The sequence below is a fragment of the Adiantum capillus-veneris genome, chromosome 19 (genome assembly GCF_014529385.1).
Source record: "Adiantum capillus-veneris isolate H3 chromosome 19, ASM1452938v2, whole genome shotgun sequence".
NCBI classification, from domain to species: domain Eukaryota; kingdom Viridiplantae; phylum Streptophyta; class Polypodiopsida; order Polypodiales; family Pteridaceae; genus Adiantum; species Adiantum capillus-veneris.
Genome location: NC_140949.1, coordinates 13,085,745 through 13,353,129, shown reverse-complemented (window position 1 = coordinate 13,353,129; position 267,385 = coordinate 13,085,745). Strand labels below are relative to the sequence as shown.

The window sequence follows — 267,385 nt, the reverse complement described above, 5'->3', positions numbered from 1 at the left end:
ATGTGAAACCTCTGTGTTTGGAATTGACTAAATATTGCATTGAATCATTCAAAATTTAACTTTGAAATCATCTCAAAACATATACTTCAGCTTTTCCCCTTGCAATTTTTCTAGCTTGATCTAGATTATACTAAATTTTCTTCTTCCAAAGTGTAAAGTTTTTGAAATCTATTTTTTAATACAATTAACAAGCCCTCTTTGACAAAAAGATTCAATGATTGCTCCTCAAGATTAAACAAAATCTTGAAGAAAAAGCCAATACTATTTTGATACCACATTAAGAATAAAAAATTTGAACTCTTCTAGAGGAACAGTGACAAGTTCGATAGTAATCTAGCATAAACTCAAAGGTATACAATGTCATAAAATCTAATATTTAGTTAACCCAAATGATTTTATCATATTAAAATGATCATTTAATATGGGAGAATAAACAAGAACAAGAGCTAGAATAGAGACATGTGCTTCTAGACCTATCTCAGCAGGGGACCAAAAGGAGAGATGGTTGCATCTCAATAGGGGTCCAAAAGGAGATTGTCTACCAAAGAGCAATGTGTGATAAGTGCTTCTAGACTTATCTTAGTAGGGGACCAAGAGGAGAGATTGTTACATCTCGATAGGGGTCCAAAAGGAGGTTTTCTACCAAAGAGCAATGTGTAATAAATGCTTCTAGACTTATCTCAGCAGGGGACCAAGAGGAGATATGGGCATATCTCAATAGGGGTCCAAAAGGAGATAGTCTATCAAAGATCAGCATGCACCTAATGCAGCTTAAAATACCTTAGGGTTAGCTTCATTAAAGACCTCCAAAGGTTAGTGTTAAAAGTCCATAGACCTAAGACCTTAGGCAAGCTAGGTCAGAGCTTGAGGTGGGAACCTAACCCAAGCTTGAACTAATTTCATGATTGCTGACTAAGGTTCTTGAGGTGCTTGTCATGCTTGATGAGTAAGGTGCTTGAGGTGCTTGTCGTGCTTGCTGACTACGGTGCTTGAGGTGCTTATCGTGATTGCTGACTAAGGTGCTTAAAATGTTTGTCATGCTTGATGAGTAAGGTGCTTGAAAAGCTTCCCAAGCATGGGGGGTACGATGCTTGAGTAAAAAAGAGACCCTACAAAGGAGGGGGAAATCCCCAAAGTTAGGGGACTCTTTCACTTAACCTCCCACTCACCCAACGGACACCCCCTTTCTCAAGGGGCACATGGACACATATCAAGCTCTCCCTTTGCTTAGCCACATGGTGTGCTCAAATCCTATTGGATGGGCTACACAGGGGTCCAATGAGATTCTAGTTCAATTCAATAAATATCTAGATATTTTCAAGCTCTCTCCCTCAAAGGGGTAAGGAGGACACTTGTCCAAAGGCTACCCATGTTGCTTGAAATGCATTGTGCACGTGATTGGCTAGGCTTAGAGGGGTCCAATGAGCTTCAAGCTTGAGCTACAAAGAGGGGTTGACCAAGGCAAGCAAGGGGTGTGCTTGGGGGTATTAACCCTCTTACACACTCATTTTTCACACATTCTCACTTGGTGAAAGTGGACGAACTCCATCTCCTTCTCCAAGCTTGTTGAGAAGTTGAGAACCTACACCAACACTCTTGGCTATGGAATACAAATCCAACCAAGAGCCATTCTTCAATGCTTAAGCTTGTCATCTTCTCCATCTTCATTACTATGCTATTATGTATGCTAGCAAGAAGAGTGATGATATGTGAGGAACTATTTCTTTCTCCTATGAATGATTCTTCTTCCTCTTCCCTACCCTCATTCTCCACTAGCTCTCTCCACCTTTGAAGGTGTTTGAGGCATTGGTTAATGCTTTTACAAAGTTTATGCTATGCTCGTGATGCATGAAGCTTTCCATATTTATAGCATCACCAAGGTCACAAGGAACACAAAGATTGTATTATACCAAATCTCTCTTTACGGGAGAATCTATAATACAAAAGCCTATTCGAGGGGGCACCGGCTCCACATAATTCCGGTCCTCAACTATTGTCAAGCTCTCTAATTCTCTCTCTCTTTTGCAAAAGTATTGTTCATGCCAAGTTAATTAAGTATAATGGTTATGTTGCTACCGCTAATTAAGTTCACCCTCTATGTTCTCAAAGTAGTCTCATAATAAATCTCACTTTAATTCGCTTAATTCCGCTATCCTCAAATTTCATGTGCCATTTCCATTACATTGGTATCAGAGCTATTGGTTTCTCTTTTCTTGCTTAAGAAGAGAGGTCCTTAAGTTATCCATGAAAGGTTGGGACTGTTTATTGCAATAGGGCAAGTGGGACAGGGATCTATTATCTTGGTTGAGAAGGACTTAGTTGGAGGTACACCTTTGGGAACTATAGTCTTAATAATGGAGTCTCTCGGGGCTTGCCTTTGGCTTAACCATTATTGAGCTACTAGCAAGCTCAACAGGAACTATAATCAACCGCAAAATGTTAGAACTTGTTCACTAGGCTTTGCAATCAACACTGTCTAAACCACGAGTGTGGCTGCTTGGGAACTAATTTTCAAAGATAAAGAACAATAACGACTAAGGTTTTTTAGGGTACCAAAGCACAAAGTAATTTTATACATAAGTTCAATTAGCATGGATGACAATAACCAAGAGAGTAGAATGAACATTGATAACTTTGATTTTGCACATGAAGGTGCTAATGATGATGGCCCCATGTTTGTCAATTAAGTTGTTACTAGGTTGCAGCAAACTATGGACAGCCCTGCTTTGCAAGCCGAAGCTACTCAACAACTTCGAGCTTATGGGATTTCCTTTCCTCTCCAAGAGGAGAGAGAGCTTAGGAGGCCACTTGATGAGACTCCCAAAAGAAGACTCTCTCCCATAAGAGAGGACGAATCCAAAGAATGAGAAAGAAGCTAATCCCTAAGTTCCTCTAAAGATGTGGCTCTATGAAGACGGCAGTCTAGACGATCGCCAAGTCCTCCCAAGAGGAAACGGTCAACCCAAAGTCCTTCTCCTCTCGTCACTCTAAAAGGGAAGAGAGGAAACAAAGGAAGAAAATGGTAAGAAAGAGGTCACCCGCTTCTTCATCTTCCTCCTCTTCCAACGAAAGCAATAGCTATTCTCCCAGAGAATACAAGAGGGGAGGACATCACAAATCTTACCCTACATGGCCGAAGGTCCCAAAAGCTCAAGAAGTTCAAAGAGGGAGGATAGAGTATTTCTTTTCTCACCTATGATGGCACCTTTGGTGCTACCGACAAAGTATTGGCCTTCATCCAACAATTTGATGCGGCCTTTAGAGACGAGGGCTTCACGGAGTCCTCCAAGCTACGTCATGTAGCTATGCACTTCCAAAAATCCACTTTTAAATGGTGGGCTAGCCTTTGTGGGAACGACGAAGCCCCAAAGACATGAAAAACTCTAAGAATTTCCGTCATGAAGCAATTCCTTGCAAAGGACAAAGTGCTTATCGAATGGCGGAGTTTGAAACTTCTCCCCATGAGTCTATCAACAAATATGTGGACAAGTTTTGGGATTTACATCTCAAGGCTAGTGTCTTTCAAAAGACTTCGCCAAGCAAAAGCAACAATTATGTGCAGGATTACCTGAAGAAATGGCCGAGTATGTCAACTCCCAATGGCCTGGTTCTATCACGGAAGTAATTCACCACACTATGGTTGCTTCGCGCATCAATTTCCAACAAGGGGCTAAAAGGAATGCCAAGCCCATGGAAAACAAAGATCAAAATGAAGCAAAGGGGAAGAACAATGCTCAAAATTCATCCTAAGGCAACTCTATCAACAACATTAAAGCTAAGGAGAAAGGAGTCTACAAAGGCAAGAATCGACTTTCTCCCGAGAAGCTAGAGTGTTATCGCAAAGATAACCGGTGCTTCAAGTTCGGGGAGCAAGGACATGCCTATCGTGCTTGCCCCCAAAGAAATGTGTGCAATGAGCCAGCGAGAGCATCTATGGTTGAAGCTCCAAAAGAGGATGCTCATTGCCAAGGATTTCTCCTTTCCTATGCTTGGGAAAAGATGCAAGAGCATGATGCCTTTATTTTGTTTGACTCTGGGTCAACTCACATCCTCTTATCCACAAAGTTGACCACCAAGCTAGCATACAAGCCCACGAGATGGGAGATGCATTGACAGACGATGGAGCTACCACGAGAAAAGACGTCTTAGTTACTCCCTTAATTGTAAAATTTCTGCTTCATGTCCAAAGCTATGTGGACAAAGAGGATTTCTTCATCTCCCCTCTCAAACATGAGGATGTTATCGTTGGGGCTGTCATAATAACTAATATCTAATTCTCCTAAATGATTTTCTCATGTTAAACTGATCATTTAATATGGGAAATTACCAGGGGAGAAAAATCTAGAATATTCGTTAAGGTGGCAGACCAGCCACAGTAGGGATCCAAAGGAGGGAAAATAGGGATCGAAAGGGGGGGCCATCTGCAAAAGAGCAATGTGCAACAATGGGCTTCAAAGACCCTAAGGTTCAACCCATTAAGACTTCCAAAATGCTAAGGTTCCAAAATTCAAAGGTTAGGTCCAATGGTCAAAACCTAGGGTAAATTGGATGCTTATGAGAAGATCCTAAAGTCTTCACATATTCCTAGATAGGAGGGGGCCAGCTCTTTTAGTAGGGGATGAGAGAGAAACACACACACACACACACACACACACGCACACACACACACTAGCAAGCTCCCCTTCCACAAACTACGTCATGTAGCTATGCACTTCCAAAATTCCACTTTTAGATGGTGGGCTAGCCTTTGTGGCAACGACGAAGCCCCAAAGATATGAAAAACTCTAAGAATTTCCGTCATGAAGCAATTCCTTGCAAAGGACAAAGTTCTTATCGAATGGCGGAGTTTGAAGCTTCTCCCCATGAGTCTATCAACAAATATGTGGACAAGTTTTGGGATTTACATCTCAAGGCTAGTGTCTTTCAAAAGACTTCGCCAAGCAAAAGCAACAATTATGTGCAGGATTACCTGAAGAAATGGCCGAGTATGTCAACTCCCAATGGCCTGGTTCTATCACAAAAGTAATTCACCACACTATGGTTGCTTCGCGCATCAATTTCCAACAAGGGGCTAAAAGGAATGCCAAGCCCATGGAAAACAAAGATCAAAATGAAGCAAAGGGGAAGAACAATGCTCAAAATTCTTCCTAAGGCAACTCTATCAACAAAATTAAAGCTAAGGAGAAAGGAGTCTACAAAGGCAAGAATCGACTTTCTCCCAAGAAGCTAGAGTGTTATCGCAAAGATAACCGGTGCTTCAAGTTTGGGGAGCAAGGACATGCCTATCGTGCTTGCCCCCAAAGAAATGTGTGCAATGAGCCACCGAGAGCATCTATGGTTGAAGCTCCAAAAGAGGATGCTCATTGCCAAGGATTTCTCCTTTCCTATGCTTGGGAAAAGATGCAAGAGCATGATGCCTTTATTTTGTTTGAATCTGGGTCAACTCACATCCTCTTATCCACAAAGTTGACCACCAAGCTAGCATACACGCCCACGAGATGGGAGATGCATTGACAGAGGATGGAGCTACCACGAGAAAAGACGTCTTAGTTACTCCCTTAATTGTAAAATTGAGGCTTCATGTCCAAAGCTATGTGGACAAAGAGGATTTCTTCATCTCCCCTCTCAAACATGAGGATGTTATCGTTGGGGCTGTCATAATAACTAATATCTAATTCTCCTAAATGATTTTCTCATGTTAAACTGATCATTTTATATGGGAAAGTACCAGGGGAGAAAAAGCTAGAATATTGGTTAAGGTGGCAGACCAGCCACATTAGGGATCCAAAGGAGGGAAAATAGGGATCGAAAGGGGGGGCCATCTGCAAAAGAGCAATGTGCAACAATGGGCTTCAAAGACCCTAAGGTTCAACCCATTAAGACTTCCAAAATGCTAAGGTTCCAAAATTCAAAGGTTAGGTCCAATGGTCAAAACCTAGGGTAAATTGGATGCTTATGAGAAGATCCTAAAGTCTTCACATATTCCTAGATAGGAGGGGGCCAGCCCTTTTAGTAGGGGCTGAGAGAGAAACACACACACACACACACACACAGTAGCAAGCTCCCCTTCCACAAACGGAATAGGGGACACATGTCAGCTCCCTAGCCCAGTTGCCCCCAAGGTGCATTCAAATCCTATTAGATGGCCATAGAGGTGGACCAATGAGAATTAGGCTAGAGTACATTTAGTTTAATTCATTTAAAAACACTTGATAAAATAATGAATAGAAATTAAGCCCTCTAGAATACTATTGGACAGTCTCCCAAGGGGTCCAATGAGCATTCAGCGGTCCAATGGCTTGCCTGATTCCTATTGGCCGAAAGACTAAGGGTCCAATGATAGTTTAATTGCATTATTTAATTACCTAAAGCTCTCACAAAAGTGGAAAGGGGGACACATGTCACAAGGCTATCACTTATGCTTCTTAATTATCATTGGCTAAGCTTTGCAGGGTCCAATAGGGTGCCAACGTGAGTAAAATGCAAGAGGGGTCGACCAAGAGAGAGAGGGGCCTGATTTTGGCAAGGCATTAACACACACACACACACACACACACACACACACACACTCACACCATCTCATTGTTCAAGCAAAGAAGACTCTCTCTCCTTCTCAAGCTTTAAATGGGAAGCTCATCATCTACTCCAAGCTTGTGAGAAGGGAGGCCTACACCAACAACTCTTGGCTTTGTGATGCAAATCCAACCAAGAGCCAAGCTCCAATACATGCTCATCTCCTCTACCATGCTAATTACTAAGCTATGCTAAGATATTATGAGTGATTATGAGAGCAGATATACTTCTTTCTCGTAAGAATAATCCTTCTTCCTCTCAATCTACTCTCATACCCCGCTAGCTCTCACCATCTGCGAAGGTGTGTGAGGTCTTGGGTCTGAGACCATGAGGGAATTGATGTTGTGTTTTCCAAGTGTTGGCTTGGTGCTTGAAGCTTCCATCTTCATTGCACCAACAAGTTATTGAAGGAACACAAAGTATTGTACTGTAAAATGTCTCCTTTGATGGGGGAAACATATAATACAAAGCCTTTTGGAGGGGGGACCGGCTCCATGTAAATCCGGTCCTCAAATGTTGTTAATAGCTTAACTTCTCTCTCTTTTGAAGTATTGTTCATGCCTATCTAACTAGGTGTTATGCTTTTTGTTGCTCTCTCCATCCAAGAACTCTTGCTATGCTCACTATGTTTATGCTATTTTTCGCTACACACAAGTTACTGGGCCATTAAATGTTACATTCGTATCAGAACATAAGGTTTCTCTTTTCTTGCTCAAGAAGGGAGGTCCTCAAGCTAACTATAAATGGTTGGTATTATTAACTCAATTGAGTAAGTAGAATAGGGATTTTTCAGCCTTGCAGTGCCCCTGCTTCGTGCAGATAACGGGGCATCACCGTCGAGAGCTATGGTCTTAATAGTGGAGTCCTACGGGGCTTGCCTACGGCTTAACCACTATTGAGCTATTAGAAGCTTGACAAGAGCCGGTACTGTTTTGGTGTTGAAAGACCCTTTCTTCTATTCCTTGCAATTAATGATATTCGAGCCATGAGTACACACGCTTGAGTGCTTTTCTAAAGGGGTTAAGAGGAGTAGCAACTAGGGCTTGAAGTGCCAAAGTACACCAAAAAATATTACACCTAAAAGTTGTTAAAATGGCTGACAATAGTAAAGAGAGTGAAATTAATGTTGATAACTTTGATTTTAATAATGAGCAGGCTACTAATGATGCCTATATGCTTGTTAATTACCTTGTTTCTAAGCTTCAATAAGCCATGGGCAATCCATCACTCCAAAGTGAAATGCAACGGCAATTACGTGCTCATGGTATTCTCCAAACTCCCCACCAAGAAGAGAGAGTAGCTAGGAAGCCTCCTTGTGAGACTTCTAAAAGAGGCCTCTCTCCGATTCAGGAAGAAGAAGAGGATCCATATGAAGGGCTCAAAAATCTACTACTTGACATCGCATCTCCTTCCCAAACAAGAACTTAAGAGCCCCCACCAAATGAACGAGAAAGAAGTGAGTCTCCTGCCACCTTGGCGCAGATGGCTCCACGAAGACGGTGGGAAAAATGCTCTTCAACACCCCCTAAACGGAGAAGACTATTGCACACTTATCCACACCATAATTCAAAGAGGGATGACAAAAAACAAGAGAAGAAAAAGGCGAGGAAGAGGTCACCCTCTTCTCCATCTTCTTCATCCTCTTCCTCTTATGAAGAAAGTGATGGTGTAGAAGGGGAGGAACAAGGCAAGAAAAAGGCAAGAAAGAGGTCACCCTCTTCTCCATCTTCCTCAAATTCTTCATCTTCTGAAGAAAGCGACGGTGCAACTTTTGAACCACCAAAAAGAAGAGGCCATAGGAAATCCTATGCCGCATGGAAGAGGTCATCCAAGCTCAAGAAGTTCAAAGAGGGAGGAAAGAACATCTCTTTTCTTACCTACGATGGCACCTTTGGTGCTACAGACAAAGTCTTGGCCTTCATTCAACAATTCGATGTGGCGTTTGGAGATGAGGGCTTCATAGAGTCCTCTAAGCTATGCCATGTAGCTATGCATTTTCAAAAGTCCGCCAGGCAATGGTGGTCTAGCTTACGGGCAAACAAGGAAGCTCCAAAAAACTTGGAAGCTTTAAGAGCTTCCGTCATGAAGAGTTTTTGGCTACCGATGCCAAAGACAAAGTGCTCACCGAATGGCGAAGCTTGAAGCTGTCTCCCTATGGATCTATTCACAAATATGTAGACAAGTTTTGGGACTACATCTCAAAGCCATTGTCTTCAAAAAGATGGATCTTGGAGACCAAAAACAACAATTTTGTGCGGGCCTAACTGAAGATATGGCGGAGTATGTCAACTCCCGAAGGCCACGCACCATATCTGCGGTCATACACCATACCATGGTGGCTTCACGAATCCATTTCCAACAAGGGGCTAAAAAAAATCTTAAGCCCACGGAGAATAAGGACCGTAATAATGAGCCTAAGGGGAAGGACATTGTCCAAAAGTCTCCTAAAGGCAACGCCAACAACAACAAAGTTAAGGAGAAGGGAGTTTATAAAGGTAAAAATAAACTCTCTCCTGAAGAGCTTGAGAGTTATCATAAAGATAACGGCTATTTCAAGTGTGGGGAGCAAGGGCATGATTATCATGCTTGCCCCCACAAGAATACCCGAAACGAGCCTCCCAGACCTACCTTGGTCGAAATCCAAGAAGAGGAATCTCACCACAAAGGATCTCCTCTATATCATGTTTGGGGAAAGGTAAGAGAACATGATGCTTTTATTCTCTTTGACCCTGGTTCTACTCACAATTTTATATCCACAGAGTTGGCCACCAAGCTAGGCATCCAAGCCTATGAGATGGGAGATCCTACCTGCCGATGGTGCTTTCAAGGGGCAAGAAGATTCAGTAACTCCCTTAATTGGGAATTGACGCTCCATGTCCAAAGCTATGTGGACAAAGAGGACTTCTTTATCTCTTGTCTCAAGCATGAGGATGTAATCCTAGGGGCACCATGGTTTGATCGCATGGCTATCAATGTTAAATTCCCTGAAAGGAAAATCTACTTTAGGTTCAGGGAAAAAGATATGTACATAGATGCTAAGGAGTTGGGTAACACCATACCCATTGTACATATGCAAGCTTTCAATAAGTCAGTAAAGAGCTCTATTTTTGTACATAATTTTTGTTAAAGATTCTCAAAATGAACCTAATGTTTTAGCAAAAGAAAATATTAACAATCACAAGGAATTAGAGTTATCCAATTTTCTCAAGGGATTTCAAGATGTTTTTATTGACGACATCCCTTGTGAACTACCTCATAAACGAGGCAAGGATGACCATGCAATTGAACTTCTTCCAGGAAGTTCACCGCCTAATAAACCTCCTTATAGAGTTTCTCAAGCTCAACAAGAGGAGATTATGTGGCAAGTGCATGAGTTAGTTGAGAAGGGCATGGTTAGGCCTAGCTCATCTCCATTTTGCTATTAGTGGAAAAGAAAGACGGCACATATTGTATGTGTGTCAACTATAGAGCACTAAATAGGATCACTATCAAAAATAGGTTTCCCGTTCCACGGGTAGAAGACCTATTTGATAAACTGTAAGGGTCGACCTACTTCAGTAGGATTGACCTAAAAATGGCTACCATCAAATGTGGATAGTTGATCAAGACATTGTAAAGACTGCATTTTGCACCACGTTTGGTCTTTTCGAATACATTGTCATGCCTTTTGGCTTGACCAATGCACCAACCACATTTAACCGCTTGATGCAGAAGCTATTCAAGCCTCATCGAACATTTACTAGAGTGTTCATTGATGATATAATCATCTATTCTAATTCACTAGAAGAACACAAGCAACACCTCCAGGTAATATTTCAAGTCTTACGAGAGAATAAACTTTATATTAATTGAAAGGAAAGTGAGTTTTTCTTACAAGAGATTCAGTATTTAGGTCACATTATCTCTCAAGATGGCATCCAAATGGATCCATCAAAGCTAGAGGTAATAAAAGGATGGCCTTATCCAAGGAATCCTCATCAACTAAGAAGCTTTATAGTTATGTGTGCATACTATAGAAGCTTCATAGAAAAGTTCTTACAAATTGCGGGACCATTACACAACCTGATAAAGAAAAATGTTAGGTATACATGGTTTGCCAAGGAGAAAAATGCTTTCAAAAAGCTTAAAGAAAAGCTTATCTCTCAACGTGTGCTTCCACTATCGGATCTCTCAAAGCCATTTGAGGTCCAATGTGATGCTTGTGGTGATTTCCTTGGAGTTGTTTTGCTCCAAGAAGGGCACACCATAGCCTATGAAAGTCGAAGGCTCGACCCTATTGAGCAAGCTCTAGGCATATATGAAAAGGAACTCCTCGTAGTTCTACATGCCTTAGACTCGTGGAAGCACTACTTATTGGGAACTCCTTTCATTCCGCAGATGGATCACCAAAGCCTTAAGTACTTCATGACGCAAACCAAGCTCTCAGACAAGCAAATGAGGTGGGAAAATTTCCTTTTGCAATTTCATTTTCATATTGCTACATTTCTGGCAAGCATAATCAAGTAACCAATGCACTCTCAAGACGACCGAGACTGAATGCGGTTTCCATAGCAACTCACAATGGTCTATGTTCTATGATAGATGAGTACGCTATTGATCCCGATTTTAGAGATGTGATTTCAGCCCTTGCACTAGGGAATAAAGAGGAACCATTTACTATACAAGATGGTTATCTTCTCTATGGGAATATGGGAATATGGACGATAGTAGACAGGGTCAGCAAACAAGCTCATTTTATACCTATCAAAAAGACTATCAAATCCCATCAAATGGCAACCCTCTTCATATCACAAATTTTCAAATACCATGGCTTGCCAATGTCCATAGTGTCGGATAGAGATCCTAGAATGACCACTAATTTTTGGAAGGGTCTCTTTGAGAATTTAGGGACAAGGCTAAACTTCTCTTCGGCCTATCACCCGCAAACGGATGGCCCAAGTGAAATAGCTAACCTAACAATTCTTGATCTACTAAAAGCTTATGTAACGGAAGTAGATCAAAGGTCCCAATGGGAGAAGTACTTACCCTTAGTGGAGTATGCCTACAATAACACTGTACATACTTCCACGAGAAAAGCACCTTTCCAGGTAATTGAGGGAAGATCCAAAAGTCCCATGCTACTTAAGGTACATGGGAAGATCTTCGATGTAGATGAGTATAGCCAAGACCTACAAGAATCTTTCCAAAAGATTAAGGATGCTATCTCTATCTCACAACAAAGGCAAAAGGCTACTGCTGATAAGCACAGAAGAGCCCAAGCCTTTGAAGAAATGATTCGGTCTTGCTAAAATTTCCCAGGGCTCGATTAAGGCACACGACGGGCAAGAATCCTACGAGACACCAAAAGTACTAAGCTAAGTAAGCAAAAAGGTACTATGGTCCCTTCCAGATTCTTAGACCAATCAATGAGATGGCCTATCAACTCAAGTTGCGTAGTCATTGGCTCATACACAATGCTTTTCATGTGAGCCTACTAAAGCCTTACAAAGGAGAGCAACCTCAAGAACCAACTATTGAAGACCCACCAGAGATCGAGGACCAAGAGAGGTGTTGCAGCCCGAGTCCATTCTCCGACATGAAGACAAGGTACTGAGAGGCAGTATCTTATTAAGTTTAAGAACTATCCTTTTGAAGATGCTAGATGGATGCAAGGCATACAATTAAAAGATAACCTACACCTTGCCAATGATTACAATGCTTCCCTAGAGTAAGCAAATGTACAAATGTTTAAAATGAACAAAGTTTGTCTTATAAGATTCTCTTTTTTTCTTTATTGTGCACAAATGTTAAGTAGTATGCATGCTTAGGATCAAGTTTGCGGAGACGACGTCTCCCAAACACCAAGTAGAGCTTGTCACTCTACTATGGAAGACTGATAGGACTAATGCCCAGACATGCTTAGGCTCTCAAACGCCAAATGGATTAGTCATCCATCCTAGAATTATGTTGTAGGGGAAGATAGGGATCCTCTACGTGCTAGAAAAAGGACTAATGAATAGGCTTTATCTTCTCTTTCCCCCCATAGTTGAGGACGAGTATGATTTCAAGAGAGAGGTAATGCCATAATAACTAATTTCTAATTCTCCTAATTGATTTTCTCATATTAAACTGATCATTTAATATGGGGAAGTACCAGGGGAGAAAAAGCTAGAATATTGGTTAAGCTGGCACACTGGCCACAGTAGGGATCCAAAGGAGGGAAAATAGGGATCCAAAGGGGGGGCCATCTGCAAAAGAGCAATGTGCAACAATGGGCTTCAAAGACCCTAAGGTTCAACCTATTGAGACTTCCAAAATGCTAAGGTTCCAAAATTCAAAGGTTAGGTCCAATGGTCAAAACCTAGGGTAAATTGGATGCTTATGAGAAGATCCTAAAGTCTTCACATATTCCTAGATAGGAGGGGGCCAACCCTTTTAGTAGGGGATGAGAGAGAAACACACACACACACACACACACACACACACACACACACACACACACACACACACACACACACACTCTAGCAAGCTCCCCTTCCACAAACGGAATAGGGGACACATGTCAGCTCCCTAGCCTAGTTGCCCCCAAGGTGCATTCAAATCCTATTAGATGGCCATAGAGGTGGACCAATGAGAATTAGGCTAGAGTACATTTAGTTTAATTCATTTTAAAACACTTGATAAAAGAACCAATAGAAATTAAGCTCTCTAGAAGACTATTGGACAGTCTCCCAAGGGGTCCAATGTGCATTCAGCAGCCCAATGGCTTGCCTTGGCCAGAAGAAAGGGGTCCAATGAGAGTTTAATTGCATTATATAATTACCTAAAGCTCTCACAAAAGGGGAAATGGGGACACATGTCACAAGGCTATCACTTATGCTTATTAATTATCATTGGCTAAGCTTTGCAAGGTCCAATGGGGTGCCATCATGAGTAAAATGCAAGAGGAGTCGACCAAGAGAGAGAGGGGGCTGATTTTACCAAGGCATTAACACACAACACACACACACACTCACACCATCTCATGTGTCAAGCAAAGAATACTCTCTCTCCTTCTCAAGCTTTAATGGAAAGCTCATCATCTACTCCAAGCTTGTGAGAAGGGAGGCCTACACCAACAACTCTCGGCTTTGTGATGCAAATCCAGCCAAGAGCCAAGATCCAATACATGCTCATCTCCTCTACCATGCTAATTACTAAGCTATGCTAAGCTATTATGATTGATTATGAGAGGAGACATACTTCTTTCTCGTAAGAATACTCCTTCCTCTCAATCTAATCTCATACCCCGCTAGCTCTCACCATCTTCGAAGGTGTGTGAGGTCTTGGGTCTGAGACCATGAGGCAATTGATGTTGTGTTTTAGAAGTGTTAGCTTGGTGCTTGAAGCTTCTATCTTCATTGCACCAGCAAGTTATTGAAGGAACACAAAGTATTGTATTGTAAAATGTCTCCTTTGATGGGGGAAACCTATAATACAAAGCCGTTTGGAGGGGGGACCCGCTCCATGTAAATCCGGTCGTCAAATGTTGTTAATAGCTTAATTTCTTTCTCTTTTAAAGTATTGTTCATGCCTATCTAACAAGGTGTTATGTTTTTTGTTGCTCTCTCCATCCAAGCACTCTTGCTATGCTCATTATGAATCTATTCTAATGAAATGCTCATTATGTTTATGCTATTTTCCGCTACACACAAGTTACTAGGCCATTAAATGTTACCGGGGCAGCATGATTCAACCGCATGGCTACCAATATGAAGTTCCTTGAAAGGAGAATCTACTTCACCTACAGGGAAAAGAGCATGTACATAGATGCTAATGAGTCGGGGAACACCGTATCCCTGGTAAATACGCTTGCTTTTGATAAGTCAATGAAAAGCTCTATTTTTGCATATATGATTTTTGCTAGAGATTTGTAAATAATTTGATTTTTTTCACAAGTAGCAATAAAGGGAATCAAGAGGAATTAGAGTTGTCTAATTTCCTAAATGGATTCCAAGATGTTTTCATTGATGACATCCCTAGTGAGCTACCTCCAAAATGAGGGATGCTGACCATGCAATTGAGCTCCTACTAGAAAGCTCACTGCCTAACAATCCTCCTTATCGAGTTTCCCAAGCTCAACAAGAGGAGATCATGAGGCAAGTACAAGAATAAAAATAACAATGACTTCGAGAATTGTACAATGAATGGGAGATATATATGGCAACTAACTTTAGCAGTCATTAGGCACAAACATGCACCAAAATCAAGTAAGCATATAATTAGATCTTAAAAATTAGACATAAGTGCTTGGGTTGAGGGAGTTTCCACCCCATGGAGCCTCCAATTTGTAGATATTACCACAAAAGTTTGGTCTCTTGATTGGTTGAGAACACATCAATAAACTAGTCTTGACTCGATTGTAGCATTTACTATGCCCAAATTGGACCCTCAATTAAGCAAACAAAAGAGCTTGTAAAAACCAGTTGCAAAAATGTCCGCAAGTGCATGGGCTAAGGGGACCTTTCCCTTTAGATAATATCCAACATAAATAATATTGCCAAAAAAATAAATTAGCCGATAATGCATCAATACATAGTCGAGTCACATAATCTAGCCCTCAAATGATCAAAATATCACCTACATAGCTAGAAGCACATAATCAAACAACCATAGATAGTTTTTGACTCTCCAAAGTTTCTCCTTGATCAATATTTTAAATGGAATGTAAGTAACTCCTTTGGGCCCACTTCATCAAATGAATATATAGACTTAGCCTTAGATCTCAACAATCTTGATAAGTGCATAAACTCTTTTAATGGAGAATTTTGAATATACTATCATATAAAGTATACATACTTATCACCCAATGTGCAAAGAATAATAGGAGGTATGGTATATTAGTGAGATAGTTGTTAGTGGATGGCAACACATCAATATATGAATAGACTTGCTCCTTTTGTTTTTGCCATCGAGCATCACTCTCATTCTACATGACGAGCCTTTTAGCCTCACCCTTGTGTTATTGGCATTGATTTCCATGTGCGACCATTCTCCCACCTGATTCATTTTGATGTTTAAACCTCTTTTAAGGGGGTGGAGTTAGTGGGTGCAATCCTTAGCTAATTTTGACTTAAAAACACAATCCAATCAACAAGAACACACACATGGATAAAAATTGAGACAACGTAATTTCATATGCAACCCAATATCTACACACTAAGAAAACCATTTAAATATGTAATGCATGCGTTAAATCTAATGAGCTATATGTGCTTATGCTTAGAAAATGATTAAAGTTGTAAAGTGTAGATGAGATTCAAGATATATTTCAATAGGAGTTTATATATACCTTCATCAAAGACTAACAAGATTGATAGAGAATATGCATCCACGTTGGTACTTGTTGAATCAATATCCTTCACTTATTTTAGAAGGTTTTCTCTTTCAATAGCTTGATACATACTGTAATGGAATTGGCCTCTTAACTTGAGAGTAGCGGAAATTAAAGAGAGTACTTTTGAGAAATTACTTTGTGAGCATAGCGGGTGAACATAATTGATAGTAGCAACATAAACATAGCATTTAGTTAACTTGGCATGAACAATACTTTTGCACGAGAGAGAATTTAGAGAACATGACAACAGTTGAGGACTGGATTTATGTGGAGCCGGTCCCCCCTCCAATAGGCATTTGTATTATGATTTCTCCCATCAAGCGAGACTTGTTACAATACAGTCTTTGTGTTCCTTGTGACCTAGGTGATGCAATGAAGATGGAAAGCTTCATGCATCACGAGCATAACATGACTTTGAGGAAAGCATTAACTATCCCAAGCCTCAGTCCCAAGACCTCAAACACCTTCGAAGGCGGAGAGAGCTAGCAGGGAATGAGGGTAGGGAAGAGGAAGAAGAAACATTTCATAGGAGAAAGAACTAGTTCCTCACTTATCATCAATCTTCTTGCTAGCATACATAATAGCATAGTAATGAAGATGGAGAAGATGGCAAGCTTAAGCATTGAAGCATGGCTCTTGGTTGGATTTGCACTCCATAGCCAAGAGTGTTGGTGTAGGCTCTCAACCTCTACTTGCTTGGAGAAGGAGAGGGAGCTCTTGCACTTTGCACAATGCACAATGAGGGTGTGTGTGAGTGTGTGTGGGAGAGTATACCCCCTAAGCAAGCCCCCTACTAGCTTTGGTCGAGCCCCCCGTGTAGCTCATGCTTGAATCTCATTAGACCCCTCCAGGCCTAGCCAATCATAAGCAGAGTCATACCAAGCAACAAAAATAGCTTTGGGACAAGTGTCCCCCTTTCCCCTTTGAGAGAGAGGACTTGATAAAAGCAAATCAATTAATTAATTGTGCTAAATTATTATTGGACCCCTTGGAAGGCCAACCAATAGGCTTTAGGCACACCATGAGGGTAACCCAGCTAGGGACTTGACAAGTGTCCCTTTTGCTTTCTTTGTACCAAGCATGCCTTGTGTGAGTGTGTGTCTGTGTGTGTTCTCTCTCATCCCCCTCTTGTAGGGCTCGTCCCCTCCTTGTAGGGATTGAATCTTGACTTTTGCAGACCTCAAGCCACTCAACCTTGGGCCTAGTTCTCACCACAAGCTTGGCCCTTAAGCCCCTCAAGCTTGGGCTGGGTTCTCACCTCAAGTACAGCCCTAGCATCTCAAGCATGATAAGCACCTCAAGCATCTCAAGCATGATAAGCACCTCAAGCATCTCAGTCATCAAGCACCTCAAGCATCTCAGTCATCAGGCACCTCAAGCACCTTAGTCATCAAGCACGACAAGCACCTCAAGCACCTTAAGCTTGGGCCAAGTTCCCACCTCAAGCTCATCCCTAACTTACCTAAGGTCAAAAAACTTTTACATTAATTATTGGAGGTCTTCAATGAAGCTAACCCTAAGGTCTTATGCTCCATTGGTTAGCCTTGTTCTATCTCTCATTTGGGCCCCTTTACCATTGGCCCCATCTTGGGATAGATCTATAAGCACATGTCTATATCTTAACCCTTGTTCTCGTTTATTCTCCCACATTAAATGATTAGTTTAATATGAGAAAATCATTTGGGTTGGTTAGATATAAGATTTTATGACATTACCTCTCTCTTGAAATCATAGTCGCCCTCGACTATGAGGTAGAAGAGATAGAGCCTTAGTCATTAGTCAATCTTACTTAGCGGTTAGAGGAACTCTTTTTACGCTACGACATCATTCCAAGATGCATTACTAATCCATTTGGTGCTTGGGAGACGTAGTTGCCGCAAGCATGTCTGCTCTTTAGTCCATTTCATTCTCCCAAAGTACAGTGACAAATTCTACTTAGTGTATCAAAAACATGATTCTAAGCATGCATACTATTGAAACTTGTGCACAATGAAAAAGAGAACTAGTCTTATAAGACAAAAATATTGGTCATTTAAAATAAATTTGTACAAGTGCCTACTCTAACGTAGCATTGTAAGCATCCTTAAGTTGTATTCCTTGCATCCTTCTAGCATCTTCAAAAGGATAATTTTTAAACTTAATAAGATATTGTCGGATAATCTTACCATGTTGTAGTACCCTATCTTCATGCCAAAGAATAGCTTCGGGTTGTAGCACCTCTTCTTGCTCTTCAACTTCGGCAGGGTCTTCAAAAATTGGTTCACTCAGTGGCTCTCCTTTGTAGGGCTTGATTCGGCTCACATGAAAAGCATTGTGTATGAGCCAATGGTTAGGCAACTTGTAAGCCGTCTCATTGATAGGCTTTAAGATTTTGAAAGGACCATAGCATCTTTTTGCTAGCTTAGCATAATACTTTTGAATGGCCCGTAGGATTTTTGCCCATCATTTTCTTAATCGAGCCTTAGGAAACTTAAGTAAGACCCAATCATTTTCTTTGAACGTTAAGGCCCTTCTGTGCTTTTCAGTAGCAGCTTTTTGTTTTTGTTGAGAGATGGATATAGCCTCCTTAATCTTTTGAAAAGATTCTTGTAGGTCACGACTATACTCATCAGCAGCGAAGATCTTTTCATGTACTTTGAGTAGCAAGGGACTTTTAGGTCTTCCCTCAATGATCTCAAAAGGTGCTTTTCTCGTAGAAGTATGTACAGTATTATTGTAGGCATACTCTACAAGAGGTAAGTACTTTTCCCATTGTGAGCGTTGATCTACTTTGGTAACATAAGTCTTGAGTAGATCGAGTATCGTAAGATTAGCTATCTCACTTTGGCCATCCATCTGTGGGTGATAGGTTGAAGAGAAATTCAGTCTTGTTCCTAGGTTTTGAAAGAGACCTTTCCAGAAAATATTGGTCATTCTAAGATCTTTATCTGACACGGTGGATGTTGGTAATCCATGGTGTTTGAAAACCTGTGATATGAAGAGAGTTGCCATTTGGTGTGCCTTAATTGTCTATTTCACAGGAAAACAATGTACTTGCTTGCTAAACCTGTCGACTATTGTCTATATTCCCGTATTCCCATGGATAGACTTGGGTAATCCAAAAATGAAATCCATGGATATACTCTGCCATGGTGAATTTGGGATAGGCATGGATGGAGTAATTAGGGTTGCTTCCCTCTATCATACTTGATCTTTTGGAATACTACGCATTTTGAAACATACACTTGTAAGTCCACTTTCATGGTAGGCCAATAGAAATACGTCTTTGAAGAGTAGGTTGAATACCTCTCTACCCCGCATAGGGAGGAGCATGGGATTCATACATAACTTTCTCACGAAGGGAATGGGTAACACATAGCCTATTGCCGTGGAGTAGATAACCATCTTGGAAGGTGAATGGTTCCTCTTTCTTCCCCAAAGCAAGGGCTGGCATTATGTCTCTAAAGTCAGGGTTAGTAACAAACTCATCTATCATAGAGGATAGATCATTGTGAGTAGTTATAGACACCGCATTGACTTTTTGTTGTCGTGAAAGTGCATCGGCAACTTGATTGTGCTTATCAGCAATGTGAGCAATATGGAAATTAAATTGTGAAAGAAAATTTACCCACCTCATTTGTTTGTCGGAAAGCTTGGTTTGAATATGAAATACTTGAGACTTTGGTGGTCAGTTCGTAGAATAAATGGAGTCCCCAATAGGTAGTGCTTCCATGTGTCTAGGGCATGTAGAATAGCCAAAATCTCTTTTTCATAAATATCCAAGACTCATTCGTTGGTATTGAGTCTTCGGCTCTCATATGCTATGGCATGCCCTTCTTGAAGCAAAACTGCTCCAAGGCAATCACCACAAGCATCACATTGGACCTCAAATGGCTTTGCGAGATCCAGAAGCATGAGAACTTGTTAGGAGGTAAGCTCTTCTTTGAGCTTATCAAAAGCATTCTGCTCCTTAGCAGTTCATACATACTTAATGTTCTTCTTAGTTAAATCATGTAGTGGTCCTGCTATTTGAGAGAATGTTGCTATGAAGCGTCTATAGTATGTGAACATACCAATAAATCTTCTTAGCTCATGTAGATTCCTTGGATTATGCCATGCTTTTATTACCTCTAACTTCGATGGATCCATACGGATACCATCTTGAGAGATAATATGACCTAGGTATTGAATCTCTTGAAGGAAAAATTCGCTTTTCTTTTGGTTGAGAAAAAGCCTGTTCTCCCTCAATGCTTGAAAAATCACTTGGAGATGTTGCTTATGTTCCTTTAAAGACTTGGAGTAGATGATGATATCATCAAAGAACACTCCAGTGAATTTAAGAGAAGGTCTAAAATTTTTCTCCATTAGATGATTGAACGTAGCTGATGCATTAGTCAAGCCAAAAGGCATGACTAGATATTCATAAAGACCAAATGTTGTGCGAAACGTGATCTTTAGGATATCTTCATCCACTATCCTTATTTGATGATTGTCACTTTTAAGGTCAATCCTATTGAAGTAGGTAGATCCTTGTAGCTTATCAAACATATCTTCTACCCGAGACACGGGAAATCTATAATGATATGGTTTAGTGCTCGATAGTCCACACACATACGGTATATACCATCTTTCTTTTGCACTAAAAGGACTGGAGAACAAAAGGGAGAGGAACTGAGCCTCACCATCCCTTTGTCTACCAATTCTTGTACTTGCCTCGTGATCTCCTTTTGTTGAGCTTGTGAGACTCGATAAGGAGGCTTGTTAGGTGGTGAGATTCCTGAAAGGAGCTCAATGCGATGGTCATCATCCCCTCGCTTTGGAGGTAAGTCCATAGGGATATCATCGATGAACACATCTTGGAATCTTTTAAGAAAATTAGACAAGTCTAACTCTTCTTGATTCCTACCATTTACATTTGATGAAACATTAGGATCTTTTAGAGACTCTTTGACAAAAATCATGTATGCAGAAACTGAGCTCTTCATTAATTTATCAAAAGCAGGAGGATTTACAAGTGGAATAGTGCGACCACACTTGCTAGCATCTATATACATGTTCTTCCCTGTAGGTGAAATAGATTCTTATTTCAGGGTACTTCATATTGACAACCATGCGATCAACTATGGCACCCCTAGGATAGCATCCTCAAGGAGAGATGAAAAAGTCTTCTTTGTCGACATAGCTTTGGACATGAAGCCTCAACTTCCTAATCAAGGGAGTAATAGAGGCTTGTTGTCCCTTGAAAGCTATGTCAGTTGTTACTATAGCTCCCATCTCAAAAGCTTGAATGCCCAGCTTGGTGGCCAACTTCATTGATATGAAGTTTTGAGTAGAGCCAGGGTCAAACAAGAAGAAGGCATCATGCTCTCTTACCTTTTCCCAAGCAGAGAAAAGTGATGATCCTTTGCAATGAACATCCTCTTTTGGAGCTTCGATGGTGGAAGTCCTAGGAGTCTCATTGCGAGCATTCTTTTTGGGGCAAGAACGATAGCCATGTCCTTGCTCCCCAGACTTGAAATACTCATGATCCTTGCGAAAAGCTTCTAGCTCTTCAGGAGAGAGTTTGTTTTTGCCTTTGTAAACTCTCCTCTCCTTGAACCGATTGTTGCTGTTGTTGTTGGAAGTGCCTTGAGAAGAATTTTTAGCATTGGTTTTCCCCTTTGCATCATTTTTTTCTTTGTTTTCCATGGGCTTGACATTCTTTCTAGCCCCTTGATGGAAATTGATGCGTGAAGCAACCATGGTGTGATGGATTACTTTGGTGATAGAACCAGGCCGTTGAGAGTTGATGTATATGGCAATCTTTTCATGTATCCCACACATACTTGCTGCTTTTGCTTGGCAAAGTCTATCTTTTGAAAGACAGTAGCCTTGAGATGTAAATCCCAAAACTTGTCTACATACTTGTGGATAGACTCATGAGAGAGAAGCTTCAAGCTACACCATTCAGTGAACACTTTGGCCTTTTGCATCGCTTGCAAGAAATTGCTTCATGATGGAAACTCGTAGAGTTTTCCATGTCTTTGGGGCTTTGTCGTTGCCACGAAGACTAGCCCATCTTTGACGAGCTGATTTTTGGAAGTGCATAGCTACATGGTGTAGCTTGGAGGACTCTGTGAAGCCTGTCTCCAAAGGCCGCATCAAATTGTTGGATGAAGGCCAACACTTTGTCAGTAGCACCAAAAGTGCCATCATAGGTGAGAAAATAGATACTCTTTCCTCCCTCCTTGAACTTCTTTAGCTTTTGTGACCTTCGCCATGCAGGGTATGATTTACGATGTCCTCCCTCCTGTATTCTCTAGGAGAATAGCCATAGCTTTCATTGGAAGAGGAGGAAGGTGAAGAAGAAGGAGAAGAGGGTGACCTCTTTCTTGCCCTTTTCTTCCTTTGTTTCCTCTCTTCCCTTTCAAAATAACAAGGAGAAGGACTGTGTGTTGATCTTTTCCTCTTGGGAAGAGTTTGCGATCGTCTAGACCGTCGTCTTCGTGGAGCCACATCTTTAAAGGAACTTAAAATTTCATTGCTTTCTTGCTCTTTGGATTCCTCCTCTTGTATGGGAGAGAGTCTTCTTTTGGGGGTCTCTTCAAGAGGCCTCCTAAGCTCTGTCTCCTCTTGGAGAGGAAGGGAAATTCCATAAGCACGAAGTTGTTGAGTAACTTTGGCTTGCAAAGCAGGGTTGCCCATAGCTTACTGGGAGCATCTTCATTAGCACCTTCATGTGCAAAATCAAAGCTATCAATGTTCATTCTACTCTCTTGGTTATTGTCAGCCATGTTAACAAAATTTGTGTACGTACTTAGTGTATGCTTTGGCAATTCAATACCTTAGTTGCCACTCCTCTTAGCCTTTGAAAATCGGCTCTTAGGTATCTACACCCACGGCTCGAAGTGGTTAATTATAGAGAGTAGTGGAGTAAGTATAACATAGCAAAGTTGTCGAGGGCTAGCTCCTTTCGGACTATTAATGGCTCAATAATGTTAAAGCCGTAGGCAAGTCTAAAAAGACTCCATTATTAAGTCCAAAGCTCCCGAGGTGTGCACCATATCCCACATAGTGGGCTCAACAAAATCGATAATAGATCCCAATCCCACTTACCCTAATATAATTAACAACATCAACCATTTATAGGCTACTTAAGGACCTCTCTTCTTAAGCAAGAAAAGAGAAACCAAATGCTCTGATACAAATGCAATGGAATTGGCCTATTAACTTGAGAGTAGCGGAAATTAAAGAGAGTACTTTTGAGAAATTACTATGTGAGCATAGCGGGTGAACATAATTGATGGTAGCAACATAAACATAGCATTTAGTTAACTTGGCATGAACAATACTTTTACATGAGAGAGAATTTAGAGAACATGACAACACTTGAGGACCGGATTTGTGTGGATCTAATCCCCCCTCTAATAAGAATTTGTATTATGATTTCTCCCATCAAAAGAGACTTGTTACAATACAATCTTTGTGTTCCTTGTGACCTAGGGGATGCAATGAATATGGAAAGCTTCATGCATCACGAGCATACCATAAACTTTGAGTAAAGCGTTAACTATCCCAAGCCTCAGTCCTAAGACCTCAAACACCTTTGAAGGCGGAGAGAGCTAGCAGGGAATGAGGGTAGGGAAGAGGAAGAAGAAACATTTCATAGGAGAAAGAACTAGTTCCTCACTTATCATCAATCTTCTTGCTAGCATACATAATAGCATAGTAATGAAGATGGAGAAGATGGCAAGCTTAAGCATTGAAGCATGGCTCTTGGCGGAGAGAGCTAGCAGGGAATAAGGGTAGGGAAGAGGAAGAAGAAACATTTCATAGAAGAAAGAACTAGTTCCTCACTTATCATCAATCTTCTTGCTAGCATACATAATAGCATAGTAATGAAGATGGAGAAGATGGCAAGCTTAAGCATTGAAGCATGGCTCTTGGTTGGATTTGCACTCCATAGCCAAGAGTGTTGGTGTAGGATCTCAACCTCTACTTGCTTGGAGAAGGAGAGGGAGCTCTTGCACTTTGCACAATGCACAATGAGGGTGTGTGTGAGTGTGTGTGGGAGAGTATACCCCCTAAGCAAGCCCCCTACTAGCTTTGGTCGAGCCCCCCGTGTAGCTCATGCTTGAAGCTCATTAGACCCCTCCAGGCCTAGCCAATCATAAGCAGAGTCATACCAAGCAACAAAAATAGCTTTGGGACAAGTGTCCCCCTTTCCCCTTTGAGAGAGAGGACTTGATAAAAGCAAATCAATTAATTAATTGTGCTAAATTATTATTGGACCCCTTGGAAGGCCAACCAATAGGCTTTAGGCACACCATGAGGGTAACCCAGCTAGGGACTTGACAAGTGTCCCTTTTGCTTTCTTTGTACCAAGCATGCCTTGTGTGTGTGTGTGTGTGTGTGTGTCTGTGTGTGTTCTCTCTCATCCCCCCTCTTGTAGGGCTTGCCCCCTCCTTGTAGGGATTAAATCTTGACTTTTGCACACCTGAAGCCACTCAACCTTGGGCCTAGTTCTCACCCCAAGCTTGGCCCTTAAGCCCCTTAAGCTTGGGTTGGGTTCTCACCTCAAGTACAACCCTAGCATCTCAAGTATGACAAGCACCTCAAGCATCTCAAGCATCTCAGTCATCAGGCACCTCAAGCACCTTAGTCATCAAGCACAACAAGCACCTTAAGCTTGGGCCGGGTTCCCACCTCAAGCTCAGCCCTATCTTACCTAAGGTCAAAGGACTTTTACACTAATTATTGGAGGTCTTCAATGAAGCTAACTCTAAGGTCTTATGCTCCATTGGTTAGCCTTATTCTATCTCTCATGTGGGTCCCTTTACCATTGGCCCCGTCTTGATATAGATCTATAAGCACATGTCTATATCTTAACCCTTGTTCCCGTTTACTCTCCCACATTAAATGATCAATTTAATATGAGAAAATCATTTGGGTTGGTTAGATATTAGATTTTATGACACATAATTTTTTGTCATCCTCCCTTCTACATAAGTTCGTTGCATCACATGATTTATAGCATGTTCTTTATACAATATAACTTCAAAGGAGCAACATGTTAGCTACATCCCCTTGTTCATCTATATAGAGGTGGCATGTGTTCGTTACCTACTTGTCTTCAAAACATCCAAATCTTGAATGATAATGAGCTATGCATGAATGGTTGCAAGAATAAAATCTCAAGGGGCTCTTTTTTTAATTAATATGGAAAGGTGTGCTTATAGGCTATATTAAGAACCGTGTCCTCTAGCAAGCTTATATTGTGCTTTAGGTTGCCATTTGCTCTTTCATAGAGCCTTTGTACTTCCTTGTTCTCACAAGGCTCGGCTAGAATTGAGTTAAGATTGTGAATATCTTTTATCCTCAACAAAAACATAAGCAAAGGTGTCCCTTGTTTACCATTTTTCGAGACATGTTTTGATTTGATAGCCTTTATTGCCATTCATTTCTTTGTCTCTTATGTACGAGATCTTGGTTCATTTTCCAGAATAGTAGATAGTATACTCTTCTGAATCTGTGCAATTATATATATGGTCAATGTAAACTATAGAGAATTTGTAGAGTGACAGTCTCCTCCTCAATGTCTACACTAATAAAACTTCTTCACCATCTTGAAGGTTTTTTAGATTCGTTATGAAAAAAGTGAATCGTAAGTAATGCGTACTGTTACTGTGTTTTCCACATAGCATAGGCTACTCTAAGTTTCCAATTACTTTTCTTGCCTTCCATGCCTTCTTATAGGATTTCTACTCTATGAAACTCACATAAAACTAGTTTTGAGTCTGAGATTAGAAACACATCTTTCCTCACAAAGATGTGATATCTTCATAAAATGGATATGCTATCACATTTTTCCCCTCAGGGTTACCCATGCCTTTCCATGGCATCAAGCCGCACCACTTTGGTATCTATTGATACCCTACGTGTGACGTTCCCCTTCAATGGGCGCTTGGCCTCTTTTGGTTAAATCCACGTGTGAATTTTTCCTCTTTTCCCCCCCAAGGGGGTGCATGACTCATTTCCCACAGGCAATGTGACACTCACTTTAATGCGTCATGGCAAGTGTGCATACTTTACTAAGGCATCACGCCCCACTCTCTACCCCTTAGCCGATAGCCGAGATGATCCTCTCTATGCCTGTGCACCTTCTGCGTATAGGGCTCCACCCCCCTCCCATTGGAGTAACCATGGCGGATGTCGCTTGTTAACATAAACCTCGGGATTCTAACAGGTTGATGAGTAGATCAGGAGTGGATTCGCCATGCTAGGTGCTACTTAGTGCATCTACCAAAGGTATATCACTATATAAACAAGGCGAGGGTTACTCTATGCCCCTCACCTAGCCTCGTCTTTTGCGTATCGTGTGTGTATGTGAAAGAGAGCTTTTTTAGGGCTTTTTCTGATCGATCGATTATTGTGTCACTATCATTGATATGCACTTGCTCGTTTGAATGGTTTGTAATAATTGCATTGCGGTGTGTTTCGGGGGAGTTGTGCGGAGTTGGATTGTAACAGAATTATTAAGGTTTTTTAAAATTGAGAATGGGGTGCTTGGCATCGTGTTTTATAGGTTATATGTAGGTGACCATCCCAGATGGCTCGCATTATATTCAACAATTGGTTTTTTTTGTGTGGTTTTTTACATATTGAATAGGGCGACTTTACCATACTGCATGTGTTTTACTCCAGGCAATGGGCTTGAGGATTTTTTTAAGGGGTTAAAGGCACCTGGGGCTTGTTCTCAAAACTCTTGCAACATGGTTGTCTTGGCTCTAAGAAATGCCAATAGCTGGCAGCTAATGGCTTTTTATGTTGAGAACTGTTAACAGCTACAGGCTTTTCTTAGTTGTCACAAGAATTCTGTCTTAATACCATTGTTTTTGAAAAAGACGTTGCTCGATTTTGTATAAAAAGAGGGGGGGGGGGGGAGTATGATATACTCCTTGTGTTTGTAGGCAAAGCAGTGGACTTTTGCGCAGATTTTTAGAGTTAGGGGGTGTTGGCATCATTGTATGTGAAGACACCCAGCTCGAATGGCTCTAGTTACATTCATTAACTGTTTTTTGTTGGGTTGTTTGCATATTGTGGGTGTTGTTTTTTTTAAACCATGCTGCACATCATGCAATGGGTTGGTTGATGCAATGCATACTACGGTGTTTTTTCACTACAACAAAAAAACGTGTTATCAACGCAGATATTGACGCAATGGGTTGGTTGATGCAATGCATACTACAGCGTTTTTTCACTACAACAAAAAAACGTGTTATCGACGTAGATATCGACGCGGCCCGTCGCTATCCGCGTCGTTGTGAAACCAGTCGCTATTAGCGACGCACATAGCGACGACCATAGCAGGAATTTTTTTTCTTGGGCACAGGGCAGGTAGCCTGGCCTGTGCCCAGTTAAAAGATGGACACAGCCACAACCAGACTTCCTGCCCTCTGCCCAAGAAAGCGAGCAGCACCAAAATATCAACCATGCTCCCGCGCGCAGAAATTTCGGCAGAGTTCCCTTTGTTTTTACATAAACTTTTCAAAAAAACCATATCATGTATACGCCTCCTACATGCTATCCATGTAGGATCTCACATGAGATTTAAGGCCAATGAAAGACAACCGTACCAACTGAAAATCATAGCCATAACTTAAAAGCATAACCATAACGAACCATAACCATAACTTAAAACCATAACCGGCTATAACCACTTTGATCAAAACCATAATGCACATAACCATAACCATAAACAAAATTAACAATAACCATAAGCATAACCAGAAAGAGAAACAATAACTGTCTATACAATGACAATGACAATAATCATAACCATAAGGGAAACAATAACTGTTTGAACACTAACTGTTTGTACAAAAAAGAGACACAGAAGCGTGTCTGTGTCTCACAAAGCATATAAATGAAATCTGGTCCACTAATGACTAGGCGTCGCAACCTGCACATAGGACAACTCACAAAATTAGTATTGATATCACTTCACATATACTGACTTAATTAAATCGACTCACACATATTAACGTCTCACCTCAAGCGATCAGCGAGACTGTAAGGCCTCCCAGTCTACAGGCTCTCCTGAAGCTTCAAGATCATTCAGTACTTCATAGATACCTCTGCGATATCCATCTGACTCCTCCTCGCGTGATGGAGCTCGATGCATCGCAAGATTCTGCGTTTATACAAAAATCAAAGTAATAAGAATACATGATTCATCGTGTTTTAAAAAACGCCATAGTTAAGATTGGATTAGAAACTCACAAACTCATAGCGAAAGGTGTCGAAGCCTCCGCTGCCAAGATGAGATGTCCCCCTAGTCATCTGCCGTACCTGCGCGGCCTCACGCTGCTGTCTGAACCGCGTGGCTGCTGTCCGCTCATCCTCCCTGATCTGCAGCCACGTCTCGTGTGGGATGCCCGAAGGCTTCGGCGAGCCAGTTCTGAAAGCCTTCCGAGCTACATCTCGTCGATGTTTGATGGTGTCCCGTGCAACACCCTTGATCCACCGCGCCGAAACAACGGAAGAACCCGGAGTATGCTAGTACTCTCTCAGGATGGTCTCCACTATGTAAGTGACTTTTTCCTTTTCTTGCTGATCCCAAGACGTCAGAATGCTCGTCAAAAACTGCAGCTCCACGAGCCGGCGAATCCGTTGTCGCATCTTAGTCCCGACTCTATCCATGTCAACAGAACCATCTCCCCGTACAGTATAGAGCTTGGAGGCACTAGGATCGTGTGCCCCCCAAGGTGTCCGAGGTGTGCCAAGAGGTGTGTCAAGAGGTGTGCCTGGGTAAGACGGGGGTCGTGAGCGAGGAGGGGTCGAAGCATCTGTGGACCCTCCTCCACAGCAACCACCACCTCCACCTGACGATCGTCGAGATCAGCGAGTGCGCCTGTGCTGCGGAGATGAGGATGTACCCGCCTCTGCCCCACCCCTAGGTGTCGAAGCGGCTGTGATGGGAGAAGAAGGTGTCGTATCCATAGGCGTCCTGAACCCCGTAGGCGTCCCCCCCCTAGGCGTCGGACCCTCGGGTGTGAAGCCCGGAGGCGTAGTACCCGTGCCTCTGGCTACCCAGTACTGAGAAGCCTCTGCCATCTGAGCAGGCGTCATCCGTGTAACGAAGCCCATGAATGCATCTGCACTCATGGAAGCGGGATCTGGAATCTCGTCTGCCATACTAAAGTCCTGCACAAAGAAAGTAAAATAAAGCGTCAGAACACAGTTGTTTAAATTAACTTTAAGCTTAATTTTAAATCAAAGTCTTCACACAAACACTTACAGGCCTAGGCCTCGACGAGTGAGGCATCATCGATAAGATCTTGCACCGTATCATCGTCTATCTCTAATTGCAAACATAACTCTTTCCCAACTCGTTCTGGCAGATTGTCTTCATCCATTGCATCTTCATCTACAAGTGTCAATTATGGATCGTCTGCATCATCCCTCGTATATCTGTCAGCTTCCTCTGCCATACCTTCGTCCATCTCATTTAATGTCACAGTAGTATGGACGTCGTCTGACTGACTTTCCTCCAGGAGATCTTTCCCTTCAAATACTTGTTTATTTCTTGGAGCAACCTGAACCACAAACCACCATTGTCGCTCTCGAGGGTCCGGTACAAAGGCCACTTGCTCGCAATGTTCGGGGAGAGCAAAAGTGTCGCTCGCATGTGTCCAAGTCTTTGTAGAATCTATTTGCACAAGTTTGTTTGCGTACCGTTGCATTGCGACCAGAAGTAATCACCTTGAACCACTTCACATCCAACAAAAACATCTCAAACCGCCTGAAGCTTACTTTCAGGATATCTGACACCAGACCACATTAATCCAGGTTGCTAGTGCTCTCATTCGTGTCTCTAGCACTGGCCCTGCTCTTTTGCATGAAACTAACCATTACCCCACTGTCAAACGTGTTTCTTCTGTTGTCAATTTGTTGTGTTCTGAAATGCTTTCCATGTGACCACAGTGCCATGTATGTATGATACTTCCAGTCACATCCAATAGCCAGCTCTTCCTCTTCTAGAGATATGGGTTCTCTGATTTGTCGAGCTGCTCTCACTGTCTTGTCCAACCATGCCATTGTAGGGAATTCAGGTAGAGGAGCGAGATAGTCTGGCAAGGGTAAGCCTCTAGTCGTTCGACTTCGCCTGAAATCCTGTCGCTCTAGATTGCGTCTCTCTTTCTCTTCTTCGTACCTTTCAAGCCATTTTTGCATCGGCACTGAATTTAGTATACAGAACTTCATGATCTTTTCTCGCATGGCCAGGTTCATTTTCTTCGGCACCCCTTGCCCTTGCGGCTCCTCTCCCACCAGTCTTGCATCCTCCTCATCGCTCCACAGTCGAGGCATTTCTGGGTCAGAAACGGATAGAAATTCGGTCGTCAATACAAGAGACTCTTGCACCAGCCATCCTTCTGTCATGCTCCCCTCTGGACGCGCTTTTTGGCGAACAAAACCCTTAAGTGTTTTCATGAACCGCTCTAGAAAGAACATCCAACGGCTGTGGACTGTACGTGCCACTGCAACCTCATCTACTACATGGACGAGCAAGTGCATTTGGATAGTTAGGCAGCTCGTGGGTAGATACTTCTCAATCATGCAAACTGCCTCAATGGAGTTAGCCCTTGCGACTGCAATAGATTCCTCCCGTATCTCCTTGGAAGAGATCCACCGCACTAGCTCTGAAATCTTGTATATGCAGGTCCGCACTTCCTCCGTTAAACACCCCTTGATCGCAATTGGAAGAATGAATTGCAAGAACTTATGCCAGTCGTGCGATTTCAACCCTGACACTTGATCGTCATGGGTGAATGCTGTCTTGAGACATCGCATATATCCTGTTGGCGTCCTGAACTCTGAAATCACCCTTTTCACTTGTCGCTCTTCATTTTTTAGCAATACCCATGGCGCTCTTGGAAGTTTTGTTTGACCAGCTGCATTGGTGAAAGGCCAGAGCTCTGGCATCTTTCCAACCGACTGCAAATCATCTCGTGAAGCTCGATTGTCTTTCATTCCCATGATTGTCTTCCAGAGAAGCTCTCCCACATTCTTGAATATATGCATTGGATCCAGCAAATGGTTAATTAGTAGATCACCCCAGTACGGCAACGTATGGAGAATGGACAAACGTTTCATTCCTGGAACAGGTTGCCCCTCATGTTTCTCCCATCGGCGACGCCACTCTTGTACATGCATAGGACGACATTCGACGCGACCAAGCTGGCCTTCGCGCAAGTGATGGCCATCTGGAAGATAACGGTGGTGGCCTTGATAAATTGTCTTTCGAAGAGAGGTAGAATAGCGCACATCCAAAGACTGCCTGCAAATTGGACATGCATTGTATCCCGAAGTTGTTAGTCCTGCATATATCAAAGCATGAATCAGGCCAAGGCAAAGGGCTTGTGAATAGCGAGAATTTTATAAATCAATAACCATTACCAGCAAGCCACGACGGGAGGTTGTAATTGATAAGGCACACAGGCCAAGTGCTCCATGACGAGCTTATCAAGCCAAATGGATTGACTCCATCCATTGCCATGCCCAAATGCAAATTGCGTGGTTCACTCTTAAAATGTGGCCAGGTATCTTCAATGTGCCTCCAAGCCTTCGAATCAGCGGGCACCCTAAATGTTGCGTTAGTGGATCTATTCGTAGAATGCCACCGCATCAACTTTGCAATGGAACCACAACGAAACATGCTTTTTATCCTAGGAATAATAGGGAAATGCCGCAACACTTTAGCTGGCACTGTCTCGCCAACTGCATCTTGTTTGTAGCGCATTGCTCCGCACTTAGGACACGACAGAAAATCTGTGAATTCATTGCGAAAAAGAATGCAATCATTTGGATATGCATGAATCTTGTTGTAGTCCAAGCCAACTGAGGTCAGAAGTTGCTTTGCGTCTGGCCTGGAGGGGGGCATTTCATTGCCAGCCGGGAAAAGTTGCTCCCGCAATAACCTGTTTAAGCCACATTAAATTAAAATTAAAGCTCTCCGAGCACATCACCGTTGCAATCGGAAAATCTCTTTTGTAAATTACGTACCTAAACAAAGCAGTGACGCTTGCATCTGACCACTCGTACAATGACTGAAGATTCAAAAACGCCAAACAAGTATGAAGCACATATATTTTGGCGCCTTCATAGATTGGTTGACGTGCCAACTTTCTCAACATGTCTTCAGGAGATAGGTGCACGGCTTCTGGTGCTGCTTCGTTCGCGTTCTCCTCACTTGTCTGGAAGAAGGCATCCAACATCTCCTCCATGTCGTCGTCTTCTGTCTGTAAGCCCTTTTCTGCTTCCATTCGTGGCTCTATATTGGTCGGACCTTCACGCATAATCTTTTCTCTCTCTCTCTCTCTCTCTCTCTCTCTCTCTCTCTCTCTCTCTCTCTCTCTCTCTCTCTCTCTCTCAGATGTAGGTGCTATGTCGTGGAAATCAATGCCCGTTCCGTAGGAGTCGTATCGCAGATTCTGTACGGTTTCTCTAGCAAACTCTCCGTACTTGTGCACATGCTCATTACATATCCTACGCTTGCGCAGGATTTGATACTTGTAGAGCGTGCACGAGCATGCAATCTTTTCCTCCATGTTAGTTGATGACGTTGCCATCTACAATGATTATGAATGTTGTTTTAATATATATATATATATATATACTCCTCACAATGTACACTACCTCGCATTCTCTAGTCTTGCCCAATCTCCGTACACCTCGGTCCAGAGGTGTACGGAGATCAGGACCACCGGGTCAAAATCTCGTCTTTATTGGTCAAATCCTATATGGGTAGACACATACGTGCACTCCCAGGTGTACATGGCAATGCATGTAACAGGCAAAACCCCTTTGCCTCTTTTAGTTCCATAGTTTCTTCTCTGTCTACGTACCCTATCTCTCGTTCTTTCTCTCTCGATCTCTCGATCTCTCTCTCTCTCTCTCTCTCTCTCTATCTCGCTCTCGCTATCTCTCTTTCTCTATTTTCCTATCTCTCTCTATTTCTCTATTTTCCTATTTCTCTGCCATAACTCCTGGAGCTCCACTTCCCTATCTCTCTCTCTCTCTCTCTCTCTCTCTCTCTCTCTCTATATATATATATATATATATATATATATATATATATATATATATATATATATATATATATATATATATATATATATATATATATAACTCTCTTTCTCTATCTCTCTATTTCCTCTCTCTCTCTCTCTCTCTACTTTCGTATCTCTCTAATGATCGAACGAGCGACTAATCTAGGGAGATCTAGACGCCCACAACTGCGAAGGACTACACAACATCGACAGAGGCTGCATCAGAGGATCTAGCTAGGTCACTTTGGCTCGACATGCACAACGTCCGGTCAGAGTACTGACCATGGAGGAGATCTACCTATCCCAACTAGCTCGTTTAGCCGTTTAGTCCACACCCAGCAGTTTAGGATTCCATAATATTTTATTTTGTCATCTTCTTACTCTGACTTTGTATCAGATCCATCACATTGTAACTTTCTTGTCTCATGTCTTATAGGTCACTTTGGCCTTTCGAAGACGTTAATATAACATTTCATTTCATTTCTCTCTTTAATTTTTTTTTTCTTTAGTTTTAATTTCCTAAGCATACATTAATTCTCTCTCTCTCTCTCTCTCTCTCTCTCTCTCTCTCTCTTTCCTACACACACATATTTCTCTCTCTCTCTCTCTCTCTCTCTCTCTCTTTCCTACACACACACACACCTCTCTCTCTCTCTCTCTCTCTCTCTCTCTCTCTCTCTCTCTCTCTCTCTCTATTTCCTACACACCTCTCTCTCTCTCTCTCTCTCTTTCCTACACACACACACACACACCGCTCTCTCTCTCTCTCTCTCTTTCCTACACACACACACACACACACACCGTTCTCTCTCTCTCTCTCTCTCTCTCTCTCTCTCTCTCTCTCTCCTACACACACACACACACACACGATGTAGAGGTAGAGGTAGAGAGAGAGAGAGAGAGAGAGAGAAAGAGGGGAGGGTGGAGATGGACATAATACCTGCGTAACAAGTTTCGGCCAAGACCCGAGCATGCGAAAATGGCCCCTGCGCACGGGTTTCGTTTTTTCCCCCCAATTTTTTTGGCGTCGATATACGCGTCGCTATACGCATGGCAAATAAAGCCTTTCCACACGTATATCAACGCGTATAGCGACGCCCGCTAATGTCGTCGATATACGCATGGAAAGGCATGGTCGTCGATATAGGCGCGTCGATATCTTCATTTAGTGTTGTAGTGTTTTAATTAAAAAAAGGGGGTTTAAAGGCACTTGGGACTTGTTCTCAAAACACCTGCAAGCTGGTTTTGTGGACTGAATGAGCTGTAAATAGGATGTTTTTCCACAAATGATGCATAGCATCATAATATTTGTTGGTTTTCTGATATGAAAGATTGGGTTATTGCATTTATTTTGGCTTTTCAAAGAGGGGAAGGAATGATACCTCGTTCACATTTTGGTCATAACAATTTCTTTTATTTTGACTTGATGTACATAGCTCTGTTGATGCCTAAGCCGAAAAGGAGGTAAATTTGTGATGTATAACACATTAATTTTTGAGTCTTGTATGACATAGAGGAAAGGCTTATTGCGTTAATTTTGGTTAAAAAGAATATGGAGAGGGGGAAAGAATGATACTGCGATCACTTGTTTGGCCTTGATGGTTTCTTAGACTAATTTTGCTTTTTGAAGGTTCGTGGCAACATTTTTGCAATATACCTATGGAAAGACTGGTATAAAGGTACAAAATAGTTTGGGATTGAAATTGGGAGTAAACACTTGGATAGGAAGGGGTGGTGGACGTTTGATAAGAATGATATGTATGTAAATAGCTATTTAGGTCTTTAAAAGTCGGGTTATATAATAATCGTATCTATAAAAACTACAAAAATTCGCTTGTATCTTAAAGGAGTCATGACCTTTTTTACAAGCTTTAAAATGAACTTAACAAGAATACACACACGCACGTGCGCGCGTGCACACACACACACACACACACACTCACACACAAAGGAACACACATGTTGCAAAAAATTGAATTCTTGTTAAGTGGCTCAATTATGATGATAACTTAGTTGCATATATAGACCGGGAGATAATTTATTTGCCATTTTGTACTCTTTTCACCTTCGTTGTATAAAACAAAGGTGACATAATTATTCACCAATTTATAACCTTGTTCCACCTTTCTTGCATATTCCTTGGGAATCTTGACATCTAGATTGAGAATACATAAACTGATACAAATTTCAAGACCAAGTTGTAACAAGAGTTTTTGAGACTACCAATCAATCAATAGTAGGTAGCAATTTGATGAATAATATATAAGAAAGAACGATGAAGAGCTTCAATGGGAATTACAAACTTGAACAAGACATACCTAGGTAACTTGATTCACAAACTTGAATGGGACATATCTAGGTTACTTGAATTACAAACTTGAATGGGTGGATTGGAGTTGAAGCTTGGATTGCGGAGTTGCATCAATTTACTCTATTGCTCATAGTCACGTGTTCATTACAAGAGGGGGAGGGCCTACGGTTTGCATTGGCAAGATTTTCCCTCTTGCACCTTTCTTGTTCTTATTGTTTGCTGATGCCTTGAACAACTATCTCATGGCTCTCTATTCCTTACTAATAATCAGAGGATGTATCACATGCACTCATTCCACTTGCATAGGCCTTTATAATGGCTCTGACATTACAAATAATTGGATTAAGCTCATCTTTTTCAAAATTTACGCCAGCAGGTACCCCCCTACTATCTCTCACATTAAAGAAAATCCAATACCCTCGAAGATAACCTTGTTAGATCCCTCGTCCATGGATGTGCACTCTGTGTCTCATTGTGGTAGCACACACTGGTTGGCAAACTCTGCCTGCAGACGAGAGAGAGAGAGAGAGAGAGAGAGAGAGAGAGAGAGAGAGAGAGAGAGAGAGAGAGAGAGAGAGAGAGAGAGAGAGAGAGAGAGAGAGAGAGAGAGAGAGAGAGAGACTCCTGTGATAGCCTCTCACCACACACTTGCGGACACGAGTGCGCCTCTTAATTGCACGATCGAGCGAGGCAACCTGCTTCCTAAGGGAGAGAGAAACCTCTGTTTCCTCTTGGTTGAACCGCGCACGCGAGAGAGCTTGAAAGAAAGACTTCGATGGTTGGCGCAATGGCACCTGTTTTGAGAGAGACATGCCAACTCCCAATTTAGCAAAAGTGGACTGCAATGCTGCACCGTTAATTTTATTGATCTCCAGAGTTTGCAAGAAAAAGATGTGGCATAAAAGTATCTCAACAGATTCATACTAATAAGGAATTTTTGAAATCGCGGCCACATACTAGCTCTCACATTATTAATAATTGGGTTAATCTCGTGGAACTATTCTCTAATGATTACATTAGTGCAATTATTGGACCACTTAAAGAGGGTGACGAAGACCTTCTACTTCATAGCATTATTAATGCTTGCAGCATTGTGAGTATCATGGCTCAAGGAGAACAATTGACAAGCTCAATAGCAAGCCTTGCAAAGAAGGGGTATAGAATATAGTAATAAAAATCATTGTTCATTGTCTTGCAATGTTGTTCTAGTGTAGATTCCTTTGACTATTTTTGATGTATCTCGATTAGTTGACCTTTATGAACAAACGCTGTGTGCACCTTTGTCATTATTGAAACAAATGGAATGAGACATGAACTTTGAACTACAATTACAAATACATTTAACCAAGCGAGAGACAAACAAAAAGCTTCAAAGTACAATATCGCTTCATGCTCAACACTGCTATTTTTGAAGTTTTTAGGGATAACATATGTCAATGGGGTGCATCACCAAGGTATACTCAAAGTACTACTTTCACAAAGGGAAAAGGAGAAGATTCCACCATGAAATTGTGGTGTGATGGAGAGCGTACGAGCATTACCATGTGCTTGAGGGGAAGAAGAAAAAGCAAACTAACAATAAGACGAAGATAAAGTGGGTACAACGCTGCCTCTTTGCAAAACAAGCTTGTCGATAAAATGGCCCTGATTAAGAGTATCCTAGCAATGTGATGTTTTGTGCTAGGATGAAGGCTTGATCACGAGACGTTGATAGATGTCATCACAATATTAGTGCTTTCAGTTGATGACATACAAACGTGCAGGACGGACCCGAGTGGCAAAATGAACTGTCTTGTCAAGCCCATCGAGCGTGTCCAGTTACCTTCTCATCGATACCATCACTGAAGTCCGCCATGGTGAGTGCCCTTCCTTCTCTTCTATTAGCTGGACCTCTATAGATCTTTAGACCACTCGATCTCTGCGTTTAATTTGTCGTTTGAATTGAGCAATCCTTAGCTGTTGGGCAATCGTCTGAATTTCGTGATTTATGCCAACAAGTTCTTAGAATGAAGATACTTCTGCGGCTTCGGCTTGCCAGCTCTATCAAGAAATTTACCCAACATGTATGGATGCGATGCTGGCAAAAAAACCTGGAGTCAAAAAAAGAGCTCTGTAGCTCTTGCTGATTGCATTAATGATGCGGTGGGCACAATTGCCATCTCGTACAGTTGCCTTGGAATTAGAGAGGCCAGTTAGTTTATGCTGAGCCACTCTAGTGACTCTTTACATTTGACACGTGAACAGATCATCTTGCACAAATAGAGGAAATGCCGGTCATTTCATTGCTATGAAAGCTTCAAAACCATCCTTACGAGAAAGCCTGGGCCTATTCATTTAAAAGACCTGTTACATATTGGAAAGCGCAAAGTGTTTGAGTTCAGACAACATAACATCACTCCCCAAAAAGTTCCTTGGTGACATGGTATGGAACTGGCGAGTTATATAATGGGATCATGAATGGGTGGTGAATTATGTAGAAGGAGAGGGGGCCAAGTGTCATGATTCAAAATTTAACACCAAAACATTTGGGAAACACATGAGTGGGAAAAAGATTGCCCAACATTTTAAAGGGAGTCATCCTTGCATCTCCTTTCACCCACCACTCTTCTTGTGACCATACCTCCAGTTTTGCTAGTTGGACATGAAATGTACTCTGTGCCTTTCCTTGTTTGTTTGGCTCAGACCAAGTAGGAGTGGCATTCCCTGGTCTTTCAAAGTTATCTAAAGAAGACAAATCATGAATGCAATACGACTTGTCTATCATCTCTTCTGAGAATCAAAATTCATAAATTTATTAATCTTCAATACTCCACAAAATTTATCTAAGGTTTGTATTTGCACACACTAAATGAGGAGTGAACCAACAAGCCACTTGCTCGAGTTTGTTTTTTTGAATATTCATTTCCCCTTATACCTTGAACTGATGAAGTGGACGATTGGAAGAAGAAAATCCCATCTTTTGAATATTCATTTCTGCTTTTACTTTGAATTGATTGAGTGGACTATTGGAGAAGAAAATTCCGTCTGGAGATTTAGTCGCATGTGCCTCTTACAACAGGCATTGTTGGGGAGAGCAAGAGAGTGAGACTCCTCAATTGGTTGAGGAGTTTCATTATTGAACAGGTTTTGCATCATTGGAAAATGTTCCTGCATATTTCTTTGCATGTGGTACATGGAGATTTCTAGAGATTTCTTTGATGGATGGGCCACTATGTGTCAACATGTTTTTCATACTTCATATTTTTTTTAGTTTAGAGAGATCACTTATGATTAGATTCAGAGCGCAGGCTTTACATGATATCTCTTGGACAAGGGATGTTGTTTATGATATCCTACAGGAGTAGATGGTGGAGGCCAGCTATTACATGGATATTAGATAGTTTGCAGATTTGTATGAGAGACAGATTAATGATATTTTGGGGAGGTTGGTTTGGTCAGGGAAATGTTCATCTTGGTTTGTTCCCTTGGCTTTTGTAATGGAGGACACGTGGGTTCCTCCTTCCTCCCTTACAGTTTGGTTGTGCCGAGATCTACATCTTATTTTGGCGTACCACATTGCGAGATGATGGAATGGATGCGGGTGATTTTGGAGGCACAACCCAAGGGTTTTTCAATTCCTTTGCTTTGATGAGCTGCTATTGGAGGTTTCTGTCTGCAGATGCTTTATATCCATTTGGTAGCTAGTGTCACCAGGAGGTGTATTTTTCCTGTTGCCTTCTTTGAATATGTACTACATATTTTTATTTATTTTATTTTTACTTGTTTTCCCCGAAATCCTTGAAAAGCTGCAAGTGGACATTGCATGGCAAGTGTGAAATGGCTGTGGCCAAATGGGTTTGTCACATCGGGCAGTTAGGGACTGGTTGGGCTAGTTAGCACTGAATTCTGATAAGTATGGAAGCCTGTGTGCGCGTAATGGAATTTGGGCCGCTCGGTAAGTTACTTACAACTTTATAAGTTGGTGGGTACTAGGAAATTAAACCAAAGGGGCAAAGTGGACGCTTGTCATATTTGGAAGCTCCAAAAGGACACCTCAGCAAGAGGGGGCGTCCAAATGAGAGTGGAGGCTGATTTTTGAGTTAGTGTGCATCTACAGTGTGTGTGTGTGTGTGTGTGTGTGTGTGTGAGTAGTGGGTGTAGGTTCACAGCTTTAGTGGAAAGCTTGCCTTCTCCTTTGTCTCATGTAGCACGATGATTTGCTCTCGTGCATCTTTCTTTCCCCTTTGCACATACGGTAATGCCCAATTAGTTGGCTACTTAGGTGATCATGTGCAATTCTATGGGTTTTATGCGCATTTGTCAGGCAAGAGCCTTTTGAATAAGAACCGGATTAGCTAGTTGCTAATCTCCCATAGGTACGCACAGTTCCATTGCGAAAGATTGCAAATTTGGCGAGTTCTCTTGCGTGAAAACTCGTCCAAATCACAGGGGGACTGTATTATTGCGCGTGGGAGCTCTTGGGACTCGCATATACGTCTTTGCTCCGCTCAAAGCAATCCAAAACAGAGAATTACAGCCTGCTGTGTTTTTTTGTAGGTTAAGAGTTTCACACCTAAATTGCAAGAAATCACCAGGGGAGCCTCGGGGAGGCCTTGGGATGCTTAGAGATGGCTTTGGGCACCTGGCAGTGACAAAACAGGGAATTACAACACGTTGAAATTCAGTTACAGCTCACCGGAAAGCTTCTAAAATGCAAGGGAATCCGTCCTAGTGGTGTACTTTTGACCTACAGGGGTGTTTGAAACCGGTCTGTGGAGTAGTGGACGTAGGCTTTCACCCGAAACTTTACTTTAAGCTTTAACACATAGAGAAACCTTACAGAAGGAACCTGTAGCGGGAATTAACACTTCAAAGCACACACGGCTCGGAAGCTAGAATGTTCCGAGCAAACGCCGACAACATGTAGGCCCCAAAAACTGACACCCCTTTCAATATTTCTTTATTCCTTTAGAGGGTAAAGTTACAACACTAGAGTCCTGGGGATCTTCACCTGTATTGTCACGTGACACATCCAACCCTATGTGTCCGTGGACAAGCTACAGCACGACAAGGGTTCAGTCAGTCCAGTTAGTCTAGATTAGAAGTGATCTGGCACTTTTGTGAGTCTGTTCGTAGACCGTGCATGCCCAGTCACTTAGTGTAGATGCATATCCTCTGGTTGCACACAGCATGATCATAAGCATTCCCATAAGAATCCATCAGAATTCTTTAGGGGAATTTTCCAGTGCATTTAGCCTATTTTACCTATTTTTGACATTTTTCACTTATTATTTTAAGTGACTTTCCAACAAAAGTAGGTAGGGCAATTTTGCTAAGTTTGTATATAAGCAAACTAGAGCTAGCAGTATTTGGCAGAAGAGGCACCAGGAGCCAAGCTCAGTAGGCAACTTCTCAACAGGACCTTGGCGGTTTCCCCCTCCAAGCAAGAACCCCCATGTTAGCATTTTCTTCATCAGCCATTGCCTAGCGTTTTCAAGATCTGCACCACCGCCAGAACCAAGCCCTAGTGCCTAGCGTTTTTGTATCAGCATCCTCGCCAGCAGAAGACCTTTCCTAGCGTTTTTGGAAACTCAGCATTTCTAGCGTTTTTGCAGAGAAATACAGCCCTAGCGTTTTTGAAGACCTCAACCTTTGCAGGTTTCAGACATCGCCATTTTCAGCAGTAGAAGACCATCAAGATCAGCCCCTAAAGAAGTAGCAGATTTAGCCCGATAAGACGATCAGTTTTCAGCCTAAAGAAACCTCTGTTTTCAGCCCTAAACCTGCAGAATTTCAGCGACCAAGACCCACAGAAACAGCCCCAAAAATCAGCGTTTTGGATCCACAACAGATTTCAGCCCGTAGCGTTTTTGGACAGCAGTAGAAAGACTGCAAATTTCAGCCCTTAGGTCGGTCTCGTCATCACCGTCGTCAACGCCGACATAGCCTAGACTTGCATCAGTCTCATGCATACCGTTTGTACCAGTTTGTGCAATCATAAGTAGACCACTCTCACCGACGAGAGTGGGGCCTTCGGAGGAGGGTTTTACAACAGTTTTTGGTGTCGTATCTCTCTTCTCTTTCTATCTCTCAGTCTCATACACTTGCACGCACAATGTCAATTCACTGTGTTTGTGATCATAGCATTCTCTCACTAAGAACGAAGGCTCTACCTTCCATAAGAACAAAAGTAACCTTGAGCACAGTTCAGAAGCACTCATCTTGATCAAAGCGCAAACATTCATTCCGCTGCACCTAACATTGGTATCAAAGCTTTGGCAGTGTTTTGTATCACTCAAGGAAAGAACCACAAGAACCACATAATTTTTTTTTTGTTTTGCTTGTTGAGGTGGCACGAACCCAAGTTCGCTTGGGCGTGTCGATTCCTCCTAATCATGTTTTTGAAGAGTGACAGGAATCCCGAGAAAGAAGGGCTTGTCTAGCCTCCCCTTGTGTCTCTTTTCACTCATTGAGAGCGGACCGTGCACTTAGCGGCCGGCCAATCGATGTGAGGTGGAAAAAAACAACCTTGGTGTGAGTGCAAGGCCGCCAAGGGGTGCGCCCGCGGAAAGGAGTAGAACTCGGGTGAAGAGAAGATCCTTCTCCAACACAATTTGCAAGCGAAAGAAAACCTCAAGAACCAAGACCCCCAAGAACCCAAGTTCCTCGTAAACTTAAGAACCCAAGACCCGCAAGAACCCAAGTTCCTCGTGAACTTAAGAACCCAAGACCACAAGACACCCATAAGAACCCACGACTTCAGAATGGTCATCACTCAAAGCGGAATGGATACTTCGCTTGGAGGTGATGAGCATGAGAGAGGCGAAGAAGAATTTTCCCCACCAGGAGGTTTTTCCGACCCTCCCCCTTCCCCATCTACGACAAGGATTGCACTAACTCCTATGGAGGAGTTGGAGCTGATGTTTATGGAAAGGAATCTAGAATGCGAAGCAAGAAATGCAGCAAGAATGGCAGAAATGAAACGCAGACACACAAAAGACAATGCAAAAAGAGAAGCAGAAAGAAAGGCAAAACAAGAACAGCGCGACCGACACATGCAGAGTTCTTGCGACTCTTTTCTCAAGTGCCGACACAGATGCAAGAGATTCAGGAGACGGAGGCTCTCTCAGTCTCTTCTTCTCCCAAGCATGACACATAGGATTTGCATGATTATGAGAAGCATGATGATTTGAATGACAATGACAAGCATGGTGATTTGATTGACAATGATAAGCATGATGATTTGGATGATAATGACAAGCATGATCAAGATGTGATTTCTCACAAGCACGATGAGTTGCATGAAGATGGTGTGATTGTTCACAAGGATGATGTGTTAGTGGATGCTTAGTCTTGCGAAGCTAACATTGTTACAAATTCGATCAATCACGAAGAATCGATCTTGGCTTTCGAGTCGAGATCAAAGAACCCCCACAGGACGATTCGATCATTCAGGAAGGATCGATCTTGGCTCTCGAGCCTAGGTCCAAAGAACCCTCACAGGAAGTATTATGTGTTCGCATGATTAGTACGCACGCATTGTTCGAGTGTTTCATTCGTGATTGTTTCCAGTATTTTTGTCAGAATCTTTAAGTGATCCCTTTTCTTAGGCATGACATATTGTACGTTGAGCACGTTTCACTTATGAATGAGCACGAATGTATGCAGATTTTTCATGAAAAGCTGAAAAGTATGTATGTAAGGAAGTCACATTCCATGTCTCTTCCTTGGTATGACACATTCGTAGAAAGAGCACATGAAAGTATGAGCACCAAGCATTGGCATTTCCGTTGTGAATTGCCACAGTTGATTGCTCTAGATCATAAGAGAAAGATTCGATCTCATTGTTTGCGTGTGTGTGGTGAATGGGTTAGCACTCCGTCTCTTTGTTCATCTACATTGCATTCACAATCTTTAAGGAAGACAAGATTTTTTCCACTCACTTTACATGGAATAGGTATGTTCATGGTTTTGTGTTGGAAATGGTTTCAGGAATTTTCAGCCATAGAGATTCTTGAAGAAGAAAGAAGCATGACTCTAGACGAAGTTGAAGCATTGAAGGAAACTTAGAAGATTTTGTGTCGCTTTCGGCGCGGCCCAAAGAAGCAAGCGTTGCAGACCTTTATGAAGTTCAAGTACCGCACAACCCACACATCAGAGTGGGCCGACGAAGAGTCCCTTCCAGGATTCCGGATGCTATTGGCGATCTTCCTTGACGCCATACAGTTCGGTACCTGTACCTCACTTTGAAAAGGAGGGGATGTCACGTGACACATCCAACCCTATGTGTCGGTGGACAAGCTACAACACGACAAGGGCTCGGTCAGTCCAGTTAGTCTAGATTAGAAGTGATTTGGCACTTTTGTGAGTCAATTCGTAGACTGTGCATGCCCAGTCACTTAGTGTAGATGCATATCCTCTGGTTGCACACAGCATGATCATAAGCATTCCCATCAGAATCCATCATAATTCTTCAGGGGAATTTTCAAGTGCATTTAGCCTATTTTACTTATTTTTGACATTTTTCACTTATTATTTTAAGTGACTTTCCAACAAAAGTAGGTAGGGTAATTTTGCTAAGTTTTTATATAAGCAAACTAGAGCTAGCACTATTTGGCAAAAGAGGCAACAGGAGCCAAGCTCAGCAGGCAACTTCTCAACATGACCTTGGCGGTTTCCCCTCCAAGCAAGAACCCCCATGTTAGCGTTTTCTTCATCAGCCATTGCCTAGCATTTTCAAGAGATGCACCACCGCCGGAACCAAGCCCCAGTGCCTAGCGTTTTTGCATAAGCATCCTCGCCAGCAGAAGACCTTCCCTAGCGTTTTTGGAAACTCATCATTCCTAGCGTTTTTGCAGAGAAATGCAGCCCTAGCGTTTTTGAAGACCTCAGCCTTTGCAGGTTCCAGACATCGCCATTTTCAGCAGTAGAAGACCATCAAGATCAGCCCCTAAAGAAGTAGCAGATTCAGCCCGATAAGACGATTAGTTTTTAGCCTAAAGAAACCTCTGTTTTCAGCCCTAAACTTGCAGAATTTCAGCGACGAAGACCCACAGAAACAGCCCCAAAAATCAGCGTTTTTGGACCCGCAGCAGATATTAGCCCATAGCGTTTTTGGACAGCAGTAGAAAGACTGCAAATTTCAGCCCTTAGGTCGGTCTCGTCATCACCGTCGTCATCGCCGACATAGCCTAGACTTGCATCAGTCTCATGCATACCGTTTGTACCAGTTTGTGCAATCATGTAGACCACTCTCGCCGACGAGTGGGGCCTTCGGAGGAGGGTTTTACAACAGTTTCTGGTGTCGTATCTCTCTTCTCTCTCTATCTCTCAGTTTCATACACTTGCACGCACAATGTCCATTCACTTTGTTTGTGATCATAGCATTCTCACTAAGAATGGAAGGCTCTACCTTCCATAAGAACAAAAGGAACCTTGAGTAGTTCAGAAGCACTCATCTTGAGCAAAGCGCAAACATTCATTCCGCTGCACCTAACATGTATCCAACTAGATCACACCTGTTCTAGCAAAATTTCGGCAGCATAACGGCCCCAAAACTTGCCCTGAACAAATTCCCCCTGTTGGAACTCGCTTCCAAAGACATAAATCCTCTGTTTTCAGCCCAAAAACAGCAATTACAGCTCGTCATATTTATTGGTGTTTACCTCGTTTTCAGCCCTAAACAGTCCCGGAACTATCCTCTAACAATGGGGCACTATTCCCAATGCTTCTGGCATCATACGGCTGCAAAACGGTCCAAAAACAACGCATAACCAGTGCTCAAAATGCACTTGTAAGGTGAGGTTATCACCCTAACCGGTGCCTGGTTTTGGAATAGCGGTTATCTACTCCTGTTCGTGCTCAAAGAGGCGCTTGCCTCGGCACAGAAGCATAAGACCACACAATTGTGCATAGGTCAAATGAAGAGCCCTCTTGTGGGGCATCACGTTACTGCACGTAGGGGAGAGAGAGCAGTGTAGAGTGTGCAGGACATCACTTTTTGCACTACACTGTACATGAGAGGGAAAGCTTGCACACATCAGCTCTTAACCTGTGATAGGTTCTCAATGAAGCATCCCCCCAGCATAAATCGAGTGCCCCCTCTTCTGTGCTTGACCTGTAATGCATCTATGAACAAATAGATGCAATAGGGGAAGAGTTCCATGGCTGCCAAAACCTGCGTATCGCTGAAAACGCAGCAAAACGGCCCTATAAACACGCATCTGATGCCTTCCAATGCTGAAAGTGAGCTCCTTGGTCCTAGGTATGTCATGGGAAGCTAAAAAATGTAGAGAAATGAATGAAATCATAGTTATTAGCCTCCAAAACTGCTCCAAAAAGTCTGTTACGAGTTTTGTTCTTCCAGACTTGGTCAATTGGCCAAAAAGTGTCACTTGGCACTCATACATGCAATTTCCTTGCATTGGGCTTCCCGCTTAAAAATCTCTCAACTAGTGCATTAGCTGACTTTACAGCAAAGTAATAAAATGTTCCCCTTGTCATTCTAAAGCTAATGACGTAATCAGATTTCATGGCCCACAATAGCAATTTCCTAAATTTTAGGAAATGCTTCCATTGGACTCTAACTGGTTATCTGACCATCTTTCACCATTGGGACACGTCCAAAAATGCAATGTAGCCTAGTTCTCGGGTGATTTTCTCTGGGTGACCCCACCTTGGCACTGTGCCTCCATTGAGTTAGTTTCCTAGTATCCACCAACTTATTAAGTGCGGCGAGGGGACCTAGATGACTTTGAACTGAGCCTAGACACCCTTTTACTATTGGAATTCTAGTGCCGACCAACTTCCCATCTGCGGGTGAAACTACAGTTTTACACTGGCTATACAATGTCCGACCGTTTGCAACTTTAAAGAGGGTCCCAAAAATTAAAGAAAAATCATCGGAAAGAAACCAATAACTCGAGTTAACAATTGCCACGTCCTCGTGACAATTTTGGCGTTGTTATGTTGCCGAAATCAGGTCGGAAACCTGCGATTTCAGCCCTCACCAGGTTTGGACAGCTTTGTGAGACTTTGATCTAGTACTTGTATATATCCGTGCTTGTACATATCCTTATGGGCGAGGACAAGGACAGAAAATGTATTTTTCAGGCAAGTCTTTTGAAGAAATGAAAGCTTTAAGAGAGACCAAGAAATGCTTCATTTGTGAAGAGGAGGGACATTTGGCGAATGAATGCTCACAAAAGAAGTCACATGATAAGAATGACAAGTCAGAGCATAAAGGAAAGAAGCCAAAGCCAAGTTCAGGACTTGTCCTTGATTTGGTTCGTGACCAGCCAAACATAGATACCATGGAATTGTGCAGAGCTTGCAGCCAATTTTTCAAAGTCAAGCAATTTTTTGTGAAATTTCACACCTTTGAAACAAGAAATTATACATTGCGTACCAACAAGTGGAACAGGAATGCCTTCTTCTATTTCATATCCCAGACGGGTGAGAGATGGAATCCAAAAAGCCTGAATAAATCACGATACAAGTAATAAACCAACAGTTATTTTTATATCAGTATTAAGTTTTCTCAGTATATGATGTATATGCGACCAAAGGTATCCCGGAAAAATTGTGTGTGTGTTTGATTGTAAAATCCCATCATTTAGAATTATATACTGAGAGAACTTAAATACTGTTTGCACTTACCATATTGTGTACATAACAAAGCAAAGTAGAACTTTTTGATATAAAACTTATTTTAGCCGAAACTCCTATCAGATGAAAGCAGGGATCTTTACCTGTCAACCAACCACAAGTACAATTAACTAGAATTAATTTGCACTAAATGGGTGACAGGTATATCAAGCAATCCCCACTGCTTGTTATTGCTGTCACACCCTGGATCCCAACCTTACTCCTAATCATATGTTATGTTTTCTTTTGCTTGTCTATACAAGTAGGGTCGATTATGGTCTGTGAAAGTTTTTATGGGTTTACACGGCTTGGAGATGGGGTCTCTAATTGTTATTGGCTTGGTTGTCTTTTTTCCTTTATGTGCTGACATGAGCTTGTCCCGAATCTGTTGTAGCTTAAATACATCTCGAGTGATGCTCATCCTAGCTGTCTGCTTGTACTCGTGTTTGTCACCAATGGTTACACCTTTGAGTTTAACATTCTTAGATACTATACTAGATGTTGCCTTAGGGGCATCCTTATCTCTATGGTTTATAAGTCAGCATTTATAAGTATATCTAATTTGTGAAAATTTTGGCAGCATTTTGTTTGTAAAACTTTTCTTTTTTCAAAAAAATCAGTCTTACACAATGACATCTGTCCTCACAAAAGGTTGTCATATACCCTCTTTCAAATCTTTGATACATTTTTATGCTAGATAGTAATCATAAAAAAAGCCAATGGTTATATATATGAGTTTAACATTCTTAGATACTACACTAGATGTTGCCTTAGGGGCATCCTTATCTCTATGGTTTATAAGTCAGCACGATAATTTATAAGTATATCTAATTTGTGAAAATTTTGGCAGCATTCTGTTTGTACAACCTTTATTTTTTCACAAAAACAGTTTTACACAATGACATCTGTCCTCACAGGAGGTTGTCATATACTTCTTTGATACATTTTTATGTTAGATAGTAATCATAAAAAAATAGATAAGGAGAATTTTTTCTTTTTAACATCAGTGCTTAAAAACAATTGTACATGAGGCTTTCTGTATCAATTCACCTGGTTATTGCTTGCAGTAGATATCTGTAGTGCTCTTCTTTCCCACTTAGTGCTCAAGGTAATGCACCACTTGAAAGTGTTACCTTCAACTGTCACATAATTTTGTGCAGAGATATTAATGGTATGATACAACTGTTAATTTATGCATATTACACAACCGTTTTATATGCTAGTACGATGCTTCAATGTCTTTACATGCTTATGCTTTTGTACATGAATGTCGAACTGTATGTATAAGTATGCCAATACTCAAGCTTGCTCTTGTCAGTGTATTGGTCTTTTGTTGGTTATTCATAACCTATTGCGTACACCACTTACACGTATGTGGCGCTTCCTCTTGTTGTAACTGTATGTGAGATTCTCTACTGCTAATCTATGCATGTATACATAGTATAATCTTAAAGCACGTATCTGTGCTTAATTGTGTATCAACTAATTCATGCCTTAAAAAACGTTTTTACCTGCTCACAGCAAGTTAGTAGATTGCTAGATTGGCCTTCTCGGGTAGTGTGTCGCCTCCGTACGTTGCGGATTTTGTGAAGATATGCGCTCCTCTACTGGAGGCTGATCGTATTTGTGGGCGTTTGAGAGAATAGGAAGCGGCGTTGCTTGCGAACACGGGTTGTTTACGACAACTTAGACTATGTGTGCAGAGGTGTTATAACCTTATAGGAGCGTTATAGAGAAAACGTACATGCTTTATGTTGTAGCCTTGTAAATAAATTAGCTTAGGTGCGTGGTTTGGCGAGTGTAGCGCTACAAAGAGGTGCTTCTCAGCGTGTGTGAAGAAGCAAAAAGAGGTGCTTCTCAGCGTGTGAAGAAGCTTTTGCTATCTGCGTTTTTATAAGCAGCTTTAGCCAGGCGGTGCCTTAAAGGCCTAGCCTTTGGGTGCTTTGAAGGATATCTGCAAAACGATATGCCAGCTATGCAAGCGCTTACAGCCTGCGCTTTCAACTTTAGGAGTTGCCTATTTTAGAGGGTGAGCAGTTTGCTACCTTATTTTAAGCTTTAAAAATCGTATCTTCCTTTTAGATAATATCAGTTTATTACTTGATGTAGCAAAAGGTAACTTTTTTTCGTGTGAGTGAGCCAATTACTGTATAGTGAACGCTTTTAAACAGTATATTGTATTTGTGCCAGTACTACCTTTGGGTCCATGTACTCATTAATTGTGTGAATAAAAACCAGTTATTTAGGTTTTGTAGGGCTTTTATACTCAATGCAAATGAAAACCTGATAAATTCAAGGTTGTATACATGCATCTGGAGAACAAGTTACAAAAAATAAAGGGCTTGTCTATGTCAGAAGAAAAGCGAAAAAAAGAGGGGTCTTGGCTTTGAAATACATCATCTCGTCCTGCTTTGGAGGCATTCGTCCTTCTATCACTCTTCCGCCAATGATGTTGTTGCCTGTGTCATGTTTAGTAGAAGCTTGTTAACAAAACTTACGTCTTTTTTTCAATGGTAATATGCAAGTACGTGTGTGTTGTGTAGTTGTGTGTCCATAATATCACCGAGTGTTTGTTAGCTTGCATCCCGAGTTCCATATATTGTGTGCGTGTGCGTGTGTCAAAAGATATGTTTATACTTCAAATATGCAAGCAATGAGCCGAGTATGGCAAGCAAGGAGCAGATTAAAAAAAAACTAGGGCATGAAGTGTCTAACTTAGAGCAAGGGGTCAACCCTATAAGCATGGGTGTGTGGGGTGGGAATTGAGTGGGTGCAGATGTGTGTAAGGTGCTTGTTGTGCTTGTTGACTAAGGTGCTTGAGGTGCTTAATGACTAAGGTGCTAAGGTACTCCATGACTAAGGTGCTTGAATGGATCAAGGTGTTCAAAAAGTCAACAAGCATCCCTATTTATTGGGGGGACCGAGCCCTCATTGTAGGAGCATGAGAGAAAACACAAACACCCTCACACAAGTCAAGCCTTGCCTAAAGAAGTAACAGGGACACATTTCAAGTTCCTCCTCATGTTGCCCTCATAAGGTGCCTAAAGCCTAGTGGTTGGCCTCTCAAGGGGTCCAATGAAAATTTATCTAATTTAATTAATTTTTTATGCATTTATCAAGTCCTCTCTCTCAAAGGGGAAAGGGGGACACTTGTCCTAAGGCTAGCAAGTTGCTTGGTATGCACTCCGCATGTGATTTCCTAGGCTTGAAGGGGTCCAATCAACTTCTAGCACCCCTACGCGTGTCTCAGGTTTTGGACCGTTTCGGGCGGAGCGAGCATCCCTACGCGTGTCTCAGGTGCTCCCGCACGCAATGGGACAGTTCCCCTGTAAATTGGACGAGTTTTTACGTGAGAAAACTCTCCGTTTTCGCATTCCTTCGCGATGGAACTTTGCGTAGTTGAAGGGGATTAGCAATTAGCTAATCCGGTTCCTGTACAAAAGGCTCTTGCCTTGGCAAACGCGCATAAATCCCCAGAACTGTACATACTCATCTGAGAAGCCCAACTAGTGGGGCATTACCATATGTGCAAAGGGGGGAGAGAGATGCGCGAGAGCAAATCATCGCGCTACATAGAGCAAGGGAGAAGGCAAGCTTTCCATTAAAGCTGTGAGCACCTGCACCCACTACTCACACACACAGTAGCACTCACTTATGGGCTGAAATCAGCCCTCTCTCTTGAAATGGGCGCCCCCTCTTCATGCAAATCTGGCAAATGCATTTGGAGCCGCCATGTGTCCAGTTTGCCTCTTTTGAGTTAATTCTCTAGTACCCACAACTTATAAGTGTCGCGAGGGGCCTAAATGACTTTGAACTGAGCCTAGACACCTTTTACTGCTTGGATTCCAGTGCCGATTAGCCCGACCAACTCGTGGTGACCTGCCCTTCCCGACTGAGGGTGAAACTCTCGGCCGTCGGCCGTTTCACACTGGCCACGCAATGTCCGGTCATTTGCAACTTCTAAAAGAGGGTCCCAAAAATTAAACAAAAATCATCGGAAAGAAACCAACAACTCAAGTTAGCAATTGCCACATCCTCGTGACAAGATCAATGTAAGGGAAGTCGGGTGCGGATTCTAGTGCGATCTAGGCCGTCCAAGCGAGCAAAAAAAGTAAACATGGGCATAAAAAGTAAACATGGACGCTGGGCCTACGTTGGGAGGTTAGGCGAGAAAGATGGGTCACACTGGCAAATTTGAGCTTACGTGGAGGGGCGAGTATCTCCATGCTGGCAAAGTCGTATGCTGCATGAGGATTGTGTTGGGGAGTGGTTTGCATGCATACGACCACAGGGGGAGCTTGGAGGAGGGGGGTTGCGGGCACACGAGGGCAAGAGTGGTTGCGGGTGGGGGAGTACCTTGATCGCGGTTTGCATTGTGGCACGCCCCCTACATAGGGAAAGGGAGCTAGGTGGAAGGTGGTCAAGCTTGCATGACTCAGAAAAGTGGGCCTCCTTTTGCAAACAACACATAGAACATACGATGGACAAGTAAGTAGGTCTGTTAGATATTGCAGAGGATTGCAATGGCCCTGCGAGGTCTATTGGGGGAATGAAGGGAGAAAAATAGTCCCCAATGTTTGCACAAGCAACTCGAAGCAGCCCAAGTCTACATCCTCATGGCATGCCCTCTCCACCGGCCAAGCAACCCGTAGTTGCGTGACAAAAATGCAGCTATGTCTACAACCGATGTCTGGCCTTGCAAAAAGCTATAGGGCATTTTCTAAGAGGGATGGATGGATGATGGGAGGAGACACTCTTGGAAACCTTCTAGCAACACTTTTGCCAAAGATGAAGACACAAAACCTGATGAAGCTCGTGTTGTAGGGGTCAACATTTGAGATGCACAAAAAGATGGGACTATTGTGAATGAAGGTGGAGATGGGAAAGCATTTCAAACAAGCCATGAAAATATAGTACCATTGTTGTATGTGGAATTTTTTTTTCGGGATGGAAGGCTTGCACGAAAATGTAGAGCCAACAAGGAGTGTCCAAATCAATTCCATTTTGAACTTGTTAGGTGGTGGATGGAGAGGCGCCTCAAAAGAGAGCATGGCTTGGATGTGCATATCCCATTACAAAAAGCAAGCCGTGCTTTGAATGCACCAATGGGTTCAAGAGGCAATGCACCCAAAAGACACAATGACGAGCATCAATGGCAAAAGAGCACGTAGGCACATTTTGCAAACAAAGAAAGAAAATGGTCATTGAATGTGAGGAAGACTGAGAAACTCCATCGCTTGGGAACAGAGGAGAAATGGGATAAGTTGAATCCCAAGTTTAGAACCTCGGGATAAATTCATAAACAACATTGTGGAGGAGCGCATGAAAGTCTTACCATTCCACCGCCGAGCAACACCTTGCCCGCATCCAAAAGCAAATTGACAAAGGCTATGAGAAGCATGTCAAGTGCTCTAAAACTCTTTCTCCCGTTTTGTTATTTGGTTGCTTATTTTTTTTGTTTATGTTTGCCTATCAATATTCCTTTCTTGTGGTGGGCATAGCACCTCATTGTACTATGTTTTTGTTTTTAGTGGTAGGATTCATTGTGGCTAAGTTTGCCTTGCATCTCTAGAGCTATGGTGGAGCTATCACAAAAACTTAATATGCATACCTTTGTATTTATGTATGCTTGTGTGTGTGTGTGTGAGAGAGAGAGTGCACGCATGCACGCATGCATGTCTAGTGTGGTTGTGTGAGCATATATTTGAACCTAGAGTGTTGTAGTGTTTATTGAATACAATGCATGATGGAACTTATGATTAATATAACTTGTGGATGACTATCATTAGTCTATGACTTGCAATTCCCTTTCCTCACTTACCTTTAAAGGTGAATCTAGGCATGTCCTGGATTCAGCTAGGTATATTTATTGGTCGTTTAGCAGGCATGTAGGCTTCACATAGAGAAATTTTCGATCAAGTTGCCAGATAATATTGTGTTAACTCTTTCTATCTTCTATGGTGCACATGCTCTATCAACTACCTCATTTTCGTGCCAAACTGCTCCAATTTTATGCGTCTTCTAGTGTTGGGATGAATTGTGATGGAGTCTGACTAAAGCTATGACAAAAACTTGGCATGCGAATTTTTATATCAATGTAGGCTCGTGTGTGTGTGTGTGTGTGTGTGTGTGTGTGTGTGTGTGTGTGTGCGTGCATGCTTGGTATGGGTTTGAGAGAACATATATTAGAACCTAGTTATACACCCAATATTGAGCATTTGGCAACATTAGCAGAGATGTTGTCGTATGTAGTAAATACCATGCGTGATGGAGCATATACTAGAACCTAGTTATAAACCCGCTATCGAGCACTCGGCAATGTTAGTGGAGATGTGGTATGAATGATGGACCTGGTGGTTATATGGACATGTGGATGAGTACCATGAGTCTATACGTTCTTGCACTTGCCTTTAAATGTGAATTTAAGCATTGGGGCTTGATTTTCAAGGTCTAAAAATGGGTATTTCCGATGAATACCCTAGAGTTTGACACAATCTCTGCTTGTTTGCCTTGTTTTCCTTAAAATATATGGCCAAGAAAATGTTTTCTTTTGTGAGACTAAGCACATGCTGGATTCAACTAGGTTTATTTGCTAGACCCTAAACCGAACATGCACACTTCACATTGTGAGGTCTTTGGCCGAGTTATGATCAACTGAAAATGCATTAAATCGTATGCCATCCATGGTATGCATGCTACCTTATTTTTGTGCTAACTTTGCCTATTTCATGCCTCTTTCAGTGATGGCCCTCATCGTGGTTGAGTCTACCTTGCATGTCTAGAGCCATGACAAAAACTTAGTATGCACATCTTTGTATTGATATACGTTGGCGTACATGTTAATACCTAGTTCTATACCCACTATTGGGCCAAGATGAAGATAGCTTAATGGTTGTTGTGGTATTTTGCCAAACTACACAAGATGGAGCTGATGGCTATATTGACCTGTGTATGACTACCACGGGTTCACGTCTTGCACTTCCCTCCTTTAAAGGTGAATCCCAACATATCCTGGATTCAACTGCATAAACTTCTTAGTTGTTTGACATGTAGACTTCTGTGTTTGCATATGGTGTCTTTGTTTGCCTTGAGTTATTGTGGATTATACGTAGTTGCTCGTGTTTGCCATAGGGCTGCTTTGCTTGCTTCTAGGTTTCCTTGCTTGCATGTGGTTTTGCGTGTTTACTTGACCGGTTATGTCACGTCAGCCGTCTTTGCTTATTCAAAGTTTTCCTCAAGGTCTCATAGTGGTTCGTGGTTGCCCGATTGCATACCTCTCTCTTGTTCATTGCTTGCATTTGCCTGTCGATACTTATCCGTGGCTGCCCCCGTTCCCACACCCGTGTCTCTTGATGGACCCGTTCACTTGCCCTTGTTTATTTCCTTGGGAAGAGTCGAGGTGATCCATGTGAGGATGAACGACCACATCCATCTGTCTTTGCTCATTTGTTGCCCGTGTTTGTGTGCCCTTGTCTATTTGTTGGCTGTTTGCATATCCATCCTCAAGGCCAGGTAGTGGTTTGTGGCTACCTCCATTTGCTTGCACGTGTTTATTGAATATTCAGAGCCGTTGAGGAGGCGATGCAGTGGTATGTGTCTACTTGGATGCCTACATTCGTCTTCTGATCTTGAGTATTTCCTCAGAGAGGCTTGTTTCTACTTGTCCATGGCTTGTGCCCGTCCTTATCTTCTTAGCGTCGATGCCAGCACTTGTATGCTCGTGCTTGTCTACTTGAATGTCTGTCTGCCCTTGGTCTTTTCTTTTCCTCAAGGCCGCGCAGTGGTCCATGGCTACCTTTGTTTGCTGCTGTGTCCTTGTTCACACCCTAAGTCGTTGAAGAGTTCTTGGCGTGGTCTGTGTCTACTTGAATACCTATGGACTTGTAGAGGTCTTTGTTTATTCAAAACCATCCTCAAGGCTGTGTTTAGGGTTTGTAGCTACCTTTGTTCACACCCTAAGCCGTTGAAGAGTTCTTGGCGTGTTCTGTGTCTACTTGAATACCTATGGCCTTGTAGAGGTCTTTGTTTATTCAAAACCATCCTCAAGGCCGTGTTTAGGGTTTGTAGCTACCTTTGTTTGCCTGCTCTTGTTCATCATCTAAATCCTTCCTCAAGGCTACATAGTTGAGGAGGCCATGCAGTGTCTATTTCAACATGTCGGCTTGTGTCTACTTGTCCGTGGCTTGTGCCCTTGTCTTCTTAGCGTCGATGCCAACGCCCGCATGCTCATGCTTGTCTACTTGAGTGCCTTTGTCCCCTCGGTCTTTTCATGTTTGCAAGGCCGCCTAGTGGTCCATGGCTTCCTTTGTTCGCTCTGCTCATGCTCACACCCTGAGCCGTTGAAGAGTTCTTGGCGTGGTCCGTGTCCTCTTGGATACCTACGGTCCTCTAGAGGTCTTTGTTTATTCAAAAGGTTGCGTAGTGGTTTGTGGCTACCTCCATTTACCTATCTGTCGTCAAGGCTAGGCAATGGTACGTGGCTACCTCCATTTGCTTGCCTGTGTTCATTCAGAGCCGATGAGGAGGCCACATAGTGGTCTATGTTTACTTGGATGCCTGCACTTGTCCGACCTTGTCTATTTCCTTAGAACGGCTCATGTCTACTTCTCCATGGCTTGTGCCCGTCCTTGTATTCTTAGCATCGACGCCAACACTCGCATGCTCGTGCTTGTCTAATGGAGCAGCTATGTCTACCTACATCTTTGTGTGTCCTCAAGGCCGTGCAATGGTCCATGGACGTGGTCCGTGTCCTCTTGGGCCCCTCAAGACCGTGCAATGGTCCATGGATACCTTCGTTCGCTATGCCCGTGTTCACACCCTAAGCCCTTGAAGAGTCTGCAACGTGGTCTGTGTCCTCTTGGGCCCTCTAGAGGTCTTTTTTTATTCAAAGCTGTCCTCAAGGCCGCATTTAGGGTTCGTGGCTACCTTCGTTTGCCTATCCATACTCAAGGGCAGGCAATGGTCCGTGGCTACCTTGGTTCGCCTATCCGTGTTCATCCACAGCCATTGCAAAGGCCACACAATGGTTTGTGTCTACTTGGATGCATACATTTGTCTGACCTTGTCTATTTCCTCGGAGAGGCTACATGCTCATGGTTGTCTACTTGAGCACCTATGTCTCCCTATGTCTTTGTGTGTCCTTTCCCAAGCTATTGGTGCACTTTTTATTGAATTTGGATCGAATGTTTCCCATCATGGGTGAAAATGACAATTTGCATACCGAAAACCCGATATCTATTGATTTTTGATGATTTCTTTGCCCATTTTATGTCAAATTTGTAGGGCACATTTCCAAGGCAATATCAAACTATATGTGCTAAAATTTTCCAGTTAAGCTATGTTGGGGGACATGAATCACGATCCATGTTTTGCAACATTTTTGAACTCTAATTATAGAAGTGGATCAATGATTTCACCAGCATTGTTTCACTCTAGTTTTTTTTGCAAATGGAGGTGGAGGGGTCATGGATTACAATCCATGTTCCACCCCTTATGTGTATCGTGATTACATGCTTGGGTCCTTCCAGGTGAGGGGAGCACTCCCATGTACTGTCCTAGAATTTGGACTTCATTTACCCTCCCAAATGTTCTATGTCGGTTTGCCCAAATCCCTCTTTTGATTTGATTGATTTTGATTTTTTGATTTTTTGTGTGCACTTTTGACCATACATAAATGTTTATGCATTGATAAGGAGCAACCCTATGAAATTTGGTGCGATTTGAAGGTCTAAGGTGGTTGTATCAAGCAAAAGTGCGGGAAGGAGCTTTATGTAAAAAATCTCTCTCTCTCTCTCTCTAGTGAATATTATGTAAAAAATCTGTGTATGTGTGCGCGCGCGTGCGCGCCAGACTGTAATGAGGCCTAAATTGCCCATTTTGCCTATATGTGTTTAACTTATCCCAAATGAAGTGTGCATACTTACCTTATTTGGCCACATTTTTCATGTAATACCACCTGCGGGTTAGAGGGTTTGTAAAGGCGAGTCTGTTCCAGTTGTTTCTGCTTGTGCTATTTCATCTGTAATAAAGAATCAATGTACTTGATCTTTGCAAAAGAAGCACCCGAAGTTGTATCTAATTTGTCTACCTTAGATTAAAAAAAGGTCAACTTTCCTTAGTGGTTTCAGTGATTGTTTTTTAGACTCTTTGCCAGGGGAGTGACCTCCCGAGAGACATGAGGATCATACCATAGATCTTGTGCCAAGTTCTAGTTCACCGAATAGACCACCGTACAGGGTTAGTGCAGCCCAACAAAAAGAGATTATGAGTCAGGTCAACGAGCTTTTAGAGAAGGGGCTGATTCAGCCCCTTTTTGTTCGCCTGTACTCCTAGTGCAGAAGAAAGATGGTTCATGGCGCATGTGCATTGACTACCGCGCTTTGAATAGGAATACAATCAAGAGTAGGTTCCCCATACCGAGGATAGATGACATTCTTGATCGTCTTGAGGGAGATTCACTGTTCACCAAGATAGACCTAAAGAGTGGGTACCATCGGATACACAGTAGGCCAGAAGATGTCCATAAGACTGCGTTCATGACAACATTTGGTCTCTATGAGTTTCTTGTCATGTCATTCGGTCTCACTAATACTACTGCCACGTTCAATAGAATGATGAACATAATATTTAGACCACATAGAAACTTCGTGGGTACATTCTTTGATGACATGATTGTCCATTCAAAGTTTGAAGAGGAGCATAGGGATCACTTGACCGCAGTTTTCAATGAGCTACGTAAGAATAGGCTACTCATTAATCCAAAGAAGAGGGAATTCTTTTTGGAAGAGATTCACTTCCTTGGGCACATTGTTTCAAAGGATGGGGTACGTATGGATCCCGCCAAAGTGGAAGCAACTAGTTCATGGCCAGACTTGAAGTCCGTACATGATATTTGAAGCTTTCTAGGTTTATGTTCCTATTACAAGAGATTCATCCGAAATTTTCCTGAGATTGCGTCTCCACTCCATGGACCACAAGGGAAAGGAGTTACTTTCAAGTGGACAACCAAGGAAATTCTAGCCTTCAAACACTTGAAAGAGAAGCTGACTTCAGATCCGGTAATCATTTTGCCAGATTTGCTTTTGTGGTTCAATGTGATGAAGGGGCGCCAATCTTTGGGGCCTACAGGGTGTTGCTCTTCGTAAGCACAATGACATTCTAGTCGCTGGATGCATTTGTGTTCTCTTTTCTTCTCAGTGCTCTGTGAAAAGTTTAACAGGTAATTGAATTAGTACCGCTCTCTTCTGTGTACAGGCCGGTTATAGCTAGCACTAGTCTTTATGGTTTTGCTACATCTCCAAAGGCAGAGAGAGATTTTGGGCTTTTTACAGTAGTTAGGCTGGGACGGGGAACGGAGGTCGGGGCCACACACTGGGAAGGCGTGCTGTCAAGATCCCTCTCGTAGATCAGCCACGTGCACGACGTATATGTATTGAAAACAGAGAAAAACTTGTTGCGATGGATTCGATTCTCAGAGGAGCTTGTTCGCGATGGAACTCTCTACTCAATCATGTATCATCTGGTACACTTGGGGTAGCCATCTGCGAACTCCTAATCATCATTTTCTTAATTGGAATCTTCTGCAGCATCTCCTCAGGAACTTGGGCGCCAAAAACTCCTCTGCAAGTGTCTCCAGGGAGTAGGCTACCCCAGCCTCCAACAAAGGGAGGCACCCTGCTTTATCTTGCAAAGATACAGCATATGCTGGGGCGCCTAATAAGAGGGAAGAGAAAAAGCGCCTAGTGAGAGAAAATGTGTCAGGAATAGAAGAAAGAAGAATCACTGGTAGAGAGAGAGAAAGAGGGCTAAATTTTAGGTGCCTCCATCTGAGAGAGCCTCTCGTCTTTTAAATAAGCCAGAGTTGCTTTTTCTGTTCTATATCTTTGAAACTCATTTAAAAGCAAAGTTAGAGCATTTATGCTCACACACACAGTCCAAGCATCCCCAGATGCAGTCCCATGCACAGATGCAACGCTTCTCACATACTCCTAACGGAAAAGCATCTACTTTCTTGAAAAGCAACTTGCTTGTTTGGAAAGCAACGGCTTTTCCTCAAAGCTATTGAGAACCATCTTCATCTTGAGTGCAACTTGTATTCACTTAGACCATGGAATATTATTGTCTCAATGCCCTTGTTCACCACCTTGTTGCGCACTGGAAATACCCATAACTTGGTCTCTTACTTACCGAATGTACGGTACAAATTCTTAGTGATGCTCTAAGTCACCCATCCCATGACACATCAGAAATGTCCGTTTGGGATGGTTGGATACCCCTTCTCGATCCTCTATGTCACCCATCTAATATGATGTATCTGAAATACGCGTCTCAAGTGGTAATCTCTATTTCACTTTAAGGACACCATGTATATGTGCAACACTAAAAAAATAACATGCCAGGCCAACATGATAGGATCATAGTGCTACAGGCTGCTCTCAAGGTAAGAGTAGGACAGCACCATCTCAATCAAGCTGAGAATGCATTGCTTACAAAAGCAAGGATCCAGTAAATGCTGAAGTAAATTTTCAAAAGCATATGTGGACACATTGGTTAGACTATGTCATATCTATTCTTCCCTTTATACGAGCCTGTTTCACTTTTCATTACCCTACTGTCTCTCTCTTTCTCTCAACCTTAACACTGAATCCTTGCGTGTGCCATGCTTAAGTGCCTGTCTGTTTGATTATTGTTTGATGCACTGCGCATGAGACTTGTAGGTTTTCACTGGTTGAGTTAGTCGCGATATGGCATGTCTGCAGCAGGCTTTCCCAATCACGATGTTCTCCATCTGTTTTTAGATATGGAGGCTTATCAAACTCAAACCATCAGCATATTGTTACCTGGTGTGCAAGTTTGTGTGCCATTGAGGCCTTCTAATCGTGTCTGCTTATGTTGGATAATGCAGAACTTTCTCCGTGGAGCATTGGCTCCACCATGCACTGTTACAATCGACTTTGCTGATGCTGATAACCGGCAGCAGGTAAGGTTTTTCACAATCTGCTTGTATGTTTTTGTCGGCCTGCTAGTGAATATTCGATTTTTGTGCTTGCAACAATTCCAAAACAGCCCTAAGCTTTTGTTCTTGTTTACAAATAAACAGTGTTCAGTCAAGTGTTTAAAGGCCTTGGGATTGCAAACAGACCAAGTGAAGTAGGTGGCCCTTGTCCATGACAGAGTCAAAGAGACTTCAACCTACATGTGCTGCACTGTCAGACTACCACTTTTCTACTATAAACCTTGATGGCGGTTGATTCTCAAGAGAGTAGCTTCGTTAGATACTTGTTCCTTAAGTTTCTAATTCATAATTTAGCTGTTATACATCAAGGTAGGACAGAGCAGTATAAATTTCATTGGCAGACTTGAGCAGAAAAAGTTCAAAGATAACTTACCTTTATGGATGAACACTTGAACGCTCCATGCTCAGTGTTTTTTTTTTCCGAGAAAAAGATCCTTCTATTAGTTAATGAAACTGCCCATAGGGCTACAACCACCTCTACAAGAGAGGGCTACAACAATCCTGAGGGGGAGACTCCCAATGAAAAAACAGCATATGTACAATGAGGCTAAATCAAGAGATGGGAGGAGGGACAAGCCACACAGGTGGACGGTAATGCCATCTGAGCACACCCTGGACCATGGTGAAGAAAGGCCCAGGGTGCCAGAGTCGAAGGAAAGCCTCTCTACGCTCCCGCATGCGGTCGGAGCTGCCCTGGAGTCTCTCGAAGTGTCCTCTGAGAGTATGGATCAGCTCTAGCCAAAGATCCCGAACTGTCTCTGCTGGTGGTACAGGGCGAGCTTGAAAGATGCGGAAGCGCTAGATGAACCAGAGTGTCAGGCCGCAGATGAGCTCCCAACACTCCTCTCTCTCACTGCACCACTCTTGTGGTTTAAGCTCCGTAGTAGGCTGGAGTGTAGGTCGACCCCTCTGCATCACTATCATCCTGCTGGTGGAGGATAGCTCAAACTGAAGTGCCGGGCCCGTGAGAGTGGACCAAGCAGCTGCCCCCCAAGTGTACTGCCGTGCTGTGGAAAGAGCTGGCATCAACCGAAGAACACGAAGCCAAACCTGTTGTGCCAAAGGACAGTCCCAAAGACAGTGGCGCTGACTCTCCACAAGATGGTCACAAGCTGCGCATGCTGCCGAGAGACCACTATGTACTAGCCAGCTCCCAACTGCTGTAGCTCGATGTGCAAACAGCCACTGGAACAAAGTGACTTGCCTCGGCTGTCTAGAGTCCCACAACCTCTCCCAAAAAGCTGACAAGAACTCAGCTGTGAGACCCTCCTCCTGCCAATGGAGTGCTGCAGCAGGATGAGCCTCTCTCCGTGCTGCCAGTATGTGACGTCCTAGTCAAACAGTGTACTGAAAGAAAGGGACGCCTGGATGGTCTTATGAGGAGAAAGGGTCCCTCCCTCCAGGATCCCATTGCACTCGTGCCAGGGGACAACTCTCCCAAGGCCGCAGCCTCCAGTGGCTAGTCTCAAGAGCTGCTGGGTCAGGATCTATGACACAAGTCCTCCTGCAGATGCCCACAACTCGGATCCTCTGAAAACAGCACTTTGCCACTTGTGGGGCCTCTACGGAAACTCGGTGTAAACGTCCCTTACCCTGTAGCTCGAAAAACAGGGAGGGTACAGTCTTTGAGCAAGCCCGAACTGCGATGAGAACCTCCATTCGCGTGAAGGCCCCCATCCATCTGGGCGTTGCTGACTCAAGAGGTGTGAGCCACTCAGCTGGTACCGCCTTTGTGATGTCCTGACACATGCTCTGCACCCCTCTCATGCCTTGTAGTTGGATGCCCTGAAGGTCCTCTGACAAGCCTGAGAACTGTAGCCAGTCACCTGAAGTGCGTGGTGGACCCTCTGCCAACCCCAGGAAACATGAGGCCTACTACCAACCAAGTGGCTTCTCTGAGTGCTAACCATGGGGTTCCAAACAAGGGGCTAGCTCAGGCGCTCCTCTGTGCAAGTAGGCTGACGTTGCTTCAGGCCTCTCCGCAGCTGCTCCCAGGAGCGAAGCAGACTCACAGCGAAGCGGTCCTCCAGTCTCCTGCTTAGGCCAACTCTGCGCATCTCTGTGAAAATCCATCTGGTCGAAGGTTGCCAGGGGCCTCCAGCGTGAGGCACTTGAGCACAAAGTTGTTGAAGCAAAAACTCCTTCCAGGGCTCCTTCCCTGGAAGAAGTCCTCTGACGACAAACTTCCCTAGAAGGGCTCTGCTGTGCTGTGCTGGGTCTATGATCCCTAACCCTCCCTGAGAATAAGGAAGAGTGATGACCTGCCATGCCACTTTGGCCCGGGCTATCTGAGTGTCACGCCCTGACCAAAGGAAGTTCCTGATCAGTCTCTCTACTTGGCTGATGCATGAACTTGAAAAGATCCAACAAGAAGTGATGTACCACATAGTGGCCAACAACACCTGGTTGGCCACTACAACTCTGCCTGCCAGAGAAAGTCGTGCGGAGCGCCAATGTAACAACTTCCTCCTGATGGACAGGAGAGGAGGGGAGCAATGTGCTGCTCAGGAGACAAGTCCAAGCCAACCTGACAGCCCAAGTATCGAACTGCAATCCCTGGGGGAACCCATTTGAAACCCTCACCTGGCAACCAATCAGGCGTAGGAGCACTACCAACAACTGAGAAAGCCATTGTTTTTCTCCAGTTGATCAATGCGCCTGATGCACAACAAAAGGTCTCAAGCGCCTTCTCACACCTGTGAAGGTTGGCCTCTTGGCCATCCAAGTACAAGACTGAGTCGTCTGCAAACTCAGCATCCAGTAGCTCATCTCCCCGAATAGGGAGCGCTAAGCCACGTAGACCAACCTGCTGTTAAACCAAAAACCTGCTCATCGCCTCAGCATAGAACAGAAAGAGGAAGGGGGCAAGAGGGCAGCCCTGTTTGACCGAACGTATGAGCATGAAACGATCACCTCTACCTCCTGACAAAAGTACCTGACTGTGTGCCTTCTTTCAAATAGATCGAGCAAACAAAAAGACTGGATTTCATTAATTTGGAAGTAGCCGAAGCCGATACAAGAGGGATGGACTCGCCCTTCAGTTTTACATCAAGTACAATTTTTCGGCCCTTTTTATTTGTCAAAGTCGCTTTTTTAGCCCGATAGTCGATCACGGCGTTGTTCTTATGGTACCAAGGGACTCCTAGGAGGACGTCACACCCTTCCAAAGGCATGATGTAAAAGTCCTCGTGCCCTAAATACCCCTGACAATACAAACGAAGTTTGCCAATGACAGGTGTAATGGCTATATCCCGTTCGGGTGCCGCTAGAACTGCCTCTGCTGGTGGCCCCATCTTGTTGGGCGTAATCTCGAGCCGCACTGCCAATTCAGGTGAAATGTGTAACAGACTTGGACACTCCAAGTCAAGAATCAACCGCGACAGCACCAAATAACCACTTCAAAACAAGTCACAGATCACAATAGATGTACATTGGCCCGGCGGAGTGCCGTGCCTAGAGATATTGGCCCCAAAGACTGGCGTCCCTTTCGGTATTTCTTTTTATATTAATTAAATCAAAGTACAAGAGAGTGGCTAGGGTTTCACTCTCACACTCTGCGTCCAGATGCTCTGAGAAGTGGGGCCCTCACCACTAATTTAAAGGTTACAAGGGATGCCCAAAAGCAGAGCCCCAAAAGCTTGAAAGCAAAAGCAAATTCTCTCTCTCTCTCAATGAGAGTTAAAATTAAGCAATTCTAACTCTTTCTCTCATCCAAAATCCTTGCGTAGCAAAAAGCTAGGATTTGCGTCGCTCATCATTATAAAACTAAAAATAAAGAAAATAAATATTTTTTTTTGGGTTTTCGCCTCCGCGATTTCCGAAAATTAGGGTTTGTGGCAGAAATTAGGGTTTGCAGGTTTTTTAAGGGTTTTTGGCAGAAATTAGGGTTTTTGTTGTCCGCCACGTCATCACTTTGTGACATACCCCCCTCTTGAAAGCATTGTAATCGACCGCGATTACGGCTGCAAAATCGACAAAAGCCATAAACTGTCTTAGTAGACACTGACTGTTAGTAACTACATACTAGAGACACACATCTAGCACATGTACCAAATCGACAGTCACATCACACGACATCACAGGACATCACCAGACATCACAGGACATCACATGACATTCAACATTCATTCGGATCTTAGACCATGATTTATCGGCAATGTAGCTAGCAATCACATCTAGGTCCAATCGGGACCTCATCGATGCCCGATTGACTAACCCCTATTGCAACCATGTCTATTCGAGATCAAGTAGACCAAAATGCTGCAGTCATTTCGTCTATCAGTTCCTGCACTCACAAGAAGTCAAGGACAAATCAGTATCATAATCAGGAATTCCATTTCATAAAGTCATCCAGCAGAATACTGTCAGCTATCAATATCCCTGAAGCTCAAAGAGACATCAGTGACTTTAGTATCAAAATCGAGGCATCTGTTGACAAGGGAGTTGAGTGACTCCCCTCTTGTGCATCCCATTGCACCAGATCTCTGGCCAAGCTGAATTCTGGGTTCCGTTTGGAGTAGACTATGCTAAACCTAAACATCAAGGTAAAGTTTCACAATCCGAGGAGTATCTGCTAGGTCCTCCTCCTCCATCCACTTCGCATCAAATGCAGGAAAGTTCTTGAACTTAACCAAGAACCGCCTTCGGACTTTACCTTTCTTCGTATCGTTATGTGCCAAAATCTGTTCAGGAACAAGGATCTCCTCGTTTTCTTCCACTTCGGGTTGCTTATGAGGCTCCCCATCATCAGGCACATCACCCTTAACAGGTTTCAAGAGACTCACATGCAATGCATTGTGAATCCTCCAAGCATCTTGCAGTTTCAATCGGAAGGAGAAATCATTTATCTTTTCAGTAATCTGGAGAGGTCCGTAGTATCGCATACTAAGCTTTGGAAAAAGCCTCTCCTTTCCCTTTTTCTTTCTTAGGCGTGCTTTCTCAAAAGTAAGAGCACCCAATCATCCTCCTTCAGTTTCAAGTCGCAACGATGGCGATCCGCTGCCTTTTTCTGTCGTTCTTGAGACTCCTGCAAAGTCTCGCGAACCTTGGCAAAAGCCGTATCCAAATCTCGCGAATATTCATCCGCTTCAAATATCTAATCTAATCTTTCGTGCTCAGGAAGGATGGAACCTTCGCAGCACTTTCAACAATCTCGCATGGCGTCTTCCCCGTCGAAGAGTGTATCGTGTTATTGTAGGCAAATTCCACCAAAGGTAAGTTCTTTTTCCATCGAGTCTTCTGATCGGAGATACAAGACTTCAATAAATCTAAAATCACGGAATCGGCAATCTCAAATTGCCCGTCGGTCTGCAAGTGGAACGATGACGAGAACTGCAACTGCGTGCCAATGTTCTCCCAAATTGCCTTCCAAAAGAAACTCATAAATCTGGGGTCTCTGTCGGAGACAATCATCTCAGACGTGCCATGTAATCGGAAAATCATCGTGATCTTTCTGTGTTCTCAAGAGATCAAAAATGAAATCCATTTCAATACTTTTCCAGGGGCGGGTGGGTATGGGTAAAGGCTTTATCAATCCCTGTGCCTTATGCCTGTCAAACTTGACCTTCTGGCATACCAAGCAACTGCGCACAAGCTCTTCCACATCCTTTTTGAGTCTCGGCCAAAAGAAGTATCTCTCTACCCCCTTCATGGTGGTAGCAATGCCGCGGTGACCCGTAAAAGGTGGACAGTGGCATTCAGTCATAACCTTTGGCCTCAACGGTTGTGTAACGCACAACATAGTCCTTTTTTCATCAAGTAGCCTTCCCGAAGGGAGTATCCAGCTACTGTCTCCCCATCCCGTATCCGTGTGAAAATATCTGCAAAATCTGTGTCTGTGGCATACTGATCGACCATATCCTCGAAGCTCCTATGATGTATCGCGGAAATAGCTAGAACCAACGGCTTCCGAGACAAAGCATCTGCCACCACATTCTTCTGTCCCTGCACGTGGACAATCTGGAAGTGAAACTGTGACAAGATGTTCGCCCACTGCATCTGCTTTTCCGAAAGCTGCTTCTGTGACAAGAAGTAGCGTAAACTCTGATGGTCTGTAAAGACAGTAGAATCCGCTTCGAGTAGGTAATGCCACCACTGAGTAAGAGCATGGATAACGGCCAAAATCTCTTTCTCATATATCTGTGCTGTCATCTTCGGCCTAGAGAACAATCGGCTCTCATAAGCTATGACATGGCCTTCTTGCACCAAGACCGCACCCAGACTACGACCACAAGCATCACAATATACTTCAAATGACTTCTGCAAGTCTGGCAAAGTCAAAACAGGTCCTGTAGTCAATTTCTCTTTCAAGGTCTGAAAGGCAGTCACCTCTGTGGATCCCCACGAGAAAGGTACTCCTTTCTGTGTCAATATGCAAGGGGGAAGCAACCTCTGCAAACTTTCGTATGAACCGCCTGTAGTACGAACACGGTCCCAAGAAGCTTCTAACTTCATGGACATTCCTCAAATCGGGCCAATCACGGATAGTCTCTATCTTAGCCGGGTCCATTTGCACTCCTGCTGCTGCTGACACAATGTGTCCCAAAAAGTGTATCTTTGGTAGGAAACATTCACTTTTCTTTGCATTAATCACTAACGTGTGATCTCGTAATGCTTGAAAGACTTGAAGCAGATAATCTCTGTGTTCTGCCTCATTCTTGGAGAAAACAATGATGTCATCAAAGAAAGTGCCAACAAATAGCCTATACTCTCGAAAAATCGTGTCCATCATCCGGTTAAATGTCGCAGGACCATTGGTTAAGCCAAAAGGCATCACCAAAAACTCAAATAACCCAAAAGTCGTCCGAAAAGCTGTCTTGTAGACATCTCCTGGCGCCATCCCGATCTGATGATTTTTTTTTTTTTCCGAGAAACAGATCCGTCTATTAGTTAATGAAAACTGCCCATAGGGCTACAACCACCTTTGCAAGAGAGGGCTACAACAAGCATGATGGGGAGACTCTCCCAATGAAAAAACAACATATATACAATGAGGCTAAATCAAGAGATGGGAGGAGGGAAGAGCCACACAGGTGGACGGTAGTGCTATCTGAGCACACCCTGGACTATGGTGTAGAAAGGCCCAGGGCGCCAGAGTCGAAGGAAAGCCTCGCGGCGCTCCCACATGCGGTCGGAGCTGCCCTGTAGTCCCTCGAGCTGTCCTCTAAGAGTATGGATCAGCTCTAGCCAAAAGTCACGAACAGTCTCTGCTGGTGGCACAGGGCGAGCCTCAGAGATGCGGAAACAGCGGGCCCGCCAGATGAACCAAAGTGTCAGGCCACTGATGAGCTGCCAACACTCCTCTCTCTCACCGCACCACTCCTGTAGAGTAAGCTCTGTAGCAGGCTGGAGTTTAGGTCGCCCCTTCTGCATCAGTATCATTCTGCTGGTGGAAGATAGCTCAACCTGAAGTGCCGGGCCCGTGAGGGTGGACCAAGCCGCTGCCCCCCAAGTGTACCGTCGAGCCGTGGAGAGAGCAGCCATCAGCCGAAGAACTGGTAGCCACACCTGCTGGGCCGAGGGACAGTCCCAAAGACAGTGACGTTGACTCTCCACCAAATGGTCACAAGCTGCACATGTGGCTGAGAGACCACTATGCACTAGCCAGCTCCCTACTGCTGTAGCTCTATGTGCGACCAGCCACCCACTGAAACAAGGTGACTCGCCTCGGCTGTCTGGAGTCCCACAACCTCTCCCAAAAGTCTGCCAAGAACTCGACTGTGAGAGCCTCCTCTTGCCAATGACGTGCTGCAGAGGGGCGGGTCTCTCTCTGTGCTGCTAGTATATGACGTCCCAGTCGAACAGTGTATTGAAAGAACGGGACTCCTGGGTGGTCTGCAGAAGAGAAGGGGTCCCTCCATAGCCACTCACTAGGATCCCACTGTACTCGTGCCAGCGGACAACACTCCCAAGCCCATAGCCTCCAGTGTCGTGTCTCAAGAACTGCTGGGTCAGTGTCTATGACGCAGGTCCTCCCACAGATGCCCACTACTCGGATCCTCTGAAAACAGCACTCTGCTACCTACTGGGCCTCTACTGCAACTCGCTGTAGTCGTCCCCCACCCCGAAGCTCGAAGAACAGGGCTAAGACAGACTCTGAGCAGGCCCTGACTGAAATGAGAACCTCCAGTCGTGTGAAGGCTCCCATCCACCGGGGTGCTACTGGCTCGAGAGGCGTGAGCCACTCAGCTGGAACTGACTCTGAGATGTCTTGACACATGCTCTGCACCCCTCTCATGCCCTGTATAGCTGGAAACCCTGCACCTGCTGTGAGAAACCTCTGAACTCTAGCCAATCACCTAGAGAGCGCGCTGGACGTGCTGCCATGGGACCCCAAGAAACATGAGGCCGACTACCAACCAAGTGGTCTCTCTGAGTGCTAACCATGGGGTTCCAGACGAGGGGCTGCCGTAGGCGCTCCTCCGTGCACGTCGGTTGTCTCTGCTCCAGGCCACGCCGTAAGAGCTCCCAAGATCAAAGCAAACTCACAGCGAAGCGGTCCTCCAGTCTCCAGCTCAAACCAACTTGGCGCAACTCTATAAAGATCCATCTGGTCGAAGGTTGCCAAGGGCCTCCTGACTGAGGCACCCTCACATGAAGCCTCTGCAGCAAGAACTCCTTCCACGGCTTCTCTCCTGGAAGTCGTCCTCTGACTACGAACTTCCAAGAAGGGCTCTGCTCTGCTGGTGCTGGATCAATGATCCCAAGCCCTCCCTGAGAACAAGGAAGTGTGATAACCGACCAAGCCACCTTGGCTCGGGCAATCTGAGTGTCACGACCTGACTAAAGGAAGTTCTTGATTAGCCTCTCTACTTGGCTGATACAAGAACTCGAAAAGATCCAGCAAGAAGTGATGTACCACATAGTCGCCAACAACACCTGGTTGGCAACTACTACTCTACCAGCCAGCGAAAGTCGTGCTGAGCTCCAATGTAACAGCTTTCTCCTGATGGATAGGAGAAGAGGAGCAATCAACTGCTTGGGGGACAAGTCCAAACCAACCTGACAACCTAAGTACCGAACTGCAGTCCCTGGGGGAATCCACCTGAAACCCTCTCCTGGCATCCAATCTGGCACAGGAGCACTGCCAACCGAGAAAGCCACTGTCTTTCTCCAGTTGATCAGTGCACCCGATGCACAACAGAAGGTCTGCAAAGCTTGCTCACATCTGTGCAGATTGGCCTCCTGGCCCTCTAAGTACAAGGCTGAGTCATCGGCAAACTCAACGTCCAGTAGCTCATCTCCCCGAATAGGGCGTGCTAAGCCTCGCAGACCAACCTGCTGTGACGCCAAAAATCTGCTCATCGCCTCCGCATAGAACAGAGAGAGAAAGGGGGCAAGAGGACAACCCTGTCTGACTGAGCGTGTGAGCATGAGGCGCTCACCTGTACCTCCTGCCAAAAGCACCTGACTGTGAGCCTGTCTGTACAAAGCTGACACCCCTCTGATCCAAGCATCTGAGAAGCCCATCCTACGTAGAGTGCCCTCTAGAAAGTCCCAGTCAACTTTGTCGTATGCCTTCTCAAAATCGAGAAGAAGAATCACAACGTTATCCCCACGGAGACGTGCCAGGGCAGAAGCCTCCGAGAAAGTGAAGATGTTGTCAAGGATACTACGTTCCTTGACAAAACCTGTCTTAGTCCCATGTATAAGGCTCTCCAAAAGTGGCTGAATCCTCAAACTCAGAGCCTTGGCAAGAATTTTGTAGGCTGAGTTGAGGATGGTGATGGGGCGCCACTGTCGAATCTCATCCAAGGAGCCACCCTCCTTTGGAATGAGATAGATCAGGCCCTCCCTCATGCTATCAGGCATCACTCTTGTGTGCAAAATGTACTGAAAGGCACTACAAAGATCTGGGCCAAGCATGTCCCAGTACCCCAAGAAAAAGCTGGGAGTCAACCCATCCTCACCTGGACAGCTACCACGAGGGAGGGCCCTAAGAGCCGTGTGCAGCTCCTCAAGCTGAAGTGGCATCTCTAGCATCTGACACAGCTCGTCTGTCACAAGACAAGGCATCTGTGCCCAAACCTGCTCCGTGCATGCATCCTGCCGCTCTGACAGGGGCTCAGCCGACAGTAACTAACGGTAAAAGTCAGTAGGAATTGCACGCATATCCTCGGGCTCACAAGCAACTGACCCATCGGGTCTCCTCGACTGATTGACCTTGGCATGCGAGTGTCGAGGTCCCACTATCTCAAAATAAGCACTAGTCACTCTGTCACCCACCTGAGTCCACTGAGATGCCTGGCGGTGGCAGGCTAACTCATGAAGCCTCTCCTCTGTGCTAGCAAGCTCCTGTCGAGCCTGCTGTAACTGCTCCTCCAACCATGGACTGTCTGGATGCTGCTCCTGCATCCTCTATAGTGAAGCAATGCCTCGTCTGAGACGCTGCTCCTCCTCTCTCGCTGCAGCCCGGCGAGCCTGAGACTCCTGAAGAAAAAAGTGGCTAAGTTGAGCTAGGCCTAAGGCCACTCTGTCTGCAGGTGGAACCTGGCTGTCCATGCCCTCTGGCGAGAGAGCCTCTACCCTCTCTCTGAGTGCTGAGTCCAACAAGACCCGCTGTGGGATGTGAAGCATCGTGCTCCCACTCCTCTGTTTGTCTGCCACTGTGAGGATCACTGGTGCATGGTCCGAGAAGGATGTCCTTGCCAGGATGCCCACTGATCCCCCCAAGTCATTGAAGTGGTCACTAGTGTAGAAGCAATCTATCCGCGATAGATTCACTCCTTCCACTCTGCGGTCCGATCTAGAGAAGGCAAGACTGGCTGGAGGCCTCACAAAGCCAGAGTGCTGCCATGTATCCGAGACCCTCAAAGTCATACACAACCTCTCCCAAGCTGCTAACTCGATTGCATGCACAGTAGCATGGCTGCCTCCAATCTTGTTAGAAGGGTCCTCCAACATGTTGAAGTCCCCTCGTACACACCAATGGTCGGCCTGCGGCAAGGACTCAATAATCTGTGACCAAAACTCTGCACGAGCACTCGCCATAGTGGGCGCATAGATGTTCAGGAAGCCCACAAGGCCACCCTGAACCTGCATAGTAATCCACTGAGCCCTGCCTGGGACAATAATCTCTCTGTCCATAATGGCCTGCTGCATTGAATCTGCAATAGTCATACATACCCCACCCTGGATGCCTCCAAGTCCAAAAGCAGTTGACCAAAAGGTATCATATCATCCACGCAAAATCTGACCACATCACCAAATGCGGCTCTCACACAGATGGTGCTCGTGAAGCATAAGGAGATCAACCTCTCCTCCCACAAGGCAACGTTGAAGCTCCTGACGCAATCGGCCCCGCTGTTTTGCTGAAACTGGGGCCCACCTAGTCCCTGTACGTTTGATGAGACGATCCTCATGGGGAGCGAGAGAGAAAAGATGTTGCCGCAGCAGCAAGACGGGCTATCTTCGAGGCTGGCTTGGATGGGGAGTAATCCGCATCTGAGCGTCCTCTAGATAGGCGAGACTGCAGTGCGTGCCTAGCCCAAGCCCAAGCAGATCGAGCCGTGCGTAAAGCAACCTCCTCTGTCCAGGAGTCCTCATGAATGTTTACATAGCAAGGCAAACACTGCGTATCAGCAAAGAAGTACACCAGAATGTGCCTACATCTGCTGAGTCTGGGGATGTCACCGCAAACTTGGCCAATGGCCACAAAGTCTGCAACAAATCTGTAACTCCAAGTTCTCCCATGTGATGAGAGAACTCGAGAACCTGTGTATGCAACCATCCCAACACTGAGTCAAGGGACCACTCTGTCTCGGCCCTACCACAGAGGGGGAAGGAGAAACCAACTGCCTAGTCCAAGGCCTCTGTCCCCCTAGCGGCGAGGAACAAAGCATGGACCCTGAAGCAGGCTGCCTCGTGTTCTACTACGGAATCGCCGAGAAAGCGAGTGAACCCGTAGTCGAAGAAGTCCCAACGGCGTCGGAGGTCAATGCTCGTCAGACCACGAGGGATAGCTGCAAGGGAAGATGTCTGAATCTGTAGAGGGGGCCGCAAGAAGGGCTGACTCTCTGTCGCTAGGCGACTCGTGGCAAAGGCGCTGCCAAGAGATCTCCTAGCCGCCGGAGAGGGACCAATCTCCTGAGTCGACTGCGGAACTGGAGCAGGAGGGGGGGGGGAGAAGGAGCTGGGGGGAGCGGAGGAGAAGAGGGGCGAGATGGGGCGACAGAGATAGAGGGGCGAGGTGGAGAGGTGACAGGAGCAGAAGGCGGGGGGGAGGATGAGGAGGAGGAAGGGGGAGCGGCTGTCGAGGGTGAAGCGGAGGTGGAGGCTGGCGTAGGGGACTCCTCCTGCCCAAGAGGACCAAAGTGGTTACCTGTGGGAACCCACTGTTGCTCAGTAGGCATCTGAGGGCCACTCTGAGTGCCAGGCTGTCGCTGTGGCCCCTGGCGTCGACGGCCATGGGCCTGCTGCCACCCCTCTTCCGCTGGAGCGCTAGGCTCGGAGGGTGGCTCTGAATCTGTGCGTTGTGCCGCTGACTGTGGCTGCGGCCCAGCCCTGGCAGGCTGGGGCTGAGGCTGTGGTGCAGGTCGCGGCCTTCTCCGTGGACAGGCCTTCGCTAGGTGGCCCATTTGTCGGCAAATGAAGCACTGGTTCGGGAGGCCCGAATACTCCACACTCTGTCTAAACCAACCCCCACTCACCCGAGGCAGAAGGATGACCTTCGGGAGCGTGTGGGTATCTCTGACCAAAACTCGAACTGAGGGGATGCCAGCCGCCTTGGCAGCTACTGATGCTGCCGTACGAGGTGTCTCCAGAACAGTGCAGATGGCGGAGCCGATCCTGGAAAGAAGTGGTAGGTACTCCCTCCGTAAACCCGGAAAGCAGACTGAGATGGGGATGTCTGCCTCCTCTACTAGAACATCCGAAGTCGGGTCAAAACCATGTCGCCACTGTCGAAAGTGGGTGCGTGATGCTCGGATGGCCAGTGGACTCATAGCTATGACCTTGGATGCCATCTCGGAGGTCTCGAACTCGATCTGATAGTGCCCCTGTCCGAGAATTTGGACATCCAAGATCTTGCCCACCTCTACGAGAAGGTGGGCCTGGAGAAGGTCTCGCAGCTCTTCTCTGCTAGGTCGCGTGCTGAGAATCTTGCAGATGACCGAAGTCGCCTGCAATCGCTCTACCTCTGCGGCAAGGCTCGCTTGCTTTGTCGGCGAGAGAGCAAGTCGAATGGTGGGCTCAGCGGGGTCGGGCGAGGGGCTTTTGGTCAGTCCCTCTGTGGCGAAGCTGGAGCCTCCATCTGTCTACTGCTGTGTCGTAAGAAGAGGTCAACGGGTGGACGCTGCAATCATCCTGATCTGATGATATCCACTCTTCAAGTCAATTCTGCTAAAGCACGAGAATCCCTGTAACCTGTCGAGTATATCATCGATCCTAGGAATCGGAAATCTGTTCTTGATGGTGATTTCGTTGAGAGCGCTATAATCGATGCTTATTCTCCAAGATCCGTCTTTCTTCAAAACCAACAACAGTGGAGAGCAATACGGTGAAGTACTAGGTTGGACAAGACCCTTTTCCAAGAGGTCTTTCACTAGGTTCATAATCTTTTCATTCTGTACTCGGCTCACACGGTAAGGTTGCCGATTCGGTGGCGTGCTTCCACTTATCAGATCACTGGTTTGATCTTCAGGCCCTCTGAAAAGCAATCGGCATGAGTGTGGAGAAAAATCTTGGCGTTCTTTTGATCAGGTCAAAACATATTCAACCTTTATCCATCGTTCAGTTCTCTCCCAATAGAATGAGTAAGAAATTGAAGTGCATTAAGTACAATCTCTAAGCCCTTTATTTATCAAAGTCGCTTTCTCGGCCCGGTAGTCAACCACGGCGTAGTTCTTGTGGTACCAAGGGATCCTGAGTAGAACATCACTCGCGTGCCCTGAACACCCCTGTCTTTGCAAACGAAGTTTGCCAATGCTCGGTGTAATGGCAACATCCCATCCGGGTGCCAGTCGAGCTACCTCTGCCTGTGGCATCAGTCTGTCGGGCGTAATTCCAAATCGAGCCGCCAATTTCAAGTGAAAAGAAGTTGGCCTTAGCTCCTTCAAAAGAGCTTCCTGATCCTTCACTTTGCCCCAAAAAGCAGCAAAGTTTGTACTTTCATTCATTTGATTCGGTGCAAGTCCCACGCCATGTGGTACCAGTTTTGCTTTTCTGTCTGTCTTTTCTGCCACGTTCCTCAGCTGCTCTCGAACTCTTAGGCTTGTTGTCGTTCTTATCATTCTGTTCTTTCTGTGCCTTTTTAGGGCACTTCGCAGAGGTATGTCCATGTTCCCCGCATCCAAAGCACTTCCCCTCACTGATGAAGCGAGCTCTCTCCTCGGGAGTAAGCTTGGGTCGTGCATCCTTTTTCTTTGGGTTGCTCTTTTTCTTTCTACTTTCATTCCCAGAAGTCTGTTCGGCTCGTTGTGTCATGGCCTCATCTGTGGGGTAGGTTAGACTGCCAGAGTGAATGGCAAAGCCCCGCTTTGCATGACTCATCAACTCTTGAATAGAAGCTGACTTCTGTTCCAAGCAGTGATCTCGGATCTCTGTAGGTAAACCGCTCAATCTGTTCTCTGAAGGAGATCTTCTTGAATGAAGAGGCGGGTAGAAAAGAGCTCCAGAATCTTTCACAATAAGCATTGATTGTATCTTTCTTGGTCATCCGAAGATGGTTTCAAGCAGCTCGTATATCTCGTTCATATTCTTGCGTCAACCAAGAAGAAATAAAAAGCTTCTTAAATTTCAGCCATTTAACTAGCGCAGTCTTGTTTAAAAGAAGCGTGGACCACCAAGTACGAGCATTCCTCTTAAAGTAAGAGGCAGCTCTCCGAATCTTGGAGTGCTCTTAATAGCGTCCTCCTGCGAAAGCGATGTCAAACTGCTATATAAAAGACAAAGCCTTCGAAGCATCAGAGTATCCTGAAAAAGTATCAAACTTGATCGAGTGGCCACCTTCCTTAAACTCTCGGACTTTCTTGCTTTTATCTTCGAGAAAGTCATACTGGTTAGCTTTGTAAAAAAAATTCTTGTTGTTCGCATAAAAGTTTTCGTGATCGGAATCTGAGCTGTCTGTAGACGAGTCCTCAGCAGAACTGTCAGTCTGTGGGCGAGATGTAGCCTTCTTTGTCTTTATCTTGGCCTTACCGAAGCGTTGCTTCTTGCTTTTTACCTTTTCTGTCTTCTTGGCTTGAATCTGAAGAGCTAGAAGAACTGTCAGAAGAAGAAGAAGAAGAAGAAGAACTCGGTACTCCTTCAAATCGAACACGCTTCTTGTGTTTCTTTGCATTGTCGAATGTCGACCGACGATCCAAATATCCCGGGAAGTCAGTGCCTTTCTTCTGCTTTTTGCCGTGGTTTTTGTCTTTCTTTTGCACGTCGAAAAGCTAAGCAATCCGTGCATCAACCACATCCTCCAGTTCCTTCTCCTTATATTTCTTGGAGGTAGAAGGTTTCTTGAGAGCGGGTTTCGGGAGTGGTGTTGTGGTTCTCTGCCACTCCGTCTGTACCTCTTCCAAAGAGGTCTGGTTCATATATTTTGCCATCTTCGGGTCCTTGGCAAAATTGAGCATCATCTTTGTTGCATCGCCAATCAATTGACGACGCTCCATCTCTTGCTGCTCCGCCTGAGTAGGCCTAGGCGAGCCATTCTCTGTGCCGGAATCTTCGTTGTGATCCCTGCCCGCATCTCCAAATACAGAGGGAGTCGACTGATCATTGCCTGCAGCCATAGGTGCCACAGGAAAAAAAATTGGGGATCGGATTTCCTGTAGAAGAGAAATCGGCCGTGCTCTGATACCACTGTAACAGACTTGGACACTCCAAGTCAAGAATCAACCGCGACAGCACCAAATAACCACTTCAAAACAAGTCACAGATCACAATAGATATCCACTGGCTCGGCGGAGTTTCGTGCCTATAGATATTGGCCCCAAAGATTGGCGCCCCTTTCGGTATTTCTTTTTATATTAATCAGATCAAAGTACAAGAGAGTGGCTAGGGTTTCACTCTCAGACTCTGCGTCCAGATGCTCTGAGAAGTGAGGCCCTCACCACTAATTTAAAGGTTACAAGGGATGCCCAAAAGCAGAGCCCCAAAAGCTTGAAAGCAAAAGCAAATTTTCTCACTCTCTCAATGAGAGTTAAAATTAAGCAATTCAACTCTTTCTCTCATCCAAAATCCTTGCGTAGCAAAAAGCTAGGATTTGCATCGTGTATATATATATATATATATATATATATATATATATATATATATATATATATAGTGGGTTTTTCGTCTTTGCGATTTTCGGAAATTAGGGTTTGTGGCAGAAATTAGGGTTTGCAGGTTTTTTTAGGGTTTTGGGCAGAAATTAGGGTTTCTGCTGTCCGCCACGTTGTCACTTTGTGAAAAAATGAAGTTGGCCTTGGCTCCTCCATCGAAAAAGATAAGAGCTTCCTGATCTTTCACTTTGCCCCAAGCTCCGCAAAGTTCTGTACTTTCATTTATCTGGCTTGGTTAGTTCCAATGCAATCTGGTACCAGCCGTGGTCTCATCTTGCCTTTTCTGCCATTTTCCTCGACTGCTTTAGAACTCTTTGGCCTGTCTTCATTCTGTCGTTGCTGTGCCTTTTTGGGGCACTTTGCGGAGATGTGCCTTGGTTCCCCGCAACCAAAACACTTCCCCTCTTTGAGATAGGTAGCCCTTTCTCGAAGAGTCACTCGGGGTCATGTATCCTTCGTTTCCTGGGAACTTGCTATAGGTCTGTCTGGTCCTTTGAGTCAAGATCTCATGAGTGGGGTAAGTCAAATTCCCCGAATGTATCGAGAAACCGTGTTTCTTGAATAGAATCCGACTTTTATTTAAGGCAATAATCTCGGATCTCTGTAGGGATCCGTAGCAAAACCGCTCAATCTGTTCTTTAAAGGTGACCTTCTTCAATGAAGAGGTTGGTAGAAAAGAGTCCCAAAACCTCTCGCAATAAGCGTCCAAAGAATCTCCCTTGGCCATCCGAAGATGGTTCCAAGCGGTTCTTTCATCCCGTTCGTACTCCCGGGTTAGCCAAGAAGAAATAAAGAGCCGTCTGAATTTCAACCACTTGACTGGAGCTTCTTTCCTCAGAAGAAGAGTGGACCACCATGTTTGAGCGTTTTCTTTGAGAAAAGATGCAGCCCTCTTGATCTTGGAGTGCTCTTCAAAGAAGGCTATATCAAACTGCTGGATGAAGGCCAAAGCCCTCGGAGCATCTTGGAATCCAGAAAAGGATTCAAATTTTTTAGATTGTCCACCTTCTTTAAACTCCTTTGTCTTCTTGCTCTTGTCTTCAAGGAAGTCATATTGGTTGGCTCTGTAGAAGTGCTTCTTCTTTGCATAAAACATGCGGTCGTCAGAGTTCGAGCTGTCAGAGGATGACTCCTCCGTAGAGCTATCAGAAACTGGTCGAAATCTGAGTTTCTTTGCCTTTTTCTTGCTCTTTCTGAAGCTTTGCTTTTTGCTTCGCTTTTTGCCCTTTTTGTCCTCCTCGCTCGAGTCAGAAGGGCTAGAAGAACTGTCAGAAGAAGAGGAAGAAGAAGAATTGGGTAGTCCTTGAAAACGCACATGCTTCTTCTGCTTCCTTGCATATGCAAAAGAAGATTGACGGCCCAAGTAACCAGGGTAGTTAGTCCCCTTCTTGCACTTCTTCAATTGCTTTTTCAACTTATTCTTCGTGTCCAAAAGTTGATTGATCTGGGTTTGAACCACCTCTTGAAGTTCTTGTTCTGTAAACATCCTCGGAGAAGGAGGTTTCTTGATTGCCGGTTTAATGGGTGGTTCGATAGCTTTCTGCCACTGAGTATACACTTCAGCCACGGACTGCTAAGACAATTTTTGCAAACTGGGGATCTTTAGCAAACTGAAGCATCTGGTTTGTGCGCTTGTCAACTTGTTGTCGACGTTGCATCTCCAAAAGTTCATCCGAGGTGGCCCATACTCATCTTCTGCTAAGTCGTTTAAATCTTTTGCGTGGTCTTCTCCCGCCTCAACTATTGCAAAAGAGGTCGAGTGATTCTTATAAGTGTCGCGAGAAAAGGGATCGGATTTCTTGGTAGAAGAGAAATCGGCCGTGCTTTGATACCACTGTAAAAAACTTGGACACCCCAAGTCAAGATTCTACCGTGACAAAGCAAAGATTCTCTTCAAAATACTTCACAGATCAAGAGAGTCGACACAGCCCGGCGTAGTTCCGTGCCAAGAGATACTGGCTCCAAAGACTCGCACCCCTTTTGGTATTTCGTTTATATTAATCTTTGAGCAAAGTACAATCGATCGGCGGGTGCTCGCTCTCAGAGACTGCGTCCAGATGCTCTGTAGAGTGAGCCCCTTGGGTCACTTATAAAAGTTTTACAAGGGTTGCTAAAATCAGAGCCCCAAAAGCATTAAACTTAAAACCAATGGCTCCAAAAGCTACTCGGCTAAAATCTACCCACAAAAAGCAATCAGCGCATCAGGTGGAATTTTGTACACTGCTATCAGCGCAAAAAGAGGCGTCCGTACAGTCAGTCACGTTAGCATGTCAGCGCGTTTGCCGGGGTCCGTACGGACTGCCTGCCACATCGGCCTGTCTGCCACGTCAACCTGTCCGTACAAGGCTGCCCACGTCAGCAATGCGTGTCCGCCAGCGTACCGCCACGCCATCAGTTTGTGACAATCACTGACAGGTGCCCAAACTTCTATATAAACACGCCAAGGATTCCCCGAAGCTTCCCAGGTGTTATCCTGTAGTTAAGGTGTGAAACCCTAAACGTGCAAATTAACGCAGCACGGTTAAATTCTCTGTTTTGGATCGTTTTGAGAGGATCAAACACGTCTATTGAGTGTTCGGGAGCTCCCGCACGCAATGGGACACTTCCCCTTTGATTCGAACAAGTTTTTATGCAAGAAAACTCTCCTTTTTTGCAATTTGTCGCGATGAAGCTGTGCGTACCTGTGGGGGATTAGCAATTAGCTAATCCGGTTCTCGTTCAAAAAGCTCTTGCCTTGGCAAACGTGCATAAAACCCACAAGACTGTACATAGTCATCGGAGGGGCCCAACTAGTGGGGGATTACCATAGGTGTAAGGGAAAGAGAGATGCATGAGAGGGGAATCATCGCGCTACATGAGACAAGGGAGAAGGTAAGCTTTCCATTGAAGTTGTGAACTTGAAAATCCACTCACAAACAGTCCCCCTCTCTCTATTGGGCGTCTCCTAGCTGGGCTTGAGCTTGCAGCTGGTGACTTGTCATGCAAGTTGCTCCCTACTGACATGTGTCCATTATGCCCCTTATGTTCTAAATTCCTAACCCCTCCCAACTTATAAAGTTGTTGGTGACTTGCCACATGGCCCAAATTTCATTTAGGTGCACACAAATTTCATTTAGGTGCGCACATGCTTCCATACTCATCAAAATTCAGTGCTAACTGGCATGACCCGTCATCGGCTGACAGACCTAGATTCCCGATGTGAGAAACGCGGTTGGCTGCAGCTTGGCCATGCATTGTCCACTTGTACCTTTTGACGGGTTTTGGGAAAACAAGCAAAAATACAATAAATAAAAATATATAATATACATATTTAAAGAAGGCAAGAGGAAAAATACACCGCCTGGTGACACTATGGCCTAGGGGTTGAAGATTATAAAAGCCTAAGCCCTACCAACATGAAGAGCATGGCCAAGGGGTCTAAACCCTAAATGGAGAAAGGGTAAAAGGCTGGCTGCTATTTCCGTCAATTGCGTTGACATTCTGACGTGGCAGACCCGTAAAACACGAAATTTGCTGACGAGGCAGCGTTGGGGATTTTTTTTTTTTCCGAGAAAAAGATCCTTCTATTAGTTAATGAAAACTGCCCATAGGGCTACAACCACCTCTGCAAGAGAGGGCTAGAACAAGCATGATGGGGAGACTCTCCCAATGAAAAAATACCATATATACAATGAGGCTAAATCAAGGGATGGGAGGAGGGAAGAGCCACACAGGTGGACAGTAGTGCCATCTGAGCACCCCCTAGACTATGGTGTAGAAAGGCCCAGGGCGCCAGAGTTGAAGGAAAGCCTCGTGGCGCTCCCGCATGCGGTCGGAGCTGCCTTGTAGTCCCTCAAGCTGTCCTCTGAGAGTATGGATTAGCTCTAGCCAAAAGTCACGAACAGTCTCTGCTGGTGGCACAGGGCGAGCCTCAAAGATGCGGAAACAGCAGGCCCGCCAGATGAACCAAAGTGTCGGGCCACTGATGAGCTCCCAACACTCCTCTCTCTCACTGCACCACTCCTGTGGAGTAAGCTCTGTAGCAGGCTGGAGTGTAGGACGCCCCCCCTGTATCACTATCATCCTGCAGGTGGAAGATAGCTCAAACTGAAGTGCCGGGCCCGTGAGGGTGGACCAAGCCGCTGCCCCCCAAGTGTACTGTCGAGCCGTGGAGAGAGCAGGCATCAGCCGAAGAACTCGTAGCCACACCTGCTGGGCCGAGGGACAGTCCCAAAGACAGTGACGCTGACTCTCCACCAAATGGTCACAAGCTGCACATGTGGCCTGGAGACCACTATGCACTAGCCAGCTCCCTAATGCTGTGGCTCTATGTGCGACCAGCCACTAAAACAAGGTGACTCGCCTCGGCTGTCTGGAGTCCCACAACCTCTCCCAAAAGTCTGCCAAGAACTCGACTGTGAGACCCTCCTCCTGCCAATGACGTGCTGCAGCGGGGAGGGCCTCTCTGTGTGCTGCTAGTATATGACGTCCCAGTTGAACAATGTACTGAAAGAAAGGGACTCCTGGGTGGTTTGCAGAAGAGAAGGGGTCCCTCCATAGCCACTCACCAGGATCCCACTGTACTCGTGCCAGCGGACAACACTCCCAAGCCCATAGCCTCCAGTGTCCCGTCTCAAGAACTGCTGGGTCAGTGTCTATGACGCAGGTCCTCCCACAGATGCCCACTACTTGGATCCTTTGAAAACAGCACTCTACTACCTGCGGGGCCTCTACTGCAACTCGCTGTAGTCGTCCCCCACCCTGAAGCTCGAAGAACAGGGCTGAGACAGACTCGGAGCAGGCCCTGACTGAAATGAGAACCTCCAGTCGTGTGAAGGGTCCCATCCACCAGGGTGCTACTGGCTCGAGAGGCGTGAGCCACTCAGCTGGAACTGACTCTGTGATGTCCTGACACATGCTCTGCACCCCTCATGCCCTGTAGCTGGAAACCCTGCACCTGCTGTGAGAAACCTCTGAACTCTAGCCAATCACCTAGAGAGCGCGCTGGACGTGTTGCCATGGGACCCCAAGAAACATAAGGCCGACTACCAACCAAGTGGTCTCTCTGAGTGCTAACCATGGGGTTCCAGACGAGGGGCTGCCGTAGGCGCTCCTCCGTGCACGTCGGTTGTCTCTGCTCCAGGCCACGCCGTAAGAGCTCCCAAGATCGAAGCAAACTCACAGCGAAGCGGTCCTCCAGTCTCCAGCTCAAACCAACTCGGCGCAACTCTGTAAAGATCCATCTGGTCGAAGGTTGCCAAGGGCCTCCTGACTGAGGCACCTTGGCACGAAGCCTCTGCAGCAAGAACTCCTTCCAGGGCTCCTCTCCTGGAAGTCGTCCTCTGACTACGAACTTCCCAAGAAGGGCTCTGCTCTGTTGTGCTGGATCAATGATCCCAAGCCCTCCCTGAGAACAAGGAAGTGTGATAACCGACCAAGCCACCTTGGCTCGGGCAATCTGAGTGTCACGACCTGACTAAAGGAAATTCTTGATTAGCCTCTCTACCTGGCTGATACAAGAACTCGAAAAGATCCAGCAAGAAGTGATGTACCACATAGTCGCCAACAACACCTGGTTGGCAACTACTACTCTACCAGCCAGAGAAAGTCGTGCTGAGCTCCAATGTAACAGCTTTCTCCTGATGGACAGGAGAAGAGGAGCAATCTACTGCTTGGGGGACAAGTCCAAACCAACCTGACAACCCAAGTACCGAACTGCAGTCCCTGGGGGAATCCACCTGAAACCCTCGCCTGGCATCCAATCTAGCACAGGAGCACTGCCAACCGAGAAAGCCACTGTCTTTCTCCAGTTGATCAGTGCACCCGATGCACATCAGAAGGTCTCCAAAGCCTGCTCACATCTGTGCAGATTGGCCTCCTGGCCCTCTAAGTATAAGGCTGAGTCATCGGCAAACTCAGCGTCCAGTAGCTCATCTCCCCGAATAGGGAGTGCTAAGCCCCGCAGACCAACCTGCTGTGACACCAAAAATCTGCTCATCGCCTCCGCATAGAACAGAAAGAGAAAGGGGGCAAAATGACAACCCTGTTTGACCGAGCGTGTGAGCATGAAGCGCTCACCTCTACCTCCTGCCAAAAGCACCTGACTGTGAGCCTGTCTATACAAAGCTGACACCCCTCTAATCCAAGCATCTGAGAAGCCCATCCTGCGTAGAGTGCCCTCTAGAAAGTCCCAGTCAACTTTGTCGTATGCCTTCTCAAAATCGAGAAGAAGAATCACAAGGTCCTCCCCACGGAGCCGTGCCAGGGCCGAAGCCTCCCAGAAAGTGAAGATGTTGTCAAGGATACTGCGTTCCTTGACAAAACCTGTCTGAGTCCCATGTATAAGGCTTTCCAAAGGTGGCTGAATTCTCAAACTCAGAGCCTTGGCAAGAATTTTGTAGGCTGAGTTGAGGATGGTGATGGGGCGCCACTGTCGAATCTCATCCAAGGAGCCACCCTCCTTTGGAATGAGGTAGATCAGGCCCTAACTCATGCTATCAGGCATCACTCCTGTGTGCAAAATGTACTGAAAGGCACTACAAAGATCTGGGCCAAGCAGGTCCCAGTACTCCAAGAAAAAGCTAGGAGTCAACCCATCCTCACCTGGACAGCTACCACGACGAAGGGCCCTAAGAGCCGTGTGCAGCTCCTCAAGCTGAAGTGGCATCTGTAACCTCTGGCTCATCCCCTCTGTCACAAGACAAGGCATCTGTGCCCAAACCTGCTCCCTACATGCATCCTGCCGCTCTGGCTGGGGCTCAGCAGATAGTAACTCACGGTAAAAGTCAGTAGCAACTGCACGCATATCCTCGGGCTCAAAAGCAACTGACCCATCGGGTCTCCTCAACTGATTGACCGTGGCATGCGAGTGCCGAGGTCCCACTATCTCAAAAAAAGCCCCAGTCACTCTGTCACCCACCTAAGTCCACTGGGAGGCCTGTCAGTGGAAGGCAAACTCATGACGCCTCTCCTCTGTGCTAGCAAGCTCCTGTCGAGCCTGCTGTAACTGCTCCTCCAACCATGGACTGTCTGGATGCTGCTCCTGTATCCTCTGTAGTGAAGCAATGCCTCGTCTGAGACGCTACTCCTCCTCTCTCGCTGCAGCCCGGCGAGCCAGAGACTCCTGAAGAAAAAAGTGGCTAAGTTGAGCTAGGCCTAAGGCCACTCTGTCTGCAGGTGGAACCTGGCTGTCCATGCCATCTGGCTAGAGAGCCTGTACCCTCTCTCTGAGTGCCGAGTCCAACAAGACCCGCTCTGGGATGCGAAGCATCGTGCTCCCACTCCTCTGTTTGTCTGCCATTGTGAGGATCACTGGTGCGTGTTCCGAGAAGGATGTCCCTGCCAGGATGCCCACTGATCCCTCCAAGTCACGGAAGTGGTCACTAGTGTAGAAGCAATCTATCCGCGATAGATTCACTCCTCCCACTCTGCGGTCCGATCTAGAGAAAGCAAGACTGTTTGGAGGCCTCACAAAGCCAGAGTGATATGTATCCGAGACCCTCAAAGTCATACACAACCTCTCCCAAGCTGCTAACTCGACTCCATGCACAGTAGCATGGCTGCCTCCAATCCTGTCAGAAGGGTCCTCCAACATGTTGAAGTCCCCTCCTACACACCAATGGTCGGCCTGCGGCAAAGACTCAACAATTTGTGACCAAAACTCTGCACGAGCACTCGCCACATTAGGCGCATAGATGTTCAGGAAGCCCACAAGGCCACCCTGAACCTGCATAGTAATCCACTGAGCCCTGCCTGGGACAATAATCCGCTCTGCCCACAATGGCCTGCTGCAATGAATCCGCAATAGTCATACATACCCCACCTTGGATGCCTCCAGGTCCAAAAGAAGCTGACCAAAAGGTATCATATCGTCCACGCAAAATCTGACGACATCGCCGAATGCGGCTCTCACACAGATGGTGCTCCTGAAGCATAAGGAGATTAATCTCTCCTCCCACAAGGCAACGCTGAAGCTCCTGATGCAATCGGCCCCGCTGTCGGTGAAACTGGGGCCCACCTAGTCCCTGCAGGTTCTATGGGAGGATCCTCATGGTGAGCGAGAGAGAACAGATGCTGCCGTAGCAGCAAGACGTGCTATCTTCTGGCTTGGATGGGGAGTAATCCACATCCGAGCGTCCACTAGATAGGCGAGACTGCAGTGAGTGCCTAGCCCAAGCCCAAGCAGAGCGAGCCGTGCGTAAAGCAACCTCCTCTGTCGAGGAGTCCTCATGAATGTATACATAGCAAGGCAAACTCTGCGTATCCGCAAAGAAGTACACCACAATGTGCCTACATCTTGCTGTGTCTGGGGGTGTCACCGCAAACTTGGCCAATGGCCACAAAGTCTGCAACAAATCTGTAACCCCAAGTTCTCCCATGTGATGAGAGAACTCGAGAACCTGTGTATGCAACCATCCCAACACTTAGTTGAGGGACCACTCTGTCTCAGCCCTACCATAGAGGGGGAAAAAGAAACCAACTGCTGAGTCCAAGGCCTCTTTAACCCTAGCGGCGAGGAACAAAGCATGGACCCTGAAGCAGGCTGCCTCGTGGTCTGCTGCGGAATCGCCGAGAAAGCGAGTGAACCCGTAGTCGAAGAAGTCCCAGCGGTGTCGGAGGTCAATGCTCGTCAGACCACGAGGGATAGCTGCAAGGGAAGATGTCTGAATCTGCAGAGGGGGCCACAAGAAGGGCTGACCCTCTGTTGCTAGGCGACTCGTGGCAAAAGCGCTGCCAAGAGATCTCCTAGCCGCCGGAGAGGGACTAGTCTCCTGAGTCGACTGTGGAACTGGAGCAGGAGGGGGGGAGCGGAGAGGAAGAGGGGCGGGATGGGGCGACAGAGGAAGAGGGGCGAGGTGGAGAGGCGACGGGAGCAAGCGGGGGGGGGATGAGAAGGAGGGGGGGAACTCTGAGGGGGAAGCGGCTGTTGAGGGTGAAGCGGAGGTGGAGGCTGGAGTAGGGGACGACTCCTGCTCAAGAGGACCAAAGCGGTTCCCCGTGGGAACCCACTGCAGTGAGGCTGGTTGGGGCTGAGGCTGTGGTGCAGGTCGCGGCCTCCTCCGTGGACAGGCCTTCGCTAGGTGGCCCATCTGTTGGCAAATGAAGCACTGGTTCGGGAGGCCCGAGTACTCAACACTCTATCTAAACCAATCCCCACTCACCCGAGGCAGAAGGATGACCTTCGGGAGCGTGTGGGTATCTCTGACCAAAACTCGAACTGAGGGGATGCCAGCCGCCTTGGCAGCTATTGATGCTGCCGTACGAGGTGTCTCCAGGACAGTCCCGATGGCGGAGCCAATCCTGGAAAGAAGTGGTAGGTACTCCGTCCGTAAGCCCGGAAAGCGGACTGAGATGGGGAAGTCTGCCTCCTCTACTAGAACATCCGAAGTCGGGTCAAAACCATGTCGCCATTGTCGAAAGTGGGTGCGTGATGCTCGGATGGCCAGTGGACTCATAGCTATGTCCTTGGACGCCATCTCAGAGGTCTCGAACTCGATCTGATAGTACCCCCGTCCGAGAATTTAGACATCCAAGATCTTGCCCACCTCTGCGAGAATGCGGGCCTGGAGAAGGTCTCGCAGCTCTCCTCTGCTAGGTCGGGTGCCGAGAATCTTGCAGATGACGGAAGTCGCCTGCAATCGCTCTACCTCTGCGGCAAGGCTTGCTTGCTTTGTCGGCGAGAGAGCAAGTCGAATGGTGGGCTCAGCGGGGTCGGGCGAGGGGGCTTCTGGCGAGTCTCTCTGTGGCGAAGCTGGAGCCTCCATCCGTGTCTACTGCTGTGTCGGAAAGGAGGAAAAAGAGATAACGCTGTCAACGACCTTGACGAGCACTGTCCCAGGAGGAGTACTGCCAATGCCAGCTGAAGGAAATCTTCGGGAAGAAAGGCGAAAAAACAAAACAAAGGAGGCCCGGGGGGGGGGGGGGGGGGGGGGGGGGGGGGGGGGGCGCAATGTGGATAAGGCAGCGGCAGAGGGGTAGCGGGCCGAGCGGCAAAGGCAGCGGGCGGGCTGGGCGAAGGGGTGGCGGGCTGAGCGGCAGAGGCAGCGGGCAGGCTGGGCGAATGGCGGGCGGGGAAGCGGGCTGAGCGGCAGGGGCAGCGGGCGGGCTGGGTGGCACAGCGGGCAGCGGGTGGGGTGGGGGGGCGCGCTGAGGGGCTGCGAGCAGCAGCTGCAGGCACAGGGCGCGCGAGGGCAGGGGGGGGAGGGCAGCGATGGCGAGAGGGGGGGGCGCGGCAGCAGCAGCGATCCAGAATCATCCAATGTTGATTTCTATAGTGATGAGAATGATATTGATAGCGTTGGGGATTTTGAGCTTGTGGCGCCATGCTTTTGAGAGTTGATGCTTTTAGAGACCAATGCTTTTGTACGAGAGCTTTTGGGCATTCTTGTGGCAATCAATAAAGAAATACGGAAGGGGCGCCAAGTCTTAGGGGCGTGTGCATCTGGGGATGGAACTCCACCGTTCCGTGTTGACTCTCCTCTTCTCTCTCTCTCTCTATTCAAGTTCAGTTCATTTATTTTGCAGTTTCTGTTTGCGTATTGCTGTTGATTTCTTGCTTGGAGTGTCCAAGCTTATAACAGAGGCTATCTACGTTAGGATTTCTCCGCTAGCAAAATAGAAATTTGGAGTACTTCTGGGTTTTGGAGGTGTGGGTGGTGGTTGTATGGGGTTGATGCCTTGTCCTGGAGTTTTGGCAAGGCAATGCCTTCTTCGACTTGCATGTGGTTTTGCAGATGCTTATGCAAGTTGTGATGAATGGCCTTTGCAGGGATAGTTGAGGTGTCTTTTGCAGAGTCCCTCTAAGATTGTGAAAAGGATGGATAACAAGACAAACGATGGAGATAAGAGGAGTGAAAAGGATAAACTGGGGACTGCACTTTGGAGTTTCAACTTTCATGAGATAGAACTCGTGTGATGCCATGAGTGCAACTAAGTGGAGTGAGTGAGGGTGCCTGCGTGAAGGTGCAAAGTGAGAACTAGGGGGTGTGTATTTGACTGTATGAGCCTAAGGAGGATGGGAGTGAGAGAGTGTATGCTATTGTAGTATTGTGTGCATGCTCATGTGTGCGGGTATGTGTGCGTACTCATGTGTGAGAGGGAGAGTAGAGGCTGCAGCCTGCTCGTCTGGATGGATGCATGGAGTGCGAGAAGCAAAGGCAGGTGGCAACGGCCCACGGAGCCACAATGTCACAAACTTGCAGCCGTTGGCAGGCTGACGTGGCTGGCATACGGATTTCCATAATTCACGCTTACTGTACGGATCTTCGCAAATCGTGCTGATAGCCGTACGGACTGGCCGAAAATTACGCTGACAGCTTTTGGATGCCCAATTGCTTTTGGAAACTTACTGCTTTTGAGTTTAATGCTTTTGGGGCTCTGCTTTTGGGCATCCCTTGTACCTTTAAATAAGTGGGCAAGGCCTCACTTCTCAGAGCATCTGGATGCAGAGTCTGAGAATGAGCACCTGCCCGCTTTCTTGTACTTTGAACACAGATTAATACAAAAGAAATACCGAAAGGGGCGCCAGTCTTTGGGGCTATTACCTCTAGGCACGGAACTACGCCGGGCCGTGTCAATTTTGTGAACTGTTTTGAAGTGAATCTCAATTGTGTCGCAGTAGAATCTTGACTTGGGGTGTCCAAGTTTGTTTTAGTGGTATCAGTGCGCGGCCCATTTCTCTTCTATTGGGAAATCCGATCCTTTTCTCGCGGCACTTATGGATTCCAACAAGAAACAGTCGACTTCTTGTGCATCTGCGAATGCGGGAGGACATCACGAAGAAGATTCTCACGAGCAAACAGAGGAAGAGTACGGCCCACCTTGGCCTACTCAGTCCGAGATTGAAGAGATGAAACGTCGACAATTGGTTGACGAGGCGACAAAGCAGATGATTAAAATTGCGAAGGATCCAAAATTTGCAAAATGTTTGTCTCAGCAATCCCTTGTAGAAGTACACACCCAATGGCAAAAGGCCACAAAGCCACCCATCAAACTGGCAGTAAAAAAACCTCCTCCTCCGAGAATGTTTACATAGCAAGAATTACAAGCGGTGGTCTAGACACAGATTAGCTGTTTTTGGACGCGAACAATAAATCCAAAAAGCATGAGAAAAAGCACAAGAAAGGGACTGACTTCCCGGGTTATTTGGGTCGTCAATCTTTTTTTTCCCCCCCGAGAAAAAGATCCTTCTATTAGTTAATGAAACTGCCCATAGGGCTACAACCTCCTCTACAAGAGAGGACTACAACAATCATGATGGGGAGACTCTCCCAATGAAAAAACACATATGTACAATGAGGCTATATCAGGGGATGGGAGGAGGGAAGAGCCACACAGGTGGACGGTAGTGCCATCTAAGCACACTCTGATCCATGGTGAAAAATGGCCCAGGACGCCAAAGTCGAAGGAAAGCCTCTCTGCGCTCCCTCATGTGGTCGGAACTGCCCTGGAGTCTCTCAAACTATCCTCTGAGAGTATGGACCAGCTCAAGCCAAAAGTCCGGAACAGGCTCTGCTGGTGGTACCGGGCGAGCCTCGAAGATGCGGAAGCAAGGGGCCTGCCAGATGAACCAGAGTGTCAGGTCACTGATGAGCTCCCAACACACCTCTCTCTCACTGCACCACTCCTATGGAGTAAGCTCTGTGGCAGGTTGGAGTGTAGGTCACCCCCCTGCATCACTATCATCGTGCTGGTGGATGATAGCTCAAACTGAAGTGCCGGACCCGTGAGAGTGGACCAAGCAGCTACCCCCCAAGTGTACTGCCGAGCCGTGGAAAGAGCGGGCATCAGCCGAAGAACACGCAGCCACACCTGCTGTGCCAAGGGACAGTCCTAAAGACAGTGACGCTGACTCTCCACAAGATGGTCACAAGCTGTGCATGCGGACGAGAGACCACTATGCACAAGCCAGCTCCCAACTGCTGTAGCTCTGTGTGTGACCAGCCAGTGAAACAAAGTGACTCACCTCGGCAGTCTTGAGTCCCACAACCTCTCCCAAAACGCTGCCAAGAACTTAGCTGTGAGACCCTCCTCCTGCCAATGAGGTGATGCAGCAGGGCGAGCCTCTCTGTGTGCTGCCAGTATGTGACGTCCCAGTCGAACAGTGTATTGAAAGAAAGGGACACCTGAGTGGTCTGCAGAAGAGACGGGGTCCCTCCAAAGCCACTCTCCAGGATCCCACTGTACTCGTGCCAGTGGACAACACTCCCAAGCCCACAGTCTCAAATGTCCAGTCTCAAGAGTAGTCTTAAGAGCAGCTGGGTCGGGATCGATGACACAAGTCCTCCCACATATGCCCACCACTCGGATCCTGTGAAAACAACACTCTGCCACCTGCGGGGCCTCTACTGTAACTCGCTGGAAGCGTCCCTCACCCTGTAGCTCCAAAAATAGGGAAGGAACAGTCTCTAAGCAAGCCCGAACAGAGATGAGGACCTCCAGTCGTGTGAAGGCTCCCAGCCATCTGGGTGCTGCTGACTCGAGAGGCATGAGCCACTCAGTTGGTACTGCCTCTGAGATGTCTTGGCACATGCTCTGCACCCCTCTCATGCCCTATAGCTGAAGGCCCTGTAGCTTCTCTGACAGGCTTGAAGACTGTAACCAGTCACCTAAAGAGCGTGCTTGACCCGCTGCCATGGCACCCCAAGAAACATGAGGCCGACTACCAACCAAGTGACCTCTCTAAGTGCAAACCATGGGGTTCCAAACAAGGGGCTGTCGCAGACGCTCCTCCGTGCAAGTAGGCTGACGCTGCTCCAGGCCTCGTAGGTGCTCCCGCTCCCAAGATCGAAGCAACCCCACAGCGAAGCGATCCTCCAGTCTTCTGCTCAAACCAACTCTCCGCATCTCTGTGAAGATCCATCTGGTCGAAGGTTGCCAGGAGGCCTGAGGCACCCTAGCACGAAGCCGCTGTAACAAGAACTCCTTCCAGGGCTCCTCACCTGGAAGAAGACCTCGGACGATGAACTTCCCTAGAAGGGCTCTGCTCTGCTGTGTTGGGTCTATGATCCCTAGCCTTCCCTGTGAACAAGGAAGAGTGATGACCTACCAAGCCACTTTGGCCTGGGCTGTCAGTGTGTCTCGCCCTGACCAAAGGAAATTCCTGATCAGCTGCTCTACCTGGCTGATACAAGAACTCGAGAAGATCCAGCAAGAAGTGATGTACCACATAGTAGCCAACAACACCTTGTTGGCCACTACAACTCTGCCAGCCAAAGAAAGTCGTGCGGAGCTCCAATGTAGCAACTTCTTGCTGATAGACAGGAGGAGGGGAGCAATCTGCTGCTCGGGAGACAAGTCCAAACCAACCTGACAGCCCAAGTACCGAACTGCAGTCCCTGGGGGAATCCACCGAAAACCCTCACCTGGCATCCAATCGGGCACAGGAGCACTACCAACCGAGAAAGCCACTGTCTTTCTCCAGTTGATCAGTGAGCCAGATGCACAACAGAAGGTCTCAAGAGCCTACTCACACCTGTGAAGGTTGGCCTCTTGGCCATCCAAGTACAAGGCTGAGTCGTCAGCAAACTCAACGTCCAGTAGCTCATCCCCCCGAATAGGGAGTGCTACGCATCGTAAACCAACCTGCTGCGACACCAAAAACCTGCTCATCGCCTCAGCATAGAATAGAAAGAGGAAGGGGGCAAGAGGGCAGCCGTGTCTGACCGAACGTATGAGCATGAAACGATCACCTCTACCTCCTGACAAAAGTACCTGACTGTGTGCTCGTCTGTACAAAGTTGACACCCCTTTGATCCAAGCATCTGAGAAGCCCATCCTGCGTAGAGTGCCCTCCAGAAAGTCCCAGTCAACTCTGTCGTAGGCATAGAACAGAAAGAGGAAGGGGGCAAGAGGGCATCCCTGTCTGACCGAACGTGTGAGCATGAAACGATCACCTCTACCTCCTGACAAAAGTACCTGACTGTGTGTCCGTCTGTACAAAGCTGACACCCCTCTGATCCAAGCATCTGAGAAGCCCATCCTACGTAGAGTGCCCTCTAGAAAGTCCCAGTCAACTCTGTCGTAGGCCTTCTCAAAATCGAGAAGAAGAATCACCAGATCCTCACCACGGAGCCGTGCTAAGGCAGAAGCCTCCCAAAAAGTAAAGATGTTGTCAAGGATACTGCGCTCCTTGACAAAACCTGTCTGAGTCCCATGTATAAGGCTCTCTAGAAGTGGCTGGATCCTCAAACTCAGAGCCTTGGCAAGAATTTTGTAGGCTGAGTTGAGGATGGTGATGGGGCGCCGCTATCGAATCTCATCCAAGGAGCCACCCTCCTTGGGAATGAGGTAGATCAGACTCTCACTCAAGCTGTCAAGCATCTCTCCTGTGTGCAAGATGTACTGGAAAGCACTACAGAGATCTGGGCCAAGCAAGTCCCAGTACTCCAAGAAAAAATTGGGAGTCAAGCCATCCTCACCTGGACAGCTACCACGGGGGAGTGCACTAAGAGCCATGTGCAACTTCTCAAGCTGAAGTGGCAACTCAAGCCTCTGACGCATCTCCTCAGTCACAAGGCAAGGCATCTGTGCCCACGCCTGCTCCCTGCATGCATCTTGACGCTCTGACTGAGGCTCTTGTTATAGTAACTCACGGTAAAAGTTTGTAGCAACTGCACGCATGTGCTCTGGCTTAGCAGCAACTGACCCGTTGGGCCTCCTCAACTGATTGACCTTGGCATGCACATGCCGAGGTCCCACTGCCTCGAAGAAAGCACCAGCCACTCTGTCACCCACCTGAGTCCACTGAGATGCCTATCGATGGAAGAAACTCATGTTGCCGCTTCTCTTCGCTAACGAGCTCTTGGCGAGCCTGCTGTAGCTGTTGCTCCAACCAAGGATTGTCTGGATGCTGCTCCATCATCCTCTACAACGAATCAATGCCCTGTCTGAGACGCTATTGCTCCTCTCTCGTTGCAGCCAGGCGAGCCAAAGACTCCTGGAGAAAGAACCGACTAATCTGAGCTAGTCCTGAGGCCACCCTTCAGCAAGAGAATCCTGCATGTCCAAGCTCTCTGTCCAGAGAGCCTCAACTCTCTCTCTGAGTGCAGAGTCCAGCAAGACCCTCTCTGGCATGCAAAGCATCGTGCTCCCCCTCCTCTGCCTGTCTGCCACTGTGAGGATCACTGGTGCATGGTCCGAGAAGGAAGTCCCTGCCAGAATGCCACCTGTCCCACCCAAGTCACTGAAATGGTCACTAGTGTAGAAGCAATCTATCCGCGATAGATTCACTCCTCCCACTCTGCGGTCCGAACGAGAGCAGGCTAGGGTGTCTGGGGGCCTCACAAAACTAGAGTGTTGCCACGCATCCGAGACCCTTAAGAGTCATACAAAACCTCCCCCAAGCTGCCAGCTCAACTCCATGCAGAGTAGCATGGCTACCACGAATCCTGTCAGAAGGGTCCTCCAACATGTTGAAGTCCCCCCCTATGCAACAATGTTTTGTGCCTGTGGCAGAGACGCAACTATTTGTAACCAAAACTCTGCTCGTGCACTCATCACATTGGGCGCATAGATGTTCAGGAAGCCCACAAGGCAACCCTGAACCTGCATAGTAATCCACTCAGCCCTACCTGGCACAATAACCCCTCTGCCCACAATGGCCTACTGCAAAGAATCCGCAATAGTCATACATACCCCACCCTGGATGCCTCTAGGTCCAAAAGCAACTGACTAAAAGGTATCATAACGTCCACGCAAGAGCTAACCACAACGTCGAATGCGGCTCTCACACAAATGGTGCTCCTGTAGCATAAGGAGATCAATTTCTCCTCCCACAAGGCAGCGCTGAGGCTCCTGACGCAGTCGGCCCCGCTGATGCTGAAACTAGGGCCCAACAAGTCCCTGCACGTTCCATGAGACGATCCTCATGGGGAGCGAGAGAGAACAGACGCTGCTGCAGCACTAAACGGGCTATCTTCGAGGCTGGCTTGGATGGGGAGTAATCCGCATTCGAGCGTCCTCTAGATAGGCGTGACTGCAACGAGTGCTTGGCCCAAGCCCAAGCAGAGCGAGCCGTACGTAGTGCAACCTCCTCTGTCTAGGAGTCCTCATGAATGTGTACATAGCATGGCAAACACTGTGTATCGACAAAGAAGTAAACCACAATGTGTCTACATCTTGCTGTATCTGGAGGTGTCACTGCAAACTTGGCCAATGGCCACAAAGTCTAAAGCATGTCTGTAACTCGTAGTTCTCCCATGTGGTGAGAGAACTCTAGGACCAGTGTGTGCAACCACCCCAACACTGAGTCGAGAGTCCACTTAGACTGGTCCCTGCCACACAGGGGAAAAGAGAAGCCAACCGTTGAGTCCAAGGCCTCTGTCCCCCTAGCTGCAAGGAACAGAACATGGACCTTGAAGCAGGCCGCCTCATGGTCTGCTGAGGGGTCGTCGAGAAAACGAGTAAAGTCGTAGTCGAAGAAGTCCCATCGGCGCCGGATGTCAATGCTCGTTAGACCACGAGGGATAGCTGCAAGGGGAGACGTCTGTGCCTGTAGAGGGGGTCGCAAGAAAGGCTTTCCCTCTCTCGCCAAGCGACTTGTGGCAAAGGCGCTGCCAAGAGATCTCCTAGCAGCCAGAGATGGCCTTGCCCCCTGGGTCGGCTGAGGAACTGGAGCGGGGGGGAGGGGAGAAGAGGTGGAGAAGAGGGGCGGGGGGAGTGGCAGACGTAGAGGGGCGGCGGGAGCAGGAGGCGGGGGGGAGGATGATGAGGAGGGGGGGAGGGGCTGTCGGGGGTGAAGCTGGGGAGGGGGCTGGAACAGGGACCTCATCGTGCTCAAGAGGACTAGAAGGCGCCTGGGTAGGCGCCTGAGGACCACTCTGAGTCCCAGGCTGTCGCTGTGGCCCCTGTCGTCGTCGACCACGGACCTGCTGTCATCCCTCCTCCGCTCGAGCCCTAGGCTCGGAGGGTGGCTCTGCATGTGTGCGCTGTGCCTCTGTCTGTGGCTACTGGTCAACCCTTGCAAGCTGGGGCTGAGTTTGTGGCGTAGGTCGAGGCCTCCTCCGTGGACAGGCCTTCGCAAGATGGTCCATCTGTCGACAAATGAAGCACTGGTTCGGGAGGCCCGAATACTCCACGCTCTGTCTAAACCAACCCCCACTCACTCGAGGCAGAAGAATGACCTTCGGGAGCGTGTGAGTGTCCCTGACCAGAATGCGAACTGAGGGAATGCCAGCCGCCTTGGCAACTACTGAGGCTGCCGTGCGAGGTGTCTCCAGGACAGTCCCAATGGCTAAGCCTATCCTGGACAAAAGTGGTATGTACTCCCTCCGCAAACCAAGAAAGCAAACGGAGATGGGGATGTCTGGCTCCTCTATCTGAACATCCGAAGCAGGGTCAAAACCTTTGGGTGCCAAGAATCTTGCAGATGACAGAAGTCGCCTGCAAGCGCTCTACCTCTACAGCTAGGCTCGCTTTCTTTGTCGGCGAAAGAGTAAGTCGAATGGTGGGCTCAGCGGGGTTGGGCGAGGGGGCTTCGGACGAGTCCCTCTGTGGCGGAGCTGGAGCCTCCATCTGTGTCTACTACTATGGCGGAGAAGCGGATGGAGGAATTTCCCTACAACAAAACACGCCGAGCACTGCCAAAAAATTAGCAATGCCAGAGCCAGTTGCAAAGAACCTTCGGAAAAAAAGGCGGAAAGCGAAGAGAGCAGCGGGGGGGTGGGGATGGAAGCGGGTGAGGGCAGTGGGCGGGGGATGGCAACGGGCAGGCAGCGACCAAGGCAGGCAAGGATGCTGCGCGTAGGGGGCGGGTAGGGATGCCGTGCGCGAAAGGGCAGGCAGGGGGAGGGCAGTGAGAGGGGGGGGGGGGGGGGGGGGGGGGGGCAACGATGGCGACAGGGGTGCTAGCAGCAGTAGCGAGCGCCTTCCTTATCCTCGAAAGCTTTGGAGTGGCAGCCTGGGTCGTCAATCTTCTTTTGCATCGGCGAGAAAGCAGAAGAAGCGTGTACTATTTGAAGGACTACCCAGTTCTTCTTCTTCTTCTTTTGATAGTTCTTCTAGCTCTTCTTACTCGAGCGAAGAAGACAAAAAAGGTAAAAAGCGAAGCAAAAAGCAAAGCTTCGGAAAGGGCAAGAAAAAGGCAAAGAAGCTCAAATTTCGCCCAGTTTCTGACAGTTCGACAGGGAAGTCATCCTCAGACACTTCGGACTCCGACGATCACATGTTTTATGCAAAGAAGAAGCATTTCTATAAAGCCAACCAATATGACTTCCTCGAAGATAAAAGCAAGAAAGTAAGAGAATTCAAAGAAGGTTGATAGTCAATTAAGTTTGACTCTTTTTCTGGATTCCGAGATGCTCCGAGGGCAGCCTTCATTTAGAAGTTTGATATAGCTTTCTTTGGAGGGCATTACTCAGAGCACTCCAAGATTAGGGGGGCTACATCTTTCTTCAAAGGAAATGCTCGAACATGGTGGTCCACCCTTCTTCTGAGAAAGGAAGCTCCAGTTAAATGGTTGAAATTCAAACGGCTTTTTATTTCTTCTTGGCTGACTCGGGAGTACGAACGAGATATACGAACTGCTTGGAATCATCTTCGGATGACCAAGGGAGATTCTTTGGATGCTTATTGCGAGAGTTTTTGGAGCTCTTTTCTACCAGCCTCTTCATTTAAGAAGGTCTCGTTTAAAGAACAGATTGAGCGGTTTTGCTGCGGACTTCCTATAGAGATCCGAGACTACTGCTTGGAACAAAAGTCTAATTCTATTCAAGAATTGATGGGTCATGTGAAACGGGGTTTTGCGATACATTTGGGAAATTGGCTTACCCCACTGATGAGACACTCAGAGAACCCAACAGACTTCTAACAATGGAAGTAGAAAGAGAGAGTTCCCAAGACAAAGAAAAGAAAGATACACGTCCTTACTGACTCTTAGAGAAAGGGCTATCTATCTCCAAGAGGAGAAGTGTTTTGGTTGCAGGGAACTTGGACACACCTCCGCAAAGTGCCCCAAGGAGGCACAGCAAGAACAGACTGAAGACACGCCAGAGAGTTCTAGAGCAGCAGAGGAACGTGGCAGAAAAGGCAGATGAAAGTAGAACTGGTACCACATTGAGTGGGGCCTGAACCGAATTAGATGAACGAAAATACAAAACTTTGCCGCCCTTGGGGCAAAGTGAAAGATCAGGAAGCCCTCATTTTTCTTTGATGGAGGAGCCAAGGCCAACTTCTTTTCACTTGAATTGGCGGCTCGACTTGGAATTACGCCCGACAGGCTGAGTCCACAGGCGGAGGCAGTTCTAGTGGCACCCGGATGGGATGTTGCCATTACACTGATCATTGGAAAACTTCGTTTGCAATGTCAGGAGTATTTAGGGCACGAGGACTTCTACGTAATGCCCTTAGGAAGGTTGTGACGTCCTCCTCGAAATCCCTTGGTACCACAAGAACAAACTCCGTGGTTGACTATCGGGCTGAGAAAGCGACTTTGATAAATGAAGGGCAAAGAGACTGTACTTGATGAAATTCAATTTCTTTACTCGATTTTCTTGAGAGAACTGAATGACGATTGAAGGTCGAATATGTTATGACCTCGAAAAAGAACGCCAATATTTTCTCCACACTCATGCCAATTGCTTTTTTGAGGGCTTGCCAGGCGAGTTGCCACCATCTCGTCGTGATGATCATACTATTGATTTGATACCTGGAAGCACACCACCGAACCGGCCACCTTACCGTGTGAGCCGAGCCCAGAATGAAGAGATTATGAACCAAGTGAAAGACCTTATCCAGCCGAGTACTTCACTATACATTTCTCCGGTGTTGTTGTTTTTAAAGAAAGACGGATCTTGGAGAATGTGCATTGATTATAGAGCTCTCAATAAAATTACCATCAAGAACAGATTTCCGATTCCGAGGATCGATGATATTCCTGATAGATTACAGGGATCCTCTTGTTTCAGCAGGATCGATTTGTAAAGCGGATATCATCAGATCCGAATCGCACCGCGAGATGTCTACAAACCAGCTTTTCAGACGAGCTTTGGTTTATATGAATTTTTGGTGAGGCCTTTTGGCCTTACCAATGCTCCAATGACTTTTAACCGAATGATGGGATAGGATTTCTAGAGAGTACAGATTTTTTGTTGGCACTTTCTTTGATGGCATTATAGTCTTCTCCAAGGATGAGGCAGAACATAGACAACATTTGCTACATGTCTTTCAGGCATTGCGAGATTACAAGTTGGTAATCAATGCCAAGAAGATTGAATTTTTCTTACCGGAGATGCACTTTTGGGGACACATCGTCTCAGCAGCAGGAGTACAAATGGACCCGGCAAAGATTGAGACTATACGTGATTGGCCCGATTTGAAGAATGTTCATGAAGTAAGAAGCTTTTCAGGCTTATGTTCTTACTACCGGCGGTTCATTAGAAAATTTGTAAAGGTTGCTTCTCCTTTGCACATTTTGACACAGAAAAGAGTCCTTTTCTCGTGGGGACCCACAGAGGTGACTACCTTTCAGACTTTGAAAGAGAAATTGACTACAAGACCAGTTTTGACTTTGCCGGATTTGCAAAAGTCATTCGAAGTATATTGTGATGCTTGTGGTCGTAGTCTGGGTGCGGTCTTAATGCAAGAAAGCCATGTCATTGCCTATGAGAGCCGATTGTTTTCAAGGCCGGAATTGACAGCACAGATTTATGAGAACGAGCTCTTGGCGGTTATCCATGCTCTTACTCAGTGGCCACATTACCTAGTACCTACTCAGAGCCGATTTTACGGTCTTCACTAATCATCATAGTTTACGCTACTTCTTGTCACAGAAGCAGCTTTCAGAAAAGCAGATGCGGTGGGCTAACATCTTGTCACATTTTCACTTCCAGATTGTCCATGTATCGGGACAGAAGAACTTGGTGGCAGATGATTTGTCCCGGAAGCCGTTAATCTTGGCTATTTCCACGATTCACCATAGAAGCTTCGAGGACATGGTCGATCAGTACGCCACAAATCCACATTTTTCAGATGTATTCAGTCGAATACAAAATGGGAAGGTAGTAGCGGGATATTCCATACGGAATGGCTACTTGATGAAGAAAACGATGTTGTGTGTTGCACAGCCGTTGAGGGAAAAGGTTCTAACCGAATGCCACTGTTCACCATTTACGGGTCACCGCGGCATTGATACCACCTTGAAAGGTGTGGAGCGTTACTTCTTTTGGCCGAGACTCAAGAAGGACGTGGACGATTTTGTACGCAGTTGCTTGGTATGCCAGAAGGTCAAGTTTGACAGGCATAAAGCACAAGGATTGCTACAGCCTGTACCCATTCCCATCCGCCCCTGGGAGAGTATTGCAATGGATTTCATTTTTGATCTCCCTAAGACACAGAGTGGGCACGATGGTATCTGGACTATTACTGACAGATTTAGCAAGCAAGCTCATTTCATTCCAGTGAAGAAAACAGTCAAGCCGGATCATTTTGCGAGACTGTTCATTGCCCAGATATGCATATTACATGGCATGCCTGAGACAATAGTTTCTGACAGAGATCCCCGATTTACGAGTTTGTTTTGGAAGGCTATTTGGGAGAACATTGGCACATGGTTGCAGTTCTCGTCATCTTTTCACTCGCAGACAGATGGGCAATCTGAGATTGCAAATTCAGTCGTACTGTACTTATTCAAGTCTTACATTTCCGATTAGAAGACTCAATGGGAAAAGTTTTTGCCCTTGGTGGAATTTGCCTACAATAACACGATCCACTCTCCGACGGGGAAGGCGCCATTTGAGATTATTGTAGGTGCTACAAAGGTTCCACACTTCCTAAGCACGAAAGATAAGATTTTTGAAGCCGGCCAGTACACGAGGGACTTGGACACTGCTTTTGCCAAGGTCCGGGAGGCTTTAATGAAATCTCAGGAAAGACACAAGAAGGCAGCAGATCGACACCGTCGCGATTTGAAATTAAAGGAAGACGATTGGGTGCTCTTACATTTTGAGAAGGCACGCTTGAGAAAGAAAAAGGGAAAGGAGCGGCTTTTTCCAAAGCTTAGCATAAGATACTATGGATCTTTCCAGATAAAAGAAAAAATAAATGATGTCTCCTTTAGATTGAAGTTGCCCGATACTTGGAGAATTCACAATGCTTTTCATGTGAGTCTCTTGAAGCCTTTTAAAGGCGATGTGCCTGATGATGGGGAGCGAGATGAGCAACCCGAAGTGGAGAAAAGCGAGGAGATACTCGTTTCAGAACAGATATTGGCACATAAAGATAGAAAGATTAAAGGTAAAGTGATTAGGTGGTTTTTGATTGAATTCAAGAACTATCTTGCATTGGATGCGAAGTGCATGGAGGAGGAGGACCTAGCAGATACTCCCCAGATTTTGGAACTTTACATTGAAGCATTCGGGTTTAGCATAGTCTACTCCGATAGAACCCCGATTTCAGCATGGGTGAATCTAGTGCAACGGGCTTGCACAAGTGGGGAGTTGCTCCGCTCCTTTGTCAACAGATTACCCTGATTTTTGATATAGAGTCACTGATGTCCCTTTGGGTTTCAGGGATACTGCTGGGCTAACAGTATTTTGCTGTATAACTTTATGAACTGGAATCCCCAAAAATGAAAATGATATTGATTGATTTGTACTTGACTTGTTTGAGTGCAGGAACTGAAAGATGAAATGACTGCAGCATGTCGGTCTCATAAATCTCTATAGACACGATTGCAATATGGATTAGTTAATCGGGCATCTGTGAGGTCCAACTGAATCTAGATGCGTTTGCTAAATACGTTGCCGATTAATCATGATCTGAGATTTGGAATGAATTTGAATGTGATTTGTCCTGTGATATCTAGTGATGTGACTGTCGATTGGTACATGTGCTGAAACCGGCCTGTTCAATCCAAAAAGGGCGGTAGACTTTACTTTAAACCTTGATTTAGCTTTCACCCATTATTAGTCGTCTATTTTACCTGTACTTTCAAGACACAACAAAGGGGAGAGGGATACAGGCTGCTAGATTGCACCTGTATGAGTAGACGGACACCAGATTGGCCCCTAACTTAGGCGCCCCTTTCGGTATTTCTTTATTGTTCAAAAGAGGGAATAAACGCTGTGGTTCCCTACAAGCTGCCCCGCACAAACTCGGCTGAATTTCCACTGTTCCAGCCTGATTTCGGCAGCATAACTGTACTAGAACCCTTCACGGTCAGTATTCCCACGCATTGACCGACTTTCCCGACGCATACGGGCACTTTGCAAAACCTGGCGAGAATCTGCAGCACGCTGAATTCTCTGTTTTCAGCCCTGAAAATGCTCCAGATCGCCTGTACAGCGGTCCCCTTGCGTCCCCGAACCTCCTGGGGGTATTAGGGTCCGTTTAGGGCCAAAACCCTAAACCTGCAAAAATACACAGCAGGCTGTAATTCACTGTTTCGGGCTCCGTTTCGCGTGCCGGTCGCATCCCTAGCAAGTCCTCGAGCTCCCGCACCTGTAGGGCTACTTGCCCTTTGAATCGGACGAGATTTCTGGCGTGAAACCTCTCCGAATTCACCTGTACCTGCGGGGGGGATTAGCCGCTAGCTAATCCAGTACCTGTGCAAGAGGCTCTTGCCTCGGCAATCGCGCATGAACCCACACAACTGTACATTGGTCAAATGAAAAGCCCACTAGAGGGGCATAACATACTGCCAAAGGGGAGAGAGAGGGCAGTGCGTAGCGTGCAGGGCATCACTCCTGGCACCGCACTGTGCATAAGAGGGAAAGCAAGCACTCCATAGCTCTTAACCTGTGACAGAGACTTGCAAAATGAGCCTCTCAGCTATAAATCACGTTTTTGCCTTCTCTATAAGTAGTAAACTGGCCTCAGAGTGCCAAGTGTCACTCATTTGTGCATTTTCCCGCTTTAGACCCTCGGGTCTAAAAATATCTCACCTGTAGCCTCTGTTGACTTGGCCACAGAGTAACAAAATGATCCCCATGTCAAACTGCACGTAATGACGCGAAGACATTTTCAGGTCCCAAAATAGCAGTTCCCTAAATTTTAGGAGATGCTGCCATTATATCTTTCTAGGTCATCCGACCCTCTTTGTACACTGTGGCCACATCCAAAACTGAAATGTAGCCTCTGTAGCAAAGGATTCCACTTTGGCTAGTCAATGACCCCACTTGGCTAACCATAGTCCTTGTCCAACCTTAGTGCTCTCTTGCCCTCAGGCCTGGACTCCCTCTGGACAGTTCCACACTAGCTATGCAATGCAGGGCAGTTAGATTTCCCGAGGGGTGTTTCCAAAAAGTGAAAGTAAATAGATAATAAGAAAGAAATCAACAAAAAGGATAGATAGTAGTCACACGCTGGTGACATACCCCCCTCTTGAAATCTCAAACGTCCTCGTTTGCATCTATGTCGTACATGCTTACTGTCAACACTGATGTATTCAACACCTGTCGACACATATACGACACATACATGCTCATTGTCAACCCTGGTGTATTCAACACCTCGTCGACTCATGTATTGCCTGCGTGTGAACCCTGTCCCAATGACATAGTGGTAGCTTCGCACTCTGCCATTGCTTTGAGTCACTAACTTTCCAATGACAAAATGGTAGCTGCACATTTTGCCACTGTCTTATAGTACACGTTGGATCCCGTAACACTTTCGAGCATATCCAAACCGACAGTTTAAGAATGCAGTTACACATGTACTCTTCAATAGAAGCAATCACTGTATCCTTGACAAACTGACAAGAAATACTCACTTCTATAGCACTAATCAAACTTTTGGACATTCCATAAGAGCAATTGCCAAACTGACAATCTGTACAGCTCTAACATTCATGTAACAGGTGTTTGATTTGAGCTCACTTTAAATACCATGTACATCATTTGTTTCAGAAGCCATTGTCACACTGACAATCCATGTAGCTTTGAAACTCAAGGGGTCAAGGTAGGTTGCAAATCGAAGGCTTCCAGGTAAAGTGATAACACAGTTGGTGACTCTGCAAGTTCACCTTCTTCCATCCACTTAGCATCCATTGGTGGATAGTTTCTGAACTTTACCAAGTAACGCCTAGCAACCTTGCCTTTCACTTTCCTTTCTTTGTGTGCCAAAATCTGTTCAGGGACCAAGATCTCGTCAAGTTCCTCGACTTCCGGCTGATCTTCAGCTGGCATATCTTCTGGCACATCACCCACATAGGGTCTGAGAAGACTCACATGAAACGCATTGTGAATCTTCCAACTGTCAGGCAATTTCAGCCTATATGCAACATCACTGATTATGTCGCACACTTGAAAAGGCCCATAGTAACGCATGCTGAGCTTTGGAAACACTCTTTCCTTGCCCTTCATCTTCTTTAACCTTGCCTTTTCAAAGCGTAAAAGCACCCAATCACCAAGTGAATATACCACTTCACGACGGTGACGATCAGCTGCTTTCTTTTGCTTTGCCTGAGTCCTTTCTAAGGCCACTTTGACCTTCTTGTACATTTCATCCATGTCCTGAACATACTTATCTGCTTCAAATATCTTGTCCTTTGTATGCAGTATGGGAGGAACTTTCTTGCCACCTTCAACTATTTCAAAAGGTGCCTTGCCAGTTGATGAATGCACTGTATTATTGTATGCATACTCCACCAATGGCAAATACTGCTCCCACTTTCCTTTATGCTCTGACACATAGCACTTCAGCAGATCTAGGACAGTAGAATTTGCCTCTTCTGACTGCCCATCTGTTTGAGGATGAAATGACGAAGAGAATTTGAGCGTGGTACCCATATTCTCAAACAAGCCTCTCCAGAACAAACTAGTCATGCGTGGATCACGGTCGCTAATAATCGACTGTGGCATGCCATGATACTTGAAAATATTGCTCATAAACAAGCGTGCCATCTGATCTGGCTTTATCTTCTTCCTGACAGGAATAAAATGAGCCTGTTTGCTGAATCTGCAAATAATGGTCCAAATACCATCATTTCCTGTCTGCGTTCTCGGAAGATCAAAGATAAAATCCATAGCAATACTTTCCCATGGTTTATCTGGAATAGGTAGTGGTTGCAATAACCCTGGTGCCTTTTGCCTGTCAAACTTGACCTTTTGGCATATTAGGCATTCTCGCACAAAGGCATCCACATCCCTTCTCAATGTAGGCCAATAGAAGAATGTCTCTACCGCTTTAACTGTAGCATCGATACCACGATGCCCTGCATACGGTGGGACATGACTCTCTTCCATAACTTTGCGTCGCAATGGCTTTGTGACACACAATCTGCCATGCATCATCATGAACCCGTCTCTAAGAAGATAGTGTTCATGACGTTGTCCATCCATTAGTTGCTCGAAGACCCTTGCAAAATCTTCATCATTTGCATACTGTTCTCTCATATCATCAAGTTCATGATGATAAGGAATCGACACAGCTGAAATTTGTGGCTTCCTTGACAAGGCATCAGCCACAACGTTCTTCTTGCCTTCCACATGCACAATCTGAAAATGGAACATGGACAAGATATTTGCCCATCGCATATGCTTCTCAGATAACTTTGTCTATGTCAAGAAGTATCGCAAGGTCTGATGATCCGTTTGGACAACGAAATCTGCACCTAGCAGGTAGTGTTTCCAACTTAAGAGCGCATGAATCACAGCCAGTAACTCTTTCTCATAGGCCTGCATGGTCATCTCTGGCCCTTGCAAAATTCTGCTTTCATAGGCTACTACCCTGCCATCTTGCATTAGCACAGCACCAATGCTACTACCACAGGCATCACATTGGACCACAAATGACTTCCTAAGATCTGGCAACACAATGACTGGATCCGAAGTCATCTTTTCCTTTAAGAGATTAAAAGCTGAAATCTCTTTTTGTGTCCATCTAAAGGTGATTGCCTTCTTTTGAAGAGCATGTAAAGGTGAAGCAATCTCAGCGAAATTTCGGATAAACCTTCTGTAATAGGAGCATAGTCCCAAAAAGCTTCGGACATCATGCACCGTCTTCAAATTTGGCCATGACTTGATCGCTTCAACTTTTGCAGGATCCATTCTGACACCATCCTTTGAGACAATGTGTCCCAGAAAGTGAATCTCTTCCAGAAAAAACTCACTTTTCTTTGCATTGATGAGCAACCTATGACTGCGTAGCTCTTTGAACACAATGGCCAAGTGATGCCTATGCTCCTCTTCATTCTTTGAGTAGACTATCATGTCATCAAAGAATGTACCAACAAACTGCTGGTGTGGACGGAAAATTCTGTCCATCATCCTATTAAACGTAGCAGGAGCATTTGTGAGACCAAAGGGCATCACTAAAAATTCGTAAAGGCCAAACGTTGTTCTAAAAGCAGTCTTGTGCACATCCTCTGATCTAATGCGGATCTGATGATACCCACTCTTTAGATCTATCCTGCTAAACATAGCTGCTCCTTCTAATTTGTCCATAATATCATCAATTCTAGGTATAGGGAACCTATTCTTGATGGTATTCTTGTTCAGTGCACGGTAGTCGATGCACATACGCCATGAGCCATCCTTTTTCTGCACCAACAACACTGGAGAACAGAATGGAGATGAACTGGGCTGAATCAGCCCCTTTTCTAACAACTCCTGTACTTGGCCCATTATCTCTTTCTGCTGAGCCGCACTAACCCTGTACGGAGGCTTATTTGGTGGGCTACTGCCTGGCACCAAATCTATCGCATGGTCCTCGGGTCTCTCTGGCGGTAATTGAGACAGTAATGAATCAGAAAAACAGTCACTATACTGTTGTAAAAACATTGACCTTTCTTTATCTAGCATAGATAAATTTGATTCATCACAATCTGACACTTCACGTGCAAAAACCAAGTACGCAGAAAGATGCTTTTTCATTACAGAAGTAATAGCAGAAGCTGATACAGTAGGAATAGACTCCCCTTTAAGCTTTACATCCAGAATGTGAGTCTTTCCCCTGCTCTGTACAGTGATCTTTTTGTTGTAGGCATCCATGATTCCCTGTACACGAAACAACCAAGGAATACCTAACAACACATCACATCCGTCCAGTGGCATGATGTAAAATTCTTCAGCATCTACATAGGACTGGATATGTAGACGCAACTTTCCAATGATGGGTGTCACAGCCTCTGTATGGCCAGGACATGCCAAACCTGCCTCTGCTGTATACCCCATCTCTTCAGGTCTGATTCCCAACTTTGAAGCCAATTCTGGGGAAATAAAGTTGGCTTTGGCACCTGGATCAAAGAAGATAAGCACTGTTTGATCCCTAACCTTTCCCCATGCTCTGCAAAGCTCACTTGCATCTGAATTTGGCTTGTCGCCCACCATATCTGGCACTAGACCAGCCATGGGCTTCTTTCCTTTCTTGTCTTCCTTGTCTTCAGAATCAGCTGGCCTTTTCTTTGTAGGACAGTTGTAAGCGATGTGGCCAGGCTGCTCACATATAAAGCATTTGTTCTCTGTCCTTAGGACCTTCTTTTGCTCTTCTGACTTGCGAGGAAAACGTCTTTTCCATTTCTTTGCTGGTCCTTTTTCTGATTCAGCCGTAGCTTTGTCTTTCCCTGCGTTGGCTGACTCCTGAGTCCCTTTAGGAGCCTCATTGGGAACGTGCTTCTTGGCTGAATTTTTCTTGCCTGATCCTGCCTTGACGCCAGTGTTAAATTCACAATCTTCTCCCTTGAGCAAACCATTGCCAGTGTTTGCTACCTCGATGAGCTGCGTCAAAGTAGTGACTTTGGTCTTTGTGCAGTATTTTCTCAATCCTTTGGGTAGGCCACAACAGTATTTTTCAATCTGTTCTGTCAATGGCACAAACCTATAGGAAGTTACTGGAAGTAGAGCTTTCCAAAACTTCCGATTGTAATCATCCAGATTTCTGCAAGTGGCAGCATTAAGCTGGTGCCATTCTGTCATGACATCTGCTTCGAAATCATCAGATAACCATGCTGCTGCAAAAATCTGCTTGAAGTAAATCCATGTGGACGGAGCTTGCCCTTGAAGCAATAAAGTTGTCCACCATTGTCCCGCATTCCCTGTCAAGAAAGTGGCTGCCTTGCGGACCTTTGAAGCCTCTGTAAAGTTTCCCCCTGCATAGGCCTTGTCAAACTGCTGGAGGAATGAGAGAGCCTTCTTCCTGTCATCAAACCCTGTAAAGGTCGTGAATGACAAACCTTTGCCACCTTCTTTGTATGGAGTTGGCCTCTCCAGCGGCGTTAAATTGTCATATGGAAGTGACTGAAACATGGGAACACTGTTAGGGTTCATCTGTGTTCCTTGGCCGCTATTAACTTGACCTGGAAATGCCATATTTGGCTGCTGATTTGTAATTCCAGCCATACCAAAATTTGCCTGTGGCATCCCAAATTGGCCCTGAGTGCTCTGAAACCCTGGTTGCATACCCATGACACTGTACATGGGGTTAGGCATCATCGTTTGAGCACCCCCAAACACTGTTCCTGGCGTGTAAAACCGATTTCCAGGTGCATGACCAACCATGCTCTGAAATACCGATCCACCTCCAAAATAGCCAGGGTGTACTGAAGGTGGTGGGAAGACCTGTTGCATAGCCTGTAAGTTGCTTCCTTGCCCATTAGAACCAGCTATAGGCTGCTGAAAGGTGGCGGGCTGAATTGGTACAGCTTGAAAAACTGGCATCTCAGCCACCTGTTCTTGCACCTTAGGCATAGGTCGTGGAGACTGCATGTTCTCCGTCAAGTGTACAGGTGTTTCCATTGACTGTGCGGTATGAATCACCTGTGCTCGAGCCTTAACAGGCTTTTGAATATGATCCAGTGACCCAACTTGCTGAGACGGAACAGGAGGTTGCAGAAAAGCTAAAAACCTCGGATTCTGCATTACTTGTGTGAACATAGCCACAGTAGTAGCCAACTGGGTCCTGAATATATCATCATCAGTCTGTGGTGGTCTTGAGGACTCACCCACTTCATGTGTCTGTTGACCCTGTGAAGAGGAAACCTCTTCAGTCACATCATCTGGTCTGTCAGCCATAATTACAATTCCCTGTGTCTGGTCTATGATCCCCTGTGTCTTCAAGCCCAAAACTGACCAAGGCTCACTTCTATGGAAAAAAGTGATTTAATCCCGTCGATGGAACCATGAAACCGGCCTGTTCAATCCAAAAAGGGCGGTAGACTTTACTTTAAACCTTGATTTAGCTTTCACCCATTATTAGTCGTCTATTTTACCTGTACTTTCAAGACACAACAAAGGGGAGAGGGATACAGGCTGCTAGATTGCACCTGTATGAGTAGACGGACACCAGATTGGCCCCTAACTTAGGCGCCCCTTTCGGTATTTCTTTATTGTTCAAAAGAGGGAATAAACGCTGTGGTTCCCTACAAGCTGCCCCGCACAAACTCGGCTGAATTTCCACTGTTCCAGCCTGATTTCGGCAGCATAACTGTACTAGAACCCTTCACGGTCAGTATTCCCACGCATTGACCGACTTTCCCGACGCATACGGGCACTTTGCAAAACCTGGCGAGAATCTGCAGCACGCTGAATTCTCTGTTTTCAGCCCTGAAAATGCTCCAGATCGCCTGTACAGCGGTCCCCTTGCGTCCCCGAACCTCCTGGGGGTATTAGGGTCCGTTTAGGGCCAAAACCCTAAACCTGCAAAAATACACAGCAGGCTGTAATTCACTGTTTCGGGCTCCGTTTCGCGTGCCGGTCGCATCCCTAGCAAGTCCTCGAGCTCCCGCACCTGTAGGGCTACTTGCCCTTTGAATCGGACGAGATTTCTGGCGTGAAACCTCTCCGAATTCACCTGTACCTGCGGGGGGGATTAGCCGCTAGCTAATCCAGTACCTGTGCAAGAGGCTCTTGCCTCGGCAATCGCGCATGAACCCACACAACTGTACATTGGTCAAATGAAAAGCCCACTAGAGGGGCATAACATACTGCCAAAGGGGAGAGAGAGGGCAGTGCGTAGCGTGCAGGGCATCACTCCTGGCACCGCACTGTGCATAAGAGGGAAAGCAAGCACTCCATAGCTCTTAACCTGTGACAGAGACTTGCAAAATGAGCCTCTCAGCTATAAATCACGTTTTTGCCTTCTCTATAAGTAGTAAACTGGCCTCAGAGTGCCAAGTGTCACTCATTTGTGCATTTTCCCGCTTTAGACCCTCGGGTCTAAAAATATCTCACCTGTAGCCTCTGTTGACTTGGCCACAGAGTAACAAAATGATCCCCATGTCAAACTGCACGTAATGACGCGAAGACATTTTCAGGTCCCAAAATAGCAGTTCCCTAAATTTTAGGAGATGCTGCCATTATATCTTTCTAGGTCATCCGACCCTCTTTGTACACTGTGGCCACATCCAAAACTGAAATGTAGCCTCTGTAGCAAAGGATTCCACTTTGGCTAGTCAATGACCCCACTTGGCTAACCATAGTCCTTGTCCAACCTTAGTGCTCTCTTGCCCTCAGGCCTGGACTCCCTCTGGACAGTTCCACACTAGCTATGCAATGCAGGGCAGTTAGATTTCCCGAGGGGTGTTTCCAAAAAGTGAAAGTAAATAGATAATAAGAAAGAAATCAACAAAAAGGATAGATAGTAGTCACACGCTGGTGACATGTGCTAGATGTGTTGTGCCTAGTGCGTCGGTACTAATAGTCAGTGTCTGCTAAGACAGTTTATGGCCTCTGTCTGTTTTGCAGGCGTAATTGAGGGCGATTACAATTCTTTCAAGAGGGGGGTATGTCACAAACTGGTGACGTGGCAGCTTCTACACACACACACACAGTGATTGCAGCAGAAATGCCACGTGGCAGCAGTACAGGACCCCGCATTATGCGCTGGCAAGCTGATGTGGCCAATTGTACGGAATTTCGGAAATTGTGGTGCAAAACGCACTGACATGCTGACGCGGTTGGCGTACGGATTTCCGCAATAATTTATGCTGACTGTACGGATCTCCGCAAATCGCACTGATAGCCGTACGGACTGGCCAGAAATTACGATGACAGCTTTTGGCAGTTTTTGGACGCCCAGTTGCCTTTGGAAACTTACTGCTTTTGAGTTTAATGCTTTTGGGGCTCTGCTTTTGGGCATCCCTTGTACCTTTAAATAAGTGGGCAAGGCCTCACTTCTCAGAGCATCTAGACGCAGAGTTTGAGAGTGAGCACCTGCCCGCTCTCTTGTACTTTGAACATAGATTAATACAAAAAGAAATACCGAAAGTGGCGCCAGTCTTTGGGGCCAATACCTCTAGGCACGGAACTACGCCGGGCCGTGTCAATTTTGTGAACTGTTTTGAAGTGAAACTCTGTTGTGTTGCAGTAGAATCTTGACTTGGGCTGTCCAAGTTTGTTACACACAAGGAGGAGATGGGGCTCCTCGAGCAGGGGGAAGGAGCGGTGGCGAACCAACGACAATGAAGGTTTTTCACATGATTCGTTTTCAGGCTCTTAATCTTTTGCATAGAATCTTTGTGGTCATTGTGGTAAAGAAGAAGAATAAATTATTAGTTCATTGTACTTTCAGTTTTAGTGATGGTGGTCTTGTATGGTTCCGCAATGATTTGATGTCTTTATTTAACTTCAAATGCTGTTCCCACGATCTCAACTGCAGGTAAATGTACGAAAAGAAAATGGGCAAATGGTCACTGTGCCTCTTTTTCACAACTTAGAAAGCTTAGCTGGACAGGTTAGTAATACTTCTTCCCAGAAAAAACTCATGATTGACGACTATCTAAGTCATAAGTTTTAAAGCAACCTATGTGAAATCTATGAGAGTGGCATTAGCCACGCTTTTGGGGCAAAAGCGTGTGCTTGTGCTGCAAACTTAGCAGCTGTGTAGTACTAAAACAAATATCTTTGGGAAAGCTTATCGTCATAGTGCTTGTATGGGAATCAATGACATTATGCACGCTTACCAATCATTACCAGTTGAGGCAGTTTTGTTCTTAAGTTTGCAATATCTGACATAGGCAGGTTGATTATCATTCGGTCCTCCTAAGGCACTTACATGCAATCAAACTCAACACTCCTTGCTTTACATATAAATATTAAGGCAGGTATTTTTGCCAGCTCAAAACAAAGTCTCACTCTGTATCCCTTGCTTGCAACTAGTTGTCTTTTACTTCATGTACGTGAACAGTTAGTACTTGTTTACTTGTGCTTCATAAGAGCTAGGGACAGTTTTTGTGCTTGTTAATTTATTGGAAGCCCCGTTTTGACTCCTAGTGTCTTGCCATGGGGCAGGGAACTCATGCATGTTTGACGTTTGCTAGAGAGTGCTGCTTCATAATGATTCTCTTCCCTTCATGCTTGTCACAGGTTCGAGTTGTTCCCCATCCTGGAAAAAGAATCGAGCATCAAGGAATTAAACTTGAGTTGCTTGGACAAATAGGTTTTTCTCATATTTTTCTTCGTTTTTTTCCAATACAGTGATGGCTTCATTATATCAATGATTGTTTTGTCGTAGCCTGTCCTTGTTGGGACAATGGGAAAATTGTAGAACTGATTATGCCAGTGAGCAGCAATGTACATTGTGGTTGCACTGCTCATCGACGATGAGATTACAAGGAAGAGCTTGGATGGCTATGGTTAACAACAGAGTATATGGGCAGCAATGCCCTCAAGCATTGGATGCTTTGGCTATCATGGAAAGCCTCATTTTTAGAGTTAAGCGAGTGGCGTGCTTAGGGATTCTTTGCATGGGAAACTAAACCAAGTTGAGAGAGTGCACCAACTGTAGTTCAAAACATCATGAACCAACCACCTTAAATTAATTAGGGACATTCAAGGCTTGGTAGCTAAGCTAATTTCAGAAGGTGCACCAACCATGTGCTCAAAAAAAGTGGAGCTCACCTAAAACATATCAGGAGTATACTTAATATCAATGTCTTAAGACAAGCATCAAGGCCATAGCTACAATGCAGAGGCAAATAATTGCATATGCTTAAAATGTTGTTAATTTATTGAGCTAAATTTTTCTCGTTGCATAAATGAAATAGGAGCAAATTTATAAGCTCTTCACGATTATCACTTCCATATGGAGTCTATTTTGGGAGGGATATAATTCCTTTTACAAGAGGAATGAAGCTACAAGCAAGTAACTAGTTTTGTTGTTAAACAAGAGTTCAGAAAAATGGTGGTGTGTGTTTGAATTGACCTACAAGATAACCTCTGTACGTTTGTGTCTTCTAGATGTTTTTGTACATGTCTCTTTAAAATGCTTGCATGGTACCATTCTCTTTCTGTCTACGAATTGTCCTGTCTAGTGTAACCCTCTCAAAAAGCAATAATTTATATTCAGATACTCCTGTTCAGTTTCTGCAAGGCAGCCAATTAATGTTAAGGTTCAAGAACTAACTATCAGATTAACTATCCTTAAGAGGTCTCTCAAATCCTTTGACGACTTAAATGGAAGGGTCAAAAGTGGCAGATCAGGAACCTAGGAGTCTGTTTGAATGGGGTAGTGTTCTTGTTTTAAGGGGTTGCTTTGAGCTGCGGGGGGGGGGGGGGGGGGATCATAACGATGTTGTCAACATAGAGGTCGTGAACAGTGTAAGGTGCAAATAGGTAATACCAAGCAATGCAATAAATTAAAAAAATGCCTTGTAGATTTTCTTGTTCGGAGCTTCGTTTTGGGTCTCTGCACACATACATTAACAATATACCTCTCCTTTCTTTCATTGAAACTTGTATACTTTGCTCTGTGCAGAGATTGGATTTGACAGAGAAAAATCGTCCGATTTTACATCATTAGGTGCGTCATGTAGTCTTTTAAACAGAGTTATACGGTTCAAGGTTTATAATGCTCAAAGCGCTTTTCTGTGTGTTTGTAGGTAATATCTCATGAGTCTTGCTTTAAAAGCGCTCAATGAGTCTATCCTATACTACTCTGGTCATCCTATCCTAGTGTGCTGTTTTGATGAGCAAGTGCTTCATCTTCTTCTTTACTGGAGTAGGGTGAATCTTAATGGTCTTAGTTTCGTTTTAGGAAACGTTTTCTGTGTAAATCCATAGCTAGGAATGTTAAAACATGTGCCCCCCCCCCCCTTTTTGTTTTGCCCTTCACCCTGCCCTACCAAAAAAACCCAATACTTGAGGGAATGCTCTACAGACACCTAAATGCAGTGGTAAGGAGGATGTGCACTTAATATGTGAAATTGAAGCTCAACGTTCTAGAGATAGAATGAGGAGGTGGCTTTAAACTGGGCAGCCAAGCTCCTGCTTTCAAACTTTTAGAATCTCAGCCATGATTGGGCACTTTAATGCCTGAGAGGTTCTGGGCACTGCCAGAACACTTTTTGCAATGTGGAAGCCTTCCTATTTTCAAAAATTTGAAGAAAGCAAGCTTTGTCCAAGCAATCAAAATTGTGTCATTCAATACCACACAAAAAGGTAATGCATGGGTGCACACCTGTTTGTCTTTGAACTTAGGGTTTTAACTCAGTTTTTTAATGGCTTCACAAAATCCATTGAATTCAAATATCACCAGATTTTTGGCTTCTTTGATCTGCTGCCTTATTAGAAACCAATTATCCTGATTTTCAGATTGTAGTTTCGTGGCAAGTAAGGGGAGGAGAAAGGGTTCTAGAGAAGGGTGTGTCTAACTTTTAACACTGCTTTGTTGCAGTTAAGGAGCTTGATAATCCTGGAGAGATTTTCAGCATCAAGAACTATTCATTTGACTTCCCGAATGTTGAAATGCAGTATGAGTCATATGTTGGTCTCAATGTTGTGCTAAGGTGTTGTCTCCTTTCACACCGATGACGTTCCTTTTCTTTGTTGTCACGAGTACTTGAAACAAAATAAAGAAGGTTTGTGTTTGGCATAAAAATTAGGAAATATAGGCTGATAAAGTTTTAATTATTATTTTATTTCACAACGAAAACACAGTTTCTACATTAGTGGATTGTTTAAAACAAGCTTTGTTTTGCTATTATTCAAGTAAATCAAGCTTTCTGTCCAGGCATATTCTGCACTACAGAAAGATTAAAGTTTTTCACAATCATAATGAAGTTAATAATTGCAAGCTGACAGCCCAAGATGTGTTGCAAAGTGGCTTACCCCCGTGGAAAGAAGTGAAAGATTCCATAGGCTTAAAAAATGAAAAACTGTTATCATGTATTAGTTGGTGTCATGGGCACACCAATTTTTGCAAACTTCTTGCAGTGTCTTTTAAAATTTCTATTCGTATTGCTTCAATAGAATTATCAGGGTGTTAATCTTCTTACAAGTTGATCTCAAATCACCATGGAAACCCCTTTAGCCTTTTATTTTTTATAATGTAATGTTCCATCATATGCGGATGTTCTTGAACAATTGTGGAGTTGGAAAACTTGTGTGGTTTCAAATTGAATTGGCTTTTCCCACCAACATAATTGTTATTAAACTCTTGAAACTCTTAATAATGACAAAACATAGGCTGTTGCTATGCTGTAGTCCCTAGAGTGCACCCCCTTGGCTCAGGATAGCAGGGTTGCAGCCTGAGTCTACTTGTATCACTATTTAACACTTCTCAATGCCACAGGTATGTTTTGAAGCTGACAATTTCCAGAGCATTCGGTCTATCTATAATAGTGTACAAAGATTTCTGGGTATGATGCAATTTATTTTCTCACATTTATGGCTTGATCTTCATGGTTACGTCTTTCATTTTGGAAGGAAATTCCTTCATCTCTTGCAGGTGAGGAATCCGTCACCAGCTCCAGAAATCAATAATAGCATCAAGGTAACAAATACTTGTGCGACTGGACCAAGTGATGTGTCTTTTTCTTTGAAATGCATTAACAACGCTCAAACCTTCATTCATTTAGTTAAAGGTACCTTGGCAATGATGCAATGTTGCAGATGGAGGTGGGAATTGAGGATTGCTTACATATCGAGTTTGAGTTCAGCAAGAGCAAGTAAACTTTTTTCTTTGCTTTGTCATTAAATACATGATTAAAGAATTTGAATATGTCATGGTACTTTGTCTTTCAGGTACCATTTAAAGGATGTAATAATTGGTAAAATATACTTCTTACTTGTGCGGATTAAAATTAAACATATGGAGCTCGAAATCAGACGGCGTGAATCGACTGGTTCTGGAGCTAACACGTTTCATCAAAGTGAGACCCTTGCAAAATATGAGATCATGGATGGTGCCCCTGTTCGAGGTTGGTTTCACTAGTCTTTCCAAGGAAAAGTGTGCATATGTGTGCAAGCTTGGGAACACACGCGTGTGTATGTGTGGGTGTACGTGCCTTTTAGATGTTAGTTCATCTTCTGTGTGTGTGTGTGTGTGTGGAAAACGTGGGGCTCGTACACTTTGCATTACATCAAATTCGACCAAAGGCCAATATGCAAGATATATGTGGAAATATGTACAACACGTCATAGGGATAAAACGCCCATACAACCACAAGATACATCCATAATAAGATACATTCAATCTTCAAAAGTGGTATAGAAGCCACTGGCTGCGTGAAGCCTACACAACATAGTAACAGGGAATGGCTATTTTCAAGTCTCCGTTCCCCGTTCCCATCCCAATTTCCCCTTCCGACTCCCCATTCCGTGTTTCAAACTGTAGCCTGCTAGAGAGTCACTTTCACTTTCATATGACAGTAGTTTACAGTTGGGCTTTGGTCGGTTGGTCTTTGGTCTGGTCGGTTCACACTTGGGTAGAGACACGTGGCAGGGTGGTCTAGTGGACATCGTGGCCAGGTCACCACCGCCACCCAGTGGGGATAGACTTAGATGATGTTCTTTATGAGCCGTTGGTGGCTCTTGATGATTGTACATATGAGTAGTCGTTTTGGGCCAGTGGCATTATCTTTGTAAGTAGTAGTCGTCTAGAGTGGGTCTTTACACAGAGCACGTCTGCACCATCCTGGCACATCTGAGCCTCGACACCCCCATTGTACCTGAGAGTCGTGGGCTGGAGCTGAGTGTGCTGCCACGCCAAAGTCTGTATCAGTCTTTGAGATAGTCGAGTCATATGTTCTGGTCTGCTGTTGTGTCTTTGAGAGCTCTATTGACGTCTATTGTTTCCTTTTTGTTCATCTTTTGAGGGAGATTCAGTCTGTTTGAGTGAGATTGTCATGCACATTGCACTGAGGACCACCCACTGTAGAGAGCACGACACGTTATCCGCGCTACAGGTGCTCTCACTTTGGCGATCACGGTGGGACCTCAAAGGAAGTCTCACTCTTGTGAGATAGAATCGTGAAGCTAATCGGTTGTTACCTGGCTTTGCACACTTGCTTACACTGAGTAGATAGTCTACAAGTCCTCTCTCGCCCTGGTCCAAGTCCTGGTCCTCGTCCTAGTCCTAGTCCTCGCCCTTGGTCCTTGGTCTTTGGTCCTGGTCTAGTCCTAGCCCAGGTCCAGCCCTCCTCGTCCTGCCAGCTAGGTGGTCTAGTCATTGGTCTTGGACCAGGTGGTCTAGCCACTATCCTCACTTGTTCTGTGTTAGACCTGTGCTCTTCACTGTTCACTGCATGACACATACAAGGCGGTCAATTGAGCGTCAAAGCGCACTATTGAGCCCTCTGAAGCACTATAACAGAAGACGCCCGGTGGTATCTAGTAGAAGTCCATTAACCTCATCAACCTTACCTCCACATACACCATCCCCCATTCCTTCATCTCCCATTCCTTCATTCCCCATTCCTTCATCAGGTTCCACATCTTCCAGATCACCTTCTCCAGTAAAGCTCTCTCCTATTCTGCTACAACAAGGGGCCATGGAGGCGTTGGCTAGCGTGTTGGCCAAGGTAAACATCAAGTTCCCCACCTTCAAAGGACTCTCCTCGGAAGATGCGGACGACCATGCATGGAGGTTCGTATCTCTCTGTAGAGGACATGGTCTTAACAGGGAAGATGCTTATCTGGTACTTTTTCCTTCCACCTTGGACGGCTTAGCAGACAAATGGTACAGCCAGTTTGCAGAGAATCATTTTGCAACTTAGGCAGACTTAAGACAACAGTTCTGTGCAGCGTTCAAGCCGGGCGACTACCAAGAGAAAGTGTTGGATGAGTTGGCCAACATGGTGCTCCAGCCAGAAGAGACTTTTGCGGAGCTTATGACCAAAACTAAGTCTCTGGTTGCCAAGCTTCCCCAGCAACCCGGTGAATTTATGGTTAAGAAGTGGGTGGAGAAGGCGCTTCCAAAAACCTCTTAGCAAAAACTCCGGGAGAGCCTCCGACCTGATGCCACTCTGGAGGAATTCATCGCAGCTGCTACTAGAATAGAGGGGGCTAGGAAGTTGTTCAACAACTCTCCTCACATAGATACTCCCTCTGTGTTCTCTGAAGGAAGTCCTGCTGATCCTTTGACTTCCTTGCGCAGGGAACTCGAAGCCCTCAAACTACAACGCGCCCCCAAGAAGAGAAATCAATCTCTCTGAGACAAGAGAAACCATCGCACCTGGAGGCTTTCGATCAAATCAAAAGAGAACTAGAAGAGCTTCGGTCTCAGCAGGAGACCAAAGCTATGGTATGGTGCAGCTCTTGTCGCTCTCCTGGACATCCTCCACAGGACTGTCCCCTTCAGGCTTATTGCCACTTCTGCGAAAAATCTGGGCACGAAGATAAGGATTGTTACTATATCAAAGGATTGCGGCAGATACAACAAAATCTAGGTCCTTCTCTCCAACAAAGGCTAGCACCTGCATCCAACATGGTCTCACCCTACGGCCATCAAAACCCGTTGCCTCCTCTGCTAACAACACCCCCTATGCAGCAAGGTATGCACAACAACTTTGCACCCCACAGTTTTTATCATGCCAGTACTCCCTCAGTTCCCCAAAGTTTCTACACCTCAGCCTCTAGCACCATGCAACAACAAGAGCAGCGACCACCTCGTCCCCCGTTTCATCCGTCTAATCGGCCAATCCTATGCTACAGATGCGGTGAATATGGGCATTACCAAAGTAAGTGTCCTTTACCTGAAGGGTCTCCTTCTTGCAGACATTGTCCGGAGTCTAAGGACCACTACAGTAAAGATTGTCCCAAACAAAGAGCATCCTCATCTTCAGGCCCAAATCAAAATCAACAAGAGTTTACATTCCCGAAAATCAATCTAATCACAGTGAACACCACCCCTTAGCCAACACCTGCTACACATACAGTTCAGCCACAACAAGCAGCAGAGCCTACTGGGGTGCTCACTCGAGCACAAAGAGCAGCCCTGGGTTTAAGTTTGCCAACTGGACCATCTGGTCCACTACTTTAGCAACCTGTTCAAAATGTCGCACCCGTAAATGGTGCAAAGAATAAGCCAATCTCTATGCTTTCGGACATTGATGGAGCCTTCCTGGCAGCAGTAGCTGACTTGCAGCAGGTCAAAGTTTCCGAGGAGGCCCAGGTTGTAGAAGCTAGGCCCACTGCGGAAGCAATCCTGAAGAACACCTTTGAGCAAGTATCTCTTTATGAGATGCTTCGGCTAGATGCAACTCTTAGAAGTGACACCCTCTCAATAATTCAATCTTTGTACCCTTGTACAGGGCCTAGTGGCGGGCACCTACTTGTGCAGCCCCTGGAGTCCTACATGATTTCATATCGAGCTGCTCCCCTCACTGACTATAAAAGTCCACGTCTTACTGTATCTATTCTTGGGCAGTCATTCTCAAGCGTCATAGTGGATGGTGGGTCTGGAATCAATCTAATGCTTGAATTTACCATGTCAGCCTTAGGTCTGCAGCCTACTCGCCCTGCTCCGTTCACTGTTACATTGGCAGACCAGAGGACATTCTATCCTGTGGGCATAGTAGAGAAGGTGCCTTTGAAGGTACAAGACTCACATTTAGCTTGGATTTTGTGGTGGTCAGTCTTCCTCAGGTGGAGGAAGGATTTCCCTTGCTGATTGGTAGACCATGGTTGCGGCATACTAAGGCACTTCATGATTGGGGAAACGACGCCATGTGGATACACACTCCCGGCTCCCAAATGCAACCAATCCGGCTTGAAGGAGGGATGGATCCAGTGGCTCAGCACAGCTCATTAACAGTGCAGTCCAACCCCGACCCTGAGCAGCCCATCCCACCTGACGGGTCTGACGAGGACCTGCTATACAGTGGTTGGAAGCTACCACTTCGATGCCATGCTACATGGTCTCTACTCAAAACTTACTTGTGCCGCCAGTAACACTCTCTCTTCAAAATCCTCAGGAGGACACTGATGTCCAAAGTCCTACAGCAGACAGTACAGTAGTCGAAGAAGTAAGTGTGTCAGCTCTCATGCGTCGAATGACCCGCCGTTGGAAGCCCTCGGTCTTGGGGAACCTATAACACATCACCGAAGGGGGAAGAAATCTCCTCTGCATGCACTAGCCAAAGATTTCCCCCTTCCTGGAGCATCTCCCAAGTCGGACACCCTTCAAAAGCACTCTGTCATGACGTCTGCATCTGAAGATTTACCCTTCGAGGAGCTCCCACAGGGATGGTTACAAGAAGAGTATGGAGAGTTTCCAATCGATCAAACACCTGCACATGATGTCTTGAAGCTCCAAGAGGCAGCTCACCTCTCATCTTCAGAAGCACCCTCTCCAGCTACAACCCCAGACCCGCCGGTCAGAGAAGTCAACCCGTGAGATCTTGACCACCCTCAGCACGTACTGTTAGCAGCTTGGTTATGGGAGCATCCCGCATTACTAAATCAAGTAGTCTCTTTCATACACTCTTTTAAAGATGTTTTTGCTTGGTCCTACAAGGATTTAGAGGGGATTCCACCAGAATTGGGTGTCCACACTATACCTCTGGTTGAAGGGGCTAAGCCTGTAAGAGGCCGAGCTTACAACCTTTGTCCACTTCACAGTTATTACTCATCACCATGCCCTGCGATATCTGCTCAACAAGCCGCAGGTTGCAGGTAGAGTATGGCGATGGCTACTCTTATTTCAAGAGTTCGATTTTGAAGTGGTACTCAGGCCCGACAAACACCATGTCCTCGCCGACCACCTTTCTCGCGTTCACACTGGTGAAGAAGCAACAGGGGTTGCTGACGACTTTCCTGATAGCAGTCTCTTTAAGGTGGATACCACACCAGAATGGTACGGCGATGTTTTGCATCTGCTTTCTAGTGGCCTCTACCCAGAGAATGCTTCTCCCCTGCAGAAGAGACGCCTGTTGCTGAAGTCTAGGCCTTTCACTCTCATTGGGGGCCAGCTATACAAATCAGGGCAGGATGGTGTTCTAAGGCGTTGTGTCTCCCCTCATGAAGTCGAGTATATTTTAGAGGATGCCCATAGTGGTCCCACTGGTGGCCATTACCCTGGCCATATTACTGCACAAAAGATTCTCCAGTGTGGCTTATGGTGGCCCTATATTTTCCGCGATGCAATTGCCTATGTAAAGGTATGTGATGTATATCAGCACTGTGGCCCTAAACCAAGCAAACAGTCAAACCGTCCTCTGCAGGTCCCTATGGCATGGCAACCCTTTGAGAGATGGGGCATAGATTTTGTAGGCCCAATTACTCCCTCTGCCCAACCCGGCAATCGGAAGTATCTCTTGGTATTTACCGACTACGCAACAAAGTGGGCAGAGGTACTTGCGACAACAGACTGCACTGGCACTACGGTAGCCAAGTTTCTCTATGAAAATATTTTGTGTAGGTTTGGATGTCCCTTGGAAATCACCAGTGACAGGGGTAGTCACTTTGTGAATGAAACAATTTCTACCTTGCTGGCCAACTACAAGATTTTTCATAGAAAATCTTGTTCCTATTACCCTAGAGCAAACGGGCAGGCAGAGAGTACTAATAAGGTTCTGATAGCACTCCTACGGAAAGCATGTCATCTTCATCCCTCGACTTGGGCTCAAGCTATCCACGGTACACTTTGGGCATATCGAACTTCTTTCAAAGCCACAACTAATCACACCCCATTTCAATTGGCTTTCGGTTTGGAAGCGATAGCACCTTTCGAATTCAACTCAGGATCCCCGCGAGTGGGGAGTCTTCGTGCCAATGGAAATTTGGGGTCGGCATCTGTCTCTCGTCTTTTCCTTTTGGAGGAAAGCCGAGGTTTGGCTTCACTGGCTCTAGAAGCAGAGCAGCTTCGTCGTAAAGCCTGGCATGATCGCCATCTCAGGAAGCCGCAAATAACGCAAGGAGCACTGGTGCTACTTTATCAGGCCAAGTTTCTGAAAAAAGCAAGAAGTTGGTCCCAGCATGGCAAGGACCATATAAGGTGATGGAGATTCTACCCCACGGCGCTGTACAATTAGCCACTCTCGAAGGAGTTTCTTTGCCTTTAGTCAATGGATCTCGGATCAAATGCTATCATGCTTAAGAAGCCGCTCAAGGGTCTAACCGCGCGACAATCAAGTGTTGAGCTTCGCCGACTCCTGAAATTTTAAATAGCCTCGGAATCACTATCTTCCGCATCTTGTTGTTCCGTTTTATCTCATCTCTTAGACCCTCTCCTTAGACAGCTCTCCTTCTGCAGACTCTGTTAAGCTCATAGGTTTGATTCTGGACTTGGATCAACTCTATCCTTCACTCTCTCTGTCTTCAATCCCTGTCGGTCTTGGACATAACCAAATCCCCTCAGTCCTCAATCTCCACTCAGTACCTTTTCTCAGCTTTTGCCTCTCAAGTGAATCATAGTTCTTTGATATGCATAAATGCCTTTGTATCATTGAGTGGGGTATTTATGAAAGTACTTCGCGTTTTATCTGCCACTGCTCATTCTTTCTCAGTACCTCGAAATTATCCATGCTTTCTATTAATCAAGTCTATGTATTGGTCGTCGCTAAATCTTTAAGATCTTTGGGATAGTTCCTACGTGTTAAAACCCCCTCTTTATTTTTTCTACCCTCGACTTTGTCTATCCTCTCAACCCCCCATCCCTAATCCTAGCCCTAGTGCTTTCCCTATCCCCTCGCCCTAGGCCCTAGGCCCTAGCCTTGACCTTACTCCCATCCTCGCCCTAGCCTTGGCCTGCTTCGCCCTTGACCTAACTTATCCCTCGCCCCTAGCCCCTAGGCCCTCACCCCCTATTTGCTTGCCCCTAGCTCCTCACCCCCTCACCCTCGCCCCCTTATCCCTCAACCACCCTCACCCTTTCGCCCTCACCCCCTATTCCTCGCCCTAGCCCCTCGCCCCTAGACCCTCACCCCCTCGCCCTCGCCCCCTAGCCCCTCGCCCTCAACCCCTATTCCCTCGCCCCTAGCCCCTCGCCCTCGCCCTCTTATCCCTCGTCCCTAGACCCTCACCCTCTCGCCCTCGCCCCCTAGCCCCTCGCCCTCAACCACTATTCCCTCGCTCCTAGCCCCTCGCCTCTCGCCCTAGCCCCCCTCACCCTCTCGCCTTGTCCATCCCCTTGCCCCTAGCCCTAGCCCTCCCCTTCACCCTCTCGCCCTCGCCCCTAGCCTCTAGCCCTGGTCCCTAGACCTAGCCCTTCCTCCCCTCGCCCCTCGCCCTAGCCCTAGTCCCTCGCCCCTAGCCTCTAGCCCTGGTCCCTAGACCTCGCCCTTCCTCCCCTCGCCCCTCGCCCTCGCCCCTCGCCCTTCGCCTTTAAAAAAAATAAAAATAAAAATAATTAAATAATAATAATAATAATAATAATAATAATATATATATATATATTTATTTATTTTTTTATTTTTTTATTTTTTTATTTTTTTTTAAAAAGCAAGCGCCGCGTATCTGCGAAACGCAAGTTGGGCGGTTTCTCACTTCTTAGCAAGGGCATATTTTACCTGCGAAAAGCAACAAAGAAGAGGAGAGAACGTTTTACATGCAAAAAGCCAACGCCAAAAGTAGAGAGCCTTTATTATAGCCTTGGTACTCTGTTTAGTCCGTCATCTAGTACCGAAGTGGGTCTCACCCTTTTGCTCTTGCTACAGTGGGACTCATCAATCAGTATAGATTCTCAGGCACACTTGATAAAGATGGTTAGAACTCGCAATAAAGAAAAGCATCTCCAATCTGAGGAAGAGTCCTCGGCCTCTGGGATAGCTCTGACAGTAAATCAGATTACACTCCTAGTTCAGAGCAGCTTTCAGAGGAATCTTCAGAGGAAGAGTCGACCCAGTCAGTCACTGCTGACAAGTGGCTGACAGGGTCACCACTCTCCAAGTACCTCGCCCGTCTGGTGCCCTCTCCAAGGTACCTCTAATAATGATATATCATTTACAGGCTCCGAATCCAGCACTCAAGGATGTGTTCTCTCAGCAACAACTGATACACTTGGGTCTTCAAAATTTGGCTCAGACCGATTTGTCTGCCAATATCTCTACTGCCAAGCTATGTTCCCTCTTGCTAACTTTTCCAAAGCTGAATGATACTGCACTTACAGCAGAGGATATAGGACAGGCTATGGGAATATTGACTGTGTTGGCACCTCTACCCGCAACAAAAACCTTCTCGAATCTCTCACCAGAAGAAACTGCAAATGCTTGTCAGGAACTTTTGCTGGACTCACATCCAGACTATCACAGGAGTCAGCAACTGTATTCAGTGTTACAGTATTATTTTTTACTTCGAGCACCTGAAAGAACAGGGGGGGGTTCCATCTTCTCCAAGTTCTCCAGCAATATGCGATGCTCTTTTTTGTCTCTACCACTGCCTGCCATACCCATTTCACAATTTGCTATTTAAAGCGCTACAGGACAGGGCAAAGCGTTTTCGGACTCAGCGTAAAGGCAAAGCGGAAAGGTTCAATTGCTATGCAGCGCCTATTATGTATTGGGTAGTACAGATTATGCAGCAAAAGACAGATGCAAAAGCAGTTCTCACCCTTCAAGATGATCCAAAAGAGCAAGAACGTTCCAAAATGGCCAAAGGGAAAGGCATCTTGCGCAAGAGGGCAAAGGTACAAAAAGATTCATCTGAGCAGCTGGCAACACTATCTTTCTCAGAATCACAGGTCAAAATCTCGGACGTCCATACTACAACACCAGCAGTGCGTATGTCTACTTCAGTGGCCACCTCCACTTTCACACCACCTCTTGTGAGTAGTGTTGCAGTCACTAAAACACAACCTCCAGTTGTGTCGCCAGCACCGCGTACTACTCTTACTGCTAGGGCACCGAAGGATACTGCAGGGGCATCTAGCTCTGGGGCGCCTACATCTGACAAGCATGACATGTATGATACTTTTGCGCCTCAGGCCGACAGACTTTTAGAGGCAGACAGAAGAGCCATTTCGACGATTATCAATGCAGCCCTCTCATTGCAAGGTACCAACGGTATGCATCGCGCTTGCTATGACGGTATGACAAGGGAAGTGCAAACGCATCTTCAACGAGCGATGGATAGGGACAATTTCATTGCTACAGCTCAAGATCGCATAAGAATCTTAACTCAACAGGTAGTGGACCTCAAACATATTGTCCACACTCAGCAAAAACAGTTAAAAGAGGCAAATGATATGACCGCAGCAGTTCAGGACCTCTCTCCGGTGGTACATACACTATGTCCTTCTTGCGCAAAATACCAAGCTGTAGCCATTTCACAAGCAGTTCCAGCTACAGCTACAACTACAACCCCGGTTTCTCAGCAAGTTCCTGCTATGGCAACACAGGTACCAACACAGACGGACGTTTCCAAAGCACATTCAGGGGATTCTCAAACAGCAGAGAAAGCAAATCCTACCAAAATGGAGTCTAAACCAACAGGATTGGTCTCATCACACTTTCAGGGTCCCTCTATGGCCTCCCCCTCCCAGTCTCCATCCTTTCCTCAGCACTTCTATGGCTTCCCGGGATTCCAACAACTTGTTCCACCCTCGCAGCCTGCGCAGTCTTTTCCTGGGTTTCCACCAGCTCCACCTACTCACAGTCAACCGTCTCACATGACGCAGCCTGCTGCTCATGGGGTGGCTACTCCATACCCGATGTACCCTCCTCATGGCCACTACCCCTCACCATACACTTGGCCTCCATCTCCTTACCCACCTTACTATGAGCCTCCTCCACCTCCTCCTCCATCATCTGACCACCAACAGGAGATCGCCGATATTTCAGTTCTTCAGTTCCGCTCTCCGAGACGGGCAGCCTCCTCCACATCCTCCTCCATCATTCGACCACCAACAGTAGATCGCCGATATTTCAGTTCTTCAGTTCCGCTCTCCGGGACGGGCAGCGGTCTTGTGGCGGGCAACATGTAGCCTGCTACTACAGTGTCACTTTCACTTTCATATGACAGTAGTTTACAGTTGGGCTTTGGTCAGTTGGTCTTTGGTTTGGTCGGTTCACACTTGGGCAGACACACGTGGGAGGGTGGTCTAGTGGACATCGTGGCCAGGTCACCACCGCCACCCAGTGGGGATAGACTTAGATGATGTTCTTTATGAGCCGTTGGTGGCTCTTGATGATTGTACATATGAGTAGTCGTTTTGGGCCAGTGGCATTATCTTTGTAAGTAGTAGTCGTCTAGAGTGGGTCTTTACACAGAGCACGTCTGCACCATCCCGGCACATCTGAGCCTCGACACCCCCATTGTACCTGAGAGTCCTGGGCTGGAGCTGAGTGTGCTGCCACGCCAGAGTTGTATCAGTCTTTGAGATAGTCGAGTCATATGTTCTGGTCTGATGTTGTGTCTTTGAGAGCTCTGTTGACGTCTATTGTTTCCTTTCTGCTCATCTTTTGAGGGAGATTCAGTCTGTTTGAGTGAGATTGTCACGCACATTGCACTGAGGACCACCCACTGTAGAGAGCACGACACGTTATCCGCGCTACACAAACGCGAGTATCCAAAACAGGGAATGGCATTTCATGCATGTTGCCGTTCCCCGTTCCCCGTTCCGATTTCCCGTTCCTAGTAACTATGCTACACAAATCTGCCAAAAGCTTTGTCCACCTCTGACAGTGTAGTGAAACTGTGTAAAACATGTTATATACCAGAATCGATTGATCGCAAAAGAATCTGTTAAAAACCATCCTGTAGTAGCTCATAAGAACCATGGACTGAGATTCGAGAAGCCTCTATAATGTGCGTCCAAAAATACTGCATCCAATCCATCAAATCTCTATGATACACCAAGGATAAGAATGCAGATATCCACTTGCCCCTCCACTTACCTCTTCCTAAAGAAAACTGCAAGATAAAAATATCAGCCCATCCCTCAAGGGTATATCAAGAAATCTCTATGGTCCAAGAGCATAGAAGTGGGTTTGCAACCACATGGATAACGGAAACATCTTGGTGAAGCAAAGCTTGCTGAATAATCAAACTCCTCAACTAAACGAGGAGACTCAATATCTTGCTGCCTCACACTAGTGCTTACTGTGAGAGGCACCTATGATTCGGATCTCCAAAGAATCAACAGACTGCTAAAATATACACACCTGGGGCACCTCAGGCTTAACTTGAAGTGCCTTCAATTGTCTTGATCTTTGTGCTCTATCTGTCGGTCCAACTGTCGTGGCTGAGTTTTTGGCTCCTGGTCTGGTAAGGTCTCATGAAGAGGCCTATCCAGAGGCTGCTCTATGAGGTCTCTTGGGAATTTCCGTGACGTTAAAATTCCTCTTCTTCTTCTACCTCTTCAACGGGCTGTCTGTAAACAAAGACAGATTGCCCTTGTCCTTGTCTGTCTGCCTATCTCTGTCTCTGCTAATCACTTAAACTCATTTGTGCTGACTCTGACCCCTCTGATCTCTATCATGCTGGCATACAGCACGTTGCTGCTGAGTAGAAACTGCTGGGTCTTCTGTGGCTGAGAAGATCGGGCTCTCCAGCGATCAAACTATCTCTGGTCCCGGAAACAATCCTTCACCAAGTGACCCATCATATGACATCCAATGCGTTCGTTTGGTTTGTTTGTGACCATGATCCTCCTAAAATGTAGCACACCTTGCCACTCAAAAGTAATAGACTTTGAAAACTCCTTGGCAAGGTGGACAATCACCTTGATAGATGGCACAGATGCCTAGAGCTGCACTAAATACATAAGAGGATTGTCAAAAATAGATTCCATCTGGCTCAATATGGCTTGCAGTCTAAAATGTGCTGGCAAGCTTGGAAAAGCAATTTTCAGTGGGAATCTCGGCACCTGACATCTGTCCTCAAATGCAGCAATGTGAAAGTCCAAGTTATCACGGTACGAGAAAGATCAATTTAACCATCACTGGAAGCAGAGAGCGAGCAACCAGGGCTGAGGCTAGCCAAAGAAGTCTGTGATCCGTCTCTGAGACTGGCTGGCCTCTCCTCTCATCAGGCTCTCTTTGTGGCTGCGCAGCTCGAGCAAAAACAGACCCAAGCATCTTTGATCCTCGTACCGCATGACTCTGGAGAGTGGTCCGAAGCCCTCTCTGAACAAGCAGTGGAAGCGGCCGTGTATCTCGTAGTAGACGGGGCAGTGGCATGTATAGTGCAACTCTGCCACATAGGAGGCATGTCCTAGCCTCTACTGGTACTCTGTTGTATCTCCCAGTCTCGATCCACAGCTGGTGTGAAGATGTGCGTATCTGGCCAATAGCACATCGTATCCCATGAGACAAGTGGGTGTCCATGTATCTGGGTCTCATCACAAAACCATCCTCCGTAAGCCGGAGAAGATGCTCTCTGTAGAAAGCCATCTTCGTGCCCAGCTCCTGTGCTGGCTGTATCCATGTCCTCCTGGCGTCTAGCTGAGTCAGGTCCTGGCGGATGAGCCTGGTGATCTCGGACTGTGTGAGAGTCAGAGAGGGTGCATCCAGTGAGTACTGGAAGGGGGCAGTCTATCTATGCTGAACCCATGCGCCTGAAACCATGATGTCATCTCCCCATACCAGCATGTTGTATCTCCCTGCATGGCTAACTGTCGAGAGGACTCAAGTGCAAGGCGGGCATATCTGTTTCTGGGAAGTTTCCAGATGCAGTGTATGAAGGAGACAGATCTGGTGAGCACCTCAACCACTAGTGGGGGGGGCAGCTAGCTCTGCTCGTATAATGGCACGTGGTACTGAAGCTTGGCTCTAATGAGCCGTGAGATCATAGAGACTAGTGGCTTCTCCATGTCCCCCCATCCATTGTGCGACCTGTCCTCCCATGATGGTCCAATGAAGGTCCCAAATCTCAGCTCCATAGAGCAATGCAAAAGTCACCAGGGTGTCAAAGAGCTAGAGCTTCGTCTGAGGCTCCTGAAACTGAACATGTGAACACATCCTCTCCAATCTACCCAATGCTGCATGGGCTCTGGTCAATCTAGTCTCTGCTGCTCTTCTCAATGAAAATGCTGGTCCACTAAAAACCACTCCAAGGTAGGTGTAAGCATCCGTATACTCCATTGTCTCCTGGCCGTATGTGAATGCGGGCGCTGACCTCCTGATCCACTGTGGGGTCGTATTAAATACCATGACCTTGGTTTTACCAAGGTTGACAGACAAACGACTTTCATAGGCAAAGCTATGCAAAGCATCCAAGTGACGTTGCATCCCCTCTGGAGAGTCGGAGATCAACACAATATCATCAGCATATAACAATAGTGGGATCCATGTTCCTGCCAGTTGTGCACCTCTATCACCATCTCTCTCAATGTAGTCAGAAACCCATCCACATACATACCAAACAGAGTAGGAGAGAGCGGGCAACCCTGCTTCACCCCAATAGTGGAATGAACCGCTGTAGATAGGCCCTTTGAGGTGCGTATATGTCCCACTACTGACCTGTGCAGTGCCATGACCCCCCAAATGAGCTCTGTTGGTACTCCCATCTCCTGTAATCTGCGCATCAATCTAGCTCTGGGTACTGTGTCAAATGCTTTGCAAAAGTCCACAAAGCTGCAATAGATCAGTCTCCCATGTGATCTGCCCTCCTCAATGATGGCTCTGAGTGTCAAGATATGGTCAAGAGTAGAAAAACTTCTCCTAAATCCTGCCTGCCCGGCTGCGCGTATCCCTTCCCTCTTTGCCCATCTACTCAGCTGCTGCTCAAGAATGGATGCGTACAACCGTGCCAATGTTTGTCCGATCATGATAGTGCGATAATTCTGAGGCTCCATAGGGCCTCTTGACTTGAAGATAGGTACAATAGTAGATAGGCTCCAAGCATCAGGCAAGCCCTCACACATGGCACTGTTAAACATAACTGCTAGGAGCTCTGCTAGTAGATCTCTGGCATGCATGAAGTGCTCAGCCACTAAGCCATCATGATCATATACTCTCCCAATCTTCATCTTGTCAATGGTCTTCCTCACCATCTCAGCGGTGAAAAAAGCACATGTGTGGGGGCATGGATCGGGGGGGTCGGGAAGGGGCGGCTGTCCAGGAACTGTGTACAGAGATGACTCGTACTGGCCCCAAGCCTCTATGGAGGTAATGGCAGGGGGAGGGGAGTGCTCATGAAAGAGCCGCCATGCCTCACGTGAGTCCTGACTCAAGAATAGCTGGTATAGATCCTGCTCTAGGCGAGCCAAAAATGCCCTCTTCTTCCGCCGCACTAGGCGTCAGAGGTCAATTTGTGACTTTGTCAGTGATGTCTGTCACGGGGACATGGCAATTGTTAACTATGTCACGAGGACGTGTGTAACAGACTTGGACACTCCAAGTCAAAAATCAATCGCGACAGCACCAAATAACCACTTCAAAACAACTCACAGATCACAATAGATTTGCATTGGCCCGGCGGAGTTCCGTGCCTAGAGATATTGGCCCCAGAGACTGGTGCCCCTTTCGGTATTTCTTTTTATATTAATCAATCATCAAAGTACAAGAGAGCGGTTAGGGTTTCACTCTCAGACTTTGCGTCCAGATGCTCTGAGAAGTGAGACCCTCACCACTTATTTAAAGGTTACAAGGGATGCCCAAAAGCAGAGCCCCAAAAGCTTTTAAAATAAAAAGCATCAGTTCTCTCTCTCTTAGAGAGTCTTTTTCTCTTTTTTTTAATAAAAAAAAAGTAAAATTCGCGTCGCTCATTATTTTCCAATTTTTATTTTTATTTTCCTCAACCTCCGCGATTTCCGGAAATAAGGGTTTGCAGAAATTTTAGGGTTTCTGGCAGAAATTAGGGTTTCTGCTGTCCGCCACGTCATCACTTTGTGACAACGTGGCAACTGCTAACTTTAGTTGTTGGTTTTTTTCCAATGGGTTTTGTTTTATTTTTGAGACACTCTTCTTGAAGTAGCAAACGGTCGGACATTGTATGGCTAATGTGAACGGTAGTTTCACCCGCAGACGGGAAGTGGTCGGCACTGGAATTCGAATAGTAAGAGGATGTCTAGGCTCAGAGCAAGATCATATAGGTCCCCCCGTCACACTTAGCAAGTTGGTGGATACTAGGAAGTGAACTCAATAAAGGCATAAAGTCAAGGTGGGACTACCAGCAGAAAATATTCGACAGTTGGGCCACATTGCATTTTTCGATGCGGTCCCAATAAGGATAGATGGTCAGATGACCACAGGGAGCCCAACAGAATCATTTCCTAAACTTTAAGAAACTGCTATTTTGGGCCGCGAAATGTGTTCGCGTCATTACCTCCGGTATAACTAGGGGAACACTTTACAACACTTTTCCCTCCCATGTACAGTGTGGTGCTAGGAGTGATGCCCTGCACGCTACATACTGCTCTCTCTCTCTCCCCTACGTGCAGTTATGTGATGCCCCACAAGAGGGCTCTTCATTTGACTGATGTACAACTGTGTGGGTTCATGCTTTTGTGCTGAGGCAAGAGCCTCCTTGAGCAGGAACAGGGGTAGCTAGTTGCTACTCCAAAGCAGGCACCGCTGAGGGTCATAACCTCACCGTACAGGTACAAATTCAGCGCTGTGTATGCGTAGAAAATTGACTGTTTTTTCAGCCATACAGACGCCAGAACTCTTGGGAATCATGCCCCACTGGCAGAGGACAGCTAGGGGACTGTTTGGGGCTGAAAACAGGGCAAAAACCAATAAATACAGCGAGCTGAATTTACTGTTTTTGGGCAGGAATCAAAGGGTTTACGCCAGTGCAAGTGAGATCCAGCATAGAAATTGATTTCGCGCAAGTTTTGGGGTTGTTATGTTGCCAAAATTTGGCCAAATCAGGTAGTATCTAGTGTGATACAGGTAAAGGATTCCCAGGACCTTACTTTGTAATTTATACTCTCAAAGAATAAAGAAATACCGAAAGGGGTGCCAAATTTGGGGCCTACAGGTTGTCGGCGTCTGCTCGGAGCATTCTACCTTCCGAACCGTGTGTGTATTCAAGTGTTAATTCCAGTCACAGGTTTCCTTCGCACATTCTCTCTGTGTGTGTTTAAAGTAAAGAATTTCGGGTGAAAGCCAACGCCTACCGCCCCACGGGCCGGTTTCAAGGTTCCTTTGCCGAGACATTAATCAATTTTTCCTCAAAGAGTGAACCTCGATTGTTTTGGGTAAAGACACAGAGTGCAGGAACACGGGATTACACTATGGCCGACAAAGGAAAGAGCATTATGCAAGAGGGTTCCTCTTCAAAGGACAGACAGGAAATCCCTATGGTTTTCCAGATTGGCGAGAGCTCACGGCCACGTCAGTCTGTACCTCCTGTTAATGTGAATGTCCCTCCAGTAGTACAGGGCTTTATGACTGGGCAACTTGAGGATGATGCGTTCAGGACTCAGTTAGTTGCCATGGTGAATGTCTTTGTTGAGCGCGCTGCGGTGTGTGCAAGTGATAGAGCACGCAAGGAAGTGCAGTGTGTGTGCAGAGAGGGGTGGCAAAAGCCAGCAGGAGAGGAAGCGCTAGCAGAACGAAGAGGAAGAGAGAGAGAGCTCACGTTTTTGGGGAAAAATCAATAAGTGAGTTTTGGGTTTTTCCACTTTTATTATAAATGACCTTTAAAAAATGTGTCCAGGTTCAATATGAACTTAGACAAAGTATAAAAATGTACAAAAAAGGGTTATTTAGGCCTTTAACCCAACAACCTCCCACTTAAAGGCATAAATGATGCCTTTAAGTTAACCAACTCCCACCAGCTGTATGCAATGCTCATGTTGAGCCTTAGCAAGACTCTTGGTGAGAACATCTGCAGGGTTATCCTGTGAGTGAATCTTAGTCAAGGTGATTAGACCATCCTCCAATATCTGTCGTATGAAGTGGTATCGCACATCAATGTGCTTTGTCCGTGCATGAAACATGGCATTCTTGGCCAAATAGACAGCACTCTGGCTATCACATCCCAAGACAGGAGTACTAGCAGGCATACCAAGCTCTTTGACAAGTCTGCCCAACCATATGGCCTCTTTAGAAGCCTCAATGGTTGAAATATATTCAGCCTCAGTAGTACTCAATGCCACAATTTTCTGTAGTCGTGAACACCAAGAGACAACACCACCAGCAATAGCAAACACATAGCCACTAGTGGACTTCTTGGTATCCAAGTCACCTGCCATATCTACATCACAATAGCCGTGCAACTTCAGGTCACTTTTGCCATAGCATATACACCTAGATTGTGTACCTGACAAGTATCTCAGAATGCATTTCACAGCTTCCCAATGTGCTTTGCCGGGATTGGACATGTATCTACTAACAACTCCCACCGCATGGGCAATGTCAGGACGAGTGGCAACCATAGCATACATAAGAGAACCACTAGCTGATGCATAAGGGATTCCTTTCATAGCATTCATTGCCACGTTATCCTTTGGGCAATCGGCTTTGCTAAGTTTTGTGTGTGGAGGTAAAGGTACTCCAAGTGACTTAGCTTCAACCATGTTAAACCTGTCAAGTACTTTAGCAATGTACTTTTCTTGAGATAAGAAGAGCAATTTTAGCTTTCTATCTCTCTTGATTCTCATGCCCAAGATGTGCTCAACATCACCTAAATCCTTCATTGCAAAAGTTGAATTCAGCTGCGTTTAAGAGCATCAATGGTAGACTTATGCTTCCCAGCAATCAACATATCATCTACATATAGCACAAGGATTATAGGACTTCCATCATTATCCTTCTTTGTATACAAACAATGGTCTGAATGGCTGCGTTTAAAGCCTTGAGACAACATAAAAGTATCAAACTTTTTGTACCACTGACGTGATGACTGCCTCAAACCATACAGTGCCCTTCTTAGTTTGCATACAAGTTCCTTTCTATCAGGAACTACAAAACCTCAGGTTGCTTCATGTAGATATCTTCATCAATGTCACCATGAAGAAAAGCTGTTTTTACATCCATTTGATTCAATTCTAAGTCAAGCACTGCAGCGAGAGCAAAAAGGACACGCAATGTCGTAAGCTTTACAACAGGAGAAAAGATCTCTTGAAAGTCAATCCCCTCTTTTTGTGCATACCCTTTGGCAACTAACCTTGCTTTATACTTGGGCTTTCCATCAACACATTTGACCTTGTAAACCCATTTGTTAGGAAGAGCCTTTCTTCCTTTAGGCAATGGCACAAGATCCCAAGTATTGTTTGCATGCAAAGATTTGATTTCCTCTTGCATCGCAAGCTCCCACTTACTGCTTAACTCACATGATTTTGCCTCTTTATATGTAAGAGGCTCTCCCTTATCTGTCAACCTAACATGATGCAAAGAGGGGTCAAAGCATTGTATCAATCTTCTGACACGAGTAGACCTGCGTACCCACTGATCTACATTCTCAGGCACAGGTTCTACATCAGGAGGCAACTCATTTTCAGCATGCTCATGCTGCTGAAAATCATTTTCAGCCATGACAAGTGGCTGTCCATCCTCATTTGGAGCATCTAAATCATGTCCTACCTCTTCTGGCGCAAGGTTAACCGGCTGATTATCAATTTCAACTTGCGGTAATGCATCCTGAGGCTCTTTTTCAACATCAATAGGTGGCAAGAGAGGCTGAAATTTGACCGATTTCTTGTCAATTTCAGAAGATGTAGCATTTTTCAGCAATTTTGCCTCATTGAACACTATATCTCGGCTGCGTACTACCCTCTTAAACTGAGGCAACCATATCTTGTAGCCCATTTCACCCTCTTCTCCATAACCTAGGAAGAGTCTTTGGATGGACTTGGCATCTAGCTTTGTCCTCAAGTCATTACGAACATGGACAAAAGCCTCGCAGCCAAACACTCTCAAATGATCATAAGAGGCAGGTTCGCCAGACCAAACCTCCTTTGGAATGTCATTTTTCAGCGTACTGTTAGGAGAGCGATTGCATACATGAACTGCAGTTTTCAAAGCCTCTCCCCAAAACCCATGAGGGAGATTAGCCGTGGACAACATGCAACGCACTCTCTCACATAAAGTACGGTTATACCTCTCAGCCACACCATTAGAAGATGGATTATAAGGGGCTGTCAACTCCCTTTTAATCCCATATTCTTCGCAATATCGCTGAAATTCAGCAGACGTGTACTCCCCCCCATTGTCAGATCTCAGACATTTAAGCTTACTACCCTTTTCGTGGTCACAAAAGCATGAAACCTCTTAAATGCATTAAATGCCTCACTCTTATTCTTTAACAAATATGCCAAGCCTTTCCTAGTGCAATCATCAATGAATGTAACAAAGTATAATGCACCACCAAAAGACTTAACAGGCATTGAACATACATCGGAGTGAATTAAATCAAGAGCATTAGCTTTGCGCGAGACTTCAGAATAATAAGAAGACTTCTTTTGTTTACCATACAAACAGTCATTACAAAAATCTAACTTGGTGCCCTTTACATCAACCCTCTTCAAAGAGGAGAGCACATCAAGTCCCTTCTGGCTCATATGGCCAAGTCTTTTGTGCCACAACTCCAAATGAGAAGCAACTTCGGCCACTGCAAGAAACTTGCCAGGCAAAGCTTTGCCATGTAAATAGTACAATGTACCACTCTTGCATCCCTTGACAATGAGCATTGATCCCTTAAGCAACTTCCATGAACCCCCAACAAAAATGGTTGTATAACCCTGTGCATCCATCTGGCCAACAGACAATAGACTCTTCTTGATGCTTGGTACATACCTTACATCTTTAAGCATAAACTCTTGGCCATTGTCTAATGCCAAGCGCACAGTGCCCATTCCTTCAATGTCACAAGCATGTTTATCCCCAAGGTAAACCTTGCCATACTTGCCTGCATGATAAGAAGCAAAACACTCCACAGATGGAGTCACATGAAATGAGGCACCCGAGTCTACTATCCAAGACTGTGTAAGGCCATCATTTGCACTTGGCAATGCATCAATGACATCTCTACGTGAGATAAGCATGTCTTCTGCATTTGCTACAACAAAATCTGAGGGGCATGAAGCTGCAACCAAGATCTCCTCACTGTCGGATAACTCTGTGATAACCACACTAGAGGATACATTGACAATCTCCGAATCCTTGGAGGAGGTACCTGCTGATTTTTCCCCTTTCTTATCCTCTGTCTTCTTCTTCTCCTGTGATTCCTTCTTTCTTTCCTGCTCTTTCTTGAAATACCTACAATTTGGCTTCTTATGGCCTTTTCTGCCACACTGGTAACAAGTCACATCCTTATCCCTAGACTTGCTTTTGCTCCTGTTTTGAGTCTTGGTACCTGTATTTTGCTTCTGACTTCTGCCTCTCGCATTGTAAGCAAAACTGCCACCTTCCCCACCACTAGACTTGCGTCTAATTTCCTCATTTAAGATGGAGCCTCGCACTCCATCATATGTGAGGTTGGGGCTATTACTCAAAGAAACCACAAGCGTTTCCCAAGAGTCTGGCAAAGTCATCAACAAAAATATGGCTTTTAACTTGTCATCAAAAGGTTGAAGCCCAGTATCCTGGAGCTGACTCATAACACTGGTGAAAGCACTTAAGTGCTCAGAAGCCGACTTGGCTTCGTCAAGCATCATGTTCACCAGTTTGCGCATCAAATGCACCTGATTCACAGGGGTGGCATTCTCATAAGTGGCCTTCAACTTATGCCAAATTGCATGTGCAGTGTCCAAGCCCTTTATGTCCACCAGAATGTCATCAGTCACAGCCATTTTGATATAGGCCTTTGCCCTCTTGTTGAGCTTGGCCCAATCCTCATCCGGTATTTCCTCAGGCTTTGCAGCCAAAAGGACGCGCGTCCTCACAATCCTTGAGGAATAAAATCCCCTGCATCCTGTCCTGCCATAGGTTGAAACCTGTACCGTCAAATCGCTTGATTTCCATCAAGCTCTTGGCATCAGACGACGAGGAAGTAGAGGCCATTTGCACGGATAAATATGCAGCAGAAAGTGTCTACACAAAATTTGAAAATTTTCAGTGATCACAATGTACCGCACGTTGCATACAATGTGCTTAAAATTTCAGCAATGAACAAGTATCCCCAATGCGTACATGCATAAATCCACAAAAGGCATACATAAACCTCAATTTGTGTACATAAACACAGTCAAATTCTGAATTTTCTGCAAATTTACTGTTTTGGCGCATCAATTTGCATCAAATGGACCTGTTTTGAGTGGGAAAAGCAAGGGGCATTCACGGGAATCGATTTAGAACACTTGCGTTTTGCTGTTTTGACCTGTAATTTTTTGGTTTTTATCTGTTTTGACCTAATTTCAGCCTCTTTCAGGCTGTTTTGGAAACCCTAATCACCCTAGGTGTCACCGAAAGCAAGGGGCTTCGCGATGAAAGCGGAAATTTGACGCGAGAGAAGCCTTTTGCCTGCTGTCCAGCCACCTGCGCAAAGCTTCTGAAAGCCTAATCTGGCTCTGATACCAATTGTTGAGCGCGCTGCGGTGTGTGCAAGTGACAGAGCACGCGAGGAAGTGCAGTGTGTGTGCAGAGAGGGGTGGCGAAAGCCAGCAGGAGAGGAAGCGCTAGCAGAACGAAGAGGGAGAGAGAGAGAGAGCTCACGTTTTTGGGGAAAACTCAATAAGTGAGTTTTGGGTTTTCCCACTTTTATTATAAGTGACCTTTAAAAAATGTGTCCAGGTTCAATATGAACCTAGACAAAGTATAAAAATGTACAAAAAAGGGTTATTTAGGCCTTTAACCCAACAGTCTTTTCGCAGCTAGTGCAAAATCCAAGGTTTATGAAGTTCTTGCAAGCGCCACTAGTGCAACAACAAAATAGGCAACCTACACCGCGTACGGAGCTTGTTGAGGCTCAAGCCCAGGTACTTCATGTGGCTCAAGTGGATAGGGAACACTCGCATGTTGCGGAGTCAGGGGCTCCAAAACAGGTTCCTCCCGTGCTTGAACAGGTGGCTTGAACGCCTCAGAGGTTATGTCAGTTCAGTCCGCCACCTTTCAGAGCCAGCATGCTGTCTTGAATGGACAGGGAACTGGCTATGCACCCAGTTTTTCCACCACCCACGGTACATCCTAGGTATTTCGGGGGTGGATCAATGTTCCAAAGTATGGCTGGTTATGCACCTGGAAGTTAGCCGTACATTCTAGGAAGAGTGTTTTGGGGTATGCAAGGCATCATGCAAAACCCCATGTATGGTAGTATCGGCATGCAGCAGGGTTTTCAGAGCAACCACGGCCAGTTTGGGGTGCCACAGGGTCATTTTGGCATGGCTGGTTATGTCAGAGGGTCATTTTGGCATGGCTGGTTATGGCATGAACGCCTCAGAGGTTATGTCAGTTCAGTCCGCCACCTTTCAGAGCCAACATGCTGTCTTGAATGGACAGGGAACTGGCTATGCACCCAGTTTTTCCACCACCCACGGTACATCCTAGGTATTTCGGGGGTGGATCAATGTTCCAAAGTATGGCTGGTTATGCACCTGGAAGTTAGCCGTACATTCTAGGAAGAGTGTTTGGGGGTATGCAAGGCATCATGCAAAACCCCATGTATGGTAGTATCGGCATGCAGCAGGGTTTTCAGAGCAACCACGGCCAGTTTGGGGTGCCACAGGGTCATTTTGGCATGGCTGGTTTTCCTGGACAGCAGCCAGATATCGCACCTCTGATGCAAAATGTGAATGGCCAAGATGTGTCGATCATGCCCTATACAATGTCCATGTTGCAGACCATTCCATATGACAATTTGGGGGCACTGGAGAAGCCAAAAGCTTACAAAGAAGAGGCCTCGAAGGTCAGGAAAGCTGCCACTTTCTTAAAGGACAATGCGCTTACATGGTGAATGACATTGTTAATGCAAGGACAGGCACCCGCCACTTGGTTTTACTTCAAGCAAATGTTTGCATCTGCTTGGCTGTCAAATGAATTTGAAGCCTACGTCATGACAGATTGGTACCAGCTTACTTCAGCTTCATGCAAGAGCTTGCTGGAGTACAGTAGGAGGTTTTGTAAAGCGTTACTCTCAGTGACCTCCTACAGATTTGTGCCATTGACAGAGCAGATAGAGAAGTATTGTTGTGGGCTGCCTAAAGGGCTTCGCGATTACTGTACAAAGAACAGAGTGGCTACCCCCACTCAGCTTATGGAAGTTGCGAACACTGGTCTTGCCTTGTTGAAAGAAGAGGACAGTGGGTTTTCGAGCAACGACAAAGGAGGGCAGCAAAAGAAAAATTCAGCGAAGAAGCCCTTTGTGAAAACCGCTCCTGATGCGTCACAAGGGTCAGAAAAGGCCACCAAAGACAAGGATTCAGCCGGGACTTCTGGAGCGCAGGCAAAGAAATAGAAAGGAAGCCTTTTGTGTGCAAGTCGCTCGAGGAAAAGAAGGTCCTAATGGCTGAAACAAATGATTTATATGCGAGCAGCCTGGTCACTTTGCTACCAATTGTCCACAAAGGAAAAGACCAGCTGACTCAGAGGATAAAGAAGACCAGAAAGGCAAGAAACCTAAACCCACGGCAGGTTTAGTGCCAGACATGGTGGGTGACAGGCCTAGCACAGATGCCAGTGAGTTATGCAGGGCATGGGGTAAAGTTAGGGATCAGACGGCACTCATCTTCTTTGATCCAGGTGCCAAAGCCAACTCTATCTCACCAGAGTTAGCTATGAAGCTGGGCATCAGAGCTGAAGAGATGGGGTACACAACAAAGGCAGGGTTGGCATGTCCTGGCCGCTCAGAGTGTGTTACTCCCATTATTGGAAAGCTGCGTCTGCATATTCAGTCGTATGTGGACACAGAAGAGTTCTACATCATGCCACTGGAAGGATGCGACGCCTCGTTGGGGATCCCGTGGATGTTTCGAGTGCGTGGAGTCTTGGATGCCTACAACAAAAAGATCACTGTACAACATAGGGGCAAAACTTACATCTTTGATGTAAAGCTTAAAGGAGAGTCAGTCCCTATTAGAGACCTGAGGATCATCGGATAGATTTGGTGCCAGGGTGCAGCCCACCAAGTAGACCTCCCTACAGGGTTAGTGCGGTGCAGCAGAAAGAGATTATGGGCCAGGTTGAGGAGTTATTAGAGAAGAGGCTGATTCAGCCTAGTTCTTCACCCTTTTGCTCCCTAGTGCTCCTAGTGCAGAAGAAGGATGGCTCATGGTGCATGTGTATTGATTACTGTGCGTTGAATAAGAATACCATCAAGAATAGGTTTCCTATTCCTCGAATTGATGATATTCTCGATCATTTAGAGGGTGCTGCAATTTTCAGTAGGATAGACCTTAAGAGTGGGTACCATCAGATTCGTATAAGGCCAGAGGATGAGCACAAGACTGCGTTTAGAACGACATTGGTCTTTATGAGTTTCTAGTGATGCCGTTTGGGCTAACAAAATGCTCCTGCCACGTTCAACAAAATGATGGACCGGATTTTCCGCTCGCATCAACAGTTTGTTGGGACGTTCTTCGATGACATGATAGTGTATCCAAAGAATGAAGAGGAGAATAGGCGTCACTTGACCATTGTGTTCGAAGAGCTGTGCAACACAGGTTACTTGTCAATCCTAAGAAAAGTGAATTCTTCCTCGAAGAGATCCACTTTCTTGGCCACATAGTCTCAAAGGATGGTGTTAGAATGGATCCCGCAAAGGTCGAAGCTATCAAGACATGGCCAGACTTGAAGACTGTGCACGATGTCAGAAGCTTCTTGGGATTGTGTTCCTTCTATAGAAGGTTTATTAGAAATTTTGCAGAGATAGCATCGCCTCTTCACGCATTGCAAAAGAAAGAGGTCACTTTCAGATGGACCCAAAAAGAGATTTCAGCTTTTAGTCTCTTAGAGGAAAAGTTGACTTCAGATCCAGTAATCGTTTTGCCAAATCTTAGGAAGTCATTTGCGGTTCAGTGTGATGCGTGTGGCAGTAGCATCGGAGTAGTGCTAATGCAAGATGGACAGGTAGTAGCTTATGAAAGCCGAATTTTGCAAGGGCCAAAGAGGACTATGTAAGTCTGAGAAAGAGCTCTTGATCGTGATTCATGCGCTTTCTAGCTGGAAGCACTACCTCTTAGGTGCTGATTTTGTTGTCCAAACAGATCATCAAACCTTGCGATACTTCTTGACACAGTCAAAGTTATCCAAAAAGCATATGCCATGGGCAAACATTCTTTCCATGTTCCACTTTTAGATTATGCATGTGGAATGCAAGAAGAATGTTGTGGCTGATGCGTTATCAAGAAAGCCACAAATTTCGGCTGTGTCAATTCCTTATCATCATGATTTAGATGACATGAAGGAACAATATACTGCTGATGAAGATTTTGCAAGTATCTTCGAATAGTTACAAGAGGGGCAACATCACGAGCACTACTTCCTCAGAGATGGTTTATCATGATGCATGGCAGGCTTTGTGTCACTAGGCCACTGCGACATAAGGTCATGGCAGAGAGTCATGTCCCACCGTATGCAGGGCATCGTGGCATTAATGTGACAGTTAAATCGGTAGAGACATTCTTCTATTGGCCTACCTTGAGGAGAGATGTGGATGCCTTTGTGCGAGCATGCATAGTTTGCCAAAAGGTCAAGTTTGACAGGCAAAAGGCACCAGGGCTGTTACAACCACTGCCGATTCCGGATAAGCCATGAGAAAGCATTGCTATGGACTTTATCTTTGATCTTCCAAGAACGCCAACAGGGAATGATGGTATATGGACCATTATTTGCCGGTTCAGCAAGCAGGCCCATTTTATCCCTATCAGGAAGAAGATAAAATCTGATCAGATGGCACGCTTGTTCATGTACAATGTGTTTAAGTACCATTGTATGCCACAATCGATTATCAGTGATCGTGATCCTCGCATGACCAGTTTGTTCTGGAGAGGATTGTTTGAGAACATGGGCACTACGCTCAAGTTCTCGTCTTCATTTCATCCACAAACTGATGGACAGTCAGAAGAGGCTAATTCTACTGTCTTAGATCTGTTGAAATGCTATGTGTCGGGTAATAAGGGCAAGTGGGAACAGTATTTGCCTATGCTTGAATGTGCGTACAATAATACGGTGCATTCGTCTAGTGGCAAAGCACCTTTTGAGATTGTTGAAGGCGGCAAAAAAGTTTCTCCCATTTTGCATACAAAGGACAAGATCTTTGAGGCAGATCGATATGTTGAGAATATGGATGAAATGTACAAGAAAATTAAAGTTGCCTTGGAGAAGACTCGGGCAAAACAGAAAAAGGCTGCTGATCGTCACCGTCGTGAATTGCTGTTATCACCTGGTGATTGGGTTCTGTTAAGGTTCGAAAAGGCAAGGTTAAAGAAGATGAAGGGCAAGGAACGGCTGTTTCCTAAGCTCAGTATGCATTACTATGGGCCTTTTCAAGTGCTTGACAAGATCAGTGATGTGGCTTAAAGGTTGAAACTGCCTGATGCATAGAAGATTCATAATGCGTTTCACGTGAGTCTTCTAAGACCCTTCGTGGGTGATGTGCCAGAAGATATGCCAGATGAGGATCAGCCAGAAGTTGAACAACTTGATGAGATCCTGGTACCTAAGCAAGTTTTGGCACATAAGGACAGAAAAGTTAAAGGACAAGTTGCAAGACGCTATTTGGTGAAGTTCAAAAACTATCCGCCTATGGATGCAAGGTGGATGGAAGAGCATGAACTATCAAAGTCACCAAATGTATTGCAGCTTTACCTTGAAGCCTTTGGGTTACAACCTACCTATGCCCCAACCCATCTTGATCGAGTGGCCACCTTCCTTAAACTCTCGGACTTTCTTGCTTTTATCTTCGAGAAAGTCATATTGGTTGGCTTTGTAAAAATTCTTCTTGTTCGCATAAAAGTTTTCATCATCGGAATCCGAGCTGTCTGTAGACGAGTCCTCAGTAGAACTGTCAGTCTCTGGGCGAGATTTAGCCTTCTTTGCCTTTCTCTTGCCCTTTCTGAAGCGTTGCTTCTTGCTTCGTTTTTTACCTTTTCTGTCTTCTTCGCTCGAATCCGAGGAGCTAGAAGAACTGTCAAAAGAAGAAGAAGAAGAAGAACTGGGTACTCCTTCAAATCGAATATGCTTCTTATGTTTCTTTGCCTTGTCGAATGTCGACCGGCGACCCAAATATCCTGGGAAGTCAGTGCCTTTCTTCTGCTTTTTGCCATGCTTTTTGTCTTTCTTTTGCATGTCAAAAAGCTGAGCAGTCCGTGCATCAACCATGTTCTCCAGTTCCTTCTCCGTATATTTTTTTGGAGGCAGAAGGTTTCTTGAGAGCGGGTTTCGGGAGTGGTGGTGTGGTTCTCTGCCACTCCGTCTGTACCTCTTCCAAAGAGGTCTGGTTCATATATTTTACCATATTCGGGTCCTTGGCAAAATTGAGTATCATCTTTTTTGCATCGCCAATCAATTGACGATGCTCCATCTCTTGCTGCTCCGCCTGAGTAGGCCTAGGCGGGCCATACTCCGTGCCGGAATCTTCGTTGTGATCCCTGCCCGCATCTCCAGATGCAGAGGGAGTCGATTGATCATTGCCTGAAGCCATAGATGCCGCGGAAAAAAAAAATTTGGAGATCGGATTTCCCGTAGAAGAGAAATTGGCCATGCTCTGATACCACTGTAACAGACTTGGACACTCCAAGTCAAGAATCAACGGCGACAGCACCAAATAACCACTTCAAAACAATTCACAGATCACAATAGATTTGCACTGGCCCGACGGAGTTCCGTGCCTAGAGATATTGGCCCCAAAGACTAGCGCCCCTTTCGTTATTTCTTTTTATATTCATCAGATCAAAGTACAGGAGAGTGGCTAGGGTTTCACTCTCAGACTCTGCGTCCAGATGCTTTGAGAAGTGAAGTCTTCACCACTTATTTAAAGATACAAGGGATGCCCAAAAGCAGAGCCCCAAAAGCTTTTAAAACTTTTAAAGTCGCTCATCATTTTTAAAAATTTTATTTTTAAATTTTTTTTTTTTCAATCTCTGCGATTTCCAAAAATTAGGGTTTCTGGCAAAAGTTAGGGTTTTTGTTGTCCGCCACGTCATCACTTTGTGATAGTTTGCTAAGTCAAGAGCCTTTTGAACAGGAACAAGATTAGCTAATTGCAAATCCCCGCAGGTACGCACAATTCCATCGCGAAGGATTGCGAAAACGGAGAGTTTTCTCGCGTGGAAACTCGTCCGTTTCAAAGGGGAACCGTTCCATTGCGTGCGGGAGCACCTAAGACACGTGTAGGCGTGCTCGCTCCGCCCAAAACGATCCAAAACAGAGAATTAGAGCCTGCTGTGTTTTTCTGCAGGTTTAGGGTTTTGCACCTAAACTGTAGGGAATTTCTAGGGGAGCCTCGGAAGGCCTTGGGATGCGTGTAGAGGGCAGTAGGCACCTAACCGTGGCAAAACAGAAAATTACAACACGCTAAAATTGACCTGTAGCTCACCGTAAAGCTTCCAGAATGCAGGGAAAAGTGTCCTAGGCATGTACTTTTGACCTACAAGGATTTTGCGCCGTTATGGTTATGTTGGCTGAATTGGGTCAAAAACCTGCGATTACAGCCATAGACAGGTCCTGACAGCTTGGTGGGAGTTAGTGAAAGTGATTGGTTCGTTTCTTTGCATTAAGAATAAAGAAATACCGAACGGGGCGCCAGTCTTTGGGGTCAACAGGTGTCGGCGTCTGCTTGGTAGTGCTCTAGCTTCCAAGCCATGTGTGTTTGAAGTATCAATTCCCGTTACAAGTTTTCATTTGCAAAGTTTTTGTGTCCTAAAGTCTAAAGTAAAGTTTCGGGTGAAAGCCTACGTCTACCGCCCTACGGGCCGGTTTCATGGTTCCATCGCCGGGACAGACTCGCTTTTTCCTCAAGAAGTGAGCCTCGGTTGGTTTGCGGCAAAGACAGATTATAGGATCGCGGGATTACACTATGGCCGACAAAGGGAAAGGCATCATGGAAGAGGGTTCCTCTTCACAGGACAGGCATGCAATTCCTACAGAGGTTGGCAAAAGTTCACGGCCACGCCAGTCTGTACCTCTTGTTGATGTGAATGCTCCACCAGTGCAAGGCTTTATGATTGGGCAACTTGAAGATGATCCGTTCAGGACTTAGTTGTGGTTGCCGCTGTGAATGTGTTCTCTGGATTGGTGCAGAACCCAAGGTTTATGGAGTTTTTGCAAGCGCCACCAGTGCCACAGCAGACAACGCAACTCACACAACCAGTAGAGCCCGATGAGGCTCAAGCCCAGGTACTTCATGCGCCCCAGCAGGATAGGGAGCACTCGCACGTTGTGGAGTCAAGGGCTCCAAGAGAGGTTCCTCTCGTCCAAGAATAGGTGGTTAGGAGGCCAATTTGATAGGTCTTGCCAGTTCAGCCCGCCACATTTCAGAGCCCACATGTTGCATTAAATGGACAGGGAACCAGATTCCAGGCAATGCATCAGGTTTTTCCACCACCCACGGCAAGGCATGATGCCAAACTTCATGTATGGGGGGTATGCAAGGCATGATGCCATCTCCATGTATGGTAATATCGGCATGCAGCAAGGATTTCAGAGCAATCAGGGCCAGTTTGGGGTGCCACAGGGCAATTTTGGCATGGCTAGTTTTTTTGGACAGCAGCCAGATATCGCACTTACGACGCAAAATGTTAATGGCCAAGGAATGCCGATGATCCCTACCACAGTGCCCATGTTGCAAACAATTCCTTATGACAATTTGGGGGCATTGGAAAAGCCAAAAGCTTACAAAGAAGGTGGTGCAGTGAGTCCCAGTCAGCACGTCAGGATGCCAGCACGTCAAGATGCATGCAGGGAGCAGGTTTGGGCACAGATGCCTTGTCTTGTGACTGAGGAGATGCGTCAGAGGCTTGAGTTGCTACTTCAGCTTGAGGAGCTGCACACGGCTCTTAGGGCCCTCCCCCGTGGTAGTTGTCCAGCTGAGGATGGGCTGACTCCCAGTTTTTTCTTGAAGTACTGGGACATGCTTGGCCCAGATCTCTGCAGTGCTTTTTAGTACATTTTGCACACAGGAGTGATGCCTGACAGCATGAGTGAGGGCTTGATCTACCTCATTCCCAAGGAGGGTGGCTCCTTGGATGAGATTCGACAGTGGCGCCCCATCACCATCCTCAACTCAGCCTACAAAATTCTTGCCAAGGCTCTGAGTTTGAGGATTCAGCCACTTCTGGAGAGTCTGATACATGGGACTCAGACAGGTTTTGTCAAGGAGAGCAGTATCCTTGACAACATCTTTACCTTTTGGGAGGCCTCTACCCTGGCACGGCTCCGTGGTGAGGACCTCGTGATCCTTCTTCTCGATTTTGAGAAGGCATACGACAGAGTTGACTGGGACTTTCTAGAGGGCACTCTACGCAGGATGGGCTTCTCAAATGCTTGGATCAGAGGGGTGTCAGCTTTGTACAGGCAGGCTCATAGTCAGGTACTCTTGGGAGGAGGGAGAGGTGATCGCTTCATGCTTACACGCTCGGTCAGATAGGGCTGTCCTCTTGCCCCTTTCCTCTTTCTGTTCTATGCGGAGGCGATGAGCAGGTTTTTGGTGTTGTAGCAGGTTGGTCTACGGGGCTTAGCACTCCCTATTCGGGGAGATGAGCTACTGGAGGCTGAGTTTGTCGACGACTCAGCCTTGTACTTAGATGGCCAGGAGGCCAACCTCCACAAGTGTGAGCAGGCTCTGGAGACCTTCTATTGTGCATCGGGCGCACTGATCAACTGGAGAAAGACAGTGGCTTTCTCGGTTGGTAGTGCTCCTGTGCTAGATTGGATGCGAGGAGAGGGTTTTAGGTGGATCCCCCTAGGGACTGCAGTTCGGTACTTTGGTTTGGACTTGTCTCCCGAGCAGCAGATTGCTCTCCTTCTCCTGTCTATCAGGAGAAAGTTGTTACACTGGAGCTCAGCACGACTTTCTTTGGCTGGCAAAGTAGTAGTTGCCAACCAGGTGTTGTTGGCGACTATGTGGTACATCACTTCCTGCTGGATCTTCTCGAGTTCTTGTATCAGCCAGGTACAAAGGCTGATCAGGAACTTCCTTTGGTCAGGACGTGACACTCAGATAGCCCGAGCCAAGATGGCTTGGCAGGTCATCACTCTTCCTTGTTCACAGGGAGGGCTTGGGATCATTGATCCAGCACAGCAGAGCAGAGCCCTTCTTGGGAAGTTCATCGTCAGAGGACTTCTTCCAGGTGAGGAGCCGTGGAAGGAGTTCTTGCTACGGCTTTGTGCTAGGGTACCTCAGGCAGGAGGCCCTTGGCAGCCTTCGACTAGATGGATCTTTACAGAGATGCGCAGAGTTGGTCTGAGCAGGAGACTGGAGAACCGCTTCGCTGTAAGTCTGCTTCGATCTTGGGAGCGCTTGCGGCATGGCCTGGAGCAGAGACAGCCTACGTGCACGGAGGAGCGCCTACGGCAACCCCTCGTCTGGAACCCCATGGTTAGCACTCAGAGAGGCCACTTGGTTGGTAGTCGGCCTCGTGTTTCCTCAGGTCCCATGGCAGCAGGTCCAGCGCGCTCTTTAGGTGACTGGCTAGAGTTCAGAGGTTTGTCAAAGGAGGTCCAGGGCCTTCAGTTACAGGGCATGAGAGGGGTGCAGAGCATGTGCCAGGACATCTCACAGTCAGTTCCAGCTAAGTGGCTCACGCCCCTCAAGCCAGTAGCACCTCGGTGGATGGGAGCCTTCACACAACCGGAGGTTCTCATGTGAGTCAAGGCCTGCTCAGAGATTGTCCCAGCTCTTTTCTTGGAGCTTCAGGGTGGGGGACGCCTTCAGTGAGTTGCAGTAGAGGCCCCGTTGGTAGCAGAGTGGTGTTTTCAAAGGATCCAAGTAGTGGGCATCTGTGGGAGGACCGTTGTCATAGACCCTAACCTAGCAGCTCTTGAGACTGGACACTGGAGGCTGTGGGCGTGGGAGTGTTGTCCACTGGCACGAGTACAGTGGGATCCTGGTGAGTGGGTATGGAGGGATCCCTTCTCTTCTGCAGACTACCCAGGAGTCCCATTCTTTCAGTACACTATTCGACTGGGACGTCATATACTAGCAGCACAAAGAGAGGCCCGTCCCGCTGCAGCACCTCATTGGCAGGAGGAAGGGTTCACAGCTGAGTTCTTGGTAGTTTTTTGGGAGAGGTTGTGGGACTCCAGACAGCAGAGGCGAGTCACCTTGTTTCAGTGGCTGGTCGCACACAGAGCTACAGCAATCGGGAGCTGGCTAGTGCATAGTGGTCTCTCGATCGCATGTCAGCTTGTGACCACCTTGTGGAGAGTCAACGTCACTGTCTTTGGGACTGTCCCTCGGCCCAGCAGGTGTGGCTACGAGTTCTTCGGCTCATGCCTACTCTCTCCACGGCTCGACAGTACACTTGGGGAGCAGCGGCTTGGTCCATCTCAGGCGCGGCACTTCAGTTTGAGCTATCTTCCACCAGCAGGATGATAGTGATGCAAGAGAGGCGACCTACACTCCAGCCTGCTACAGAGCTTACTCCACAGGAGTGGTGCAGTGAGAGAGAGGAGTGTTGGGAGCTCATCAGTGGCCCCATGCCACTAGCAGAGAGTGTTCGTGACTTCTAGCTAGAGCTGATCCACACTCTCAGAGGATAGTTCGAGGGACTACAGGGCAGCTCCGACCGCATGCGAGAGCGCAGAGAGGCTTTCCTTCGACTCTTGTGTCCTGGGCCTTTCTACACCATGGTCCAAGGTGTACTCCGATGGCACTACCGAACACCTGTGTGGCTTTTCCCTCCCCACATTTCTTGATTTAGCCCCATTGTACATATGCTGGTTTTTTCATAGGGAGAGTCTCCCACCATGGTTGTTGTAGCCCTCTCTTGAAGAGGTGGTTGTAGCCCTATGGGCAGTTTCATTAACTAATAGAAGGATCTTTTTCTCGGGAAAAAAAAAAAGGTGGTGCAGTTGTAAAGTTTAGCACTTTCAGCGGCTTTGAGGATAAGGCAAAGGCTCTTACTTTCCTCCAGTAGTTTGATACAGCTTATGCAGGAGGGAATTTCACAGAGGCCTCTAAGGTCAGGAAAGCTGCCACTTTCTTGAAAGACAATGTGCTTACATGGTGGACGACCCTCTTGATGCAAGGACAAGCACCCGCCACATGGGTATACTTCAAGCAAATGTTTGCATCTGCGTGGCTGTCAAATGAATTTGAAGCCGATGTCATGACGGATTGGCACCAACTCACTGTGGCTACTTGAAAAGCCTACAGAAGTACAATCAAAGGTTTTGCAAATCATTGCTTTCAGTAACCTCCTACAAGTTTGTGCCACTGACCGAGCAGATTGAGAAGTATTGTTGTGGGTTGCCTAAAGGGCTTCGGGATTACTGTACAAAGAACAAAGTGGCTACCCTCACTCAACTTATGGAAGTTGCCAACACTAGTCTTGCCTTGTTGAAGGGAGAGGACAGTGGGTTTCGTGGCAACGTGAAAGGGGGGCAGCAAAAGAAAAAATTCAGCAAAGAAGCCCTTGTGAAAACGGCTCTTGAAGCATCACAGGGGTCAGAAAAGGTTAACAAGGACAAGGACTCAGCCGGGACTTCTAAAGCGCAGGCATAGAAACAGAAAAGGAAGCCTTTTGTGCGTAAGCCGCTCGAGGAAAATAAGGTCTTGATGGATGCAAAAAAATGCTTAGATGCAAGCAACTTGGTCACTTTGCTGCAGATTGTCCACAAAGGGAAAGACCAGTTGACTCGGATGATAAGGAGGACAAGAAAGGAAAGAAGCCTAAGCCCACGGCAGGTTTGGTGCCAGATATGGTGGGTGACAGGCCAACTACAGATGCCAGCGAGTTATGCAGAGCATGGGGTAAAGTCAGAGATCTGACGACACTCATCTTTTTTGATCCAGGTGCCAAAGCAAACTTTATCTCACCAGAGTTAGCTATAAAGCTGGGCATCAGAGCTAAACAGATGGGGTACACGGCAGAGGCAAGGTTGGCATGTCCTGGCCACTCAGAGTGTGTTACTCCCATTATTGGAAAACTGCGTCTACATATTCAATCTTATGTGGACACTAAAGAGTTCTATATCATGCCATTGGAAGGGTGTGATGCGCTACTGGGAATCTTGTGGATGTTCAAAGTACATGGTGTGCTGGATGTCTTCTACAAAACGATCACCCTTCATCATAGGGACAAAACTCATGTTTTGGATGTAAAGCTCAAAGGGGAGTCTGTCCCTATTGTATCTGCTTCGGCTATCACTTCTATCATTAAAAATCATCTTTCTACGCACTTGATTTTTGCACGTGATGTTTCAAATAATTGTCAGTCAAATTTATTTGTGTTAGATAAAGAAAGGTCAGCATTTTTGCGAGAGTTTAATGACTGTTTTTGTCAAAAGACGGGCACCACGTACCAATAGAAAAGAACAGACTGAACAGACTTTTAGCACTTTAATAACAAGTGAACTGAAAGAGAGAGACGACACACGACATGGAGTGGCGGACTTCCACCCCAGAGAGTATTGGCCCCAAACCTTGGCGCCCCTTTCGGTATTTCTGTATATTGCATCATCAAGGTACAAGCCGATACTCCAGACTCTACACCTTCTCCAAGAAGCATGCCAAAGAATGAGCCCATGGCCTCATATTTAAAGGCCCTAGGTCCCAAAAGCAGTTTACATGAAAAGCCTTCAAACTCAAAAGCATCTGGTCCAAAAGCAATGCCCAAAAGCTGCCAACGTAAATCACGGAAATCTATACAACTGCCACGTCAACAGTCAACGAAAAAGCGGAAATCCGTATAGGCTGCCGCGTCAGCATGTCAGTGCAATTTCCGGAAATTCGTACATCTTCAAACTCAAAAGCATCTAGTCCAAAAGCAATGCCCAAAAGCTACCAACGTAAATCATGGAAATCCGTACAACTGCCACGTCAGCAGTCAGCGCAAAACGCAAAAATCCGTATAGGTTGCTATGTCAGCATGTCAGCGCAATTTCCAAAAATTTGTACAATCTGCCACATCAGCAATCAGCGCAAAATCCGGGCTGTCCATACAAATCTGCCACGTCATCAGTTGCTTCTGCTTCTTCTATTGCTTCTACTTCTTATGCTGCTTCTTCTAGGGTTGAGGCCCCTTAGCCGAGATCTACAAGTTGGCTCCGTTCTTCAGGGCTTGACACGTCAACAGTTTGTGGCATCCCCCCCTTCTTGAAAGAAAATAATCGTCCGCAATTACAGCATATCTGCAAAACAACTCAAGTTAGCTCGAAAATATCCGAGGGACAATCAGTTTGCTATTTTTTTTTGTTAAGGAGTTGGCTTCTCCTCTCAGCTCTTTTGATCAAGGAGTTGGCTTCTCCTTTCGTCCAGATCGGAACTCTTGATATTCCGGCGTAGTAAAATTGGCCATCACACCCAGACCGCACTGATCTTCTATGGGTGTCTTGATGCACTAAGATTACATACCCAGGCAATCTCATCCAATTAGGAATATTCAGTAGTTGGCACATCACAATGCAACACAAATGCTCACATATGCATGTTACAGACACAACAAACAGCGCCGCTAAGCACTCCCCTAAGACAAACGGTCTGCGGTATGAAGCTACTCAACGACTACCTCGTCACTTCCCTTGTAAATAACCTGAAAAGGTCCCGGCCATGAGCTCAGAGGACTGTGCAACCAAACACTCCCCAGACCGCAGTCTGCATCACTTGGAGGTTCAAGCGTACAACCAAACGCTCCCCAGGCATCGGCCTCCACTGTTCAGAGGTTTTCTAGCATACAACGGAATGCTCCCTAGACATCGTCGTGCGTCGTTCCGAGGTTTTCAAACATACAACGGAACGCTCCCCAGGCATCGGCCTACGTCGTTCCAAGGTTCAAACAATACCAAAACAGTATTTCTCACTTCTCCACCCGGGAGTAAAATCACCAATCATTGAAACCAATATTTAAAATCAGAGTCAAACAATTCAAATCGGCACCAAGACAGGTTTAAAACAGATAGCATCCATTTCAAACAATACTTTCTCAAACAATGTTCAAAAGTATCTAACTAGAAAACAACTAGAGAGGTCATTCAAAGCTTTGCTCGAACAACCGAACTTCGAGGACAACTGGCTTGCTCTTCTGCATCACGGTGATGGTTCGGTTCCGAACCTGGAGAGTTGCATCATTCTTGTCGTGTCAGGGCATGCCCAAGAGAACGTCGCAATTGCCCAACTTCATAATGTGGAAATCGGCTTTTCCATGATAATCTTGTATAGTCACCGGAAGAGCACCAATGAGCGGTACCACTTTCTGAGTTTGCCCCATGGCTAGCTCAGCTTCAATTTCTCCACCCTCTGCATCATAATCAAAGTGCATCTGGTTCAAGAATTCTGGATGGATGAAGTTCTGGATAGCTCCGAGGTCAAAGAAAATAAGGGCTTTCAAGCCATTGACTTTTCCATAAGCTCTGCATAATTCATTAAAACTCTCGAGGTGTATACCATAAATATCGGGTATTGTCCAATAGCAGGTCTAGCCTCTTGACTGGAGGTGGCCCTGGGGATCTGTCTGATGTGGGAGCAGAAGGTTGCACTAAGGACGTCAAGGCTCACTCAGGACATGTATTGAACGTATGCCCTGTTTGGAAACATTCGAAGCATCGGCCTTCTTGTAACAAGGCGTGTCATTGACGGTGTGTCAGACGAGGCCGTTGAGGTTGGTTTTCACGGGATTCTCGAGAATTTGTTCGTTGTTGCCGGGAGTTCTTGTTAGTGGCCGGAGGAACTCCAACTTTCCCTTCATGAGCTTCTAGCCGACCGCGGCATGGTCCATAAGCTCTTGCATGGTAGAGACTTGCTTGGAGAGAATATTCCTGCAATGGTGATGGTAGTCCAATGGTGTAGCGCTCGCACTGGTCCTCCAAGGAAATAACTTAAAGAAGGACATTGGAAGGTACACGTCGAGAAACCTTTGGTTATAGTCCCCCATGGTTTCGGTGGCAAGCATTTTCAAGTTGCCCCACTCCGCCAAAATCCGGACTTCAAACATAGAAGTCATGTGACTGCGTGCAAAAACTGTCTTGAAAGCTTGCCAGGTCCTTGGAGCATGCAGTTGTGTCGCGATTGAACTCCACCATTGCATAGCATTATCTTTAAGAAATCACGTTGCTCGAGAAATCTTGGATTCTTCTGTAGAGTTGCCCAAAGCATAGATGTTGTCAAATTGTTGTAGGAATTGTAATGCTTTCTTCCGATCTTTCACCCCAGAAAAAGTGAAAAATTTGATTGTTGTACTGCCATCCTTGAAATCTTTGGGTTGGTTAGGCGCATATCCCGGGTATGGATAATCAGGGTTGTCCACGTTCGACGTACGGGACGTTCCGTACGTTCCGTACGTTCCGTACGGAACCGTACGACTCGTACGTTCCGTACATGAATCGTTCGGGTTTTTTTTTTTTTTTTTTTTGTGGGGCGATTTTTTGTGTGGGAATGTTTTGCATCTCGACTGCATTTGAACAAGAGCCTAATGGCTGCATTGGCTCAAACCACCATGACCTATGTGCGACGAGGCTTGGGTAGCGGATCTACTATGGCCGCCACCACTTTGGAGATCATGATTCTTCTTTCTTCGGACATTGTCGTTTCCAATGTCCATGGACAGATCTTTCATGTTCTAACTTGTAAGACTTAAGTTACAAGTATTTAGTACTAAGCAGTGTTAGAAAAAAGCCAGGGTCTACTGTATTTTAACCGGTTGAAATTATAAAATCCCGGTTAGATTTTGAGCTTGCCTCTAAGAAAACCGGCAAATTTACACAAGTTTTAGTGTAATTACCGGCAAAAGCTTCAAATTTTGACCTAAAAACTCAAGTTTTCCCTTATTTTGATCGGTTAGGAAAAATGTTTGTTTCTAGCCCTGGTACTAAGTACTAAGGTCGATGTCATGACTCATATGATCTATCATGTGTAAGACGCATGATTTTTTTTTGCATCGTACGTTACGTCACCGTACGTCTAATTTTTTTTAGTTCGATTAGTACCACACGTCTTCGTACGTGTACCCGTCGTACGTGACCGTACGTGTCAACTATGTGGATAATAAGGGTATCCATATGGGCTCCAACCATTGTAGCCTGGTGGCGGCGGTGGTGGTGGTGGTGGAGGTGGGGGCAACGGCGGTGGCAAAGGCGATTGCATTGGATCAGGGTCAAATGGCTGCACCATATTTCTGAAGACTCCCCCGATCGGAACAGATGTCTGGGAAGGTTGCCGGTTGGAAGCTCTCGTACTTTCGGCTTGAAGTTTCGGGTACCGAAGGAGAAGGTACCACCTGAGGCATCAGAGGGGGTAACATGTAATTCAAAAATTGTTGAAAACTTTGCAACATCGGAAGATTTTGCTCAGGATGCCGCAAAAGAATGTCTTGAAGCTCGTCGAGTAGAAACTGCAAATATTCTGTTGAATCCATAAACGCCATGTCTTGGGTTCTTTATGGCTTATACCCTGTAAGACAAGGCGATGAAGACAGGAGCGCGCCAATGCGTGATGAAGTAAGGGTGGGAGTGGCTAATAAGTCCAGTGTCGGAGCACGAAGATTCTTCAAATAAAATTCTCTCTGGTTTTCTCTTTTGTCGGACCAGTATGCTTCCAGAAAAGCACACGCCTGATGCTCTGATACCACTGTCACAAGACGGGCACCACGTGCCAATAGAAAAGAACAAACTGAACAAACTTTTAGCACTTTTTTTTTTCCGAGAAAAGATCCTTCTATTAGTTAATGAAACTGCCCATAGGGCTACAACCTCCTCTACAAGAGAGGACTACAACAATCATGATGGGGAGACTCTCCCAATGAAAAAACAACATATGTACAATGAGGCTAGATCATGGGATGGGAGGAGGGAAGAGCCACACAGGTGGACGGTAGTGCCATCTGAGCACACCCTCGTCCATGGTGAAAAATGGCCCAAGACGCCAAAGTCTAAGGAAAGCCTCTTTGCGCTTCCTCATGCGGTCGGAATTGCCCTGGAGTCTCTCGAACTGTCCTCTGAGAGTATGAACCAGCTCAAGCCAAAGATCCCGAACAGTCTCTGCTGGTGGTACAGGCCGCGCCTCGAAGATGCAGAAGCAATGGGCCCGCCAGATGAACTAGAGTGTCAGGCCACTGATGAGCTCCCAACACACTTCTCTCTCATTGCACCACTCCTGTGGAGTAAACTCTGTGGCAGGCTGGAGTGTAGGTCGCCCCCCCTGCATCACTATCATCCTGTTGGTGGATGATAGCTCAAATTGAAGTGCCGGGCCCGTGAGAGTGGACCAAGCAGCTACCACCCAAGTGTAACAGACTTGGACACTCCAAGTCAAGAATCAATCGCGACAACACCAAATAACCACTTCAAACAATTCACAGATCACAATAGATTTGCACTGGCCCGGTGGAGTTCCGTGCATAGAGATATTGGCCCCAAAGAGTAGCGCCCCTTTCGGTATTTCTTTTTGTATTAATCAATTCAAAGTACAAGAGAGTGGCTCGGGAGTCACTCTCAGACTCTGCGTCCAGATGCTCTGAGAAGTGAGGCCCTTACCACTAATTTAAAGGTTACAAGGGATGCCCAAAAGCAGAGCCCCAAAAGCTTCAAATCAAAAGCAATTGCTCTCTCTCTCTCACAGAGAGTCAAAACTTGAAAGCAAAAGCATTCTCTCTCTCTTTCTCATTGTAGAGAAAAAGCAAGATTTGCGTCGCTCATCATTAAACAAAAACAAATACCGAAAGGGCCAATATCTCTAGGCATGGAACTCCGCCGGGCCAGTGCAAATCTATTGTGATCTGTGAATTGTTTGAAGTGGTTATTTGGTGTTGTCGCGATTGATTCTTGACTTGGAGTGTCCAAGTCTGTTAAACCAAGTGTACCGTCGAACAGTGGAAAGAGCAGGCATTAGCCGAAGAACACGAAGCCACACCTGCTGTGCCAAGGGACAATCCCAAAGACAGTGACGCTGACTCTCCACAAGGTGGTCACAAGCTGTGCATGCAGACAAGAGGCCACTATGCACAAGCCAGCTCCCAACTGTTGTAGCTCTATGTGCGACCAGCCACTAAAACAAAGTGACTCGCCTCGGCAGTCTGGAGTCCCACAACCTCTCCCAAAAAGCTGCCAAGAACTCAGCTGTGAGACCCTCCTCTTGCCAATGAGGTGCTGCAGTAGGGTGAGCCTCTCTGTGCTGCCAGTATGTGACGTCCCAGTCGAACAGATCCAACAAGAAGTGATGTACCACATAGTGGCCAACAACACCAGGTTGGCCGCTACAACTCTGCCAGCCAAAGAAAGTCGTGCGGAGCTCCAATGTAACAACTTCCTCATGATAGACAGGAGGAGGGGAGCAATCTACTGCTCAGGAGACAAGTCCAAACCAACTTGACAGCCCAAGTACCGAACTGCAGTCCTTGGGGGAATCCACCTGAAACCCTCACATGGCATCCAATCGGGCACAAGAGCACTACCAACCGAGAAAGCCACTGTCTTTCTCCAGTTGATCAGTGCACCAGATGCACAACAAAAGGTCTCAAGAGCCTGCTCACACTTGTGAAGGTTGGCCTCCTGGCCATCCAAGTACAAGGTTGAGTCGTCAGCAAAGTCAGCGTCCAGTAGCTCATCTCCCCGAATAGGGGGTGCTAAGCCCTGTAAACCAACCTGCTGCGACACCAAAAACCTGCTCATCGCCTCAGCATAGAACAGAAAGAGGAAAGGGCAAGAGGGCATCCCTGTCTGACCGAACGTGTGAGCATGAAACGATCACCTCTACCTCCTGACAAAAGTACCTGACTGTGTGTCCGTCTGTACAAAGCTGACACCCCTCTGATCCAAGCATCTGAGAAGCCCATCCTACGTAGAGTGCCCTCTAGAAAGTCCCAGTCAACTCTGTCGTAGGCCTTCTCAAAATCGAGAAGAAGAATCACCAGATCCTCACCACGGAGCCGCGCTAGGGCAGAAGCCTCCCAAAAAGTAAAGATGTTGTCAAGGATACTGCGCTCCTTGACAAAACCTATCTGAGTCCCATGTATAAGGCTCTCAAGAAGTGGCTGGATCCTCAAACTGAGAGCCTTGGCAAGAATTTTGTAGGCTGAGTTGAAGATGGCGATGGGGCGCCACTGTCGAATCTCATCCAAGGAGCCACCCTCCTTGGGAATGAGGTAGATCAGACTCTCACTCATACTGTCAGGCATCTCTCCTGTGTGCAAGATGTACTGAAAAGCACTACAGAGATCTGGGCCAAGCAAGTCCCAGTACTCTAAGAAAAATCTAGGAGTCAAGCCATCCTCACATGGACAGCTACCACGGGGGAGTGCACTAAGAGCCGTGTGCAACTCCTCGAGATAAAGTGGCAGCTCAAGCCTCTAACGCATCTCCTTAGTCACAAGGCAAGGCATCCGTGCCCACATCTGCTCCTTGCATGCATCCTGCAGGACGCTCTGACTGAGGCTCTGCAGGCAGTAACTCACGGTAAAAGTCAGTAGCAACTTCGCGCATGTCCTCTTGCTCAGAAGTAACTGACCCGTCGAGCCTCCTCAACTGACTGACCTTGGTATGTGTATGCCGAGGTCCCACTGCCTCGAAGAAAGCACCAGTCACTCTGTCACCCACCTGTGTCCACTGAGATGCTTGTTGATGGAAATCAAACTCATCGCGCCACTCCTTAGTGCCAACAAGCTCCTGGCGAGCCTGCTGTAGCTGCTCCTCCAACCAAGGAATGTCTGGATGCTGCTCCTGCATTTTCTGCAAGGAAGCAACGCCCCGTCTGAGACGCTGCTCCTCCTCTCTCGCTGCAGCCAGGCGAGCCAAAGACTCCTGGAGAAAGAAACGACTAATCTGAGCTAGTCCTGAGGCCACTCTGTCAGCAGGAGATTCCTGCATGTCCAAGCTCTCTGTCCAGAGAGCCTCTACATGCTCTCTGAGTGCAGAGTCCAGCAAGACCCTCTCAGGGATGCGAAGCATCGTGCTCCCCCTCCTCTGTCTGTCTGCCACTGTGAGGATCACTGGTGCATGGTCCGAGAAGGAAGTCCCTGCCAAAATGCCAACTGTCCTACCCAAGTCACTGAAATGGTCACTAGTGTAGAAGCGATCTATCCGCGATAGATTCACTCCTCCCACTCAGCGGTCTCGAAGAATGAAGAGGAGCATAGGTGTCACTTGACCATTGTGTTCGAAGAGCTGCACAGTCACAGGTTACCTGTTAATCCTAAGAAAAGTGAATTTTTCTTGGAAGAGATCCACTTTCTTGGCCACAGTGTCAAAGGATGGTGTCCGAATGGATCCCTCAAAGGTTGAAGCTATACAGACATGGCCAGAGTTAAAGATCATGCATGATGTCCGAAGCTTCTTGGGATTGTGCTCATACTATAGAAGGTTTATCATTACTTTTGCAGAGATAGCTTCACCTCTTCACGCTTTGCAAAAGAAAGAGGTCACTTTCAGAAGGACCCAAAGACGGATTCCAGCTTTCAGTCTCTTAAAGGAAAAGTTGACTTCATATCCCGTGATTGTTTTACCAAACCTCACAAAGTCATTCGTGGTCCAGTGTGACGCGTGTGGCAATAGCATCAGAGCAGTGCTAATGCAAGATGGTCGGGTAGTAGCCTATGAGAGCAGAATCCTACAAGGGCCAGAAAAGACAATGCAAATCTGTGAGAGAGAGTTATTGGCCGTGATTCATGTGCTCTCTAGCTGGAAGCACTACCTGTTAGGTGTTGATTTTGTTGTCCAGACAAATCATCAGACCTTGCGATACTTCTTGACACAGTCAAAGCTATCCGAAAAGCATAAGCGATGGGCAAACATTCTTTCTATGTTCCATTTCCAAATTATGCATGTGGAAGGCAAGAAGAATGTTGTGGCTGATGCGTTATCAAGGAAGCCACAAATTTCAGCTGTGTCGATTCCTTATCATCATGAGCTCAATGACATGAAGGAATAGTATGCTACTGATGAAGATTTTGCAAGGATCTTTGAACAGTTGCAAGATGGGCAACGTCATGAGCACTACCTCCTCAGAGACGGTTTTATGATGATGTATGGCAGACTTGTGTCACTAGGCCATTGCAACATAAGGTCATGGTAGAAAGTCATGTCCCAACGTATGCAGGGCATCATGGAATTGATGCGACAGTTAAAGCGGTAGAGACATTCTTTTATTGGCCTACTTTGAAAAGAGATGTGGATACCTTTGTGCGAGCATGCGTGATTTGCCAAAAGGTCAAGTTTGACAGGCGAAAGGCACCAAGGTTGTTACAGCCACTGTCGATTCCGGATAAGCCATGGGAAAGCATTGCTATGGATTTTATCTTTGATCTTCCAAGAACACCAACAGGGAATGATGGTATATGGACCATTATTTGCAGGTTCAGCAAGCAGGTCCATTTTATCTCTGTCAGGAAGAAGATAAAATCTGACAAGATGGCACGGTTGTTCATGTACAATGTGTTTAGGTACCGTGGTATGCCACAATCAATTGTCAGTGATCGTGATCCTCGCATGACGAGTTTGTTTTGGAGAGGATTATTTGAGAACATGGGCACTATACTCAAGTTCTCGTCTTCGTTTCATCCAGAAATTGATGGACAGTCAGAAGAGGCTAATTCTACTGCCTTGGATCTGCTGAAATGTTATGTGCCAGATAATAAGGGCAAGTGGGAACACTAGTTGCCTATGCTTGAGTATGCGTACAACAATACGGTGCATTTGTCCACAGGCAAGGCACCTTTTGAGATTGTTGAAGGTGGCAAAAAGGTTCCTCCCATTTTGCATACAAAGGATAAGATCTTTGAGGCAGATCGTTGTGTTGAGAACATGGATGAAATGTGTAAGAAAATCAAAGTTGCCTCGGAGAAGACTCATGCAAAGCACAAAAGGGTTGTTGATTGTCACCGTCGTGAATTATTGTTCACACCTGGTGATTGGGCACTTTTACAATTTGAAAAGGGCTAGGTTAAAGAAGATGAAGGGCAAGGTAAGATTGTTTCTAAAGCTCAGCATGCGTTACTATGGGCCTTTTCAAGTGCTTGATAAGATCAGCGATGTTGCTTATAGGCTGAAATTGCCTAACACTTGGAAGATTCATAACGCGTTTCACGTGAGTCTTCTAAGACCCTTTGTGGGTGATGTGCCAGAAGATATGCCACAGGAGGATCAACCAGAAGTTGAGGAACTTGATGAGGTCTTGCTACCTAAGCAGATTTTGGCACATAAGGAAAGAAAAGTTAAAGGGACAAGTTGCAAGACGCTATTTGGTGAAGTTCAAGAACTATCCACCTATGGATGCAAAATGGATGGAAGAGCATCCACTATCAGAGTCACCAAATGTATTGCAGCTTTACCTTGAGGCGTTTGGGTTACAGCCTACGTATGCCCCAACTCAACGTGTTCAAAGGAGGGGTAAGTATAGAGCTAGCACATCAACAATACATATGGATTCAGTGTAATAGAAGTGTGCATCGCTCTTCAAGTGTTAATGGTATAATGCGCACTTCTATCATAGACTAAAATGACAAAAGTATGAAGGTCTCATTAAGTCATTTGTATCTATCTGTTATGACCTTTCGTGCGGGTACATGCAATGATAGAAGCGTCTAACAACAAAAGATCACCAATGGCATGTATATATGGCATGCAATCGAGGATGTTTGCGATTTCAAGAGAGGGGCATGTCACGAGGACATGTCAACTACTAATTACTGTGACAAGGACGCGGAAACTGCTAACCTTAGTTGTTGGTTTCTTTCCAATGATTTTTATTTAATTTTTGGGACCCTCTTTTTGAAGTTCCAAATGGCCGCACATTGTGTGGCCAGTGTGAAATGGCCGATAGCCGAGAGTTTCACCCGCAGACGGGAAGGCCTTCTCGCACGAGTTGGTGAGGCTGACCAGCACTGGAATCCAAGCAGTAAAAGGGTGTCTAGGCTCAGCTCAAAGTCATTTAGGTCCCCTCGCTACACATGTAAGTCGGTGGGTGCTAGGAAATTAACTCAAAAGAGGCATAAGGGACACATGGCGGCTCCAGGCTGATTTGCCAGAAGTATCAGCAAGAGGGGAGGGCTGATTTTCACTCATAAGTGACTACAGAGTGTGTGTGAGTAGTGGGTGCAGGTGATCACAGCTTTAATGGAAAGCTTGCCATCTCCCTTGCTCTATGTAGCGCGACGATTTGCTCTCGCGCATCTCTCTCTCCCCTTTGGCACATATGGTAATGCCCCACTAGATGGGCTACTCAGTTGACCATGTACAGTTCTGAGGGTTTATGCGCGTTTGCCAAGGCAAGAGCCTTCTGAACTGGAACAGGATTAGCTAATTGCGAATCCCCCACAGGTACGCATAGTCCCATCACGAAGGATTGCGAAAACGGAGAGTTTTCTCACGTGGAAACTCGTCCATTTCAAATGGAAATTGTTCCATTGCGTGCGGGAGCACCTAAGATACGCGTAGGCGGGGTCGCTCCGCCCAAAGCGATCCAAAACAGAGAATTACAGCCTGCTGTGTTTTTCTGTAGGTTTAGTGTTTCGCACCTAAACTGTAGGGAATCGCCAGGGGAGCCTCAAAAAGGCCTTGGATGCATGTACAGGGCAGTAGGCACCTAACCGTGGCAAAACAGAAAATTACAACACGATGAAATTGACCTACAGTTCAGCGTAAAGCTTCCATAATGCAGGGAAAAGCGTCATAGGCGTGTACTTTTGACCTACAAGGATTTTGCACCGTTATGTTGGCGAAATTGGGTCAAAAACCTACGATTACATTCATGGACAGGTCCGGACAGCTTGGTGGGAGTTAGGTGAAAGTGATCGGATTGTTTCTTTGAATTAAGAATAAAGAAATAGCAAAAGGGGTGCCAGTCTTTGGGGCCAACAAGTGTCGGCATCCGCTTGGTAGCGCTCTAGCCTCCAAGCCGTGTGTTTGACGTATCAATTTCCGTTACGGTTTTCATTTGCAAAGTTTCTCTGTGTCCTAAAGTCTAAATTAAAGTTTCGGGTGAAAGCCTATGTCTACCGCCCTACGGGCCGGTTTCATAGGGAAACGTATAATGAGTGCTCTTTGGGACTTCCTTTCTCATCACTTCCCTTCTTGCCAATTCTCCAAGCACCCGTGTGTGTGGGTTCAGAAATACCCATGCGCTTCAAGGGCTCTTACACTTCTTCATCTACTTTTCCAGTGTCTTTGACACCTATAACACACACATGAAGAGCTCTAGTCTTCCTCTTTTTCTCCTCCTCAATTATCATATTGATGATAGTGGATGTTGATGTGGCGTCATGCATCTTATCTTTTCCTTTCTTTGTGTCTTCGATCCACTTTTCAGCTTTATCAACCTTCTCTTGTGTTTTGAATAGGTGCTTCACCCATGAAGAGGTTGTCCGTGCCTTTGCTCTTCCTCTTCCCATAGAGTTTTCACCTACACACACACAGAGAAATGAAATGAAATGTTATATTAACGTTTGCAAAAGGCCAACATGACCTATGAGACCAAAATGTTACAAAATTGTGAATCTGATACCATGTCTGGGTACAAAAAGACTAGAACAAAAATACTACTACCACTACTAGAATCCATTCTGAGAGAGAGAGAGGTGAGAAAAATGCTAGAGAGAGAAGATGGAAAGAGTGTGGACAAGCCTTGCGATGGTAAACTCTACATACAAGAGAGATTACAAGGCTCACAAAATTTGAGTGGCCCCCTCTCCCTTATGAAGGAGACTACAAAATATGCCGGACTTACCTATAAGTAACCCATGTCAAATAAATGAGAATATGATGGGTCAAAATGCATAAAAATAGGGCGCCAACAAAAAGACCACAAGTGGCACACCGGACAAAATCCGGGAAACATCCCTCATGATGCCTCGTCTCTAGCAAAACCACAAGGCCAGGCATAGCTACAAAGAAACTCTCACTCACGAGATCTAGGTTACAAAACTGTTAAGAAAATTGTATTATAAAAAAAAGGCCGTAATGAAAAAGGCCACCCCTACCCTTTTAGTGCTAGTGGTAGTGGGCCGAAGGGAAAACCCAGGAGATGACCTCCAAAACTTACATTCCCTCTCAAATTCTGGGTAGACAAGACCGGGAATCAGGGTCCTCCAAGAGTGACGAAGAAATCTAGAAGTCCAGTCCATTGCTGAACCTTCCTACAAAATTCCACAAGCCCAACATAGAAAATCCTATCCACTAGTGGACACAAGTGCGCACAACCGCCATCAGTGTCCGCCGGGTCCATAGAGCCTGTGTCAGCCGTACAAGCTAGTGCTCCACTGCCTGTACACCATGCCATGTGGGCATGTCATCGATGGCTATAGGTTATAGGAAAAGTCGGAGATCGATCGCACCTCCTCTGGGAACTAGTCGAATCGAGCCATCTTGCTCCAAAGTCTGGCCCACAATGCTTCTTGGGGCAATTCCTTTGGATATGCCCATGTTCTCCCCACTTATGACATATCACCCCTTGCTTGGATCTCTCACCGATATTAGAAGTATCAATCATCCTTCGATGAGTAGAAAACCTTCTTCTGTATCTAGACATGTTGTCTTTGCAATAGGTGCCATCCCCCCTTTGGCCATAAAGCATGGGTCACAAGGTAGCCGCAATACCTCCCAGCCAGTATCATCAATCCAGTTGTTCTATTTCAACATGGATAACACAATGATCCTCCTTGAAACAAGGATCTAGGACCACCATCCAGGGGTAAGGGGATATGTAGAAAAGTGGGACTAGATGACAAGCTCCTCCGAGATTCAGAGCACTCCACCTGACACCAAGAGGCCACATATGGCTGGTATGATAGAACTCATCACTGAACGAGTACATCCAACCAACTCCATCAACACATCCGCCCAAGCAGACCATGCAAATCCAGTTAGAACCACCAATGTCTGTGTCGATGTACCCCACAACATAGACCCACTAGCTAAAATCAATCCAAAATCACCCCCTCTGCCACCCAAGTCTCCGACCGGCTGGCTGGAAATCTGCAAAGGTAGTGAGCACAAATGGTCGCACTCGAGTTATACCACGAGCTTCGCAGTAAACATAAGTAGTATCAACACATGTCTAGTGGGTAATTCTACTTGAGCTGCTCAAATGCGGCAACCTTTGTAGGTCCCCAAGTCAATGGTACACCTTTTTAAGTAAAGGTGTCCAACCACAAAGAAATCTCGAATAAATCTGTGATAGTAAGAACAGAAGACCAAGAAGCTGCTCACATCATGCACATTCTGCAAAATTGGTCAATTGTGAACAATCTGAACTTTTGTGAACATCCATACTAACACCTTGGGTGAAACATTATGCCCCTAGAAGTGTCTCTCTTCCACAAAGGACTCGCTTTTCTTTCCGTTGATCACCAATTTGTGGTCTTGCAGTGCTCTTAGCACTCTGTCAGATGATCTCTCTGCTCTTCTTTGGACTCGGAGAAAAACTGCCCACATACTGCCTATGCTCTCAAAAAACCCGATCCATCATCCTGTTGAATGTTGCAGGAGCATTAGTGAACCCAAATGGCATCACAAAAAACTCACAATCTGAAGGACGTCCTGAACGTGATCTTGTATACATCTTCAGGAGCGATCCTGATATTATGGTATCCATTCTTCAGATCGGTTCAACTAAAACAAGCAGAACCCTATAACCCGTCAAGTATATCATTGATTCTGGTTATTGGGACTTTTTTTGTTCTTGATGATGCTTTTATTGAGAGCCCTATAGTCGATGCACGACCTCCAAGATCTGTCTTTCCTGTGCACAAGTAGCACTGGTGAACAGATGAACAGAAAGCAAAAAGACTTGATTTCATTGAATTGGAAATGGTCGAAGCCAATAGAAGTGGCACAGACTACCCCTTGAGTTTTACATCTAGTACGGGGTGCCTGTCCATGCAAAAGTAAGTTCATCCACCAAATCTGTGCATTCCCCTTTAGAAATAAAGCTGATTTCCGAACTTTGGAAGCCTCAGTAAGGGTGCCGTGTCAAATTGTTGTACAAAAGCCAGAGCTTTGCTTGCTTATCGAGGCCGTTAGAAAATGTCAAACTTCAAACTCTAGCCTCCGTTTTTAAAGTCCTATGGTGCCTCCATAGGCGTCAAATGACCGTACATCGTCGGCCTTATGAGATGGTTGCCCTCTGAACCAAATGACCTCCCAAAATCTTGAGGCATCTCATCCTCATCCACGTCAATCATGCCTTTGATAGGGATCCATAGCAATCTTTGTACACGCTTGGCATAGCCCTGTGCAATCTTCTCCGGGGCCGCAGCATCTCTTCTTCAACCGTCTGATAATCTTGAGGCCCATCAACACCATAAGATCCATATGTGTCGGCACGTGCACCAAGAGCACCTTTGGCCGCCATATCCAGAAAAGAAAATTCCTTGCCCAAAAAGCCTCGAAAAGGCAATGATTCATGTCACTTGCTCAACCAATGTTCATGCTTTTCAAGTGGTGTTGAACTTGCTTTATATCTCCCTCTAAATCAAACACTACCTCATTGGAGAAGTGGATCCCTTCTGCATGATACATGAGTTTCCCCTCAATTTCATCGGAGTCTTCTTCTTTTAGGGTCAATTGATCCCTTCCATTGCGGATAAACTGTATTCATAGGCGACGCCTTCACATGCTTTGTGAAGTGAGGGTCCTGAGAATACTCGAGTAGGTGCTGCACAAGGAGTTCCACTTTGTGTTGCCGCTTCAGGTCCTAAGCATCGGATGCATCAACAGATGATTCGTCCCTTTCGGCTCACCCTCATCACCTCCTGTTCCTTCCTCCTAAACTGATTCCTTGACATCCTCTTCTTCCTCGACTTCAACTTCCTCTTCCACATACTCCTACTCTCCCTCAAGAATCATGAGGTGCTGCTGCAGCCACGGTGGCTGTAAAAAATACGATCAGGCTTTCTGTAGGAGAAAAGTTGATTGCTGCTCCGATATTAGTGTAACTGGCAAGTCATTGACAAGGCGGTGAAACAGAAAAACACACCACAAGCGGAAGCGAAACAGAAATCACTAGAACTGAAGAGAACCTAAAAAGGTGGAGACTAGACACACCAGGGTGGAGTTCCCCACTTAGATGCAGTGGCCCCTAAGGTAGACGTCCTTTTTTTCTTATTGATGTCTGAATAGATGCAACTGCTGGGAAATCGCTTTGCAATCTGCAACCATTCACCAATCTGCAGAGTGCGCCCAAGGCCATGAATTTAAAGGCACTTGGCCTAAAAAGCAATTGCTATCAAAAGCTGGCGCCCGAAATTCTGCAAAAGTAAATGCTTTCATATCTGCACCGAAAAGCAGCCCGCGTCCTGCCCCTGCCATTTCACCCCCATACAGAGATCACGTCAGCATGCAATGTGATGGTGCACCTTGTGAGAGATTGTCACGGGCTCACAAGGGCCACAGAAACTAGTTTGGTCCCACAGCAGCCAGATCTTTTAGAGCTCAGTTTATAGGCTCACAGCATATTCACAGACGTCTGGGTGAGAGTCAACATTAGTCACAGAGTCAAGGGGAGAAACAGAGCTAGCAGTAGACAAAGACAGATGGTTAGACAGCCCATCGTCGTTTATCACAGGTGGGAGAGACAATGGGAAGCTGCTTCCTGATAGAGCCCTTGATGGTAGGGTACCAGTGTAGTCTTAAGAGACTCCAACCTTGGATGAACTCGTTTCTGTGGCTTCATACTCAACTGTGCACTCAGCTATTCCCTCAAAGGTGCCACATTTAGAGGGTGGCATCTCAGTTGGTGGACAGGAAGAGGAGAGAGATTGTTGTCCTTTACTTCCTCCCCCTCTCATTCAAATGTTCTTTTACCCATGTGATTGCCACCTGTGGTCCTTGGAGATTTCCAGAGGCGCAGTCTAGAGATGCATCTACCTCTACTGCAGTACCCTCGAATGCAATAGCCCATCCTTCTAGAGAATGAGTTCTGCACCGATGCTAGATTATGATCATTCTTGGAAGACTTCTATAGTCCAGAGGCACTGGTAGAGTTAATTCTGGGAATCAGAATTTTTGGACGTATTACACACGATGGTGCAATGGGGAGGTTGGTATGGTCTGATTCTCAGCAACTATGGTGCCTTCCTATGGTGTTCCTTATGGATGACGACTGGAGTCCTGCCACATTCTAAGTGGGAGAAACTCGAGGAGAGCTACATCCTTTTCAAGGTCAGCAGAGAGAGCTTGTTAACAAGGATGCAGGACAGGATGCTTTCTCAGTCTCCAGATTTCGATGTTCATTACGAGTATGAGTCTTTTGATGGTCGGAGACTCGGAGTGCCTCAGTTGGCTCTCTAAACCGGCTGGTTGGATCTACACGGTTGCTACAGCAGTCCAGCGACTGGCGTAGGCTGTGAGGTAACAAAACTAAAGGAGCTGGATTGTCGGGTCACTTTCAGCAGCTATAAAATGCAGACATATAAACTTCTTGGTGGCTTCCATTGTCTTACAAAGCAGAAATAAAAGAGCACAAAAAAAGTAATTTAAAGAAAAAAAAAATGTCCAGGTAGATGAAGGAGAAAGGGCTAGAAACGTAGAGCTAGTGATTTATACATCCGATGTGCTGTTTCTGCTTTTATAACCTGGTTGCATGGTTTTTCTTGCAGGTGAATCCATTCCAATACGACTCTTTCTGAGCCCTTATGAGCTGACACCGACTTACAAAACTGTGAACAATAAGTTCAGTGTCCATTACTTCTTGAACCTTGTTCTTATAGATGAAGAAGGAAGGCGGTATTTTAAGCAGCATGAGATCACAACGTATCGCTCAGACGCCATTGAAACAAAACGCACGTAATACTTTTTAGAAGTTGTGAGGCATTTTTCTAATAACCAGCAGAGTAACAAGCTGATGTAAAGGTGTATGAGTTGGTACTCATTTTTGAAATAAATAGTTTTCTGTAAATATCATGAGCACTTTCTTTTGCATCCATCTTTTTTCACTGGCTCAACTAGCTTTCTTTGAGCAATTCAAAGAAGTCATCTGCAGATACAAAGAGCGGATTGTTTTGTATCTTCTACAGCTTTGTTGCGATGGAGAAAAACGTCACGTTACCTTATCAAAGATGCTCTCAGAGCGCTCGTCTTTCTCGTGAAGAGTCAAGAAGTTGGTTCCTGTTGAAAAAGTGTGGTACGCACGAAGACGCGAATTTAGGATTCCTTTTCTTTTATGCATACATCCAAAAACAGAAGTAGTTGCTTTTTAATTAAACTCGGTAGATAAAGAAGGGTTCTATTTACCTTGCTTCCTTTGAATGGTTTCTGAAAATAAAACATAAGCAAAATTGATAAAATGTCGAAAAGTAGTAATAGTGATAACCCCTTTTAGTTGTATAAGCTTGTGCCAATCTCTTATTTGTTAAGCTACTATACATGCACAAAATTACAACTACACAATTGTGGGATCAAACAATACCAATTGTTACCATTAGAGAAACACCACATTTATACATGTCCAATGAAGGCACAATACCTTCATACATGTTAGCACATGCTTTAGTTGACCCTGTTGTGCACAAACAAACATTGGACGAGAATTTCATACCCTTCAAAGAGTCTAGTGTTGCATTTCTTGTCCTTGAAATATTCTAGAATTGTGAAAAATAGTAAAAGTCTTGTGCAAAACAAAACTCGGCCAAATTTAGTACTTGATCGCAAAAGAATTGGAGTGAGGATCTAGAATCCAAGATAGCTTAGAAGAGTGCAATTAGAAAATCCTTTGTATGTGCTCCATAGTTGAACTACACATTGATTGAGAGATATGAGTAGATTAAGAACTGATATCAAAGCTTTAGCCATGAAAAATCTTTGATTAGGAATGTTAAAGAGTGCTTGTTGCTTTGGAAAGTTGAATTTTTGGAGGGGCACAAAAGTATTTGTGTTATGTTGTGCAAGCTTGAAGAGATGGAGGTCAACAAAGGACACCATCAGTTTGCAAGGTCTCGATAAGATGTTTGATTTCAAAGGTCCTTACATATATCTTTGTGTACCTTAAGTCAAGGCAAATTATAGGCCATGGCCCATGCCCCAAAGAAATGTAAGAGCCAAAGAGAAAAAAGTTTCTATTGAAGAGAGCACCAATCTTGTAAGTAATCTCAAGAGCCAAGGTTTCAAAAACTTGATCTAAACCCAAGTTGGCTAAGGTTTAGAAAGCTACATGTACTTATTTTAGAGTGAAACTTTGATGAGGTTCATAATTGAATCAGAACGTTAGGAAAAACAAGTCATAGATAGGGATTGTATAGGCCCATTAGGAGGCATGTTGTGAGAATGAAGATCATGCAATGGACTACATTAATAAAACCTTTTGTAAACTACCAAGAGGGTAGATATATGGGTGATTATGGAAATCTTGAGGCAATCTATGAGCAAAAGCTTGTTGGAAAGAAATCAATGGCACTTCTCCTTTAGAACTCCATAATGTTGATGAACTCCACAACAAGAGTCAATCATTATGTACCATTTCATGATAAAAATACCCAAAGGATATAATTCTAGGAAGTGATACAATAAACTATTCCCTTAACAAAGTCAATTTACCTATAGAATTGGCTTTGATTGATAATGAAGTATTGTTACTACTATTGCCCTAGATGGAGGTGGCTAAGCATATAATGATGGGTAAATTAATATTGGAAATCTGAACTAAGCTGTCAAAGTTTTGGGATATACTCATATTCCTTGCTTCAAGTATGAGAGACATCAAGAAGAAAGAAATTTTAAAATAATCTCCTATAGCGAGAATTTTTTGAGGCAAATTACACTTACAATTGGAGAGGGATTTGAATCTTATGCCAAGTCCATCCACATGAATTTGAGCAATTGGCCCACAATGATAAGAATACCATATAGGATACAGTCATGTTTCATACCTTGGGATGGGAGCACGAAGAAAACTCAAAAAAAAACCCTAGATTTATAAAACCAATCAATTTTGAAAATGGGTGAAGTAATATGAGAAACCTAGGCATCATTATCACTTCGGAAAATACAAGGTGTTAATTTGCTTCCCTAGCTTGAGGGTTTTAGTTTGATTTTTAAAGGGAAATTTGTTTCATAGTTTCAAACCTTTTATCTAAGTAGCTTTTAAAATTTAGAAACAGTTTAAAAGGACTTCATTATGTATTTTTGTAAATTGAGGATGAAGCGCAACATGGTTTCAAACCTTTGGTCTAAGTAGCTTTCAAACTTTGGAATGGATTTTTGTAAAATTAGGATCAAGCGCAACATTGTTCCCTTGATCCTTAATTTCTAACAAAATTCAACGAGTGAGTAATCTAGGTAATGTATGTTTAGACATCCTAAAGAAAAGCTCTAACCAAGGAGAGTTTTTTATTTCAAATAGTGAAAGGGGTTATTAAATAAATCCATCTTCGTGTTCTTATGGACTTTTTCAAGATGCTATAGATTAGGATGATAATTGCATACTATTATAGTATGTCAACGATTCAACCTCACCATCAGATATGATAGAGAATTGGGATGGCTTAAAAAGAAAAAATCTCAAGGTGTAAGGAGACCACCAAGCCCTGAAAACAAGAGACCCTACCTAGCCTAGCAAAACAAACAAAATCAAAGCGATAAAAGAAGGAAGAAACCAAATAGGCAGACAAAAAAGATGAAATTTAAAAGGTTAAAAGCAATACAAATGGAACCAAAAAAAATATAAAGATGAAGAGGTCGAGAAATAAGTCGAGTAAACCTAAAAAAAGAGGCCTAAGATGTTTAAGCTTGAGGCTAAAGTGTGTTATAAACCGTGCAAGGAGAGGCTACGATGATCTTTGGAGGATTTCACGAGCTCTAGTGAGGAGGATTGCTATAAAGGAGGCTCTTGATCTTTATAAGAGATTCACACTTCAAAATTGGAGGATAGTGATAAAAAAGAATCAACGTATTCCCTTGAGAAACAAGGGGAATTGTAGGATGCCTCGAAGGTGTCAAAATGTATATAATTAGCTAATCCTAGGGAGGAGCCAAGGAAAGTGTGGATAGCACCTAATCTAACATGGGAATAAGAGCCTCTTCTTATCAAGGCCCTAGAAGAGTCCTTGGTTGTACAAGGATTTGAAGAGTGGACCCTAAAATCTTCCCACACACAATTCTCCTTATTAAGAAAGACTTGAGGACTAGGAAGCAAAGGCATACACTTATAATGCTTCCTTTGCTTAAAAGATGAAAGACGAATTTGATGTGCTTGTAGACTTCAAGTTTATCAATGAGATAGAAGAAATAAAGTGGGCTTCTCCTACAATGGTAGTCACCAACCAAAAAAAAAAGCTACAGGTTTGTGTAAAAGCAATTCAACGATGCCACAACCCAACCTACCCACTACTAATTACGGATTGTGTTGAAAAGAGTAGCAAAGAAGGAAACTTAAATTTTTTTGGGCAATGTCTCCAACTATGATCAAGTGTCTATATCACTAAATAACAAAACACAAAATAGCTTTTGCCATAGAATATGGTATACTTGCTAACAAGGTCCTACCATTTGGTCCAACAAATGCTCCCACCACATTATGAAGACTAATGTGTCACACTTCCAAGAAATACCTGTGAGGCTTCTTGGAGATATTCATGGACAACCTTCTTGTTCACTCCTAGCTACAAATACAAAAAGATCACATGATATACTTAGCTAAAGCATTTATTAAATGAAGTGTCTAGAGAAGTATAAGTTTACAATTTGTCATGGAAAAATTCTATGTCATATAGTGTCCAAGATGACATTATCATGGATCTAGATTCAAATGAAACTCAAAGAAGAAATGAAGTTGAGCTATGGATGCAACCTCATTTTCAATTTAATGGAGTTAAAATGGAGTGAGATGGTAATCAACTTATCATGCACGATAATTTTTCCCAATACATTGTTCAACAAGAATCACAAGTAGGCGTTGTCTGACAAAGGAATAAGCTCTTGCTAATTGTTGGTCATCTTTACTATAACGATAATTAACCTAGTCCTTAGATGAGTAGTCCACCTTGATGATTTTTTCTCCATCCTAGAGAGTCACGTGTATTGTACCGTGGTCAACACATAGCATATTACCATATGGTTAGATCGATTAAATGGCAAGGCTATTGGAGACTAAAAAATGAAAGAAGATGTGATCAAGTATGTAAAGCATTGTTAAAGGTAATGTTCATTGCCCATGCTCTATGCAACTCTATATTAGGCAATGAAAGTGTAACAGTATGGGAGATAAAAGTACAACTATTTGGCAATGTGTAAGTTGAACCCTAGACATATTGTGGCCAAGAATCAATCATAGTGGCTACAGCTTAAAGATATCATTGTAGCCTACTCTACCAAGTGCGAGCAAATTCAACTCTAAGATTTATGTGTACCAAGATCCAAGAATATAGAGGTTCTCTCTTATGCTCATCCAAGCTAGGAGTATGGCATTTTTCAAGATACACAACAAGTAGGGTAAACACCTACTAGATTTCAATGGTCAATAGAATTCAAATGAGTTTGTAAAATGATGTGGGGCATGCCAAAGGGAAAAACTTATGACAATTTATTCCAATATGCCATTGTAACCCATTATTATTATGGGAACTTTTGACAAAAGAAAATGAAATTTTGTTGGGCCTTTGCCGTCTACAAAAGGCACTCAAAGTCAATACACCATAGTAGGGACTAACTACTTTACTAAATGGATAGAAGCTCTTGCAAGTACAAAGAATGGACACTACCAAATTCTTATACTAATAGATCTTATACACTTTGGATTGCCAATTGAGATTGTGAGCAACCAAGGAATTTACTTTGTTAATGAAGCAATTGCTATCTTGTTAAACAAGTTCAACCATATCAGCTGCAAGCAAAGTGACAAACCAAAAGTAATAACAAGATTCCATGCTTTCCTTTGACATACCCCTAAGAAGAACATAAGCACTTTGGAGAAAATCCTACCAAGTGTGATGTGGCCCAGGATGTGTCACAATATAAGTGTAGGAATCACACCATTTGAAAGTGTATGGTTATGCACTTTTCCCAACATTGCTAGTGGAAACCAGACATGAATGGGGCAGACACGTTGTAGCGAATCCATTGGATGGGTTAGAGGAGCTTGTTGAGACTAGATGCCAAGCTTTACACAAAAAATTTGTTGAAAATACATATGCAAAACTTAGCACAAAAAAATTTTGATGACACAAAAGCTAAGAAAGGGGATCTTGTTCTTCCATTTGCTCTTTGGAAATCCAAAAAATCCTTGTTGCTTGGATGTTAGGACCTTTTGTGATATACGATATCATTAGCATTGGAATGGACCAATAAGAACACTTCATTATCAGCCAAATAGCCAATTTCAATAAGTCAAACACGTATGTATGAGCCACACTAATATCATATGTGATGCTGAATACATGGCATAGCTTAGAGGACTCCGTGAAGCCCTCATCTCCAAACGCCGCATCAAATTGTTGAATGAAGACCAAGACTTTGTGTGTAGCACCAAAGGTGCCACCGTAGGTAAGGAAAGAGATGTTCTTTCCTCCCTCTTTGAGCTTCTTGAGCTTGGACGACCTTTTCCACGCAGCATAGGATTTCCTATGGTCTCTTCTTTTTGGTGGTTCAAAAGTTGCAGAGTCGCTTTCTTCAAAAGATGAAGAATTTGAGGAAGATGGAGAAGAGGGTGACCTTTTTCTTGCCTTGTTCCTCCTTGTCTGCACCATCACTTTCTTCATAAGAGGAAGAGGATGAAGAAGATGGAGAAGAGGGTGACCTCTTCCTCGCCTTTTTCTTCTCTTGTTTTTTGTCATCCCTCTTTGAATTATGGTGTGGAGAAGTGTGCGATGGTCTTCTCCGTTTACGGGGTGTTGTAGAGAATTTTTCCCGCCGTCTTCATGGAGCCATCTGCGCCAAGGTGGCAAGAGACTCACTTCTTTCTAGTTCTTTTGGTGGGGGCTCTTGAGTTCTCCTTTGTGAAGGAGATGTGACGTCAAGTAGAAGATTTTTGAGCCCTCGTATGGATCCTCTTCTTCTTCCTGAATCGAAGAGAGGCCTCTTTTAGAAGTCTCACAAGGAGGCTTCCTAGGTACTCTCTCTTCTTGGTGGGGAGTTTGGATAATCCCATGAGCACGTAGTTGCCGTTGCACTTCACTTTGGAGGGATGGATTGCCCATGGCTTGTTGAAGCTTAGAAACAAGGTAATTAACAAGCATAGAGTCATCATTAGTAGCATGCTCATTAGTAAAATCAAAGCTATCAACATTAATTTCACTCTCTTTACTAGTGTCATCCATTCTAACAACTTTTAGGTGTAATATTTTTGGTGTGCTTTGGCACTTCAAGCCCTCGTTGCTACTCCTCTTAGCCCTTTTAGAAAAGCACTCAAGCCCATGTACTCGTGGCTTGAATATCATTAATTGCAAGGAATAGAAGAGAGGGTCTTTCAACACCAAAATAGTACCAGCTCTTGTCAAGCTTCTAATAGCTCAATAGTCCCGTAGGACTCCACTATTAAGACCATACCTCTCGACGGTGATGCCCCGTTATCTGCACGAAGCAGGCGCACTGCAAGGCTGAAAAATCCCTATTCTACTTACTCAATTGCAATTAATAATACCAACCATTTATAATTAGCTTGAGGACCTCCCTTCTTGAGCAAGAAAAGAGAAACCTGTGCTCTGATACTAATGTAACATTTAATGGCCTAGTAACTTGTGTGTAGCGGACATTAGCATAAACATAGTGAGAATTTCACTAGAATAGATTCCTAATGAGCATAGCAAGAGTGCTTGGATGGAGAGAGCAACAAAAAGCATAACACCTAGTTAGATAGGCATGAACAATACTTCAAAAGAGAGATAAATTAAGCTATTGACAACAGTTGAGGACCGGATTTACATGGAGCCGGTCCCCCCTCCAAAAGGCTTTGTATTATAAGTTTCCCCCATCAAAGGAGACATTTTACAACACAATACTTTGTGTTCCTTCAATAACTTGCTGGTGCAATGAAGATGGAAGCTTCAAGCACTAAGCTAACACTTGTAAAACACAACATCAATTCCCTCACGGTCTCAGACCCAAGACCTCCCACACCTTCGAAGATGGTGAGAGCTAGCGGGGTATGAGAGTAGATTGAGAGGAAAAAGGAGTATTCTTACGAGAAAGTAGTATATCTCCTCTCATAATCACTCATAATATCTTAGCATAGCTTAGTAATTAGCATGGTAGAGGACATGAGCATGTATTGGAGCTTGGCTCTTGGTTGAATTCGCATCACAAAGCCAAGAGTTGTTGGTGTAGGCCTCTCTTCTCACAAGCTTGGAGTAGATGATGAGCTTTCCATTAAAGCTTGAAAAGGAGAGAGAGTCTTCTTTGCTTCACACATGAGATGGTTTGAGTGTGTGTGTGTGTGTGTGTGTGTGTGTGTGTGTGTGTGTGTGTGTGTGTGTGTGTGTGTGTGTGTGTGTGTGTGTTAATGCCTTGCCAAAATCAGCCCCCTCTCTCTCTTGGTCAACCCCTCTTGCATTTTACTCATGTTGGCACCCTATTGGACCCTGCAAAGCTTAGCCAATGATAATTAAGAAGCATAAGTGACAGCCTTGTGACATGTGCGCCCCTTTCCCCTTTTGTGAGAGCTTTAGGTAATTAAATAATGCAATTAAACTCTCATTGGACCCTTAGTCTTCTGGCCAATAGGAATCAGGCAAGCCATTGGGCTACTGAATGCTCATTGGACCCCTTGGGAGACTGTCCAATAGTCTTCTAGAGAGCTTAATTTCTATTGGTTCTTTTATCAAATGTTTTAAAATAAATTAAACTAAATGTACTCTAGCCTAATTCTCATTGGTCCACCTCTATGGCCATCCAATAGGATTTGAATGCACCTTGGGGGCGGCAACTGGGCTAGGGAGTTGACATGTGTCCCCTATTCCCTTTGTGTAAGGGGAGCTTGATAGAGTGTGTGCGTGTGTGTTTCTCTCTCATACCCTACTAAAAGGGCTTGCCCCCTCCTATCTAGGGATATGTGAAGACTTTAGGGTCTTCTCATAAGCATCCAATTTACCCTAGGTTTTCACCATTGGACCTATCCTTTGAATTTTGGAACCTTAGCATTTTGGAAGTCTTAACGGGCTGAACCTTAGGGTCTTTGAAGCCCATTTGTTGCACATTGCTCTTTTGCAGATGGCCCCCCCTTTGGATCCCTATTTTCCCTCCTTTGGATCCCAACTGTGGCCGGTCTGCCAACTTAACCAATATTCTAGCTTTTTCTCCCCTGGTACTTCCCCATATTAAATTATCAGTTTAACATGAGAAAATCATTTAGGAGAATTAGATATTAGTTATTATGACAGCCCCAACAATAACATCCTCATGTGTGAGAGGGGAGATGAAGAAATCCTCTTTGTCCACATAGCTTTGGACATGAAGCCTCAATTTTACAATTAAGGGAGTAACTGAGACGTCTTTTCCCTTGGTAGCTCCATTGGTTGTCAATGCATCTCCCATCTCGTGGGCTTGTATGCTAGCTTGGTGGTAAATTTCGTGGATATGAGGCTGTGAGTTGACCCAGAGTTAAAGGCATCATGCTCTTGCATCTTTTCCCAAGCATAGGAAAGGAGAAATCCTTGGCAATGAGCATCCTCTTTTGGAACTTCAACCATAGATGCTCTTGGTGGCTCATTGCATACATTTCTTTGGGGGCAATCACGATAGGCATGTCCTTGCTTTCCGCACTTGAAGCACCGGTTATCTTTGCGATAACGCTCTAGCTTCTCGGGAGAAAGTCGATTCTTGCCTTTGTAGACGCCTTTCTCCTTAGCTTTAATGTTGTTGATAGAGGTGCCTTAGGAAGAATTTTGAGCATTGTTCTTCCCCTTTGCTTCATTTTGATCTTTTTTTTCCATGGGCTTGGCATTCCTTTTAGCCCCTTGTTGGAAATTGATGCGCGAAGCAACCATAGTGTGGTGAATTACTTCCGTGATAGAACCAGGCCGTTGGGAGTTGACATACTTGGCCATTTCTTCAGGTAATCCTGCACATAATTGTTGCTTTTGCTTGGCGAAGTCTTTTGAAAGACACTAGCCTTGAGACGTAAATCCCAAAACTTGTCCACATATTTGTGGACAGACTCATGGGGGAGAAGCTTCAAACTCCACCATTCAATAAGCACTTTGTCCTTTGCATCGCTTGCAAGGAATTGCTTCATGATGGAAATTCATAGAGTTTTCCATGTCTTTGGGGCTTCGCCATTTCCACAAAGGCTAGCCCACCATTGACAAGTAGACCTCTGGAAGTACATAGCTACATGACGTAGCTTGGAGGATTTTGTGAAGCCCTCGTCTCTAAAGGCCACATCAAATTGTTAGATGAAGGCCAATACATTTTCAATAGCACCAAAGGTGCCATCACAGGTGAGAAAAGAAATACTCTTTCCTCCCTCTTTGAACTTCTTGAGCTTTTGGGACCTTTGCCATGCAAGGTAAGATTTGCGATGTCCTCCCCTCTTGTATACTTTAGGAGAATAGCTATTGCTTTCGTCGGAAGAGGAGGAAGGTGAAGAAGAGGGAGAAGAGGGTGACCTCTTTCTTACCAGTTTCTTCCTTTATTTCCTCTCTTCTCTTTTAGAGTGACGAGAGGAAAATGACTTTGGGTTGACCGTTTCCTCTTGGGAGGACTTGGCGATCGTCTAGACCGCCGTCTTCGTGGAACCACATCTTTAGAGGAACTTAGGGATTCGCTTCTTTCTAGTTCTTTGGATTCCTCCTCTCTTATGGGAGAGAGTTCTTCTTTTGGGAGTCTCATCAAGTGGCCTCCTAAGCTCTCTCTCCTCTTGGAGAGGAAAGGAAATCTCATAAGCACGAAGTTCTTGAGTATCTTCGGCTTGCAAAGCAGGGCTGCCCATAGCTTGCTGCAACCTAGTAACAAGATAATTGACAAACATGGGGGCATCATCATTAGCACCTTCATGTGAAAAATCAAAGTTATCAATGTTCATTCTACTCTCTTGGTTATTGTCATCCATGCTAATTACACTTATGTATAAAATTACTTTGTGCTTTGGTACCCTCAAAAACCTTAGTGGCTACTCTTCTTTACCTTTGAAATTTAGTTCTCAAGCAGCCACACTCGTGGTTTAGACAGTGTTGATTGCAAAGCCTAGTGAACAGGGTCTAACATTTTGCAGTTGATTATAGTTCCTGTTGAGCTTGCTAGTATCTCAATAATGGTTAAGCCAAAGGCAAGACCCGAGAGACTCCATTATTAAGACTATAGTTCCCAAAGGTGTACCTCGGACTAAGTCCTTCTCAACCAAGATAATAGATCCCTGTCCCACTTACCCTATTGCAATAAACAGTCCCAACCTTTCATGGGAAACTTAAGGACCTCTCTTCTTAAGCAAGAAAAGAGAAACCAATAGCTCTGATACCAATGTAATGGAAATGGCCCATGAAATTTGAGAACATCGGAATTAAGAGAATGAAAGTGAGACTTTTTATGAGACTACTTTGAGAACATAGAGGGTAAACTTAATTAGCGGTAGCAACATAACCATTATACTTAATTAACTTGGCATGAACAATAATTTTGCAAGAGAGAGCGAGAATTAGAGAGCTTGACAATAGTTGAGGACCGGATTTATGTGGAGCCGGTCCCCCCTCCAATAGGCTTTTGTATTACAGATTCTCCCATAAATAGAGACTTGGTATGATACAATCTTTGTGTTCCTTGTGACCTTGGTGATGCTATGAATATGGAAAGCTTCATGCATCATGAACATAGCATAAACTTTGTAAAAGCATTAACCATCCCCAATGCCTCAAACACCTTCGAAGGTGGAGAGAGCTAGTGGAGAGTGAGGGTAGGGAAGAGGAAGAAGAATCATTCATAGGAGAAAGAAATAGTTCCTCAGATATCATCACTCTTCTTGCTAGCATACATAATAGCATAGTAATGAAGATGGAGAAGATGGCAAGCTTAAGCATTGAAGCATGGCTCTTGGTTGGATTTGTATTCCATAGCCAAGGGTGTTGGTGTAGGCTCTCAACAAGCTTGGAGAAGGAGATGGAGTTCGTCCACTTTCACCAAGTGAGAATGTGTGAAAAATGAGTGTGTAAGAGGGTGTATACCCCCAAGCACACCCCTTGCTTGCCTTGGTCGACCCCTCCTTGTAGCTCAAGCTTGAAGCTCATTGGACCCCTCTAAGCCTAGTTAATCACGTGCACAATGCATTTCAAGCAACATGGGTAGCCTTTGGACAAGTGTCCTCCTTACCCCTTTAAGAGACAGAGCTTGAAAATATCTAGATATTTATTGAATTGAACTAGAATCTCATTGGACCCCTCTTTAGCCCAACCAATAGGATTCGAGCACACCATGTGGCTAAGCAAAGGGAGAGCCTAACATGTGTCCATGTGCCCCTTGAGAAAGGGGGTGCCCTTTGGGCGAGTGGGAGGTTAAGTCAAAGATTCCCCTAACTTTGGGGCTTTCCCCCCTCCTTTGTAGGGTCTCTTTTTTATCAAGCACCGTACTGCCCATGCATGGGAAGCTTCTCAAGCACCTTACTCATCAAGCATGACAAACACCTCAAGCACCTTAGTCAGCAATCACGACAAGCACCTCAAGCACCTTCCTCATCAAGCATGGCAAGCACCTCAAGCGCCTTAGTCAACAAGCACGACAATCAGCTCAAGCTTAGGCTCCCACCTCAAGCTCAGACCTAGCGTGCCTAAGGTCTTAGGTCTATGGACTTTTAACACTAACCTTTGGAGGTCTTTAATGAAGCTAACCCTAAGGTCTTTTAAGCTCCATTAGATGCATGTTGATCTTTGATAGACTATCTCCTTTTGGACCCCTATTGAGATGTAACCATCTCTCCTCTTGGTCCCTTACTGAGATAAGTCTAGAAGCACTTATTACACATTGCTCTTTGGTAGACAATCTCCTTTTGGACCCCTATTGAGATGTAACAATCTCTCCTCTTGGTCCCCTACTGAGATAAGTCTAGAAGCACTTACTACACATTTCTCTTTGGTAGACAATCTCCTTTTGGACCCCTATTGAGATGCAACCATCTCTCCTTTTGGTCCCCTGCTGAGATAGGTCTAGAAGCACATGTCTCTATTCTAGCTCGTGTTCTCGTTTATTCTCCCATATTAAATGATCAGTTTAATATGATAAAAACATTTGGGTTAGCTAGATATTAGATTTTATGACATTGTATACCTTTGAGTTTATGCTAGATTACTACCGAACTTGTCACCATTCCTCTAGAAGAGTTCAAATTTTTTTATTCTTAATGTCGTATCAAAATAGTATTGGATTTTTCTTCAAGATTTTGTTTAATCTTGAGGAGCAATCATCGAATCTTTTTGTCAAAGAGGGCTTGTTAATCGTATTAAAAAAATAGATAGCAAAAAATTTACACTTTGAAAGAAGAAAATTTAGCATATTTTAGTAAAGATAATCGAGATCAAGCTAGAAAAAATGCAAGGAGAAAATCTGAAATATATGTTTTGAGATGATTGCAAAGTTAGATTTTGGAATGATTCAATGCAATATTTAGTCAATTCCAAACACAGAAGTTTTGTGTTGTAGATCAATTGAACTTAATGTTTTTACATACTACTTTGCTAGAGATTTGGAATACCTTTAGGATGGAAATGAGTAATGTGTGATTGCCAATGCACTAAATATCACAGATGTTGCTAGATCTTATTTTCTACAAAAGACTTTCTAGAATGCTAGTAGATTTTGTCATAAAAACTAATATCTGATTCTCCCAAATGATTTTCTCATGTTAAACTGATCATATAATATGGGGAAGTACCAGGGGAGTAAAAGCTAGAATATTGTAAGGCTCCCAGATCGGTCTCTACAGGGATCCAAAGCAGAGAAAATAGGGATCCAAAGGCGGGCAGTTTGCAAAACACCAATGTGCATCACTGGAGCTTAAAATACCTAAGGTTCAGCTCCATTAAGACTTCCATAGGCTAAGGTTTCAATATTTTAATTAAAAAGTCCAAATGGTCAAAGCTGGGAAAATTGGATGGTGGTGGGAAGACTCAAAAGTATTCCCACATCCCTATCAAGGAGGAGCGAGCCCTAAGAGTAGGGGAGGAGAGAGAAACACACACACACACTCCAAAGATTCCCCCAAAGGGAATACTGGACACATGGCAGACTCCTAGCCCAGTTGCTCCCAATTTTCCCTCAAATCCTATTGGATGGCCATAGAGGTGGACCAATGAGAATCAGGCTAGAGTAAAATCAGTCTAATTAATTTGAAATGCTTGATAAAATAACCAATAGAAATTAAGTTCCCCAAAAGACTATTGGACAGTCTACCAAGGGGTCCAATGAGCATCAAGCAACCCAATGGCTTGCCTGATTCCTATTGGCCAGAAGACTAACAGGTCCAATGAGAGGTTAATAAATTATTTTAATTACCTAAAGCTATCACAAAAGGGGAAAGGGGGACACTTGTCACAAGACTATCAACTATGCCTCTTAATTTCTATTGGTTAAGCCCTGCAAGAGCCAATGGGAGGCTAGCAAGAGTAATTAGCAAGAGGGGTTGACCAAGAAGAGAGAGAGGGCTGCATTTTTTACCAACACATTGCTACAGACACACACAACTCATGTGTGCAAGAAGAACTCCATCTCCTTCTCCAAGCATTGAGAAGTAGAGGCCTACACCAACAACTCTTGGCTATGGAATGCAAATCCAACCAAGAGCCAAGCTTCAATGGCATGCTCATCTCCTCTACCATGCTAATTACTAAACTAATCTATGCTCTAAGAGTGATTATGTGAGGAGAATACTTCTTTCTCGTAAGATATATCTTTTTCCTCTCAATCTTTCCTCATTCCCTGCTAGCTCTCACCATTTTTGAAGGTGTGTGAGGTCTTGGGACTGAGGCTAGGGACACTAGGTGTGTTTTTCAAGCATAATTTGTTGCATGAAGCTTCTATCTTCATTGCACCAACCAATTTTGTCAAGGGACACACATATTGTATTATACAAAAGTCTCCTTTGATGGCAGAAGCTATAATACAAAGCCTTTTTGGAGGGGGGACTGGCTCCATGTAAATCCGGTCCTCAATTGTTGTAAATTGTTCTATTTCTCTCTCTTTTCTAGTATTTTCTATGCCAAATTAGCTAGGTGTAAATTACTATGTTGCTTTCTCAAACTAAGTACTCTTTCTATGCTCATTAGGAACTTATTCTTAATGGAATGCTCACTATGTTATCAATTTCTACTACACACAAGTTACTAGTGCATTAAGTGTTACAGATTTAAAAGTGGTAATACTCATGATTGAAAGATGCTTTAGTTTAAGGGGAAATTATATCAAGAGAGGCAATTCAAGAAGGTCTTGTGAACACAAATATAGTGAATGCTTTCATTGTGGTGAGAAAGGTTGTGTAAACATAATAATTACTAGTCTGAAGGCACTGCCTCTCTCTCTCTCTCTCTCTCTCTCTCTCTCTCTCTCTCTCTCTCTCTCTCTCTCTCTCTCTCTCTCTCTCTCTCTCTCTCTCTCTCTCTCTCTCTCTCTCTCTCTCTCTCTCTTTGAGATGCCAAATCACATCAAAATAATGACATACTCTCTCTCCCTTGGCTTGAGATGCTCAAAGAGTAAAAGTTTTGTGGTTGTGACCAAGCATAGGTAACATAATACTCGTGATGGTGCCCCACCATGTTTAGTTATGGAAAGATGGTGGCCACAGGCTAGAGCCGATATCTAATGGGGTTTAAAAGATGCCAATATAGGCATGTGACCTTCATGGCTTGGTAACTTGAGTTTCATTGTAGGGCATCCAAAGCATGCATATCTCCAGTTTTGATTATGTAGTACCAACCTTTGGGGTCACATTTAATTTTGCAATTTCATTCCCGACCCTCACGGCGCACAATGACATAACGTCACGCTTTTTGATAGAGTGCACATCATATCCTTGATTTTTCATAACTTATTCAAGAATTGGCAGCCATTCCATAACTTGTGGAGAAAAACCAACCGTAAGCTCATCATTGTTTCCATTAAACAAAAATCCGTTAAGAAAAACACATTTGTTGGAGGATTTCATGTCACTCTCTCTAGAATGAGCTAGACACTTTTAGACACCTATTCTAGGTTGGTAGTTACAGTTAGTTTAGACAAATCAAGCAGCAAATTAAACTATTCTAGGTTGGTAGTTACAATCAGTTTAGACAAATCAGGTAGTTACAGTTAGTTTAGACAAATCACGCAGCAAATTAAAAGATAAAACTAGAACTCAAAAGAGATTGACATTGAAACTGAGAACTAAAATGGGAGTTGTATTATTTAGATCAGATGATTGTATACAAGTGTAGTCAGTAAGACAAGTAAGCCTTTAGCTTAATGAGAATTACAAAGCATAAACAACTCTTGGCTAAGATTGTATGGTAACTCTAGACTTAGGATTGGGGAATCAGGGATCGAATATTCGATCCTCGCAAATGAATTAATGGGCCCTATTTATAGCTCTCTACTAGCTCTCTGATTGACTATTCACGTTGATTACCCCAGCAAGTGATTCTGGTAATTACCATCCTAGGTGCCCCAGTCTAGTAGCCGTTCCCACCATTTACATTCCTTCTCCCGTTTCTTATACCAAATTTTTCTAGTGAATAGTCAACCAGTGTCAATCCAACGAACTCGCTTCTTCTTGTCTGGTGCCTTCTTCTTTGGAGGTTTATACAATACTTTGTATGTTCTTGAAGCGCTTGGACTAGGACCCGTGTTCTCCTTTTGAATTAGATGGTACAATGCCTCTTGCTCCAGCTAATCTTTTCTCACTGTCTTCATTTCACCTTCATACCACATCTTTGTGTCAAGGTCATATAAAGCTCTTTTGCCTTGGGTCATGTGGGCTCTGACCAATGGGCTCTGACCAACTTATGACAATATAAAGTGTGAATCCACCCCAAAGGTAGTGGTTGATTGCATTTGATTCCAGCCTCAAACAAAATTTTAGACATCTCTCTGAATTGGGGTTCAGAGGATCCTTTATCGGCCAATTTCTTCTCAGGAATCTTAGAGGCTTCCACAGTTTGCTGTAGGAATTATTTTGTAATCTTGATCAGTCATTAGATTTGCATCTTCCATTGGCCCATCTTGATCTGGAATATATAAATTGCCTGAATTAGATCAAAGACTAGATCTTCCTTTAAGGCATCGTGCAACACTTTCTTGCAAGCACTCCATTTGGTGGTGACTTCCTTGTACCACTCTTTGAGCTTGTTAACAATCTTGATGTTTGATGTATCGTTGCCGATCCAAAGGTTCAAGATATGTTAGATATAGCAGTGGGAAGAGCCTTAGGAGCTCATATTTTTCAACCGAAAGAGGAGATAGCAATGTGGGGGAATTTGGGACAAACTCCAAAAAATTCATTACCACCCGGTTCTCTTGTTGTATCATTTTCCTATAGGTTCTTACCAGGTGGAATAGGCTCATAAGATTTCTCTCTTGGTCTCCCACACTCATTCTAGTTGTGGCCCCTCTATTGGAAGTGGCATTGTTTTCCAAAAGGAGCTAAACCTTATGGTCCAAAATCTTTCTGGCACTCTGAAGCTAGATCATTACTTCTTTAAGTTGTGCCTGATGTCTTTCATGCACTTGTATGTTGGCTTATTTCCTAAGATCATTCCCAACTCTAAGCTAAGAGATTTGAGATTGAATGTAAAGGGGTTGTGGAGATGAGGATTGACCACAAGGTCTTCTTTTGTGACACACCATTTAGGGACTCTTTTCAGGACTTGAATGCAACTTGGATGTGGAGGTAGCTGACAGACCTTTTGGTTGTGGTAGCTCATTGAATTTCCAAGAATTAACCATTGTTCTTGCTCCCACAAACAACATCTGAAAGCACTCCAAAACTGAACATCAGACTGACTATCATTTTTAGTTTAATTCTAAGACTAGTCAACTTGAGTGATTGAACTAGTACCTTGTGTGGATTGATCTCTAGTTGCTTAGGTGGTTGGTCATCATCATCATCATCATCATGACTGGCTCTGATGTCCTCCCCGTGGTCTTTGTCATCCTCTTGGTCTTCTTCCTCTTCATTGGGATCTTGATTCTTGATGTACTCCACTAAGACCTTGTTGACAAGAGCACCGGTATATTGCTCTAACTTCTCCTCTAGTATATTGCACTGACCTTCTCCTCTAAGTTTGACTTCATAAATTCAAGTAGACTTTACAGATCTTCCATATTCAGTGTAAGGTTTCCTTCTGGATCAGCAATGTCTACTAAAGATTGCCAAATATATTTTTTTGTGAATGCTTGCCTCAGAGTATGGTGATTGGCCAACAAAGACTTTAGAGCAAACTTTTTCTCTTCCAACCAGTTGTACACCTCACATGTGGCTTCTTCAACAAACCTCTTTTCCTCAATTAGTCGCTGCTTTTCCTTCTGAAGTTTGTCTATGTCATGTTGTTGCGTGGCCATGATTTTGGCGTCATTATTATTAGCTATCTCCATCTGTAGCATCTTCTGTCTGAGCTCAGCCAGCTCATTCTTGGCCTTCTCTAACTCAGCCTTAGTCTCCTAAAGCTCAAGCTGAAGAGTCATTATTGGAGAGCTTGGATCTTTTTGTTGGGCTTCAATTAGTTGTCCCATAGCATGGACAACTGTGTTCGAGTCAGACATCATTGTCACGACACAGCCATCTGTTATGGTATCCAGATCTATTTGTTATGTTTCATAGGCAATGAAAGGGGTCCAATAAGTCATAGTTTCCTTATCTGGTTGTTGCACAACCATTTTTCCATGCACTGGTTATTGTCAAAGGCGTTGTAGTCTATCTAGTTGTGTTATCTGAACTTGAGGTGTTGTAAGAACCATTTGGGTCTGAGGTGCACCTTGCTCTTGTGTATCGACTAGTGGGGCTCGCTCGATTTTAGCAGATTGCTTTTGTGCCTTGTCTAGCAAGGTATGGGCTAGATCAATGGGTTTATCTACAGAGGCCCCTTGAACTGTGGTTTGTTTTGCTGGCTCATTTGGTGTATGTTATTTTAGTTTAAACTTGGTTAGCAAGGTGCTTGTCTATGCTTCTTAGTTGTCTTATTGGTGTCACTAGTTCCAGCATCTTGTGTCCCCAGATCAGCTTGTGCTATTGTTCCCTCACCAATAGTGAAAATTGCCAATTAAGTTGTTTCAGTAGCAATTTCATGTTCATGTTGCTGGTTAGTTGAATCCTATACAACCCCCTCACTGGTGCCTGCTCTAGTTCTCGTTGCCTTGTTCCAGACTTTATCATCATTGGGGTTGGGTGGAATGTAGGTTGCCTAGTACAGAAATTGACAAGCATACAATCCTTTAAATATTGTCTGATTCTGAGTTTTTACCTTTGTTGTTTGCTAAACAAGGCTACTTTGAAGAAAACTTGCCAGATTGATATGTGCTTTAGGGTCTTTCAATCTCTTGAGCATCATTTCAAAAAGATTTTCAGTGACAAATGTAGGATTATTCTTCAGGATAATGGCTTCAGCATTGAACTTGTAAACTGGCCCAAATTGCAAAGCTGCAGCTAGAACTCCTTGGGCTCTCTTTTTGCGTTCTTGAGTGCTTCAACATCTTCATTTATAAATTTACTGACTTTGTATGATGTGCATACCTTGACCTTGTCATTGTAGGGCATTCTAAGAATTTGTCCCAGAGCTACTGTTGTAACTTGAATTTCTCGACCATTGATCTCAGCAGAATGATGTTCACTGTCAAAAGCGTCAATTACCTCTTTGGCAATGGCGGCATCAAACTCCATTTTGGTGGCCTCCAGTACCACTTCTAGATCCTAGAGCTTGAGAAGTGCTCTCTCTTTCTGATGAAAACACGTTTCTCAATCTTAGTGTGGGGTACAGACTCTTCTAGTTGTGTGTGTGCCACTTACTTAGTAATAGGTTGTGTGGTTTCATCCACATCCACATTCTCCTACATTTGTTCTAATGGTTTCTTTGTTTTGACCATAGCTTTGTCCTCTATGATATCTTGTGAAGATGAAGAAGTTGATGTGGCGGTAGAAACAGTGAAATTGAATAGCTTTGAAGTGTCAGATTTATGGTGGAAAGGTGTGGCAGTGGATGGTGAAGATTGTGAAGGTATGGAGCTTGTTGTGTGTGTTGTAGACGATGAAGGTAAAGAAATGTCTGCATGAGAAGTAAGGCTCGCGATAGCTTGGGATAGAAGTGCAAGGTCGTGTACCTTTCACATAGTAATCTTTATATGCACCATGATTGCTCCACAATCTTGCTCTCTTGGGTTTAGGACCATCGTTTGTCACATGGAACTCATGCATTTGTCCAGCCACCTACTTAGTACATGGTAGATTTTTCCATGGGTTAACAATTGCTTATAACCAATAAGGTTGTCAGACTTTACTACTACTGGTTGTGTCTGATTTAGAATTATACTAAAATTCTCAATAGGTTGAGTTATTGTCTAACACCTTTCCTAAAATGGCTTGATGTGGAATAAATTTAGAGGTTCACTTTCTGATTTAGAAGGGTCTTCTGGTTCTTGAATCATTAGGAGTTCTTCTAATTTGGCATAGTATAGCTTGATCTTGGCCCCATTGTAGACTCCAAGCAATAGTTATCTAGACAAGTCTCTTAATCTGATTGTTCCATTAGAGAACATCCAATCAACTTCATAGGGCCCTAACCATGCTATTTTCAGGTTAGGTTTCTTTGGTCCGAGTTTTGGTTGATACAGCAGCACTAGATCACCCCTCTTGAATTCTTTGACCTTGATCTTACTATCATGCCAGTGCTTCCTCCTTTGATGGACTACTTCCTCTTCTAACATGGCCCTTTGTTTGATCTCATCCAACTGTAACAACTTGTCCATGAGATTGTGGTTAAAATCCATTCCATGTTCAACTGTCAGGCTCACACTATGGATGGCAAACTCCATGGGAACTACTGCCTCCCTTCCATATACTATTCTTAAAGGTGTCATGCCGATAGTAACCTTGTCAGCAGTTTGATAAGCCCATAACACCGTCTCGATTTTGGTGTCCCACTAGTGTGGTTCCTTCTTAACTATGTTTGTGAGAATGGCCTTGATGGTTTCGTGGCTACTTTGTGCTTGACCATTGCATCTAGGATAGTAAGATGTAGACTTTCTTTGTTTGACTGAAAAGATCTTAGTCGATCTGAATGTTTTCATTGATAAATGTGTTCCCTAATCTGAGATAATTTTGCTTGGACATCCATATTTACATATAATGTTCTCATACAGGAATATAGTTGTGGATTTGACAGTGTTGTCTCGTAATGACTTGGCTTCAACCCACTTGCTAACATAACATATGGCCATGATGATGTACTTATTCTTTCATAGTGTAATCTTCTTAAATGGCCCCATAAAATCTAGATACCATTTCATGAATATTCCCAGTGGACACACTGGAGTCAGTGGTGTCATATGAGTTGTTGTTGGCATGCCCATCCTCTGGCAAATATCACAATTCTTATAGAAATCTCTGATATTGGCTATCATAGTCTGTCACCAAAGACCTGCCTGAAGGATCTTCTTATATGTAATATCAGTCAAGAAGTGTCTCCCTACATCTCCACTGTGAGATTCAGTAATAACTTGCATTCGTCCTTTCATTGGCACACATTTGCGTAGTACACCATCACTGCCTAATTTGTAGAGTGCTCTAGCAATGATGGTAAACTTCAAACTTCTTAAAATTCATCCCTTCTTCTTATTCTGGGACCAGTCGTCTAGAAAATATCCATCATTTCAAGAAAGGAAAGGACCTATCAATGATTGCAGTGACAACTCCTGAAGCAGTCAAGGCAGATGGGGCTAGTGGATCCAAAGAAAATGAAGCCGGCACAAGTACTAGAGGTATCGACACTAGGAGGGGTAGGTACCAAGGGAGAATTGGTAGGGACAGAGGTAAAGAAAATTTTGAGAAGCAAAACCTCAATTGCTATACATGCAAAAAATATGGACATTTTGCAGCCCAGTGCCCAGAAGCTCCGAAACCGGAATCACACGACCAAAAGGCACCAGAACTAATGCCGATTAGGGTAGTGTTAGATAAAGGCGGTGTGCCTCACCATGCTTTGCTCGTGTCCGGCCGCCCACATTTATCTCCTTATTCTTTATATATACAAAGAATAAGATATATAAAGAATAAGGAGCTCTCACTCATTCTCACATTGTGCTCATACAGTGAGATTTGGGAGCTCCACGCACATCATGTGTACTCTCTCTCTCTCTCTCTCTCTCTCTCTCTCTCTCTCTCTCTCTCTCTCTCTCTCTCTCTCTCTCTCTCTCTCCCCCCCCTCCTCACTCTCCATACATGCACCCCATTCGCGCACTCACAATTGATATCAGAGCTTTGGTGATGCGTGCGACGGCTTCCTGATGAGACAGAAGTGACAGAGCTCGCCTATGGCAGTTTGAGCTCGACGGAGGTGGATACGGCTCGATGATGTTAGATCTCAGCTTAGGCATGTATATTCAGCTTGTGTAGAGTTTGTGTAGCAAGCCAGTGCTGAATTTTGCAGAAAAAGAGCAGGAACAAGAAGTGTTGCGGCTCGTTTTTGTTGTTTTTGGCTCTTGAAACAATGTTTTTTGCATATCTCCGTCACACGGAGGCTTCCTAGGTACTCTCTCTTCTTGGTGGGGAGTTTGGAGAATCCCATGAGCACGTAGTTTCCGTTGCACTTCACTTTGGAGGAATGGATTGCCCATGGCTTGTTGAAGCTTAGAAACAAGGTAATTAACAAGCATAGATGCATCATTAGTAGCCTACTCATTAGCAAAATCAAAGCTATCAACATTAATTTCACTCTCTTTACTATTGTCAGCCATTCTAACAACTTTTAGGTGTAATATTTTTTGGTGTACTTTCGCACTTCAAGCCCTAGTTGCTACTCCTCTTAACCCCTTTAGAAAATCACTCAAGCCCGTGTACTCATGGCTCGAATATCATTAATTGCAAGGAATAGAAGAGAGGGTCTTTCAACACCAAAACAGTACCGGCTCTTGTCAAGCTTCTAATAGCTCAATAGTGGTTAGGCAAGCCCCGTAGGACTCCACTATTAAGACCATAGCTCTTGACGGTGATGCCCCGTTATCGGCACGAAGCAGGAGCACTCCAAGGCTGAAAAATCACTATTCTACTTACTCAATTGTAGTTCATAATACCAACCATTTATAGTTAGCTTGAGGACCTCCCTTCTTGAGCAAGAAAAGAGAAACCTTGTGCTATGATACTAATGTAACATTTGATGGCCTAGTAAATTGTGTGTAGCGGAAAATAGCATAAACATAGTGAGCATAGCAAGAGTGCTTGGATGGAGAGAGTAAAAAAAAAGCATAACACCTAGTTAGATAGGCATGAACAATACTTCAAGAGAGAGAAATTAAGCTATTGACAACATTTGAGGACCGGATTTACATGGAGCCAGTCCCCCCTCCAAAAGGCTTTGTATTATAGGTTTCCCCCATCAAAGGAGACATTTTACAATACAATACTTTGTGTTCCTTTAATAACTTGCTGGTGCAATGAAGATGGAAGCTTCAAGCACCAAGCTAACACTTGTAAAACACAACATCAATTCCCTCATGGTCTCAGACCCAAGACCTCACACACCTTCGAAGATGGTGAGAGCTAGCGGGGTATGAGAGTAGATTGAGAGGAAGAAGGAGTATTCTTACGAGAAAGAAGTATATCTCCTCTCATAATCACTCATAATAGCTTAGTAATTAGCATGGTAGAGGAGATGAGCATGTATAGTGATACTTTGGGATGTGACTTTCGGATCGTTACACATTCGGATGCGGTTTTATACACATTGTTTGACTGTGTGGGGCATTTCAGAGAGCTTTTTTAGCACGATTTTGTGCAATTTCATGCTATGTATGCATTATACGAATACAGTTTGAGCTAGCCATAGCTCGCAGGTAGCAGGTTTACACGTTTGCAGTGTTTTTGGACAGGTACATGTCCATAGAGCTACTCGGTCAGAAGTGAGCCAGTTTGCTAGGCTTTTGGCATTGCATGTAGACCATTTGTGGATTTTGCTACTGAGACACTGTCTATTTTTCATGCGTATTTTGTGAGATTTTTTGAGTTTTTACTCAGTTTTTAGGGGAAACTCTATCGGATTTTTTCCAGATTCTCGCCATGGTTTATGCATATTCGCAGTTTTCTCTCTGATGGTATAGTGGTCGATATATTCCCACTTTGACAGTGATCAAGTCTTTACTCTCACTTTTGACAGGTTTTGTCAATTTGGTGTTCTTGTAACCACTCTCGTAGGAGTGAAGATTTATGTATGCTTGTCTGGCTATAATACAGGCTAGTCACAGGTTTCACAGGTTTTTTACAGATTTTTGCATGCAGTTTATCTTGTGGGACACGTTTTGAGCTAGTTTGCTCTCTACTTGCGTATATGGTTATGCGCTTTACGCTCGGTTGAGCAGTTTGTCCCAGTTTATGCTTGTAGAGTTTGCAGATTGTGGAGTTTTTTTATGCATATGTGAGGATCGATTTTGATGTGATTGATCATGCTTTTGAGCATTGTGTAGTGGTCGAGTTACCTCCCACTTTGTTTGCCATAGTTTTGGCATGGATATGGAGACGCTTCAGGTTAGAGGTAATTCTCGCTCACGATCACGACTGACATGTTGGCACTACGGCCGCGATGGGCATATTAGGCATCGTTGCTTCAAGCATATGAGGCAACGGAAGAGGCAGATGCATGGTGCTACTATGAGGACAAATGCTAGAGAGTATGCATGTGATGGTCATGTCACTTTTGAGTCTAGCTTGCCTTCAGACTACTTTGTGTCTTGGGATAGCACATTGTCTACGCGTTTTCTACTAGACGAGCATGTAGTGGTTGAGTTGCCTCCCACTTTGTTTGCCATAGTTTTGGCATGGATATGGAGATGCTTCAGGTTAGAGGCGATCTTGCTCACAATCGCGACTGACATGTTGGCATTGCGGCCACGATGGGCATATTAGGCGTTGCTGCTTCAGGCGTATGAGGCAACCAAAGTGGCAGATGCAAGGTGTTACTATGAGAACAAATGCTAGAGAGTATGCATGTGACATGCATGTCACTTTTGAGTCTAGCTTGCCTTCGAACTACTTTGTGTCTTGGGATAGCACATTGTTACGCGTTTTCTACTAGAAGAACATGTAGTTTTTCACGTGATGCCACGTCATGATTTATTTTGCTCTTTCTCTAGTGGGAGGCTTGGTTGTGTGCAGTTTGCTGATGGTACAGCATATGACATAGAGGGTGCTAGAGATGTATGCACCTCTTTACCTAGCAATGTATTGCTTACCCTACGAGATGTACGTTATGTACCAAGACTCAGTCAGAGTCTCATTTCAGTGCATCAGTTTTGCAAACTAGTGGATATTGTATACTACTTGGAGAGTGGCCATTTCATATGCATAGGGGATCACTCATGATAGCCAGAGGTGCTAGGAGTGGTCTGGTATACCCTTTGCATATTTCTGACACATGAGGAGGTGTAGTCTCTGTGTATTTGCAGCAACATTTGGAGCCAAAGACGAGGTGTGTCTCTTTTGTAGATGTGCTACATGGAGAGCAGGTTGTGCATTTGTCTTGTGGTGACGTTCACACAGACAGTGATATCTCTACGGATGCACAACTTTGTCAGTCTTCAATTGAGGTGACATCAGTTGAGCCAGAGACCGATGCATTGTTCTATGATGCGTCTGATACGTTTGAAGGCAATAGTGTCCTTCAGACAGCTGTTTGTGATTGTATGGTGCTGATTTTTTGGTTTTTCAATCATTCTCAGTAGATATGGCTTTGCCAGACGATGCTGACATGGTGATGCATAGTCAGGTGGTTCCTGATGAGGATGCATATGGCACTGAGGTTGTTGACCGGTATAGGTCGGCACACATAGTGCATGTTTCATCAACTTTAGAGTCTCTCATGTCTGACCTTTTGGTCTCGAGACCTGATTTTGCTTATGTGGTAGAGAGAGAGCTTAGCGAGGAGTTTAGAGAGAGGTAGAGAGTTCATGTTTGTGTGAAAGATACACACACATACACACACACCCAGAGCAACAGCTTTATTGGTATGTGTGCATACTTTAGATGCTTCATAGAAAAATTCTCTCAAATAGCAGAACCATTACATGACTTAATAAAGAAGAATGTTAAGTACTCATGGACTGCTAAGGAGAAAAATGCTTTTGACAAGCTCAAAGAGAAGCTTACCTCCCAACCAGTCCTTATGCTTCCAGGTCTCTCAAAGTCATTTGAGGTCCAATGTGATGCTTGTGGTGATTGCCTTGGAGCACTCTTGCTTCAAGAAGGGCATGCCATAGCATATGAGATCCGAAGGCTCAATACGGATGAACGACTCTTGGGCATATAAAAAAAGAGCTTTTAGTTGTCCTACATGCCCTAGACACATGGAAGCACTATCTATTGGGGACTCTATTTAGTTTACGAACACACCACCAAAGTCTCAAGTACTTCATGACGCAAACCAAGCTTTCCGACAAACAAATGAGGTGAGCAAATTTTCTTTTATAATGTATTTTCATATTGCTCACATTGCTGGAAAGCACAATCAAGTGGCCGATGCACTTTCACGACGACCAAAACTTAATGCGGTGTCTATAGCTACTCACAATGATCTATCTTCTATGATAAATGAGTATGCCACTGACCCTGACTTTAAACATGTAATGTTAGCCCTTGCTTTAGGGAAGAAAGAGGAACCATTCACCTTGCAGGATGGTTACCTTCTCCATGGCAATAGGCTATGTATTACCCACTTTCTTTGTGAGAAAGTTATGTATGAATCCCATGCTCCTCCCTATGGGGGGCATAGAGGCATTCAACCTACTCTTTGAGGAGTAGAGACGTACTTATATTGGCCCTCCATGAAAGTGGACATACAAGAGTATGTTACAAAATATGTGGTATGCCAAAAGACCAAGTATGATAGAGGGAAGAAACCTTGATTACTCCAACCATTGCCAATCCCTAATTTACCATGGGAGAGTATATCTATGGATTTTATCTTTGGATTACCCAATCTACTATGTGAATACGGGAATTTGGACCATGTTGATAGTTTTAGCAAGCAAGCACACTTTATTCCTGTCAAAAAGACTATTAAGTAGGCTTTGTTATCGCACGATAGCCTTTCTTATAGTAGCAAAATCAATGCCAATGATAAAAAGGCTTTCTACATTTTCTTCCAAAATTGCGTTTTGCACAGAATCTAGGCAATAAAGGCAAGTGGTGAACTATTTTTCTCCTCATGCACCATTAAGAACTTTAATCATTGTTAAGACAAAGCAGAGCATAGCATAGTCTCACAAATCTCCAACATAAAGCTACCCAAATCTCCAACATAAAGCTACCCTGTGAAATACAATCTCTAGTGCTATTCCTTCTACTATAAAAGTCTTTTATAAACTTGACACCAAGAGTAAAATGTAGTCAATCAAGGGCATTCATGTGCATCCTTGTTGTAATGTGGTGATAGCTCTTTTTTAAGTTGGGCATTTTTTCAAAATCCCCTCCATGACTTTGGGATCAAGCTACTGCCGTTAGTTTACATTTCAACATCAACCTATTCAGCTCAATGTTCAACCATCGTTCAAAGTTAGTTTATTGTTAGGGGTTTATGGTGCAGGGCACATTGAGAACCATAATTTAAACCCTTATGTTCAAGTAGTTTCTAAGCACAATTATAATTGAAAACACTCAAAATTAATCACGTTCCTCTACTAGAAAAATGGCATAACTTCATGCTCTAGTCATATAAGCTTCCCACCATACCATACCCACCGCTTCCCTTCTCTCCTATCTGTGCTAGCCCTTGCAACTATGGCAGCACACTCAAACAGAGCATAAAAATCAGCAACAAGGTGTTGTATACCATCCAAGAGACAATGCAAAGCCTCCCTTGCGACCAAACCAGAGAAAGAAAAACCTCTCTCTCTCTCTCTCTCTCTCTCTCTCTGCTCATCGATATGCATGGCAGATATATTCCCTCTCTATCCCCCTCCATGTGTCATGTCCTCCCATTTCCGCATCAAAGGCCTCAAAGGATCTCCACAGATTCCTACTAATGGAAGCACCTCAAAAAGATTGTACCACACCTATTCGCTTAAAAAATAATAATTCATATACATGCTCAAGGAAACTCTAAGGAGAAGAAAAGGCCAAGGGATGGGACTGAGGAGGGGAAAGGCCTCTGCTACAGAGGTGCTCATGGGAGGGGGAGCATTGGTTAGGCAGCTTCTTTGCCTTTGTGCTTCAAACTTGTGCGCTAAATTTTTGCATGCATGGTGCCTTGGGTGCCTGCTACCATGCATAGGGAAATTGTGATCTTCTCCAGCTTGGGCAGAGCTTGAGAGTACTGAATGATGCTCGCCACAAGGGGGGATGCGGCTCTGGAGTGCAAGAAAATCCTACACAATCTGGGGGCTTTTACTCTTGCTATTTCCCTTTGTCTTCCTTGAGCATACTGGACAGAATGTAGGGACCGCTAAACCTTGTCGAAGGGCTTTTGTGCCAGCTTGGTTCGCATCGGCTTGGTTTTGTGTGCCTGTGTTGGGACCTTGTGTTCTTGGTGCGTGCTGGTATGTGCAAGTTGCAGAGTTGGAGCATCATGCTCTGGTTGAGGTTATTGGTCTGTGCATCTTTTTGATTGTTGTATCTTCATGTTGGCATAGTGATGGGATGGTGCAATGGAAGGCTCTCGGTTTGGCTGTGGTTGGTGGCTGTGGTTGGGAGACAGTTTTGGAGTGTCGGGGGCATGCATCTTTTGGTGCCTGCTTTGGGTGCATGGTGGCACCTCTACTACCCGTGTTGGTTCATGTTTTGGATACATGGTTTGTGGAGCGGTTGTGCCCATGTAGGGGAGAAGTGACGGTGGCAGAGTCCTTCCTTCCTGTGACAGTCATGGTTGCCCTGATCTGCTGAGGCGGGTGCTTAGCTCACCCTCAATAGCCTGATGGTTTTGTATGATGTTGGAGTTATTTCCTTCTTTTTTGGTGCTTGATCCTCGTGAGGCATGGAGGCCGCTGGTGGCTACAACATGTCTATGGTGGCTCCTCATGATATCTCGAGGGTGATGAGGACTACGAGCCTCGCCCTTTCTTCGTCCTTAAGTTTCAGTACGTTGTATGTCAAGGGTGTCACCCTAATCACTCAATGTAAGGTTGGATTGGCTTTATGTATCAAGTGGTATGGTTGGATTGGCTTTGTGTATCTGGTGGTATGGTTGGATTAGCTCTGTGTCTCTGGCTATTTGGTCACTTTGGCTCTAGTTGTATGTGGGATGCCATGGCTTGTTCTAAGCATGGCTATGCTTTTAAATTTTTTGATTTTTCTACTTTACTATTTCACCCAAGTATTGTGGGTTCTACCCAAAAAAAAAAAAAAAAAGGCCAAGAGAAATGTGGATTAATCTAACAAGAAGCAAACACTAATAGTTAAAGGAGGTAAAGGAAGAAAGCCTACCATATCAAATGAGAGCGATGCAAAAGTAGGAGCATTCTCGCTCGTAATCTACAAAGTGCACCTTTGGGCATCACTCAGCCACATTCGAACCCATGACCTAGATCATGGAGGTCAAATGCTTCAATACACTAAGCTAGCTCCCGTCGACAAGCGATGCAAAATCTTTATATGTAGAGTTTGTGTACTTGTACATTAGTAAAATTATTGGAGTTTATGTACTTCCAGTGAAGTTTGCGTACTTGCACATTGGGAAAATTATTGGAGTTTATGTGCTTACATTGGAGTTTGCGTACTTGTACATTAGTAACATTATTGGCCTCACATGGCTTAGAGATACACTCATGAAAGACTTCATGAATCAAATTTTGCATTGACCTCCCCATAGGTTAAAGGAGCCAGTTTAGAGACACTCAAGAAAAAAAGTGTAATTTTGGGTGGGATTTTGCAAATTTGGTCAAATTTGAAATTTGAAATTTGCATGAGATTCCTCATGCAAAGGCGGATTAGGTAATACCAAGATTGATATTTTTTTTATTTAATTTGGGTAGTCAATTTGAGAAAGTTTAAATTTTGAGGTCTTTTAGGGGTTAGAAACACCCAAGGCCCAGTAATGGTACAGTTTTCAGCAAATCACAAGTTGACACATAAGCAAGATTCCTAACATATTCCAAATTTTTGTCTCTAAATTGGGGCGTGCATGATTTTTAAAAGGCACATGTGTTACAACTGGCTCCTTTACCCTATAGTGAGATTCACAAGTCCCAAGTTCTTCCTTTTGCTCACAAGTGCCCAAGTGCACTCTCATAAGAAGACTAGTCTTGTACTGCATAAGGGGTACAAACACTAGAAAAATGCTTTAATGGGTGAAGTTTAATCATTGAGAACGTCTTGAGACTTGAGATTTGAATAGAATATTGTGAAGCTACACGCAAATGCTACATCATATATCACCATTGTGATGGAACACAAGGAGATCATCATAAGGACCCAAAAAAGAACATGTGTTTGGGCATCTATGTGCTTCAGTTAAGCGTTCATTCCCTTAGGGGAAGGAGGGTGTTTTGGTGGGGTTGCAGGTGGTCGATGATGCAAGAAGTCAAGCCATTTTGGGCATTGATGTGCACACTAGACAAGGGATGATCCTAGATGGGGGTCCCCAGTTGTCGAACTAGGGTGGCTTGTCTTCTCCCTTGCCAAGCCAACTTTTTTGTGGAATTGGGGAGTATGTCACTCCTCTCCCCTCTTCTCAAAGAGATAAAAGGAAGTAACACTGTTTCATGCTATATATCACGGGTGGTTTTCATGTGGCAAATGCGGCCAGTTTGGGTCGCACCTTCCAAGAGCAAAGGGGACTAGCTCTCGCAAGGCCGGGACGTCGATGGTGACTGCATGCTTATGGTTATCTAAGTGGGGGAATACGGCTCGCATCCCGAAGTATTCTAATGGGGTTCTATTTGATTTTCTTTAAGGTGGATTCTTCACTTTCCTTATGTTGTTTGTGTTTATTGAAGACACTCCGTGAGAGGTGGTAGTGCTTATTGGGCGGTGGTATCCTTGGTAAGCATTAGTAGGTTAACGACTTTATATGTTTTCCATTGTTACGTATGGTTAGGCTCCATCTTAAAGCATGTTAACATATGATATTGGTAATCTTACATGTATGCACAAGAGGTGTACAATTTTGATTTTTAATATAAAAAACTCACATAATGTGAGCATTGCAAAAAGAACGAGTGCAAGGGTCACAACGGCTTTCTAAAACAATAAGAAAGTGATAAAATGATTAGGTTGAGTTTAACTAGAATTATATAACGAGAGTTTAACTAGAATCGGGTTGAGTTTAATGAGAGGTGTACAATTTTGATTTTTAATATAAAAAACTCACATAATGTGAGCATTGCAAAAAAACAAGTGAAAGGGTCACAATGGCTTTCTAAAACAATAAGAAAGTGATAAAATCATTAGGTTGAGTTTAACTAGAAGTAGTGTTCGGGGATGTTTCTTTTATTAAGCGATCGAGTGTCCTCCTCACAAAGAAGCAAACCACAAATACTATCAATTTTCTTGAAATTTGCAAGAATTTTTAACTAAGTTTTGATATCATTGCACCGGTTTTTCTTCTCTTTACCATGGTTTGCTCATTACTATATATATGTATGTATATATAGAAATAAATAGATAAATAAATAATTATATATATATATAATAAAAAGAACTCATCAATATAGATTATATATCTACTTATTTATATTGTGTGTGTGTGTGTATATGTATATGTATGTATAGAACTTACTAGAATGATGCAAGGTGAAGCTTCTAAAAGAATAGAATGCAAGAGAAGTCAAGCTTGTGAGGAAGTGAAATGAAAGGTAAATAAAAAATATCCATTTATTACTTTAACACCAAAATAATATTTAAGGTAAGTTTTAAGGTAACACCATAACCCAACACTTCTTGGGGCTTCTTTTAGAAAGCCAAAACCCTGATATCCAAAATCAATGTTCCCATTCATTTCTTGTTCCTATGCTATTTTTGACTCTAACTCATTCATTCTAGTAGACCTAATATATGAACCATTGCCTTACTTGCCGCCTAACCCCTTATTGATTAAGGGGTTCATGAGTTGTTTTGCAAAAGACTTAATGAAACATCCAGTATGTGTCTCAAATCTTTGTTGACATGCTTAATTAATGAGAACTAAGCAGATACTTGTGGAGAAAAAAGGGTGGTATGGCGTGTGAAGGGGAGAGAGAGAGAGAGATTTGTTAAAGAAAGGAGTGCAAGAATTCATGTGATTAGCTTTGAGTAGGTGGTACCAGCTCGAAAAAAAAAGAATCTGAGGTGATACCCTCTCAGTAGCAAACAAAAACAAAAATATTGTGCGTAGCCACCAACAAACGCGTGCGCGACAGTTGGTGCACTGGGGTAGAATCTTCCACGCTAGCAAGGTGGAGGGAGCGGAAGCATGCCAGGAGGGGGAGGGGGAGGGGTTGTTGGGTATTTATTTTTTAAAAGATCGAGGGTGCATGGGCTGCAACATGGGCATTTGCATGGATGGCTTCGAGCAACACATGTAAAGGATGTGTTTGTTATTTGGTGAGGGTTCAAAACCTAGTTTGTCCTTTTGTAAGGGTAAGTGAAAGGGCAAGAGAAAAATTCATGGGAGGTAAGGTTGGGATCAAGAGGAATCTCAATAATGAATGAATAAAGTAGAGTGGGAGCCAATATATACTAGCCAAATAAATAATTATTGTGGCAACAATTCTGGACCAATTTGTTTGAGGCTAATCTCACAGGATGCTTTTGTTTAAGTTTTAAAAAAACAAAGAGAGAATACACGTGGCATGAGCTCGTGTAGGGGCAAGTCGAGAGAGCTCAATGACAAAAGGAGCTACAAGGAGCTCTTTCATGCATCTCTCTCTCTCTCTCTCTCTCTCTCTCTCTCTCTCTCTCTCTCTCGCAAGCACGTAGGGGGTATAATTTTATTTTTTTTGTCGGCTTGTCAGAAGGGATGCATGCTCACAATGTCACTTTTTCACCGTCTCATTTATGTGCAGAGTAGGCAAAGGTGAAGAGTAGAGACTAGGAATTTTGAAATGAAAAGCCTCAAAACAATGGATAGTTTAAGTACATAAAAGCATGTACTCTAAACCATGTGAGGCCAATACTTTTACTAATGTGCATGTAGGCAAACTCCAATAATTTTATTGATGTGCAAGTACACAAATTGCATTGTAAGTACATGAAATCATGTACTCTAAACCATGTGAGGCCAATAATTTTACTAATGTGCAAGTACGCAAACTCCACTCTAAGTACATAAAAGTACGAGGAATGGACCATTTCTCAAAAAGCAGACTTGCTTGTCACAAATTTAGAGCTTGCTTTGCCAACATAGAGACACCCTCAGAATGGAAATTCTTGCTCATTTGAGAAGCTATAAAGGCACCCCCCACACAAGTGGGGGTAACTATAAGAACGGGATTACCCCCACTTATAGTTACCCCCACACAAGTGGGGGTAACTATAAGAACGGGATTATTTGACTTTTGGCTCGACTACTTTTTCCACGTATGTAGGTATGAAAACGGAGGTTAAGGTAGGGACAATATAAGTGTACTCTTTTTGGGTGCATTCGTTGAAAATTGGGGGAAATTGTTCAAGAAGTTAACCCTCCCAAAAATGTCACCACACATGCACACTTGATTGAAAGATTTCCCATTACTCTAGACATCTAACCCCAAAACCTTAATGTGCTGGAGACCTCTAATTTCACAAATTTGTGTCCTCTTACATATTGGTAGCATTTCAACACTCCCCTTGGTGCCAACACACCTTCCAAGAGCCAATACGACATGAACAATGGATACTAAATGATTTCAAAGGACAAACACAGAAGGCCACTTTGCTAGCCAACACCTCACAAATGCTAGCAATTTCACCTTCAGGGAAAACTTTCTAGGAAGTCGTGCCATAGTCACGTATCTCAGTATTGTTGTTGCGTATACAGTCTTCAATAGAAATATTTCACAAATTAGTCTAGCCATCTAGTTCTAAAAACCTTAAGATGATGGAGACCTCATGTCTAGCCAAATTTAGTTCTCCTGCATATTAGCAAGGTTTCAACACTCCCCTTGGTGTCAACTTGTCTAAGGTTGTACGCATGCCAAGGCCCTTGGTGAGAGCCAATACAACATGAACAATGGCCTCTAAGGGATTTGAAAGGACACAAGCACAAGGCCACCTTCCTACCCAACAACTTTCAAATGCTAGCAGCTTCACCTTCAAGTGCAAGGTACCTCAACTAAGCTAATTGTTGAAATACACCAGTAACCATGCATGTGAAGATAGAGAAGATGAAGGAGAAGCTCAAGGGCACATAACACATAAAATAGTATTACTCCGGTATACGAATACAGAGATAAGGTGCCCTAGATCATGGGTGTATATACCAGTTGGGTAATACATGTGGTGCATGCCCACTCACACATACACAAAAACGCACTATGTAGTCGGAGCTTCAATGATAAGCTTCTTTGGTCTTATTCCTTAGACTACCAAAAGAATGTATACACAATGTGTGTGTATGTGATGGGTGTGAGTGTGTGTCCAGATTGGGTGACCAACCACTTGACCTTTAACCCCAACAATCTCCCAACTAAAGGCCAATGTGCCTTTAAGCAAGAGCAACCATGAGAAACCTTGTCCTATGCCACATACAAAGATCCATGTACATCATAGAAGAGATGCAACACCCAAGTATCCATGTATCACCCAAGTACCTTGAGAGGTCAAACACTACCTCCCATAGCCTCCTATCCTAGTTGTCCTTGTGTTGATCCATTACTCTCGTTTTGGAGGCTAATTCTGACTCGATTGTATTTGTGGTATTCTCCCAATGAAGCTTGACAGCTTGCAATAGATCCTCATCACTGGATGGCAATTCCACTACATGTCAACTCGACATCATGCAATAGCCGAGAGGGTAGAGGATGAGCAAACAAACACAAACAACACATTTTAGACGATGAAACCAACAAATCTGCATACTTGATCAATCATACTTGCACATAATCAAAGCTATATATAATATGAGAGAGACAGAGAGCAAGAGAGAGCACAAAAGCACGTGCAAGTGCACCTTCTAGAATTGAGTGTTACACTGGTACGACAAGAGAGAAGAGGTGAGAAGAGAAAACAAGGACACAGATGTTGGGTGCAATCTCCCCCTCGTGCAAGAGTGAGCATTTTCCTCTTGCACGTATTTATTTTTAGATTTATTGAATGCTCAAAATGATTACAGAATGTCTGCCCAGACGACTGTGACCATAGCTCATAAAGAGCACTTTAAAAAAATATTCATAAATGTGATATCCTTTCGCATAGTCCATTGGCTGCTTATGCTTTTGCCACCTGTCAATAGCAATACATTTATTTCCATTTCCATTACATACCTCTATGTTAGAAGAGAAACTCTTCTCAGTTTGCTAAGTTAAAAATCTGCAAACCATCCACGTACTACATATTCTAATGTCCCATACCACAAGAATAAGCAGTATATGTCATATCCTAATGGATCAAAATATCATTGGTCACATTCATTGGTCAATAATCAATCCTCATAAAGTTCAAGTCCAATCCCATACACAGTGTTGACAACCAATCATCATAAACCAATTCCAAATCTAGCTCAAATTTAAAATTCAAAATCACTTTCATTATACATCCCGGTAATAAAATCATACTAAGGATAGTGGTGGCCAGCCATTGCAACATGATCTTGTGACTATTGTTGCTTAAATCACTGAATCAAAACCAATGAGATGTGCTACTTAAATTGGCAAGTCTAAATTTGTGTTGCCTAAATCAATGAATTTTCATTGAAATTGTTTAAATTAGTAAATATATTCTTTGTTGGTATGCTGCCTAAATCAATAAATCTGCACTCATGTTGCCTAAATTGACGGATCTGCACGTATGACTGGTATTAGCTAAATCGATGAATCTATACCAGTTTGAGCATTTACACATTGCCTAAATCGATGAATCTGTGTGCATGTGACCAATGGACTAGGCAAGGCATAAAAGGCAACACATATATTACCTATTTAATGCCAAAGTGAAATAGGTTTGAATAGTGAAGTATGTGCAAATTGTTGACTATCCCAAATCACATGAGCTCATGTGAGTAGCTTTATAGCTTAATGATTAATTGATGTCAATAGTAATTCCATTCAATGCAAGTACTGTGATGACGATAGAGTCGATTGATTTCATAGCTTATAGAATTAATGGAAATAAGTGAAAGAGCCATGTCCTTTAAAACAATGCCTGGCAGTATTCTATGTTGTTCCAAGCTTGAGGGTAGCCTGTTAGGTATAATTGCAAAGAGATTATCTTGCAAGAGAATTTACAAAATGAGAACATTGAATGAGGTGGCTCGTAAATTCATCACAGGATCATAAAAAAGGCTCGGATATTATCACATCAATGTGGTAGTGACTTAAAAAAATTCATTCAGTAATGAGTGATTATTAAATTTGTGATGCGTAGGTGTTTAGGCTTATAACCAAGTAATCAGTAGTTTTTTGCCATCAAAAAAATTACGAAAGACCTTGACGCCCCAACAAGCATTGTTGCTGATCGCATAGTCTTGCTAGATGAAGATTTGGATATCTTAGAGTGCCATGGAGCATAATTTTTATGGAATGATGGTGCGATGAAGATTCAATAGGTCAAAGAGAGATAAGAACGGTGCGCTTCAAAATGCTCCTATCTGAAGCCGAAGGTCACTACTCAAACCTCTATCGTCTTCTCTTGTGTGATTTGGCCATCATGTCGACTATTGCATTTGTTTTTGCTGACCGATGTACCATCGTCGTATGTGTTGCTTTCAATGTATTGATGTATGCAATGCACTAGATAAATATATTAATGTTATAATATACATGTGAATGAGCAACGTTTATGGATTTGTTTGCAGGAAACAACATCAAATGATGAAGGCACGATGTGATTTGGTTTGTTTGAAGAGGATAAGCAGACAGAGCGTGGGCATGAATGGTGAGAGAGAGCAGCATGTAGAAGTGCATGAGGGGTAAAAGAGAGAAAGGGAAGAACTACCTTGGTGTGTATTACATATAAAAGAAATGAGGAGAATTCGCTACCATATACTACCTTGTGTGCGAATGCACTGCTATAGCCTACTTAATAGAATAAAAAGTAATGTGTGTTTTGGTGGTCTTTAAATTAAACAAAGGCTAGTTGAAGATGCATAGGCGCCAAGGTTTGGACGAAGGGTTGCATGCAACATTGGTCAACTACTGCAGCTCCCCATGCTTTGGCAAGCCGCTCCTTTGAGATTCTACAGGGCAACTGAGGCGACTGCAACAAGAGAGAACAGAGAGAGAGAAGGTTGGAGATTGTGGTTGGTCAAAGAAAGACAAGAGAGAGAGAGAGAGCTTTGCGGATGCTTCTCATGCGATGAGAGATCAGTTGAAGTGCAAGTAGAGGTGCGTGAGGGACAAGGGGATGAGAGATGTGGTGGGGGTGTGTGCATGATCTGCCACAGGGGCATGTTAGTTAGGTCTGACTCAATGGCCACGAGTGTATGGAAGAGGTGTTGAACAACAACGGCTTGTAGATGTGTGTGTGGTTGGCAGTCCGCACTAGTTGGAGCCGCAAAGAAATGGGGAGAAAGAAAAAGAGGGGTTGCATGCACACATCAGATTGGAGGTGCCTACTTGCAACCATGTGCCATGCTCGTGGTCTGATTCATTAGTGCTTTTTGGATGGAGGATTGGACCAAGTTCAAACCCGTTGTCTCGTGAGCCAGCAGCAAGCCATCACAAACTTGCCAACGGTGGCACTGTCTGAGACTGAGATGAAGACACACGCACACGCACACACACACACACAGAGAGTGTTGTAGCAGCATATTCGCGCTCATCCTTGGTGGAGTCTCTTTGTGCCGATTTATTACAAGCATGGTTGCAAAGGAACGCCAAAAAGCAGCACCTTTAAATAGCTTCAAAAAACCTAAACAACATTTCATTGGCAATGAATGGGTCAACATTTGCCAGAGCCCGGACAAGGTCAAAGAGCGGTTAGTTGAGGGGCTGCATGCAAACCTACTCACTGGCTCAAAGGTGGCATTGTAATGTATAGTGTAATCGTGTCCTCGAACAACATTGGTTGCACGGTAATGAGCACCATTGGTGGCACTACAAGTGGAAAGCTGGAGCGCCAGCATGACATCAACTGCCTGGACAATTAGTAGCATCAAAGTTGATGGCCGGGCTATCAAAACTTTTGATAGAACATTATATCCAATGCTATTTCCTATTGTTGGTTGTCGATGATGTTAGATGCCATCAAGACGTCACATTGGAGCTTCGACTGTGGTGGTTTGTGTTGTGCCTTAATGCTCATTACTTACCCTACCACAACTTCTAATGTTCTCCCCTATATTGTTACTCTTCTTTCATTGTTGGAGGATGTTTCCCTTAAGGACATCAAAGCTCTTTGACTTGACGTTGGAGGTACCTTGGAATTATTCCTACGACATCAAAGACTTTATCTTATTCTTATTCTTGTCCTTCTATTGCAAGTCTCTACCACGTTAAAATTGCTTTTATTCTACCTCAAGTTTTTTCAATTTGAAGAGATATACTGCCAAATCTTCTCTTATTCTACTCTAAGCCTTATGTAAGCCATACTAATACAAGCAATACAGACATATATATATATATATATATATATATAGATTCATGTATGAGGTCCATTATATGTATCTTATCCAGTGGATCATTGCAACCAAATACCTTGCAATTTGACTCCTAGTTAAACTAGCTATATGATCAATTCTCCTCAATAAACAAAGAATCCACAAGTCCTTAACAATGCAAACACGCTTGAAATTCCCATGAGATTAGTAACAATTATCTACAAACAATGATAAATAACAAAAATCAAGTTAAATAAAGCATGACTTATCTATAATAATGATAATCTCCATAGCTACAATCATTGTAAGCCCAAGAGCATAGCCACCTTGCTCTGATACCATTGCAATAGCCCGGGAGCGTAGAGGGCCTGCAAATAGACACAACAACATGCTACATATGATGAATCCAATAGATCTACATACCTGATAAACTGTACTTGCACATAATTGAAGCTATTTATGATATGAGAGAGACAAAGATGGAGAGAGAGCATAGAAGCACGCACAAGTGCACCTCCTAGAATAGAGTGCTACACCGGTATGGTGAGAGAGAAGACGTGAGAAGAGAGAAGGACCTAGTAAACTAGGTGCAATCTCCCCTCGTGCAAGAGTGAGCATTTTCCTCTTGCACGTATTTAGTTATAGATTTCTTGAATGCTCCGAATGATTATAGACTATCCACTTGGATGTACAGTGACCATAGCTCATAAAGACCACTTCAATAAAATATTCATAAATGTCCCATCCTTTTGCATAGTCCATTCATTGCTTATGATTTTGCCACCTATCAGCTGCAATAAATAAATATATTTCCATTTCCATTACACACCATGCATATGTGGACATACATAACAAAAGATCTAGGTACATGCACAAACATGCGAACTTGTTGCGTCAAGGCTTTGGCTTGTTATCTAAGTCTACTTACATCTGAACCTACATCTAGAGGTTCAAGATCACCATCCTATGGTTCACATGGGAGCATAACATCACTAGTATCATCACAAGTATCCTTGGCACTCCATCCATGACCATTAGCAAGCCAACATAAACTTGCCAACGGTGGCACTGCCTGAGACTGAGATGAACACACACACACACACACACACACACAGTGTTTTAGCAGCATATTTGTTCTCATCCTTGGTGGAGTCTCTTTGTGATGATTTATTACAAGCATGGCTGCAAAGGAACGCCAAAAAGCAACACCTTTAAATAGCTTCAAAAAACCTAAACAACATTTCATAGGCAATGAATGGGTCAACATTTGCTAGAGCCCGGACAAGGTCAAAGAGCGATTAGTTGAGGGGCTGCATGCAAACCTACCCACTGGCTCAAAGGTGGCATTGTAATGTATAGTGTAATTGTGTCCTCGAACAACATTGGTTGCACGGTAATGAGCACCGTTGGTGGCACTACAAGTGGAAAGCTGAAGAGCCAGCATGACATCAACTGCCTAGACAATCGGTAACATCAAAGTTGATGGTCGGGCTGTCAAAACTTTTGATAAAACATTTCAATCCAATGCTATTTCCTATTGTTGGTTGTCGATGATGTTAGATGCCATCAAGACGTCACATTGGAGCTTCGACTGTGGTGGTTTGTGTTGTGCCTTAATGCTCATTACTTCCCCTACCACAACTTCTAATGTTCTCCTCTATATTGTTACTCTTCTTTCATTGTTGGGGGATGTTTCCCTTAAGGACATCAAAGCTCTTTGACTTGATGTTGGAGGTACCTTGGAATTATTCCTACGACATCAAAGAATTGATCTCCTTCTATTTCAAGTCTCTACCACATTAAAATTTCTTTTATTCTACCTCAAGTTTTTTCAATTTGAAGAGATATACTGCCAAATCTTCTCTTATTCTACTCTAAGCCTTATGTAAGCCGTACTAATACAAGCAATACAGACGCACATATATATATATATATATCTATATATATATATATATATATATATATATATATATATATATATATATATATATATATATATATATATATATATATATATAGTCATGTATGAGGTCCATTATATGTATCTTATCCAATGGATCATTGCAACCAAATACGTTGCAATTTGAGTCCTAGTTAAACTAGCTATATGATCAATTCTCCTCACTAAACAAAGAATCCACAAGTCCTTAACAATGCAAACACGCTTGAAATTCCCATGAGATTAGTAAAAATTATCTACAAACAATGATAAATAACAAAAATCAAGTTAAGTAAAGCATGACTTATCTATAATAATGATAATCTCCATAGCTACAATCATTGTAAGCCCAAGAGCATAGCCACCTTGCTGTGATACCATTCCAATAGCCCAGGAGCGTAGAGGGCCTGTAAATAGACACAACAACATGCTACATATGATGAATCCAATAGATCTACATACCTGATGAACTGTACTTGCACATAATTGAAGCTATTTATGATATGAGAGAGACAAAGATCGAGAGAGAGCACAGAAGCACGCGTAGGTGCACCTCCTAGAATAGAGTGCTACACCGGTATGGTGAGAGAGGAGACGTGAGAAGAGAGAAGGACCTAGAAACTAGGTGCAATCTCCCCTCATGCAAGAGTGAGCATTTTCCTCTTGCACGTATTTATTTATAGATTTCTTGAATGCTCAGAATGATTACAGACTATCCGCTTGGATGTACAGTGACCATAGCTCATAAAGACCACTTTAATAAAATATTCATAAATGTCCCATCCTTTTGTATAGTCCATTCATTGCTTATGATTTTTCCACCTATCAGCTGCAATAAATAAATATATTTCCATTTCCATTGCACACCATGCATATGTGGACATACATAACAAAAGATCTAGGTACATGCACAAACATGCAAACTTGTTGCGTCAAGGCTTTGGCTTGTTATCTAAGTCTACTTACGTCACATGAACCTACATCTAGAGGTCCAAGATCACCATCCAATGGTTCACATGGGAGCATAACATCACTAGTATCATCACAAGTATCCTTGTCACTCCATCCATGAGCAAGTCTTACCAATGGTTGTCCATACTCATGTATAGTCACCATATATGTCTCAAATGAGATGTCGTCATAGGACTATGTAAATACCCCAAGAGAAAACATCTCCTTGTATCCTCTCATACACACACCGATGCCTCGCAATGCAATATCACAAGGTGTTCTCACAATGGAAACACTACTCTAAAACTATGTATCTCTACCTCTTGCTACAACCTTTTAGCCTCAAAAGATTTTCCAAAAATTGTTGCCAAAGGGTGCACGATGACCCAAAGCATCCAACTGATCCACTAAGATCAAGCTCTTTGAAAACATGGGTACATGCCTATCATCCTTCAACACCAATGAAGAAACATGAGGAAATGCCAAATGGACAACTCCCACACCTGCAACTTAAAATGATTGATTACCTAATCTCAACAAGCCCTTTCTTGTAGCATCATATGATGCAACCACTCCCGATGCGGAGTAACATGAAAGGATGGCCAAGATGCAAGATCCAATCACACATTCATGCATGGCTAACAAGAAAGCATGTGGGTACATAGATGTATAAAGTGCATCTCCATCCAAAGCATGAGAAACATCCTCATCATTTTCATCACTCAAGATAGCTTAGGCATATGTCCATCCTCCAGTTTTGCATCCTCTTTCTTCTTAAAGCATCTTTATAGTTATCCTTTTTTTTCCCTTTATACTTCTATAGTCTTTATAATGTTTCAAACAATGCCCTCTAAAATGCACTTGCTGACGACAATGTCAACATACCAAGTCTCTATGAGTGTGTGACTTACCTCTCACATGACTATACATGGAGCTCTTGGTCCACACGTCACGAGCCATCCTCTCATGCATAACGTCAACATAAGTGGCTCTATAAGGTGTATACTAATTCTAGACTTAACTAGTACATCCAAACCATCCCAATCATTGTCAGAAATAGACTTAGGCTTCCATGAATTTCCATGCAAAGTCATCAACAACTAGCACCTAGTCAAAGCATCGAGCTTGTGCTCTTCCACATAAAAAAGTGTGTACCATAAAACTTCATCAAGGTAAAGGGCTCCAAATCTAACATAATTTTACCCATACAAGGCTCAAATGACAGCCACATGCAAGCATGGTAATCAATCAAAATTCTCCAAAAATGGATACAAATGCAACCACAAATATTCCACACCGACGTTTCTCTAATCATCCCGGTCCTTCCTAGCTCCATTCACAACACAATGTTGTAAACTACATCAAAGAACATACATAGAGATGCACCTTGTCATGGAGTGTAACCCATAGACATAAGTCACATGCATATGCCAAATTATCTCCAAACATCAAGTATGCCAAGCAATTTTTCACAATAGAACATATGTAAAAGCATACACATCAAGTATGCATACCAAATTGAGTGTGGATATATCACAAAACCGCATTCGAATATGTATCAATTCGAAGTTCACTTTTGGCACTTGCATACATATATATAAGATTGAATAGCTCTCAAAGAGTACCACATTAGCATGTATATGTCCAAAATCTCAATTTAGAGAGTGCTCTACAATATGGGCATTTATATTTCATCACTCATATGCAACCAATATGTTGTTAATGAAGCTACAATAAATATATGCAAAATTTTAGAAATTTGATATCATGAACGTGTTTGGAGTGTAGCAAAACCTTGGGTTAGACTCTTGGATTATATATTTCCAATTTTGAATGAGAGATATATGCAAAAAATGATGTTTTGGAACACGCATGATAGGAAAATAGAAAAACGAGTTGCATTGTATTAGACTCAATCCTCAAGCTCTTCACAAGCTCAACTTGCATCTTCAATCTCAATTTTTGTGCACCCAACTTTAAGCATTACTAGTGTAACATTTAATGGTCTAGTAACTTGTGTGTAGCGGAAAATAGCATGAACATAGTGAGCATTTCATTAGAAAAGATTCCTAATGAGATTAACAAGAGTGCTTGGGTGGAGAGAGCAACAAAAAGCATAACACCTAGTTAGATAGCATGAACAATACTTCAAAAGAGAGAGGAATTAAGCAATTGACAAAAGTTGAGGACCGGATTTGCATGGAGCCGGTCCCCCCTCCAAAAGGCTTTGTATTATGGTTTCTCCCATCAAGAGAGACATTTTACAATACAATTTCTTGTGTTCCTTCAATACTAGCTAGTGCAATGAAGATGGAAACTTGAGGCACTACGCAAAACACTATCAAACACAACATCAATTCCCTCACGGTCTTAGGCCCAAGACCTCACACACCTTCGAAGATGGTGAGAGCTAGCGGGGTATGAGAGTAGATTGAGAGGAAGAAGGAGTATTCTTACGAGAAAGATGTACATCTCCTCACATAATCACTCATATTAGAATAGCTTAGCTTAGTAATTAGCATGGTAGAGGAGATGAGCATGCATTGAAGCTTGGATCTTGGTTGGATTTGCATCACAAAGCCAAGAGTTGTTGGTGTAGGCCTTCCTTCTCACAAGCTTGGAGTAGGTGATAAGCTTTCCATTAAAGCTTGAGAAGGAGAGAGAGTCTTCTTTACTTCACACATGAGATTGCATGAGTGTGTGTGCAATAATGCCTTGCAAAAATCAGCCCCCTCTCTCTCTTGGTCGACCCCTCTTGCTATTTGCTCTTGCTAGCATCCTATTGGACCTCCCTAGGCTTAGCCAATGGTAATTAATCAGCATAAGTGATAGCCTTCTGACATGTGTCCCCCTTTCCCCTTTTGTGAGAGCTTTAGATAATTATTTAATTCAACTAAACTCTCATTGGACCCCTTTGCCTCCTGGCCAATAGGAATCAGGCAAGCCATTGGGCTGCTGAATGCTCATTTGTCCCCTTGGGAGACTATCCAATAGTCTTTTAGAGAGCTTAATTCTTATTGGTTCTTTTATTAAGTGTTTTTAAATTAATTAAACTAGATTTACTCTAGCCTAATTCTCATTGGTCCACCTCCAAGGCCATCCAATAGGAATTGGGTAAACCTTGTGGGCATCTGGGCTAGGGAGCTGACATGTGTCCTTCATTCCCTTTGTGTAAAGGGAGCTTGTGTGTGTGTGAGTTTCTCTCTCATCCCCTACTTGCAAGGCTCGCCCCCTCCTATGTAGGGATTGCCAAAGACTTTTGGGACACACACAAAGCATCCGATTCCCCCAATGTTTGACCTTTGCACACAACCTTTAAATTTTGGAACCTTAGCATTTTGGAAGTCTTAATGGGTTGAACCTTAGGATCTTTTAAGCCCATTGTTGCACATGGCTCTTTTACAGATGGCCCCCCCTTTGGATCCCTATTTTCCCTCCTTTGGATCCCTACCGTGGCCGGTCTGCTAGCTTAACCAATATTCTAGCTTTTTCTCCCCTAGCACTTCCCCATATTAAATGATCAGTTTAACATGAGAAAATCGTTTAGGAGAATTAGATATTGATTATTATGACATTATCTGTCTCTTGAAATCATAGTCATCCTCGACTATGGGGTAGAGAAGATAAAGCATATTCAATAGTCCTTTTCTTAGCAGGTAGAGGATCCCTATGTTACCCTTCGACATCATTCCACAATGGATGACTAGTCCATTTGGAGCTTGAGAGCCTGAGGCTGCCGCAAGCATGTCTGCACATTAGTCCTATCATCTTCCATAGTAGAATGACAAGCTCTACTTGGTGTTCGGGAGACGTCCTCTCCGCAAACTTGATCTAAGCATGCATACTACTTCATTTTTGTGCACAATAAAGAAAAAGAGAGTCTTATAAGACAAAAATTTTGTTCATTTTTAACATTTGTACATTTGCTTACTCTTGGGAAGCATTGTAAGTATTGACAAAGTTTAGGTTATCCTTTAATTGTATGCATTGCATCCATCTAGCATCTTCAAAAGGATAATTCTTAAACTTAATAAGATATCAAGGGATAGTCTTACCGCCTCTTAGTAGCTTGTCTTCATTTTTGAAGAATGGACTCGGGCTGTAGCACCTCTTCTTGGTCCTCGATTTCCAGTGGGTCTTCAATAGTTGGTTCTTGAGGTGGCTCTCCTTTGTAAGGCTTTAGTAGGCTCACATGGAAAGCATTGTGTATGAGCCAATGGTTGGACAACTTGAGTTGATAGGTCATTTCATTGATTGGCCTAAGAATCTGGAAGGGACCATAGTACCTTTTTGCTAACTTAGCATAGTACTTTTGGTGTCCCGTAGGATTCTTGCCCGTCGTGTGCCTTAATCGAGCTTTGGGAAATTTGAGTAAGACCCAATCATTTTCTTTAAAGGTTTGGGCTCTTATGTGCTTGTCAGCAGCAGCCTTTTGCCTTTGCTATGAGATAGAGATAGCATCCTTAATCTTTTGGAGAGATTCTTGTAGGTCTTGGCTATACTCATCTGCAAGCGAAGATCTTCCCGTGTACCTTAAGTAGCAAGGACTTTTTGATCTTCCCTCAATTACCTCAAAAGGTGCTTTTCCCGTGGAAGTATGTACAATGTTATTGTAGGCATACTCCACTAAGGGTAAGTACTTCTCCCATTGGGATCTTTGATCTACTTTCGTTACATAGGCTTTTAGTAGATTGAGAATTATTAGGTTAGCTATTTCACTTTGGCCATCCGTTTGCGGGTGATAGGCCGAAGAGAAGTTTAGCCTTGTTCCTAAATTCTCAAAGAGACCCTTCCAAAAATTACTGGTCATTCTAGGATACCACACATTTAGAAACATACTCTTGTATGTTTGCTTTCATGGTAGGCCAATACAAATATGTTTCAATCCCCTTTAGGGTAGACTGAATCCCTCTATATCCTGCATAAGGAGGAGCTGAGATTCATACATTACTTTCTCATGTAGTGAGCTAGTAATTCATAGTCTATTGCCATAGAGAAGATAACCATCTTGTAAAGTAAAAGGTTCCTCTTTCTTCCCTGGTGCAAGGGCCGAAATCACTCTCTAAAATCGGGATCAATAGCATACCCATCTATCATAGAAGATAGATCATTGTGAGTTGCTATGGAAACCGCATTCACTCTCGGCCGTCTTGAGAGTGCATCGGCTACTTGATTATGCTTGCCAACAATGTGAGCAATATGAAAATGAAATTGCGAAAGGAAATTTTCCCACCTCATTTGTTTGTAGGAGAGTTTGGTCTGTGTCATGAAGTACTTAAGACTTTGGTGATCCGTTCGCAGAATGAAAGGAGTCCCCAATAAATAGTGCTTCCATGAGTCTAAGGCATGTAGAACTGCAAGGAGTTCCTTTTCATATATGTAGAACAGGGTCGAGCCTTCGCCTTTCATAGCCTATGGCGTGCCCTTCTTGAAGCAAAACAGCTCCAAGGCAATCACCACAAGCATCACATTGGACCTCAAATGGCTTTGAGAGATCCGATAATGTAAGCACAAATTGAGAGATAAGATTTTCTTTAAGCTTCTTGAAAGCATTTTTCTCCTTGGCAGACCATGTGTACCTAACGTTTTTCTTTGTTAGGTCATGTAATGGTCCTGCTATTAGTGAGAACTTTTCTATGAAGCATCTATAGTATGCGCACATACCTATAAAGCTTCTTAACTCCTAAAGATTCTTTGGTTTAGGCCATCCTTTTATTACCTCTAACTTTGATGGATCCATTTGGATGCCATCTTGAGAGATAATGTGACCTAAATATTGAATCTCTTGTAAGAAAATTTCACTTTTCTTTCGATTAACATAAAGTTTATTCTCTCTTAGAACTTGAAATATTACCTGGAGGTGTCGCTTGTGTTCGTCTAATGAATTAGAGTAGATGATGATATCATCAAAGAACACTCCAGTAAAGGTTCGGTGAGGCTTGAATAGCTTCTCCATCAAGCGGTTGAATGTGGTTGGTGCATTGGTCAAGCCAAAAGGCATGACAATGTATTCGTAAAGACCAAACGTAGTGCAAATGCGGTCTTTACAATGTCTTGATCAACTATCCTTATTTGATGATAGTCACTTTTTAGGTCAATCCTACTGAAGTAGGTGGACCCTTGTAGCTTATCAAATAGGTCTTCTACCTGTTGAACGGGAAACCTATTTTTTATAGCGATCCTATTTAGTGCTCTATAGTCGACACACATACGATATGTGTTGTCTTTCTTTTGCACTAGTAGCACAAGAGAACGAAATGGAGATGAGCTAGGCCTAACCATGCCCTTCTCAACTAACTCATGCACTTGCCGCATAATCTCCTCTTGTTGAGCTTGAGAAACTCTATAAGGAGCTTTGTTAGGCGGTCAACTTCCTGGAAGAAGCTCAATTGCATGGTCATCATTGCCTCGTTTAGGAGGTAGCTCACAAGGGATGTCGTCAATAAAGACATCTTGAAACCCCTTGAGAAAATTGGGTAACTCTAATTACTTTTGATTGTGTATATTTTCTTTTGCTAAAACATTAGGTTCATTTTGAGAATCTTTAACAAAAATCATGTACACGGAAATAGAGCTCTTTATTGACTTGTTGAAAGCTTGTGTATGTACAATGGGTATAGTGTTACCCATTTCCTTAGCATCTATATACATATCTTTTTCCCTGATCTTAAAGGAGATTCTCCTTTCAAGGAATTTAACATTGGCAGCCATGCAATCAAACCATGGTGCCCCTAGGATTACATCCTCATGCTTCAGAGGAGAGATAAAGAAGTCCTCTTTGTCCACATAGCTTTGGACATGGAGCCTCAATTTCCCGATTAAGGGAGTGACTGAAGCTTCTTGCCCCTTGAAAGCACTGTTTGCGGGTAGGACATCTCCCATCTCGTAGGTTTGTATGCCTAGCTTGGTGGCCAACTCTATAGATATAAAATTATGAGTAGAACCGGGTTCAAAGAGAATAAAAGCATCATGTTCTCTTACCTTACCCCAAGCATGGCATAGAGGAGATCCTTCGTGGTGAGTTTCCTCCTCTTGGATTTCGACCAAGGTAGCTCTAGGAGGATCATGGCGGTTGTTCTTTTGGGGACAAGCACGGTACGCATGCCCTTGTTCGCGGCACTTGAAACACCGGTTATCCTTGCGATTATGCTCAAGCTCTTCAGGAGAGAGTTTATTTTTTGCTTTTATAAACTCCCTTCTCTTTAGCTTTGTTGGAGTTGCCCTTAGGAGACTTTTGGACATTGTCCTTCCCCTTAGGCTCATTGGAACCCTTGTTTTCAGGGGGCTTAGAATTCCTCTTAGCCCCAATTTGGAAATTGATTCGAGAGGCACCATAGTATGATGTATTACCACCGATATGGTGCGTGGCCTTTTGGAGTTGACATACTCTGCCATTTCTTCGGTTAAGCTCGCACAAAATTGTTGCTTTTGCTCTCCAAAATCCAACTTTTTGAAGACAGTGGCTTTGAGTTGTAGGTCCCAAAACTTGTCTACAAATTTGTGGATATATTCATAGGGAGAGAGCTTCAAGCTTTGCCATTCGGTGAGTACTTTGTCTTTGGCATCGATGGCCAAAAACTGCTTCATAATGGAAGCTCTTAAAGCTTTCCATGTTTGTGGAGCTTCATCGTTGGCCCGTAGGCTAGACCACCATTGTTTTGAAAGTGCATAGCTACATGGCGTAGCTTAGAGGACTTCCTGAAGCCCTCATCTCCGAACGCCGCATCAAATTGTTGGATAAAGGCCAAGACTTTGTCGGTAGCACCAAAAGTGTCATCATAGGTAAGGAAAGAGATGCTCTTCCCTCCCACTTTGAACTTCTTGAGCTTGGATGACCTCTTCGACACGGCAGAGGATTTCCTATAGCCTCTTGTTTTTTATGGTTCAAAGGTTGCACCATCACTTTCTTCAGAAGATGAAGAATTTGAGGAAGATGGAGAAGAGGGTGACCTCTTTCTCACCTTTTTCTTGCCTTGATCTTTGTTGTCTTGACCATCACTTTCATAAGAGGAAGAGGATGAAGAAGATGGAGAAGAGGGTGTCCTCTTTCTCGCCTTTTTCTTCTCTTGCTTTTTGTCATCCCTCTTTGAAGTATGGTGTGGAGAAGTATGCGGTGGTCTTCTCCATTTTGAAGGTGATGGAGAGCGTTTAGCCCGCCGTCTTCGTGGAGCCATCTCCGTTGAGGTGGCGGGAGACTCACTTCTTTCTCGTTCCTTCGGTGGAGGCTCTTGAATTCTCCTTTGAGAAGGAGATGCGTCATCAAGGAGCAAATTTTTGAGCCCTTCATAGGGATCCTCTTCTTCTTCCCGAATCGGAGAGAGACCTCTTTTGGAAGTCTCGCAAGGAGGCTTCCTAGCTGTTCTCTCGTCATGGTGGGAGCTTGGAGAATCCCATGAACATGAAGTTGCCATTGCACTTCACTTTGGAGGGATGGATTGCCCATGGCTTGTTGAAGCCTAGAAACAAGATAGTTAACAAGCATCGGGGCATCATTAGTAGCTTGCTCATTAGCAAAATCAAAGTTATCAACATTAATTTCACTCTCTTTACTATTGTCAGCCATTCTAACAACTTTTAGGTGTAAACTTTTTAGGTGTACTTTGGCACTTCAAGCCCTAGTTGCTACTCCTCTTTACCCCTTTAGAAAAAGCACTCAAGCTACTGTACCCGTGGCTCGAATACCATTAATTGCAAGGAATAGAAGAGAGGGTCGTTCAACACCAAAACAGCACCAGCTCCTGTCAAGCTTCTAATAGCTCAATAGTGGTTAAGCCGTAGGCAAGCCCTGTAGGACTCCACTATTAAGACCATAGCTCTCGACGGTAATGCCCCGTTAACTGCACAAAGGCGGCCGCACTACAAGGATGAAAAATCTCTATTCTACTTACTCACATGCAATTAATAGTACCAACCATTTATAGCTAGCTTGAGGACCTCTCTTCTTCAGCGAGAAAAGAGAAACCTTGTGCTCTGATACCAATGTAACATTTAATGCCCTAGTAACTTGTGTGTAGCGGAAAATAGCATGAACATAGTGAGCATTTCATTAGAAAAGATTCCTAATGAGATTAACAAGAGTGCTTGGGTGGAGAGAGCAACAAAAAGCATAACACCTAGTTAGATAGCATGAACAATACTTCAAAAGAGAGAGGAATTAAGCAATTGACAAAAGTTGAGGACCGGATTTGCATGGAGCCGGTCCCCCCTCCAAAAGGCTTTGTATTATGGTTTCTCCCATCAAGAGAGACATTTTACAATACAATTTCTTGTGTTCCTTCAATACTAGCTAGTGCAATGAAGATGGAAACTTGAGGCACTACGCAAAACACTATCAAACACAACATCAATTCCCTCACGGTCTTAGGCCCAAGACCTCACACACCTTCGAAGATGGTGAGAGCTAGCGGGGTATGAGAGTAGATTGAGAGGAAGAAGGAGTATTCTTACGAGAAAGATGTACATCTCCTCACATAATCACTCATATTAGAATAGCTTAGCTTAGTAATTAGCATGGTAGAGGAGATGAGCATGCATTGAAGCTTGGCTCTTGGTTGGATTTGCATCACAAAGCCAAGAGTTGTTGGTGTAGGCCTTCCTTCTCACAAGCTTGGAGTAGGTGATAAGCTTTCCATTAAAGCTTGAGAAGGAGAGAGAGTCTTCTTTACTTCACACATGAGATTGTGTGTGTGTGTGTGCGATAATGCCTTGCAAAAATCAGTCCCCCTCTTTCTCTTGGTCGACCCCTCTTGCTATTTGCTCTTGCTAGCATCCTATTGGACCTCCCCAGGCTTAGCCAATGGTAATTAAGCAGCATACGTGATAGCCTTCTGACATGTGTCCCCCTTTCCCCTTTTGTGAGAGATTTAGGTAATTATTTAATTCAACTAAACTCTCATTGGACCCCTTTGCCTCCTGGCCAGTAGGAATCAGGCAAGCCATTGGGTTGATGAATGCTCATTTATCCCCTTGGGAGACTGTCCAATAGTCTTTTAGAGAGATTAATTCTTATTGGTTCTTTATTAAGTTTTTTTAAATTAATTAAACTAGATTTACTCTAGCCTATTGGACAGTCCCCTTGGGAGACTGTCCAATAGTCTTTTAGAGAGATTAATTCTTATTGGTTCTTTATTAAGTTTTTCTAAATTAATTAAACTAGATTTACTCTAGCCTAATTCTCATTGGTCCACCTCCAAGGCCATCCAATAGGAATTGGGTACACCTTGTGGGCATCTGGGCTAGGGAGCTGACATGTGTCCCTCATTCCCATTGTGTAAAGGGAGCTTGTGTGTGTGTGAGTTTCTCTCTCGTCCCCTAATTGCAAGGCTCACCCCCTCCTATGTAGGGATTGCCAAAGACTTTTGGGACACACACAAAGCATCCAATTCCCCCAATGTTTGACCTTTGCACACAACCTTTGAATTTTGTAACCTTAGCATTTTGAAAGTATTAATGGGTTGAACCTTAGGGTCTTTTAAGCCCATTGTTGCACATGGCTCTTCTACAGATGGCCCCCCCTTTGGATCCCTAATGTGGCCTGTCTGCTAGCGTAACCAATATTCTAGCTTTTTCTCCCCTGACACTTCCTTTCAAAAGCAGAGTACACTAGCACAACTGGAGAAACATAAAATCTGAAAATCTCTCTCTCTCTCTCTCTCTCTCTCTCTCTCTCTCTCTCTCTCTCTCTCTCTCTCTCTCTCAATTGGAAGAAACAAAAGAATGTCCAAAGATTAGTCAAAACACAGTAATGCTACAATTATTAGAAACCTTAAAAGGTGGAGAAGGCATAGAAAGGCTAGATCTATTGTAGGACAAACAAGTATCCTAGTTAATTATTCAACATAGTACACAACCAAATGTTATTGCATGCGTTTGATGCAGAGTAGAACTTGATGAAGCCTTGTATCTTCTCACGTGTTGATTGAAGGCTCCCCCTCTCTCTTCAAAAGGCTATGCTTGGTGGGATGATGGTAGCTTGCACTAGGCCTAAAACTTAGCATGGTGGGATGAATGGCTGCCAACACACTACTGAGCTCCCCAACTTCCATTTCTTTGATTTTTATCTGATCAACAAAAGATAAAGAGAGCGAGTGTAACCGTTATTGATGTGCTGATGGTGCCATTTTGATACAATTTTGGAATTATTTGATTGCTCCTCCTTGTCAGAGAATGTTTCCTCTTCACATGTTACTTGCTAACAATTTGTTGTGCCTAGACTATGTAATGGTTAATTTGTTTTGAAATTTGGTCATTATTGCAATGGAATCCTTTGCCAATGTATATTGGGAAAATTAGTACCTTTTTTACTAAATCTAAGCCCATGATGCTTGAGAAATTATGAATGACTTAGAACAAGAAGATTATGGGGTTTATGGAAAATTGTGTGATAAATAGGATTTTATGAAGGATGCCTCTTCTTCACAGGTTTCTAAATGGACTATATTCCCTAATGCACTTTTTGACTAGTTTTGGAAGTTTGAGGTTATAGATGGTAAACGGCAAGAGATTGTGGGTTGCTAAACAAGTTGTAGGTAGATTATCTACTTTCTGGCTCTTCTTCTTGTTACATGATTACTATATACTTGTGGATGGAAATGATGGCTGGATTTTGATATTGTTTACTGTTTACTATTTACTCTGGCTCAAGTGCTTACATATTGATAACATTATATTTTGGATGTCTATTCCATGGTCATCCTTAACACATGGTGCTTCCCAGCACTCAGTATACATCGGTTGGCTTCCTGATGATTGCCATGTCTTGAATACTTGCTGGTATGTAGTACCAAAATTATGGCTCGACCCTATAATAAACACTATGGCTTGATCCTATATTGATTAATATTGGGAAAGGAAGGCTTGCTGCCTTACTAGCCTCACCATGTTGATCTCTGTATTAGATAATTTAAGAAGGAAACATTGTTTTATCTAAGCCAATTTGCTATAGAATAGGAATATTGAATGTAAGCATGTTTATGATCCTTTAACCCTTCGATTATAATACTTGATAAGCCCGACATTGCTAGGATTGTCTTCTAACCTACATGCAATCAAGTGTCACTATACCGCTTGTCCTTTCTGGCTTGGCTTCCAAAATTCTCACCTTTCATATGGCACACTTACTTTGGATCAACCATGTACCTACCTGGTTGCCTGCTCTAAAATTACTTTTGGATGGTTGATGGATGGACATGCTCACTAGCAAGTTGGTTGGTACCTAGATAGACACTTCTGAACAAGAATATTCATTTATCCTACAATAGATCTTGTCTTTCTATGCTTTCTCTGCTATTTAAGGTTTCCAACAATTGTAATACTGTTGTGTTTTGGCTAAGCCTTGGACATTCTTTTGTTTCTTCCAATTGATATATATATATATATATATATATATATATATATATATATATATATATATATATATATATATATATATATATATATATATATATATATATATATATATAGAGAGATAGAGAGAGAGAGAGCTTCTAACAATATGGGGGAACTTTTTAGCATATAGTTAGCCTGCCTAAAATATCTGCAAAATGGTACAAAATTGGAAGAAACGTCTAAAGAGTGCACGGTGTATGCGGAGTGCAAGGGAAAAAAAGAGCAGACATGAGCACAATGTGGGTGGAGCTCTCAATGAGGATTAGGAATTGCCTCACTACTCCTTATTGTTCTATATGATCAAAAGCATATATAAAGTTAGTATTATCAGTGTGATGGGTGTTCAGCTAGTTGGGTTGAACCGAGACGAAAACCCATCTCTCCGCCTGCACCATAGCCAATGAAGATGCATTTGTGTGACTTTGGGTCCAACTTTTTCTAAGCTCTTTAGACACGTGTGAGAATGTCTCACACCCAAACACACATATCTGTCATAATTTTGCTCCTTGTCTATCGACATCTCCTGCGGAATCTTGTAGTTCAACGGTGTACTAGGCGACCTATTGATAATATGCACCATTGTCATAACAGCTTCTTCCCATAACTCTTGAGGTAAATTTTTCATAGATAGCATGGAAGTGGCCCTCTCTCGAATAGTGTTGTTCATGTGCTTAGCAAATCCATTTTGAGGAGGTGTGTACGGCATAATAAACTGCCTCCTAATGCCTCGTTTGTTATAGAATTCCTTAAACTCATTGGAGACGTACTCTCCCCCATTGTTAGTGTGCAAGGCCTTCAACTTCTTGCTTAATTGGTTCTCGACCATAGCTAGGACCTTCTCGAAGACAGTAAAGACTTTGTCTTTTGTCTTCAAGAGGGAGATCCACACTTTTTGAGTAGAATCATCTATGAAAGTCAAGAAATATAATGCCCTCCTAGACACTTATCTGGCATAGGCCCACATAGATCACTATGAACCAAAACTAAAGGATTTCCTAACTTTCTATCCAATGGCAAAGTGGTAAGCCTAGCTTGTCTCAAGTATATGCAATGCTCACACAAGCTAAAATCAAAATAGTTCTAACACAAGGATAAAACCAAAATGCTGTAACTTCTTCATTTCCTTCTAACTCGTATGACCAAGTTGGCTATGTCACAACTTCATGGAAGGTAGCTCGACTACATATATAGAGTTCTCTTTCACACTAGAGACACACAAAGAATACAATGAGCCAGAACTTTGGCATTTGAGCATGACCAAGTTACCTTTTTCGATTATCTAAGAACCATTGTCAAACACTGTAGTGTATCCAAGATCATATTGATGTCCTGCTGAAACCAAGCTCTTGGTTAGCTTTGGCACATGTCTGACACCTTGCAACATGAACTCGGTACCATTGCACATACACAATTTCACATCTCCAATGCCACATATCTCAATCTATTGAGAATCACCCAACTTAAGTGAACCATGTGTAGAAGCATAATTGGAGAACCACTCCTTGTGAGGAGTAACATGAGAATTGACACCTGTCGATAATCCAATTCTGCGCATAGCATTCATCAAGAGCTAATAACGCCTCTGGACTCAAATCGAAAGTGAAGACTAGTACATCTGATGGTTGCAGCACATCAGGAACAACATCAACATATGGAGACTCGACAACTTTGAGCTCCTCTATCTTCACACTGCTTTTAAGAGGTGCAAGACTTATGACAATGGCTTTACCCTTTTCTTTTTGCAATAAACGATAAATTTTCTTCATGTGTTCGTTCTTGTGACAATGGTAGCATTCAATGTTCATCGTGTCACGTCCATAACTCTTTCTACACGCATTCTTGTGATCCTGAGAATGACCGCGACTTTGACCTTTTTGCCATTGATGGTTTGTTGGGCTACTTTCACTAGCCATATATGCATCACCATGCCCATTAGTGTCAAGAGATTGATGTCGAATCTCTTATGTGAGCAAAGCACAATAACATCACTGAAAACAAGCCTGCCCTAAGGGACAAAGTTACTAATTGTAGTATTAAATGTATCTCGTGATACAGGCAAAGAGCATAGCAAGAAAATGGATTTCATTTCATCATTGAAATTCAACACTTTGATGTAATTTGTATAAACAAGCTATTGAACTCACTCAAATGCAAACTGACACTACTACCCTCTTTCATATTCAAGCGCATAAGCTTCTTCGTATTAAAACACTTTGTTTGATGCACTCTTGCCATCCCAAGCTGAGCATAATGGCTCACATAATTCCTTTGAGTAGTCTTGTCCATAATTGTAAAGGAAACGGACTCACCAAGGTGTAGGCATATGGTTGTCATAGCACGAGCATCAAGCTCCTCCCACTCATCATCAATGTAAACACCCTCTTTATGCTCTTTCAATGCGTTGCAAGGCCCTTAATTACCAAAACACCAAGGATACGTTGCTTCCATATCGTGAAGTTTGCACCATCAAACTTCTTGATATGATACTCTTCTTTCTCAGAAGTTCAAGCCATGAGAGACAAGAGAAAATGCAAGTGGGTGAGACAAGGAATTTATGGCGATCTTTTGGTCAAAATTTTGGCAGAGTCACCTCTATTCAAAGGTGAAATCTCAACCAAAAACTCGGCAAAATCACTACAATGTCAATGCAAAAGAGTGTGGTAAGCAAACTAGAGGACTTGTGGGAAAATTTGGCAGAGTCTAGACGAAAATATCAAGCAAAACTCAAGACAAAATCAATGCATGAAGTATCAAGACTACTCTCTGGGTATAAACTGGCATATATTGCTCAAAGAAACTGTCGAATGACTACCAACTTGGCAACAAATCACCTATACATATCTATACATACCCTATGGTGAGGCCACGAATGGGGATCTCCAACAACCTAATCCACCTCACACTGGGTAACCCGACCCCCAATGCTCGGTTTCAAAAACCCTCACAAAAGGTTATGCACACACAACTAGCCATAGTCTCAGAAAGGGATCTTCTGGGCCAAGTCTCAAAAATGTTTGAGATTGCCAAAAGAAGCCAAAATTGACTCCACAACAATGTACAATTTCAGTACCTGCAACACAGCGTATTTAAAAAATGTGAAATTGTCATTGCAAAACCGCAAGACACACACTCAAACAGGCCCCAATGAGTATGCAAGCAAAAGCACAGAACCACCTCCCTGCAGGGATTAAAACACTCTCAACAAATCAAGCACTCTCAAGTGCCAATCACACATAAATCATATGCATCCAAAAAATCCCATTGGATCTGTAATGGTTGGCACTACCAAAGATACTCGCAGATTTGCTTTGTCTAGAGCGCAAACTATAAATGCACAAAACAAGAGAACAACCAAGCTCAATTTGAGCTCTCTAGATGTAGCAAATCAGCTCCAAAAGCACTCTAAATCACCACAATATGCATACATGTTTGCATATCTATTTGCAACTTCTAGAATACCCTGCAGCGGGTTAGCCATTGATATCTCTAAATCATTCAAATTTGCATGAACTTTTTTCTACGAAGTTGTAGATCTCATAAAAATGGTTAGAAAAGTAGGTAATGGGTATGAAATGGGCTGTGTTTACAGGTCAAAATAGATTTGTAAAAATCTGCAACTGTCTACCCTGGACTTGCAAGCAGTCTACCAAACGAACAACAAAATGGGTGTAGAATTTGGAAAAACTTTCAACTGGAAAGTGGTAGACCACGATGTTGAAAGAGAACCAAGCTAAAAATCGACCTTTTGCTGAGTCAAATTTTTGTTGCAAAACAATGCTAAAAATTTCATAGCTTCACAACATTCTCCATTCGACGTGGCAATGATGGAAGACCTTCACTTCAGCTCTGATACCACTTGAAGAGTGCATAGTGCGGCGGAGTGCAAGGGAGAAGAAGAGCAGACACGAGCACGATGTGGGTGGAGCTCCTAGCGAGGATTCAAAATTGCCTCACTACTCCTTATAGTTCTATATGATCAAAATAATAGATAAGGTTAGTATGGTCAATGCGATGGGTGTTCGGCTAGTTGGCGTGAACCCTAACAACTTCGTTACGCAAAGTTGTAGATCTCATCAAAACGGAGAGGCCAAATGGACATAATTCTCAGGTCTACATTTTATAAGGAGATATTTGACGAGCAAAACAATGTTGATGCACACACAGTTTTTAGCTCACATGCACCTATAAATTGTCTTCCACACTCTATAATGAGCAATGAGCTTCCACAAGAGCATACATCTCTTTGAATTTTTCTCTCAAGATCCATTCCATTTTCGCAAAGCTCCTAAGTTTTGGTGATCCGTCTCAGCGCCCAAGCCGAAGACTACGACTTTGATACCACTTAATAGACTAACAATGCATGCATGTGTGTGTGTGTGTGTGTGTGTGTGTGTGTGTGTGTGAGAGAGAGAGAGAGAGAGAGAGAGAGAGAGAGAGAGAGAGAGAGAGAGAGAGAGAGAGGTATGGTGTGTAGCTATAGCTTTAATGGCAAGCTCATTCATTTTTATTGCTTACACTATCAAAAGTGAATGCACTATTGGTGTGTATGTGATGGGTATGTGTGTATGGACATACACATTGGGCGATCAGCCCCGCTAGGTCTTTAACCCCGACATTGGGGCTCCTAGCGAGGGAAAAAGTTGCTCGAATGATCCTAAGTGTATTCACACACATCACTAACATAATATGAAAATAAGAATTATTAGAGGGAGAAGAGGGTAACTCATAGCCTTCTCTTCTTGTGGGTGTCCCCAAACACTATACATATCCTATGGTGAGGCCAGGAATGGGGATCTCCAACAAATCACCGATACATATCTATACATATCCTATGGTGAGGCCACGAATGGGGATCTCCAACTTGGCATCAAATCACCTATACATAGCCTATGGTGAGGCCACGAATGGGGATCTCCAACAACCTAATCCACCTCGCACTGGGTAACCCCTCAATGCTCAGCTTCAAAAACCCTCACAAAAGGTTATGCACACATGACTAGCCATAGTCTCAGAAAGGGATCTTCCAGAACGAGTCTCAAAAATGTTTGAGACTGCCAAAAGAAGCCAAAATCGACTCCACAACGGTGTACAATTGCAGTACTTGCAACACAACGTATATAAAAAGCGTGAAATCGTCATTGCAAAACCGCAGGACACACACTCAAACATGCGCCAATGAGTATGCAAGAAAAAGCACAGAACAACCTCACTGCAGGGAGTAAAACTCTCTCAACAATTCACAAGCACTCTCAAGTGCTAGTCATGCATAAATCATATGCATCCAAAACTCCCATTGGATCTGTAATGGATGTCATTGCCAAAGATACTCTCAGATTTGCTGTGTCTAGAGAGCAAACTATAAATGCACAAAACAAGAGAACAACCAAGCTCAATTTGAGCTCTCTAGATGTAGCAAATCAGCTCCAAAAGCACTCTAAATATCACCACAATATGCATACATGTTTGCAACTTCTCAAATACCCTGCAGCGGGTCAACAGTTGATATCTCTTAGATCGTTCAAATTTGCAAGAACTTTTTTCTACAAAGTTGTAGATCTCATAAAAATGGTTAGGAAAGTAGGTAATGGGCATGAAATGGGCTGTTTTTACAGGTAAAAATAGATTTGTAAAAATCTGCAACTGTCTACCCTCGACTTGCAGGCAGTCTACCAAACGAAGAACAAAATGGGTGTAGAATTTGGAAAAAATTTCAACTGGAAAGTGGTAGACCACGATGTTTTCAGCATGTCGGAAAGGGAACCAAGCTAAAAATCGACTTTTTGCTCAGTCAAATTTTTGTTGCAAAACAATGCTAAAAATTTCATAGCTTCACAACATTCTCCATCCGACGTGGCAATGATGGAAGACCTTCACTTTAGCTCTATTACCACTTGAAGAGTGCATAGTGCGGTGGAGTGCAAGGGAGAAGAAGAGCAGACACGAGCACGATGTGGGTGGAGCTCTTAGCGAGGATTCAAAATTGCCTCACTACTCTTTATAGTTCTATATGATCAAAATAATAGATAAGGTTAGTATGGTCAATGTGGTGGATGTTCGGCTAGTTGGTCTGAACCCTAACTACATCGTTACGCAAAGTTGTAGATCTCATCAAAACGGAGAGGCCAGATGGACATAATTCTCAGATCTACATTTTATAAGGAGATATTTGACGATCAAAACAATGCTGATGCGCACACGCAGCTTTTAGCTCACATGCACCTATACACTGTCTTCCACACTCTATAATGAGCAATGAGCTTCCACGAGAGATACATCTCTTTGAATTTTTCTCTCAAGATCCATTCCATTTTTGCAAAGCCCCTAAGTTTTGTTGATCTGTCTCAGCGCCCAAGCCAAAGACTACGACTTTGATACCACTTAAGAGACTAACAATGCATGCATGTGTGTGTGTGTGTGTGTGTGTGTGTGTGTGTGTGTGTGAGAGAGAGAGAGAGAGAGAGAGAGAGAGAGAGAGAGAGAGAGAGAGAGAGAGAGAGAGAGAGAGAGAGAGAGAGGCATGGTGTGTAGCTAGAGCTTTAACGGCAAGCTCATTCAATTTTATTGCTTACATTATCAAAAGTGAATGCACTATTGGTGTGTATGTGGTGGGTATGTGTGTATGGACATACACATTGGGCGATTGGCCCCGCTAGGTCTTTAACCTCAATATTGGGGCTCCTAGTGAGGAAAAAAGTTGCTCGGATGACCCTAAGTGTATTCACACACATCACTACCATAATATGAAAATAAGAATTATTAGAGGGAGAAGAGGGTAACTCATAGCTATTACCTTCTCTTCTTGTGGGTGTCCCCAAACACTATACATACCATGGTCAAGCAACAATCGAGCATTTGTGACTCTCTGACCACTATCTGCAATTAAATGTACTACTTAAGTGACCTCTGAATTCTTTGAGAGGTTGGAGGGACTCATGCTCTCGCTAACTTCAAGAATGCATCCCTTGATTCTTCTCAATTTCTTTCAACAAGTGATTAAAATTTGAGATTATGCACATTACTTTGAAATTCTATGTTGTGATCTACAATTGATGACCCTCGATGGTATTGGTGATGCTCTCCCAAGCATTGTAAAATCTTCACTGCTTTTGTTGATCGTCGGATAGGTGTTGTGGAGTCCATACTAGTAGCTATGTGTGCACCTAGAACGTGCATGGGGAATCAAAAGCCCGCACGCCTCTTCGTGGCCTGAGTTTCGTTTCATGTGCTCTTGGGTTATGTTTATGCAAATAACTACACCCCCCTCCCCTCGTCACTACATGGCACGACTCTAGGTCAGAGGGGATCTAGGGCCCAAATTTGGGAACGCGAGGCGGCTTTAATCTCAGTCGTCGGATCACGCAGTGAACTAGGGGTGAAATAGGGGTGGGTGAACTGGAGGTGAACTAAGGGTGGGTAAGCTAGGGTAGGTGAACTGGGGGTGAACTAGGGACGCCTAAATTAGGGTATGATCATGTGCCATGCCAACATAAACAACGACGCGCGTTAACGTGGTGATAGGACATTCGTGTGACAATCGAGACGTCTTAGGTTTGACCCACACCCCGCGAGACGACTGAACTCGGGATGCCATTTTTGCCCCGAGTTCAACTCCAGTTCACTCCGTGATCCGACGACCGGGATCAAACCCCCCCCCCCCCCCCCCCCCCAAAAAAAAAAAAAAAAAGTTCTCAAACAAAAAAGAGGCCGCACGTGTGGCACGTTTAGGGAAAATTAGCAGTGAAAGACTTGGCAACGTCAGCTGAACATCATCCGCCGCCCGAACACATGGCAGGGTGAACACCCCCCGCCCGCCCCCCCCCGCACACAAGTGACAAAAAACACACAGCCGGCTTCCTGTCACAGACACGCACGCAACTAATTCTCCCCCCCTCCCCCACACACACACACGCATCCTCTCACGCGCACACAACAGACGCACACCCACACCTACCCACCTCACAGACACCTCTGCCCCTATCTTGACGCACACAAATATCACACGCACTCTCAATCGCACGCATGCAGCAGTCTGGAAAGAACAAAAGCACGCGCTCACACACTGCACGTAGTCAACACAAGATCGCCTGCAATGCCATCCACTTGCTTGTGAGATGGAGCGCCCTTGTATGACAGGTTTGACCTCTTTCCATCGTTCGCCACGATAAATTATCGGATGGTTTTTGAATGTTCAGCTTGTTCTCGATTGAAACATATCTGCTGATTTGTCTGTGTTTAAATTGACCCCTAGTCTGGCTTCTGCTAAGGCAGTATGTGCACAGGGATGTGTATGGATCCCGGTACTTTTCTGGCTCCAATGGAGGGCTAGATACTTCTGGACTCTCTCACGCCTGGAAGTTTTTCTAAAACAAAATGTTGGAACATTACGTTGTAGGTTTGTGCCGTTTTTCTGGATTAGTACAGTCTTAATGTGGGTTTTTAGCAGTATGATTCATTCTTATCCTGAATGACACAGTAGTATCATCAGATAATTTTTCTGTTTTTACAATTAATGAGTTGCAACGTAATCATGCTTTTGCTTCTTAAGCCATTATTGTGCTCAAGTTTTCTATCTCAGCTAATTTTTTGTTTGTGTTTTTTTCTACCTTGACTCGTGCTTCGTGGCATGCAGAGCTTGTGAGTGCTTATGGTGTAGCTATGATGGGCAACATTCACTAGGAGGTTCTGGCAAGGGTCTGATACTATTATAATTTATCAAGGAGTTTATCAAAGGGAGGCTTAATTGGAGATCTTGCATCAAAAGGATGGCGGCTGACTTGTTGGAGCTAAAGTTTCGACTATATGATGGCACTGACATTGGTCCCAACATGTATGCACTTACTACAACAATTTCAAGTTTGAAGGAAAGCATTCTTTCACAATGGCCCAAAGGTACCATTTTGCAAGATTTGAGCTTCTTAACATACCTTCCTCTCAAACTTTTGAGCTTGAACACTACTCTTTTTGGTAATTTGCAGAGAAAGAGTATAAACCTAAAACAGTAAATGATTTGAAGTTAATCAATGCTGGAAAAATTTTAGAAAACAGCAAGACGCTCGCAGAATCTAGGGTTCTGGCTGGAGAAATTCCCGGTGGAGTTGTGACTATGCATGTTGTTGTGCGACCGCCTACTTCTGACAAGGGTATCGGTATGTGCTGATAATTTTTAGGTAGTAAGAGATAATTATGTGTATCTCTCTAGAATTTATTATGTTGTTTTCTGCCTATCTTTTGGTAGGAATCAGTATGCCCTTAGCTTCTAGGAAAGCTTTTTGTTTTGGAAGCAGTCTATCTGGGCAATCCTTTACTGAGGTTTATTCTCTTTAGCTACAATGAGGTGAGACTGTCGACTATAAACAATTTTTTTTTGCAATGCACATGGGGGGTTTCTTGCTTTGACCCTCATTCTCATTGGTGATGAAGCTCTCCATGCAAGATTTGACACAGAGTAAACCTGGGAGGATGTGTTTGTTTTGATGGACTCATGTTTAGCAGGCGAGATTGTTTCGTGCCAAGTGGAGCCTTCAAACTTTCACAATGTACTGCAGTCTTAGTGATAAAGGAGTTCAAGGAAGGACAAGAGAGTCACTTTCATCACATACTTCTAAAAGATTTTTATACCAGCAAGCCCCCCGATTCATTATATCAATAGAAACTTTGAGCAAGTACTATTCGGAGAGTAAAAAAACTTAAGAATATAAAATGTGAAAGAGATAAGAGAAAGTTGAAAGGCTAAAAGTCCCTTCTATTAGTTATATGCTCCTTAAAGTGTAGAGCATTCTTTCAGTCCGTTCCGTTTAGACTTAGGTCTCTCAATTAATAATTATAGGATTCTCTCCGATGAACAATTTTTTCAAGTGTAGAGCCAATAGTGTAGTGTGGATAATAGGTGCCCACCAGGGGAGATCTTTAAACAAGTGATTGCTATTGGATGTCTATACGAGTTACGAAGGCATGGTGAGAATGGGCCGATAAGATCCTTGTCATTAGATGTCAATCAAAGACTTGTTATGAAAGCATGTGCAATATGTTATGCTATGTAATGCACTCCTTTGGTATGCGGTGACATAGTCTAGCCACATGGTGAAGCAAGTGAATTTCTTTGATGGCTTCATTGCACACATGACAAAAGGATGAAAGTCCACTCATGCACTCAACTTGTCTCTCTTTCTAACCTAAACATGATCTTTTCTTTAGAAGTCTCATAGACATTTTTCTTGTGTGAAACAAATCCTTCTATTAGTTTTTGGCAAGTGCTCAATGGGCTATATCTTCAAGAGGGTACTCTGTATAGGAGAGAAAGGGAGACTCTTTCCAAGTTGAACAAATAAGTATACTACGGTTAAATCGCAAAATGGGAGGAAGGATGAGCCACACAAGTGGGCGATAATGCCACTGGATACCCGGGCATACTGTGAAGAAACCATGGTAACATGGGATGTCCATTTTTGGGCTTCCCCTTCCCATTGTGAAGAAAGCATAGTACCATAGGATGCCTAATTCCCAGTGTCCTCCCATTCCCTCATCCTAACTCCGTCCCCTTGTTCCGAACCCCTCTTGTGGAACCAAGATTCCACTCTAGGCCTTGTTTCTTGTTCCCCGTTGTAGCTATATCAATCGCGTCCGATGTTACTATGGAAGGAAGGCCCTGACCACCACAACTACATGATAGCTTGGCGTTGTCTCTCCTCATTCAACACTACCCTATATCTTGGCATGTGCGCGTAGAGTGTGTATTAGCTCCAATCAGAAGGCACGCCCTCACTTTGGAGGTTCACTTCTACCCTCATAAAACTGTGTAGCAAGGGGCCCGCCATACAAACCTATGAATCAGCTCCTATATGGGGCCCCTCTCCTATGTCGATGCTGCAATCGAGAAATCAGGCATTGGGCTCTACTGAGGTTGTCCCGCCTGAAGCCGGGTCCCTAAGTTGTCTTGCTTTGTCTCATATCCAAGTGATGGTTTTGAACAGATGCTGATGGGATTAAGCATTGGATGCTTGGTACTAATGGTAATGAGAGGCTAATGGCTGAAATCTGAGATCTGAAATCGCAAGAGGAACTGGTAGGGATTTGCAACTTCCTAGCTGAGGGTGCTGATGGTCGTGCTGAAATTGCAAGGTTGCTCTGATGGTAAGTGCTGCCCAATAATGCAAGGCCAAATCTGTTGTTGGAAGCGGAAGCTGAAATCTTTGAGGTACTGGACTGCGGAATCTGAAAACATTGGTGCCAGATGCTTGGTGCTTGATGAGGGAAACACTAAGGGTTGTTGAGGATACAAAACGCTAGTGCTGCTTGGGGTGTGAGCGTTGGCTGCACATGCCAGGTACTAAAGTGCATGTGCACACGACACATGACATCTTGCATGATTTACGAATGTTAGTTACTTTAACTCACTGTCGGGTTGATTGTAACTGAGTTCAGTCCTAAGGTACTTGGATTGAGCAGAAATACATTTTCCTTCGGGGGTTGTTGCCCATCTCTCTCTCTACTAAGAAATAAGCTCTCTATTGTTGTTCGTGGCGCTTACAATGGTATCAGATCTTTGGCTTGATCGTCACCGCTACTCATATAGTGCTTATTGTCATTTGCTTGTGTGCACAGTTGCCTGAGAATATTGTTGTTTACAAATGGAAGAAACAAGTGCTTCAATCTTAGAATCTCTTCATAGTCTTCAAGAGGAGAAGTGTGACGGGTTTGAGGGTTAGGGTTTCTACGTCGAGGTCATAGACGCATTTGATTAGTGCGTTTGGTTAGCCAATCAGTGTCTCTCTTCCTAGAAAGGTGGTCCACGCCAATCTTTTTGTCAGAGCCATAATCCTCTATGTTGTGATGAGATTTTGCCTTCTTTTTAATGTGCATTTGTATAGCACAAGGAAGAGCCAAGTGACCTTTTGGTTTTGGACTAACTTGATTGAGTTTTGCAGATTGTGGCCGAGGGGCTAAACCCTAGCAGAAGACGAAGAAAACAGAAGGTTTACCAACTTAGAACATCGGCCAAGTCGCCTAAATTTAAAATGGGTTAGGATTCAAAAAATCTTAGCCTCCATTAACGTACAAAACCTTGGCGGAGGAGGCCTAAAGTTAAAGTGAAACAACACACACACATATCAAATTGGGTATGGAGATGATGATGTGGTATCTGTGTATGGACCTACTTGCGTTTTGCGGAACTATGTGCTGATGTGGCAACGTCCTATGGGCGCTTGATTTTGGCTCTAGATTCGTCCAATCGGTCCCAATTTCTCCAGGGACAGGTGTTAGAGAGTGAGGGCTGTTTTGTAGCTGTGCCCGACGAGTCGGGTTTTGTTTAGCCATGTTTAGCCTTGGGTTTTGGCTTGGTTCCATGGTCTTCTGTCGTCCTACAAGTTGGGAGTATTTTTCCCCAACCTTGGCACATTTTTCCTCTTGAGCCCTATGGGCCTCCGATGCTCCTTTCCATATTGACCTTTTTTTTTCCCCATTTAGGATGTCAAAGTCGACGATGCGGAAGTAGAGAGAGAGAGAGAGAGAGAGAGAGAGAGAGAGAGAGAGAGAGAGAGAGAGAGAGAGAGAGAGAGAGAGAGAGAGAGAGAGAGACTCCTGAACCAATCAACCTTGGCAATGAATAACTGAATGATGATACAATGGGGGCAAGGGGGTCACATATATACCCACCTTAGTAAATTGCCCTACCTAAAATTTGACAACTAAGTAAAATAAATACCTAAAAGCCAAAATAAATAATGGGATCACTTTGGCAGTTCACTTGAGATGCCAAAACTCTTAACACCCTCTCTGCAGCTCATAGTGGACATAAATGGTGAGACCAAGTCGATGAAGAAGCTACCATGGAGACCCAAGCAACAACTGTCATGTTGGATACACCTCGGATTTGCTAACCTCAACTTTGTACCCTAGAAAAAATGCCATCTTGAGCATCGGTTGCCTTATAGAATATTTGAACTGTAGACCACACTATGTCAAAGAATTCCCATTCTTGAATTGTGAACACATCACGTCCAAAAATACTCCAAGATAATGAACTTTGGAACACATTTGGAACACATTTGAACAATGTATTGGCGTGCACATCCATAGGGTTTTGGATACGTCTGATTGGTTCCCTGCTAGATACATGTGCCTTGAACTCCGACCCACGGGTTCAAACACCGATAACTAAATTCCAACATAAAGGGTCCAAATTAACTATACGGAGCACTGTTTGTCACAAGACGGGCACCACGTGCCAACAGACAAGAACAGATTGAACAGACTTTTAGCACTTCAATAACAAATGAACTGAAAGAGAGACGACACGCGATACGGAGTGGTGGAATTCCACCCCAGAGAGTATTGGCCCCAAACCTTGGCGCCCCTCTCTGTATTTCTTTATATTGCATCAACATAGTACAAGCCAATACTCCAGACTTTGCACCTTTTTTAGGAAGCATGCCAGAGATTGAGCCCTTAGAACATATTTAAAGGCCCTTGGCCTATGAAAAGCAGTTTACATGAAAAGCCTTCAAACTCAAAAGCTTCTGGTCCCAAAAGCAATGCCAAAAAGCTGCCAACATAATTTATGGAAATCCGTACAGTCTGCCTTGTCATTAGCCAATGTAATTTTCAGAAATCTGCCACATCATCAGCAGCTACACAATTTCTTGTGTGTGTGTGTGGGTCCCGCTTTATTTCCTTTATGACACTTGGGGCCCCATCGGACGGGGTTCCCATAAGTTGGTAGGACTTCTTCTTCTGTTACTTGTTCGTCTTAGGGTTTAGGCCCCTCGACCGACATCTGCAAGTTGACTCCATTCTTCAGGGCTTTGACATGTCAGTAGTTTGTGACACAGTTTGCCCTTCAGTGCCACTCACAAGCCTCTCTCTGGCTGAAGCTGGTGGCGGCACTGGTCTCCATGTGACTAGAAGATGGGAATTCTTGCCAGTGTAGCTCCACTACACTAGTAGCCTCTTTGCTGTCCTTCCCCGAGTCACTATCACTCTTTCCTCATGATTCTTGCATTCGCCTTTGTCCTTTGGAGAACCTCTATCTTTGCCTTTGGATCTACAATCTTTAGACAAATGACCACGCTTTCCACAATTGTAACAATGGTTCTTTGCCTTCTTTCTAGAATCTGAAGCAGCAAGTGCTTCCACACCTTTCTCAGAAATTTGAATTTTGCCTTGAGTTATCAACACGGCTTCCTCCTCAATGAGAAAAGAGTTGAGATCATTAAATTCCAACTTTTCTTTCGTGATTTGTAGCCGAAGTGTCCTAGACAGTGTTTCATATGCATCAGGCACTTCGTGAGAACCATAGCAACTAACTGAGTACTGGTTAGTGCACTTTTCATAGCCGTTAGTTGATCATGAATAACATCAGCCTTCGTAAGAAATGATTGCATGGAATATCCTCGTGGAAACTAGATGACAAATAACTATCCAAGAAGCGTGACTGCTCGCATTGTGGAATCCCGATCAAACATTCCAATAAGCTCGAACCACATATTGTTGGTAGTCTTCAAAGTCTGAATGGTTGGAGAAATGTCCTTTGTAAGAGATTCCGCAATGGCCGACATTGCCTTCGCATTAGCAGCAGCCCAATCGACACATGATTGTAGGCACTTGTCAGCTTGAAGGTGGGTGTACCTGCTGTTAGGATCTCTTGTAGGACGGGGCTTCGAGTTGTCGACAATGTCTTATAAGCCTTTTTGAGAACCAGAGTTGCATAATCAAGTTCCAATGGGCGTAGTTATTGCCGTTCAATTTGTCGCTGGCGCTCGAGCAAGGGGGGGCCATGTTGAAGTTGCAAGATGTGGACTTTGAATCGTCTCGCACTCCAAAAGTTGCAAAATAATCCTCCAAGCCGTTCCTCAAAATCACGAGCCTCAAGAACTTTGGCTTGTAATTTCTTTATCTCCAAGTCTCCAAGGTGGCTGACTTTAACCCTCTCAGTAGACAAATGCCACCCAACACTCGTTGGCTCACAGAATGTCAAAACATTGGGCCACTGGGGGAGGTTTGTCGTTCCCAAGGAGGAGGGGGGTCGTCGTCGGTTAGCAGGCGTCTCAAAACACTGGGAAGGGAGAAGGTCTCTGGCACCACCAAGGGGTTTCAGAGGGGCCACTAGCATTTTAAAACGCTGGTCTCACGTCATCGCCAAGGGCTGTCGGTGGCAAGGAGGAAGAACGTAAGAAAATGCTAGCGGCTGAGGCTCCATGAGTGCGCATGGGGAAGGCTACGACAAAGGGAACGGCCGAGCGATGCTGAGTTGCAACGTTCTAAAACGCTTACGTTAGCGGGGTAGGGGGAGGTGTCGACGACGAGGGAAATGAGCCTCTCCATGGGCTCTTCTTCTCAGCTTGCTCTACTCCACGCCAAGGGCTCCGATACCATGTCAAAGTCGACAATGCGAAAGCGTAGAGAGAGAGAGAAATGAAATGAAATGAAATGATATATTAACGTCTACAAAAGGCCAAAATGACCTATGAGACCAACTGATTACAATGATGAGTCTAGTACCAAGTCTGGGTACAAACAAACAAAACTACAAACAAAGAACTGATAGGAGTGCTACCGACTCCTATGGGTGGCTGGTAGGCTGAGCAATGGTATCATGCCATAAGGGTACAAAGTGGGGATAAGTGTCACCATGATACAATATAGCAGTAGCATGAAGCCTATCCTAATCGACACTCTGGGTGTCGTGCTAGAATCTTGTGGATCCTCTGTCGCAATCTCCGTCGGTGCTGCGTGGCTCCCCTCCTCAGTCGCGGTGAGAGAGAGAGAGAGAGAGAGAGAGAGAGAGAGAGAGAGAGAGAGAGAGAGAGAGAGAGAGAGAGAGAGAGAGAGAGAGAGAGAGAGAGAGTCTCTTGAATCAACCTTGGCAATGAATAATTGAATGATGATACAATGGGGGCAAGGGGGTCACATATATACCCACCTCAATAAATTGCCCTACCCAGACCTAAAAGCCAAAATAAATAGTGGGATTGGTTTGGGTAGTACACTTGAAATGCCAAAACTCTAACAGAGGAGTGGGTCGGGCAGCTTGCCTTTGGGCATGTATAGGAGCAAGGAGCGTCACCTCATTAGTACTACAGTAGAGCTCATAGGGGGGGACACCTTCTCTTGGGTGCCCCTGTGGGGCTTGTAGCAAATGCAGGGCAGCCAGCGTTTTGTTGCAGATCAGCCAACGTTTTGGCTTGAGATCACAGCCCAACATTTTTTCTCAGCAGGACAACCCCAACGTTTTTTCATGGCTTGGAGACCATTTCTACAGTGCAGCGTTTCCTCAAGGTGGCCTCTCACAAGCCTTGTGATCATGCACTAGTAGGATTTCTCATTCGAGATCTAGATCCAGATCTAGATCTAGCCAAGAGGAGGTCCACCTGAGCTATGCTAGTATGTTGGAGATGGTACCCATGTGTCAGTGGTCTTGTGTGCAGGAGTAGTTGGCAGTGTCAGTAGCAGTGTCAGATAGATCCATTGTCCCACATCTAGAGTCCTTGGAGATCTTGTTTGATTAGCATAAGTCGTGACTCGATCACGAACCGTTCTTATACTATCCTTAGCTAATTCGAGCATTTCTTGCATGTCATATAGGAAATCACGAGCTTGGCGTTCCTTGACTTTTTCTAAGCCAATAGCAATTGGGGATTTGGGCTCAAATCCATACATTAGCATGAATGGGCTAAATACAGTAGCAGAATGCTTGCTACTATTATAGGCAAACTCTAAATGTGGAAGATACCTTTCCCAATCAGATTGCCTATGAGATACATAAGCTCTCAACATGTCTGATTCATCCTCTCAGTTTGTCCGTCGGACTCAAGATGGTCAGAAGACGACATACTCAACTTCGTTTGAAGATGAGCAAACATGTCTCACCAAAATCGGCCAGTGATCTTAGTATCTTGATCACTAACGATATCCTTCGGCAGACCATACAGCTTGTAAAGCTGATCGACAAATAAAACCACCAACTAATGGCTTTTAACTGTTAGTATCATTGCCCCGACTAGTATTTGGCAAACCAACGATGAAGTCCATGGAAATACTTTGCCACATGGCATCTGGGATTTCCAATGGATGTAGCAGGCCAACTTTCTTAAGGTGCTTTGCCTTATTGACCTGACACTGAGGGCATCTTTTCACATAGCTCTCTATGTAAGAGTGCATTCTTGGCCAATAGAAATATCGCTTGACCAAAGCCAAAGTTCTTTGGATGTCTGGGTGCCCAGCGCTAGGAACATCGTGGCATTCGCACAAAATCCTTTGTTGAACCTCGTCGATTTTAGACACGCAGATTTTTCCATTTTTGAACAATAGTCCACCTCTAATGGAATATTGTCGTTGTCTCGTCTCTCCGGCACGATTCACTTGGGTCTCCGTGATCACCCAAGCTTGTACGCGAGTCATGCCCCACTTCGACCTCGTTCCATATCTTGCCAAAATGGCTATCATAACGACATAGCCCTCGGAGAGAGAGATAAATCCGTCGAGATTTTTGCCATAGACAAGGCATTAATCTTAGGAATCCTGTTGAGTGCGTCGGCGACTCGATTGTTGGATCCTTTTCTATAACGGATCTCAAAGTCAAACTTTTGCATAAGCTCAACCCATCTAGCCTTCCGGCCTCTGAGATCACCCTGATCACAGACATAGCACAAGGAGTGATGATCTGTCCATGCCACAAACGTAGAGCCATACAAGTAGTGTCGCCACTTCCTCAAGGCGTGAACTATGGCGTACGTTGGATAACGCATCTCAACATCATAAAGTTTCTTACTTTCAAATGCAACAGGACGTCCATCTTGGTATAACGCCGCACCAATGGCATAATCACTAACATCCGTTTCGACCACAAACGGTTTGCTAGGATCCACATAGTGCAATATTGGCGCAGTAGTCACCAAGTGCTTTAGTGTCCAAAAGCTCTCGTCGAGACGCTCATTCCAGACAACAGGGGGATTACCTTTACGGTGAGGATCCAAAGTCTTCGGCCCTTTCACCCCTCCTTTTAAAAGTTGGGTAAGCGGAGCAACAACTTTAGAGTAATCCTTGATGAATTTGCGAAAGAATCTCGTATATGCGCTAAGTGCTCAGACAATCTTCGGCTGTAGATCAAGATATCATCGAGAAATACAACAACGAAGTTGCCTAGAAACGGTCTTAGCAGATCATTCATCATGTGCCGAAATGTAGCTGGAGCATTGGTCAAACCAAAAGGCAAGACCAAAAACTCGTAGTGACCATAACGCGTATGGAAACCTGTCTTAGGAATATCTTCCAGTTTGATCCGTATCTGATGATAGCCTGATCGCATGTCTATCTTCGTAAAATACAACGCTCCATGGATCCGATCTATCAGATCGTCCAGGCGTGGGAGCGAATACTTATTCTTGACAATGAGCTTATTCAACCCCTTGTAATCCACGCAAAAGCGCATAGTGTTATCCTTCTTTAGAGAAAGTAACACTGGCGCTCCCCACGGGGATTTACTTGGTCGAACAAAACCCCTGTTGAGATAATCTTTCAGCTGCCGCTGAATCTCGTCCTCCTCTGTCTTACTAAAGCGATAGGGTTGCTTTGAGAAGGGCTGACTACTAGCCACCAACTCAATGCCATGATCTACTCCTCTCGAAGGTGGCAAGCTAGGATGTAGATCTTGAGGAAAAACATCCTTGAAATTAGTCATGATTTCTCGGATAAGGTTTGATTCGTCGGGATCCCCAAGTTCAATAGAAGAACATGAAACGTTTTCACGAAATTCAGTGACATAAGTACTAAGCACTAATGAATCAAACCAAGCAGATGGTACACATTGATAAAAGTCAATATCTGAAGACTTTGCAGCTATATACATTTCCAAAGCAGTAACAACTAGTATTGCAAAACCTTTATTTATAGAATTCTGATTACAAAGCGACACAGATACATGAGGCATGTCCTGCTTAACAAAAACAAGAGAGTGATGTACATAGTCAATATACAATGAGTCTTGTTTATCATAAAACCATGGAATTCCTAAAGTAACATCTGCTCTGTCGAAGCGCATGATGTGGAAATCCAGGTTCTCTTTGTAATCAGCGAGCTCGAGCGACAAATCTGAAACCATATGATTCCATACATCTCCTCGCCACGAGCCATCTTCACGCGATACTCATGGTCACTGTTCCGCGTCCGCAGGCTTAGTTTCTGCACCAATTTTGCATCCACAAAATTATGTGAGCTTCCATTATCAAGGAGTACGGTCATGTCGTGACCATTGATCTTCTCGGGGAAACGGAGAAGATCGTGCTTATCAAACACTTTGGTGCTAAAAGTACAATTAGTGCATGAACTGTGCGCTAGACGATGGATTTCAACTTGAATGACATCAGAGTTACCTGAGATCTCGTGAATCTGAACCGAAGGACGACCTTGCGGTTTCCTTATCTTCTTCTTGGCGCAACCTTGATTTAGTGACCCGTCTGGCCACATCCGAAGCAAGCCCCCTTCTTCACCGCATCAACAACTGAAGCATTTTTGGCGTTCTTCTTCTCCTGAGAAGATCTCGGCGGTGATTTGGATTTACGCTGGTTCGGGGTCGCTTCCTCAAAGCACCCTCACCGGATTGATTGTCTGCAGTTCTTTTCTTCTCATAATTCGCTCCATTATCAAATGGAACGTCCTGGCCTTTGCCACTGCATCCTCGACATCAGTCGGGGCTTTGTCCTTGATTAAGGCCCAACGGTAATCCTCATGTAATCCTAGCAGGTACATGTGCACAACGTGCGTAGAATCCACCTTGGAAAAGGTGAGCGCTTCTTTGAAAGCTGTCGTATACTTATCAAAAGATAGAGCTTTCATCAAAAGACTCTGCAATTTGGCGTAAGCTTTCAAAGGATCCATTTTGGCGAAATCCCTCTTGAATTTCACACAAAAATCAGCCCACGTCGTAGGCTTCTCTGTCATGTCGCGCCACCAGGTAAGCGCCTTACTGCGCAGATAGTGAGGAATCGTGTGAATCCTTCGTTCATCATGCTCCCCATGGAGATCAAAATATGTGGTCCACTGATTCAACCAATTATTTACGGCTAGTTCCGTACATTCCTTCTCCTCCCCTGAGAAATTTGTGGTTTTGTACGGAATCGTGGCAGTTGGACCACCCTGTGAACGTCCAAAAGCAGCAATCTGCGTCCGCAATTGTTGGAGATGGGTTCGCCCTCGGACATTTGCGTAGTCGTCGACTGAGTTGTATTTTTGAGAGCGGTAAGTCGGGAAGTAAGCCCTTGCACGACCCCTTTGAGAGAGGCCAAGCGAATGTTCGTTTGAACTTTCGCGTTTTTCAGAGCGGTAACACGCTGGTCGAAGCTCTAGAAAGTACTTGTAATCCATGTGTAGAGAGCATGGGTGAACGGAATTTGAACATTACCTGGCGCGTCATCACGCTGCATATCCGAGTTGGAGGAATCCATTGCAAAATCCGTGAAAAACTGAAGGTTTTACGCAAAACTAGGGCCTTTTTTGCACTTTTCGGTCGCGAAAAATTGAACTTCGAGGAGCTCTACGCGTCGGCGTGAGCGTCTGAAGGCGAGCAGGTGGTGGCGGGAGTGCGAGCGGGTGAGAGAGAGGAGCGGTGGGAGAGAAGCAGAGGGCTGAAAACTGAGTTCTTCTGGCAAAAACTCACTCTCTCTAAGAGTTTTTTAATAGTGTGCAGGTTTCATACTTATCTTAAAAAATTTTAAGATGTCCACACATAAAAGGCGTGGCCAGTTAAAAAAATCAAAATGGTCACTTGAGAAAGGGGGCAATGTTAAAAAATCAATGCAAAGAAAAGGGCTGTCGACAGTGTGAAAATAAAATCAGCACTCAACGCTGTTGCCGTGACGCGTGGAGGGAGGGAGGAAAGGGTTGAACGTGTGCTCGTCCGTGGCCTTCACACGAGAGGTAGTCTACCTCAAATGCCAACGCAGCAATCACCTCCACGCTGGCAACACTGTGCAACTGTTCCCTTTCTTTTTCCTACTGCTGGATTAGCCAAGGCCAACGCTCCCTCCTCTGTAGACTCACAACATCAGGCTACTCTCTCTCTCTCTCTCTCTCTCTCTCTCTCTCTTTGTGCTTCGCACATACGTAGAGGAGATTACAGAGAAAGGTTACAATGTGCCGAGTTTACTCTAAAATCAGCAATTTAATAAGAAATTTATCGATTTTTCAGCTAAACCAATAAAAAAACTCCAATTCTCAGCACTTCCACCTGCTAATATGCTGATTTCTATCAAAAATCAGCAGCCGAGGATTAATTTTCACCTGTAAACATGCTCATGAGAAGAAAACAATCAATTAAACGGTTATTTCATCAAAACTTGCATGAAATTGTGATTATCCGACTCTAACCAGCCTGTAGGTGTGCACACAGTCCTTTGTGTAGCCAAGCTGGCTCTGATACCATGAAACAAACACATGTAGTGGATCTCTCGGCTACACGGACCGCCTACAGACACGCGTCTGACGAACCACCCGACCATAGCCACCATCCGGCAGCTCCCCTGTGCTGGGGAGAGCGTCCGAGGATGTAGGCATGCACCTGTAAGACTGAGCGTCCCGTACCACCCGGCCTCACCTCCTTGAGGTGACCTCGCGCACTCCTAGCCTCGCGGGCTAACCACTGGCACTCTTGCCAATGGGGGTCGATAATTGCAAATGAGGCCTTGGCCTCTCTTTTATAATAATGCCAAGCCACATTGGCCGGGTTCACACTACGTCTGCCCGGACACTAGACGCCCATCTCGACGGCGTCTGGGCTAGATTCGCTCTCTATGAGGGGGACATAACAGGCGGGGACATCTAGTTCCTACTCTCGCAGTGAGCAATGTTTGGATGCTTCTCCCATGTTTCCCTTTGGAGAGCTCCAACCTCACAACATGATACCAATACTCAAAGTGTAAAGGAACCGGCTCGGGGAACAAGCTCGTGAAGAATGCTACTGCTGATCTGTAACATGCCAGAAAGCTGGCAAAAACTATAAGGGAAGAACCTGCTATACTTGCCAGCCGTGGCCAAATTTGCACTTAAAGGACTGCCCCCCGTATTGGGTATCAATTGCACAGCTCAATCGTGGGTATATTCGCTTCAATAGAAGTACAAAGGACAGTTTTGATGAAGATTTTAAGGAAGGAAGTTACAATAGTGGGAGTATATGTGCTGCTCCGAGTCTGTATGCAGTTTTGCATATTGTATTGGATTGTACCTACAGGTTTGATTTTGGCAGATGCAGAGGAGTGGTGGACATTTGGTTTAATCTTAGGGAGTTTGCTTGAGTAGCTAGGTTTTGATGGCTTCTTTGGTAAACATGATCCTCAAGTAACAACCTTTTAGGTCTTCCTATTCTTAGCAATCTGAGTTCATTGATGGTGTGTTTCTATGAGATTCACGTTTTGCTATTCAGTTACAGAGGCAGGAACTTCACTCCACGTTGTCTCAATTTTCTCTCTGGTGGTACTCATTCTCTTTTTCGAGGATTGAGCAGGAGGGGCCTTCCTATCTTGGGGGGAGTTCTCAGCTTTAGCTTTGGAGCTTTCAGTGACAGTGTTTGCTTTGTTTCGACGTGGGGTTGAGTTTGTTGTTACCTCAGAGTGTACTTTTGAGGATACTTCTCTTTTCGAGGGGGCTTCCAGGTTATTATCTTAAGTTGACTATCGATGCTCCATTCAACGGAGTACTATGCACGGTGTCTTCTAATCCTTGGTTTCCTTGCCCATTTCTTCAGCCTTTGGATGGTGTGCTTTATTCCACAATGCAGTTAGTATCTTGACGGATGCCCTTCTTTAGCCATTTCGGTGGTTGCCTCGTCTTTTGGATTTGTGGTGTGATGGTTGCTCTTTCCAATGTATCCAAGTAGTGGTTTCTATGTTGTCTTGTAGATTGGTCCTTGGAGACTATACCATTCAGCACACTCCCACTTTCCTTATCCTTTGACTGACATGATGTTTCATATAGGTGGATAGTGGTCCTTTTCGAACTAGGAACTAGTTACAGTTAGTCAGCATTCTTTGCAGCTGGGGAGATGTTCTTCTTGGTTCGCTTGGATTTGGTTCCAGGTTTCATAGGTATATTTCCTTTCAGGTTCGCCTACCTCTGGTGATCCAATTACATAGGAAGAGACTGTTGGAGAGTTATGACAACTATCCATGGTTCGGGTGTTCTCCCTTCAGAGGGGGATGTGGAGCTTGTTTGGGATTCAGTTTGCGCAGATTGCTTATTTTCAGTTCTCGTGGCTCCATGTGCAGCGGACATGATTGATAGTCTATTTGGTGGCTTTCTACACACCTTGCTCTTCTCTTACAGAGCTTGGGTGCAAGGGCTCTAGATCTTGTTGTATTAGCTGTGCAGTCTAAATATTGTTGTGTGTTCCTCTTTGTTGGATGTTAGTTCTCGATTCACCTTGAGAGTGGGGTGATATTCTCTCGGGATGTGTTCCAGACAAAGTTGCAATTTCACTCTTAGTTTCGTTGAAGTTCTTTTAGATACAGTTTGAAATTCGTCTTTGTATATGGTGGTTGGTGCAGTTTCACTCTCAGTTTCAATGAAGTTCCTTTAGATAAGAGTTTGCAATTCATCATTGTGATAGTGCGAGTGTGCGGAAGCGAGAGAGAGAGAGAGAGAGAACGCCAGGGATGGGAAAGGGGGCGATCAAGCCCCCACTGATTACCAGAGCAAGAGACCAGCACAATGTGTGTCAAGACGGAGAATTGAGTTACCCCCCCGCCCCCATATATAGGTGCCCAAGGGGGAGGTCAAGCAGTGCATGGCAAAGCCCCCATGACCCAGCATAAAAAGGAAATATGAGGACGCCCGGACAAGGTGGACGGCCGGCCGGATAGTGCAATGGGTGGCCAGCCCGGAGACATACTAGCCGTACTTGTATGCTCTAGAACTATGTGAAGCAACAAAGTAGTGTAAATCTAACACAGGGGCCCTCTCAGCACCTGATGCTGAACAAACCGCGTGAAGCCGAAGATGTGAGGCAAATGATGAAGATGTCTGCTGCGATGTCCATTGAAGGACAAGATTCCGTGAGTGTAGCAACAGTCTGGGGATCACTGTTGCTAAATTGGCTTTATTTGACATAAAATTAATTCTAAATGAATTATTGGATTTATAAGCGAGAGGGTTTTCCCGCTTGGAACACCAGGAAAAATAATTCTAAATGAATTATTGGAATTCTAAGTGAGAGGGTTTTTTCTCACTGGAGACATCCGAGTACAGAGTATTCCTAGTGCGTCATTGAAAGTAATGATGGGAGCACTGAGAACGGGAATATCTGTAAGGCCACCAGGAACAGGTACTTCTGATGCGTCACATCGGATGGGTGACAGGGAGCATTGGAAAGAAGTATCTGACCATCCGGGAACGGACATCTCTGATGCTTCATAGGATGGGTGATAGAGCATCGTGAAGGGAATTGTACCGTAAGTTCGGTAGGAAAGGACTAGGTGATGGGTATTCCTGATGCGTCACAAGGTGGGTGACGGGTGCATCGAAAAGGGGATATCCATAGTCGAGAGGAATCCGAATTGGAAAGAGGAATACACGTAAAGACGCAAGCACAAGAATAAAGATGGGTTCTGAGAAGCTTTTCTTAAAAAGCGAAAAATTTGAACGAGTTTTCCGGGAAGAGCAAACGCTTTCCCGTGAGGAATCTATGTTTGCATTGCATTTGTGCATGTGGTTGCATCCAGGGACGCCTGGAAAGTGTTGTGAAGAGCATTGTTTTAAACTTATAAGGTTTTATTGAGTTTTTGGGCAGGTTCAAACCAATTTTAAAATATGGCGGCCACCCACTTAATAAGTGGGCAGCCACTTAGAAAATAAAGCAATAAAACCAGCCAGCGAATTCTCTCTCCCTATTTCGAGTAGAGCAACGCAAAAAAAAAAAAAAAAAAAAAAAAAAACCCGGCTGCGATCTCTACGCAAGCAGCTATTCGTGCCGTGGCCAAGGAGCTATAAAAGCACCACATGTCCTCACTGAAAGGCAGTTCCCAACGTCAGCAAGAGAAGACTCTGCCGCCAGATAATGCAAGAGATTGCGAGACTACGAAGCACGGAAGTCGCTTTTCCCGCGCAAGGGCGACAGGTATCTGTTGTGGATTCGCCATACGAATTGTTATCGTGTGTTTGCGTGTGTGTTTGCAGGTACTTCATCGCGAAGGAGAAGCGAGAAGGCTTCGGCCTACGCTTGGGAATTTCGGGAACGGAATTCGGAAATTGTTTGCGGAGTTTCGACTTTAAGTACAGACGGAAGAAGGATTGAGAGCTCGTCTCTCGGATTTTCCTTACGGGAAGGAACGACCATCGAGTCAGAGAATTAGAACGGAGGGGTTTTCTCCGGTTCTTGTGCTTGTAAAAAGATTCTCCCTAATAAAGGATTCTCTTTAAGGGGGGGGACCAGCCCATCTTTTGGTCCCCAGTACTGTGTCGATCTTCTCACTCTCTCTCTCTCTCTCTCTCTATTTATTTCTCTCTATATCCTTTGGCTTCAGTATTAAGTGATAAATTCTATTTATCCGACTAAACTTTATATTGTTATGCGCTCCCGTTTGTGACAATCACGATCGCCAAAAAATCTCCATGGTAAAGTGCCGTCACGAGCAGTGCAACAAACTGCTGTACTCCGCCAATACAGGGTGAAGATACTGTGTGAAGGTCGTGAACTGAGCGTGAAAACAACTCCTTGTCGTAAAAGAAGTGCCAATAGACCTGCGAGTGTCTTGCCCTATGGGATCTGTGGTGTCTGTAGTCAAACCGTCTGAAGAACATGGAGAAGCTCAAGAACCGTCATGAGAATGACCGGAAAGCTTGTCAATGCATGAACCTGCAACGGTCAACCTAGTGTGGCCAGGCAGCTAAGCCGTGTTAAACCCCAGGAAGGCAAGATGCAGCTATCTGCGTCATAAACATCCTTCGAAACAAGGAAGCCAGACTAAACAGTCTGCACTGTAGAAGCTACTGTAAGTTGCATCAGTCATCGAGAGACCGCACGGACCACCGCCGGATGGTGTCCTGTCAGTAGGTAGGGTAATCCAAGATGAGGAGAAAGCCAGACTGAATAGTCTGCACTGTGAAGGGCCTCTGAGAAGAGGTGTGGTCGGATCAAGCTCTCTGCACCGTAATCATCCTGTATGAAGAAGGGATGCCATACGAAGAAGTCTGCGCTGTGAAGAACCTCTGAGAAGAGGAAAGGTAAGACCAATCTGTCTGTGCCATCTTGCCTGCATCTCCTACCTTCAATCCTGTGGTGTCAACCAAAATAGAATCCGCGCCAACAACGCCACCAAACCGCAACTTGGTGTGGCTCTCAATATGAACGAGCTGGGAATGGCCTACTGCCTAGGTCGGGGGTAAGTCTGCTGTAAGGTTACCGAGGGTGAGTGTAAGCAACTCTGAAGGTAGCAATCCAAATGATCAAGAGTGTAGAAGAGCAACTGCATTACCTTCCAAGCCAAGCTCCGGGTGACTCCGGGTGTAGTCGCGGGATGCCTGATCTTCCACATCTCGCGGGTAAACTCTCCGAGAGAGTCCAAAGCATTGAAGTCCCACTCTATTCTGTAGATCCAAGCAATGAACCTGTCCAAGAAGAGATCCAAGATCCTCTTCCTAAGTCCATGTAGAGGCTCCTGTGTAAGCAAGTGATCTGATGTGTCCAGGTCAAGTGCTAAGTGTCTGTCCACCCAAGATGGCGGTGTCTTCTTTGGGAATGTCGGAATTCCATATGGCATGAGCATGGCCATATCTCGTGTGAACTCCTTTGATGTGCATAGGTGTGTCCATATCAAACCACAAGTCCCCACCCCCTTTGGAGTGCGCAACCGCCGAATGATGGCTGGAATGAATGGATCTCCCAAGGATTGTACGCTGGTAGATGATCTCCTCCTTGGTGGGGAGGCTCGCGGAAAGCAGATGCCCTTCTGGGCACGCCATGATCCGCACTCAAGGGATGGAACTGCAGGGCACGTGCCTGTGGTAAAGTTCCTCGGTGAGGTTGTACTTGGGTGCTTTGCATAGGCGGATGGGGGGGTGATGCTCTCCTTCCTATGCTTTTATTTTGAATCCGATCCCTTCCGAGGGAAATGATGTAATTCTCCCCAAGCGAAGCCAAATGAGCTACAAGAGCGCCCAAGTGCCTTGCCCCCTCCGAGGGGGGGGGGGGGTAACCTCACCTGAAAGGGGTTTGGAGGTGCAAACACCACCATCCTCAGCGGACGCCACCTGTGAGCCGACACATTTCCTAGGGGAAAACCGTCGGGTTACAAGGGCAGTTTAATGAGGTGAGCGATAAGTTACTTGGAGGAGGCAACTCCAAAGGGAAGACCGAAGCAAGTCCCGCAGTACCTGGGCCTCTGAACAGAGGTACTTGGTCACTGTCATGCCCATCACTAGTCAGTGAAATGGGTCTCTCAAGGGCATGGCTCTAAGAGTGTAGATAATTCTGGCCTCACGTAGTACAGAGGAAACTAGTGACAAAAGCGTCTGCCCTAGGAGCCTGGGTGCATAGTCCTGGTCGTTCTTCTTGTGCACTTTTTTTGGTGTATGAGGGGAGCGGCTCAGAGTGCCCAATCCGACTCCTAAAACAAAACAAAACAAAAACAGTAGATGATCAAGCCGATGTCTAAGATACCGTGTACTGCAGCAGTCACTGAGAGACGGCACGGACTATCACTGGATGGTGTCCTGGCTGGAGGTAACTTCATCCTCTGTGAAAAACTCAAGCCAAGAGGCTGCTGTCCACCAAAAAACGCAACTGCGAGGTGATGAAAACGCTGCTGTCCAGCGATTTTCAGCGTGCTCGTACGCTCCCTGCGGGGTTCGGAGCGGTGCAGAGGGTGTGGGGAGGATGGGGAATCAAGGTCGCAGCCCCAGGTGGGCTGAAAACAGAGAAAAAACAGCAGTGGTATATGGATGAAAACTGTAGCAGATGAAGAGGTCACGCCGGCAAGGCACCGGATGTCAAGCGCGGTAGGAAGGCAAGATCTGTAGAGGGCCAAAGCTAGCGCTGCCCCCCTCTGCTGAAAAAGCTGCTGTTTGCCAAGAACGCAGATCTGGCTGAAAACACAGGTTGTAGGGAGGGGTTTTCCGGCGACAAAAATGCCCAAAAGGGCCAGCGCTGGCTGCCAAAAAGTGATCGCCAGGTGTGGGAGCAACAATGCAAGTGGGGGTGGGGTCCTCCGCAACAGGAAAAACGCCATATTCCATCACGCGCCTGGTTTTTACAAAACGCTGGCAGATCTGCAGAAACGCTGGCTGATCTGATCATCTTCTTGGGAGGGAGGACCTCATGCGGAAAGATGCGCCTTGGACATGAAGAGCCTGTGCTTTGATACCATGTGAGAGAGAGAGAGAGAGAGAGAGAGAGAGAGAGAGAGAGTACTGCAGGATACTTTTCTACTGCAGAGTTTGTAGCAAATATTCTCGTCCATGAAACCCTCTCTTTACAGTTGCAGAATGCTTACTCGAGCTTCCTGGTCCGTCTTCCTTTCCAGGAGCTGAGAGGGGTATTAGAGTTCACACATCTCTCTGGATTCGTCCAGTCGGTCCTAGGAGAGGTGTTAGGGAGTGAGGGCTGTTTTATGGTTGTGACCGACCAATGTGAGGTTTTCTCATGTCTGGTTGTGTCTAGCCATGTTTAGCCTTAGGTTTTGGCTTGGTTCCATGGTCTTCTATTGTCCTACATGCTGAGAGTATTTTTCCCTAGCCTTGGCACATTGTTCCCCTAAGCCCTCTGGGCCTCCGGTGCTCCTTTCCATAATCTCCTTATTTTTTCCCCCATTCACCTCATTAGCAGTAGAGCTCAGAGGGGGGACACCCTCCCTTGGGTGCCCCTGTGGGGCTTGTAGCAGATGCAGGCAAGCCAATGTTTTGCTTCAGGAAACAGAGAAAATCCTTCTACCTGAATAGATATTATCTGGCCTTGGATGCCAAATGGATGGAGAAGGACGAGATGGCAGAGTGTCCTCAATTATTAGAGCTTTACCTTGAGGCTTGTGGACTGGCTCCTACATTGCCACCAAGTGTTCAGGATGATTCAACGGTTGAGTCTGGTGCAAGACCTCTTGCATAGAAGAAAGCTACTCCACTCTCATTACAACTCAACACAAATGATTGATAGTAGTTTTTACTGATTGGTTGTTATCCTTTCAGGGGTGATCTCTTGTCACAAATCAACTCAAATGATTGATAGTGGTTTTTAGTGTTTTTACTGATTGATTGTTATCCTTTCAGGGGTGATGAGATGACGATACTTTGCCATCACTATGTATTTTGATAAAAGTCAAAACAAGAACGATTTACTCTCTCATTTTGACTGTTGTCTTGTTATTTGATTGAGTATGATTGGATGGAATGATTGCAACTTTCTATCTTGATGATGTACTAACTAAGTCATTAGAGACCTGCGTGGAGTCCGAGTTAGAATTGGATGCGATGATTAGTATGGATAAATCTAATGCATAAAAATTTCCATCTAATCATCCGTTAGAGATCGATGAGATCTAGATGTGATGGCTAATATTGCTACACCAAGATATCAAAAGGTCCGATGAGGATGAGATGGTGTCACGTTCGCATGACACTTGCGCCACGTGGACAAGCTTCTGCTACAGTCTAGCGTTAGTCTTAGCTTAGGACCTAGCATGTCACCCTTGTGAGCCCTAGCAGGACGTGCATGTTCAGGCAGGTCATAGTTGCATACCCTCCCTTGCACAGTACAGTCAATCGACATTCAAACATGGGAACAATCCACTTTAGGCACTTAAGTCACTTAATTATTAAGTGACATTTTTCATCATTTTAGTAAGGTTGTGGGGCTGCTTTGGTGGCTTCTCGACCAGCCTTAAGTCATCTATATATGCAGCCCTAGAGGGGCGCTTGAAGAGCAGAGGAGGAAGCAGAAGGGAGAGGAGCAGTAGAAGGTGCCTCTCAAGTATCAGCAGGACCAGCATTTCCAGGTTTTCAGTCCTTGCATAAGCGTTTTCAGCTGCTAAAACGCCAGCATCCCATCAGCGTTTTTGACCAGCGATCAACCCTCATCATCGCCGTCAATGTTAGGTGCAGCGGAAGAGTTTAAGGATTTAGCTCGAATCTAGTAGTCCACACAAACACAAGGGACACTTTACTTCACTTGAAAGAAGTGAGCTGAACTGAAACAAAGAGACAGAAACGAGAGAGAGAGAGAAAAGAGACGACACTGAATGTCGGGTCCCAAATTCTCAAGGGCCCCCTTGCTCTGTTTGCCAGAGCAAATACTTTCTTATTTCTTGCACAGTGGTGAACAATGATGCTAATGGGTACGGTACTGAGGGGTATTGAAGGGTTCTATGTCGATTACGACGATGTCGACGATAGTAGCTGAGTTTTTGTGTCGACGACGAGGTACTACCGGGTTCTATGTCGACGAGGAGATGTCAATGACAGGGTACTGATGGGTTCTATGTCGACGACGAGGTACTGCTGGGTTCTATGTTGATGATGATGATGTCGACGACAAGGTACTGCTCGGTTTTATGTCGACGAGATGATGATGTCGACGACGACAATGTTGACGACGACGACTATGCTATGGTTGAATGCTGGTAACTGTTAGCGATGTCGATGGCTAGGGTTTGCAACCATGACGAGGCTAAGGGTGTGTCACAAACTGGTGACATGGCATGGCCCTAGACATGTGGCAGCAGAGCATACACACACATACCCCGGCTGGCAGCACCGAAAAATGTGGGGACAGGTTGACGTGGCAGTCCCGAAAATTCCGCTGACAAACAGTACGGCAGTCCTGCTTTTTGCACTGCAGTGCTGATGTGGCAAAGCTATACAGAATTCCGCTTTTTGCGTTGCTGTACGGAAATACCAGATTTACGCTGGCTGATTTTTGAAGCTTTTGGGTTGGCTGCTTTGGGCAGGGCCCTCACAACTTAGAGCATCTGGACGCAGAGTCTGAGAGTGAGCGCCTGCCTACTCTCTTGTACTTTGAACACATATTAATATAAAAAGAAATACCGAAAGGGGCGCCAGTCTTTAGGGCTAATATCTCAAGACCCGGAACTCTGCCGGGCCGTGTTGAATCAATTGTGAATTGTGAACTGTTTTGAAGTGAATCTCTGTTGCGTCGCGGTAGAATCTTGACTTGGAGTGTCCAAGTTTGTTACAGTGGTATCAGAGCACCGAAAGATTCTTCTTCTACGGAGGATCCGATCCTTTTTACAACGCACACAGCTTTTAGGAAAGAATCTTCGTGTCCTGACCCCGGACTTATTAGCCACTCGCACCCTTTCATACATCACGCATCGGGCGCGCGCTCGTCTTCATCGCTTTGTCTTACAAGATATAAATTCATTAAAAATCCTAGATTACACATGGGTTTTGGTGAAGAATCTGACAGAGATGACACCTCTCAGTGGGAAGGCAAAGAAAAGTTGAAGATCCGGCGCGGGAACTGAAGAAAAAAAATGAAGATTTGGGCAAATTTTTTTTCGGACAAGTTTGCTAGAAAAGGAGCATAAACGTCAACTGCAGATTGACGTATGTGTGAACAGATCGATTAAGTACTCCAAGGACCCGAGATTAGCGAAACACCTGAAGAATTACCCGATTGATAAGATTTCCTCGAGATGGCGTGTGGCCATTGCTTCTCCTCTCAGGTAGGGAGGAAAGCCGAAAAGAAAGACGAGTGCAGAAAAGCGGAACCTGTATTCGCAAAAAGACATGGACAAGCACTCTTGAAAAGAAGCACTTCTACAGATCCAACCAATATGACTTCCTCGAAGACAAGAGCAGGACAACAAAAGAATTTAAAGAAGGTGGACAGTAGATTAAATTTGAATCCTTTGCTGGGTTCCGAGATGCTCGAACATGGTGGTCCACTCTTCTGCTGAGAAAGGAAGCTCTGATTAAATGGTTGAACTTCAAAAGGCTTTTTATTTCTTCTTGGCTGACTCGGGAGTATGAACAAGATATACAAACTGCTTGGAATCATCTTCGGATGACCAAGGGAGATTCTTTGGAATCTTATTGGGAATGATTTTGGAACTCTTTTTTACCAGCCTCTTCATTTACGAAGGTCTTGTTTAAGGAACAGATTGAGCGGTTTTTACTGCGCACTTCCTACAGAGATTTGAGACTACTGCTTGGAACAAAATTTGAATTCTATTCAAGAATTGATGGGTCATGTGAAACGGGGTTTTGCGATACATTCCAGAAATTTGATTTACCCCACTGATGAGATCTTGACTCAGAGAACCCAACAGACTTCTAAAAATGGAAGTAGAAAGAGAAAGAGTTCTCAGAACAAAGAAAAGAAAGATACATGTCCTTGGCAGACTCTTAGAGAAAGGTTTATCTATCTCAAAGAGGAGAAGTGTTTTGGATGCGGAGAACTTGGCAAATCTCCGCAAAGTGCCCCCAAAAGGCACAGCAAGAACAGACTGAAGACAGGCCAGAGATTTCTAGAGCAGCAGAGGAATGTGGCAGAAAAGGAAAATGAAAACAGAACTGGTACCACATTGCGTGGGGCCCGAACCAAATCAGATGGACAAAAGTATAAACTTTGCCGCACCTAGGGCAAAGTGAAAGAACAGGAAGTCCTCATTTTCTATGATGGAGGAGCCAAGGCCAACTTCTTTTCACTTGAATTGGCGGCATTACGCTCGACAGGCTGAGGCCACAGGCGGCGGTCGTTCTAGCGGCACCTGGACGGGATGATGCCATTACACCGATCATTGGCAAACTTTGTTTGCAATGTCAGGGATGTTTAGGGCACGAGGACTTCTACGTAATGCCCTTTGGAGGTTGTGACGTCCTCCTCGAAATCCCTTGGTACCAAAAGAGCAATGTTGTGGTTGACTATCGGGCTGGCCCTAACTGAACCATCCTTTGGAAACTTAGAACGCTACATCTTATCCAAAATACAGCCTTCACAAACATGTTTGATAGGTGCTTCAAGAAGTGGCAAAGAAGCAACCATATCAGATTTTTGCAAACACAACAAACTGACAAAATTCAAATGTCCAAAACGTGCATGCCAAAGTTTTGCATCTGAAATAGCCTTAGAATACACAATTACAGTTGCAAAATTTTACCCACACTTGTTATACAAAGTGAGCTTATACAGCCCACGGCATAAAATGCCAGATGCAACAATTTCATCACCAAAAGTGAGATCATGTACTGTACATCTGTCATCCACAAACATGACTAGAAGTCCAAGTCTAGCAAGTGCAGATACAAGCAAAAGATTCTTCTTGATCCCATGTACATACAATGCATCAACAAGTGTGAAAGGACTGCCATTTACAATAGTAAGCGACTTTGACAAATGGAGGGCACAGAGATTGTACTTGATGAAATTCAGCTTCTTTCCTTGATTTTTTGGAGAGAATTGAATAATGATTGAAGGTTGAATATGTTTTGACCTTGATAAAGACCGCCAAGATTTTCTCCACTCATGCCAATTGCTTTTCAGAGGGCCTGCCAGGCGAGTTGCCACGAGCTCGTTTTGAGTATTATACCATTGATTTGATACCTGGAAGCACACCACCGAACCGGCCACCTTATCGTGTGAGGCAAGCCCAGAATGAAGAAATTATGGAAAAGGGTCTTGTCCAACCGAGTACTTCACCTTACTGCTCTCCGGTGTTAGTTTTGAAGAAAGACATATCTTGGAGAATGTGCATTGATTATAGAGCTTTCAACGAAATCACCATCAAGAACAGATTTCCGATTCCCAGGATCGATGATATTTTGGGATCCTCTTGTTTCAGCAGGATCGATTTGAAGAGCGGATATCATCATATCCGAATCGTGCTGGGAGATGTATACAAGGCAGCTTTTCGGACGACCTTCGGTTTATTTGAGTTTTTGGTGATGCCTTTTGGGCTTACAAATGCTGCAGCGACTTTTAACCGAATAGTGGACAAGATTTTCAGAGAGTCAGATCTTTGGTGGCCACTTTCTTTGATGACATAATAGTCTTCTCCAAGGATGAGGCAGAACATAGAGAACATCTGCTACAGGTCTTTCAGGCATTACGAGATCACAAGTTGGTGATTAATGCAAAGAAAAGTGAATTCTGCCTACCTGAGATATGCTTTTTGGGACACATCGTCTCAGCACCAGGAGTGCAGATGGACTCGGCCAAGATAGAGACTATTCGTAATTGGCCTGATTTGAAGAATGTCCATGAAGTTAGAAGCTTCTTGGGCTTATGTTCTTACTAACGGTGGTTCATTAGAAAGTTTGCAGAGGTTGCTTCCCCTTTGCATATCTTGACACAGAAAGGAGTCCCTTTCTTGTGGGGATCCACAGAGGTGATTGCCTTTCAAACATTGAAACAGACATTGACTATAAGACCAATTTTGACTCTGCCAGATTTGCAGAAGTCATTCGAAGTATATTGTGATGCTTGTGGTCGTAGTCTGGGTGCGGTCTTAATGCAAGAAGGCCATGTCATTGCCTACGAGAGCCGATTGTTCTCAAGGCCGGAGTTGACAACACAGATATATGAGAAAGAGCTTTTGGCGGTTATCCATGCTCTTACTCAGTGGCGACATTACCTACTCGGAGCCGATTTTCGGTCTTCATAGATCACTAGAGTTTACGCTACTTCCAGCTATCGAAAAAAGCCAATGCGGTGGGCGAACATCTTGTCACAGTTCCACTTCCAGATTGTCCATGTGCAGGGATAGAAGAACTTGGTGGCAGATGCTTTGTCTTGGAAGCCATTGGTTCTGGCTATTTTCGCGATAAATCATAGGAGCTTCGAGGATATGGTCGATCAGTATGCCATAGATACAGATTTTGTAGATATTTTTACTCGTATACGGAATGGGGAGGTAGTAGCGGGATATTCCATTCGAGATGGCTACTTGATGAAGAAAACAATGTTGTGTTATACAGCCATTGAGGGAAAAGGTTTTAATCGAATGCCACTGTCCACCATTTATGGGTCATCGCGGCATTGCTACCACCTTGAAAGGTGTGGAGAGATACTTCTTTTGGCCGAGACTCAAGGACGTGGACGATTTTGTACGCAGTTGCTTGGTATGCCAGAAGGTCATGCTTGACAGGCATAAAGCACAGGGATTGTTACAGCCTTTACCCAGACCCACCTGCCCCTGGGAAAGTATTGCAAAAAATTTATTATTGATCTCCCGAGAACACAGTGTGGGTCTATGAAGTCCCGAGTGGATCTAGATGCGATTGATAAATGCGTTGTCGATTAATCATGGTCTGAGATTGGAATGATTGTTGAATGTGATTTGTGATGTGATGTCCTGTGATGTGACTATTGATTGATACATGTGCTAGATGTGTTTTCCTAGTGCGTCGGTACTAATAGTCAGTGTTTGCTAAGAGAGTTTATGGCCTTTGTCTGTTTTGCAATCGTAATTGAGGGTGATTACAATGCTTTCAAGAGGGGGTATGTCACAAACTGGTGACGTGGCATGGCCCTAGACATGGGGCAGCAGAGCATACACACACATACCCGGCTGGGAGCACCGAAAAATGCGGGGACAGAATGACGTGGCAGTCCCGAAAATTCCGCTGACAAATAGTATGGCAGTCTGGCTTTTTGCGCTGCAGTGCTAACGTGGCAAAGCTGTACGGAATGCCACTTTTTGCGTTGTTGTACAAAAATACCAGATTTATGCTGGCTGATTTTTGAAGCTTTTGGGCCAGCTACTTTATTTAAGAGGCTTTTAAAATTGATTGCTTTTGGGGCTCTGCTTTTTGGGCATCCCTTGTAAACTTATAAATAAGTGGACAGGGCCCTCACAACTTTGAGTATCTAGACGTAGAGTCTGAGAGTGAGCGCCTGCCTACTCTCTTGTACTTTGAACATAGATTAATATAAATAGAAATACCGAAAGGGGCGCAAGTCTTTGGGGCCAATATCTCTAGGCACGGAACTCCGCCGGGCCGTGTTGATCAATTGTGAACTGTGAACTGTTTTGAAGTGAATCTCTGCTGTGTCGTGGTAGAATCTTGGCTTGGAGTGTCCAAGTTTGTTACAGAGTTGAAATCTGATGCCATTATGATGGCTGACAACACTAATCTTGCTGGGCTGAAAACGCTGATGGAGAACTGTTGGTTCCTGTGGCACTTGGTACAGCTTGGTTGTTGAGAGGCTCCTTCACTGCTCCTCTGCCTTCTATTGGTGTCACAAATTGATAACGTGGCATTGTCGACGTGGCAGTACTGACAACACAAATAGTATGAATTTTCGAAGATTGCGTTCTCATGCTGACGTGGCAGCTGTATTGACCTCCGCATTTTGCGTTGGCATGCTACGTGGCAGGCTATACGGAATTCCGTAATTTGCGCTGGCTGCTTTTGACAGTTTTGGGACCAGATGATTTTGGAACAAGTTGCTTCTGAGTTTAACTGCTTTTGGTGCTCTGCTTTTGGCATCCCTTGTAAATTTATAAGAGCCGTTGGGGCCTCACTCTGCAAAGCATCTTGATGCAGAGTCTGAGAGCAGAGGTCCTTTGAGAGTTGTACTTTGCAATGATTAATGATAAAAAAATACCGAAAGGGACTCTAGACTTTGGGGCCAATACCTTTGGCCACGGAACTCCGTCGGGCCGTGTGGACTCTCTCTCTTTCTCTATTAAAGTTCAATGATTTTTGAAGTTTCTATTCGTGTGTTGCTATTTATTTCACGCTTGAAGTGTCCAAGCCTGTTACAGTGGTATCAGATCTCATAAAGATTCTTCTTCTACGGAGGACCGGATCCTTTTTGCAGCACATGCAGGTTTTTGTGAAAGAATCTCGTTTCTCGACCTCGGACTTATTAGCCACTCCCACCCACGCATCAGGCGCGCTTCCATCTTCATCTCTATGTCGTACAGGGCATAAGCCATAAAGAACTCCAGATTACACATGGGTTCTCTCGCAGAATATGACAGAGAACTCTTCTCAGTGGGTACGTAGAAAAAAAAAAGTTGAAATCCGGCGCAAGAACTGAAGAAAAGAATGAAGATTTGAGCAAATTTTTCGGCGGAAAAGTTTGCCACAGCGAAGTACAAGCGTCAATTGCAGGTTGACACGTGTGTGAAAAGATTGATCAAGTACTCCAGAGACTCGAGGTTTGCGAAACACCTAAAGAATTACCCGATTGATGAGATTTACTCAAGATGGCGTGAGGCCGTTGATGCTCCTCTCAAGACAAGAGGAAAGCTGAAAGGACAGACGAGTGTAGAAAAGTGGAACCTGTACTTGTAGAAAGAGTTGGACAGAACTCTTGAAACGAAGATGAACGAGAGGACCACTAGAAGATAAGCCAGAGAGAGTTATAGTGCAGCAGTCGAGCGCAGAAGAAAAGGAAACATGAAAGCAGGATTGGTACCAGATTTTGTGGGGACTGTCGACCTTGATTAGATGAACGAAAAATACCGAACTTTGCACAACATGGGGCAAAGTGCGAGACCAGGAAGCTCTTAACTTCTTTGATGGAGAAGCCATCAACTTCAACTGAATTGGTGGCTCGATTTGGAATTACGCCCAAGGGCATGGGGCCACAGGCCGAGGTTGTTCTCGCGGAACCCGGACGGGATGTTGGCATTACACCTGTCATCGGCAAACTACGTTTGCATTGTTAGGGGTATTTAGGACACAAGGACTTTTACATCATCCCTTTGGAAGGGTATGACGTCCTCCGAGAAATCCCTTGGTTCCCCAAGAACAGTGCGGTGGTCCATTATAGGGCAGGGAAAGCGATCTTGAAGAATTAGAAGGGCAAAGAGATTGCACTTGATGTAAAACTGAAAGGCGAGTCCGTACCATTTGATGAAATCCAATCTTTTTATTTATTCGATCTTCTTGAAAGAACTGAATGATGAACAAAGGTCAAATATGTTGACCTCGAAAAGGAACGACAAGATTTTTCTACAAGCTTAGGCTGATTGTTTCTCTGAGGGTGTACCAGGCGAGTTGCCTCCTTCACGTCGTGAAGATCACATGATTGATTCCTGGTAGTATACCACCAAACTGGCCACCTTATAGAGTTAGCCGAGCCCAAAATAAAGAAATAATGAACTAGAATAGATTTCCCCATTTGGAGGATTGAGGATATACTCAACAGACTTCAGGGTTCTACTTGTCGAATTGATCTGAAGAGTGGTTATCATTAGATCCGAATTGCTACTAGAGAGGTCTACACAACAACGACTTTTGTTTTTTTCGAATATTTGGTGATGCCATGTGGCCTCACGAATGCTTCGGCTACATTCAACCGCATGATAGATAGCATTTTCAGAGAGTACCGATCATTTGTAGGTACTTTCTTTGACAACATTGTCGTCTTCTCCAAGAATGAAGCAAAACACAGACACCACCTGTTGCAAGTTTTCCAGGCATTGCGGAAGCATAAGTTGGTTATAAATGCAAAAAAGAGCGAGGTTTTCTTGCATGAGATACATTTCTTGGGACACAGTGTCTCAACAATAGGGGTAAAGATGGAGCCGGTCAAAATTGAGATTATTAGTTATTGGCCCGATTTGAAGAATGCTCATGAGGTTCGAAGCTTATCTGAGCTTGCACTCATGTTATCGGTGGTTCATTTGAAAATTTCCAGAGATAGCTTCTCCTTTGCATATGCTGACTCAGATGAAGTTCTTTTTTTACTTGGGGATCGACAGAGATTCCAGCCTTTGAGACACTCGAAGAAAAGCTGACTGTTGGACCCGTGTTGGCCTTACTAGACTTGCAAAAGCCATTTGAAGTTTACTGTAATTGCTTATGAGAGCAGGATGTTTTTATGTCCGAAATGGTTGCACAGATTTATGAGAAAGAGCTTTTGGAAGTTATCAATGCTGTTACGCAATGGTGACACTATCTTCTTGAAGCCGACTTTACAGTCTTTACAGATTAGCACATTTTATGCTACTTCTTGTCGCGCAGAAGCAGCTTTCGGGGAAGCAGATGTGGTGGGCTGACATCTTGTCACAATTTCACTTTCAGATAGTCCATGTTTACGGACAAAAAAAACTTTGTGGCAGATGCATTGTCTTGGAAGCCCTTGGTTTTGGCTATTTCCGCGATACATCATTGAAGCTTCGAAGATATGACAGATTAGTACGCCGTCGATCCTGACTTTGCAGACATCTTTCAGTGGATACAAAATGTGGAGCTAGTTGCAAGCTATTCCATACGGGACGACTATTTGATGCGGAAAACGATGTTGTGTGTTACACAGCCTTTGAGGGAAAAGGTTTTGACAGAGTACTATTGTCCACCTTTTTCTGGCCACTGTGGCATAGATACCACCTTGAAGGGTGTTGAGCGTTACTTTTACTGGCTGTGGACGAGTTTGTTCGCAGTTGCTTAGTATGCCAAAAGGTCAAGTTTGACTAGCATAAGGCACGAGGATTTCTACAGCCTTTATCCATACCCTCCTGTCCTTGGGAGAACATTGCCATGGATTTTATGTTTGATCTTCCCCAGACTCAAAGTGGACATGATGGCATTTGGACAGTCATCTACAGATTCAGTAAACAGGCCCACTCCAATCATTTGGCGAATTTGTTTCTCACAGATTTCTAATATATGGCATGCCTGAGTCTATTGCTTCGGACAGAGATCCCCGGTTTACTACTTTGTTACAGAGGGCAATCTGGGAGAACATTGGCACGTGGTTGCAATTCTCGTCCTCGTTCCACCCGCAAATAGATGGGCAATTTGAGATAGCAAATTCAATGGTTTTGGATTTGTTGAAGTCTTATACTTCGAATCAGAAGACTTAATGGGAAAAGTATTTGCCCCTGGTGGAGTTTGCCTACAACACACGAAGAAGGCGCCGTTTGAAGTATTGAGGGTGCTAAGAAGGTTCTTTTATTTCTAAGCACGAAAGACAAGATTCTTTTGAAGTAGATCTTTGAAAAAAGGTCTAGAAGGCATGGAAGGCCACCTAGCCGTTTAGAGGAGGAGAGTTTGTCCTCTTTTGACAGTGACCAGATCAACAAGAAAACCAAGGAGTTCAAGAAAGAGAGTCAGGCGGGCAGATTTGAGACGTTTTCAGGCTACAAGGACACCCATCGAGCCCTTGAATTTGTACAAGTTTGACATCGCCTTCTCTGGAGGACGGTTCTCAAAACATTCCAAGGTGCAAAAGGCGGCATCTTACTTGAAAGGAACTGTATAGACATGGTGGTCTACTCTATTGTTACGCAAAGAAGCACCTGCAACGTGGTTAAAATTCAAGACAATTTTCACATCAAATTGGATATCAGATATATATGCAACAAATGTCATCACGGCTTGGCATCACTTGAAAATGATTGAGAACGATACATTGGATGATTACTGCAAGAGGTTTTAGGATACTTATTTTGCTACTGTCTTCGTTTTGGAAGATTACTTTGAAATACCAAATTGAGCGGTTTTGTTGCGGTTTGCTAAAAGAGATTCGAGACTATTGTCTAAACCAGAAGTCTGACTCTATTCAAAGACTTATGCAACATGCTAAGGAACGATTTGGAAGGCATGCCGGCTCATTGACTTATCTTACGAACAAGATAGTATCCACCTCAACAATGCAAGAGTCCGTCAGATTGAAAAGAATGAATTAGGGGAACCGGATGACAGCTCATTGGAGGATTCTGGAGAATCATATGGTAGCAGATCCGAAGGTTCCAATGAACTAAGGGAACTAGATGCAAGTTCATCAAAGGATTCCAGAGAAAGAGGATCAGATGACAGTGCGTCTTAGGGTTTCGATGATCGAGAGTGACGTGCCAATGGATATGGGAAGCTAAAGAAGCTATCCACAGGTCCTTGGGCACAAGGAAAGAAAGGAAAAAGGGAATCAGTTGGTAGTCAGAGAATTCCTCAGACCTAGGATAAGATTTTTGAAACAGATCAGTATGATCTAGATCTGGATATTGCTTTATGCCAAGGTGCATGAGGCTCTTGAGAAGTTTCAAGCACGGCATAAGAGGGCAGCCGACAAAATTCGACGCGACTTGCAGTGAAAGAAGATGATTGGGTGCTCTTTACGGTTTGAGAAGGCAAACGAAAAGGAAAGGAGTCGATTTTTCAAAGCTAAGAATGGCTATGGTCCTTTTCTGATTCAAGAGAAGATAAATGATGTATCCTTCAGATTGAAGTTGCCAAAAACTTGGAAGATTCACAATGCTTTTCATGTGAGTCTGTTGAAAATTTTCAAGGGTGAGGTGCCAGTTGACAGGGAGCCTGAGGAGCAACCTCAAGTGGAAGAGAGTGAGGAGATACTCGTTCCGGAACAGATACTGGCTCACTAGGAAAGGAAAGAGAAAGGTAAAGTGAACGGCGGTTCTTAGTCAAGAACTATCCGGCATTGTATGCGAAGTGGATGGAGGAGGACCTAGCAGATACTCCTCAGATTTGGAACTTTACCTTGAGATTTTTGGTCTAGCTTCGACTATTCCGAGAGATCTCGTGGATCAACAGGGTTGAATCTGGTGCAGATGGGACTGTACAAGAGGGGAGTCACTCCGCTCCTTTGTCACAGGTTACCCAGATGGAATAAAGGTAATGATTTTCCTTTGGACTTCAGGGATACTGATGTGCTGACAATATATTCTACTGGATGACTTTATGCAAGAAGTCCTTCGACATGGGAATTCCCGGAGATGAATCTGATTTTTTTGCTCACTCATGTGATTGTGTTTGAGTACAGGTTTGAAAGACGAAATGACTGAATCATTTTGTCTTGAGAGTCAATGGACACGATGGCAATATGGATTAGTTAATCTGACATCAGTGAGGTCCTATGTGGATCTAGATGCGATTGCTAAATACGTTGCCAGGAATCATGGTCTTAGATCTCCATGAATTCTATGTGATTTGGTTTGAATGTGACGTGAATGTTCAGTGACTGTCGTCTTTGTGCAAGTGTTGGATTGGTCTCCTCTAGTGCGTCGGTACTTAAGAGTCAACGATCTACTTGCGTCTTATGCGGATATGGAAGGAGTTGGAGAAAGGATCCCCAACCCTCTTTTGCATTCACATTTGCATGTAGCGTGCATCCACTTTCGCTGACAAGCAACCCTTGGAAATACCTCCGAGCACCCTTATTTCCGAGCACCCTTACCTTTCAACTTCATCCGCAATGTTTTCACGACAAGACTATTCGGGTGATCGTACTTTCTCGCAAGGCAGAGTCACCACGGCTGGTATTCTGCGACATTAGTAAAGCTACCTAGCAACTCGTGTGGTCAGTGTTTACATTGCACCTTCGTACAGTTGCCACGTTAGCATGTCAGCGCAATCTTCGGAAATTCGTACTATTGTGTTGTCTGTACTGCCACGTTAGCAGTGCCACATTATCAGTTTGTGACATACCCCCCTCTTGAAAGAATTGTAATCCCCCTCGATTACGCTTGCAAAACAGACAGAGGTCATAAATGTGTATCCAATGTCGATCGTCCTTCAAAGACATGGCAATGAAGACGAGAGCTAACAAGTCCATGATCGGGACTCGAAGATTCTTTCCCAAAAAAACCAAGGAGAGGTTCTTGGTTTTGCTTGGGTTCTTGGGATTTTGGTTCTTGATGGTTCTTCTTTGGGTTCTTCCCTTGAGTTTGCAAAGCCGAAGCACACAGAGAGCTCTTATACCAATGTCAGGTGTAGCGGAAGTGTTGAAAGATTTAGCTCAGATGTAGTACTTTGCACAAACACAAGGGACACTTTACTTCACTTGAAAGAACTGAATTGAACTGAGAGAGAGAGAGAGAGAGAGAGAGAGAGAGAGAGAGAGAGAGAGAGAGAGAGAGAGAGAGAGAGAGAGACGACACCGAATGTCAAGTCTCAAACCCTCAAGGCCCCCTTGCTTTGTTGCCAGCATAGCAGCTAAGGTATTGGATGGGGCGTTTAATACGTGTACTAGACGTATTTTTCGAGAAATAAAATACGTCGGTTTTTTTCAAATATATATTTTTTACAAGTATTGTATTATATGGGTCCACACAAAGATATATAATTTATTGAAGTCAAATGTATTATATGGGTCCACACAAAGATATATAATTTATTGAAGTCAAATGTTGCACATAATTAAATGGAAAGTTGACATCTGTAAATCCTAAACTCATTGCTCAGTCAATGATAATTTCAATTCTTTACAGTGTACACAAATGTCAAAAACCCTCTTTGCCATTTATAATAATTAACGGAGTTATACAAAAACTGTTTAGACCATTTGTAACTTTGGCGAAATTGATTACCTTTTAAAACTTTAGGACAAGCCAACTTTTATTAAAGTCTTTAAACTGCCCACATTTTATAACAAAGCAACGTACCGAACGTTTTAAAACGTCCCATTTTGAACTCTACTTAAAAAAACGCGTGTTTTAGCTGTTCTGGCTGCCAAAGCAAGTACTTTCTTTATTTCTTGTACAATGCTGATACAATGATGCTAAATATTGAGATGCTGATGCTAATGGATGTTGGGTACTACTGGGTACTGATGGGTACTGAGGGGTATTGAAGGGTTCTATGTCGATGACGATGATGTAGATGACGAGGTACTGCTAGATTCTATGTCGAGGTCGGGGTATTGATGGGTTCTATGTCGATGACGATGATGTCGACGACGAGGTACTGTTGGGTTCTATGTCGACGACGACGATGTCGACGACAACGACTCCTCTATGGCTGAATGCCGGTAACTATTAGCAATGTCGATGGCTAGGGTCTGCCACCATGACGAGCCTAAGGGCTGAAATCTCATGCGATCATCCTGGGTGAAAACGGTGATCTTGTTGGGCTGAAAACGCTGATCATGCTGGCTGAAAATGGTGATCTTGCTGGGCTGAAAACGCTGATGGAGAATTGCTGGTTCCTGTGGCACTTGGTACGGCTTGGTTCTTGAGAGACTCCTTCACTACTCCTCTGCCTTTTACTGGTGCCCAAAGGATTTCTTTTATAGGTCATTTAGCCATTTGCCCTACCTACATTCCAACAAGGGTAAATGAAAAGTCACTTATTAATAAAAAGCACTCTAAGAGGTGGTTCACGCGTAGTAAATGCCTAAGTGCTAAAATGCGGTACTGTGCAAGAGATGTCACCAAGAAAGAGTAATGTCAGCCCAATACACCCAAAATGTTAGACAAATGTAACTCTATTCTCATTTTTGTGACAATGGACTCGTCTTTTCTCATGTGTAGGCACTGCACAAGAGGAGTGGCGTTTTCTTGTGCAACAGGCCCTGCACAAGACTCAACGGCTGAATCGATCTCCTCTCTTGAAGAGGTCGCTGCCAATTCAAAAGCTTCAAGGTAAAGCTATAACAAGTAAGGAGTATCTGCCAAGTCGTCCTCCATCCACTGCGTTGTAGTTCTTGAACTTGACCGAGTATTTACGGATCAACTTTCCCTTCAATTTCCTTTCCTTGCGCACTAGAATCTCTTCAAGTTGAAGAATTTCCTCCGTTTCTTCCATCTTTAGTTACTCCTCTGGCACTTGTCCTTCGAAAGGTCGTAGAAGAATCATGTGAAAAGCATTGTGAATTCTCCAACGATCTGGCAACGTTAGTCTGAAGCATAGATCGTTGATCTTCTATGAGGGTCCATTAGCTTTGGATAAAGCCTCTCCTTCCCTTCATCTTTCTTAATCTGGCCTTCTCGAACTTGAGGATCTCCTTCCTTTAGCTGCAAGTCCCATTGATGCTTATGTGTTGCTCTCCTAGGCCTGTCTTGAGACTCTTGCAAAGCCTCCTTAACCTTCTCAAAGGATGTGGCTAGATCCTCTACAAAATGATCTGCTTGAAAGATCTAGGATGACATGTGGACTATTGCAGATAAGTTTAGTAAGCAGGCCCACGACGTACTGATAGACGAGACAGTAAAGACCAATCATTTGGCTAAACTGTTTATTGCACAAATCTTTACATATCATGCAGTGCTAAAATCTACCAGAGACCCCAGGTTCACAAGTTTGTTTAAAGAACAGTGTGCGAGAATGTGGGTACAACACTCAAGTTCTCTTCGCCATTTCATCGACAGACTGATGGGCAGTCAGAGATTACCAACTCAAAGGTGTTTAGACTTCTTGAAATGCTCTCTCTCTGATCAAAAGTCTAAATGGGACAAGTTTCTGCCATCTGTGAAATTTTCTCACAACACTGTTCACACGTCTATTAAGCAGGCACCATTAGAACTAGTTAGAAGGACAGCGAGTCTTTAATTGTTGTTTTTATCTTCACAGATTAGGCGATTTGTCTTATCATCTTGGACTTGTATATGTCCTTTAGGCTTTTGCAAGGAGTTGGTTAGGAATATGAGGGTGGTACCAGTACTTCAGAATTGCAAGGGCCTTTGGTCCTTAGTACTCCACACTTGCGTTTAGGACTTAACTCCTCGTTTAGTACTTTGGGTAGGGGCAGTGACTCATTTAAGATGTACTATCAAGAGCAGTTCTGATGCCTCTCCTCTCGTAGGAACTAGTCGATGTCATGAGGCCTGTTGAGGATCTCAAGTTCATTCTCCCTCGTAAATGCATTGTGTCTCTGTGTAGCCCTTTGACGTGATCTCATCTCTCACCGTCAAGCATTGCTTAAGAGTGCCACCATTTAATACAATCTTGATGCACTAGACCTGTACGTGCAACAGGTTATGGCGCTTCTATGTTGAAGGAGGAGTTTGATAAGGAAATTCTGACTCCATCACATGCAATTTATGGGTAGATCAATCAATTTATTTCAACATTAGGATTCAAATATTGCCCGTTTTGCTGCATTATTTATTAGAAGGGAAGGCAGTAAAAATATTTATTTTGAGAAGTCACCCAACTCTTTTAACTTCCAAAATGTTTTCTCTGTCTGTAGGAGTGGTATCCACTGCTTTTTTACCATCAAACATTATATTGAGTAAATTATTGAAAAGTGCGTTGTAAAACACTGAAACATTTAGGACGTTGTTTCGAAAACGTTGACAATGTGAGCAGCCTCTACATATGAAGATCAACTTTCTTAACAGACGGCGATGTTGTCTTTACCTCCAAAAAGAGCGGGACATGTTCCAATGTTGATTAGAACCTGACAGAGTGGAATGTTCTTTGTGAACAGAATCTGGCTTAGGGGTACGAAGTGAATAAAGGAAGAAATGTTAGGCAAATTCACTAGATGTCTGTAGTGGCTATTCAAAAAGTTAATGAACATCCTTCAAATGGTTGGGTTGTCTAGTGAATACCTGCAGTCAATTCTGTTCTTATGTGAAAGAAAGTACAGTAAACAATGAGGTAGAAGTTTCAATCCTTTGACCTTTCATTGTTTCAATTCTAACGGGTCTTGCTGTTTATGGTGCAGAGAAGCACACATCAGACAAGGCAAAGCAGAGCAAATGTTTGTGCACCATTCTTTAGTTGTGCATATGGAGTGAAGTATCTATCTAGATATGAGGACTAAAGCAAGCAAGTCTCTTCAAGCTCAGAGTTGGCTCGAAGTATTTGTACACCAGGGGACTCCCCTGTGACATAGAAGAGGTGTGGTAGAACAGCTGTGTGTGCATTCCTGATAATTGCTCTGGGGCCAACTGTTTCGTCATTGGTAAATAGTTTGTGTCTGTCCCTTGTGAGGTGAGACTTGCTTCAAGCATACACTTACTAGTTTGGAACCAAATACCTCGAAGGAGATGTTTTGGCGCTTTCTCGATGCATGTAAGCTGGCTAAATACTTTACTCTTTGAGAAGAAGAGTGCATTCTGTTTTGTATTCACTCTGACATCCTGCTGAAATAACAGGCGGTGATAAAATGGTATTCATTCTGGGACGACGGTTTGCTCTCCCCCCCCCCCCCCCTCTCTCTCTCTCTCTCTCTCTCTCTCTCTCTCTCGGGATTGGTGGATGTGTGTATGTGTGTGTGAGACATTAGAGGAGGAAACTGGAAGAGTGCGTTTCAGAGCAAGCAATTTAATCCTTGAATATTGGCAATAGGCAAAAAACATTAGTGTTGGTGAGAGGGGTACCATATGTTGCCAAATTTTCTAACACCAGTTTTGTAATGTGTTTGAGAGTATGAGTATTGCGCTTAATCACCAGCATTACACAACTAATGTATTTGGTAAAGTGCCTTCTTGTGACATAAATGTTGACAAAACTAGTTTAGGAGGTGAAAGACGGTGGGTGTTTTTTCGTTGGCAAATTATTCATTCATTTTGAGATACAGTGTCGAGAGCACTCATTCCATTCATAGAAGGGCAACAGAGCTTTTCCTTCGAAGCTATGTTATGAAAGAGAAAAAGTTATGTTACAAAAGCTAGCTTCCTTTGAAGTGAAACTGATGAAATTGAAGGAGATCATGGAGTAGACGAATGCTACCCTGACAAAACTGTTGGTCTCCATCAGAGTATCATTCGTCTGCATTAGAGTATCATCCATCTGCTCCATGCCATTGTCATCGTCTTCAACAGTTTCATCACGCTAGTATCCGTCTGTTCCATGGTCTCCTTCAGTTTCATCAGAGTATCATTCGTTTGCATCAGAACAACATCCATCCTCTCCATGTTCTGCAGTAGTTCCATTAGGGTATCATTCGTCTGCGTCGTGGTTCTTTGCACGTTCATCAAATGTGAGAATCGAGTTGAGACTATGGCATGCTGCTTTGAAAAGCATAAAATCTATGAGCCTTTCTCTAGTTACCGATGCAAATATCCCTTGTTCGATCATCATCTCTTGGGCAACATAGAAAAGGATAGTGAAAACAAGCAAAGGAAAACAATAGAGTAAAACGATGAATAACAGCGTTGAGAAAGATAGCAAAAAAACATTGAGATAAAATACAGCGATGAAACTTGACGAAGAGAGAAACTACAATATAGATATCTCATGTAGAAGGCAACAACATTGCGATAAACTACAGAGATGAAACTTGACGGAGGAGAGAGACTACATAGAAAGCTCACCTGCAAAAAAGAGGAAGAGAAACTGGTAAGCCCGTTATTGTTTTAAGAGTTGGTTACATGCCTGAATCTTTTCATTTTCTAGGTGAAGCATCTCGACCAAGAAATAACGCTGAAGATCTTATCGTAGTGATGTTGCACATGGCCGGCATTGACAATTTCAACGTCTGTGTCAGATCAATAGTCTATGGGAGAGAGATACGAAGGCCAGACCCCCTTGTGCAGACCTTACCTCGTGCAAATGTTGAAAGGGCGAGATTGGTTGGAGGCGGGAGGGAAACCGCACATCAGAGGTCCCTCTCGTCGGCTCCGCATTGTTGTTTCTAGTCCTACATGGTAGTGTTTTTTGGTTTGTATATGGTGAGCTTGTAGATGGGCTAGAAACAACAATGGACGGCTGGC

General features: G+C 44.4%; 2 protein-coding genes across 7 annotated transcripts; both read left to right on the top strand.

Annotated features, from left to right (window-relative positions):
• Positions 1 to 36,886: 36,886 nt before the first annotated feature.
• On the top strand, positions 36,887 to 166,005 carry LOC147433588 (vacuolar protein sorting-associated protein 26B-like). 3 transcript variants are annotated; one of them, XM_086490263.1, is made up of 13 exons: positions 36,887 to 36,902; positions 36,993 to 37,164; positions 59,838 to 59,912; positions 109,418 to 109,517; positions 109,709 to 109,783; positions 110,416 to 110,488; positions 111,806 to 111,850; positions 112,724 to 112,835; positions 113,621 to 113,687; positions 113,777 to 113,821; positions 113,941 to 113,996; positions 114,073 to 114,248; positions 165,707 to 166,005. In XM_086490263.1, the coding sequence occupies exons 3-13, from the start codon at positions 59,893 to 59,895 to the stop codon at positions 165,895 to 165,897; spliced, it is 960 nt and encodes a 319-aa protein (XP_086346389.1). In that variant the 5' UTR covers positions 36,887 to 36,902; positions 36,993 to 37,164; positions 59,838 to 59,892; the 3' UTR covers positions 165,898 to 166,005. The 3 variants fall into 3 exon arrangements, with proteins under 3 accessions (XP_086346389.1, XP_086346388.1, XP_086346390.1); XM_086490262.1 differs by lacking the exon at positions 36,887 to 36,902 and having other exon boundaries at positions 36,924 to 37,164; XM_086490264.1 differs by lacking the exons at positions 36,887 to 36,902; positions 109,418 to 109,517 and having other exon boundaries at positions 36,926 to 37,164.
• Positions 166,006 to 226,942: 60,937 nt separating this feature from the next.
• On the top strand, positions 226,943 to 265,854 carry LOC147433587 (membrane-anchored ubiquitin-fold protein 3-like). 4 transcript variants are annotated; one of them, XM_086490259.1, is made up of 6 exons: positions 226,943 to 227,231; positions 227,367 to 227,490; positions 227,728 to 227,987; positions 228,074 to 228,244; positions 228,334 to 228,432; positions 265,393 to 265,854. In XM_086490259.1, the coding sequence occupies exons 3-5, from the start codon at positions 227,861 to 227,863 to the stop codon at positions 228,420 to 228,422; spliced, it is 387 nt and encodes a 128-aa protein (XP_086346385.1). In that variant the 5' UTR covers positions 226,943 to 227,231; positions 227,367 to 227,490; positions 227,728 to 227,860; the 3' UTR covers positions 228,423 to 228,432; positions 265,393 to 265,854. The 4 variants fall into 4 exon arrangements, with proteins under 4 accessions (XP_086346385.1, XP_086346383.1, XP_086346384.1 ...); XM_086490257.1 differs by lacking the exon at positions 227,367 to 227,490 and having other exon boundaries at positions 226,944 to 227,231; XM_086490258.1 differs by lacking the exons at positions 227,367 to 227,490; positions 265,393 to 265,854 and adding an exon at positions 228,519 to 231,668 and having other exon boundaries at positions 226,944 to 227,231.
• Positions 265,855 to 267,385: the final 1,531 nt, after the last annotated feature.

Excerpts from the sequence above, each read along its gene's own strand:
- LOC147433587 (XM_086490259.1), top strand. The coding sequence starts at position 227,861 with ATGGCGGCTGACTTGTTGGAGCTAAAGTTTCGACTATATGATGGCACT. Across the intron at positions 227,988-228,073 it reads TCTTTCACAATGGCCCAAAG|AGAAAGAGTATAAACCTAAA; the intron begins GTACCATTTTGC and ends GGTAATTTGCAG. Across the intron at positions 228,245-228,333 it reads TACTTCTGACAAGGGTATCG|GAATCAGTATGCCCTTAGCT; the intron begins GTATGTGCTGAT and ends ATCTTTTGGTAG.
- LOC147433588 (XM_086490263.1), top strand. The coding sequence starts at position 59,893 with ATGCTGATAACCGGCAGCAG. Across the intron at positions 109,518-109,708 it reads GCGAACCAACGACAATGAAG|GTAAATGTACGAAAAGAAAA; the intron begins GTTTTTCACATG and ends TCTCAACTGCAG. Across the intron at positions 113,822-113,940 it reads AAATCAATAATAGCATCAAG|ATGGAGGTGGGAATTGAGGA; the intron begins GTAACAAATACT and ends GCAATGTTGCAG.